Source organism: Saccoglossus kowalevskii, chromosome 1 (genome assembly GCF_978046115.1).
Source record: "Saccoglossus kowalevskii chromosome 1, keSacKowa6.1, whole genome shotgun sequence".
NCBI lineage: Eukaryota > Metazoa > Hemichordata > Enteropneusta > Harrimaniidae > Saccoglossus > Saccoglossus kowalevskii.
This window is the reverse complement of record NC_140641.1, coordinates 34,982,064-35,270,421: the sequence shown is the minus strand read 5'-3', so window position 1 is coordinate 35,270,421 and position 288,358 is coordinate 34,982,064. Positions and strand designations below refer to the sequence as shown.

The following is a 288,358-nucleotide window of genomic DNA, read 5'->3' as shown; positions in this document are numbered from 1 at the left end:
AAAAAAGAATTGTATCTGGGTGTGAATACAACCCTGAGAGTCATGGAACAAAATCCAGTTTATTCCGTGACGTCATTGCTTCTACTAAATTCGTTTATCTGGTTACCCCGAAGCTTAACATGTGTCAGACAGAGCAGTCATTACGTATTGGCATTTTGAAAAGAAGTAAATGAATAATGAATTATTGTCAGGGAAACTGGGTGGTTTTTGTAGCGTCGAGCTATCAATTTCGGATCTTCGGCAGCAATGAAATACCCTTGTGAATTAAAAGCATGTTCTATGAGAGGCGTTGTTGTCGTGTATACTCTGTGAATTTGTATTGGGATATATTCAGGTCAGCCATTTGGATAATATTAGACCGCGTGGTGAACACTGTACAACAATATTTCCATAATATATTGGTGTGGACCTTATATACATTTATATCCATCACAGTCAAGACGTCATTGAGTATTGGGGAATACGCTACATGCCGTACAAGACCTAATCTAAACCTACATTGGCTCCCTGTCAAATAGATGATTGAATTTCAAATTGTATTGGTTATATTTTAAAATAGTGGCCGATCACCGAAGTAAATTGTAGAATGTTGAAACCGTAGATGCCATAAATTGCTAGTCTAGGGTCTTCTTCTGTGTTTGCCTGATGTACTCGGATCCAGATTTGTAACCTGTGGCGATAGAGCGTTTAACGTTTATGTGTCAGGTCTTTGAAATACAATGTACATAAAACAATGTCTCCAATGCAGTCAAATTAAAGGCAGCATTAAATACATTTGATTACATGGCTATAAAAATAGTGTTTGGTTTGTTTTGTTCATTGCTGAATATTTTGTATTTTTTTTTTGCGTTTTAATCAGTATTCTAGAATGCGAAATATAAGCGAATACATTATTACCGCATTATAAAGTGAAATGTACAAAATCGTATCATGAACGTGGGGGGGGGGGATTTGAATGCATAACAAAAAACAAACAAACAAACAAACAATTAATTGATATGTCATATAACCTTGACATTGGACTGTTTACCGTCTTATTTTCATCTTGTTGTTACCCTGCCTGGCCTTGGATATCTGTCTGAACAATAAATATACCACACAACTAGAAAACATCTTATTGTTGATTTCTACTCCATGTGCCAGTGTACATTGATCTTTTTACCATATAAAATGAACTTGGCAACCGACAATGCAGATTATATACTGTCAAATAAGTATACAGTGATATCAACAATACCACACCTTATACATTGTAGGTGTGACCCAGAGAAGTTAGAAATATACTTGCTTTGTATTTTAAACTAGCTAGACTATCAGATAAATTGTTAATACGTTTGGAGGCGGGAGCATCGGGGAACCTGCGGGTTGTTTGAACCCTCATTGTCAGTTAAAAGCCACAGATGTTCTCACGTCATCCAGATTTACACAGTTCTGTGTTCTGCTACTATGAATTAATTTTTGGTTTTATTATCTGTTTAATGTTTGGCAGACTCAGATTTATCCCGTGTTTGTTTCAAAATGAGTAATAATCAATGTATACGGTACTCTAAGTTACAGTTATTGGAATGGTCGGGACATCATAATATTACACTCGGAATGTAATGGCTCTCTCCGGTAGCTTTTAATAAACATGCAAATATATCGAACGAATCTTTGAACGAATGTCAGTAATACATTGCATGTAAAAATAGGATATTCGTCCTCGTTTCAGGAATACATTTATTAACAGTGTATGACGTCAACGCATGAAAAGAAAGCTGAAAATGGTTTTGTGAAAATGTATGAAATAATGATGTCCATGCAAGATTGATTTAATGAAATTTAATATTGGTTGAGGAAGTAATTTCTGATTTGGTTGATGCTCATGCCTATTCAATTTTGCAATGAATCAGGAAAAGGAAATATTCTTTGCCAGTGTAATTTCCCCCTCTGTATGTGCTCAGCGGACTCGGAAACGATATTTCCTGACGTAGTACTCGTACACCTTGTCTCTATGCGTCAATCGCGTACCATAACATCGAATAAGATCTAAAATAGGGATAAAGTGTTTATGTATTTCGCCAAAAAATGGGCGTGTGACAAAAAGAGAAAGTGTTGCCCTTGTGTGACATGGTTTTGTGTATTTCCGATTTTGACGATTGTGTAGATCTATAGTTGTTTCAACGATTTTTATAGGGTATTAGTTCGGATAATATATCTTCGACATCTTGTTACTGTTTACAATAATAAGTACAATTTCAATTAGATATGGATAGTGTGTCGAATAAGGAATGTATGTATCTAACTGTCCCATGGCAACACATATATTCCCTGCGAAAAACGGATGATATTCCGGTCACATTTCCGTTTCAGCAAATAGCACTGGTATCACCTGCTTTTAGTGTGAATACGCTAGTGAATTATTCATTCCATGCTCATTCATCGTATCTGTGATTGCAATAAGTTTTGAGCAATATATGTGATCAATACGAACAAGTTGACTGAGGTCTATTCATTCTAAACTTCTAAAAATTAGTAACTAGTTAGTTTGGGCACTGAATACATGGTCATAAACAATCCGGGCTTCTTTCTACCGTGAAGAACACGGAAGACTTTCGAAAAGGTCGGGGAAAATTGGTCATATCTGTACCTTGAAATGGAACAATTATTACACATGGTTTGATTCCCTAACGTGATTCCAAAATAATGACACGCACTAATACTAGTATCATGAGATGATTATTAGTATATTTACCACCTATGTGCATACATTTAGATTGGCCCGTCTAATAGGCCTGACGCACCAAAGATGTGAAATCCACGGCAAACTACTCAGCAACCAATTTACAACATATTTTACAATATAATTTGTTTCTGAAGTTAGGACTCAGTAATGTTAGTCAGTCATTTTTGTGAATTTTTATTAGGTCATGTTAAGTATTACACTTCGTGTAATATACACACCTAATAAGCCGCCCTTGATATCCATATTCTATTGAAAGCGCCGCCACATCGCGACGGCCCGGGCTTGTTCAAAATGGGTCCCATGCGACATATACAAGGCATGTAATTTACATTGTTTAAACGCCACCTACGACACTTCATGTGTAATTGCGAACTGTAAACACACTAGAATTATACACAAAATAATGTCGTTGTCAACTTGTATGATTGACGTGTCATTTCTATAGCAACTCTCAACACAACAACACATAGAGTTCAAGTTTAAATCCGTTACAAAAACCTTGACTACGTTGTCGACAGTATCCTTGGCGAATAATTCAGTCAAACAGCAAACATAAAACTTGAAAGACAAGCGCTAGGCATAATTCGTCAGAAATTGCTTAGCAACGTAATTTTCACGTATTCACTATAACAAACTCTGAGGACGAAGGATAAAGGTATAACAACCTCGAAGAACGCGTCAACAATTTGATGTTGCCCTATTGGCCTACTCATGTATTAAGCAATCCTGGAGAATGATGTGTTAGAAAATACGTGATTTGTTGCAGTACTCGTAGGAATTGGCGATATCGTGGGATACGACGACATCGTGGGATACGGCGACATCGTGAGATACGGCGATATCGTGGGATTTGGCGATATCGTGGGATTTGGCGATATCGTGGGACACGGCGATGTCCAATGTCACAGAAAGGTCTACATCACATGTTAATAAGAAATAATTCAACAGTAAATGTTTATTTAAGTGGGAGTCGTGACATGAAAATGAAAATGAATGAATACAGTGTGGGAGGCCTCTAGTCGCCAGAATAATAGTCAAGAATTCTACATTCTATTATAAGGGAAGTCAAGGAGAAGTGAAGAGCTTAAATCTCTGTTGAGTCTTGAATAACACCTACTTATGTTCACTTTCTGTCAGCCGTGATTTCTTAGTCGATGAATAGATCGATATATCAATAATACAGTCATCAACGTTTTTAAACATAATTTACGAGTTATGGGTTTATCACACACAGAGTTGCAGACGTTATAGATGTTAATGATCGTGACCTTGTTCTTCCCACACGTTGCTAAATTACTCTACATATAACTGGTGTATCTGTTCCTAGACTAGTTCACTGTGAACGATTACAATCGCCAATTCCATTCTGATGATTCAATGCGAATCTACGTTCGACCGATCAAAGCCTGTCACACCCGCCATTGTCAACGACGGTAAATGGGACCAGGCCGTGTTTTACTGGATTCATTCACGCAGAAAATACCCCATTCATCAAACAATTGTATGTGGTTGTGGAAGACCAATCCAAAGTCGTCATTTACCAATGACCTTTACAAGATAATTGGATGGACATGTGAAATGATATAGTAAAGGCGTGAAGAGACATCATGTGACTGCATTGTCAAAAAGTGTTTGGCCACGGATTCCGGCCTAACGATAGGCAATGTGATGTATCTACAGGTGGTGATTGGATCAACGAGCAGTCATCGGTCTAATGCTATTTATGTAGACATGGGATATCATCTGAAATGGATATAAGTAATGGCGTGCTCTGGAAAGCAGTGACGTCGATTTCATTCACTCAGAATTTATCCAAATATGAAATTATCTTACAATAAATGAGATAATATATGCCACTTAGTTGATGCGTCTGATATATTCCTAAAAGCGGTCTGTATGACATGAAGGTCAGACAAAGTGCACAATATATAACATTAACATTTGCACTTGTCAAATCAGGAGAGACAGCATCGACATTCAATTTCTAGATTTTCATCTGGTACAAAAATACTAATAGAATACAAATGTTTTTGAGCACAAGATAGATCAGTAACATCGAGTGGACACACAATATATAGTTTTACAGTCTGTTTGTAGTGTCAGCTCAGTGACAACAAATAGCCGTATGTATGTCGCTGTTGATGAGAACCAAGTGATGAACCAATGACGAACGAAGTATTCTACTTTCATAATTGTCACTCGTCACTCATGGATGACCGTCGATTGTTATATTCGCTGATGATACAAGAAATATGACATTCGTACAACTGTACGTTGAATGAAAATATTTAGATTGTTAAGAATTGCCGCAAGCGGCTTTCATACATGAAGTACATGCTTGACGTCAGGGGGCGGTGCCTAGAATCATCTGACGCATATACGGCGACTCTGCACACTTGTCAGATACAGGCAATGGAACCTTTCTCAGCGTTATATCATTGTAATGATGACAACAAAGAGAACGTTCATTGCTAGACGCCTTGTAAGAATTTATGGATGAGGTGGTCAATTGACGTCATTTTTTGTTTCATCTACGTCATTACTCACAATCCAACGTCAAATCTTACATTTGAATCTTTTAAAATAGGAAATTAACAGTAGTAGTAACTGCATTTTCTCGTGTTAACTTTACATTATATATTTGGCGGAGGGTAACCAAAGTTCAGTGTCCTCATCATTTATACAACGACCTGGTCTTAGCGATGACGACTACAATTTAAATCTTCATAACCATCTGTCTTAGCGATGACAATTGTAATATCACCTCCACATCTTTATAAAGATTTGGTCATAGCAATGATAACTGTAATTAATTGTCATCGCAGGATATGTCCAGGTTCGAATTTCTGTCACATATTTCAAACTTATGGCCAGCAATAAAACACGATAAAATAATGACATCAAAACCGATTTCGATTTTGACATGGTGTCTAGCAAGACCGAATATTAAACTTAGTTAGTGCCACATACAACTCTACATTCGACAAAAACTTGCTTACGCAATAATGTAAAGTTTCTATAAATAATACACTCGCGAACCAATAAGGTACCCTGCACCGATGTCGTTGCAAAACGGTCACTACCACATATTTTGAACTTAATTTAATTCAGTAATAAAATGCGCTATAATACTGTCCTTCCTCGTCTCACACATCCCACTAGGACGTCTTATTTGTGAGTTCCATATAATTGTAGGGCTGCAATAACACAATGGTGTATGGTATTAGACACTTTAGATTCAGGCTGGGAAGGGAAGTGTATTGCTCCAAACACCGAGGCAAGTAAAAGCTTCCAATTAGGTTTGTCTCTCAGATAAACACAAGATTATTGAACACCAAAATCATGAACCCCCGATGTTATAAAGAAGCTGGAATCGAATCCGTCTCCGTCTCTATTTTAGTTGCATACGACTGCGTATTCGTGAACAGGCCAACGTTAGTTCACATGCTAGTTTAGTGGGATTTAGTTAACAACTTGACAATCACATTGTTTTAAGAACATTTTGATATGTATTTCTTTACTAAATGTGTTACATGTATATAGTAACTAAAAAAAGAAGTGGTAGCACTCATCAACGACTGCACGGGAATTGCAGCTACCGATAACTTAAGGATGAATTATGGTGGCTCGCCATGACGAGCAGTTGAAGAGGGGTGAGTTGTTTGTTTGCGTTTTGTTTTCGAAGAATTTCATTTTGAACAACATATTTTGTTAACAAATTGCCAACACAAAAAGAAGGCACACTAGACACAGTGTTTTCATTGTCCAAAACTCTCAATAAATATATTGGAAACGTCCACTGTGGGTAGCACATTTTTCATTCAAAAAACATCGTTGTTATGGTAGATCCACGGGCTGGTGAAAACGACCTTCTTGGTTGAGTTGCTTGCACATCATTGTACAGTAGCTGAGGATACTGTAAACGTCATTGAGTGTGTAACATCGTGTTCTGACGTCACCGACTCAAGTTCAGCCTTGACTATCATAATCAACGTTGGCTAAATACCATTATTATTTGAGACGCATGCCGCGACATGAAACGTCACATTTTACGTCAATGATATATTTCCACGGAATCTAATTTATTTCCAATACATTGTCCCCACCATGTATTTGTTATAAGTCGTGAATTGTGTCTTAGGATTTCCTCGGAACGATGAATACGTTGTAATGTACTCAATGAGACGTCTATTATGCATGTAAAATTCCTCAAAATCAAAGTCCATGATCTGTTTCAGAAATCTACCAATTTCTATTTAGCTACTGATTTCAGTGGGACACGCATTGTTTATTTTGATGAGGTGACCTCCATGACCAGCCCCACGGCGGTTAATGATGGATTTTTCCATGCTTCAGTTACTTCAATCAAACTCTAGCTTTTTAAAAAAGACTACATTGTAGTTGCAATTCTGTGTGCTTGATTTGACTAGATGATTTACTTTGATGAGGTTGAATGTCCCGTAATTGTTATTTGTACTGGCGTCTGATCACGTCTCCCATCTCAAAATAATATCTGCCACCTGTTGATACTTGACGCCAAATTAAACTCTCCTCATTCATTTGTCCAGTAAAACACGGTACGTACTTTGTTGGTGCTACCAATTTCGCCTAAGGACTTAATTCCAGAGTGAGACACATCACTGCAAAACGGCAGGTGTCGTTATGGCGATCTCATACACAGTAAAAATTGGCATACTCTGAAACTCGACAGGCAAGAAGATAAAGTTATTTGGACTCAGTTTATCTAGACGTTCATCACTATAAAGTATGCGACAAGAGACATGAATATTCCCCTGGGCAATAGAAGGTATAGGACTGGTTTAAGTGCAATACGGATTCACATCGGAGAGATCTGATTTCACTAGAAAATCAATCGCAAGAATGTAATAATAAACCTAAACCCAATTTAATCTATTTATAAAAACACACCCAACTCAGTTAATTACAAGTATTTACATTAAAAAAAATCTTTAAATTATACAGTTATATTTACAAACTCGAATTTAAATCGTATTCACCAGTAACCGAATCCAAAATCGAATCGGAGAATAACTCTTTTATCACGGGCACAATATGGCGGCTAAACCAACAGCTGTCATCTACAATGTAATTGGTTTTGGCGTAGCAACACGTGTATTAACAATTACTAAGCATCATGCATTTATAATGAATTTCATGATCCCTACCTTATATTGTGACATGGTCACCGTGATATACCCTCAAAATACGAAAATGGTATAAACTTAATCCAATTATTAGATTGACGAGAAATGAAGCTTAGATCATTTGCATTCATATGATATGAACACACATTAAGCAATTTAGTATATTTCACTTAATAACTTGAGGACGTATGACATATACGTACAGGTATCATAACACAGGTATCGGTTATTTATTTGAAGCCAGTTTTACAAAAGTGTACTTGTATAATCCAACATGTGGAGGGAGATATCACAGCCTATCACGGTGGCGTCATTGTTGTTTAACACAAGAAACTTTCACTAACAATTACTGTATGTATTTGTTTGTAGTGATGAATTCTCGCCCTGACACAGAGATACAAGTGAATCAACCGCGGCATCACTTAAAAAGTATTCCATTAATTTTCTATTGTTACAAAAAAATTGAAAGTAGATGGTTGGTTAAGCAAAGTTTATTGCTGTTTTGCCCGTCTAAACAATTTTTTTTTGCCAGAAGCAACAGGTGTAGTTTTCACACAGTAATTTCTTACTTGGTCACGTACCTAAGAATTAGTCGCGTGATTGATAAGGTTTGCCTGCGGATTCCTTGGCAGAATGCCTTCAGAGTAGTTACAACATATCAGTCGACGATTGCACTAGAGGTGTGCCGTAAGAAAGGTGTCCGTCAACGACAATATAGAGAATCGTCAAAAGCGCACCCCTCGTGTTTGTGGCAACCATACCCTCTTTTACATACTCACACACTAAATAAAGGGGGTTATAGAATCACGTCACGTGACCTTTCGGGAATTCGTTTAACTACTGCATCGTCGCGAGCTGATATATTATTAAATTGCAATAGCAAAATATATACCCTGAGTAGCACTAATCTGTGTTTAACTTGATCTATTACAATATACATAGAAACTACGACAAAGTTAAGCACACGTACACTGTTGCTAAGTAACATCCATTTGCCCCCTAAATAAACTTGGCGCGATAAGTCTGGTGAATATATTTGAACGCCGTCGCCATGGATACGCACATTTAGCTGCAGTGTCATCTTGTATGCTGAACAATGGTCACATCCGAATTATAGGGAGACAGACAGGCACAACGGCGCCAAACGTTCAGAGAGAAATCAATAAATGTATTCTTAATATTATTGTTATTGTATCTAAATCTTTCCACTCCAAGAAGCATTGTACAAATACTGCATTCAGCACCCATCGGATAACTCAACAGGGATACCCTAGCTATGTATCTGATTTTATTACCAGCCAATGTAATTATGTTAGTACATAACACTATTCATTTTTGTCAAAGGAATTATACTAGTCTCCGTACACATGATGTCGAAATTGAGGTCAAATATATCAATATACCGCCAGAGTTACCGCTACAGTCTTCTTTCCATCATAATTACTTGGAAATGTGTTTGTGGGTAATCAACACTCCAATCCCGATACTTCAAACTACAAAGTCAACTTCGTTTGACAAATGTAAATTACAAATTACTTTTCCTCTAATCTAAAGAAACTGGGTGGCCAAAGACAATTACTGATAAAGCGAATGGGCGGTGCGCCCTCAGCCGGGTTGCTGAACATGTATAATAGAGTCAAATCGCGTTCGTGCCAAGTCTGAACAGCACATAGAAGAAACACATATGGGTCAAAAGGCATTTCCTCCCTCGGGAGTAAAAGAAACAGTTGACATCTCGTAAAATAAACTAGGACTTTGCTGCGTGGAGACTTAAAGGGTGGTGATTGTCGCACAGCGCGTGTTCGAATTTCATGTAAACAAACAAACAACGTATTTTACACACGATGTGAACGTTGCTATATCGAACCATGGAGCTAAAAAATAGCTCCATGATCGAACAGAATGCGGCGCGACGACCACCAACCTTTAAAATAATTTGTTTTTTCCGTTAAGCTTATATTCCGGATAAACAAAAGCAGAATGCAAATTGGCCACACGAGGGCAGCTAGTCAACTTACAATTACGAATACAGGCACTGTATGTAAAAGAAAGTGCCACTGTTGTTTGAGGCACTAACTGAAAATGAGTAGATGTATTTGAAAGCATATAGTCTATAATCAATTATATATGTTAGAATCAAATCTACGATACACGTTTGACGGTGCTATTTTCGAACGAGATTATAAAACATGAGAAAGTTACCAGCTGATCACTTCAACCTGAGATTTTGAATTTGTTGCTTGCACTCGCGTAAATAATGCTGGCTCGAATGATCTGTTTTCGTTCAATAAGAACACGAATAACCTTATGTGACAAGCTGTGGCATTGTATTTCTGATAACACTGGATTCCGGCAGTCGTTCCGATAACATCATATTGTAAGGTGAATATGTTCTAATGCTAATGCTATTTGCATTATAGCGTTTATAATAGACGAAATAGCAAAATATCAAATGAAGCAGAGCATCATGGGTATTCTCTAGTTAACCGTGCACAAATTCCAAAATGATCAGTGGTTACGCCACTTTAAAATCGCCATCCATCGACCATTCAATATAAACTTCCACAATTTATAATACGCATAATACAAATTACATACCTTCATTCACAATTTTGAACAATTTTGTCAATGCAACATGTTATAGTTTGGGTGTATATGAAGACTGAATTTTAGTTTTCTGTCACTACTAAAATGAGAATTTGCTTTGAGCTTAACCCCAATGCACAAGGACAGGCAAGGAGACAATTTCACATTTTGCTCTGTTTTTTGAGTAATTCGTCTGTTAAATATCACCTTGCCCGTACGTGTATAAAAGTTTCTTTGGTGGAAAGTCAGTTGATGAGCACTGAGCACCTGTTTGTTTGTTTGTTTGTTAACGGTATTATAATGCCCAACACCAAGTCAACTACTGTAAAATAAGTAAAGGTTTTAGACCACGAGTAAACCAGAGATGACATGTATGACAATAGACTTCCTTCCCATTTCAAGTTGAGAACTGTGTAAAGCTTTATAATCTGTTCCACTGTTCAGTGAACTATTCATCACAATATACAGAAATCTGCAATAATATTTATGATTGTTAAAGTGCCTGTGAAATGCCCACCAACACATTTCCCATTTTAGATCTGTGTTCCACCGAAATAGGCAGTTATTGATTTTTTTGCTATAAACGATTACTCTGTACGCCCACCTAACCTGAAACGGTCGACTGCTTCCGAATTTCCGGATGCCAAAATATGAGAAGCCATACCCCTGAGCCGTCATAACACTGGTCATTCAATATACTTTTAAACGATATACATTTTTCGGTCGGCGTTTTTTTTTTTTTTGTCTATTTTATTTCTTTACACTCGTTATCCGAAACCTGGAATGTCGTTTTCAGTTGCCTTTGAATGTACACTGGAACTATTCAAACCGATTCAACGATGAGTACGATACATTAAAACTTACACACTTGTCAACGTTCAGATCACTTGACCGTTAAGTTGACCAGTAATTAGTCTGAAAACTGACATATTGATTACACCAAAACTAATATTTAATCACCGCTCATTTTCTTTCTCGATAGATATATTATATTTTCTGTCTTATCTAAAGAATAACTCGAAAAACATTCTAATCCTGTCTTTTCTAAAAATTCTAGCACACGTTCCCTTCCCCACATTACTCCTAGACCAAAACTGTTGTCAAAATACAAAGATGTTGCCAAGCAACGAAACAAACTCCAAGTGTAATTCAGAGCAGCAAGTGGAATACCAATATTATCGGCATGGTTGCTATGGTAATCTGGATCCTCCATAATGTATATACCATCATCTTTCATAATGCGTATAATCTCGTAATGAACGAGATCAGGTCGAGGTAGATCGTGTACCACATCCATGGTGAAGACGATGTCGAATTTTGATTTCCATTCATCCGCCATATTGGATGCGTCGCATTGGAGGAAAGTGACGTTTGAGAGTTTCATCTCAAGAGCTCGAGTCTGAGCGGCAGCGATGGTCTTCTCGGAAATGTCAATGCCATAGAATTCACATGCTGGATACAACTGTGCTAATGTACACGTATGCATTCCGCTACCACAACCAATTTCACAAACAACAGCTTCTGCAACTATGAGTATAGGAGGAGGTCATTCAGAGAAGCCTAACCTGACAGCGCAAACAACTCAAGTAACTTAAAATGAAGTTTGGATTTATTTAAATATAACTCGTAACTTAAAGAACATAACAATAATTACCTAATTTGGCTTGGATTATTTCTGATGAAAATAAGTAACCCTTGGGAAGTTTCTGAACTTTTAGTGACGCCATCTCATCTGAAAACTTTGCGTGCGTTGGATATCTAGAGTATGGAACACCTAGAGATGATAGATGAACTTATATTGGTTTAAGTCTAATTACATGACAGCGTGAAGCAGTACCACGTTTATTATTTTACATGAATATTCATCAATATTACAAATACATACATACATTAGTTGGCATATTTGGTTATATGTCTTAGCTTCCACGACCATTATCAATGATGTGTGAACAATAGATTTGTATTACCACGACGACTCTACAGCAATTTCTATGTCCATTAAGTTCATACTCACCTGCAGGGCCATCTTTCTTCATACAAGCCAAAATATCTTGGAAGACGCCAGCTATTAACGGAACACCATCCGATGCAATGGCTACACAACCGTCCCCTCTCTTTCTTGACAAAGATTTAACTCTATGAGGTGGAAGGAAATATGTATTCCTCTCGGGGTAGACTTCTACTATATCACTAGTAACCATGGCACCAAGCCATTCTCTGACGTATCTGTTTTGAATTGTGAGCCAACCACATAATTTTATTTTAGCAGTTTGAATAAATCGTTCAATATTTAAATGTCACATATCCAAATACCCCCTCATCGACAAAAACAGTATCTGCAAAAATAAATATAAATATATTTGGCTAATATTTGTTGGGGGCGTTGCCCCCCCCCCCCATCATACTGAAACTCTTTGTGTTAAGTTATGTTATGTATGTCATCAAAATTTGCCCCTCAAAATACAGGAAATAGCGTTTCAGAGGGTCTAGATTTCAAAATGTTTTCCTTAGTAAGGTAGCACTTTCGGAGCGAGGGATGGTGAGCAGATCTCGGCTCACCCACCCCAATGCAAAATATCGCGCCGCCGCCTCTGTAGTTGCCTTTGTCATGTAATATAAGTAAATTATCATGGCGTTATTTCATAATTTACCTCTCCTTGAGACAGGCTGCTTCAGCAATTTCAACCGAGGATCTAGGTTCGTCGAACCCTGCCATTGTTTCGAAAAGCCCGGAAGCAGAGCCAATAGATATACCGAGAGCGACAACTCCGTCATTCAATGTCTTCATCATTCGCTGTTCGAACTCTTTCTCATCTGAGCCCGTGTCCATGACTCCAGTATTCGCCATAGCGTCACGCGATTTAATATCTCCAGCAAGTGTGTGCTTGTGCGTTGTCCTGTAAGTAGTCCGATTCATCAATGACCCTCGATGACCCTGACCTGTGTCAACGCGGTGGGCTGAACTATTCTTTCTTCTTGGGTGGCTAGGTTAGATTTGTTTTCATTTTACAATGTGAAAATTTATTACACAGAGATTAATTTTCCTCTTTTATTTATTCTGTTTAAAAGATGAAATGTAAGCAAAATATAGATCTCGTGGTTTGTATTACCCCAGACCATTCGTCCCGGTGTTATCGCTATCGCCACACGAGACTCCAGCTTGTCTCCTATACAATTTGACTGCGCACATCCAGAAAGTAGATGTAGCTGTGATTGGTGGAATACTAATGAGTTGAGTGTCAATCAAACGCCCACGCTATCTTTAGTAAACAAAGTCACGTGACACGCGCCATTTTAGTTTTGGCAGGCGATTTCAAGGCAGCACGCTTAACACTTTCGTTCACAGGTTGGGAGATATTAGAATGACTGACAATTTCACGCCACTGTTTTACATTATTGGCGGATTTTTCTGCGCTATCAATCTTTCTCTTACAAACTAGACATAGATGAGACGACAGAGTCGCTCCTTTCACAACGTCGCACTGGATCAAATTGGAAAGACGATTTCCATAAGTTATCCCTCCTGCTTTTCCTGGCTTGAATAAATTCACACACGACTTTAACTGTCCACAAACTCGAAGACTACACGAACACAGTCTACAATAGTCGTCCGCAACAATATGTATGTATTTCTTCGGTGTACTGATGCACGAATGCACCGTGACACGGTGTTTCTCGGGTGTCGCCATCGCTGAGAATGCCGCCGGCGCAATTTTTCACCCAACTCGCGATTCTGTTTTGCAACATTTTATCAATATTCCCTTTGACAAAATCGCCGACAAAAGCACCGCTTTGCTGATCTTTTGTTCTATAATTCTTAATGCAAACACCGACCCTAGTAGTAATTAGTAACGTCGCCTAGTACATATGAACGGTCGTCATTGCAAATCGAACATCCTTTTGAAATTTGGACGTCGGGCAGGCGATTTCAAGGCACCGCACTTAAATATTAGCAACATATTTTTCTGAGCGGTTGTTTATTCTCTTTCAAACGAGACATAGTCGATCCCTTATCCACCGCTAAGAATGCCGCAATGTTTCTGTGGGGAGATTCATTTGAATTATTGATCTTTTATTCATAACCATGTTCTCTTCGTATTTCATTTTTTGAATGTAATGCTATGAGAAACTAGCACACCCAGTTGTAATTTGGCCAATATGTGTTCCGAACGTCGGAGTAAACACCGTATTCGTAATCGGGCAATGAGAACGCCTCCCGCCCTACAAATTGTTACTTGACGCGATATTGGCAATTGGCAACATTGTATGTTTTTGCGCTCGTTTTGAGCAGTTGCTTTCCAGTTGTTTACGAGTTAACATCTGTATTACGTTGTTGTTGAAGAATAAACGAGATTGAGTTCCAGTTACATGACGTGTCCGTTTCAGTGTTCACTTCCGTGACTGAGAAGACCCGAACCTCACCCTTCCCCCACATTTTCGTTCGTTTTGCAACATGCCACAAATCGTCGAAAAAAACACCACTTCGACGGAAGCTTGCGTAATAAGGGGGTTAAAACAAGAAAACAAATGCCATGTTTAATACATATCGACCTGTTTTACTTGCGTTTCGTGCGACTTCGGAACCCGAAGGAACACACCAACAACGTTGAATTTACCCGCTATCTTCCAAATATGATATATTAATTTATTCAGTTGTTTATTTAGAGTGACGTCCGCGGTCGAATGCGATTGGCTATCGATGTCAGTGCAAAGGTCATATGAATATTAAAATTAAGTGGGCGGAAGGAAAATTGTATAGGAGACAAGCTGGAGTCTCGTGTGGCGATAGCGATAACACCGGGACGAATGGTCTGGGGTAGGTTTGTATTGTCGACTTTAATTTTTATCGTCGCCACAGTTTCATTTTTTGAAAGGCGAGATAATTACGCCGTTCGCCAACTCAGTCGGAAAAAAACTACCTGGATACAAAGTTATTAGAAAAGACATAACTAAGACACTGCAGAAATTTATACAATTCACCCGGATTTCCACCACCCCTGGTAGATTGACCCGACTTTAACTCATTTAAACTTGCTAAAATGTCCTCAATAAATACGTCTGTCAAGTTTGTCGTTTCTTTTGATGTGTCCTGCAATGTCCGAACAAACTTTTTGATCATTGAATTTGTTGCTGTTATTATAACACTGACTATACATACTACTTAAATATTCAAATCATTCAGTTAAGCTAATATTAATTGTTGTTATATTTTTATGGTTCATGCACAACTTGAGGATAGACTATATGTCAGAATTTTAATATTTAAAAACAAGCCTTAGTTTTTCAAGAAAATATTTTGATATTCGTTATTTTTAGTATTTTTTTTTATTTTTAGTACACGTGGATTCAACCCATTCTGAAGTATTTTGGAGTTACGCACACAGATTAAAATTTGCAATTTGCATATCAACGCCAGCCGACTTTAATATATTAGAGAATTAATTCAAAGCACAGTCAACATAAGGCAAATGAACAACCAGTAGTTGTAAATTAATGGAGGATACTGAAGCTATAGCATTTATAAACTGGAGCCTATTATTGTCTTTCGAAGAGATTCGTATGAGTTTTGTGCTTGGATGGTCAACTTGTTACCCATAACAACTAATCCTACAACCACTATTCCGGGCGTACAAGTTAGTACTGGCAATTATGAAAGCCAGTGATTTTGTTCCATTATCATTAACACAAGTAAAACCCCCACCATTGTCACCAATTGATCTACCGTTTACAATGATGTAAATCATATTTTGTAAACGAATTAATTAATTTCCCAACGACAAGCGTAAACATTTTATTTTAGAATTTCTAACTATTCGAAAACAATCTTGATGTAATCTGGATTTGCTAGTTGAGGTATATGAGGTACGTTGAGTCGGCAACGATAAACTCATCTGCCGTACCAGTTCTAGCATTACAATCACCTACCAAATATATATTTCTATTTGTGTTTGTGTCAACTACCGCATCAATACCTACATGAGCATTTCGATTATAACGAAAAACTACAAGTATTTCTTTACCCAATAAAAATAACATTTACCTCGGTTTAGCACTACGCAGTTTCCTAAATTGCATCATAACCGTGAGTTTTTATCAGATAAACATTTGATAACCGCAAAGGACAACTCCCTACTCGACACGCCTCTAACACTACGTCTTAGTATGAAAGTATGAAAAAACAATATAGTTATCAAAAAATTGATATCATCACCTTTGAGTGAAAAGTTTCTAAGTGTCAATAAATAAATAGTTATTAAATATACTAAATCGTCCAAATAAACATTTAATACAATGGCTTTTAAAGTTAGTTCGTGCTAAGTATCTGGACCGGGTCTTAAAAACGGTTCAGGTTCAAACCGTACTTAGCGTTTATTGGCACGGGCGAACGTTTTTGATCTCTTAGTCCGTGCTAAAGTACTGTACGCGAATGTATAGGCTCTGTATATGTGTATAAGGAGGCATTGACAATGTACACTGTTGTTTATACCGAGTAAATATTGTTATTTATGGATGCCATTAATAAGCGGAACATTCCATTGTGTAAATAGGCGGCGAATGTAATGACAAGAAGAATAGGAGGGGTAGATGTAAGACAAACACATTTTTTTTAAGTAATGCACTTTCCCACTCCTTGAGTTTAGCCTCTCAAAAAGGCAATTTGAGAAATTTTTTTTGTAATAGATGGCGCCCTCTGGAGAACTGGACGAAACACCGCGGCCATACCGTATATGCCGTTCTTCCAGAGCCCAAATTAACACTAATCACACATGAAATGTTTTATCAATCAGAGAAAAAAAGATCGATAGCTGCAGCTTTTACCGCTTGAATTAAATTGAATTTACAATTTTAGTATCAATTATTTTTTCTCAATTCCCACGCATAATATATAGACATACGAGGGGCTTTTAATAAGTATTGCCCCGGACTCATTTCCCATAGCAGGAGATTAATGAATCATCTGGGAAACGCTTTCCATTCAAAAACAACTTCATGGCTGGGAAGAGATGAAAGTCAGAGGCTGCAAGTTCAACCGTGCTTCTGATCTGGCGACATGCGAGTTGTGGACCGGAGTCCTGCAGGAGGATACCTTAATTTCTGAATTTCATCAAAAGTGAAGCGTAATATGCTCTTGTAATTGTGGTATCCTTTGCCAGGAAATCTGTCATCACTACTCCGTCCTGGTCCCAGAAGACTGTGAGCATGACTTTGCCAGCGGAGGGCTGCACCCTCGCCTTCTTTGGAGGTGGTGAGTCCAAGCGCTTCCACTGCAATTGACTGGGCTTTTTTGGTCTCTGAATCATAGTGATGGACCCAATCTTGAACTCTTGTTTGAATTCACGATGCCTCCATTTCACACCTGACTCAGTTCAAACACTTGTAAATCAGAAACCACAATTAGTTCAGAGCTGTTTTTGCAACATAACCCATAGAGATGTAAATCATTACACATGCGAAATTTCATCTACATCAGACAACTGGAAGTGGATCAGGGGCATTACTTATTGAACGCCCTTCGCACACTTTAAAATTAATCTAGATGACAGTATCCCTGTAAGAAAAAGCCTGGCAACAAATGCACTAAAGATTGATTGCAAGTTTATTTCATGTCACTTTCTCAGCCCCCCCCCCCCCCCGCTGACTCACTGGCAATGGTATGAATGTAGCTGAGAGGTGTGCCGATATTACATGTAAATATACACCAACTGCCCTTAACAATGCTCAACTGAATGTTAAATTTCATTGTTCAACCACTAGTGAGGAAAAATAAACAGTTCAAATCTACCATTTAGCCAGAAATTGTGAAACTTTTTTACCACAAAGGAATGGAGAGATATTGTGTTGATTAGACAGGAAGGTATAAAAGCACACACCATGGTTCGTTAGAAATTAGAGAAAAAATTCTCAGTAGCTCGTATATTGCCCCACGAAAAAGCAAATCAATTTTTAAATATATTTATTATATTAATTATTGTTTTAACAATGTTTCAATTCTAATAACAGGCCTTTCACTATACGGACCCCTCACCTACTCCAGTCCTAATCATGATTCTCCCCAAGTATTGTATAATCCTAAATTATATGTAATAACAATGCTTATTTCTTTGGTAAGACTATTACAAAATGTCTCACTATTGTTATTAATTGAATATTTATTATTACTTTTTGTTCAGTCTTAAGTAATTGGTTGCCAGTAGACAGAAAAATAAATGATCAGGATCTGAACTGACACTGAATAAACACAAGAAACTGAATTTAAAAAAAAATCATATGAAATGGTTTCCATTTCGGATTCTCAGTCGAGTGAGAATAGTATTTCTAACATTACGTGTATGGTTAGGGTGTTACATATGTGTCAACTTCAATATTTCATAAGTTTTGGTGAGTATATGTATGACAGTGTTGTGTTATGACTACACAAGTCCTTGGACAGGAATGGATGTGACAATTTTAACATAAAAAAGCCGCATTTAATATTTGTAGGCAATTCTTTTTTGGTGAATGACAGAAGACATTGCTGTATTGCCGCTTAAGTAGTGTATGCGGTTTGTATGCAGAACACAAAACGGTTCGATCCGGAAGTCATTATTTACAAAACAGACGCCCGCACTTAAGGTTCTGAGAATTCCAGGTAATTGAAGGAATCAGCTTGAAATAAATAACTAACAACATGAAAGTGTGTCACTCACATGTATTACGTTGCCATATTCTTTATGACTATATATTAAAAGGTGGTAGTCGTCGCCTCGGGCATGCGTCATTACTTTATTATCACGTGAGCGTCAGTTGACTGTGACGCTGACCTATTTCTTATCATGTGGATTTACACGAATTTTGACACGTTTTTCTGTTTGGTGCAAGAAAATCAACTTGTCATTACTAGATTACAGTATTAGGACAAATATCATTCTAGCATTCTATACAATCTGAACAAGTGCAATGGAATCGTGCACATTTAATTCAATCTTTTGATTATGTATTTTTTGTTTGTTCATGAGTCAGGTAGTCCATTAAACATTTAGTGACTTAAGAATTTTATTCGAATTTATGTAATATCGTTTTATATACAATTACTCATTTACTTAACTTTTTTTTGCATGTATAAACAGAATACATTTTGTTTGCGGTATCGGTTATAGAAAAACAATCAAATTCGACTTCATTTAACATCTCTTTGGCCTTTTCTACTCCCCAGGCGGCTCCAAGACCTAAACCTCCGTCGTAATAGAGTGACGTTGGCATGCACGCAAATAAACTCACGGTATACAATGCAGGAGCCATTGGAAGGGGAATATTATCTGCATGTTTGGTGTAACTTTTATTCTCAACCATGACGAAATAACCGTCGTCTTTTAAAACACGATGGATTTCCTGCAGAATTAGATCAGCCCTAGGGACATCATGGACAACATCAAAGCAGTATACGACGTCATATTTTCCCGTCCATGCATCTGACATCTTAGTTGCGTCTGAAACGTGGAATGTAACGTTTTGTAGATTCATTGAGCTCGCCCTCATTTTGGCGTTATCGATGAATGGTTTTGAAATATCCAATCCATGGTATGTGCAGGTTGGATAGTCTCTGGCTAGTTGACATAAACCAAAACCACCTGCGCATCCAATCTCACACACCATAGCCGATGATTCTGGAATATAACACGTCATAACAATTAAACGACGCCAACTCTGTTCACTTTTGTTATTAATGTTAAATGAACTTAACTCGTACATCAGAAGAGTTTGGGGCACTTATTTGCACATGTACTAGATGCAGGGTCATAATAGCTGTGTGTCTTGTGCTTGGCTGAGCTTCCAACGATTTCTGAGTAAATTTGGATTAAAGACTACTAATATTAGTGCCTTTTCCTGACACAATATGTGAACTCATTTTGATAAAGGTATTCTCAACATGAAATTTACAAAAAACCATCTGGTCAGTTTTCAACACTGTACACATAGACACTTTGCTCCGCGTCTATTGCATAACTCACTTGCACCCAACTTTTAAAATGTATAAACTATTAACTCAGGACACCCGCCACCCAGTGCCTTGTTCTGGTAGACTATGAATGGATATAAACTCAAAATTGCAGCCTGTATCAGGCCACCAATCAAAGTTAGCACAAACATTGTGACAGGAAAAGGTTTCTATCCTAAACATATAAAATGACTTCTGTTTTCGTACATTCGAACACTAGGGTGTCATTAAACACATTAGAAACATACCGAGTAAAGTCTTGACCTCCAAAATATTACTCAGATATTTTGATGGTAGAAGGCCCAGACGAAGTTCTTCTTTCGTTTCCAGCCATTGTTGAAATAGATTATATTTAGAATATGACACTCCTATTAATGGTAGATTGAAGAAATATTGTTATGTTTTTAATATATTTGATATTAACACTAGATTGTGATTTATCGTAATATTAAAACACTGATTTCGTAAAACACACTGTAGTCTTCATTCAATAAAATGCTTAACTTTGTAAATGTGCCGAGATTATTGATACGTAATACATATGATTTTATGACGTCACGTTGATGTGCGCATATAATCTATTAGAATACTCACCTCTTGGTCCATCTGTTTTCATACATTCTAATATGTCTGAGTAAACTTCACATAATGCGGGTATTGCTTCGCTGAATATCATTGTAGATGGGTTGCACAACGTTTCTGCTCGGTGAGGTTGAAGATAATATGTGTCATTGGTCGGATTTACATCAATAATTCTCCCAGTTACCATGGCACCGAGCCACTCCCTGACGTATCTGTGAATCGATTTATAATTGATATTACTGACAATGTATACAGAATGTTAAATAATGGCGCTCATTCACTTTATTTGGTTACCAGTCACACTTTCCGATACAATGATGACAGCGTATTAACTACTGTTTTAGTAGTGATTGTTTGAAAAATAATTTGCATAAATTAGCAGTCATTACTCTATAAGTGAAAAGTGGAAACAAATCATGTCAGTTAATGACCTTCCAGCTGTACACTTGTTTAAAAAGTCCATCCGATTGTATTAAGCTTCAGAAAGATCTTGATCGTGTAGTTGGTTAGTTAGTGAGGAACAACCTTACTGTACTGTTCTCAGGTGGGGTATCCTTTACAAACAATTCTCGTTAATAAAATTGAACGAGTTTAAAAGAAATTTATCAAATGTTTATGTACAAGGTCAAACATATTACAATCCTCTACAGATTTCAACTTACCTTCTTTAGAAATACATCGATTATGTTTTACATAAATGCCTTTATTCTTATTACGATTGCTCCTACATCTTATTCTAAATCCCTTTACATGTTACACCTTGTTGTACGAGGTGGCGCTCGCTTTTCCATGTCCCAAGATGTCGAGTAAATGTCAGAAAATGTTCATATTTTTCTCGTGTATTTTCTCATTTTAATATAATGTCAACATATGACAAAATTGATATTTTTATCAATTTTAATACATTTTTAAAATAATGTAGTCGCCCCCTTTTTTTAAATTTGTTTTAAAGTCTTGAGTCCAACATAAATCATGTTGTCGTTGTTGCACGCGATGCAATACTCGATTTGCATACGATTGACCTTTATGTGACTCATGATAGATGTTAACCTTGCTGAAGAAGGTTTGTAGTCAGTTTAATAAATTATGTGAGTGGTATAATGACCCAATTCGAAGAACAAAAATGCATATGTATTTGTTTTTATCATATCATACGATGGCCTCTGGTGTTACAGTTAACACTGCAGTAATCGTTACCAAGCAGCTTTACGTACCTTTCTTTCAAACCAGCTGATTGAGCTATATCATGTGATGATCTTGGTTCTCCTAACTTCGCCATAGTATTGAACAGTCCAGTGGCTCTTCCAACAGACAGACAGACTGTTAGAAATCCTGACTGAACAGTATTGAATATACGCTGTTCAAAAGACTCGTTACTTTCCAATTCATTCTCGTTGGTCGCCATTACAGAAGCTATACACTGGATGCAAGTGGCCTTGACGACGGTGACTCGCGTTGAGGGCACCACACTATAAGAAGTTGAAGTTCGCGACCTTTGCACACAAGACAAACATTTTGGTCGACATCACGATCACATGCACTCACTAATGCAATGCCTGGAAATATAGTTGAATAATGTGCTCAGGTAGAGTAATATATCTGAAATATATTATTTAAATGTGTTAAAAGTGAATATGGAAAAAAACAATAGTACTCGTAAAATGAACAGTTAAAGCGCTACCACGCATGTGCAGTGCTTGTTATTGTACGTACACAAATAACCAGTGCACATGCGTATTAAGGAACTTCATTGTTTCAATGAACAACTACTCATGTACTACAAAGAACAGTGTTTGCAGGTCATGATAAATCAATATCCAATGTAATTCTCATCACAACTACATATCGCACAATAATAATACAAATTACAGTGGTTTTGCGCCCTGCTCAGACACCATTCAAACATTCAAATGAGAAACGCTTTCAAACCGCGCTTCATAATAAATATTGTCCTTTAGCAGAATTTCTCCTCTATAGCGCATGCAACCGCAATCTGATTAAAATAATATCATAGTTTTGGCCTTTTTTGTATATTTATTTTATTTTATTTTGATCTAGTATTTATTTTTTGAAGTTTTGGTAATTGCGAAAGCCAACAAGAATCTGACCCAATGCCTATATATATCCCGTTCAAATCTCGCGTGAGTAACAACCAATCACAGCCCCCCCCCCCCCCTTTATACGACTGACGGTTGCTTACTTTGCAGTGTAGCGATACTCTACGGGCAATCTTTCTGTACATAATATTTTTCCCACTTGAATAAACTCTTAATAGAAAATTACTAGTATATATTTTTTTATTTTATCAATAATTTTTGTCATTACATTGAATATTTTTTTTAACTTTTAACAAATGTGTACACATCCTGGTGCATCTTCGCCAGTCAAGGTTCGTTTATTCAGTCGTCGCATCAATCAAATACTGAGTATAATTATCTAGAATGGAAGAAAAAAATATAAAATAAGTAATGATAAGAACACTGTAAACAGCTATAGTGAACAATGCAAACTGATTTTAAATTGTATAACGGTCATCGGCCCACGGCATCGACGCAGAATATTGAAGCAAAGAATATTTCCTGATCAATTGCGATGTGTTGCAAATAAAAAAATATTTTATTTCAGTCCAAATCAGCTCAATTACTTTATTGAAGAGTTATTGTATAATGTACAAAATGTTGATACATTTTGATGAATAATTACAGCTACGGCTTCAATACCGTAGACGATTTTGGCCCGATCGTCAACAAAACATCACTCGTCGCCAAGGCAAGCGACTGGAAAAAGATACCGGTGTTCGATCGAACCGGTGGACAGAAATCGTCACTCCCGGAATATAACTACGCAAAATAACGAACTAAACTGGAGCCATTCAAGCCACAATATAAACATAAAATTAAAAGATGACTTTCGTTGCATTTGACAATGATAAACTTACCGAAAAGCCGTGTTTTTCCAGATAGTTTTCGTCGGTAATCCACAGTCAGCTGGCGCACAAATGATTATAAAATAAATGCGATATTTACTATATGTGGGCCGCCATCATATGAATGCGGCATAAAACTAAATAAGAGACAAGTTGTGAAACGCGTTTTTCGGATTCCTACAAGTAAGGACAAAAATGGCAATCTTTCACAAAAATACGATCCGTTGGGGGTAATATTAAGCCAACCAATAACAAAATTCGGCCGGATTCGTCGTTTTTGTGTGAAAAATCTCTTGAATACAAACAATGAATTACACAAGAACATAGAACACTTTACCGGGGTATTTGAAACCGAAATTGCCATCTAACTGTAAGGCCATCGCTGATTGGCTGCTGAGCTGCAATGACATTTTTTTTAGCACTCGCCATTGCCTTGTGTGTATGTGATTAAAGTAGTCAAAACATTTAATTGAATGAGACATTAAAATAATGAGTGGCTGACTTTGTTTGGGCCAGTTTATTTTCTTCGGATGCTGGACAGTGAACAGATGATCAAACATACCCATTGTTTTGTGCCGTCTCAACAAAAAAGTGAACGTGCAAGCAGCATGAGAAATGTCAATATTATCGGCCTGGTATGTATAATGTATATACTAATGTATAAAATCTCGTAATGAACGAGGTCAGGTCGAGGTAGATCGTAGATCATGTACGACATCCAAGGTGAAGATGTCAATGACGATATTAAATTATCCGCCATCCTGGAGGTGTCGCATTGAAGGAAAGCGACATTTGATAATTACAACTCAAGCGCTCGAGTAGGAGCCCCAGCGTCTTGGAAAGACCAACACCATAACATTTACATAACCGACAACTCTTATGTAAACCATCGATCTCTCAAATTAGTGGCAGAACAAGTAACCTTGGGGGCGTTTTCTAATGCAATCTTATCTGAGAAGTGTCCGTGTGTTGTATATCGAAAGTAGTAGGGTACACATAACGAAGGCACATTGAACTGACACTGCTACTATGCGAATCAAGTTACATGTCAAACAGCTGCACTTTGCGTTGCTTTCAATTGTATTCATCAATTTGAAAAGTATAACTTGAGCAAAACAACTTGAAGAATGAAAATGCATACATTGTTTAACATTTTATTTAATATCGGATCTGTGAATAGCGGAATGAGCAAATGTCTGCAGACGCGAATACCATCTTCCCACTCCACTGCCAAACCCGACCACCAATGTGATGTTTTTATTAGCCATTTTAGTCCCCTATAATTCACACATTGAAAATGCCTGAAAGATGCTAACGAGCAGTGGCTACAAAATCGGACCCCCCTTTTGACAAAAACATGACATAAGGGATTGGAGGAAAATATACATTTTTACGGGGTCTTTTTTCACTGTGTCACTGGTAACGTAGCACCAAGTTATTTATTTATTTATTTATTTATTTATTTATTTATTTATTTATTTATTTATTTATTTATTTATTTATTTACTTTCTTTTTGCAGGTATAGACAGAATTCATTTCGTTATTTATATCGACTACTGAGAAACAATCGAATTCGGCTTCATTTAACATCTCTTCTGCCTTTTCTACTCCCCAGGCGGCTCCAAGACCTAAACCTCCATCGTAATAGAGTGACATCTGACATCTTAATTGCGTCTGAAACGTGGAATGTAACGTTTTGTAGATTCATTGAGTTCGCCCTCATTTTGGCGTTATTGATGAATGGTTTTGAAATATCCAATCCATGGTATGTGCAGGTTGGATAGTCTCTGGCTAGTTGACATAAACCAAAACCACCTGCGCATCCAATCTAACACACCATAGCTGATGATTCTGGAATATAACACGTCATAACAATTACATGACGCCAACTCTGTTCACTTTTTTATTAATGTTAAATGAACTTAACTCGTACATCAGAAGAGTTTGGGGCACTTATTTGCACATGTACTAGATGCAGGGTCATAATAGCTGTGTGTCTTGTGCTTGGCTGAGCTTCCAACGATTTCTGAGTAAATTTGGATAAAAGACTACTAATATTAGTGCCTTTTCCTGACACAATATGTGAACTCATTTTGATAAAGGTATTCTCAACATGAAATGTACAAAAAAACATCAGATTTTTGACACTGTGTACATAGAAAATCTAACGTAAAACAAACATATTTGCTCCGCGTCTATTGCATAGCTCATTTACACGCAACTTTTAACATGTATTAACTTTTAACTCGCCTTGCTCTGGTAGACTATGAATGGATATAAACTGAAAATTGCAACCTGTATCAGGCCACCAATCAAAGTTCGCACAAACATTGTGACAGGAAAAAGTTTTTATCCTATACATATAAAATGACTTCTGTTTTCGTACATTCACTAGGGTGTCATTAAACACAGTAGAAACATACCGAGTAAAGTCTTGACCTCCATAATATTACTCAGATATTTTGATGGTAGAAGGCCCAGACGAAGTTCTTCTTTCGTTTCCAGCCATTGTTGAAATAGATTATATCTAGAATATGACACTCCTATTAATGGTAGATTGAAGAAATATTGTTATGTTTTTAATATATTTGATATTAACACTAGATTGTGATTTATCGTAATATTAAAACATTGATTTCGTAAAACACACTGTAGTCTTCATTCAATAAAAAGCTTAACTTTGTAAATGTGCCGGGATTATTGATACGTAATACATATGATTTTATGGCGTCACGTTGATGTGCGCATATAATCTATTAGAATACTCACCTCTTGGTCCATCTGTTTTCATACATGCTCAGGCGCGTTTGTAACCTGTGATCTGATTGGCTGGTCCCTGGGCAAGATTTGTACGAGATTTGTATAGGCATTGAGTCAGATGTAGTTAGAGGCGACTGGGACACGATTTTCTAAGAACTGATTAACGGCAAGAAAAAACAAAAAATCGACATGATCAAACTAAAATACAAATAAATATAATATAAAGGGTTATCAAAAAATATTAAAAAAAAAAAAAAAAAAAAATTGGAGCCTCATACCTACATCGGATTTTAATCAGATTGGATTTGTAGTATCTTGGTTGGATAGTTATTTTTAAAACTGCAATTCAAAGGGCCTCAGTAAAATCCATGGTAGTCATAAAGATTAAAATGAGCAAGAAATATTTTGGTTTGAAAAAAGAATTGTACACAATTTTTGTTACTGTTCTCTAGAGGGGCCAAGCGTTTACAATTCATTATTGCAAATGTTAGAAACTACTGTTTTCCACCAACCATTATAGTATACAAACCATATATGGTTGCTGGGAATTACATGCACTGTGACATCGACATACAAGGTAAACCCACTAATTCCAGTATGCGCTTCGCTAAAGTCAGTAAACATTGTCACAATTACCATACTTCTGTGTCAAAAATAATATCCAAAAACTGTGACCTATTTGACCGTGTTTTGAAATAATAAACGCTATCTGTTGGGGGAATGTTTATTTGATGACCGGGTTTGTATTCTCCGTGTACCCACATTTCTCTCCTTAGTACCTGATCTGGTTTTCATCAATCGATTCACGTGATCACCACCAGCTGCAATTGGTCACGCAAAATGCAGAAGTTTGTACAAGTACATACCGCATATATATCTAGACTGAGGGAAAATTTGAAGAATTTATGGGAGGAAGGAATGATAGCAGGTGTCATCCATGATAGTTATTGACTTTGAGTCATACTGAAGACATTAAGCCCCGATGACATTGAATGTGCAAATTAGTGCAGAATGTCACTCTAGTTTACAATTGAGTACATCTACTAGACACAAATGATAAACCGGTATGCGTGTATACAATGCATAAAATCCATACATTTATAGTCATTTCTAAAACATAAGACAAAATATAATAGTATTCACATACATATTCAAATTGATCTTCCATGCGCAGATTACTGAATTAGTGGTGGTATGTTACTAGTTCTCATCAGAGTCTTCAATGTTTGGGGTCATACAAAATCGGTTACTACAACCACACGCCCCAGTACATAGCAGTTTCTTAAATGAAGTGTGTTACAGCTTCTACACTTGCAATGTTTCAAGTCCTCACTAGTTTCAGCATATCATCTAAGGTGGCCATGAAATGTTAGATGCATACCAAGCCATACTCTGCTAGTGTATTGTTGATATGCTGTTGCAAGGATGGATGTGTTGGTGGCGACCTTCCGGTAACGCACATAATTGATTAAGTCATCACTTTGATTTAATGTGTTCAGTCCACAAATGTCCATTTCCACCATTGCCGTATCAGTTAGGGTTTCAACACCAAAATCATCTAACAAATCAGTATATTGAGATTACAGAACAAACTGACAGTGTCACATCATATTTCTGTGTGATACGATGGTAAAATCTTACGGATTGCATCATTGAGTTTGATTTCATGCACTGCAATCTATAATTGCTTATCTTCCTTTGCCGATCGGAAAAAATCTCTGAACACCGTTGCCCTGCAAAGTGTGCTTTACCTTCTCCTGCTACTACTACTATAGCATGCAAAATATTTTGTGTATCTGCTTCATCGGGATTTGACATCACGAGACTGACATTAGTACTGTGAAAGGATTCAGAAGCTATCTTGTCTTCTTCAAAAACAACCTGAAATAACTATCTTCTTCTAGATTTGTTCTTGCACTAGTAATGAGTTGCTGACCCAAGTTTTATGAATCAGTATTATTTTCAAACAGATCAACCAACTTCTTCAAATTATTTGGTATGGGAACTAATTTTGTGTAGAATTGGCCTGTTACCACTAGCTCTTCATATCATCTGGAAAATGTTATCATGTGTAGATCATATTGATCAAATGCAACATCTGCTAATTGCTTGTGTTAATGCCTTTCCATCTATCATGGTACATGTATCATGAGACAACCAGTAGGTAGCGAGACTATTATTTCTGTTGAAAATCACTAATTTTGGTGTTTTAATCTGCCGATATTATCAAACTATAGCTTTCCCATTCCTTTATTTTTTGGTTTCCAATAGCCTTACACATTTGGATGCCCTTACACATGTTAAAACAGACCTTGATGGGAAAACAAATCGCTTGTGCAGATAAACAAGCTTGCAAATCTTTGCTGTGACTTCATCGACATTTTCTACGAGTTTATGTTTATGTCTTCAACAAAAATAACGTATACTTATTGTCGTCGGATTAACACCAAATTTTCACAGCTTTAAGGTGACAATGAGAGGAACTCGAATGTGTCCAGACAAACTATTTCATGGATACCAATGTGTTGTTGTTTGAGTTGGGGGCAATGCAACTAAAAATAAAATAAAATTCAGGACACTACATTTCAAAACGCGTTGCTTGAATAAAACAGACCAGGCACATTCAATTTACCAGACTATTGGAACAACTAGGAAAAGTGAAAAAAAAAAACTTCTTACCACCAGCATAAATGCGTAATTATTTTTTTTACAAAAAAAGTAATTTTTCAAATTTGATTAAGCACCGTAGAATGCATATACGGGCATATATATTTATATACTTTCCTGGGTCTATTTGTAGTCATTTGGTCACAATTAGAAGATAAAAACAAGTATGCAAATATTAGTCCCGCTACCTTAAAACGACTTCTCCAAGGTACTGATTTTCTTGTAGCTATACGTGTGTTTGAGTACCAATGCCATATCTTTCATATTTGCTTGTTCAGTAGCAGATGTGTCTGGTCTGTACCATTCTTCACGTAACTCTTGTACACAAGAACAAGAGTGGATAGGATTTTCTAATTTGTTTCTAACGTTCCCTTTCTTTCACTAACAATCACGTGTGATATATCTGCTAACTCGTAGATGTCTAGCATGCATAGTTTATAAGATATAGAACACGTTTCAATGAGTTAAGCCTCTCAACCCATCTTCCATTTTGAGTGTCACCCGGGCTTAATGTATTCAGTATGGGTCAAATTCAATAACTATCATGAATGCCAAGGTCGGTTCTCCCTTAAATGAAGTAGTTTTAAGAGTTTGCCTCCAGAGCTGGTTAGATGTTGAAGTGCTGCAGCATTTTCAACAGCATTATTTTTTCAACTGATTCTGTTACATTAAAAAATAATCACAATGGGCCATTAGAAATGATGGGAATGCAAAGTGATTGGATTTTCCCCGTTTTGTAAAAAAAATATAATGATGGAGTGATGTCATAGTACGGTTTGAAGCATCAATGTTGGGAAATCTTACATAAAGAGATATTAGTGTGACAATCAGTTACAAGATCACTTAATGTCATTCATTTTAATGTAAATATAAATATAAATATGAACGCAAAGACGTCGCATCATTTCCACGTATTTTCATGTTGTGCATCTCAAACAGCAGCAAAATATTAGTTGCCAAGCTGTTTGTTTGAAAGGATAATCTTACATTTTGAATGTACTTTACATACCCTCCTATACATGAGTGCTTTCTAAGCGTTCTTTGATTTAATTTTGGGCATGATGTCACACCATGTTTGTTCGACCATTCTCCCGTTCTGAAACTGTGATTAAAAGCTTTACTTTACATGTGAGAATATTTAGGAGGTGCATTGTTGACTTTCGTCTTTGAACAAAATAACACTAACTCTTATAAATTTTTACTTTGTGTTGGGTTGTTATAATTTAGGTATAGTCAGGTAAACATACATATATTTGGGTTTACAGAAAGTTTATGATATGCGTTTATCTTGACAGATCATTCAGAGATTTTTTGTTTACATAAATTAAAAATGATGGGCTCAATGCAGAGATTGACAAACACTCAAAATGTGCTTTGGTTAGCATTTCATACGCTTTTTCCTGGCCCCACATTGGCCCAAGACCCCAACCATCTGCATACAGTGACATTGGCATGCAGGCAAATAAACCAAACATGTAGTTCGCAGATGCGAAAGGTAGGGCCATATTATCAGTTAACTTGGTGTGACCATTAATATCCACCATGATGAAAAATCCACCTTTTTTTTAAAATGCGATGGATTTCTTCTAAAAGTATGTCAGGTCGAGGTACATCATGGACCACGTCCATACAATACACAACATCGAATTTAGCTTCCCAATCATCCTGTAACCTTGTGGCATCGGCACAACTAAAAGTTACGTTGCTTAGATTAGCTGCATCTGCCCGTGATGTTGCAGTTTTAATAGCGGACTGGGAAATATCGATACCATAATATCTAGGGTTGGGATAGTCTGTAGCTAAACGACACAGTCCGGTGCCAGAGCTACAACCAATTTCACAAACCAGTGTCGATAATCCTAAAACGGAAATTCCATGTTAATAATTGTACTATTGTCAGCACTTCAAAGAATATTTGTATGACATCACTGATAATATTAGGATGATCTGAGCTCATTTAGTTCAATATCATATAACTTACCAAGTAACTGTTTAACTTCGTTTACCTCAGATAGATATTAACTTGGTGTAAACGCAACTCTTGTTTCATCCTTTAACTCCAGCCATTTTGGAAATAGATTATATTTTGAATATGGTAGTCCTATTCCAAGAATACAGTAAAAAATGGAGTCAAAATCTGACACATATTGTTCCACTGATATGGTAAATGTGTGTGTCTACATGTACGTTTTAATCTTCTACGATGACATGCATACCAAGTACATGGTGGAGACTACATACATGACATGCCTACCAACTACATACATGACATGCCTACCAACTACATGAAGGGGACTACATACATGACATGCCTAACAAGTACATGATTGAGACGACATGCATGACATGCCTACCAAGTACATAAAGGAGAATACATACATGACATGCCTACCAAGTACATAAAGGAGACGAAATACATGACATGCCTACCAAGTACATGAAGGAGACTACATACATGACATGCCTACCAAGTACATGGAGGAGACTACATACATGACATGCCTAACAAGTACATGATTGAGACGACATGCATGACATGCCTACCAAGTACATGAAGGAGACTACATACATGACATGCCTACCAAGTACATGAAGGAGACTACATACATGACATGCCTACCAAGTACATGGAGGAGACTACATGCATGACATGCCTACCAAGTACATGAAGGAGACTACATACATGACATGCCTAACAAGTACATCGAGGAGACTACATACATGACATGCCTACCAAGTACATGAAGGAGACTACATACATGACATGCCTACCAAGTACATGGATGAGACTACATACATGACATCACTAACAAGTACATGAAGGAGACTACATACATGACATGCCTACCAAGTACATGAAGGAGACTACATACATGACATGCCTACCAAGTACATGGATGATACTACATACATGACATCACTAACAAGTACATGAAGGAGACTACATACATGACATGCCTAACAAGTACATCGAGGAGACTACATACATGACATGCCTACCAAGTACATGAAGGAGACTACATACATGACATGTCTACCAAGTACATGGATAAGACTACATACATGACATCACTAACAAGTACATGAAGGAGACTACATACATGACATGCCTAACAAGTACATCGAGGAGACTACATACATGACATGCCTACCAAGTACATGAAGGAGACTACATACATGACATGCCTACCAAGTACATGGAGGAGACTACATACATGATATGCCTAACAAGTACATCGAGGAGACTACATACATGACATGCCCAACAAATACATCGAGGAGACTACATACATGACATGCCTACCAAGTACATGAAGGAGACTACATACATGACATGCCTACCAAGTACATGAAGGAGACTACATACATGACATGCCTACCAAGTACATGGAGGAGACTATATACATGACATGCCTACCAAGTACATGAACGAGACTACATACATGACATGCCTACCAAGTACATGAAGGAGACTACATACATGACATGCCTACCAAGTACATGGAGGAGACTACATACATGACATGCCTACCAAGTACATGGAGGAGACTGCATACATGACATGCCTACCAAGTACATGAAAGAGACTACATACATGACATGCATACCAAGTACATGAAGGAGACTACATACTTGGCATGCCTACCAAGTACATGGACGAGACTACATACATGACATGCCTACCAAGTACATGGAGGAGACTACATACATGACATGCCTACCAAGTACATGAAGGAGACTACATACATGACATGCCTACCAAGTACATGAAGGAGACTACATACATGACATGCCTAACAAGTACATGAATGAGAATACATACATGACATGCCTACCAAGTACATGGAGGAGATTATATACATGACATGCCTACCAAGTACATGAAAGAGACTACATACATGACATGCATACCAAGTACATGAAGGAGACTGCATACATGACATGCCTACCAAGTACATGGAGGAGACTGCATACATGACATGCCTACCAAGTACATGAAAGAGACTACATACATGACATGCATACCAAGTACATGAAGGAGACTACATACTTGGCATGCCTACCATGTACATGGACGAGACTACATACATGACATGCCTACCAAGTACATGGAGGAGACTACATACATGACATGCCTACCAAGTACATGGAGGAGACGACATACATGACATTCCATCAAGTATATGAAGGAGAATACATACACCGCATGCCTACCAAGTGCATAGACAATGTACTACTGTATTTGATGTAAATAACAATATCCAAAATACCTTTCGGACCGTCTATTTCCATGCATTTTAAAATATCTGAGTAGACTTCACATATAGCAGGAACTGCCTCTGATACGACTGCTGTAGATCCATGTCCACGTTGCCGGCACAGCACTTCTATTCTATGTGGGGGAAGAACATATGTCTCTTCGGAAGTGTCAAATTCCACTATACTTCCAGTTACCATGGCACCAAGCCATTCTTTGACATACCTTAAAAAAATAAACAGCATTCAAGCGCGTTTTTAACATTTAAACTTTTTGGTAAGAGCTGAATGGCAGCAGGACATTGTACTAATTTAAAACCAGATGTCTACGATAAACATCGTGCACCTCATAAACGGACCGATGTGTTTAAACGTATTATATCAGTCCTCGATATCAATTCGCTACTGACTGAATCAATCTTCAACTCGTACTCATTAGAGCAGTTTATTTCGCTCAATTTCATAACCAGTTCAGATGTACTTAGTTTCGTATCTTTGACATTATATCCCTAATTCCATTCTCTTATTATGCAATTAGTTAATCTTTCCACCTATTATGTACTGTATTAAAATTTGGGGTCACGCCTAAACCACTTCTCTTGAGCCAATTGTCCTACTACAAAATAAATAAGTCCGCCTTATCACGTTTTCTAATTACAGTGCACCTTCATTCCTTTTGTTTAAACAACTTGACATCTTCAATAAACACCTGCATTTTTACTTTTGATAACTTTGAATATGTAGCCTATATATATATTTTGTCCTGTTTTGTTTTTGACGTTTCACTCATTTATTTATTTACTACATCTACTTTACTCTTACTACTTGATCAATCCAAGTCATCTGATATCAATTCAGGTATACGCATGGACAATCTGATTAAAATCTGATGTTGTGTACGGGCTTTAATTATTTTGGCTATAAACTTATTTTAATTTATTTTTTATTACTTTTGTTATTAATGCCTTTTAATTTTATTATTTTACTTTGATTTTGTGATTTTTTTAATTCCGCCCTACATACATCTGATCCGACGCCTATGTAACGAGATTTCAACGAGACCCACTATCGACGATTTTAATCAGATTGACGCATGGAGCACCATGCCACAAATCCCCAAAATAACGTACTGAACTAACCAACACCGTTCTGTACGCATGTAGTAATGGGGAACACGTTAAAAGATGCGCTACATTAACAAAATATTAGCAATATAGCTTTTCCACTGGAAAAATTACAAAATGAAGAGTGGCTAAGTCGCTTTAAAATCGCCTTCTATCCACGTCACGCAACGTGATTTTGAATTGCATGTAAGCAAATGATGTACTTTACTCGCGTTGTATAACTCGCTGTTGGTCCGTCGCTTAGTTCGGGTGTAGTTGAAGACTAAATTTCAGTTTTCTATGACTATTAAAGTGGATTTCAGAATTTCAAATTTGCTTTGTTTTTGGAGTAACTGTTTTTGGATGTATGCTGTTTTATCTGGCGTGTTCTGCTGTTACATAACGCATATCACATATCAATATATCACCTTGTCCACACGTTTTTTTTTTTTTATTCTTCGGTTGTCAATGACAAGCCATTTTGAAGACTTATGCACTGATCAAAGGTTCAGTAATACATACTATGTGTTGACGAAACACTGACTTGGGAAAGTACAGCACCAAGGTTACAACAAGAGACAAAAATGGAAGTTGCAAAGCAAAGAAAAATGAAAAGATAAAATGATAAAACAAGTGACCTGACGGCCGAATTAGTTCGCTGTTTCAGCAGAGCATAAGTGCATGTATATTAGCATTAGTAAAGAGTATCAAATATGGGTCCGCATAGTACATAACATGTTCTGGTTACTATTGTAATTGTGGTACCAGCCAGGACATCGTTTTTTATGCACCTGTCTGGTCTAAAATAAAACATGTCAAGAATGTTACAGTGCCCCCGTTTGGGGGATAATTTGTAATATTGTGTACAAAGGGCGAAAGTGACTGGTGCGTCTGTACACGGTGTACACGGTTCGGTGTCTTGTCAGGGTTTAGGCCACTTGACTGGTGATGGTAGGACATTTGATGTTCTTCAAAATCAAACCACCCTATTACATTTGTTTTTAAATAAACATTAACCCCATAACACACGGACTTATTTTAGAGATACACAAGGAAGATACGTTGTTTTCTCGTTCTCTATAAACATCTCTGTGCATTTGATGTCTTTGGTTCAGGTGAAACATCAAAAACAACAATGTCTTCACAGCCAACACACTTTCTTATTGTCTTGTTCTTGAAAACGTATTTCCCTTTTCTCAGAACGCGTATCCGTAACCAGCCCGCCTGAGGTAGTGATATCCGAGGCTCGCATAACACTGCCATTCGAAGAGCAATCGTACACATGCGAGGAAGGAATTGCACATAGATAGACAGGAATCATAAACAATAATTTATAACACCAAGTTGTTGAATTTTATTTTCTCTTTTATTTAATTGTATTAACAATTTTATTTCCCATTCTTTTTTTAAGTTTGATTTGTTTTAATTCTCCTGTATTTTTATTTTATTGTGTTACATTTTTTATTTTATCGTATATTTCATTTAATTTTTTTTAATTTTGCTTTTATTGTTTATTTTTATTATTATTGTATTTTAATTTGGAATTTTGTAATTCAAATTTTATTATATTACTTTTGATGTTTCATTTTTAACTTGGTGTTTATTTTTAGTTTTATAAATTTACAAAAAAACAAAAAAAAACAGTGAAATTGTATGTGGGTGCGTGTGTGTATAACGCACAGTTTTCTGTATTTTATTTTTGCAACACTTGGCGTCGTACACACATGCTATGATGATTAAAAAAATATACAAAGCGAGGGCATATTGTACTTATAAATGATTTAGTATCGTAAATAAACAGATACAAAAAATAATATTGCTGTAAAATAACCTGGTCATGCGTTTGGTGCTGGTAATGTGTCACTGGAGCACTTCAACCTCACTTTTATATCGCATCTTGGTCGCTTTAAATAACGATATAAACAAGTGAAGTGAAACTAAACATGGAGCCTATGCCTACATCGGATTTTAACCAAATTGGGGTCATTGTCCTGCTAATGCTAGCTCGTTAACAAATCCCAAATATTCAAATGACGTCTTACATTCATTGAACGCTGTGTATTATGAACAGTCGTAGACATCAAACAGTGCAGGTTCCGTCTATGACAATTATAATGTTTTAACAATATTATGACAGAAAATAATATGTCATTGTCCCTATTTAGATAAGTGGCATTGTTATTAAAGTACGTATACATTAAGTGGACAATGTTTAATATGATGTGATTTGATGTCAATGCATTATTAATATTGGCTTGGTACCTACATCACACATGGACGTGCTAACGCGTACTTTCAATAATAAACACAACCAAACAACCGATTTAAATAGAGTAATCAACACATGCAGACCTGTCGGAGTGTGTACACAATGTAACATTTGATGATATATAATGTACATTACCTTTCCTTCATACCCGCAGCCTCAGCAATGTCCTTGACGTGGCATGGTCTACCTATTTTCGCCATTGTATCAAAGAGCCCAGATGCTGACCCAACCGATATACCAACTGTCAAAAAACCTGAGCGTATCTAACATACGCCGTTTGAACAACTCAGTCGTCTCACTCGCCTGTTCGTTCTTTCCACTGGCCATGATTCTTCAGTATGATGGCAGTGACACTCATGAATATTTAAGATGAGATTAGCATATTATTAAAATGTATTAAATGTAGTTTAATTAATAATAGCCCTGAACCTGGATTTGACCCTAATTGTTCACGCCAAATACTGATTATAATTGATTCAAGACATGATAGAATACAACTAAATGCAAGTACATAAATACATATGAACAACATTTACTGACCTCTTACTTGATTTGAACCGATTCGATTTTCTTCTGTGTCTAATAACATGTTTTCGACATATTGTAAGATGACATTTCTTTCGCCATCAATGTAGTAAATATGTTTTATGCATCATGTTTTGGATACCGACATTGGTTGCCAAAATACATTACGTTGTTAAGTCCAGTCTATGTACAAAGTTCACATACAACAACTTATAGTGCTATATTCACACAACTGTATAATAAATAGTTAATCAATACATGAGCTCAAAAGATGTACTCATAATAAATGCGATTGGGTTTTTTGCTGGTATACTAGGACAGTGATATTAATTGTTGGCTGCCATAATATATCTGGATATTCACATATATCCTTGAAGTGATCTCGGTCGTCTGCTAACACTACATGGTGTCAGAAATCAGCATGCCCACGGGATCTCATCCTGCATAAAAATACTTTGTGTTAAAAAATAAAGAATATATATTATTTGGAGACCGCTTTGATACATTTCAAGTACCCGGCAAAGATTATATCATTAAGATCATTATACCAGCACTTTATCCAGAGGTCAGTGTGCGAATAAATGAGATAACAACTAATGGGTTAAATCATATGTTCCGTACAGGAGCAGCATTAGCAATACGGTATATTATACATTTATTGAATTGTGTAAATATGAATGATATATCAGATAGACGATTTAATATCAGGATGAATAATGTTATGTGAATTTCACCATGGCTTGGCATTTTTTCAGATGTGTAGGACGTGTTTCACAACATGTCTCCTATTTAGTTTCATGTCGAATTCAAATGGGCGGCCCCATATAATAAATATCGCATTGATATTGTTATCCCTTGTACGCCAGCTGTGGACAATGTACTGTGATATTATTCAAGGTCAACACATGATCGTTGTTATACTATGAGTTGACCATCTATTCAGATAATATAACAATATATTTTTTGATTTAAAAAAATTGACATCTACAAGTGATGCCAGGTGTTTCGAAAACAGTTATCACAGCCTGCTCCTTTAAATATACAAAACGATTCTCGCATCTACTTTGCATAGAGAATATGGGTTTCACTGTGGAAATGTGGTATGCATGTGATGCATGAACATTAGTATTACTAAATATAAATTGTACCAATACACATCGATTTCTCTAACACCTTTCACTGGCTTACCATTTTAGTCCATATTGAATCCCTGAGGAGCTTCCTATATTTGTTTTTCAAAAGTGCGTTTTTGTAATTTGTGATGAATGTCAAATTTACTGTATAGCATACATTCTAGGGGTGATTAAAATGGTGTCAATCTTTGGGGAACATAGTCACCAACACCAGCAATCGCCCTGTCACTTAAGGTAGAGATGCATGTTCGTGAGCTCCTAGACGCTTTGACCTTTTGTTTTAAAATTTTCACAAATGATTGACGATGTGTTTATCTTCAAAACGCCGTCGGGGCATTGCTTTTAGTTGAATAGTGTTACAGCAATCGTACAGACAACTAGACTGGGTGTTAATTTATGCATAAACTTGAAGTAGTGAAATTTGAGCTGCGGCCCTACAAAATAGACAACTGGTAGACAGTTTTCAAAATGGCATTTTCTTCATAGTAAACAGATGTACCCATAAACCAATTTTGACAGGAAACAGAAGTATGGTCAGAAGCAAATTTTTTTTAAATCACTTTTGACCAAAAAGGCACATTTTTGTGCATATTTCAAACTACAGTGCCCATAAAAATAAAATACTAACACAACTTTACAATTCATACAATAAGCTTTCCGAAAATATATAGTTTTGTGGACAAGAGAGGTCATCTTGGTTTCCTAATTAACTAATTAAAATACCTGTCAGGTAAACTGCATCTCATACATATTTCTTTATTTTATCCATCTATTGCCTTGGTTATCTAAGAATTATGTTTATTTTACTATGACAAAAAAAACACTACTACTTTACCAATTTTTGAAAAATAAATGTGCGTTTTCTGAATGCATGAGGCATATCCACAGGTGGGTAGGTACTGGTGACATTCACGCAATTTCTACTAAACAATATGTTATACAAACCATGTACAGATTACAGCATTATTGGTGGTATGTTACTAGTTCTCCATTATCTTCATTGTTTGGGTTCTAACAAAATCGGTCACTACAACGTTAACCACAGGTCCAAGTATATTGCAGTTTTTTAATACAACAGCTACACCCAGTGTACAGTTGCAATGTATTACTGCAAAAAAAATGCTTGATACAGAAACATTAGCCATTAGCTTTGGCTTCAACTCTTCACTCATTTCAGCACACCATCCATAGCCTACTGGCGAACATAATAGTGGCCATGGATCGTTAAATGAATACGGTACCATGTTCTGGTAATGCATGTTTGATATGATGTTGCAAGGAAAAATGTGTTGGTGGCAACCTTTCGGTAACGGGCATCATTAATTGGGTCATCTACTTCATTTGTTGTCTACAGTCTACAGATGTCTATTTCCACCTTTGTTTGTGTCAGTTAGGGCTCCAACACCAAGAGCATCTAACACATTCTTGGAATACTTTCCAAGTGCACGTTTTACCAAGATCACAGTGTCACATCCTATTACTGCGTCATAAGCTGGCAGGTTTTTTTGTGGATTGCGTCATTAAGCTTCACTTCATGTACCGGAATCTATCATTGATTATTTGCTGTTCCTGAATGGAACAAAACACACTAGCAACACCAGTACATTATTATATATGCATGTGATTATGGTCTATACATAACCTGCCCATGCTACTGCTATAACATGTACAATAATTTGTGTATCTGCTTCATCGTGATTTGACATGAACAGACTGACATCAGTACTGTGGGATGACTAAGAAGCTGTCTTCTTCAAAATCCACCATAACTACCATCTTCTAGATTTGTTCTTGTACTAGTAATCAGTTGCTAGCCCAAGTTTGATTTTCAAACGGATCAATCAACTTCTTTCAATTTATTGGTGAGGGAAATATTCTGGCGTTGAATTGGCCTGCTACCACTAGCTCTTCAAAATTATCTAGTATATTTTGGATATGTAGATCATATTGATCAAATGCAACATCTGCTCTAGGACATGTACTAGTAAAATGATTGAACAAAGCTGATGTAAATGTAAATATGTCTGCAATACCTCCAATTGATCTTACTGCCAATTGTTTTCAAATTGCTTGACCATCTATCATGGTAAAAGGATTCCAATGAGACCACCAGCCAGCGACTTTATTGTTTTATTTAAATATTCTAGTGCCTGCCTTAGTGGTCAGTGGATAGCTGATTAAATGCGTTGTATGATGTCTTGCACAAAACAAAGTGTGCAAGAAGAAACTCACTATGTATACCAGGATGAGTACGTGATGAGCAGTTCTAGCTGCATTACATTTGCAAGATACACTGCTCCCCCATCGTGTATAAGGTCTACACTACATAGATTATTGACATCCTGGTTGACATTCTGCTTAAAACGACTTCTTCAAGGCACTGATTTGCTCCTATTGTTATACATGTGTTTGAGTACCAATGCTATGTCTTTCATTTGCTTATTCAGTAGCAGATGTGTCTGGTCTGTACCATTCTTCACGTAACACTTGTTGTACACAGGAACATTTTTCAATAAACACACAACCCATGGTCACAACCCATTTTCCAATTTGAATTTGCTCTAATTTGCATAATTATAGTGTCATCTAGGTTCTAAATGTATTCAGTTTGGGTCAACGTTAATAACTAGTTTGAATGACACCTCCTAACATTCCGTTCACCCTAAAGTATTTTTTTTAATTTTGCCTCTCGTCTATATGTCTATATAATCAATTGTCGTTCAGGTGAGGTGTTGACGTGCTGCAGCATTTTCAAGATGATTCATTTTTCCCAACTGATTCTGTGATACTAAAAAATAATCACTATATTCCAGCCGAGATGCTACGAATGCTAAGTGATTTTCCCCAATTTGTAAAAAAAACATCATATAATGATGGAGTGATGTTATAGTAGGGTTGCAGATATCAAGAGGTATTAGTATATCTATGTTGATGTATTGGACATCACAAACTGACACGCCCGACATTTCTCTGAGTGCCAGACAGAACATGGATACCTCCATGGTTGTTATCTACATGCCGAAAATGCAGACTTCTGCGCGTGTGTGTGTGCGTCCGGAACTATATTGTAGATATGCCTGGACATTGCACTTCATACAAAATGGCCAAATGGTTGCCATTTTGTTTTAATGAATGTGGTTCTAGAGCAATATTTCTCACACGCTTGACTGATTATGTTCAAATTTTAATTATTCATTATATACATCATGTTATAGATCTACAGATATATTCAAAATGGCCGGGCGATGGTCATTTTGTTTTAATTAATGCTGTTCCAAAGCACTGTCTCTCAATATTGACAAGTACTCATTTGACGACCATATGCGAGATGAATGAATGTCAATCATTTTAATGTTAAAAAAACAGCTTCTGGGTCCATATCATGCTTATGTTTCAACTATATTACTATAAACAGAACTATATACCTTAAGTTTGATAACTAACAGGAACTGTAGAATGCATGCATTCTTTCTTATCTGTTTAATCTAAGTGATAGACTTTCCACTGGACAGCCTACTGGTCGAAGATCCCGTGTATTTGGTAGTGATCATGAAAGAGTCAATGATGTAAATACGAATACAAACTGGGATGCTGGAACGCGTACCCAAGCAAAGGTGGAAGAAATCTCTTGGTTGAAGATAGATGTGTGTTTGAGACCACGCGAGTATAACTATATTATATTGTAGTTACAGGTCAGCCGATATCGAATATACAATTTAGCATATAAATATATTTTTAACATATTCATCATTTCCATGCGTGATAATGGTCGCATTTTAGTATCTTCACACGTAAATTTGAACAAAAAGACGTTGCACCATTTCCATGTATGTATTTCTATTTTCAAGTTTGTTGAAATTTGGTTAACATATGCTCTGATGTAATCCACAAACGTGATCAGTTAAATATTGATAAACATTTGTATTGACCATATAATTATTAATAGCAGATCACAGTATTTCCATGTTGTGAATCTCAAGTAGCAGACAAATATTAGTTGCAAAGCTCTCTGTTTAAGAGGATAATCTAAAATTTGGAATGTATTTTAAATGTGTCTCCTATACTCTCCACCCACAGGAGTTCTTTCTACACTTTCTATGATTTAATTTTGGACATGATGTCACACCACCACAACTGTAATTAAAAGATTTACTTTACATGGGAGAATATTTAGCAGGTGCATTGCCTACTTTCATCTTTTGGTTGTTATTTAGGTATAATATGTTAATGATAGATATATTTGTTTACTTTCGTTATTGAACAAAATAACACTCACTTTTATAAATTTTTACTTTGTGTTGGGTTGTTATAAATAATTATTTAGGTATAGTCAGGTAAACATACATATATTTGGGTTTACTGAAAGTTTATGAGATGCGTTTACCTTAACAGATTTTTTTGTTTACATAAATTAAAAATGGCGGACTCAATGCAGAGATTGACAAACACTCAAAATGTGCTTTGGTTAGCATTTCATACGCTTTTTCCTGGCCCCACATTGGCCCAAGACCCCAACCATCTGCATACAGTGACATTGGCATGCAGGCAAATAAACCAAACATGTAGTTCACAGATGAGAAAGGTAGAGCCATATTATCAGCTAACTTGGTGTGACTATTAATATCCACCATGATGAAAAATCCACCTTTTTTCAAGATGCGGTGGATTTCCTTTAAAAGTCAGGTCGAGGTACATCATGGACCACGTCCATACAATACACCACATCGAATTTAGCTTCCCAGTCATCCGGTAAACTTGTGGCATCGGCACAACAAAAGGTGACGTTGCTTAGATTAGCTGTCTCTGCCCGTGATTTTGCAGTTTTAATAGCGGATTGGGAAATATCGATACCATAATATCGCGGGTTGACATAGTCTGTAGCTAAACGACACAATCCGGTGCCAGAGCTACAACCAATTTCACAAACCAGTGTCGATAACCCTAAAACAGAAATTCTATGTTAATAATTGTACCAATTGTCAGCACTTCAAAGAATATGTGTATCACTGATGATAGAATCATATCATATAACTTACCAAGCAACAGTTTAACTTCGTTTATCTCAGATAGATATTGACTTGGTGTAGAATCAACTCTTGTTTCATCATTTAACTCCAGCCATTTTGAAAACAGATTATATCTTGGATATGGTAGTCCTATTCCAAGAATAGAGTAAAGACACATATTGTACCACTTATATAGTAAATGCTCTACCAAGTATATGGAACATTTTAAATCCATTGCTTGTTGCGATTTAGCACAGTGATTAATCGATATCTATTTCATTCTATCTAGTAAATTGACGAGTAGACATTCACTGCATGCCACTACCTACCCAGGCGAACAGATGACCATGGTCACCTGGGAGAATAATAAATGTACATGTAAATAAACACACATATAACACCATGAATCATAGGATTCGAACTCGTGATTGAACTATCGCCTCTCCACTACAGGCAGACTCGCTACATACCATGCGACTCTAACTACACTACACAGTTCAAAAGTGCTTATCGCGACATGCTTATCAAGTACATGAATGAGACTACATACATGACATGCATACCAAGTACATGGAGGAGACTACATACTCGGCATGCCTACCAGGTACATGAAGGAGACTACACATAACATCACTAACAAGTACATGAAGGAGACTACATACATGACATCACTAACAAGTACATGAAGGAGACGACATACATGACATGCCTAACAAGTACATGGATGAGACGACATACATGACATGCCTAACAAGTACATGAATGAGACGACATACATGACATGTCGAACAAGGACATGGATGAGACGACATACATGACATGTCTAACAAGTACATGAATGAGACGACATACATGACATGCCTAACAAGTACATGAATGAGACTACATACATGACATGCATACCAAGTACGTGGAGGAGACTACATACTCGGCATGCCTACCAAGTACATGAAGGAGACTACATACATGACATCACTAACAAGTACATGAATGAGACGACATACATGACATGCCTAACAAGTACATGAATGAGACCACATACATGACATGCATACCAAGTACATGGATGAGACGACATACATGACATGCCTAACAAGTACATAAATGAGACGACATACATGACATGTCTAACAAGTACATGGATGAGACGACATACATGACATGTCTAACAAGTACATGGATGAGACGACATACATGACATGTCAAACAAGTACATAAATGAGACGACATACATGACATGTCTAACAAGTACATGGATGAGACGACATACATGACATGTCTAACAAGTACATGGATGAGACGACATACATGACATGCCTAACAAGTACATGAATGAGACGACATACATGACATGTCGAACAAGGACATGGATGAGACGACATACATGACATGTCTAACAAGTACATGAATGAGACGACATACATGACATGCCTAACAAGTACATGAATGAGACTACATACATGACATGCATACCAAGTACGTGGAGGAGACTACATACTCGGCATGCCTACCAAGTACATGAAGGAGACTACATACATGACATCACTAACAAGTACATGAATGAGACGACATACATGACATGCCTAACAAGTACATGAATGAGACCACATACATGACATGCATACCAAGTACATGGATGAGACGACATACATGACATGCCTAACAAGTACATAAATGAGACGACATACATGACATGTCTAACAAGTACATGGATGAGACGACATACATGACATGTCTAACAAGTACATGGATGAGACGACATACATGACATGTCAAACAAGTACATAAATGAGACGACATACATGACATGTCTAACAAGTACATGGATGAGACGACATACATGACATGTCTAACAAGTACATGAATGAGACGACATACATGACATGACTAACAAGTACATGGATTAGACGACATACATGACATGTCTACCAAGTACATGAAGGAGACTACATACATGACATTCCTACCAAATACATGGAGGAGACTACATACATGACATCACTAACAAGTACATCGAGGAGACTACATACATGACATGCCTACCAAGTACATGAAGGAAACTACATACTTGGCATGCCTAACAAGTACATGGACGAGACTACATACATGACATGTCTACCAAGTACATGAAGGAGACTACATACATGACATGCCTACCAAGTACATGGAGGAGACTGCATACATGACATGCCTACCAAGTACATGAATGAGACAACATACATCACATGCCTACCAAGTACACAAAGGAGACTACATAAATCACATGCCTACCAAGTACATAGAGGAGACTACATACATGACATGCCGACCAAGTACATGGTGGAGACTACATACATGACATGCCTAACAAGTACATGGAGGAGACTACATACTTGGCATGCCTACCAAGTACATGGAGGAGACTACATACATGACATCAATAACAAGTACTTGAAGGAGTCTACATACATGACATGCCTAACAAGTACACAGAGGAGACTACATACATGACATGCCTACCAAGTACATGAAGGAGACTACATACATGACATGCCTAACAAGTACATGAAGGAGACTACATACATGACATGCCTACCAAGTACATAGAGGAGACTACATACTTGGCATGCCTACCAAGTACATGAAGGAGACGACATACATGACATGTCTAACAAGTACATGGATGAGACGACATACATGACATGTCTAACAAGTACATGAATGAGACGACATACATGACATGTCTAACAAGTACATGGATGAGACGACATACATGACATGTCTAACAAGTACATGGATGAGACGACATACATGACATGCCTACCAAGTACATAGAGGAGACTACATACTTGGCATGCCTACCAAGTACATGAAGGAGACGACATACATGACATGTCTAACAAGTACATGGATGAGACGACATACATGACATGTCTAACAAGTACATGGATGAGACGACATACATGACATGTCCACCAAGTACATGGACGAGACTACATACTTGGCATGCCTAATGCCTAACAAGTACATGAAGGGGACTACATACTTGACATGCCTACCAAGTACATGGAGGAGACTACATACATGACATGCCTAACAAGTACACAGAGGAGACTACATACATGACATACCTACCAAGTACATGAAGGAGACTACATACATGACATGCCTAACAAGTACATGAAGGAGACTACATACATGACATGCCTAACAAGTACATAGAGGAGACTACATATTTGGCATGCCTACCAAGTACATAGAGGAGACTACATACTTGGCATGCCTACCAAGTACATGAAGGAGACGACATACATGACATGTCTAACAAGTACATGGATGAGACGACATACATGACATGTCTAACAAGTACATGGATGAGACGACATACATGACATGTCTAACAAGTACATGAATGAGACGACATACATGACATGTCTACCAAGTACATGAAGGAGACTACATACATGACATTCCTACCAAATACATGGAGGAGACTACATACATGACATCACTAACAAGTACATCGAGGAGACTACATACATGACATGCCTACCAAGTACATGAAGGAAACTACATACTTGGCATGCCTAACAAGTACATGGACGAGACTACATACATGACATGTCTACCAAGTACATGAAGGAGACTGCATACATGACATGCCTACCAAGTACATGAAGAAGACTACATACATGACATGCCTACCAAGTACATGGAGGAGACTGCATACATGACATGCCTACCAAGTACATGAATGAGACTACATACATCACATGCCTACCAAGTACATAAAGGAGACTACATAAATCACATGCCTACCAAGCACATAGACAATGTACTACTGTATGTGGAATGCCTACCAAGTACATAGAGGAGACTACATACATGACATGCCGACCAAGTACATGGTGGAGACTACATACATGACATGCCTAACAAGTACATGGAGGAGACTACATACTTGGCATGCCTACCAAGTACACGAAGGGGACTACATACTTGACATGCCTACCAAGTACATGGAGGAGACTACATACATGACATCAATAACAAGTACTTGAAGGAGTCTACATACATGACATGCCTAACAAGTACACAGAGGAGACTACATACATGACATGCCTACCAAGTACATGAAGGAGACTACATACATGACATGCCTAACAAGTACATGAAGGAGACTACATACATGACATGCCTAACAAGTACATAGAGGAGACTACATATTTGGCATGCCTACCAAGTACATAGAGGAGACTACATACTTGGCATGCCTACCAAGTACATGAAGGAGACGACATACATGACATGTCTAACAAGTACATGGATGAGACGGCATACATGACATGTCTAACAAGTACATGGATGAGACGACATACATGACATGTCTAACAAGTACATGAATGAGACGACATACATGACATGTCTAACAAGTACATGGATGAGACGACATACATGACATGTCTAACAAGTACATGAATGAGACGACATACATGACATGACTAACAAGTACATGGATTAGACGATATACATCACATGTCTACCAAGTACATGAAGGAGACTACATACATGACATTCCTACCAAATACATGAAGGAGACTACATACATGACATCACTAACAAGTACATCGAGGAGACTACATACATGACATGCCTACCAAGTACATGAAGAAAACTACATACTTGGCATGCCTAACAAGTACATGGACGAGACTACATACATGACATGTCTACCAAGTACATGAAGGAGACTGCATACATGACATGCCTACCAAGTACATGAAGGAGACTACATACATGACATGCCTACCAAGTACATGGAGGAGACTGCATACATGACATGCCTACCAAGTACATGAATGAGACTACATACATCACATGCCTACCAAGTACATAAAGGAGACTACATAAATCACATGCCTACCAAGCACATAGACAATGTACTACTGTATGTGGAATGCCTACCAAGTACATAGAGGAGACTACATACATGACATGCCGACCAAGTACATGGTGGTGACTACATACATGACATGCCTAACAAGTACATGGAGGAGACTACATACTTGGCATGCCTACCAAGTACATGAAGGAGACTACATACATGACATGTCTACCAAGTACATGGACGAGACTACATACTTGGCATGCCTAATGCCTAACAAGTACACGAAGGGGACTACATACTTGACATGCCTACCAAGTACATGGAGGAGACTACATACATGACATCAATAACAAGTACTTGAAGGAGTCTACATACATGACATGCCTAACAAGTACACAGAGGAGACTACATACATGACATGCCTAACAAGTACATGAAGGAGACTACATACATGACATGCCTAACAAGTACATAGAGGAGACTACATATTTGGCATGCCTACCAAGTACATAGAGGAGACTACATACTTGGCATGCCTACCAAGTACATGAAGGAGACGACATACATGACATGTCTAACAAGTACATGGATGAGACGGCATACATGACATGTCTAACAAGTACATGGATGAGACGACATACATGACATGTCTAACAAGTACATGAATGAGACGACATACATGACATGTCTAACAAGTACATGGATGAGACGACATACATGACATGTCTAACAAGTACATGAATGAGACGACATACATGACATGACTAACAAGTACATGGATTAGACGACATACATCACATGTCTACCAAGTACATGAAGGAGACTACATACATGACATTCCTACCAAATACATGAAGGAGACTACATACATGACATCACTAACAAGTACATCGAGGAGACTACATACATGACATGCCTACCAAGTACATGAAGGAAACTACATACTTGGCATGCCTAACAAGTACATGGATGAGACTACATACATGACATATCTACCAAGTACATGAAGGAGACTGCATACATGACATGCCTACCAAGTACATGAAGGAGACTACATACATGACATGCCTACCAAGTACATGAAGGAGACTACATACATGACATGCCTACCAAGTACATGGAGGAGACTGCATACATGACATGCCTACCAAGTACATGAATGAGACTACATACATCACATGCCTACCAAGTACATAAAGGAGACTACATAAATCACATGCCTACCAAGCACATAGACAATGTACTACTGTATGTGGAATGCCTACCAAGTACATAGAGGAGACTACATACATGACATGCCGACCAAGTACATGGTGGTGACTACATACATGACATGCCTAACAAGTACATGGAGGAGACTACATACTTGGCATGCCTACCAAGTACATGAAGGAGACTACATACATGACATGTCTACCAAGTACATGGACGAGACTACATACTTGGCATGCCTATTGCCTAACAAGTACACGAAGGGGACTACATACTTGACATGCCTACCAAGTACATGGCAGAGACTACATACATGACATGCCTAACAAGTTCATGGAGTGGACTACATACATGATATGCCTAACAAAGTACATGAAGGAGACTACATACATGACATGCCTACCAAGTACATGAATGAGACTACATACATGGCATGACCCCAAGTACATAAAGGAGACTACATACATGACATTCCATCAAGTATATGAAGGAGAATACATACACCGCATGCCTACCAAGTGCATAGACAATGTACAACTGTATGTGATGTAAATTATAATATCCAAAATACTTTTCGGACCATCTATTTCCATGCATTTTAAAATATCTGAGTAGACTTCACATATAGCAGGAACTGCCTCTGATACGACTGCTGCAGATCCATTTCCACGGCACAACACTTCTATTCTATGTGGGGGAAGAAAATACGTCTCTTCGGAAGTATCAAATTCCACTATTCTTCCAGTTACCATGGCACCAAGCCACTCCCTGATATACCTTATGAAAACATAAAATAACCATTTAAACGTGTTTTAACATTTAAACTGTTTGATAAGAGCTGATTGGCAGCAGGATATTGTACTAAACCACGACTGCTCATATCTGCCCATAAACCACATACACGGACCGATGTGTTTAAACTCTAATGAGTGATATGTTCTTACTGGAAGAAGTACGTCCGTGATTAAACAACTATCTAACCTATAAAGTATTCATCACGTACAGATCAGTCGGAATGTCTGACTGCTTATCTGTGAATTTGATAAGAGTATATATATATAAAGATATACTACATAGATCAATTATTCGGTCACAATACTGTCAATTTAGTGTTTTCCGCTTGTTTAAAATATATGTATGCCATCACCCGTTAGTGTACATCTTAGGTATGAAGCAATTTGGTGTTTGTCATTTGCTTTGACCATACCATAATTCCCGGACGTCCCTGTTGATATTGTGACTTGTGTCATCCAATGGAGATAATTGTAGCGCAATAATGATACTCTCTTGTGCACTGTCTGCTGGTAAGTTGCAATGATGTCAAATAATTAACCAGGTAATTACAGGTAATTTTGGAAACGAATACAAATATGAACATAGATTATCGCATATTAAAACAAACAGAAATTATCACCGTTTAAATCACTTGAAAGGTAACTATCAGTCACGGCCATTATTGCACATTAATGTGAATTTTACTGACGTTAGACCGGTTTTGATTTGCTGGTTCTGAATTTAGAAGCTAAAAAGGATTCAATTAAAATATGTTATAAATTGCCAAAGTGTTATTCGGCGATGGTGTAATGAGGATCGCGTTCAAGCAAATATTAAGTAGGGTAAGCATACATCATTTACAAACAATTATGTAACAGTAGTCTGTCTCTGAAGGATTTGGTGGCAATGAGAACGAGTATTGTACTTTCGTATTACTGACAAAATTGATGTCACACATAAAAACCCATGTGTGGAAAAGCGTCAGATACAACGCGCAAGTTTTCCTGAAGAATATTACATGATGAATTTAGCTATTTTCTTGACCACCTATGCAGTGAATTGAATGAACAGTTTACATGTATACTAAGCAATTTGGTCTTAGTCTATAATCAGAATAGAATATGTTCAATCACTGCATCTGTTTTAATGTCATAGTACTTTCCTGGTTTGGTCCATTAGTTTTGCATTATTCAAGTTAATGGTGGCACTATTTGTTTCCATGTTTATCAGCCAAATCTAGTCAACTTATTGGATTTATACCGTCTGTATTATCAGATAATAGCATACAGCCACGATTTGAAACATATGCCGGACATTTGCCATCAGCCGATTTGTTCGATCACAAGTTGTACATGTAGACGAGACACTTGCAGCACAAATCCAGTTTCAACAATTGACCCCCAGATTGTTGATTCAGCACTGAAAGTATGCGATAAGTCATACTTATTTGTTTTACTACAGATAGCTGCTACCCCAGTGACAACCTACGAGTTCTCCGCATTGAGAAGGTTGAATACATATAATCATTCCTGTATGGAACAAGATTGATTGACATCTCTAGCTTCACTCCACATTCATCATGATAAAAAAATCGATATTGATCGTGTTGTCGATACTTTGGCAAAGTTGCATCCAAGGAAGATGAATCTTCAAAATGTGTTGTAATTTATGGCATAACTGTAATGTATTGTGTGATATACCAAAAGCCGCGTTATTAAAATGCTTAGACAATGTTAAGATACGTCCAATCTTCTTGTTGTTTTGCAGTTGTGGGTCTAGGGAGTGTGTGACTGTGGTTGGGGTGGCTCATGCCCTTAACAATGGTAATATAGTTCAGAGATGTTACGTGTAATAAAAGTAAACCAATTGAATTTAAATTTAAATTTAAACCATTACAAGTTGTTAAATTGAGAAAATAAATGCCTCAACAAATATGTGATACTTATTCTGGTGTAAACAACTCTCGTCTAAATGATTTCCACCATTACAATTGTTAAATAAATGTCTCAACTAATATTTGAGACTTATTTAGGTGTAAATAATCCTCGTTTAATCAACCTCAACCATTGTAAGTTGTTGAAATAATGAAATAAATATCATGGTATCATTGGATATTTGATTAATTGTTAAACTTGTTTAAAACACCCCCAATCAACAATTGCACGGACAGTATAACTACCACTACATTTGTTACCTGATTTGGAATCTGAAAAACGCGTTTCACAACTTGTCTCTTATTTAGTTTTATGCCGCATTCAAATGGCGGCCCCCATATAGTAAATATCATATTTACTTTATTGTATGTCAAGGTATCCAGTTATGTAATTTTACCCCCAAACGGATTTGAAGTTTTTAAGCTAATTTATTTTAAACCACTTTTGTCAAAAAGCATATTTTTGACCCAAAATCAAAAACGCATTCTGTATATTTAAAATAAGAACAAGTTTTACAATGTTTGTATAATAAGCTTTCAGAAAATATATAACATGTTGTAGATATAATATCATCTTCATTGTCTAATTACTCAATTAAAAGCAAGCCAAATAAACTGCATCCAGACCTTAATACGTTTCAATTTATTAGATTTAGGTTGTTCATGGTAGCTCTGAGCGCGCCTCGAAGTCAATCACTGCCTTTTCAAGCTAATTTGGGATGGCACGCTTGTGTATCAAGCCACGACGTTGATCGTTGAGTGATGTTAATTTTTCAATGTCCCGATTAATGGAATGGGAAAGCCTAAACGATTGCTTTGGTTCCGGTGTAGTAGCAGCGGCACCGGGGGCAAATCAAGATGAAACCTTTTGTGTCAGCAAAATTTGCCCCTCAAAATTCATGAAATGCGTTTCAGAGGGTCTAGATTTTAGCATTGTTCCGGGGAGCATGCCCCAGTAAGGTCGCGCCGTCGGCGCGTCGGACGGTGAGCAGTTCTAGCAACCCCTCCTGCAAAATTTCGTGCCGTCGTTCTCCGTGGTGAGTGTGTATTTAGTAAGAACCCTTGGCGTTTGTATTAGACGGCTTTTCATTTCCCATGTTTGCCTCGCCATAATATGTGACCACTTTTTATTGTAATTTTGTGAGTATTGAATGATGTCTCCCTCGCACGTCACGCCATGACCTAGTTTCAACCTTACGGCCATGTTGTGTATATAAGTATATATACAAGTTTATTGAAACACTTAAAATTCCTCAGAAGGAATTAAAATGGTTACACGAACTACTAAAACGCATATATAAAACATACCCGACTGACGAAATGATAGTTCAGTTCAACGGTCAAGCCATGATTATTACCGTTATTATATTGTCACGTGATTTGTTCCACAGGTAATATCTTAAGTATCTTTATTGTAATTTATATATACCAATTCGTATATACCGAACAAACGACCCTGATTGAAGGGCACGCATATTGTACGGCTTTTGGAAATGTACATTACCTTTCCTTCATACCCGCAGCCTCAGCAATGTCCTTGACGTGGCATGGTCTACCTAGTTTCGCCATTGTATCAAAGAGCCCAGATGCCGACCCAACCGATATACCAACTGTCAAAAAACCTGAACAAACAGTATCTAACATACGCCGTTTGAACAACTCAGTCGTCTCACTCGCCTGTTCGTTCATTCCACTGGCCATGATTGTTCAGTATGATGGCAGTTACACTCATAAATATTCATAATGAGATTAGCATATTATCATTGAATGTACAAGTTTAACTATTGTAATAGCCATGAACCTGGACGCAATGATACCGGGACCCGCCGTAGGCGGCAGTATTTTCGTGCGAGGTCAATTTTGGATCACCAGGTCATTCCTAAACGCGTAATTAGGACTGAGTCAAGAATCAATTGTGGGTGCCAGAAATCAACCAAAGACGCTTATTTCGGTATAATTTGCGCTGTCAAGACAAAGTTCAGGTTAATAAAATAAGATTGACGACGTTTTCCCCGGAGAAAAAAGCTGTTATTTGTTGAAAAAAGCAGAGAAAAATTGATACACAAAAATCGCGAGGTAGACTCTACGCATGCAATGCAGCGTCATGGAAATTGTCTACAGTACACTAGCACGCATCTATCGATGACGTAGATTATTTTGCCAGCCAGCCAGCCATCCAAGGACGTCGTACAGACATTGTACTAGAGCTCTTGCCATTTTCTGCACACCATGCTAAGATCATTCAGCGTTTTGAACTAAACGACTCATCGCTTAGCAAAGCCGATTTTCAGGATTTATTGGCACATGATGTCATGATTTAGGGAATCTAATGGCCAAAAATAAATCGCCAAATATTGCATCGTACATAAAAGATGACATCGATTTACTCGTATGATTTGTGTGATGTGCACATACACGGTGCGACTGGTAACAATTACCTAACCTACCGGTCCTTCACGGCCACAGTTGTCACGATGCATCTCAATAAAAATACATCTAAAACCAAAATACGGCCGATATGTGTGAATACAGCCAGAATAATGAAATTGCAAAAATGGCATGGATATGATTTATAGTCCTTGCCCATTAATGTAATGTTATAGTGTCTATGAAGTATGCGATCATGATTAATCTTCATGATCATTTGTGACCACACCTATTCCACGATTATTCGGCATAGGCTGCCACACACTATAATATTGAGCAGAATGTCATGCAAGAAATTTCATTTCATTCACCACATTGGCATGGCTGGCTGTATTCATGATTCATACTTTTTCATGACTATTGTTCGGCCCACTACAATTTTCTTGTGATTTAGGCGAATTTGTGTCACACACAATAGACGACAAGAGCTGCAATGTGTACATAAGAGTGCTTTTATCCTGCTTGTGTTCTTGCTATTGTAGGTAAATGGCCACAGCAGGAATGTACATAACAGACATTTATTAGGCAGAAACTGATAGGAGCCAATTTCTTGTGCCGATATCTACATACATCAGTGAACGTTTTGCTGTCGCCAGCTGCCATTCTTGAAATGGTGCCACCGATCAACAGTTCTTGTCACTCGCCTCAACCTGAAACAATGACAAGTGTTGTCATTTGTTATTAAGGCAAAATTTTATTTTTATGGAAATGAGTTGCCTTTTTCTAAACAAAAGTTGATATTAATATCATCATGTAAAAAAACAATTGTTTAAAATGATTGTATTTGATATAGACTGAACATGTTGGGGAAAAAATAAATCTAAAATAATAAAATCCCTGCCTAATTACCCAATATTTTTTACCCTAATACTGGAAACACCAAATTTGTTTTTCATTGGCCTCAAAATGATTTGAGATCTTTTCAACATGGTCCACATAAATAATGAGGGATAAACTGGTATTCTGTACAAACAGGTCTATGCATTTACATTCTATGTTTCTGGTTTGATGTTGACTCATTTACAACCCTGTCATTGGTGATACCAGGATTTTACTTCCTATAGCATATGTGTGGGCTTTCTTATGCAAACCAAGAATGCTGTCTTTGCACATGGTCAATTCACTTGGGTTATATGTCAGATGGCACATTGCCATTGCCATACGATAAATTCATTACTTTCACAGGTTCTATTAGTCTGATGGGATTGATATCATCAATGGTATTCCTATGAAGTACAATTACATTTGATATAGTCTCTTTGCACCTACTTTATTTCCTATTCATTCTGAATGGACAGTTGGATGAACATACAATAGCCTAAAAGTAAGGGGGTATATTTGTATGACACCCTGTAACTTTGCATGATATGGGTCCACAATACTGTCTTGTACAATGTTGTAAACAGTTAACTACTGGTTTTGTACAGTTTATTGTTGCTGTACATATACTTATTGAAATCAACAAGATATAGTATTTTCGGCAATATGATTACTACCAAATTAGTTGTCGGTGGTGATCATTTGGGTCTTCCGTCAACGCGTATGCGCTTTTGCACTATGAGTCGTTTCATGCACATCATACTCTGTTTACAACACTAATTTACCTCATTATAATGTAAATGTGCAAAACCTCTGTTTATTTTCATTGTGAGGATTCTTGAATGCACGGCAGTGCTTTCAGCATCCTCTCGCCAGTTATTTACAATGTGCCTCAAGATTTAATTATGCAAAGTCCAATCATTTTCAAAGCATCATTTATTTCAACAATGTTCTTCCTATTGAATCATTCATTGCAATAATATAATTCTTACCACTTACTTATTTTTTTTATTTTCTTCCAGGCGAAATAATTGAACCATCATCTATATCCTCCTGTTGGTTAAACTTTTTACTTTATTCTTACTCGAATGTTTTTGTAAACTTTTTGGTTGTTTATTGTTGGTTAAGATAAAAAATAAAAACTTTATTATTTCCTTGTTCATTACAGATGATTATTTTATTCACACTATCTCTACTTGGCTGTCTTCCAACTAGTCATGCTAGTGATGTCTAGTAGCAACTGGCTAAATTACAATCGAGTGGTGGATGGGTCACAGTCAAGTACAAATAAATTGCTCAAAACATGTATGAGATATGTGTCAGCCATTCATTTATTGAAGTGATATGCATCAAATACCCATAATAGTTAATTTAAGTTTGATGAAAAAACATGCCCCGTAATCTGGACATATTAAAATATCTCATAATCTGTTGACAAGAGGGTTCGAAGAGAGTCGGTCGAGGTGTGTCTGGATAGTATAAGGCATTTTATATATTAAAAATAGTTCTATTCGGCTATAAGTCGGATCGAGAAATGAATGGATATGCATATATCTTCCAAGATTCATTATTTTTAATGTGATCGACGAACACATGTCAATCCATAAGTACCCGTTTTAGGACTTTGTCTGAACTAACATGAATAACACCGTGATAAAGACATTCCGTTTTTGACATTGTGAAATTCGCTTGTTTTTATGCAGAAAATACAGTATTTTTACAAAGTAAAATCATATTTATTAAAGTTATTGTTCATACATGAGTTGATGAGCTTACTACATAGTTTGTAATTCCATTCAGCTTTTTTCAGTCATAAATCAAGACAAATAAAAGACGAAAATATAGAGAATATAGCAAATTATCATTTTCCTGTAATATTATCTATGGGTGCATGGGAAATACATTTCGTTATGAATAATTCTTAATATATTTCTGAATTATCTTGTCAGAATAAGTTTTTCAGGGCTTTTCTTCCAAAACACAAAGGGATTTCACAATGTCGAAAAAGGAAATTCTTTATCATAGTGTTGTGTTAAATTTGCTAACAATTACATGTACAATAATTTAGTCTTTTACAGTTACTGACAAAGTTCAGCTGAATCCAGAAAGCAAAGACAAGATATACCAATTCTTGCAAGAACAATAATCAAGTATTGAACATTCCTATTATTAAATATCATTTGTACAACTACACATCGATTTCTCTAACACCTTTTACTGGCTTATCATTTCAGTTTATATTGAATCCCTAAGTAGCCTTCTAAATTTGTTTTTGTAATTTGTGATCCGAATGTCAAATTTACCGTACAACATTAATAAAAATAGTTTATGGAGATGATTAAAATGGTGCCAATCTTTGTAGTGGGGATTGCCAACATAAGCAATAACCCTTTCACTTAATGTGCATACTACTTTATCTATCCCATCCATCTATTTGATTGGTTATCTAAAAGTTATTTAGTATGATTATAAACTATGTTTATTTTACTATGACAAAAAAACACCACTACTTTACCAATTTTTGAAAAAAATTATCTTTGTGTACTAGTGATATTTACATAATTCCTACTAACCAATATGTTATACAAACTACATATGGTTGTGGGGAATCACAGGCACTGTGACATACTAGGTAAACTCATACTAGGTAAACTCATTCAAACGAATTCTATTGTGTGCTTCATTCAAGTCAGTAAACATTGTCACAATTGCCATATTTCTGTGTCAAAAATAATATCCAAAAACTGTGAGCTCTGTGACTGTGTTTTAAAATAATAAATGCTCTGTTTATTTGATAACTGGGTCTGTATTCTTAGCGTATCCATATCTCTCCCATCCGTACCTGATCTGGTTTTCAACTTTGATTTACGTCAACTGATTCACGTGATCACCTCCCAGCTGCCGTGGATCACGCGAAATGCAGATGTTTGTATGAATTATATTTTCATTCAAGAAAGTACACCGCGCGTATATTTCTAGACTGGAAGCAACATTTGAAAATGACCCTAAAATTCACTTTAGGGAGGACGGAAGTTAAGCAGGGGGCATCCACGATAGTGAGCCATACTGAAATTGTAACCCCATTACGTAAATTATTTAAATTGGCGAACGAAGTTATAGAATGTCACTCTAGTTGACAATCATGTATATCAGCTAGAAATCTAAAAATTTCCCACAAATTATAGGCTATATTTATTATTAACATACATTTATAGTTATTACTTAAACGTGTTTACGTATATTTTCCTCAAAGAAACAACAGGCAAAATAAGATAGTATACACATATATATTCATGTGCAGATTAGGCATTTGTGGTGGTATGTTACTAATTCTCCTCCACAGGCACAAGTATATTGCAGTTTCTTAATACAACAGCTACACCTAAATGTACGTGTTACAGCTTCTACATTTGCAATGTATTACTGCAGAAAAATCAGCCATCAGCTTTGGCTTCAACTCTTTTCAGCTAGTTTCAGCGGACAACCTTTCTTCTTTATTTAGTGTCTACAGTCTAGAGACGTCCATTTCAAACATTGTTTGTATCAGTTAGGGCTCCAACACCAAGAAAATCTAAGACATCATCTAACACATTCTTGGAATACTTTCCAAGTGCACGTTTCACCAAGACACAGAATTACGGACAGTGTCACATACTATTACTACTATCATTGAGCTTCATTTCATGTACCGGAATCTATCATGGATTATCTGCTGTTCCTGAATGAACAAAATACGCTAGCAACACCACTGCATTAGTATATATGCATGTGATTGTGGTCTATGCATAACCTGCTCATGCTACTGCCATAACAAGTACAATAATTTGTGTATCTGCTTCATTGTGATTTGTCATCAAGAGACTGACATCAGTACTGTGGGATGATTCAGAAGCTGTCTTCTTCAAAAGCCACCTGAAATAACTATCTTCTTCTAGATTTGTTCTTGCACTAGTAATCAGTTGCTGACCCAAGTTTTATGGATCAGTATTATTTTCAGACAGATCAATCAACTTCTTCCAATCTATTGGTATGGGAACTAATTGTGTATCAAATTGGTCTATTATGAGACCACCAGCCAGCGACTTTATTGTTTTATTTAAATATTCTAGTGCCTGCCTTAGTGGTCAGTGGATAGCTGATTAAATGCGTTGTATGATGTCTTCACAACAAAGTGTGCAAGAAGAAACTCACTATGTATACCAGGATGAGTACGTGATGAGCAGTTCTAGCTGCATTACATTTGCAAGATACACTGCTCTCCCATCGTGTATAAGGCCTACACTACATACAGCTTATGGAAATCCTGGTTGGCAATCTGTTTAAAACCAGTTCACACAGGTACTGATGTATGTATGTTGATGTATTAGACATCACAGACTGACAAGCGGAACATGGACACCTTCATAATCTACATGCTGAAAATGCAGACTTATGGATTGACTTCTGTGCGTGTGTGTGTGCGTCCGGACCTATATTGTAGACATGCCTAGATACTATACTTCATACAAAATGGCCAAATGGTTACCATTTTTGTGGTAAAAAATCATCATAAATCAAGCATTTCTGGCATTTCAGAACCGGATTTTATCGTTTATGCATGAATGTTGTTCAAACTTGGTTGGATATTATGGCTCTGTGATGCACGTCATTTTGTTTTAATGAATGTGGTTATAGAGCCACATGCTTTGACTGATTATGTTCAAATTTTATATATTCATTAACCATCATGTTATAGATATATTCAAAATGGTCGACCGATGGTCATTTGGTTTTAATTAATGCTGTTTTAGAGCAATATCTCTCAATATTGACAAGTACTCATTTGATGATCAGATACAAGATGACTGAATGTCAAAGATTGTAATGTTAAAAAATCATCATAATCGAGCATCAGCATCTGGATCAATATCAACTATATCAATAGAAAACAGAACTATATATCTTAATTTTGATAACTAACTGTGCCGTGCATGGCTTGTTAAATTCACTTCTGTATAATCTGAGTGATACATATGTCGTTTCAGACTTTCCACTGGACAGCCTACTGGTCAAAGTTCCCGTGTATTTGACAGTGATCATGATAGAGTTAATGGTAGCAATATGAATAAAAACTGGGATGCTGGAACGTGTACCCAAGCAAAAGTGGAAGATAGATGTGTGTTTGAGACCACGCTGGTATAACTATATTATATTGTAGCTACAGGTGAGCCGATATCGATTATACAATTTTGCATATAAATATAATTTTAACATAGTCATCATTTCCACGAGTGTGAATGAACGTTTTCAAGTATGTTCTCACAAAATTTTGAAAAAAAAGGACTTTGCAACATTTCCATGTATGTGAGAATGAAATTTGGTTTACAGGTGCTCTGAGGTAATCCACAAACGTAATTAGTTTAATATTGAGAAACATATTTATTGATCATCTAATTATTAATAGCAGATCACAGTATTTTAATGTTGTGCATCTCAAGTAGCAGACAAATATTAGTTGCTAAGCTTCTTGTTTGAAAGGACATTGCCAATCTTAAATGTGCCTCCTATACTCTCAACCCGCAGTTCTTTCTAAACTTTCTATGATTAATTAAATTTGGACATGATGTCACACCATGTGTGTTCTGACTCTTTTCCCGTTCTGTAACTATAATTAGAAGATTTATATTACATGTGAGCATATTTAGGAGGTGCATTGTTAACTCTCGTCTTCGAACAAAATAACACTCACTCTTATAATGTTTACTTTGTGTTGTTATTTAGGTATAATCAATGATACACATATTTGTGTTTACTGAAAGTTTATGAGATCCGTTTATTTTGACAGATCATTCAGAGATTTTTTCGTTTACATAAATTAAAAATGATGGGCTCAATGCAGAGATTGACAAACATTCAAAATGTGCATTAGTCAGCATTTCAAATGCTTTTTCCTGGCCCCACATTGATCCAAGACCCCAGCCATCTGCATACAGTGACATTGGCATGCAGGCAAATAAACCAAACATGTAGTTCACAGATGCGAAAGGTAGGGCCATATTATCAGCTAACTTGGTGTGACCATTAATATCCACCATGATGAAAAATCCACCTTTTTTCAAGATGCGATGGATTTCCTTTAAAAGTATGTCAGGTCGAGGTACATCATGGACCACGTCCATACAATACACCACATCGAATTTAGCTTCCCAATCATCCTGTAACCTTGTGGCGTCGGTACAACTAAAGGTTACGTTGCTTAGATTAGCTGTCTCTGCCAGTGACTTTGCAGTTTTAATAGCGGACTGGGAAATATCGATACCATAATATCTAGGGTTGGGATAGTCTGTAGCTAAACGACACAATCCCGTACCAGAGCTACAACCAATTTCACAAACCAGTGTCGATAATCCTAAAACAGAAATTCCATGTTAATAATTGAACCAATTGTCAGCACTTCAAAGAATATGTGTATGACATCACTGATAATATTAGAATGATCTGAGCCCATTATGTTCAATATCATATAACTTACCAAGTATCTGTTTAACTTCGTTTACCTCAGATAGATATTTACTTGGTGTGAAATCCGCTCTTGTTTCTTCCTTTAACTCCAGCCATTTTGAAAACAGATTGTATCTTGAATATGGTAGTCCTATTCCAAGCATAGAGTGAAGACTCATATTGTATCACTTATATCGTCAATGTATGTGTCTACATTAGACCTCTACCATGTATATGGAAAATGTTAAATCCATTGCATGTTACTATGTAGCACAATGATCGATATATATTCATTCTACCTAGTACATTGACTAGTGGACATTAATTACATGCCACAATCTAGCCAGGCGAACAAATGACCATGGCCATCTGTCGGAATAATAATTGTACATGCAAATGAACACACATATATTACAACATGAAACATAAAATTCGAACTCGTGATTAATCAATCGCCTCGACACTGAAGGCAAACTCGCTACATACCATGCCACTCTAACTACACTGCACAGTTTGAAAGCGCATGTAGTGTTATTTTCTTTGAGCATAATCGACTATGGCTGAGATCACTACATATTTGGTATGCCTAACAATTACATGGAGGACACTGCATATATCGCATGCCCATCAAGTACATGAAGGAGACTGCATACATGACATGCCTACCAAGTACATGAAGGAGACGACATACATGACATGCCTACCAAGTACATGAAGGAGACTACATACATGACATGCCTACGAAGTACATGAAGGAGACTACATACATGACCAAGTACATGGAGGAGACTACATACATGACATGCCTACCAAGTACATGAAGGAGACTACATACATGACATGCCTACCAACTACATACATGACATGCATACCAAGTACATGAAGGAGACTACATACATGACATGCCTACGAAGTACATGGAGGAGACTACATACATGACATGCCTACCAAGTACATGAAGGAGACTACATACACGACATGCCTACCAAGTACATGGAGGAGACTACATACATGACATACCTACCAAGTACTAAGGAGAATACATACATGGCATGCCTACCAAGTGCATGAAGGAGAATACATACATGGCATGTCTAAAAATTACATGAAAGAGGTGATGTAAATTATAATATCCAAAATACCTTTCGGACCATCTATTTCCAGGCACTTTAAAATATCTGAGTAGACTTCACATATTGCAGGAACTGCCTCTGATACGACTGCTTCAGATCCATCCCCACGTTGTCAGCACAGCACTTCTATTCTATGTGAGGGGAGAACATATGTCTCTTCAGAAGTATCAAATTCCACTATTCTTCCAGTTACCATGGCACCAAGCCATTCCCTGACATACCTTATAAAAGAATAAAATCACCATTTAAACTTGTTTTCACATTCAAACGTACTAAACCAGGTGTCTACAACTGCTCATATATGCTCATAAACCACATACACGGACCGATGTGTTTAAACTCTAATAAGTGATATGTTCTTACTGGAAATAAAATTATGGACGTGCTATCACGAAATAAAGTAATCATCACGTACAGGTCAGTCGGAGTGTCGGACTGCTTATATGTGAATTTGATATATAGAGTATATATATAAAGATATACTACATATTTCAATTATTCAGGCACAATTTTCAACAGTACAATACTGCCAAGTTGGTGTTCCCTGCTTATGTAAAATATATGTATGCCATCACCAGTTAGTTAACACTTTGCGTTGACCATACCTGACCCGACCCTAATCGTAATGCCAAGACGTCCCTGAAATAATTGTAGCTCAATAATGATACCTTCGTGTGCAATGTCTGCTGGTAAGTTGCAACACTTAGAATAATTATCACCGTTTAAATCACTTGAAAGGTAACTATCAGTCACGGCCATTATTGCACATTTATGTGAATTTTAGTGACGTTAGGCCGGTTTTGATTTGCTGGTTCTGAATTGAGAGGTTAATAAGGATTCAATTAAAATATGTAATTTTATATGTAATAAAATAATTTAATAGGTTAATAAGGATTCAATTAAAATATGTAATTTGATATGTAATAAAATAATTTCTCTATGGACCTTTGAGTCTGAAATAAAGTATAATAATATGTTATAAATTGCCAAAGTGTTATTCGGCGATGGTGTAATGTGGATCGCGTTCAAGCAGCTGATGTCAAATATTAAGTAGGGTAAGCATATTTATACATCATTTACAAACAATTATGTAACGGTAGTCTATCTCTGTAAGATTTGGTGGCCATGAAAACGAGTATTGCACTTTCGTATTACTGACAAAATTGGTGTCACACATAATAACCCATGTGTGGTAAGGCGCCAGACACAACGCGGCGCAAGTTCTCCTGAAGAATATTGCAGGCTGAATTTAGCTATTTTCTTGACCACCTATGCAGTGAACTGAATGAACAGTTTACATGTACACTAAGCAATTTGGTCTTAGACCATTTGTATGATTTAAGGTTATTCAGAATATCATATGGCCAATCACTGCATCTGTCATAGTACTTTCCTAGTTTGGTCCATTAGTTTTGAATTCTTCAAGTTAATGATGGCACTATTTGTTTCCATGTTTATCAGCCAAACCTAGTCAACTTATTGGATTTGTACCGTCTGTATTATCAGATAATAGCATACAGCCACGGTTTGAAACATATGCCGGACATTAGCCATCATCAGATTTTTTCGATCACAAGTTGTATATGTGGAAGAGACACTAAGTCTTGCAGCACAAATTCAGAGTGTTGCTTCAGCACTGAAAGTATGCGATGAGTCATACTTTCCCAACATATTTGTTTTACTACAAATAGCTGCTTCCTTCCAGTGACAACCTGTGAGCTCTCCGCATTGTGAAGGTTGAAGACATATAATCGTTCCTGCATGTGGCAAGATGGATTGACATCTCTAGCTTTACTCTACATTCATAATGATAAAGAAATCGATATTGATCGTGCTGTCGATACTTTGGCAAAGTTGCATCCAAGGAGGATGGATCTTTAAAGTGTGTTGTGATTTATGGCATAACTTATTCTTTTGCACTGGTAGATGTAGGGAGTGTGTGACTGTGGTTGGGGATGGCCCAGACAGTTAAAAATGGTAAAACAATTCACAGATGTTACGTGTAATAACTTAACAATGTAACACAAATTAAGCCAATTGAATTAAACATAAAAGAATCAGTAAGAGCGCTCTGAATTTTTTGTTAAATAAAGAATTTGCACATTTGAAATGTATCATTGATTTCGAATCCTCTATTCAAAAGTGCTGGATAAGAGCCTGCAAGTTGATAAATTGAGAGAATTAATGTCTCTCCGAATATTGGCCATGTATTTGTCAGTAAATACCTGTTGTTTAATTAATTTCCACCATAACAAGTTGTTCAATTGAGAGAATAAATGTCTCAACAAATATTTGAGACTTATTTAGGTGTAAAGAATTCTCTTTTAATCAATCTCCACCATTGCAAGTATGAAGTAAATAACACGGTATCATTGGATATTTGATTTAATTGATAAACTTGTTTAAAAAAAAAACCTCAATCAACAATTGCACGGACAGTATAACTACCACTACATTCGTTACCTGAATTATTTTTGTAAAATATGGCACGTCATCGTGACACTTTAATATCTAGCAAAAATGACCTTGACTTTGGTCTTCTGTTTCTCTCTTGTCACGATCTGGTAACTGTTGAACAAATTGTGCGACGGTCTTAATTAACAAGTTATTTTATTAATTATTCATTTAGTTTTGCGTGGTAGAGTTTCTTGAGGTTTGTTTTTATTTCGTGACGTTCTTTGTTTACTTTTTATTGAGTTAATATGTTTCAGTTTATTTGATTTGATTTACGCTTTTTACGGTAGCTCTGAGGGAGCTATCACGGGGAAAATTCTTCTCTCTGGGGTTCTCCACACGTGCCAGGGTGGAATCTCGTCTCGTCTCTATATCTCGCCCCCTTGAGGTGCGGGATTGGGAAAGTCACTTAAGCTTTACAGTCAAATAAGACACACACAACGAAATACGTTTCAACTCTCGCCTTAGTCAATCAGTCGAGCACTCTGTAAGACACAGCGCCCTGGGGAAAAAATCCCCAAGACTATTGCAAGGCTGAACCAAGACTCTTTAGACTGCGTCAAGGCTCGCCCCAGGACTGGACTCTCGACTGCGTCTGTTCTGCTGTACTCCCCAAGACCAACTCAAAACTCTCTTTATTCATTTTCAAAACTCTAACCAATTACAAAACAGTAAAAAGACTCTAGGGCGTAACCTTCAATCATAAAGCCAATCACACTAAGTACTGAATACGTCATATCTTTGATTAATCGTTCACTACATTAATAACTACGAATACCAACTGTCAGAATGAGTAGTCAGAATAGCGACGGTTATCTCGTAATTAGTTCCAAATCACTGAGCCAAGTTCCGTCCAAAACCTCAAATAGGCCTAAACGATGACAGACATAACACAGCAATTCGCTAATAATCAGCTAACAGATACGCGTAAACAAATTCATGACAGAGGCTCGAACTCACTGCCTTTTCAAGCTAATTTTGTTTTAACTGGATGGCACGCTTGTGAACCATATGCCACGACGTTGATCGCTGAGTGGTGTTCATTTTTCAATGTGTCGATAAATGTAATGGGAAAGCCAAAACGACTGCTTTGGTTCCGGTGAGTGTGCATTTAGTAGTTTCAACTTTACGCCATGTTGCGTGACCCTTGGCATGACCCGACTGACGATATGATCGTTCTGTTTAGGATGTATTACTGTTATCATATTGTCAAGTTCTACCTTATTGATACCTTATTATCTTTATTGTAATTTGTATATACCAATTTGTATATACCGAACAAACGACTCCGATTGAAGGGCATGTATTTTGTGACATTACCTTTCCTTCATACCCGCAGCCTCAGCAATGTCCTTGGCGTGGCATGGTCTACCTAGTTTCGCCATTGTATCAAAGAGCCCAGATGCGTACCCAACCGATATACCAACAGTCAAAAAACCTGAGCAAACAGTATCTTACATACGCTGTTTGAACAACTCAGTCGTCTCACTCGCCTGTTCGTTCATTCCACTGGCCATGATTCTTCAGTATGATGGCAGTTATACTCATGAATATTCATGACGAGATTAGCATTATTGAAATGTATTAAGGTAGCGAGACTATTATTTGTATTGAAAATTACAATTTTCACATTTATTTATTAATTGATGAAATGCACTATAAACTTTCATATGATAAAGTCAACATAACATAGAATGTCATGTAAGTTGGTTAAAATGTATATTTTCTGAAGGGAAGCAAGGCAGCCTCAGTAGTGTTTTCCAAAATCAACAATACAGGTTTAATCTGTGTGCCTATAAGTTTCAAAGATAAACTCAAGACAAAGCAATGTTGCATATGAATGTGTCAGACACGAGGTCACACAGCCACTGAAAAAAATCATTGATCTTGGTGTTTTCATATGTCGAATTTATCCAATTATAGCTATCCCATTCCTTTATTTTTTTGGTTTCTAATAGCCTTACACATTTGGATGCCCCTACACATGGTAAAACAGACCTTGATGGGAAAACAAATTGATTGTGCCGATAAACAAGCTTGAAAATCTTTGCTGTGACTTCATGGACGTTTTCTAGGAGTTTATGTTTTTCAAAATACAAGGTCTTTAACAAAAAATAACGTATACTAATTGTCGTCGGATTAACACCAAATTTTCACAGCTTTAAGGTGATAATGAGAGGAACTTGAATGTGTCCAGACAAACTATTTCATCGATTATTTACCAACGAGTTGTGGTTTGAGTTGGGGGCAATGTGACTAAAACAGTAATTGAAATTCAGCACACTATTTTTTAAAACGTGTTGCTTGAATAAAACTGACCAGACACATTCAATTTACCAGACTATTGAACAACTAGGAAAAGTGAAAAAAATACTTTTTATCGCCACCCTAAATGCGTAATTATTTTTTTTACAGAAAAAGTAATTTTTCACCTTTGATTGAGTAACGCGTCGTAGAATGCAGATACGGGCATGCAAAATACACTTGTGAAAAGCTTGAAGTCTGGCGATTCTAAAAATATATACTTTTCCGGGTCTATTTGTAGTCATTTAGTCACAATTAGAAGATGAAAACAAGTATGCAAATAATAGTCTCGCTACCTTAAATGTAGTTTAATTAATAATAGCCCTGGACCTGGATTTGACCTTAATTGCCAAATACTGATTATAATTGATTCAACATATGATAAGATACAACTAAATGCAAGTACATAAATAAATTATTTCTCAACTATATTTATGCATTATGTTTTGAATATCGAAATTGGTTGCCAAAATACACGACGTTGTTATGTCCAGTCTATGTACAAAGTTCACATACAAAAACTTACAGAGCTATATACACAAAACTGTATTTTAAATAGTTAATCAATACATGAGCTCAAAAGATATACTCATAATAATTGCAATTGGGTTTTTTGCTGGTATACTAGGACGGTGATATTAATTGTTGGCTGCCATAATAAATGTGGATATTCACATATATCCTTGAAGTGATCTTGGTCATCTTATAACACTACATGGTGTCAGAATTCAGCATGCCCACGAGATCTCATCCTGCATGAAAATACTATGTGTATAAAACCCTGTTATATTCATTGGAGACCACTTTCTTTGACACATATCAACACGCTCCACACAGAGGGCGCTCGTTTCCAGCATGATTCACGCTGTCACAAGCGTTAAACATGCTGGGAGCGAGCGCCTTCTGTGTGGAGAGTGACATACCAAGTAACCGGCAAAGATATCATTATATCAGCACTTTATCCAGAGCGCCAGCGCCTTTATTCTATATACAATACGATATTGTGAGACAAGTGATACAGGCTACAACCATCATTCTCTGAAACTTGTATGAACTGCTCTGCGATCTCTTGCTTTCAGCGGTGCCCTCCAGAATAACAGCGTTCCTCTGCAAGCAAGACTCCTAGATTTATTCGTGTATGTGTACATTTCCTTTCCAGTACTATCGTCTTGTCTCTCCCATTGCAGCAGTGAAAAAAACCTGTCCAGCGTGAGTTCTGTGAGTGCTCCTCTTAAGGTAGCGAGACTATTATTTGTGTTGAAAATTACGATTTTCACATTTATTTATTAATTGATGAAATGCACTATAAACTTTCATATGATAAAGTCAACATAACATAGAATGTCATGTAAGTTGGTTAAAATGTATATTTTCTGAAGCCTCAGTAGTGTTTTCCAAAATCAACAACACAGGTTTAATCTGTGTGCCTATAATTTTCAATGATAAACTCAAGACAAAGCAATGTTAGGATGTGTTATCAGTTGCTATCTGACACACAATGAGTGTTTCCAAACATTTGAGTGGTTTGTCTCCGCCCCAGGTGTTTGTTTCACAGATTAGTCATTGATGGGAAAACAAATTGATTGTGCCGATAAACAAGCTTGAAAATCTTTGCTGTTACTTCGTGGACGTTTTCTAGGAGTTTATGTTTTTCAAAATACAAGGTCTTTAACAAAAAATAACGTATACCTATTGTCGTCGGATTAACACCAAATTTTCACAGCTTTAAGGTGACAATGAGAGGAACTTGAATGTGTCCAGACAAACTATTTCATCGATTATTTACCAACGAGTTGTGGTTTGAGTTGGGGGCAATGTGACTAAAACAGTAATTGAAATTCAGCACACTATTTTTTAAAACGCGTTGCTTGAATAAAACTGACCAGACACATTCAATTTACCAGACTATTGAACAACTAGAAAAAGTGAAAAAAATACTTCTTATCGCCAGCATAAATGCGTAATTATTTTTTTTTACAGAAAAAGTAATTTTTCACCTTTGATTGAGTAACGCGTCGTAGAATGCAGATACGGGCATGCAAAATACACTTGTGAAAAGCTTGAAGTCTGGCGATTCTAAAAATATATACTTTCCCGGGTCTATTTGTAGTCATTTAGTCACAATTAGAAGATGAAAACAAGTATGCAAATAATAGTCCCGCTACCTTAATATTAATAAGCAGGCATTACACTGTTACACAGAGGCCATTGTGCCAATAAATGAGATAACTGAGGTTGAATCACATGCTCTGTACAGAATAAATTGTGTAAATATAAATGATCAGATAGAAAATTTACTATCAGGCTGAAACATGTTATGTGAATGCCACCATGGCTTTGCTAAATCCTAAAAAAAGAACATCAAACTAATGGTTTTTGTCACGGTTTAGGTGGGAGTTTAATAAACATAAAACAAAAGTTACGAGGACTGTACAAAAATTGCAGACAATTTAAAATAAAACGACGGTATCTGACGTATTCATGCTTATGTCTTGGGGTTTATAGAGCTGATTTCGGAAATAGCACTTTGAATGTATTCTTTTGATCTTCGTTTATTAATAACAGTAGCAATCCTTTCCAGGGCTGACAAGTGAATGGATAAATATATATGTTAGATTGCAAGAATGAATTAATATGACGTCACCAGTTATAGACTACAATGTACACACTGTCTGCTTACTCTGTTCACGGGGCTAAATATCTCAGTATAAACCTAAATCAAACAACGCATAGAAAGAATTCGTGTGTACTGAGGGTATTGGAGGCATGAATACAAATACTGAATTCACTATATTAGAAACACATATTCAATACACAAAAAGCAAATATTGCAGTTATTGCATGAAAAAATCATTCAAATATGTCATATTTTGACCACAGACTTTTGTCATTTATATTTAAAGTAGATACATACTCTAGCCCCAAACATTAGATACCGTTTGATTTTGATAACTTTTGTCGTACTTACATTTACGACTCCTTTCAACTTGTAAATAAATTACAGCGAGTTTCACCGAATTTGCTGTTCCTTGCTGTCATAGCAGTGCTGCCCAGAATTAGCTTAGGAGCATCGTCTGCACTGATAGGATTCCATATTCATAGATTGTAATTTTTGACATACCTTGATCTATTTCATCTTTAGATACAGAAAATATTATCCTGAACCACCCTGGTTCACAGCAAAATAATCCCTCTCCGGGAAGCAAATAAACCTTGTTGTCCAAAAACTCGTTATACAAGTTAAATTCGCCTTCAAATGTTGATGGGTTTATAAACTGTAAACAAAACAATATTTACGGAAAAATGATAAATTATCGGGAATCATTATAAGCACTCGAGCTTCATGCAACTTTTGGATTCTGCATACAAAAGATTCAGCCTATCACAACGCATATAATTTAGCCAATCAGATCTCTTCCCTATTGACCTATTACAAACATGTAATATATCCTCTTCCCACCTAAATTCAAGAATGCACCATTCCCCTATAAATTGAGAATTTGTCCTTGTACTTGTCAGATGCTGTTTTATGTTAGTGTAATAAGCCTCGTTACTTCCTCAAGCCACTGTTATCTCGCCTCCGTTATCTCTATCACCCGAATCTCTTCTATACAATTCTACACATAAATATATTTTATTTATGCTATCAGATTTCTGAAATAATTAACAAGAGAATAATGAATAAGAGTTTATGTAATGTACATGTGCACAAAAGAAAGAACTGTCAATCTAAACTAAGATGTGTTATCCCCTCGAATACGACCTTATCAGATTTATATATGGTGTATTATATATGACATATTTGAAATTGTAAATATACCTGTCGAAAGTCTGCCCATACAAAGAGGCCGGAAGGTTTTTCAAGAATCTTTATTCCAATGTCTTTCAATCCTTTACACATATAGGAGTGAAATTCCTTTAGTCGTTGATGATTCAATTTTATATAGATTTGCGTCACCCACTCTATGAAAAATCATAACACAGTCATTGCATATATATACCAGAGCAAAACCAAACTCAAGTTCTATTAAAGCTATGTATTATCCACCCTACTTTGTGGCTCTTTGCAAATACAACCCCAAAAAACAGGAATGTATAACATTCCTTGCTACCTATATGCCAGGAAACAAATTTTGCATAATCGCTGTTTATAATTAGTTACGTCACTATGCGTTATCAAGAGGGCAGTTGGAAAACTTGACATGATTATGAAAAACTCTCGATAAATCGAGTTGTAACAGTAACGAAACAGCGACCGATGTCCTGTTTTTATGTCGATGTTCCAAATAACTGATTTTGAAGTAAGTTGCTAAACACGAAATAATCGCCCCCAAAGTGAGAATTCACAATTGTCTCGTTTTCTCAGTGATTGTTTCCGGAGCACATCGATGTTAATGATCGAAAATAACGTCGTTCCGGTCGTCGCCACTAAGTTGTGGTACGGACGCACAGATTCTATTATTTCCGTATTTTAATTTTCACTGAATCATGCGGCACTTTTTCACTGTTGTTGCACAAAAACGGACTGCATACGTATACAATCGCAAAATTTTGGAAACATGAACCATTTGTTCAGGAAAAATAAATAAAACGAAGGGAAAATAGAAGTACAGGATCGAATTGCATGACCTTTTTACCACGATAACGTGATTTTCGGGGTCAATGTCATCATAGCGGTGCCACCATTTTCAATTTTATCCACGTTACAAATTTACTAATCTTATTGATTTTGGAGGTCATGTGGCCATATAACAAATACAATATTGAAAAACAAATATTAATCGAAACTTTAAAGCAGGGTCTTTCTAAATATACATAGGTTTGGTGATTTTACGTACGCCCTTCTTTCAATTTGTAGGTCAGTATTTCCCTTGCCAATAAACTCGCTACCTCAACTAACTAATATTCTGTGTTTACGTTTGAGTAATACATATCTGATTAGTACATGGACGATATGTTATAAAATGTTTCTCACCTTTGTCCAATATCATTTCATTGAGTAATGACTGGAGATACGTTGGTACACTGTGAAATTCTGCAATTGTCTTTAATGACGAGGCAACTTGATCATTCCAACTGTAAATACATGCACATCTCAGTCCAGACATACAGAAATCCTGGTAAATATACATGAATATTTATACCACCCAAAACAGTCAACAGTACATAATTTTACAACAAACAGTGTAAAAATCTAACCTTAGAAAACCCCCATATCATATGTGTATGGTCAGGGTCTGGTAAATGCTCCAAGGCCATCACGCTAGTGAAATGAACATCTTCTTTAAACACAGACAGCATATAGATTTCATCCATAATTACATGTAATTTGTGACTGCAATAAATACAACAGATTACTGGTAATTAGAATTAATATTTAATAAGTACATTTCAATTTTATAAACAGCCATCTTCAATATACGTTTGAATATTCTGATGCTGTTTTTTTAATTTTAATGTTATTTAATAGATCCGTACCTTTTTGCGAATATTAGGCAATCCATAACCAGATCTTTTGAATACACATCACCCAATGGGTTGTTAGGATTTATAAGAAATATACCTCGGACAATAAAACCCTGGAAATAATGTTACGTGTTGACGGGTCAATAACCTACGAGTATATTTGTATTCACATAATGATGAAGGACAACATTATACAGTTATTATACGTACTGTGTGTTACAGTTGTCATATGAGTAATGTATTGCAAAACTCAATCAAGTAGATAATGATACTCACCTGTTTCTTGGCTTTGAGAAGTCCCTCTTCTAATGTATTTACTGTAAGTTGAAACGGCAGTATTCCAATTCCAGACTGAAAAATAAACTTGGAATCCAGCAAATTGTGGCACAAATTATGATGGAAAGTAACAACAAAATATGCTGATGAGAGAGAGACAAATTATATGAAGTATCGTCATAAGAATTATAATGTTACATACAACTTAAATTACCTGACTTGTCAAATCAGCATGAACCAATTCAACCTGCGCCAGTCGTCCACAATCAGGTTCAATGCCAGAATAAAATGGCGTCGGGATTAAAAATGCGTCTGGCTCACAAGAAAGAAAAAAAATATTGTAATTGTTATGTCATTGTAGATGTTATAAATAGTGTGATTTTGAACATCATTTTGTTTAAATAAAACTAAATGAAGATGACGAAATCTTATAAAAATATTGTTTAATCAAATAGGCATGGGTAAAGTGCCTCGAGGCTAATGTTACGTAAAATACGATGTGAAAACTGGGGGTGTACTCGGAGTAGTCCTCATTTCAGTGAAATCGGTCACGCGAAAAGAACCGTATTGTGATACACGAAGCACAGTATTAAGGGAAATGACACATCAAATCATCAGTTAGAGAATGTCAGAAAGAGGCTTAACCTGTCAAGATGCAAGTTGTCAACTTATACAGGAGGTTTGCTTGACGAAAACTGGATTTCAATAGAAAGGGCCCTCTGGATGCCCTGACGCAATCCCGAGGCAATTTTCTCCCACTTGCAAGTGGTTTAAATGTACAACGTCGGTATATAGCGTATATGCTATACCTTCAGTGTCCACATTTTGACGATGACCGTTACAAATTGACATTAATCAGGTAATATAGGCGGGTAGTTGCAGCTATTGCCGCTTGTTATATTACAGTGTTTGTTACATACCTCCTGGATCACACAGCACTGTGGACAACATTGATACTGCAGACCCACCACCATTTACAATTATAAGCTGTTAAATGAGAATGCCAATATTAACCACGATGTATAATAATTTAAACATGGAAAATATCGGCTGGGTTTCAGATCTGATAAATTATTACCAGCTATAATAATTGTCTGATGTATACTCACGTTATCCGGGTTTAGTGGCTTTACTGCACCCCCATACTTTGTTAGGAATGCTGCCAATGTTTCTCTGAATTGTTTGGAACCCGCAGCATCAGCATTTTTCAAAATTTCTACACTTAGACGGAAGGTAGATTGGATCATTGAAAGCTGGAAATATAAATGAAACTTTAATTATACACTTAACATCATTGCCCACAATTATCAGGAAAAAGTCGATTACAAGGTAGTCTGATTCAAATTCAATAAATGATTCAAGTCGAAAACCCTATTATGTACATCGAGTATATCAATATGATTCCATTAAATGCTATCGTGTACGCTTATAGACCCATCCACATAATATACTGCCGTAACTCACCTTTTTTGCTATGACGTCATGTGTTAATGTATTCTCAGCAATTGCAAGACCAACTATTCCCTGTTTCGGGGGAAACATGCATTATTAAAAGGCAATAAATTAATATAGTATTTTTGTTTAAACTCAACGATTAGAAACAAGTTACTTGACTCAATTATCAGGTGATAACTTTCTATTTACCTCACGGTTAGTTTCCTTATTATAAGGGTTGAGGGCATGTTGTTTCTTGCCTAACCCCGCAAGACCACGCCTCATGCTCGCTGCTCTTTTAGATATACATTGGTGTTCACGGTGATTTACAACACATAGTGGTGACTGAGTTCCCTTTTCAGGTTCTGATTTTGACATCCTATGACATGAGTTCCCCTAGTTCAGTAGTAAACGACACTAAAATATGTCAGTCAGTTTGAGTCTGAATATTAAACAAATGCATGTTAACTTTAATATATCTCTGGGAGCATGCGTCACCACCACATAATAATGACACTCAGCGGTTTTGAAGGTCACTATGAGGTGACATGTGATGACGCCTAGTAGCACTTGTTTACCCTACATTAAAACAGCAATTCTGTTTGATATGTGATTTTTATTTCATTAAAACATGAGCATTTTTAAATGGAGTATCCCCATTGTGTATTCAGTGTTAAACACACAAGTCGTGTATGGAAATATAAGTCCAAGCAAACAGTCATGAAAATAATCGACAAGGTCAAAACAAAACAACTGATAAGTACACTTTACTGATCAAATCAGTAAGAAAAAGATGTATGAACTTCATCGAATACATGCAGTGATGCCAAGTGTTTCGTAAGCAGTTATCACATCCTGATCCTTTAAATACACAAAACGATACGCATCTATTGTGCATAGAGAATATTATTATCACTATGGAAATATACATGGTATGCATGTAACAATAAATAATATACAATATATATTTATATGATGATTTAGCTACTAGTTCTGTGCATAGTGAAAATTTACACACATGCAGAAATGCATATGATGTGGTAGTCGAGCGACTTCATCTTGGGTGGATCTAGCAAATCGAAATGACGTACATCAACTTCATGAAATGGTCACGCAATTCAACGAGTGTTACAGAAATCAAGCAACACAGGCCTAATATCCGCCCCAGAACAAGTTAAAATGCCTACTTTTTGTGTTTTTTTAAATGATCAGCAGTCGACCATCTTTGATCAGGTACGCGTGATGTACTGTCTATGTATAAAGTTTTTAATTTCCCAAAGTATGTATGATATGGTATGATATGTGTCAGCCATCTTGCGAGTAATGCATTTATTGAAGTCATGTGCATCAACTACCAATATTAGTTAATTCAAGTTTGAAGAAAATCAGACAACAATGCCCCATAATATGATTCTGACACCCAAATGACTAATAGTCTTTTGAAAAGAGGGTTTGAAGAAAATTGTTTGAGATATGTCTGGATAGTATTTTACGTCTAAAATATTCATATTCGCGTATAAACCGGATCGAGAAACGAATAGATGTGCATACGTCTTCAAATATGTATGATGTTAGTATATAAGTTTCAATGTGATCGACGCACACGCGCACATAAAACATGTGTCAATCCATAAGTTTCCGTTTTTGGACTTTGTCCGAACTAACACAAATTCGCCAACAATTACATGTACTATAAATTAGTCACCTACAGTTATGAGAGTCTCAATCACACTCATGAGAAATGAAACTTAATTCATTTGACTCAGGAAATCAGAAATAATGCCATCACTATAAGACAAGGTCCAAGTAATAAATTCTACTTGCGGAATTCTAATTGTTTTAGATACAACTGGGCATTGTATCAATTGAAACGTGTTAAATATTCATAATGAATGCTCTTGGTTTACATATCAGTAAAACAAACTTTTCCAACAGATCCACTGCACTATAAGTCACACACATCTGTACCATCACACATCTATTTCGCACCTATATTTGCACTAAGGAGCCTTCTGTATTTGTTTTTCAAAAGTGTGTTTTGCAATTTGTTATTCGAATGTCAAATTTACCATATAGCATTGCGAAATATAATTCCTAGAGGTGATAAAATAGTGCCAATCTTTGGGGAATATACTAGTAATCACCAACATAAGCACTCGCCCTGTCACTTTATGTGCATATTTTTTTTTATTTCATCCATCCATTTTCTTAGTTATCTAAGAATGGTTATAAGGTAAATTTGGTTTATTGTGACCAAAAAAAAAAAACTCACGGATTATATTGTGTGCTTTGCTCAAGTCAGTAAACATTGTCATAATTGCCATATTTCTGTGTCAAAAATAATATCCACTCAAGAAATACACACGCCCGTGTGCGGGTGATTACACCGCGCGTATATTTCTGAAATGAACATACAACTGGTACAGACACGCTACCTGGGTATGCTGTCAACGCGTGACTGTGTGAGCGCCACCATTCTCGACACCACTTCATCTGACACAGTTGATTTGACTTCCCGTTTTGGACCCACACAGTCGAAGTGCAGTGGCGTGTTTGGAGTTGGGACATGTACATATTGGCATTTGAAGCGTAGAATGTGCTACATAATACAGTACAACTCACCCAATGACCGCCAAATCTGGGGATATTCACGATATGTACATGGAAGACAGAACGATGCCAGCTGATCGCTGACTACGCAATGTACCAGAGAGGGCGCAACACTACGACTGGCGTTCGACTAGCGAATGAACAATGTACATGTATTATTAGAAAGACTCCAGCTTATCTACTTTATAGCGAAATCCTAGTTATATTAGTGAACCTTTCCATTCTTAGAACAACTATTACCCTAGTAGGGTAGTCATAAAGTGATAGATAAGAAAGATCATAAGAAGTATTATAGCAAAAGTTGTTGTTGATAGTAACATATACTACTAGTATATTTATTCTCACCTTATTTCAATAGAAACTGTGTATTTTGTCGCATTTGTTAATACTATCTATTATGATGTGCGTTGCGGAAACGAATTATTGGTAGCTCGATAAAGGAAAATCAAGACACGATTCTCTAGCCTACAGAGTTACCAATGTTCTGTAGATTTTTCAAGTCATTCGCGTCAATTGAAGTGTTAAATACAGTGTCAGGTTTGTAAATAACAATCTCAACTGTAATGCTGGCTGTCAGATAATCCCTTAAACCAACATTGGTACGGCATATTATAATTATTATCTAAACCTTCTGATTATATAAAAGGAGCAATGCTTGGAAACTTTCAGAAACACACACCAGACAGTTTCCTTTATTAAATTGTTGCGTTCTTTGTTTCAAGAGCTTTTTTAGCTCCATGATCCAATTTAGTAATAATAATAATCTTTATTGCATTATCGTATCCTTATTTCGATATTGACTCATAAAAAATTACAATAAAGATGAAAAAACTGAGGAAGTAACAAAATGAAAGCGCTACAATTGAAAAGAATTAAAAAAAAAAGTAGTTTACTTATTTAGGGGCAGCTGGTCGTTTTTTGAAATGATTTTTTTCTGGTACTGAAACAATTATAGATGTAGCTTGCTAGTGTTGTTAGTTCATGGCTGTTAATGCTTGTTAGCAATATAATCAGTTTATTGGTATTTGCGTTGTTGCAATGTATAACATTTATTTTCTTAGTAAAGATTCATTTTCAAAATTATAATTTACGAACAGCCTAACATTGTTACGGGACAACCGAGCATGTCAGTTTTAATTTTTACCAGTCCGGCTGAAAAAATACCCGTCAAGTGAACAAGGGTGGGCAGTAGTATTCCAATGCATAATGTGACACGGTACATCGCTATGACTCGGTGACCTTGACATATACAAGCACGACATCGAAACCTGCAACGTAAGCACATACTGTGAAAATATAGCAGTGCACAGTGCCCGCGGTAATCCGTGTCACGTGGTGCAACACAGTTTTATATACTAGTACGTTGGCTGGACACGTCGGCGGAATTACGTCAGTTGTTCTGACAGTTGCCACAGCTATGGCTTCTATGTTACTCCACGGAGGAATTTAATTGGCTGAGATATGTATGTATTTGTAACATAAGAGACACACAGTATACCCGTATCGTGCCGTTTCACTGTGCCTTCAGGAGAACAACAGTGGCCACGTCGCTGGACCCATTTAGCGTTTGTTAGCGCTACCGGTAGACAGATAATGTAGTAGCCGTCCAGCATGTAACCCGGCAAATACTTGATGCTCAACTTCGTTGCCGGTTTTTACTGCAGTTACCAGTAGGTTTTCATTTCAAGAAATATCCATTTAAACCAACAATACACTGGGCATTTTTTATTCCCACTATTTTGATAGACGCAATAATTGCCGTGAACTACATACAATTGGCGAAGTCTGGACAGTATACAATGGACCATAGATCGAGTGTTCTACACGGTGAGACTCGATGCGCCGGCTTGCAACGGGTCAAATACGTTACCTGGATTTTGAATATAATTAGCGGTGTTCAATATCACAAGGGATAAAGATAGGAATTACAGCAACAGTCGTTTGGCCAAAAGCCAATTAATCAACGGTTGTTCTTGCTATGCGTTGGTCGTTTAGCTCCAGGACCAGAAAATGGATTCTCCCCTGCATGAAAAGACGTATTATGTCAGTGAAACTGCTGTTCATTCTTGTCTGTTTCATTGCATTGATGTCAGTTCTGTATATGATTGCTGTTTCCAATCCGCGTAAAAGAATAGGGAATGCAGCCAAACTAGTAGCACGATACCGAGGTCCAATTTCGGTTGAAGGACGCGCACTGCTGGATGAATCGCCAGGCGATTACGAGGCTAGTCGAGAAAACTCGCTTCTTAAAGACGTAGGGTCGGAGTTTATAAACGTGCACAACCGCAGCGACTATGACGTAGAGTCGAAGTTTTTCGAAACTGTGCTAAATGTAAACACGGTGCCGATTCAGGAAAATACGGAGGATTTTCGTGATATTGCATTTACAATAAACCACCCAAAGAAGTGCATGGATTCTGGGGGTAGAGTCAAAGAAATCGACTTGCTTATATTAGTAGCGACTCGTATTACGAACGAGAATGAGCGAAAGAATATCAGAAAGACGTGGGGTAACGTAAACTTTTATGATGGCTTGAGAGTGGTCATATTATTCCTGGTTGGTAATCCCAAATACACACATCACGAATACTTTCACCGCATCCTTTCCGAGGACGTTAAGCATAATGACATCATAGGGGGCAACTTTGAAGACAGTTACTACAAATTGACATTGAAGACGATCATGGGCTTGAAGTGGGCACATGTACACTGTCCTCTTGCGAAGTTCGTGATGAAATGCGACGACGATATACTGTTACAACCTCATAACATAATGAAATACAACATACCAAAATCTAGAACGTTGATAGGATCATGTGGTAATCGCTCGGTTGTTGATCAACGTCCGGGCTCCTCTGAACCAGACTGGCAGTATGAAGTGTACCCAGCATACTGTTCCGGCACTGCGTACTTAATATCTGGAGATCTTGTTGCTGAACTATATACCACGGCTCTGCAAACCAGTATGTTCAAGTACGAGGACGTTTTTATTGGCATGCTAATGTACAAACTGGGCCTCCCCGTATATCAACACACTGCTTTTCGGTCGTCCATGTTCCCTGACAGTGCTTGCAACATTAGAGATCTCGTTGTATCCCATCATTTTTCAAACATGAAATATGGACCAAACCGGCTAAGCCCGGTGGAATATCGAATGTTGATAGCTAAACTATGGTGGCAATTACGGATGATTCGAAGGGGTTACCAGCGCTGCCCTAGCGATGTAAGTGGATTGGGTGACAAGCCCGGAAAACCTATTTACACAGAGGAAATCCAAATGATCGAAAATCGTCGGAATTTTACAATAAACTGAGAAAAACTAGTTACACACACAGTAGTACACACACAGTAGTCTTTGTTTCCCAAGTTGACTTTGACTATTTGAATCATGTACAAATTAAGGGTGCAATATGAACGAAAATATATATTTTTAATTACTGCTGTTTGACACATTTATATTAGGATTCATCACAAACTACTGCGTGTTAGAGAATTTTCTTCCATCGAACGAATACTGAGATATGTGCTACAATAACAGCATTTTCAGATCATGACAACTTTTAGGCCAATGTAGTTAATATACAGTATCGAAGAACAATATTAAAAATGACATGTTCTCGTCTATATTGCACTTGTGATGTATTTATTGTATTATTACATTAATATAATATACATATTATACATAGTGTAATATATACGTCGCGTTTTACTACAAAGCAAATGCTATATTTATTATGACAGTGAATATTCATATATCTTCCATACTGTAATTGATATGCGATTTTTGACTGTGTTTGGTATTTACAATAAAAGAGTGTGACAGCTTGTATATACATTGTATATATGTTCATAATTCATCCTGGTATGTAATATACAGTTTACAACACGAGTGTCAGTTTTAATAAAGACCATTGTAATTAGTATTACTTTGCTTTCATTTCTCATATGTATGTATGGGCGAGGACACAAGAATGTAAAGGTGAAGATAGTCACTTACAACAGAATAATATGTGTACAACAGAATAATATGCGCTATACACTATCTACTAAATCGAGGACACTGGATTTTCATTATTTACTTCGAATCAATAATAATTAATAGTGTCATTGGCCGCAACGTGACGATCTTACACATGCGGTATAACAATATTTTTATCAAAGATGCAATATCGAAAATAAAAACATTCTCAAAAAAACAATCAAAGTATTCCACGTTGCCTCTTCAACAGTATGACACCGACGTTGATAAATTGTTGTGAAAAGCGAAGGTATAGCACAGTGACTCTTTCTGATGTAGGGACTGTAGTCAGACTAACCGAAACATTCTTTCGAAAATATACCATGATGTTTTACGTCGCCATCAAGTGACCTGACTCGCGACAACGTAATTGTGAAAATTCGTGGTATATGAATACTAATTAGGACATTTTGCACGCTTAGAAATAGCTTAAAACGGGGAGGGGGACAATTTGGCGCAATCACACTTTAGACAATAAGTAGTATCCATCTACATTCTTTGTGATTTTCGGAGCGTTCGGTGTCTTAAAATAACAAGAAAACCATATAATATATTTCCGTATACACCGAAAACATCGATTACAAACCGTAGCTCAAAAATGATGTTTACAACCGTTTTTAACGTTTTTTTTAGTAAATCACTTGAAGCCATGCACAAGTTACATATAAAGTAATAAAACCATAATATTTTGTTTTATTTGCCGTGAAATTGAAAAACGTTTTGAAGTTATATATTTATATATTTAAATGAGGACATAAAGCAACCAATCGCGTCATGCGACCCACCGTCTGCATAATACTCTGTCATTTGTCTTACTATGAGTATGTAATATCAACACAATATTGTTGTCACATATCTATCTTGCGTGAAATTATTAATTTCAAATCAGCATAAAGTTGAGTAAATTTTTTTACACAAATTATAACTGATTCGCCCATTTAAACAAATCAAAGTAAAAATAATTCAGTATGTAAAGACATATACAATATATTTGCACAGTTGCCGAACGACTATCAATTATTCTCGTGTAGCTCCTAAGGTAAAGGGAGTAGCAATGGCACTAGGTATTTTACATGTAAGGTACGTCACCTCATATAATTACAGATCTACCAGATTGAATACTACTATTACGTAAATTGTCTCTAATTATGAGGTAGGAGTGATACAGAGTGTACTTGTCTGCTCACGCTGTAAACTCTCTACTACCAGCATTTGGTAGGTTATAACATGGAGCTAAAAATAAACCTCCACGGTAATAACTAATCAACTGATGGACAGAAGAGTATTCCCTGTGAAACCAAATAAACAACATTGGTAGTAAAAAACAACATATCCGTCTGTGTGTTAGGGAATACTTGGTCAAATACTAATATATTAGAAATATGATTTGAAGCTTGGCGTTGTGACAATCAAATGAAGCCAATATGCGAGCTACTACAACGAAGTTAAATGGAAAATTCCAAACAGGGCGCGTGTTCAACTGTCGTCGGATACAATCATAGAAGACGAGGAAGACAAAATACCTGATGTCCGTAAGGACTCGGACAAGTTGTCACTTAGCAGAAGTTGTATGAGGATTATATCAGAGCCACTGGAACTTATTAATTAACTTACATTAATTGCGTACATGTAATATTAACATTTAAAATAGGCAATATCTACTATGACCGATACATATAAAATGTTGAATGTCCCATTTTTACAGTAATGTCTGCTCGAAGCAAAATTATTGACTGTACAGATTAATGTCGGATTATGATTGGGTTTCGTAGACATTATTCTTTTGACAAAGGCAGTGAAATGAATATGCTTTAAACTTATCCAATCTTTTCTTTCCTGTATAATGAATCGGTTAGTGTTTGCTGCATCAGACAGTGCGGGACAATGAGCAATCCAGCTTTTTTCACGTGAGGTCATTCATGTCATGACCAGTATTGATGCATTTCCATTCAAATTGACAATTAACTTCGTGAATGCCACATAACTTCGCTGACCTAGTTAGATGCCCACAATGACTAAAAGAAGGGCAAATGACGATTACGATAACGCCGATGTCCAGATGCAGAAAGTTTGAACATGTCGACAAAACAAAATATTTCATGTAGTTGAAAATACTCATAAATCGTGGGTGATAGAAGTAAAGATACATAGACATGCAGATAAACATATGATACTTTTAATTCAGATTAAAATAGACCAAATACAGTTGTACGAATACGTATGTTTTACGCGAATATGTTTCGAAAGACAACCAAATATTGCATATTTGGTTAATGATTAACTATTTGTAGTTAATGATAAGGTCTTCTGAATGTGTTCTGGACAATGCAAGATAAAAATCCATAAAGTTAAGTACAAACATGATAATTAAATATTGTCGGTCAAACTGTGATTTCAGTTATGAGCACTCATTTTTAAGCGGACTTGTTGTAACCCCCAATGTACACACGAGAAGGAATCCAGAGAGAAGAAAATTAAAATTAAAGAGGCCATACTTATCGTTGTCTTGCAATGGTGTCATGAATTTGTTTTTGCGTATCTGTTGACCGACTTAATTAGCTGATTATTAGCGAATTGCTGTGTTATGTCTGTCATCGTTTAGGCCATGTGAAGTTTTGGACGGAACTTGGCTCAGTGATTTGGAACTAATTACGAGATAACCGTCGCTATTCGGACTATTAATTCTGACAGTTGGTATTCGTAGTTATTAATGTAGTGAACGATTAATCAAAAGATATGACGTATTCAGTACTTAGTGTGATTGGCTTTATGATTGAAGGTTACGCCCTAGAGTCTTTTTACTGTTTTGTAATTGGTTAGAGTTTTGAAAATGAATAAAGAGAGTTTGAGTTGGTTTTGGCAAGTACTCTACGATAGACGCAGTCTAAGTCCAGTCCTGGGCGAGCCTTGAGGCAGTCCAGTCTTGGGCTAGTCTTGGGTCAGCCTTGCGATAGTCTTGGGGATTTTTCCCCAGGGCGCTGTGTCTTATAGAGTGCTCTATTGACCGACTAAGACGAGAGCTGAAACGTATTTCGCTGTGTGTGTCTTATTTGACTGTAAAGTATAAGTGACTTTGACTTTCCCGATCCCGCACCTCAAGGGGACGAGATATAGAGACAGAGACGAGATTCCCCCCTGGCAAGTGTGGAGAACCCGAGAGTAAGAGAATTACCCCCTGATAATGGACAGCGTGGTTAAATAAAACTTCTTTGTTAACATGCTACTGTTACGGTGGCTTCAACTTTATTGTGTACGAGACTAGTATTACAAGTCTGAGGTACGAGATACAAAGGTGTGAACTTACTAAACAAATATAACTGTAATGAAATAAATATTTAAGACATCTGGATACAAGAAATGAAAATGAACTCAAGAAAAGTAAAATAGCACTTGTGAGCCGTCGAAATGAATTTCGGCCATGTCCCATGAATCATTCGTGCAAAATACACCCATAGTCAATATACGTGAGTTGAAAATGTTAACAACATCTCGGTTAGTAACCGTGACAACATGCTAAAATGATATTAATAGGAAAGCTCATCAAATTATGGAAATATATATTGGTTCTGTGTTAGACCAGTGACATACGTATTACCTGGTAATACTTCTGCACATAAATGAATACACGCCACTTTTACTAAATGAATAAGATGACTGGTTACCACTTGGTAAACACTTTTACTCTATGTTCTAAAAAACTGTCGTAATTTTCATTTGAAATGTATCATACCATATACATTTCAAGGTAAACTATGTTCTTGGTTACATGTATTAAACACTTGTGAGAAACCATGATTATGAGACTCAGTCCATAAGTAATTTATGTTCAATGTTTATTAAAATATATTCTAAAATATTGCAGCCAAGTTAGAAAGGTGTCACACATGGGTAAAAATGTGACTTTAAATACCATTGGGTTATCAAAGTAACAAGTACATAGACAATACCCCTGGTTTAATTCTCCAGATACACTTCATTCATTCTTATTACAATTCTTTGGTACCAATGATTAAAATCATTAAATTATGTCTAGCTTGTTGTGAAAATTAATTGTCCAATGTATTAATAGTTACCTCAAAACCAAGTAAGATATAGGCATGTCTTGCATACATAATTAATCGGACATGGACAAAACGTTATTTGTTCTTCCAACCACTTCTTCTCGTAACCGTGTTCCAACTGAAAAAAATACGACTATCGCATGTTAATGTGCTCTAGATTTGGATACCCGGTAACTATAGTAGATTAACACTGGATTTGTGCAACTATACACGTGCTAAAACTAATTTGAACTACCGATATTTTTTTTTTATTTGAACTAGATTACTTGTATCCCTTTTCAAAAATCCATGGTTTACCGGTATTGTATTTATTTAGTTCCCTTGTACACTTCAAAATTCTGCATATGTACATTAAGCAGTCCAATACTATGGATTATAATCGGCACCTTCTGTTTATGAATGTTCTAACTAGGTCGGTCTAATTATACGGGTACTTCAATATTCACCAATTTAATTTGAATGGAAATGTTCATTGATCAATACAGTTCATGACATGAATGACCCCACGTGAAGAAAGTTGGATTGCTCATTGTCCCGCACTGTCTGATGCAACTAATTAAATAAAACACTAAATAAATCATCCAAGAAGGATTGAGTTGGTTTGAACTCATTTCACTGATGTCGTCGCATTTCATCTAGTTTGTTCACCATCATCACTCTTAAATTGAAACTCCTATAGCAGTGTGGTATGCATTACTATTGCATTACTACTTCTATTATATACAGAACACCTCCCTCTGAATATTGTGATCACTGTGATGAATGATTATCTGTTGGTTAGACAATATTGGAGCACTAAAGCTAACTTGCACTTGACAGACACAATTTCATTATGTCTCATGACCAAACATATTTTTCATTGAAGTAATCACTCAAGGTCTTTTGTATGTGTATACTTTGTTGTTTGTATGGCTTCCCTTATTTATTTTTTAGAGTTTTGTTTGATAAAATTTCCCATGAACAAAATAAAACAGAAAGCCGTTATGATGATTACAGGAATTCTCTGTCGAAAATATAAAGAGGAAATGCAACTTTAAAATGTTATTGCTTTTTCACCAGTACACATTTTGAAAGACAGAATTTATTTAGAAGATGAAAATATAGTCATAGTAATTTCACACTCAAAAATAACATCAAAAGAAACACATGATACGAGTAAAGCCAAGCTTTTATTGAGAAACTATTTTATACAAATTATAAAATGAAATGGCTGCAGACATCATAGTAAAAGCATCTAATGAAAAAAAGCCTGACAGATATATTATCAACTAGGACATATAATTAAAATGGGTCCATCAATAGATTAAACAAATTCAAAAATAAAATCTGCCAATTTTAAGAAATATGTACAGCTATCCTTAACAATTATACATTTTTGAAAAGTTATTTTTCTGAATTCAATAAAAAAAAATAATGAGTATTGTTTACAAATCTCTGAAACAATAGAAATGCACATAAAAACAGTTAAATACTTTAACATGCTTTGTACAAAATAAACAAGAATAAATCTAGAATTCGGAAAATATACATCAAGTTTATTTTGGGGAAAAAAATGAAATATTTCGTTTGAGAAATTAATTTTTTTAAATATTGTTTCTATCTGTTCCATGTTAGTGATGTGAAGATATATGATTTATGTAAACAAGGAAGGAATTATACTGTAAATTCCTTTAATTTTTACAAGACAAATTGTCTTGAAATTGCTGATTTTTTTAGTAGTGAAATTTCCACTGGGGTTATTCTTCTCTCACCACAATATTTTGCACTTGTTTTATTTAGTTTTTATGAATTTTCTTTGTTAATTTGGGATCAAAGAGAAATAATTTTATGTTGTCTGCAGGGGTTGATCAACATTTTTGAAAAAAGAATTTGAATAGCATATTTGGTGAATTTTCAAATCAGGAAATATGTTTGCAGTCATTCTAGACTAGAACACTAGGTTAACGAAAATACTCAAGTACATACGAGATTAGATGTCATACGAGATCAGACACAGTCAAATGGTCCTTTTTTATTTAAAAAATAGGTCATCAAACCAAATATGCAGACAATTCAGGCAAACATTTTCAAACTCATTCAATCCAACTTTCAGGTAAAAGAACCATAGCTGTAAATTCTTCAGGTGGGGTAGTTTTCTATTATGCTTATGAACAAATAATTAATATATTAAATTTTAAGTTTACACCTATGTGCCTGGAATTATAAACAGAACTACATATGACCATTTGCAGCAAACTGTTGACCTTGTATTTTTCAATTAATTTATGTTAAAAATAGGAAATGACAAGCAAGTATTTGCTGTTACTTATCCATGCACAAGTATGGATGAGAACAAATGCAGACTATACAGCCATTGTAATGTAAAAATAATGTGAAATTGAACATTTGGCACTTTGTCAAAGTAGCTGCATTCTCACATATTTATGACATTAATTTTATACTAGTATATATGTATTGATCAAGTACAGAACTTTTATTTTTTATTTTTAGCGATTTAATTTCATCTCGTGACTTTATTTCAATCTGCAGCAAGCAAAACATACATGAAGATTATTTATTTTATTGTTGCTGATTTTACCAGTATGTAATTATTTACCATTTGATTGCATGTGTATTTCATATTATAAACACTTGTAATGCATACATGTGTGAGTGAAAAGGTATATAACCCATCATAGTGAAAGTACACAGAGAAACTTGTACAATTACAGGAACTCAACTCTGAAGGAGTACACAAAACCATAATTCAGATTAGTTGACAAGTTATTAAATCAAGGTCTAAGTAAATTACTGTACTACAGGAAAAATATCAGTTGCATCTTAGTAATGAAAGTCAGGTTGTGGAGTTCTGCTGAATAACGGTGGCTCTTTCTCAATACCATTAGACTCCAGTGCTAGAACAGGTGGTCCAAAGGGATCAACCTGGAAATAACAACACATTTTAAGACATGTAAGATCAAATGTTTGACAGAGACCAAATGCAATGAGCTAAAGCATTAACTGAAATAATAAACTCACCTCAACTGAAGTGTTCTTATTAGTTGATATTATGATATCTGTAGCATGTGGGCCATCTTTCTTTCGTATACGACCCCACTCAGCTTTTCTCTCTATGTCTTGTTTATTACCTGGTGCAACAAAAACAATTTTATGATAAGTCTTGAAACACCCTGATCTTAATAGGGTCAGAATGAGACCTAACACAAGATTAGGTAGAATGCAGAAAAACAATGATGATGTATCAAATTCCACTGAGATATTGCTTTCTAAATGTCTTAAGGAAATTTGTAATGTAGAATGATCAATGATGCAAATATTCACTATTTTCGTAATATTTCATGCAATTCCTTTGCTTCGGATCTAATTGAAAATGAATTTCACAGAAAAAACATCGCCCCCAAAATCAACATTAGACGGCTCCATTTGCTACACAATACAGGACAGGGCTAGTCAACAATTGTAATTTGAATATGGATTACAACGTTTCACAATATTCACCCATAAACCATAATTTGAATTTTCACCCTTAACATAACACATGAAAAAAATTGAAATACATTTTGTGCAGCACTGCGGTGACAATCACCAAATATTCCAAGGAAAATTAATAAAGTTTTCATTATCAGTTGTTGATCTAAAGTGTCTATTACTATGTCTTACCTCTAGTATCCTTAAATGGTTCTCCACAAGATACAGCTAAAAGTTGATCCTTCTCAATATCATCAAAATGTTGAATAAGCAGCCCATCACGACTGTACAGCTTTTTAGCAGGAAGACGAAGAGTCATTCTCTCAGTAGCACTGTCCAATAGTTCTTGAATGTTTTCTCCCCATGCATACAGAGCTCTCTCAGCATTACCACCATTGACATAGACATAAACACGTTTCTGAAATCACACAGAATGTCATGATTTTCAAAACATCAAATGTACAACTAAAACCATTCAAATGTTTATGACCTGTTCACAACAGAAGAACCCAGTGCTATGTTTTTACAGTCTTATGCATAAGTGGAAGTTAACAGATTGCACATGGTAGAGCAATGCCAAAAATAAATCTACAATTAGTGTGCATTTCTGACCAAACTACCTTCTTATGTTGACAACTGTCAATTTCCTTACAATCTCTCTATTCCTTTAAAAATAAAGTAATGCAATTTAATCCAGGAAAAGAATTCCTCATACCTAACCAGTAAACAAATGACACAGAATTCTGCAACACTATAAATACCTTACATACACACAAAATCCAAGCTACATAGCTATGCATAGTATTCCAGCAATAAATGTGTCAATAGGTTGACATCCACTAAAAGTATTGGTTTCCTGTACTCACCATGTTTGATTGCTTATACAAATTCTGGGTCACGTAATCATCACTTGCTCGGGTTACATTGGGATCCACCTTTCTCTGATGTTCCTTCATTTCATGCAAGTGATTCTGAAATATGGAAAACAGAAATTTACAACTCTCAATATTTTATTCTGATAATGTACAGAAAAGAGTTGATTGACTGTTTGATTTCTGGACTGCACTATTGTTACTGAAGGGAAGGCAGCTATGAGGGATTCATTAGATGAATGGAAGAATAAAAGTTTGCCACTGTAATAAGAAGTAACAATAAGTCCTGAATTTGACAGAAGTTGTTGTACCTCTAGCATTTGTACTTGTGCTGCTTTCTTATTTTCTTGATAAGATGGCTGAGACCAACCTCCTTCTACTGATACTGGATTTTCAGTATCCATTGTTGGTATCAGCTCTGGGTATGTCATACTGTGTGTACGACGCCCTATAAAAAAATGGAAAGAAGGCTGCAATTTATAACATGGTAATGTATTATGCTACAATCTTTATTGTGTTGATTGACAAAAATGACATTTTTACCTCAAATATGCCTCACAGGGTATAAGAAAGACTTTTTTTTAGGCAAAAAGCAATCCTACAGACTTAACTACCCTTTCATCTAAAATAATATGTTCGTCATTTTGTTACAGAGTTTGAATTATCAGTATTCTGAAAAAGCAAATTTTAAGAACAGGACTTCTGACAATGATGGGAGAGTTTGCCAGCCACCCATACATTTATGTCAGTCAATGACAATTCCTGTTTTTAGTGACTGTCAATATTAGTGCTAAATTTTCATTTCTGCTCATGTGACAGACATGACAGAAAGTGGAGCCTGTTTATTTTTATGATTCTTTCTTTTATTCCACCCATGGCGTTCATAATGCATTTCTAGCACGAAAATGATGATCAGCCATCTTGAACCAGATTCATGATATATGTGTAAACTTTTAACATGATTAGTTCAGTCATGTTTAAATAGCAGTATGGATCCAAAACCAGTATTACCTCGGTAGTTGAAAAAAAAAAATGGTCATCATTCAGCTATTTTGAATAAAATCTGGAGGGAAAATGATGAGCATCAAGAAACCATTATGTTCAATGGACATACCAATTTTGAATGAAATATTTCCATGCATGACCAAGATCTAGTTCCCGAATAGCAGAAATGCTTGATTTTAATAATTTTTTTAGCACTAAAATGGCTATCTTGAATTGAATCACGAAACAAATGCATATGTATGTATGATATGATGTGTGTGTGACGTTTGAATAAAACTGGCTCAAGCATACAGATATAGGTGTGGAAGCATGGATGCAGAGGTGAAAGGTCCAAATGGGGACTAAAAATGATGAAAAGTAAGGGTACACTGAATGCATATAATGTTTTACCTTGCATCTGTCTGAGTACATGCTTTTCTTTGTCCAGTTCAACACTGACACCAGTTCTTTCCTCTCTGTGCTGTGAGCTTACAGCTCGTAGTTTATCAACAGCTGGAAAGAAAGAGTGAAAACAATTAGAGAAGGCAATGATGAAACAAACGCTTTATACTGAACATTATAATGCAATACAAAAATGCTTATCAGTCTTACTTTTTGGCTTGACAAACGGTTCACCACTGGATACCCACACTTCTATTGGTTGTCTGAGTAGAGCATGAAGATTGATTTCAGTCCTCAGATCAGAGGCACTTCCAAAACTTCCTCTGCGTTGCAAGCTGCCACTACTAGGTCTTGCATTCCTGTGTTCTCTGTTTGGCTTGACTACAAAAGACAGTAATTCTGAGTGAAACTAAAATCTTTTTACTGCAACATTATATAGACAGATTCATACCTTGCAGAATCAATGATCAAACTGCCATTCAGGGTATAATTGAGTGAAAAGAGACTCAGTGTACCTACAACACCTGTGTACTCAGTGTTACTAATGGTGAACTGTGCTACATGTAGTACATTGTGACTGGATGAATATACCGCATACATGTGTGATGTTGCAAAACACGCTGCACTTTATGTACCAACAACATTGTCATCATTATTGTTTCTCATTAAAACCAACTGATTTTACTTGCCAACTTTGGCTCAGAGCAGTAGAATGAAGTCACTATAATAATATAATGCCCCAAAGAAAACAAAACCTTTGATAAACTTACCTCCTTGACTGTTTTGTGTCTCTACATCTGCTTCAGTTGGTTTTTTATTTGATGCTACTGACTGGCAATCCATGGCCCACTGAATCAAATCATCCTTGGATAATATCAATTTACCATCTTCTGTGTACAGACGACGTGCAGCAGAATTCAAGCCAAGGCGATACGTGCACTGGTCTAACAACTAAAATATAATGCATATTATTATTAATCTGACAGCAAACAGATGCACCCAGTTGTGTTTCAGGTATCTTCTTTATTTTTACGTCACATTCAAACACATGAAAACAATGATACAGGCATGACATTTTATAAAAGATGTATACTAATAAGGTTGGCATAAGAATGATGCAAAGTCTGCACTCAGGCAGGTCAGGATGGCATCAACCTATGCTATGTGCCAATCAATATGACCACCATACTGCCTTCCCGGTTGAATTTGCAGTATGCTTGAGATACCAGATTAGAGACATTAAAGTAATGCATTTACCCCAGTGATGCTTGATCCAACAATCAGTTCAGGTGGCTGTGTACGTCCCTCACCATTCTTAAAAGCTAGAATACGTACAGATAGTATAGGCTGATACGCTGATAGTTCCTTTGCGATGGTTCTTGCATTAGAGACAGTACGTAGCCTTATCAGTTCTTCCTGCCAGTGTCTGAGAGTGTTTTCAGCTTCATACGTGGATAAATCAACCTAAACAGAGAGCATAACACAAGATTTATCTCAATCTTGATGACTGCAATGACTTACACACATTGAAACACCAAAGCACAGACAAATTGACACATTTATTCCTTAGTTTCTATTGGTTTTCACGCAAGAGAAAATAAATGCACCCATACCTTTCCATTAAGACACTGAAAACATCCACGTAGATTCCTAATGCCTCTTTCCTTAGCTGTGCCAACTGCACAAGAAAACTCAACTTGTCTCTCTAACTTCTCTAATTTCTGGTAGCCCCTCATGGCACGAGCACAGGCTACACATACTATGGTGGGATCTGAATCACGGTTTGAAAGACAGACTGTATATCCCTGTCATAAGAAAAGCAAGGTCATAAGTAATGCAGAGTCAAGAATGTTAAAATCAGCATGTTTCTCAAAGAACAGACCCTCAACAAGTAACAAACATATCAACAGCACAGAGTAAATTAAAACAATTCATAACATATGACTACTGTATTTACACTATTAAAAGCACATCTGAAATAGAAGCACATTAAACCAAACATTGTATTTGTTATATACTGAATGAATAAAGTATTAATTATTTTGACCATGGGAATACCTTGATAGTTTGTACATGCGCTACTAATAGAGCAAATACAGTACTTACTGGCTGTTCAGCTGACTTGTGTCCTAATACTGCAAATGTGCAAACATTAGATTTATTGGCTGCTGTTACCTCTGTAAAATATAACATTTATTAAAATCATATCAAACAATGCAGTTCTTTTTGTTAAATTGAAAATGAAATGCAATAATATAGAATAATTTAGAATTAAATATTGCATTCAAACATAAGCCTTATGAATATGTAATAGAAAGATAATGATAATGTAATAGAAAGAAAAACAAGCAGCCTATCGGCAATGCACATTTCAATTAAAGAACTGAAGACATCATTAGAAAATGAACAATATGAATAGTATCAAAGGAATCGGACTTAGTTTTTAACAAGAAGTCGAAAATATCACTTTTTACCGAAAATTACAAAAATATTCACCAAAATAAATTAATTAGAGAATTGAAGATATCATCACAAAATGAACAAATCTGAGAGGTCCACATGTAGTACCTATATATGCGATTGGACTTGCGGTTTTTAACAAGAAGTCGAAAATATCACTTTTTACCAAAAATGACAAAAATATTCACCAAAATTAGAGAATTAAAGATATCATTACAAAATGAACAAATCTGAGAGAGGTCCACATATAGTACCTATATATGTACTATCAAAGCAATTGCACTTGCGGTTTTTAACAAGAAGTCGAAAATATCACTTTTTACCAAAAATGACAAAAATATTCACCAAAATTAGAGAATTGAAGATATCATCACGAAATGAACAAATCGGAGAGGGGTCCACATGTAGTACCTATATATGTAGTATCAAAGCGATTGGACTTGCGGTTTTTAACAAGAAGTCGAAAATATCACTTTTTACCAAAAATGACAAAAATATTCACCAAAATTAGAGAATTAAAGATATCATTACAAAATGAACAAATCTGAAAGAGGTCCACATGTAGTACCTATATATGTAATATCAAAGCAATTGCACTTGTGGTTTTTAACAAGAAGTCGAAAATATCACTTTTTACCAAAAATGACAAAAATATTCACCAAAATTAGAGAATTAAAGATATCATTACAAAATGAACAAATCTGAGAGAGGTCCACATGTAGTACCTATATATGTAATATCAAAGCAATTGCACTTGCGGTTTTTAACAAGAAGTCGAAAATATCACTTTTTATCAAAAATGACAAAAATATTCACCAAAATTAGAGAATTGAAGATATCAACATGAAATGAACAAACCTAAGAGAGGTCTACCCAAGGTACATATACACCAAGTATCAAAGCATTCAGGCTTGTAGTTTTCAAGAAGAAGTCGAAAAAGTAAAACATTGACACGGACGACGACGACGGACGACACCGGACGACGACGGACAATCACTCATATGATAAGCTCTGCTCGACAAAGTCGACAGCGGAGCTAATAAAAAGATATGTTGATTTCTATACCTGGATAGACACTTACCTTTATCAATGTCCTCACAAGCAAAGGCATCAATGAAACCAATATGGTGATCAAATGTCCATTTATAATTTGCACTTCCTAGTTTGGCCGATTTGCGACACTGTAATGTGACTGGCTGTCCTTCAAATGTGCTTGGTAAACTGCCATCACCGTGCTTGTAATATGGCATAGCAACGCCAAGTACAACATCATAGTTACTCTTGCCATGAATTAATCTATTATACAATTGAGAAAAGGAAAGATAAATAATAAATGTATGCTTCATCATATGTACATATATATTGCTCAGTCTGGATTATTATGTATTGACCCAACTTACCCTGATTTAGAGAAGACCCAGCGCTGATTGACATCATCAATTCTTTTCTTACACAGGACAACTTCAGAGCATTCTATCAATTCTCCATCTTCTGAGCCCAGTACTAAGTCTGGTCTGCTTTCCACTGCAATAAAACCATCCTGGTATACAAATCTCTGCAAACTTACTCGCTTGCTAGGTGACTTAGGTCGGGCTCTAAAAAGGAAAGAAATAAAAAGCGGAATATTAGAGGTGTAAACTCTACTACTTGTGTCAATTTCTAAAGTTGCTGTTATAAACTGTATCCATAGTTACTAGCTTTTAACTGAAAAAACAAAAGATGTCCGGAATTGGAGAGGACAGAAGAAAAGACAGGAAAGACATCATGCTTCATATCTGTCGAGGCTATCTTGTATATGTGTGAATAGAAATGACAAATATGCCATGAAGAGAAACTGGACAGAGATCTACAGAAATTGTTTGGGACTTACTGAAACTTTTTATAAAGTTCTGGGTTTGTAAACTGTGCCCCATCAGCATCATTTGCATCTTTGACTTCATCAATACCGGCATTCATTGAGTTTCTCTCCCACGGCAATTTCTTATTCTCATAGCGTTCCTCAGATTTCACATGTGCTCTAGCATGTGCACTGATTTACATAAAATAAAAGTGGTATTTTCAGTAACAGTATGTATATGTGTGCATGTGTGTTAATAAATATCTTATAGTAGGCTGATAAAGCATTAGATGTTATTTTATATGGCAATCTTACCCATGTTTTTGTTTCTAAGACAAATGCTACCCATGTTGTTTCTATAACAATGATATCTATGTTGTTTCTATGACAATGATATCTATGTTGTTTCTATGACAATGATATCTACTGTTTTATTTATGACCCAATTCATTTATGTGTCACTACTATTATAACACTAAGTGTAGCATGATTTTAGGCAAAACACCTTGATACAAATATAAGGCTCGGAATAAAATAGACAAATGTTTTACTAGGTACTTCTACTTTTTTTGGGAGAAGGGCAGTTTAACTACATGTACAAGCATATGTGCTTTAGTTGATTATTTCCTTTTAATTGTTTTAAAATGTTGACAAAATATTTGTTTTCTATCCTATTCTAACTGTGTGTTATTTATTATACCTCGGAAGCTTGCTGAGAATGCTGCACACATACATTGTCATATCCAACAGGAAATCTAATTCAATGCATGCCTGAACAATCCCTGGTCACAGCCAACACTGATATTAACAGCCTTATTGTGTTATTTAAGGTGAGAAGCATAGTTTGTTATTTATTTTTCACCATTTGGCAACATTTAAATGAATTTGAAATGACTTTAGCTGATAAAATGTTAGTATGACAATTATAAAAATATTAACTAACTACCAGCAAAACTTTCCTATTATGGGAGTTTATGATTAGTGGCACACTAATAAGAATTTTATAGCATTAACAGACCATTTCCTGATCACTGCAAGATCCTATGATATACTTAAAATGAGGACAAACAGAGCTCATAGCATCATAGTGTATTCAACATCACAAAGTATTTTGAGAGTATTTCTAAGCTTCATAATGTGCTATACACATTTGATGATATCCAAATTTAATAAAGTAGGAGTAACTCAACTCCATACTCTCCTCTGAAAAATTGCCATTTTCAACATTGAACTATAAAAAAAAATGAAATTTAAATTCCATATCAAATCATTTGTGGCAGACATTTGGTCCGCGACATAATAAGCAGGATCTCACAATGAATGGAAAATCACATATATTATCAATGTTTTATTCATTTATATTGTGAATACACAATAGTTAGTAAAATAGAGAATGAATTCAAACCAAATCACACCTTGCGAGAGACACATGTGTAGAATATTGATCTGTTTCACTACAAAACACAAGATACAAATGAGATAGTTAATCACAAACAAACAAACAAACAAGAAACAATAACAACAAATCATGCTGGTTCATTAATGGTGCAAACATCAAACACAAACAAGGTACAGGGAGTACACATTGATGGGTGGTGGGTGCAACACTGCAAATGGAAATTCACACACATTAAAAATTAATGAAAATTAATTAAACAGGAAACAGCTATGCATATAATCAGAATACTGAAAATATTAACATCATCCATACAAGTCACATACAGTATTGTCAATGTGTGTACATAAAGCTGTAACCACAGAAACTAACAGTGTCTATAAAATAATGTTAGGCTTCTGCCAATAAACTGGAAAAACTGCTTTAGCTCGTTACCGGTACATTATTTATTTATCACTGACAATTAATTACAATATTTGGATGACAGTTAGATATGAGTGTAATCACCAGGATGACCTGTGTCAGACACATCTGATAAGAATGAGACAGTCGGCAAAGCCCCCAACAAACAAGTGATCTGAGATGGTCCACAAAACTAGAGCTTCACTGAACTTGACTGGCAAAAACACAGGGAGGTCCAGACAGTTCCCCTGGGGAAACTGATATTTCCGGGACGTCAAACTGAAAGCATTGAAAGGTTCTGGTGTGTAGTGTTGCATGTGGGATCAGAGCTCTCACAGACAACATTATGTACCACAATGCTCATAATCTTTCACAGAGTGATAAATGTTGTGTAGTCAGATGATAAGCGCAGTGCCTGATTCTGTCATAGTGTTTGTCCAAGGGGTGTATTGAACATGTTTATTTCCATCCCTAGGTAATTTAAGTGTTGTGGTATCTCTAGCTGATTGTTGATTAAAAACTCCAGTGACCACAGGAGACTCAGTGTGTGCTGAAGTTGTGCTATCAAACATGAATCGGCATGGAGACTGTAATGGTGGGTTCACAAGGTGTACCTAATTCCTGTCGAGATCTCACAGTAAATACAAAATCATATATAATGCCGTCATCCTACCTTAGTCCGCCAAGTGGATCTTCAGGTGGTTCATCTTGTTGAGACGGTTCTTCTTCAGACTCCTTCTCCATAGCTTTTCTCTCATCCTTTGTCATACAACACATATTAACTATGACTCTGGACCCAGACTGAATAGGACCATCTACTTCCATCACAAGATCTAAAGTCAAATGATTGTTATTGTTTATTAGCTCCTTTTATTTGAATAAGTATATACATTGTATTTAATTTTCACTGCAGGAATTTTTGCAATTTAATACTTTTATAGGATTCATAAAGACATAATGACAGTTGGTGGCATAACACCCCCAGAGAAATTGTCACTACAACATTTTTTACTCATTAAATTCACAAAAATTTGTCTCTTGTGAAATTTAGAGCAGCTGATGAACATAATATTGATCTTAGAAGACGAAAAACAATACAAATGTACACTATAATAACAAGAACAACCTAAACACTACATTCTGCACACAATCTCCACACAAGATACAGAAATGATGACTATTGACACTATTGTGTTATCATATCAATATTGGGTTCTGGACCTGTAGTAGAGTGATACATCAATAGAATATTCATTATTATTAAATTCCAGTCACAAGATATACACAATTAACGGTAATTGTGCTATAAACGCTTGTGCTATAAACTGCATAAGTGACCAATGAGAGAGTTCATAGTTATATTTATACAAACTTACTAGTAGGATTTCTAATAGTGCAATATTGTGTCATTTGTTGTACATCTGCAGTCAGGTTAGCCAATAGGAAACGCCTCTGCTGTTCAGACTTGGATAGTTTAGGATCAGTCCAGATTTCACCACATGATACATAGACTAACTGATCTCGCTGTAACTCATGCAAAGTGTGTTGTTCATTTCCTTCAAGATCAAAGATTCTCCTGGCAGCAAATGGAAGATTAAGCAAACTGGTGCATCTATCAAGGAACTGTAACAAGAAAATAAGCATAGAATGAGAGGCTGGATAGTTATCATTAAGTATGTCACATAGAGAGGACATATGCAAAAAATTTTTCAGTTGCTGTCATTACACTGAAAAATTTCTAAACTTACCAATTGTATTTCAAGTTTCTGTAAATCTAGGTTTTTTTCACTTTCTTTTGTTTCTATTGTATTTTCATCTACATCACTGTTTGTCTTCTTTTTTTCTAGAGGGCGCTTTCCATTCATAGCAGTTCGATTCAGGTCTTTCATCATCTATAAATAAAAATACCAGTACATGTTTGATATAATCTAATTATAATAAGACAGTCAGATACCCATACAGTATGTATTACAATAACTACTCATTTGTTTTGTTGTAGCTTCTCTTAATGACTGCATTACTAAAGCTCAATCCGTATGAAATAAAGTACTATTTCAGCTGAAATATTGATGTGTTTTGTGTGTTCTGAAAAGCTTTGATGAGTTACTTTACTAACACTGCATAACATGTGTAGGTTTTATTTTCAACAATTTACATAGGTCTGTCCATAAAGATACATTCACTGTAATAACAGCAAAACAAACTGATATTGACATGTGCATCCCATAGTGGGATGTTTCTAATACAGAAAAATAATGGTAAACACAATGTTGGGTGACATTCTGATGAATGAACAAGTAGATGACATACGTTTTTCTGTTTTCATTGCTAAGATGATAAATCAATATTGTATTTTTATCCATAACTCTACAGCCCATGTAACCATGGCATTAGATAAAACAATAATTCACAACTTACATTTGTCAAATCTGGTCCAACCACAAGTGCGGCTCTCTTAAAATCCCGTTCTCCATTTTTCAGAACACGGAGACGAATCGGTAAAACTGTGGAAAAAGCAGGCCAAGCATCATCACCCCCACTGTTTCTCAGGCATTCTATCTCTGAGAGCCAAGCCCACGTCTATTGAAAGGTCAAAGGTCAAGTTCTGTTTTTTCTCATGCCAGATGCCATCTTTTTGATGCAATATTTGGTTGACCAGCAAATTATGTTATATTTTATATTAATAAGACTAGTTGCATATCACGGGAGATCTCCACTCAGATATCATACAATGGACATGAAATGAACCAGGTAAAAAATATCTTTTTTTCTGAAATTAATTACATAACTATTAGAAATATTTAATTTAAATTAATTTTGTCTAATTACTGATGGAAATTCACATAAATAATTAATATTCTCTATGGAAAAAAAAATTTCAACTTGATGTTTATGTTTACATATATTATTTACATGTTTGAAAAAAAATATATAAAAAATAGCTGTAATTGTAATTGTAACAATATTCTCATCTAAGAAACTATTTATATAAATCCCCACACGATGTTATTCACCTGCACAATGATTTATTTACTAAATTATTTATTTAGAAAACTACCGTAGTGAAAATATATCTCCTGTTGTGTGCTTAAATGGACCCACTTCTGTGAAATTATGACCTATGTAATTGACAAATTTTCCTGTTTGTCTATTGCTATGGTGACTGATTAAAAAATGAAATAGTATAGCAAAGCAAATACGGCAGACCATTACTACTATAGAAACATACAGCAGTGTAAATAGTATATAATATTACATATTCATTTTTGAATATGTGTGTCTATCTTGGATGTTTTTTTTTTCAAAATTAAAGCTTGATAAATTATTTGATATTTAGTGCGGAATAAAATGTAATACAAATGAATACTGATGATGAATAATACTGTGAAATATTATAGAAAAACATAGACGTTTTAATGGTGTATCGCAAAATATTGGCATACATTGGTACTGCTGAATAAATCCTATTTGCTGACACTAATCTCGATTAAAATCATTGGGCTATGCCAAAAAAATAAATTGTTTTGCAGATTTATGGCTTGTAAAATTTTTAAATGTAAATTTAAATTTTTGGGTTCAAGAGATCACATGCTGCTAAGTGACTACTGATCTGGAAGATCTCAGCTTATACAGACAAATTTCAAATTTCAACAGTCATAGCTGCTAATTTCTGTACATGCTTATAAAACCAGCATAATTTGACTCGAACAACTTCACATGTAAATGTCAAGTAGTAAAAATTACCCATAATGCAGAGAATGAATAAAGTTGCTATCAGTCACTGTTAAAAGAACACCAATGAAATGTTCACTGCTACAAAGTGATTTCTTAACTTGCAAAATTGGTTTAAGACAAAATTGGTTTGAAGTATTCAAATAATTTATACAAAAACATATGTGACATAGTCCAATACAACAATAAACAACATTTTTTAAATTATGTAAATTTGCTTTAAACATATGATATAACCCCCAAATTTATTCATGTGAAATTATTTGAATATTTAATCTATTCAAGTACATTTGTAGTCTTTTACTAATGTATACCAGGATCTAATTAACTGTTTCCCCAAATTAATGGCTGTGAAATATTCTATTAACAAATACTGTGTGATTACATGGCTGTAAATGATATCTATATAATAAGATAATTATGCATTATTAAAAGCTATAATTTTGAATTCTGAATTTAAGTTTTGTCTCAAGTTTTATTGTTAATAATAACGAGGACTTCTGCTAGAGAAACGTGTTCGTAACATTGCTTGACCTGTTTGCAGAGAAACCACCAATTAACATGCAACTAAAAACCCAGGCCATTATTATCAACCTTATGCCAAATAGTGTTCCAAAGTTATGGGTGCATCAGAATTAAACGACAGAAATATAAGATGGAAACAATTCTTATTCATTAATCAAAACAATGTACATTTAGTACAACAGTAAAAGAAGGAAGCCAATGAGACAGATGTGGGTGTGTTCTACAATTTAGAACAATTGAATGTGACATTAATCAATGTTAAATAACTAAACAAATAACTCCATCTCAATAAATGAAAATGTCACCAAGTTTACTTGTAAGGTTTCCAATATTTGGCAGGGTTGGTGGAATTAAAAATTAAAAGAACACAGCACATGTAACACCACACACTAGAATTAAACATCACCCAAAATTAATTTTGCTTTCATCATAAGAACACATGCAACTTTGCAACAACACCCAAGGCAAGCAGACAAATAAAAACCAATTTGTAAAAGTGTGCAAAAAAATCATTGTAGCAAGTTGATTGTTAAGCTATTGTTCAAACCAGTTTTATTTCAACCAAAGCTAAGCAAGTTTAGGGTGAGGTGCTTTAGAAAGTAAAAATGCGTGTTTTTGAAATTAGTATTCATAGTTAGCACTGTTATATGGTTATATGGTTAAATATGAGAAATGAATAATATTATGAACAGTTTCATTTAAATTAGTATCTCATCAATGTGTTTCCAGCAACTGGAAATTACGGGAATATTAAGGTATCTGGCTTTAAGACTTCATATTGACAAGATTTGTTAATCAAATTTTAAATCTGATAATTTTAACTCATTTGTTTAGTTTATGTGTTAATATGGTAGCAAACTAACGTTAGTAATGCTCTGAGAATGAAATGAAACATGGCGTTATCAAGTTTATGTTATACAAATTAGGTGATTACTGGTCTGCCATGGAAAATAAACTACTCTGTGGGAACAGTGTTAGTCATTTTAACTAAACTTTTAATTCAGAAATGAGAAAACAGCTTACATGTACTATACACATATTACATTACATATTATAATATTGGCTGGGAAGGTTGGGTCTCCGTAAGTTTGCAAAAATAGAAAGAAAGCTGAGGATATTGTTTCTACAATCCTATATGCGCACAAAGGGTGAATCTTACTTAAAGAGTGAAACCCTGGTGCAACATCAGCAAATAAGTCAATCACATATGACAAGATTCAAATGAAATGTTACAACTACATTCATTTTACATACCTCCATTTGGAGCATTTTTTGAAGATGGTTTCCTCAGAGGAGGGGCATGTGTGACAAAGTATCCTTCCATTGGCCAATCAAATTCCTGTAAAGTGAAACGAGTCATTAGAATCACAGACAGGAATGCATTTTGTTTCTCAGTACATTATTACCCACTTAATTCCAGGTTTCTCGGTACATTATTACTCACTTCATTCTAGGTTTCTTAGTACATTATTACTCACTTCATTCTAGGTTTCTCAGTACATTATTACTCACTTCATTCTAGGTTTCTCAGTACATTATTACTAACTTCATTCCACGTTTCTCAGTACATTATTACTCACTTCATTCTAGGTTTCTTAGTACATTATTACTCACTTCATTCTAGGTTTCTTAGTACATTATTACTCAATTCATTCCAGGTTTCTCAGTACATTATTACTCACTTCATTCTAGGTTTCTCAGTACATTATTACTCACTTCATTCTAGGTTTCTTAGTAAATTATTACTCACTTCATTCTAGGTTTCTCAGTACATTATTACTCACTTCATTCTAGGTTTCTCAGTACATTATTACTCACTTCATTCTAGGTTTCTCAGTACATTATTACTCACTTCATTCTAGGTTTCTCAGTACATTATTACTCACTTCATTCTAGGTTTCTCAGTACATTATTACTCACTTCATTCTAGGTTTCTCAGTACATTATTACTCACTTCATTCTAGGTTTCTCAGTACATTATTACTCACTTCATTCTAGGTTTCTCAGTACATTATTACTCACTTCATTCTAGGTTTCTTAGTACATTACTACTCACTTCATTCTAGGTTTCTTAGTACATTATTACTCACTTCATTCTAGGTTTCTCAGTACATTATTACTCACTTCATTCTAGGTTTCTTAGTACATTACTACTCACTTCATTCTAGGTTTCTTAGTACATTATTACTCACTTCATTCTAGGTTTCTCAGTACATTATTACTCACTTCATTCTAGGTTTCTCAGTACATTATTACTCACTTCATTCTAGGTTTCTCAGTACATTATTACTCACTTCATTCTAGGTTTCTTAGTACATTATTACTCACTTCATTCTAGGTTTCTCAGTACATTATTACTCACTTCATTCTAGGTTTCTTAGTACATTACTACTCACTTCATTCTAGGTTTCTCAGTACATTATTACTCACTTCATTCTAGGTTTCTCAGTACATTATTACTCACTTCATTCTAGGTTTCTTAGTACATTATTACATACTTCATTCTAGGTTTCTCAGTACATTATTACTCACTTCATTCTAGGTTTCTCAGTACATTATTACTCACTTCATTCTAGGTTTCTCAGTACATTACTACTCACTTCATTCTAGGTTTCTCAGTACATTATTACTCACTTCATTCTAGGTTTCTTAGTACATTACTACTCACTTCATTCTAGGTTTCTTAGTACATTATTACTCACTTCATTCTAGGTTTCTTAGTACATTACTACTCACTTCATTCTAGGTTTTTCAGTATAATATTACTCACCTCATTCCAGGTTCCATCTTCAGTGACAGGCCAAGAATATGCTAATTTATTCCACAGTGGATTGTCCACTTTAGAGTGTTTCCACTGTCCCATCTTATGCAGGATTTCTTGCTTGATGGCAAATCTGAAAACAAAAGAAGATGCAACATGAGCGACAATGCAAAAACAATTTTGTTATCAGTGATTGGACATTTCTTTCAGCCTTCGTAGAAGAAAATGTGGGTGGAAAAAATTGATGGAAATCTTGCTGAAATGTTTGAGAATCTACAATAAAGGAATGATTAGAACACTAACCTTTGTCTCCTAGCCTCAGAGTGTTTCGCAGCAAATTTCTCTACCACTGCAATTGCACATGTCTGACCAGTATACTGCCTATCACTGTCACCAACACATATTGGATCGGATTCCATGGACAAGTCACCAATAAATGTCAATACTAAACTTGGTTGAGCCTAATAAAGATAATTATTAGTTTATTGAAATTTTGTGCAGAGTGGATTTGAAAAGTAATGTTGAACACAGGTAAATGTGATAAAGGAAGACATTCTACAAATTTCATTATTTCAAATACTGACCTAATACTGATGCTAAAATATGTTGAATTGCTAAGTGAATAATCTGTGTATGTAGCCAGTCAAACAATGGGAAGGGTTTTGTTAATTTATCATGAAATAACATAAAAAAAAAAAAAAAAACTGTATGAAATTAAGTTTAGAACCAAAATACAAAAAAATGTAGCATGAAAACACATTTTTTTGGGAAACTACTACAATAAACTGGGGTCTAGTGCTGACTCTTTACTGGTTCTCTTTATGAAAATACATTATTTGGTTTCAACTCGATGAAAGACGATCGTTTTCATGCAGCAATATGTGCCACTAAATAGCATCTACTAAGTCATCAACATTTATTTTAATTATAGAGAATGTATCTTTCAATTTGTAGCTTTGCTATATCACATCAAGAATGTCATTGTGATTTAATAGCAACATACTCACCAGAGAATAAATGAAGCCTTCAGGACTGAATCCCCACTGCTGAGCCGGGTTTTCAAGCATTCTAAAACAGGTGAAACAAAAGTGTTTTAAAATCTTTGAACGCAGAGAAAAAGAGAAGAGAGCCTCTATCGAGTTGTTAGTAAACATATGTCAGCTTACTTTTTCTGCATAGCTACAGCAAATCCATGTAATTCAGTCGTTTTATCTGGAAGTGTAGCATCAATCTTGTATTCAGTTGCAGTTAGTGACATACTCGGCATAGCTTTACAGGAAATCATACCAGACTAAGAAGTAAAATACAACATATTTATATAAATATTAAGTCAGTTCATCTTGTCATACTTTTCAAATATGTCATGTATCTAGTTCATTTCTGGTAAGCCATTATTGCGTAAATTTCATAATGGTAGCAGAAAGATCAGCCATCTTTACCTTGCTGATGACCCAAGTCTGGCCATGTGGAGGCCACATTCCTTTATCATTCCATTTCTTTTTGTCAGATACAATTACATCTGGATACAGAACAAGGTTGAGGTTGTCCTGTAAAGATATTAAAGTTTATGTAAGAACCATTAGCACAGTGGTTGCTACACCACACCCATGATCTATTGACTCAAGTTCAAATCCTACATGAGGTCAACCCCAACCCTGAGTGAGAATGTGGTATGGGAAAGTCGACTGAGATTGATTCATTCACTGACTGAATTTCATTGTAGTCTACTGTTTTCAGCACAATATATACTGGTACATCCAAAAAAGGCAGTAATGAACACCCATGAATAGCTAGGTTATCAAGTGTTCATGTCAATAACATGTTAACATGTGTCAACGTATTCAGCATGCGTACTGATGTCAGGTAATGAACGAAAATATTTAAAAGTTTTAAATCTCAAAATTAGGGACATTCTATACTCAACATCAGGCAAAATTCACAATCAATGTGAATTTACCATCTATTCACAACCAGGGCTCAGCAACAAAGGGAATATCTTGCTATCCAAGATTGATAAAATGAAAGAAAGGAAAAAGACCATTACCTTTAACTGCATAAAGTGTGATTTTGTATCAAGTTCTTGTAGTTTCAGATTTGACATGATATGTTCTCTTGATGATTGGTCCATATTCATATTGATATCTTCAAATTCATAGATCAATGGAAATCCTATGCAAGCTTCCCACTGGCTGTGTCTGAGTACAGATAATTGTGAGAATACAGTCAGATAAAGCAGTATTAAAATGCACCACAGCAACTGATGCATTATGAGTATACATGGTTTTCAAGGCACCGCATCAAAGCTAGATAATAGATTTTAATAATTCACAAAATATATGAAAAAATGTCATCATACTTTAGACCATTAATTTTGGTTTCATGTGTTACATGTCAAGTGTTATATGTGATACCTCAGTAAATGAGAAAGGATTACTAACTTTTCTCTTCCAGCACCATAGTCATCTGCTTGCAATGGCTCTTTCATTATTGCGTTCCTTTCACCAAATAAATTAAAACCTCGCACTTTATCCAACTGCAACTGTAGCACAAACACTAAAACACAAAATATGAATTACATTTAACATAATAATACATCATATATCATATATTAGAAAATGGTGATCTGAACAGCATTTCATCATGACTGTAAATAAAAAACAATACACATACGTCAATACTGTACTGTTATTTTCTTTACAATAAAACATTGACACAGCTTGGAATCTCTTACCTTGGCTAGACTTGTAATTTTCTCCCAGTGTAAAGCAGACTTCTTGTTCATGCTCTAGTTCAGACACATCTTTGATTTCAACACTATCCTTTGTAAAGAGTCGCCGTGGTTTACAAGCACCACCATATCTGTTGCCAATTTGATCTAATAGCTAGTAGTAAGATGACAAGAGATAACATCATTAAAACAAGCAGCTTCTGAGCTGATATTGTTCCACTGTATATGATGCATATTCTGAAACTAATCTGATCCATACTTGGAAGCAGACTGAAAATATGTGTCACAAAATGAAAACATCTGATGGCAGTCAACGCAAGGAATGCACATACATGTACTAATGTATCAAAGTAATCAGCTAAACAGTTTTTGAGAAATTGTTGTAAAAGTATAATTTTTGGAATGAACAAATCTGACAGAGGTCCACCTAATCTACATAGAAGATCTCAAAGCAATGAGGCTAGCATTTTTCAAGAAGAAGTTAAAAATTTAAAGTTGATGCCAATATTGGACAATATAGTAAGCTCAGTTTGATTATTTCAACAGCAAAAAGCTTAATATACCGGTACACATTTGTATGCAATTTTAGGTTTATATGTGCTTGTATTACAAATACAGTTTTAATCATTAGTGATAAGTAACCTACCCTTTGCATTATAAATGTTTTTGCATCTATAGGATCCTTTCCTGAATCTCCAAGTTTCTGACCTGAGTTAACACCCTTTGATAATTCTTTCATGTTAACATAAATCACCTCTTCTCTTTCAGGCTTTCCATTCTGAAATACCTAGAAAGGAGGAAAGAGTCATTTCTTTATCAATAAAGAAACATAACACACAATGACTTAAATACAAATATATTTATTTACTATGAGCTTAAGGTAAAATAGCATGATTATGTAACAATAGTCATTTACTGATAGTCACTGCTGTTCCAAACAAAGAAAACTGTCTCTGTGATAGATGACATAATTTACCTTGATTTTAATACCTGGAGTTCCAACCAATCTATCAGAGCTACTTATCTCTTTAATGTGTCCCAATATGTACTCATGTCCAGCAGCCTGTTAAGCAAACATTGGATGATCTAACTACAGTCACAATTACTGAAATCACATTAATATCACATGAAAAAAAAATTCAGGAAAAAATCATAGTCTTAAACATGAACACAGTAAATATAGAAGTCACTCCGTGTTTGTTTTAAAGCCATTGTTGAATTGTTGGTTAATTTACTTATACTGGAGATTCTTTTTTTTTTTCTCAGTAATCATACTTTTCACACTTGATGTACTGACATGTTATCATTGATAAGATTTCATCAAACTACTACAGACTACTACATACCTCTTCTTCTGATACCATTATGTTAATATTTCGGTTGACTTCTCTCAGTTTTTTGAGAGCGGCTTTGAATGTACTAATGTGACCATCAGTTTCTTTCATCTCTTCATAAATGTCATCATCATCCATGGATTGTATTTTACTCACTGTCACCTTATCCTTCTCACCATCCTGTGCATACTCCAACTGTTCTTTGTATTGCTCAAGTCCTTTGATTTTCTGCTTACAGTGAGTAATCACAGCTTTCAGAAAATCTAAAAGAAATCATTTATACTTAAAATTGAAAGGGCAAGAATTTTCCGCCTAAAAAAAGACCTATAAAGATGAAAAAACAGGTGTGTTTCCAATGGAACAGTTTGATTTGCAAATGTATTGTTCATATTACAATTCTACAAATCACCATAATTGTGGCACGTATACACAAGACTACATATAGGCAATAGAATAAAAGTAACTTTTTTCCGGCCACATGTAGAGATGATCAAGTTAACCATGATAGTTCAGATCAGATCAGATCAGATCAGATCAGTATTATCAGCACATACAAATGAATGCATTCATGATAATTTGTTCATACAAGAATGAGACATTTTGTTGATACTACAGTATGAACTCAAACTGAGTTTTGATATGAGTAATGTCATTTGTACGTACCCTTGGTGCCTGATGGACTGAAGCCTTCTCCTTTGGAAATCCACAGTGGTCCAATTACAGGTGTTGTACTTGTCTGTAAGCACTTATCAAGCTTAGGGGCTGAAACATAAAGAGTCAAACATTTGGACTTTCAAATATTTAGAAAAACTATTTAAATATGAAATTATTAAAATGTATTATTAAATCATACCATCATGCAAATCTGTGATAGCTACACCATGCCATGTATAGGCAGCCCTTGCTGGTGTGGTTAAATTCAGTCTACTAGTACAGTCATCAAGAAACTGAAACACAAAAAAAAGATTACAAAATTAATTACAAAGTTTACCAAAAGTACAAGTTCTGCTTGCCATGATTCCTTGGCCATGGAAACTACCATGCAGCATTGTTCACATTAATACATAACACTGTTCAACGGAGCAAACACTAGAGGAGGAATCGCATATGAGAGCGCCCTTCTTTCAATGGACGGTATTTTGTCGCATTACCGATTACATTCGGTCCACAGCTAGTGCATTGAACACGTACATCTGACCCACAGCTTTACTACCGGTAGCGTTTTCTACAGAGGTATTATTTAAATCATTGAGGACCCTTCTGCACTTTTCTCATCGTTTTGAGTTTTTTCCTGATGGAAAGCTTTATGTATGGCAAATGTTTCTATTGGATCCATTTTGGGTTGGCGTTTTAGACATTGTTATTAATGAGTATGACATCGTCACCCTATAATCATTGTTGTTGTGACAACTGCAGACAGTATTAGACCAGATATTTCATACCAGTTGTACGTCTCAACACTGAACTACACTACACCACTAAACTAACTAAACTACACTAAGTTAAAGTGACCTGACTTGTAGGTCATGTGACACCTAATTGTGTAAATTCATGATATATGAATACTAATTATGACAGTTTGCAGGCTTAGAAACAGCTCAAAACAGGAGGCACAATTTGGCGCAATCAAACTGTAGTAAATAAGTATCTATCTATATTCATTGTGATTTTCAGAACATTCAGTTTCTTGCATAACATGAAGGCCATATATTGATTTCCATCAAAAACTGTAGCTCAAAAATGCTATTTACAATAGCTTATTATATAACACCTGAAACCACACACAAGTTACATACATATGGTAATTAAACTGTAATATTTTCTTTTATTTGCCGTAAAATTCAACAAACTTCTGAATTATTGTTGTATTTAAATGAGGACATAATGCAACCAATCGTGCCATGCAACTCACCACCTGGCAAACACCAAAGTGTATAAGCTTCTCAAAATGTAAATTAAGAATTGGAAGATGATCGAATCAAACTTAACACTCAATGATGGAACTTTATTTGTGTTCATTACTTACAGAAGCAAACTTGTCCATTGAGACTACAACCTCCGTCATCTCCTGACCGTCCCCATTTTTGAAAACCATCACTCGCCTGTTTTTCTGAGCTAACATACTCCTATGTAACAGTATAAAATACAGTCAACAGATATTATTTAAACCTCTTTAGCAGTGGGTAGCTTTTAATAAAGTTATAAACTATTTTTCAATCAACATCAAAGTACACTTTTTATTATCTGCAGAACACAATAATGACAACACAAGAATATTTTCATTATTAGCCACCAAAATATACTGAATTTCTTTAACTTATCAACTTGCATACAGATGGGAAACAACATGGAATACAAGATATAAGAGAATAAACTAAACAAAGCATATCCTGCAATATTCTATGTACAAACCTGAGGCGCTTTGACAAAGCTGGTTTAGTCTTTCTCTTTTTCCTTTCCTCTGCAAACACAACACCGTTCACTGTCCATGAAGCAGACTTCTTCATTTCTATATTGCCTGCAAACACAAAAATTTAATGAATATTTAACTCCTGCTAATAGCATCAATGTATACACATATATGCCTTGGTTACATGAGGACAAAAACACAGAAACATACCAGGTATATTTCATTCCCAGTTTATATTAGCCATGTACTATGAGCTATGTATTTATGTATTTAAAAACTTGAACAATTTAATGAAATAAACAAAACTAGATATCATCCTTACTTTTTTCACATGTGGTAGGATCTTTGAATGGTTCTCCACATGAGATGTAAATATCATCACCTCGTTCAATATCCGAGGGTAAGAGTGCTTCTTTACCATTAGATAGAAAGACTTTCCGTGCAGCTGTTGTTAATCCTAGCTTCACTGTACACTGTTCCAATAACTGTGAGGGAAAAATATCAAAAGATGATATGACTTAAAACATACATATTTAAAAGAATATTTTAATGCCTGGTCCAGAGAAGTGTGAAAACACCTGAACGATTAAAATAACAATCACAGCAGAGAAGAACTGTTTGCAATATAGTGCATTGTGGGTGAAGTTAGCAGATGTGTTACTGTCAGTTCAGGCCTTGTCTTTAGGAAATGGCTAACAAGACAGAAATGGTTCTTCTGAACACAGTAAGGCGAGAAATTAGGAGGACTACGCTAATTCAGAAATTCAAAATGGCATGTATTAGCTATTATTAGCTATCATGGATTAGAATAGTACTGATATAATAATAATAATAACAATAATAATAATAATAATAATAATAATAATAATAATAATAATAATAATAATAATAATAATAATAATAATAATAATAACTTTATTGCATCCTTAGAAATACAATGTTTCTATCAGTTAATAGCAATAAAGATTAGTTGTGATAACTACTACTACAAAAAGAAAGTTAGTTGTTAAAAAAAAAAAAAAAAAGATAAAGCAAGTGTTACATATCAAATGGCATTTTTATTTCTTGATTGAAATGCATTATGAATATAGTTGCCAATCTTTTTTATTATTACATCATCTTTTGAAGTCATCAAGAAATTAAATTTCTGGAGATCATCCTGGGTTTCTTGTGGAAATATAATGTCTTGTATGATTTGTTGGCGTATTACTTTATATTGTGGACATTTCATAACAAAGTGCAGTTCGTCTTCTATTTCATTCTGTGAACATTGTTTGCAAATTCTATTTTCAGAAGGTATTTTTGGTTGCATATGTCTCCCTTTTTCTATTGCTAAAATGTGATTACTAGTTCGAAATTTTGTCATTGAAATTCTTTGTTTCAAATTTAGCACATCTAAGTATTTTTCAAAATTATAAGAGTCTTTGAATTTTTCATAAGTTCTCAGCTTTGTTTTTTCAGTTATATTTTTTCTCCAGAAATTTATGTATTTTTGTTTGACAACTTTGCCAATTTGCTGTATATGTTTTGTTAACCAATCATTCTGTTGTTCTCGTGAAAAGTTCATGTTGTTCATCATTTTTTGTATTGAAGAGTACCATTGTAAATTGGATTTCTTTTGTTCAAGGTATGCTTGTTTTGTGATATTATTGTCTGGTAATTTACTGATACGAGTCCAGTATTTTATTAAATTGATCTGAATATCTACTAAGAGTGGGAATTCTCCTACTTCGGCTCTGCATGCAATGTTTGCCACAAATTTGTTCAGTCCTAGTAGTTGTTTGTAAAAATTCAATTGTGTTTTTTCTGTTATTGTTTTGTCCCATTTGTTGTAATCTTGAATTTCATGGCCCCAGATTTCAGACCCGTACAATAATATTGGTTGAATACACCTTTTAAAAAGATGGATGAAAGTTCTACAATTTGTTTCTGGTGGTAGGAACTGTTTCAATGCATACATTGCTCTGGCTGCTTTATCTGCTAAATTTTGTTTGGCTTCAGTGTAGCAGCCATTTGACTTTAAATTTATACTCAGGTAGTTGTACATATCTATACAGGTAATATTTTGTTCATTATAATAGAATTTTTCTGTCTTTTTCAGTGTTCCTCGTCTGAAAATAACAACTTTTGTTTTTGTCAGATTTACCTGAAGTTTCCATTTATGACAATAAACTTCTAAACTATTTAGTGCATTTTGTAGACCGTTTTTTGTTTCAGATATTAACACTAGATCATCTGCATAGAGTAGGGAACTAATTTTACAGTTATTCAATGTAACCGGATCTAATGATTCATCTTCTAGTGATTTATTTAAGTCATTAATAAACAAATTAAAAAGCATTGGGCTAATGACACAACCCTGCCTAACACCCTTGGTCGTTTCAAATATGGGTGTAATTTTATTTTTGAAACGAATGCATGATTTTGTATTTAGATACATATTTTTAATGATGTTATAGAGATTACCATTTATACCATTATTAATTAATTTATAGAAAAGCCCTTGTCTCCAGATTTTATCGAATGCTTTTCGAAAGTCTATGAAACACGAGTACAATTTTCCCTTTGATTTCAAGTATTTGTTGACAATAGTTTTCAATACAAATATCTGATCTGTAGTACGATATCCCTTACGGAATCCTGCCTGGTTATTGTTTATAATGTTATTATCTTCGGTATATTGACTAATTCTAGTGTTAATTATACTACAAAAGGTTTTACCTACACAACTAGAAACAGCTATTCCTCTATAATTTTCTGGGTCAGTTTTGTCTCCTTTTTTGAAGATATGAGAGATAATACTAATGTTCCAAAGATCTGGATAAATACCTGAGTCCAGGATTATATTAAATAATTTACGTAGTGGCTGAATTAGGAAGTCTGAACTGTATTTAAGTAATTCTGGGCAATAACCATCATATCCTGATGATTTTATATGATCAGAGTGATTGCTCTCCTCAGATGAAATGCTTTGTCAAATCTGTAAGGGAAGTCATGTATAACTTTGTTCTAAGGTTTCACCTCATAGTATAAACCAAGATGTTTATTCTTATACCAGTAAATCACATACACATATAAATTATAAATAAAGATTGGTAACATACTATTTTAATATTGGGTGCAGATATTTCTGCAAATATGTCTTTATGTCCATTTTTATAAGCTGTACATTTGATGGTGGTTGGTGTCCTGTAGAATGGTCTGTTGCGACGTCCTGATGTGGAGTATGATGACCTCATTGAGATTCTTGACACTGTCGAGGTCGTTGACTTGGCACTGGTAGGTCTCATATGACTATAAATTAAATATATAATAAACAAATCAGAACAAGATCTGATGCAGTTGTTTGAAAGGAATACAAACTTGGGTCAGTAAATTGATGGTCAAGTTTCACTTACGTTTTTGTTCTTGCTGGAGCACTTGATGGCCTTTCCCTTTTCTTCTTATCGTTCTCTCCTTGTTTTTCCTCGTCACTCCTCTGATTGTCAGGTTCCCATTTGTTTGCATCAGCAATAAACTTGGGGTCAATCCTCTGTTTTTCCCGGGATGCAAGCCTAGCTGATTGGGTGGCAGAAACTGGTCGCTTTGATTTTGAAGATGATTGTTGTAACAAAAACAGGGAACTATGGGGTAGTTTCTGCAAGTACGGTGAACTCAACTTTTGCTGTTTTCCTCTAAAGAAATACAAAACAATTAACAGGTGAGATAAAATAATTGTAAATAATCGACACACTAGGGAAAGCAATCCCCCTTTCTCCACTTTTTTGAATATTCCATCGTGAAATAATATAGTTTAGGTGGTATTCATGAAGAGAAAATATAGTCAAGAGTTAGCTACATGAGAAGGGGTGTACTTAGAGTGTACTTATTTAAAGTAATAAACATTGTTTTTTAAACATAATGTTTTAAGCATAAACGGTACATGTAACTTTAAATAAAATAAACTTGTTCATGAATGTATGTTATACTCAATCTATCTCAAGACTCCAGCTAGCATTATTTCAAATAACTCATAAGCCTACAGAACATTTCTATAATCAATTAAAGAATACCAGTGACAATCATCCCCCATATTTTAACAATTTGGTTGTGTCCGGAAACTTGCTTGTTTCTTAAACTCCAGCCATAGCAGTAATGCTTAAAACTATAAACAGCCTGCCCTGTTTACTTTGATTTGTATGTCAACAATAGTAATTGTTTGTAAGAAGAACAACTCTTTACCCATGGTGTGGAGCATCAAGTCAACGACTTACTAGAATATAATTATACACAGCACGTACTTATAAAAGGGTGTCTGATGTTTTCCCTTTCGGCTATAACAATTTACGAGGAGTTAAAACTGTTTGAATACAAATTGTGAAGGGGCAAAGCATGGCTTTCTTTATGATAGAAATATACCATGCAACCATGCACCAGATTAAATAAGTTGGTAAACCAATTGTGTGGAGCTATCTTTCATGGCAGGCATTTACTAAGTGTTCCTGTCAAAAGATTGTACAGGTGTGGCCCATGCTAGATGTCACCTTTCCTGACCCTGTCAGTCTATACATGCTTTCACCAAGATAGTTGTTATATAAGAAGGCTGTATGTAAATATTTCTATAACATCTATGAGTTAACACGTTGACAGCAGCATTACCAAAAACATAATACAACAAGAACAAGATAGGAACATTTAAGGTTTCAGCCATATGGCTGTCATTATTGTCAATTTTATGTAAACTGAATCAAAGTAAAGTTCTTTGGTAGAAATATTTTTTTTTACAGGTATTATCAATATCTCTAATTCACTGAGATCTAAGTATTTAGCAATGGATAAACATGATCAAAAAACACCCAAGGCATGGAATTAAGACATCGTTTACAAGTCCTAATCACACTAAACGTGTCTTAGCATAGTTACAAAAAAAGACAGTGCCTTTAGAGACAAAAAAAACAAGTTTTTCAACATAACAAAAAAAATCCCACTGGAATGGATGATATACTTTGAATTGTTTATAGAAAACACAAGCAATATATATTGCCAGACAGCAGGTTGATCTCGTCAACTTAGAAACGAGACTCTGCCTAGTACCGGTTTGTTTGCACATAGCAATCAATAGGTCATACACACACACAAGTGAGTTGTTGCCCGCTGCTGACAAACTGAAAGACATCATTGTAGTATACTTACAGTTCAAATGAATTCACGTGGCATATAGCTACAGATAACAATGAATTTTGTGATAGATTTCATCGTGACCGACAAGGAACACTACATCTGTTTACAAAATCGCTTGACTGTAGCAGTTTGCCAAACAGTTGGCTAGTTTTGATTAGACTCTCCTCTTTCCAGATATATGGCCTCTCACATAATAGTGCTGTATTCAAATTTTTTTATTGATTTGGTTTTGTGTTACTCAAACCCCTTATTGTTCTTTAGTCAACAATGGACCAATAAGCAGTGTGCTGTTGACACTCAATCCCCGTAAAGCACAAAACTTTTACAGCTCTGTGGGATAATGAAGTGAAAATCATCGTTGCTGTGCAATTTAATCTATTTACAGGGTTTCTGTTTAAAAACATAAGTACTTATGGATTACAAGTTAAGATGCTACATGTATGAAGCTCATTAATACTAGCTTAAAAGAGTGAAATATGCATAAAAACTTTATTTTTATGATATCCATCATGCACCTCAACTCAAACCAAGGAGTAAACAATAGTACTTGTGTTAGAAATCTTGGGGAAACCATGTTTAGCTCAATAGGTGAATAATAGCCTGTGGATGCTGTTAACACACATACTGGCACTCAGCGACATCATAATGTACATTTCTTTAAGCTCATAGAATTTAAGAACATAGAATTTAAAAAAAAAAAGCTACAATTCAATAACAAGTGTGAAAATACTTGCAGTGGGAAATTTAATTATTCTATTTTGATAATTTATTCTCGTGGGTACAATTACCACTGTAGGATAATAAATTACTTTCTGTATGCTACTGTGATTTAAACCCTTGAATGAACAGCTTTGTAGCAATCCAAATTGGCTGAATTGGCTGTAGTCAATTACTGATTACTGGTAGCTGTCACTGTTCACAGCACTCACCATAGACTGCTTTAACTAGAAACACTGGTACAAGCATTTTATTCACACGTTGAACTTAATGTGAACTTATAGGCTCCAGTTTCAATGTTAAGAGAGATTTACTTCAATCTCACAGGGGTTTTCTGAGTTAAGTAAATTACGTGCTTGATTTCACAACCATTTCATACACTATAATCATGGAAAATAAGTAACATGAGTGTCAAAGTACAGAAGTCATGGGCAGACAACTAATAACAAAACATGACATAAATACAATATGAGAAAGAATCTAGATAACATAAACAAAAATATTCTCACAGGGAAGAATGACAAAGTATAGAAATGGACAAATAGTAAGAATTTTGTTTAGTCATGCCCAATGAACTGGAAAAGCTATTGTGAGTATGTACTATGAAGTATGCCCTCAAGTGGTGAATTAGTGATTCTTGTGAAATTGGAACAATCTCCAAAAAAATGTTTACAGCTTTAGAAATAGCTTTTTTATGGTAAATGTAATACTGTGAAATTACCAACATTTGCACTACTGATTATTCAAACAACATATTTGTTAGTTGATCAATGTCATGTGCAGCCCAGTTAACAAATGGCAAAACTGTGTGAATCCTAAATCATCCTAAAACAAAAAACCCACCTTCTTTTATGTTAAGAAATCCAGGTCATTTTCATCTTTGTGTTTTTGTATATTGTTTGTATGTGAACATCCTAAATGTATAACTAGAAACTTTGATGAACTAACACCACATTTCATAGTATTCCTCAGGTCATAGCCATCTTATCAAGCATACCACAGTGTGTACATTAGATTTTTCACCATTTCATGGTATTATAATTGCAATATTGCATGATAACAGGTCTTGGACGTCAGAAGAAGATATTAACTTGGCTAAGTATCACCCAGTATTTACCACATTACAACCTTGTCATGTTACCGATGCAGTAATAAATGGACAGTGCATCACATTTCATTCCATAAATATTAACCTTCATAAAGCATTCAAATTACATTATGTGCAAGTTAATGAACATTGGGTAAAAAAAAAAAAAAAAAAAAGATGAGCTGACAAATTGTTGAGATGACTGAAAACACGCCAGACAGGCCAGACAGATACACAACAATGAAACACTCTATGTAACCAATGAACCCTGCACAGACTCGGCACTAGAAGTGGGGTCATAACCTCACCTTACATTAATGGAAATCAGCTACAGCATTAAAACCATTTAGAAATAAATGCAATATGAAGCGGAATAAAGCTGAAGTGCTCCATAATGGGTGTTAATGCAATGAGTAATCTGTAGTAGAAATGAATGTAATTTTAACACATTGTGTATTAAAACACCACCAAATGAAACAATGCATGCAAGGCTTAGATAGAATGACTATAGAGAAAAATATGTGAGTAAATTATCCACCCCTTTACCATATACTTCCTCATACAGAAAAAAAATCCATAAACTAAATAACTCTGTAATCAAGAACCGCTGTAAATCAAAAACCTGTGCAAACCTCACACCACTGTAAACCATTCTCTGATGTAAAGCACACCCCACTGTCATTTTTAAAATGACTGATAATTTAAGAATTGGTAGCTAACTTTTAAATATAAATCACAATCTATTAAGGCAGATATCTTACACATCCAACAAGCAGTGATTCTAAAAAATGAAAAATATCTTTCAGCAGTAGCTGAATTATTCAGAACCAGGCAGAACTTAAATTAAGGAAGACATATTTCAGTGGTGTTAGTCAGTCAGTGAATGAATACTGCCCTCAATGTTCTAATACCCAACACAAAAACACAGAATCTTGTTTAACATAACAAAATTAACAATGTCAGATCACAAACATTTGAGTTTTCAGCCTCCATAAAGACTAAAATAACACTGCAATTACAAAACATATTTACTCAGCGAGTAACTGCCTATTCTATATATCACTCCTCCTCCTAACAACATTGTTTACATGATAATTCCCCTTAGCAACGATGTAAGGTCAAAGATTGAATGAGTTTAATCTATTGTTGTCAACACACAGCTGATAAAAAAAAACAGACATCTTTAACGAAACACAGCCAACAGGTAAAAATCCTAATGGCATGATGTTAGCTATTTATATTGTTTAACAATGGTAGTTGTCGTTCAGCATACCAATGTGAGTATTGTACAACTGGAGCAGTCATAACCAAGCACATGTTTCTAAAACTTACATGCTAAAAAAAATTGTTTTACCAAATGACATTGACAGGGTTTGTTATTAAAAAGGTTACATACGATATGAAAGGTCATAAGTATTAATCTTGATACTGACTCATTATTTATAATCTTTGAAGTCAATCAATCCAATGACAGCTTAAAACTTGTGTCTTAGAAAAAACATGAACCAGGTATTCCATGAAAATATTTAATATTATGGAAAGCATTGGCAGTCAAGACATTTATGCACATCACTATACTTCCTAATCTCTCGTAGTGTATAAGATTCCCTAAAAAACTTAAAAAGACATTAGATTACAATCCCCCAAATTGCCCTCACCAACCACAAACAAGATCAAATTATGTTTTTTCACATTCTCCCTTAACTAACCAACTTCCCCTCACATTAGTAATTGTTTTTTCAATATTTATTTTTAACTCAGTCTTTATCTTATTCTTATTTTCTAGTATTGTATTTTCTAGTATTGTTTTTTCTAGTATTGTATTGTATTTAGAATTGTCCTGATCTTGTAATACTTTTTTATTTACCATACTGAACCCGCTGAGAGTTTTGTAGTGTAATAAAGTCATTATTATTATTACCGCAAAAATCCTTTGTGTCACTTTTACTTCCTGTTTTAGTCGTCTCAGAGAATACCACACACACCGGTAATAGGTACTCAAACTCAAGACGTAAATGAAAATGTTTTCACTGTATAAATATAATTCATCATTTTGTTGCCATGCAAACCAAACAAAACAGTCTGACACTGACTGACATCATCTGTCATTTACTAATCTTGTTTAAAATCTCTTTGTTATAAACTCAGATGGAAAGTTGATAAAATGACTAAAAATACACAGACAGGAAAACTGCTATACTGGAGAAAAAATAATGTTAAACTTTGCTGTACTGAAATCTCAACACATGCCATAATATGTCACTAACATTATGTTAAATATTATGTATTCAGTAATAAATGCAGTCGCACAACATGGTTTAGTCATACACACTGATTACATGCGTTAATATATCAAATATTAGTTGATGGTAAATATGGTAAATGAGGAGGAACAAAAATATATCTGGATTCAGGAATACAAGGGAAATAAAATTTGGAGCAATCAAACACTCCAGGGTATTATTTTAATTTTATGCATTTTGTTTTCAAACTGATTTGGCTTACTGCAAGTCTGGACAAAAATCCTAATCAAACAGGTCACATAATGACATGCAATTAGATATCATATCTTAAAAATCAAATCCAAACTTAAAAAGGACTAATTTGGAAGAGGGTGTGGAGCGATGTTTGGAAAAACACAAACACATACCTGGTTAAAGAAGAACGTTCGTCTGGTCTGAAACATCAAATATTGAGTGATAAACAAAGGTTAAAAGTTATGAAGGGAAAGATGTTAGTGGAAGAAAATAAAATGAGAACAAAAATAAGTATTAATTTAATGGAGGGAAGGTTGTGGAAAGATAGGAGGTAGTTAACTACATGTATCTGTTTGTGCGTGAACTGTTCAATTAATATTATAGCATTCACTTTGTATACCTTGCATACCAATATAGACTTGACACCTACTTCAGTTTTATACCCAAATTTAGACACAACAAATACAACATGCGTACATTACACCACAAATAAAAACATCACCAAACACACCATGCAAACACAAAAGCATGTAATTTGCAGGTCATTTATATGCAAATATGATCCTATGGGATGTCACAATGCTGAACTCTATATTCTAGTGATATTATATACAGCATAAAAATACAATGTCTAGTTACCAAATCGACTTTAGTCACTGGTCTCAAACAAGTTTACATTTAACTACATATGAGTGAATTCAGAATGACGCAATGCCATGAATGTGAGTGAGTTTCATTTCCAATCACATCACACATCATTGTACATTATCAATGAAATTAGCCAGCATGTCTACATATACTGTATGTACCATTCAAATGTTTGTTCCTGATAATATTCTAACAGACTAGCAGATTCATGACACAGACAAATACTACTCGATTAAGATAGCATGATGTAAATTCAATGAAATATCACTGTTACATCTTTACTGGTAGTTTAAATAAACTAACGGAAATCCAAAATGAGTGACTGTTTATCTGGTCAAGACAAAATTTTGTGAAGAAATAGTGAAACAACATGACAGTGATATTTCAGTTAATAGTGCAGCTACATAAAATATATTTACTGTTACAGTGTGACTTTGTGGTATTCATTGAAATGGAAGATACATTTCTCCACAAGGATCATATTTGCATATTGCATTCAGCATTTAACATGCACATCAATAAATTGCACCTACTTTTTCTTGGCAAGTGGTGGGGGTTGTTTACGAAGTTCTTCAAGATAATGTGCAATTAAAAGATCCTCATAACTTATGATGTCACTTGGTGTACGATTCATTCTACCACTTTTCTGTGAATGACTCGGTTGGGTCGCTCCGATAGACTCAGAAAACTTCATCGACTGCTGCTCTCTTATTTTGGACATCTTGATCCACTAATTCATCTAAAAATAAAAACAACAGGAATAAATTAGCTATATAGTTAGACTTAGACAATCAATTGGTCTTGGCCAGGTGAAAAAATCCATTCAGTCGTAGTCAGATGGTGTAATACTCTGCTGTAACAAGTGTATAGGACAGTTCCTGTTACATATTTCACTGAATGATTGATATGCACAAACCCTACTACCAGGGTACACAGGTATTATAGACCCAGCCTACATGTATCACGCATGTATGTCAGTTTTAAACATATGTCTATCCTATCGGATCAGATCACTAAACAATATGGTACATGCATGAAACATCAACTTTTAACATATAGACAGAAAAAACAACAAATTCAGTGTCTATATTTGCTAAAAGGGATACATAAAAGTCTGAACAGGGAACAGCGAAAAAAACATTTGACGTACAATAACTCACTAAATTCATTTATGGCCCTATTATGTACTTGAGAGGATCAGCTAAAAACAACACAGAACTTAACCACCAAATGTAGCTGTGGTGACTGATAATGTGATATAGAAGTCTCTGTTAACAATGGACTCCATAGGTAGGTTAAAATAAACAACTGCAGACTAAAGGTTGAATAACACAAACACATGAATGTCACTAGTAGGGTAAAGGTGCAACTGCATGTTGTCAAGGTGACTATACAACACAGCATATTACCAAAACATCCACATAATTTTAAATATATCTACATATTATTATAAATACATGATATATCTAATTATTGTCTTTCTGAATACAATTCTACAAAGTTATACTGAATCCATCGAATCATGAAAGATATAGCTGAACACAGAATTAACATTTTTTTTATCTGAGTGGTTAAATTATTATGAGTGGGTTTTGTTAGTCATGACATGAAATATAGATGGCAAGGGAGTAACACAAAGGTGAAATAACATGTAAATAGTTTTATTTTCTGCTCAACAAATATCCAGGTGGATTGATAGCATCTGAATGTAGCCATTTGCTGCAGGTGGTTTAATTGCGAGAAAAAAGTAAAAAAAAATTGGTCTATCTAAGAACAATCAAAATGATTTGTATCCTGTCAGTTTGAGGACAGCAAATTGTTATTGTCTCCGCCAAAATATTGTAAACAAGTTATTGTCAATGGCATCGTCTCTGTTTATATTACGGTATAGGCATGAGATATCACATGACTACCGAGGCGATATACATAATATCAAGCAACATGTATGAGATATGGTGTGCGTAACTGCATTCCTTTAAACAAGTTGACCGCCAGTCAGTCATTTTGGATTTAATGCGTCAAAATTTGAGTTTGTCCAATACTGTATGATGTCTGATATACATGTACGTGTAAAGTTTGAACTTGATTGGTCCAGGCAAGTCAGAGACGTGAATCCATAATTGCATTCTTCAAAACAAAATCATGATGACTGCCAGTAATCTATTTTGAACCCAATTCGAAAAATAAGCATCAAGGTCTTATTATGTTTAATGCACACAAAATCCATTCATGCACATCTGAGATCCTGTTTAAGAATCGTGAAAAGGTGTGACTTTGATATAATTTTAGCTCTAAGATGGCTGCCATTTGGCTATCAGGAATCCGATATAATGTCTGCAAGAATTTAAACTTGATTGATCTAAGCATGTTTGAGCTATGTTGGATACGAGTGGTGAGACAAACGCACACATATGCATGACAATTTGTGGCAATAAATATTTACCTGTTACAAGACCTGTTACAGTCGATATTGACTGCAGAAACTACAGACTGGAAATGTACATGACAGTGCATAAATATATATGGTAAACATTAAGAAATTTGAAGAGAGAGCTAGCACCAATAATGAATAAATTACCAATTTTGTGCATTGGTTTTGATGATCAACGACCCAATGCTAAAGTTGATACAAATATTGTGGACTACATGTCCATTTACTTGAAACAGGAGCAGTGCACCCACAAAAATTAATCTGCGAAAGCTGTGCTTAGCCTTGAACTTCTGATGTGAGTAAATTAACACCTGTCTGGTATTTGGACAGTTATCAGAATATATTGGCATACATTTATTATGTATTTTAACTGAAAACCATAAAAGTCAATTTATTTGCTGCACATTATCTCCACGTAGTCACCAGTATTCAAAGATATGTTCATGTCTCTAAAAAGTATAATACTGGTAGTATAATGTGTTTGGGCATTGGTAATATTTCAGTTTCATAATATTTAATCAGTTTTCCAGACTACTTCATTTGCTGTATGTCTACTTGCACCAAGAATAAATGTACATGTTGTACCTACTTTGCATTGTAAGACTATTTTCTCCCTATCAGTGGTAATGTAGCATGGATACTAGTAGTATAGGAAATATCTGTATTTGAGTAAGCCAAAGGCCTGCCGTACTTTCTTATGATGGAATCAATTATAACTGAAATTTATGTAAATACATTACTGAACTTTTTTATTTCTATTTCTGTGTATGCGAACTGAAACATCATTAGAATGAGAAAACAAGCAGCCAGTCGGCTGAGATAGCTCCGCTGTTAGCAATGCACATTTCAATTAAAGAACAGAAGATATCATTAGAAAATGAACGATATGTATACCAGTAGTATCAAAGCAATGGGACTAGCTGTTTTCAACAAGAATTCAAAAATATCCCTTTTCACCAAAAATGACAAAAATAATCATCAAAATTAGATAATTGAAGATATCACCACAAAATTAACAAGTCTGAAAGAAGTGCACATGTAGTACCTATATATGTAATATAAAAACAATCCGACTTGCGGTTTTCAACAAGAAGTCGCAAATATCACTTTTTACCAAAAAATGGCAAAAATATTAATCAAAATTAGAGAATTGAAAATATCATCATGAAATGAACAAATCTGAGAGAGGTCCACATGTAGTACCTATATAAGTAATATCAAAGCAATTGGACTTGTAGAATTAAATATTTCATCACGAAATGAACAAATCTGAGAGAGGTCCACATGTAGTACCTATATATGTAATATCAAAGCAATTGGACTTGCCGTTTTTAACAAGAAGTTGAAAATATCAAAATTAGAGAATTTGAGATTTTGACATGAAATGAACAAATCTGAGAAAGAACCATCCAAGGTATAGTACTTGCATATCAAATTTGAAAAAATTCTGAATTGTGGTTTCATAGAAGATGTTGAAATTGTAACATTGACGATGACGGACGCCGACAACGACGGACAATCAGTAATATGAACAGCTCTGCTGTGTCGACTTTGTCGACAGCGGAGCTAAAAAAGCTGATACATGTATCACTTATTTGTTTTTTTACTCTTCGTATTTTGCTAAAAGCATTATTGAGGCAACATTATGAGTGATTTATTAGTAATTAATAGATGTTAAGTATGGTTAATGGCCATCCTGTGACAAAATATTAGCACTGTGCTATTATTCAAATAAGTGGTTTATAATGCGTAGACTACGTGACTGGCACTTATATAGACACACTGTGCAAGACAGACTCACTTTATAAGTGATATTTTATTGAATTAGAGAATACTAAATAATAGAGTTTTACAATTTGTGATATATTGAAAGTGGCATTGTAAAATACTTGATGATGAAAGGGTATTATGTTTTATTCAGTAAAGGGGAATAAATTAAGCTTTAAAGCAACAATTTTGAAAAAACATTTATTTACCGGTAAATGCAACCACGCAACAACGGCCAAATAACCGGATTATTGATTCAGACCAAAATGCATGGCAAAGTTACATAAAATGTGACCTGTAAACTAAGGGTCGAGTAGTCTCCATTTTGTTGAAATCTGTCACATGATGGGTACAAAGAATGCAGGACACACACCATCATAAGAAATGACAAAATAACCATCAGAGAGATGGTCAAGAAGGCGACATTTCAGCCAGGGCCCCGGTAAGTTGTCATCTTATACCGTAATCCCAGAAGATTTCTATAGATGACACTCTCTGGAGGACTGGATGCAACCCATTGGCCATCTTTTTTCATTGGCAAGTGATTTGATGTACAAAGTTGTACACAACAATGTATAGCATGTCACAAACATTGGCAAGGGTGATAAATGGGTTAAATGTCATGTTACAACTAATATATCATACACTAATTGAGGTATAATGGTTTAAATAATAATATAAAATCAATCACCACTTTACAAAATCAGTTAAAAATTCTGTTTAAAGTAAGACTGTTTTTAAAAGCATGTGAATGTACTTAGCATCTAAGCTTGGGCAGAATTATGCTGTCACTACAATATTACAGGTAATTATACATGATTTATCACTTATTTTATTTAATAGAGACAGAACAACTTCAAGTCATGTATGAATTGGAAAAGAAAATAATGAAAAATATTTGTACCATGTTAATTCTGTACGACTGTGAGTGTCCATTCAAGTTGAAACTGACAATTTGTGGGTATCCCTATTATAGCGACAGGGATAATACAAGACGAATAGTTGTATCCATGACAACATCATTACCAGTAAGTAATTGGACCAAACATGCCCAAATACATTGTAGTGAAGCCAAACTATTGTTCATGAGTGGTATCAGATCTAACACAGTAACTATCATGAGTCAATGCCTTCATTTTATCAGTTGTGACTATGAAAAACTGCAATGGTTTTATGATTACACTCTGAATATATAAAATGTCATATACTATTAATATCTAAAATTGAACCCAACAAGCATGGCGGTATTTTTCTGTTGCTGAACCAACTGACCTCCTATTTAAAAAAAATATAAATAATTCTTGGTAATAGAAATTTTCACAATTTGACGATTTAATGATGTTTGTGTGGACTATACTTTGCAATAGTTTCACTGCTACAGTGATTCATGACATTCACAAAAATGTATTCTCCAGGTAACTTGTGCAGTGAGCAGTAATCATTGTTTGTAAGCATGGAACAGAGCTAATTAGTCTGTTGCATCATGGGACTACCATACAGATTAATTGTTTTGTCTCTGTAAGCATGGAGGGGGATGAGGGTAATATTAAAGCCTGTTGCATCATGGGAGTACAGTAACTATGATAAATCAAGCTAACTGACAGACAGGGTTATCATTTGTACAGAAGCTCAATATATACAATAAGGTTGTCAAGGACGACATGTATATGTAAATGAAAAGTACATGCATATCCAGCTGAATTTAACTGGACTTCCGCTTCACCATTTAGGTTTGTCAAAAATACATTGTACAATCAATGGATATTTTATATGCATGTATAATATAACCATTATATAGCTTGAACTTCAGGGTTCAGAGGACAAGGGAAAAGCAAAATTTTCACAGCAAAATTTGATAAAATTGCTTTGATGTATAGGAGATAGAGAAAATATTTTTCAAAGACCACCAAGGCAAACGTTCGAGCATTGAAGAAATTTGATGCCTAGGTATGTTCAAGTTCAAGCCCTGCCTTTATTACATTGTATATTCAACTGATAACATTATTAAAAAAAAAAACCAAATCAAAGAACTAGGAACAAACCATCATTTAAATTTCCCTTCATTTTGGTGAAATACATGAAATGTTTAAAAGGTTGCCAACATGTATCCTGTGAAATACCCTTAACCCTTGCAGCCACCTTCAACATTTGTCAACTTCTCTTTGTCAGCTTTTATAGTTTGAAGACCTTGTACTATTGTCTGCAGCTTTCCTTTTGTACATAGAAATGTCTCCAATGGACATGTAAACAATGATACAGGCCGTTATACATTGGAATTTATTCCCAGTAGCCATTGCTAAATCATTGAAATTTAAACACTAACTTTGTGCAAGAATTTATAACAGCACAAGAACACCCTATATTACTGGTTATCCACAAATTTCCAGCATCTTTCAAATGCAAGTTGAATCATAATGACTTATATCAATACATGTTATGATGTACATATATATAAAAAAAAAAAAACATTTCAGGTCATTTATAATTCACAATAAATTAAAATGCATATTAAAATATCTATTTTACCCCAGCTAGGCCAGAGGGCACCGTCTTGTTTTTTTCTTAAATAAAATATAAATGTTTTTGTGATTTTATTTGAGTGTATAAAATGGATTGTCAGAATTAGTAAAAAGTCTTTCCTTGCAGGTACTGCATAATAGTTACTTTCAATTTTGATAATTGTCACCGGGTATATTTTGAAAGCAGCAATAATGTGGGAAATAATTAATTATCTCCAAAACTATGGTTAGGGCACATAAAAAACAAGTTGAGTTTTTTTTATTTACTTAAGTTTGTGATAAAAAAAAAACAGTTTATTTCAGAAATAATTGCCTTCATTGATAGCCATCTAATTATTTGGGATGTACTGTCCTAAACTAAGTATATAAATGCATAAAATCATCTTTAATGATTATGATACTGAACACAGGGGGATTAGTTTACAGAATCAACAGTGCCACTGAACCTATTAAAGTACACAATAGCCTTCTACTCAGTAACAGAGCCATTCACATTGAACTTGAATGGCATGTATGTGAACATACACAAATCTCCACCAGTAACTGAAATCAGAACAGTTTTCATGGCAATTCCTACAGGAAAATCAACCGACAAAATGTTTAAAACATTTTCTTTCATGTACATGTTCACTTCTGCAGTATTTACATTGTTTTTCAATGACAAAAGCAGTAGTCAACAGTCATTTATATCATAGTGACAGTTTGCCTCTAGTTGTACAATCAGAAGCTGGCATGTTTTGTGCAGACTGTTGTAACCAGGGAGGTGTGGCCACTGAAAGCATTGAATGTCATAGTGTTCTATATTAGAGCTGATAGAAGGGGGCTGTGGTGAATACTCAGCAAATGAAATAGTGAAAAGTGTCTCCATATAAGGTTTATAAAGGAATAATAAGAAATAGTACACATCCCCATCTCACTGTGACTTGCTGTAATCATCAAGCCTATTACTGTTCAATAATCAATACACATTTCCTGGGCAAAGCTAAAAGACAAAATCAGTAACTCATGTACAATACATATTGTATTCAGACTCTAGACTCTGGACTCTGAATAGCAGCATGGGTCATGACTCCACAGGTGTGGTGTGTCCAGCTACATTAAGGCTCAGTTAAATTACATAATTTCTAAGTACTGCAAATGACTACATTATGAGTGCTATATATAGTAACTATGAAATACCAGACCTTTAAGGCACTGCCTCAAAACAAGAATTAATTACTAACTTGGTTAAATAGAAAAACCAAATGAAAGGTACAGTATTTCCTTTATTTGAAGTTTTCCTCCAAACTTTGGAAATCAATTAAAAATGGGGTTTATTTTGAAAATAATTTGATGTACCCATAATTAATTAATTAATTAATTAATTTTATAATGCATCTTTGCTAGTCAACAATCAACTACACACGTACGTGTATGTACTTTATTTAATACTGTTCTCACTAGGAAAAGTTACATGGGCATAAGTTTTGCTCCGTAATTAAAAAAATAAGGATCTCATAATCTTGCGTTCACACCAGCAATTCATACAAGAGGCGTAAATATGGCGGGCACTGGATAATGCGCACAATGACGCTGACTTGTAATTTGGCAGTGTTTTGATTGACAATATACTTTTGTCTTCTGTGTATTTTTTCAAGCAAACAATAATAGTTGACAATACTGGGCTATATAAAATGTCATAATATACATATATATAAGACATGGAGCACAAGGTTTGAATTTCACAGAGGCATTGATGGTAACTGTATTGCCGATGCTCAAAGAAATAAATACAAAATTCCCTGATACAATTCCTACTTACAATAGAAATTTTATAAAATATTGCCTTGAAGTTGAAAAAGGCTGCCTTTCAAGTTCTAAGCTAATCTCCTTATAGCTCTATGTTGGAGCTAAGGAGCATATTTTCAGTTTTGCAATGTCTTAAAACTTGCGAGTTGACTGAGTCACTCAAATCAATTTAGAATGATATCGGTAATGCATTACTATTATGTAATAGATGGAGTTACCTTCAAGAGAGTTTAAACTGTCATATTTAAACCTCTTTACGTCAGCAAAAATCGGTTTCTTTTTTACACAAGTTACGTTGGGGTAAAGAGATCCAAAAAGCTAATTTATCCAACTTCCAAATAAAGTTAAAAAAAATATAAGAAAAAAATGTTTCCCTTCTAATGCAAGCCTCTGCGCATGTTTTGTGTAGATTCTACTTGTTTATATATATTGCTGCAATTGTGACCCGCTACAGACAACCTCTTGGTAGCATGTACTAGCATATACAACACTGTGAAGTGTCTAAAGAATATACACACATTATGCATGAGTACATGTGAGGAAATATTATAAATCATTTTATTCTAGTGTGAGTCAATATTACGAAACTGTAAACCATAACAATAATAATTTTATGATCATCAATAAGTAATAAATCAATGTGTAATAAATTAACATACCCATGTAGCATGCACATCCTCAATCATTGTTGAACATGAATTAAATAGAATGATCAAAACAAAATATAAAGTTGATGTAATTTATGCCAGGTTATGTAGCATAGACCAAGAGCATCGGTTGAATTGAAAATGAAAAATTGGAGTACAGTTCATATATGCACTTCAACGTTTTTATACAGTTCTCATTGTTGAACATGGTATAGTGATTGGGTATTACCGCTAGCGCTATATTATTACTATAGTATTTGCAATAACGATGAGTTTTGGAATGTTGATATACAGTAACACAGACGACTCATCATAACATAGTCCATAATCGCTTCATCCCTTTTGTTTGAAACTCGTCCACAACCCTCGTCTGTTAAGAAATACAGATTCGGATGCGACTGGTCTGTGATACAGCAATGTTCGAAGGCTGATAATTATTGCAGTGATAGACCAGTTGTTCTACTACCGGTAGACATGATTTATAATCAATCAATCACAAAATAACGGTGTTGTTACGTCCGATTTGTCACTACATAGACTGCAATTAACATGTAACCTACCTGGAGCAAATGAAACAAGACGGCAAAAGTTGTTCTTGGTTTGATTGACCTCACATTCACTATTAATACCAGTCGATATCGAAGCGTATGAGCACCTCGAAGTATGGTTAACTAAATGTTGGCAGGGGTCGGGTGGTATCCTTCTAAAACGTGAGAAAGGTCCTGATGTTCGGATTATTTACAGTGAGCTCTACGCTACCACCGCCATTATTGTCAAGCTATGTCACCTAGGAGATGACGTCACGTAAACCTTGCCTTTCCCGTTCTGATGTGGGGCGGCGCTATTCTATTGAAAGTTGATATCGCTGTAATATGCATTGGTGATCTCCACAGATAGACTGGCAAAGTCGGGACTTTTTTTTTGTTTTACAAAAAAATATTTAATTGTCAATTTACCATTTTTTACGTGATCGCAAAAACTAGCGTGACTGACTGCGAAGGAGATTTCTTCAGCGGTCAGGTTAGTTTTCGCGCTCACACTAAAATGACTAAAACAACAATTATTTCTTTTAGTAAAACAAAAAAGAAGTCCCGACTTTGCCAGTCTACTCCACAGACTACAATGTTAAAATAAAAACATGTGAAGTTTTTCCTTCCTAAGGGATTGGTCAGTTACTTTGGCTGGGGGGGGGGGGGTCGGGGTCGGTGGATCAGTGGGGGGGTACCCTGTTTTTGATTGTGCGAATAGGGGGGGTCACCCTGTTTTTGATATCATGTTTTCCAGAATTCACACGCACTCATGCATATATTTTTAAAATTTTTATTTCAGAACAAACGATAAAAAAGTTAATCGTACAAATGTGTTCTTAATAATAACTATTACCTATATTGCCAATGAATTTGTTGATGCAAAAAATGTTATAGGCTAAATATTTTGAGGTTAAAGTTGCCAAATAACTAACAGATTATGCCATGCGTCTAGAACCCCAATTATACAGTTAAGTTTTAAACACATCCCAAGTCCATGTGCTGCTGATATCAGATTATTTTATTTAAAGTCTGAAGTCACTCACCATTGTATAAGATATTTACTGGATTTATCCAATTATAACAGGAGACGGAAAAACAACACAGCAATTAGTACAAAGAGCAGTGACAGTTTTTGTTCAGCAAGTCAAAAAAGTAAAATTTGTGAAAATGCTGATATATAAATTAAAATTAAGGGCATATATCGAGTGAGTACTCCACAGCTTTGCTTTTATTTACTATCTTTAGCAACATAGATTTCCCTCCTTCCTGCAGCCTTTTCTGTAGTAATTTTTTGGCTTTATGCTTCCCCTCCTCTCCTAAGGTCTATTAAATGCAAACGCTAACAATTATGGCAAACCATGATATTTTCAATGCACATATAATACATTTTGTAATCATGTCAGAGCCAAAACTGTTAATGTTTCTTTCTTTTTTTTTTGGGGGGGGGGGTCAGCATGTTTTTAGTTTTAAAATATGTTTGGGGGGGTCACCCACTTTTCTTTATTTGATAGGGGGTGGGTCAACTGAGATTTGCAGCTGGCAAAATGGAATCTGCCGACCCCCCCCCCTTGGCCGAAGTAACTGACCAATCCCTTACAGTGTAACACAATAAATTCAGTAAGAGGTGTATTTCATTTGAGAAATTGAATTAATAAATAAATAAAAAACATATAAACAAATAAATAAACAAATAAATAAACAAATAAATAAATAAATAAATAAATAAATAAATAAATAAATAAATAAATAAATAAATAAATAAATAAATAAATAAATAAAACAGTTTGAAATCCTAGTAGACAAATATAATTTTTTGCGAAAAGTTTGTTTTCAATATGCACCTTGCAGTGTTAGTATTTAGATAGCGATTTCTCTGATCAGACAGAAAATAATGTCATTATCATGTGTGAAGTGTGTTGACTCGTTTGGATATCAAGCTTGTACATTCTAGGATATTTTGCATGTTAAATAGCTGTTTCAAATATTGGTGTTTTAAGAAAACGCTACTACTCGTGAGTCTCTAATGACTGTTTGCAAAAGGTGAAAATTGTTGATTTTCGTCAAAACAAAATGGCGACCATCATGAGTTAGATTGTGACATAATCAATGTTTATTAATGTGCTAGAAGACAACTGTCTGTGAACCAAGTTTGAACATAATTGGTAAGTGTAAATTTGAGATATAAGCAGAATTATGCCAAAAATGAAAATTGATGGCTTTTTAGTAATTTGCCCCAAAAATCAGAAAAATAATGTACCTCGTATGTAAACAGATATTACCCAGCACAACTTTGAATTAATGCTCTACACATATAAAATGTACCAGGTTTTTAGGCTATTTTGGGGGTAAATATGGCTGCCAGTCAGTTATTTTGTACCTGAATAGAAAAAAAAAACAGAATGTATGTACCATAATGTATCGACCCTGTACCAAATTTGAGGGGAATCAGTCTATAAACTTTTGAGATAATGCAACTGACAGATCCACAAGCTAATTAACAAGACAAATGTTCATTTGATATCCTGGGTAATAACTGTATGGTTTTCAATTTTTAGGCAAGACATTTAAAATTTCAAGGATATGATCAATCAAAATATACAGCTCTATTAAAATGTCTGAAATATTATGGAAAGTTATACCCCCGGTACTCACAATTCATATACGGTATGCAACAATACAGTCTATTCAAATTTAGGTAATCAATTATAAGTACCGATATATATTATTATACATTTGTTACCATACGCCATAAGTTACAGCATGCCGGCATTTTACGAGGTATTTTCAATCTACCATATTAGGAAATGCGAATTTTAAATACGGAATGATTACACGCGCAAATGTCCTCTAATAATAAAAACAAACATGGCTGCCACTAGGGTTTGACCGGACTCCACACAAGGAAGTTCGCTGATTCTATTCTAAACTTTTTAGATTTCGGCATTTCCATGATGTATCCTTGTAAGGAAAAGATGTATAACAATAAGGTTATTACGAGAATACCTGTACCTCAAAGTATGCACTCAGACAGTACAGTGCGTATCACCCTCTGCTGTGCGTCGATCGATACTCCAGCTGTACTGTCTTCGTGCATACTTTGCGGTATTCCTGTAATAACCTCATAGTATCCACTATTACAAAATGATATACAATTATGGTCTATTCAGATTTCAGGCATGTGACTGTAACTATATGATCTGTGTCATGTAAGCAACTGTTTATTCAATGATACAGCTGCGACTACAATATTATAGAATAATTGTGACTACAAAATACAACTAATGTCAGAGATGGTACAATTTGCCACAGTTAAAGTCAACAGATTCATGGCTTGCAAGCCAAGTAGCTCTAGTTTTGAATCTTGTGTTACACACACTCCATTAATGTGCTTACCCCAGATAGATCTTGTTCTATCTTTGTTTCAGCAGCAATTCTCAATTGACAAAGCACAACTCATTATTATAATTATTATTATTTTTATTTGGTAACAATTTATTCTCACCCATCATTACTTAGGTTCACCATAATTATAATATCCTGTACATTGTAAAATAAGCGCTCCAAAATACAAGTGGAAATGTTTATTTTGTTTGGAAATTGTATGACATACGAGTAGACACTAACAAGTCTTGTGTACAAGTCTTCTGACAATGTTCACTAACTCAATTAATAAAACATGCAATAGAATTGAAGTTAAATATGGGATAAAAGATCATGAAAGAAGTTCAAACCATCAAAAGATGCTCAGTAGCATGAATGGATCGTCTATATATATATATATATATACACAGAAACACTATCAAGGAACCAAATTTCTTGCAATCTGAGAGATGTACAGCACACTCACAGTCCACTCATTGAGAATACTTTTGTTTTTGGCCAAAAAACAGCAGCATTTGCAGTCATTTTTCAAACAGACCTTATGCTTATTGTAAACCAGTGAAGTATATCAAAATACAATCAAGATATTTATGGAAAATTTCAACTGTTATTTTTTAAGCAGAGGGTCAGCAACTCTAATGAAAGTAGGTCCTCCTAAACAAAGCAGGCATTCATAAAATAAATTTACTCTCGATGTGGTGTGGGTAATATTATATTATTGGCAAAGGCAGTGAAACAAAGAATTTACAAAACAAAACTATTCACACCTACTAGTTCTTCACAACACAAACACATATTACATGGCAATCTAAAAGGCATCGAATTACATAATCAAAAAAAAAAAAATATTAAAATACTGAGATGCATCACTCCAGTAAAAGTGTCAGGTTAAATATGAATTCGAAAAATGCTTAAATAGAAATGTTGGTACAGTCATGCCAAAAATCATCAATATACATCTCATGCAAACTAGTAAAGTCCAAATTTAATAAGGGGGTATGACATCGCACATTCTTCTGAGGTATCCATACACTGCATGTATACTACGAATGAAACCTATTTTCTCAATTCTGTAAAAAGATCCTATAAAATACCAGGTACACTTTAAATTAAATTGTTTTTGTGTTGTATTACATAGTGAATCCAGACTCAACAAATATACATATTGTATACATGTGTCATTATTAGTAGTGTCAACTCGTGCAATAATTTACAAGCTTCATCTATAAATCAGACTTGTCTACACAAACAATGGTTGCAGTAAATATGTGTATGTTGACATTATCGTATACTAAATTAAAGCATTTCCCAGGAAGTTTTGGTCTAAGAATTTGAATAGAATTAGGAAAATACTGGAGCATAAGATGAACCTTAAAAAAACTAAAAAAAAGATATTTTACAAAGACTGTATTTTTTTCTTTTCGTTATTGTCGTGTCTTCAATGCATTTACAAGCCTATAATAGAAGGGAAAACAAGAAGTTAAACCTATTAATCAAGCCAATATGGTACAAGTACAGAATACATACATGATTCATGACATTCGTGCCACAAGTCGATTTGTCCCAATTTACATTCGTGCCACAAGTCGATTTGTCCCAATTTACATTCGTGCCACAAGTCGATTTGTCCCAATTTACATTCGTCCCACAAGTCGATTTGTCCCAATTCACATTCGTCCCATTTCCCTTTTTCTTTTCTTTTTTTTGGTCAGCTTCTTGGGAAGGATGATGTCAATTTCTATGTTTGTGTGCAAGAGGTTGAAATCAATGTGTGGTATGTGCTATGTCTTGTCGGTTTATTTTATTTTCACGTTCGAATATATCAAGAACTTTGGTGTAATTTGTGATAATAAATATATACAACTCTAAGGACATGAACGATAAGATATAAAATATATATGTTGCTGCAATTTCCGTGGACGTTCCGTGAATGGAAGACAGAAGGGGAAGAGAGAGAACAAGTTTTAATTCAGATTTTGTTTCAAATCTTATAGTCTATTTTCCTTTCAACCCGTCATCGTGTCAAAAACAGGTCTGACTCATGATTTTTAGAGCAGAGTAGACGACGGACTGCTTCCTTCCTGTAGTTGTTTCAGTTTGAAAACAAAGTATTTGATTTTAGCCCTTCTTCCATGCCAATGACCATGATGATTCAAATGGTATAACCCAACGTCGACGAGCATGTGAACAGATTTCACATTTACGTGAGTTGCAACTAGAAATATAAACATTGACTGCAAATCAGAGGAATGATTGGCATATATTGCCCACAATGTTTTCAATTTTTGCTACAAAGTCCGATGCCCCAGACTTTGTGGCGCGTCTGTCTTTTAGTCATTTTTGGTCAGTCATCGTGTTAATTGCAAGGAGTCAAAAAACCAGTTAAAGTGAGAACAAGAGTTTTTCGTTGATTTATATTTTCGTGGACTGTCATTTGCTGAGGTTGGAGATCGAAGTGGTGTTTCAAACCAGACAGCTTTTAATAATAATAACTTTATTACACTACTAAAAACCTTCAGAGGATTTTTGTATAGTAAGGAACATAAATACAATGAAATACAAAGAAATACAAATACCATAAAATATCGTATATATAATATCATCAAACGCTTTGTTGCCACCGAGAGTATTCTGCCAAGAAAGCGTAAGAGCGACTAATCCGCGACTGACAATGTTATAGACTATATTATAAAAAGTAGAGACCGAGCATTTAGGAACGGGAAATTCAAAAAAAAAGACGGTGTGTATACGGCGGCAACCCTCCCCGGACGTGTGATCGTGTGTTGCCAGTGATAAGCTTTTTAAAGCGATTATTTTTTAATAGCACATCAACTTTTTGGTTCTCATCGTCGAGAACTAATAATCGAATAACACCCATTGTACTTATGTATTCAATTTCATTATTGATATACTGGACGAAGTCTTCATAGAACATTTGTTGCAGGCAGCTTTCAGTTATATACATCGACGTGATACGGATATTTCCATAGTAGTAATAATGCACTTTGATCAACAATTCTGCCATGATCAGTCGGTCAGCTGGTTCTGTAAAATAACTAACGTTCTTTACAGCGCCGCCACTTTATGCGTCCCTCTCAGAAATAACATGTGACGCAAATTGAAGTAGGAAATTAAGTTGAGAGCCTCGATCATTTATTGGAAATTAAAAACTAATTTTACAGGCGGAGCTTCCATCCGCTTCAAATTGCCGACATGCTGTCTGCATTATGTGTAACAACTTGTGTAAATTTGAAAACAAAGTGTGTAACCTACTGTAGTAAGTTATCAACATCTAGCACTACTTCAGCGTCAAATCAGTGCCTGGAATTGCTGCAACTTGTGGACGAATCAATTTGTGGGACGAATTAACTTGTGGGATGAATCGACTTGGGACGAATGTGATTTAGGATGAATCGACCCCCCCCCCCCCCCAACGTACATATCTAAATGTAGATTCAACATTTATATTTTACTCACCATTCCATTGCATCATCAAGACCTTCTCCTTTTATTGCTGATGTTTTGAATATCTGCCATTTTCTTGTTTTAATTGCAGGAAGTCCTAATGCATTGGCAACTTCTGATGGTGACATAGCTCCTTCCATATCTTGTTTGTTGGCAAAAACTACAAGTATTGACTTTTTGAGTTCCTCTTCCTACGAGAATGAGCAAAGCAGTGTAAATCACAAACCTTACGTCTCATGCTGGAAACTTGAGCTCATGCAAGAAATTGAATACATTATCAAAGCACAATCCAAGTTATTGTTGTTAAACAGGAAATTATACCCTGGTCATTCTACATTTTGTGCCTGCCTCCACGAATAGCCATATAAACAGACGATGTGTTAATAGCTAGCTGAAAACATAGTGCTTACTTTCCACACAAAATCTAAGTCATTTATTTCACACAGAATGGTTGGAGGTCACAATGATGATGCTGATTGTGGGGCTAAAAGCAAACCATCAACTCCATCAAGTCCTCAAGCCCATAATTCATTTGAGAAACCAGACACAAAACATGACAACTTAATAATAATATTTCCTAATATTTTGTCTTTCTTCAGCTTGAAAAAATACAACGACAATGAATAAAATTACAACAAATTGGAAGACAAATCTGGTGGGGGTTTCAATGGTAGTTAGTAGTCTCTATATCATGCACATTTGTTTAAATTAAAAGTGATTTGAATACTAACCTCTAACATGGCGACAAGTTCTGATTTTGAAATACCGATCCTATCTCTGTCACAACTATCAACTACATAAATAATGGCATCTGTATTTGAATAATAACACCTCCAATAAGGCCTGCAATAGATATTTGAACATTAGTCATTACTGACTGTAGTATTATATTTAGATGATGAAACTAACAATATCATCTTGACTTCATTTTGATAAACTTCAACAGATTTTACAGATTTTAGCTACTATATAATTGACATTTGTTTTTACTTGCTTATACAGACCAAGTGTGAAAGTTAGGTCGCAAGGATGGGTCCAAACACGCCATGACTGTTAACCCAATGATCGCCCTATGTGTTCTTGGTATATTATGTGCATTATGAAGTTAATCACATTTCACCCACCTTATGCTCGTCTGTCCTCCGAGATCCCACACTTGAAATTTAAGATTATTATATGTCACTGTTTCTACATTAAAACCAATAGCTGAAAAAGTATGAAGAGAAAATATATTAATCAAAATAGAGTAACATTAAAGTAAATAGAAGTAATGAAACTTAAGGGAATATTCAAACTGTGTACAATAGCATAGACTATATACTGACTGTAATAATTGTATCACACACAGCTGATATAAAACAGATAACAGCTGATAGCAATGGCTACAAACTTGCATCTGTCATCACTGCATAGCAACAGTCAGTACACATGGCAACGGTAGATTTGTATCGGTAGATTTACTGAACTACATGGCAGTTTTATTCTAAGATAAAGTAAAGGCATGTAATAATACTTACTTGGAATTGTTGTGACAACTTCACCAACTTGTAATCTATATAATATTGTTGTTTTACCAGCTCCATCCAGACCAAGAATCAAAATTCTCATCTCTTTTGCCCCAAACAGGCTTGAAAACAAACTGGAGAAAAAGCTCCCTGAAAATAAAAGCAAACTAACATATTTAATTCAGTGTGCTACATTGTATATAATAATGCAATATGTAATATTATTTTCAGGTATTCACAATTGTGTGCATGGGTTTCAAACACTGTTGTATTACACTTTCATCCAGCTTCCAGCATTTTTAATTGGTAGCCTATTCAGCTTCGCAATATAAAATGTTACTACATGTATTTTCAGCCCCAATGAGTAATATACATGTACTGGTAGCAAGATTATGAGATAAAGACTAACAGAATAAACTCTACAAAGAACAGGGAAAAAATGTTGAGTAACACATAACTTGCCAACACACTTGTTGGTAATACCGGTAATAAGCAACATAATTAAGGGTACTGAAGATGAAAATATCTAAATTTCACACTTGAACAAAACAATAAAATTGTGATTCAGGCCTCACTTAAATTAGCTCTCCTGAACACAGTAACTAATTCATTAGAAGAGCTATGCTATTAAAATCTCTACAAATTAATATGGATTGGGACAATGATAATTACCTCATATGGGTCTATACTCTGGGTACAAACCAGTTCTCTGACTCTGAGCTAACCTAATCCCGGTTGAGACCGGGTTATTTAATCTGTTCATACATGTTCCCCAACAGTGGGTTACAATTAACTCTGGGTCAAACCTTGTGTTTTGCTACACATATAACTCTATATTATTGGATTTGTAACTGGCACACATTACAGTTGATATGACAATTATATTTTGCCATGAGGGACTAAAGATTGACTTTATAAAGTTGAAATATTTTTTTTTACATCAGATATGTACATGTATGCATTCATTTATATATACTGATACACATTATAAACAGTGTAAAAGATGTTTTTACTACATTTCTCCCCAATTAAAAACAATCCTTTACATTGTACCGGTACATGTATATGTAAGAAACACCAAGTAGAGTGGTAACATGTAATCATGGACCTAAATGACAAACCAATTATGAGTGACATATGTTGATAAAAAACATGGTTTTGTACCATTTCTGAAAATGAGGAAAAATTCTTGTTGATGATCTGATACTGTACAAATTAAGAAATCAGGGTTTTTATCCTACATCGATCTTTTGACATTGTCCTAAATCTCAAGTGAATAGTAAACATGGCGAACACTGATGAGATAAAAGAATGACAAGGATATTATGGATATCACCAAGTTTGAACAAAATCTATCCTTGCATGATTAAGATCCAGATCAAGAATGGCGAACATGTTTTTTAGATACTTTTAAGACCTTAAAATGGCTGCCAATCGACCATCTTCTTGAATAGGATCATGAAACAAACGCAAGTAACAAGTAAGAATTTTAAACTTGATCAATCCAAGCATGTCGGATATGAAGATCTGGAACTGCATTCTTAAAAAAGATCCAAAAAATAAAATGATGTGCATCCCATAATGCTCAAAGACTAAAAAAAACGCTATTCTTTCTGGGGTGGAAAGGTCTATGATGTAGCACTTCCCAAGCTGACACTTAATTATACATCCCTGACTGGATTGCATCATATATACTTGTAATAACTACTTGAGTAACATATGCGACTGCATGCAACAGATGTCTATAAATCAGCTATAGTTTCCATTATGGTGTGTTTACCTATGGTTTATCGCAATTTTGATTTCAGCTCATTATCAATTTTTCTAAGACGATTTGTAAGCTTTCAAATATACATTCTCCATTTATGTCGACATTAACAATAACTGGGTAAATTAATGAAATCAATATCATCAGTGTAATGTAACCAAATTTGTTGTTCACTCTGCATGCTAGTGAAATATTTTATACAGTTTCTGGGGTGACACAGTACATGCATGAAAATTTCATGATGAATTGAACCATGAAGTACAAGACATACATGCATGTAGTCTATAGTGGCAAACATGGAGTTTACTTATTTTTACATTAGAAATATAGAATCATTTTAAAACTTTTACATGAACATACAAGTAGAATACAAGTAGAAGTGACATGTAGAAGTGACATGTAGCACACATGTACAGTAGGGTATCTGAATTACTAATTATCTACTACTTTTTATGGCCCTAGACATGACCAATTATCTGAACTACATACATGTATCAACGATTCACACAAAGCTAGTTCAGTCCCCATAGCTGAGATAATTAAGGCTCATTTTTATTTAATTGAATCTAATTTGGTCAAGAATTATGCTCACGTAATGATAAATGTTTTCCAGAGTTTGATATATCAGCAACAATAGACCCATTTAACAATGTACAATTGGTAGGTATATACATTGTTACAATATATAATTAACAGGTACATTGTTGTACATTTCAGTTTCAGTTTCATTACATTCAAAATACCATGGTTGAAAAAATAGTAAATAAAGTAGAACTAGATATGCAACTTTGTATGGTGATATGAGTTGAAGATCTGAGAAGCGAACTCATAATTTGAGATAAACGCAAGTCAGTTTCACAGACTCGCTAGTTTGCATTAGGATACATGTATAAAGAAATGTAGATTTCTCTTGCGATTTCGTGATCAATTTGTACGACTTCAATTTGCATATATCCTTCATCGCATATGACACACTTGCATTTTCTAATCTTATAAATCCCTGATAACACACACATAGCAAAACAGACATCATCATAGATACTTCAAAATTACTGTGTTATCACTGGGTAAAAATGTTATCCTGTCTTCATTGAGCATGTGATCAGGTCATCTGCACAAATGAATCCATCTCGATACAAAATTACCATACCGGTACTGTAATTATTTTATAATCCCAGACCAAAGCCATCAGCTGCAGCCACTACTGCTAGTACATATATGTACTATAAAACTGTTATTGACACAAAGCCCGCATACATTTGTAGTTGAAATGAAAACATAAAGATCAGTAGCTTTTCTGGCATAAATGCATGGAGGATAAATTATTCAAATAGGATTTCACAATTTTATAGGTACGCATTACTAACCTGCATCCCCAGTCCAATAATATCATGATTTTTTTTCAATGAAATTCGGTTCGCCAAAATGATTTTGTAATGTAAACAATCGCAATATGGACATTTGCACTCGTGAATAAAACTTCCTTACACGACTGTTTTTTGTCAATGATGTAGTATACGTGTAAGTTGCTGAAAACTACAAAAAACATTCAATATTGTGATATATTACAACTGTACTCACCCATTTTTTTCTATTCAACAGAAACTCCAGCGTGTCACTTTTGAGATGAGATCCGGGGCTCAACGCATGCGCAGTATTTAGTGACGTCGCATAGTGTCAAAGTTGAAAAGGTTGCCGTTTGGACAATCGCATTTCGCATAGGTGGGTTCCACTGGAGGGGCTGACTACATGCAATTTACCAGTGCTGTAGAAACAGTTTGAAAGTACGATAATCCCAACCTAGCTAAAGTGCCACGAATCTCACTGTGAGACTATACCTTCATTTAAGTTAACTACATCTTAATATCAATGAAATTACTGGGTAGCTAAGTCACCAAAACGTTCCTGAAATATAAACACATCACATCGTTAAAAAGATATGTCAGCAAATATACACAACAAAAAATACAGATATCTCAGTTCATCTGTATAATAAATAGATAAGATAAAAAAAACTTATGTCTGTGTCTGCGTCCTATAAATATCACAGTCCCTATATAAGTACGTTAGGCTGGACTTGTCGTGGCAAATGTATTGTTTTTATACAATAATTCCGTAGAACAAGTTTGTAGAACCTCTCGCTTTGACGCGAAATTTCCAGCAATCAAAATTTTTAAAAATTCCACGGCTGGGCCAGTCTAATGTTATGTTTATATTCCATTTCAGATTTTTCTTTTGTCAGAAATATTAAAATAAAACACCCAATGCCCATTTATCCATTTATGATTCTGATTTCGACCATAAAATTTGATTAGAAAATCGTTTGAACTTGTTCATTATATCTGTCCAACGGTACGCAGTATGATGGAGCTAAAACAGAAAAGTGATTGATCCCTTTCAACTCCGTGATTGTACGTCACATTCAAATCAGAATCAGCGCCGATGGCGCTGTTCAAGTGAAGTACAAGCTTGTACGTACCACTATCTTTCTGATCAAAACACCTAAGTAATGTTAAAGACTACGCATGAATACAAATACCCAAAATTTAGTTATTTTCAATAAACTGTACTTCCGGGCATTATAAGGATATTACTTTAAACAAATTTGGTTGCTAGCTTAATTTTCGAGAAAATTATGGTTGTATCATGATTTTAAAATTAGTGGATAGTAGCCATCATTCTGACAGTATTATAACGCTTTTACCACAGGTTCCTATGGCATACTAGTAGATACTATGTCATCTCAAATTGCAGCCTGGTAACATAGATTAAAAAATCATATATTGTTAATGGGGGGGGGGTACTTATTGTTGTCCTAAATTATTTCAAAAATCTGGGTTTTAAAAAGTCAAAAAACACATTTTTTTTTTAAACGTAAAATAACTATTGGGGGGATAATGAGTAGGCTGCGATTTGATTATGTAAATGAATATTTCTGTGGGATAATTCAATGTATCACTGTGTATATAATTGAAATTTTGAGATGAATGAATTTGATTTTTTAGTCATGAGATATATATGCTAATGAAGGTATATGTACTACCTTCAGCAGCAGTAATCCCGGGTTAATAATACCGGTAATAGTGTACAATGGCCCAAAAATCATTGTAACAACCCAAAATTACAGATTTCGGTAAAGCAGAGTATTAAGATAGAAGTACACACTCACTTCTAGTGCAGTTCGGGTTTGCTATTCTTCCCCTTGCATTGAAAATGGTGGATACCGTGGTGAGAGAAAATCAACTTGATGTAGATTATGGCCGCCAAGTGGAAGATAAAATGAATTTTTATTACATTGTTCATTATCAATATGATTTATATGATGCGGCTAATAATTCATTTCAAAGTTTTTCTCGTGCGATTGGGGTTGAAAACTAACTACTTAGCATACTCTTCAAGTTCGAGCTGTTCAGACATGTTTTCTGGAGAAAGTAACAATTTGGGTTAACAACTGTTGAAAACCTCGTTTGAAGCAGTTTACCGAAATGATTTTTTAATTTTCAATCGTTACGTAAAACTCTACAGTGAGAGTGGAAATAAATTGGAAACAGTTTGCCAGTCTATGGGCACCATATTAAAATGATATAATTGTCTTGGCAAAAAATTCCTGAATACCGGAGCACTGAAGCTAGCATGCACTATAGGCAGAAATAGGTCATAGTTATTAGTTATAATACATGATGACTTGAGTTTGACCAATCCAATATTTCGTTACTATGGCAACGGTTTGGCCAAATTTCATTATTATACATTATACATTTTTAAAAACATGTTGGTATTACATACATGTTGGTTAAAGTATTTTTCACAATTTGTATTACTTCCACCAAGGAGGTTATATTTTCAAATTGCCTGTGAATGGGTTCTGTGGGACATACAGTCTTCCGGACAGGTATTCCTTGGACACAGGAACCAACCAATTTATTAATTTTTGATAGAGATGTGGATCCGACTTTCGCGAATAACATTTTATAGATAACGGAGTAACGCTTATCCTTGACACAATTATCAACCTATTTGATATTTTTTGTAACTGTAATTGGTCTTATTTTATTTGAAAATGTGTTTTCTAACATTTATCAGAACAAGTAATAGTCAAATTCTCCATGTGTTGGTAATCTTGCCATTAAAATTTTACCTCACCGAATAAACAAAATAGTTGGTCGTGTATTGAAACCTGAACAAGTACCAGTATTGTTGTTGGGAATTGACACTGAAATGACTTCATGTGTTGTTTTACTCACTCGACCTACTTTTAGCTGACACCCCCATCGCACCTAATATATTATTCCAATGGTACAAACATTTTATAGTTTATAGACGCAAATTCAAATAAAACCGTTCACATATTTCACACAATTATGTAAATTTTAAACCTTATTTATAGTATACGAGTGCAATTATGGATTTTATTTGATTTTGAGTTGAAATTTGACTTGATTTATCAGACTTATATATTTTCTTTTGAACGAATAATCTACTGGTAAAAATGTTAATTACTGATCTCAACACTTCAATTTTATACCGCGACTGTGACTCCGTTCACTAACGCTGTGTGCTGTACAACATGTCTCGTGGTGAAGGAGCTCAGCTTTTTATCGGAAGACTTAGTAAACAAACCCGCCAACGTGACTTAGAAGATATTTTCACAGCTTATGGTCGTTTGTCAAGATGCGATGTCAAATATGGTACGTAATATGCTCAACCGGTTTAAGTGTCGATCAAGTGTTGGAGGCTTTTCCTTATTCGTGTTTCGATTTCGACCGTATGTCCGCGGCCATGTTGTTTTTTCTCCGATTTCCTCGTTCTTGTTCGATAAATTAGTAGAGTATGAAATGTGTAAATCGCCGAACTGCATTAGAGTTAAGTGTTCTAAATAATGTGCAAACTAAAGGTTTACTTTTCTGAACGCAGCTCACCAACTTCTATTTTTGAAAACTCGTCGAATGTTGCTCTTTTATATCATTGCATGAGCAGAATGGTTCCAAAAAACTAACTTCCCCCTCGTAAAATGCATACCGTGCATGGCAGTTCAGGCGTATGTCATGCATGATTTAATTCCACCCTGGAGTCTATTTTATCAATTTCGCGCCGTCCCGTGAATTTATGTAGCTACAGTTTACCACACTCGACTCACAGTTACCAGCTAGATAACGAAACGCTTCTCATTTTCGGAATTAAGTGACCACAAATATTGTATTATGTTGGGTCAGTTGTTAATAATTTTATGAATTGACTGCTACATGTGCTACGATTTTACGACATTAGGTAAATAGGGTGTAAGAATTGAGATGTAAATCATTGCGATGTAAATCATTGCATTTGTAATTATCAGATACCATTTTATAGACTATGGTTTTCTTATATGCATTTTGTTGCTGGTAGTGCTAGATAGAATATTCAATTATTTTAGGAAGGATGGCATTTAAATAGAGTGGGTTTGGGACGACACGTGTTGAATCTCTCCATAACTGTAAATTGATTTTAATAATTTTGTAATGGTTGCAATTGAACAATTCTAATTTAATCATAGCCATTCCACATGCCTGCCTGATGTCAATTAATCACAAGCATGTTGCATGTAATTTCGTAATTTGGTGTTACAACGCCCAAAACCTGAAGTGCACAAGCATGCATAGAACTAGTGAAATCTTCATTGCTACAATATTTTATGGTTTTTCCTGTCTCGAAATTCAAGAGAATTTTCTTGTTGTGAAATTAAAATGTTTTACACTAATATATAATTGTATATGTGCCAGCCGGCTGTTTAATGCTTAAACATTTATGACACAGGATTGAACTTTAGACCACTGTCTGTAACTACACTGATATGTATTGTTTATTTATTAAATTAATAAGGTTTGGGTTAGTAGGTTCATGGTACTACCAGCTCAAAACTTCCTACTTCATTATCATGCTATTTTATATAAATAATCAATTGGTCACAATAAGACAAATTTCATCTAATTGTGTTTTTATTTTGTGAGAAGACTGAAAAGTATTCAGCAGTCGTAAGCAATTCTTGTTTTCTGCACACAATGTTTTAGACCATGAGCATTTTTTGGTTATTTTATTGGCTGTATAAACAAAATCACATCTAGTGCATCAACATTTTAGATTTTGTACATGTACTGTACATGGATACTGCTGGTAGGATTCTAATGATAATGTAGACCAGCTGCATATTAATTTGCATATAATTTTTATTGTGTATACTTGAAGATGTATACAGGATGATTTAGTTTTCAAAAATGACTACCCCCGTTACTACTTAGTACTAGTAAATACTATTTACTAGCACTGTCAGCGAGATTAGTTTAACTTGGAATGGCTTAGGCCAGGGGGTAAAAAATTTGTTTCTCGTTTCAGGGAAATTTTAAAATGAGGCGGCAAGGCGATTTTTTTTTAATACTGAGCTAAAATGGGACAAATTTGAGACAAGAGTGTGGGTACAAGCACATTTTGGAAAGCTTTAGGAAAAAACGTTCGAGGCGCATACATGTAGTTAAAAATGATGCGCGCGGAAACGAGAAACAGATATTTTTTCCTTGGCCTTAGTGGTAATTTTATAGACCTTGCATTTTCAGTTACAAAATAGAAAGCTACTAGGACTGATAAATATATGTTTGTGTATGGAAAATTGTAGTAAATTCTACCAATATATTACCAAGGACTACTATTACCTACTATATTTTGCATTGTATTTTTCAAATATGCTGTTTGGTTGGTTGCCTAGATGAATTATTACGGTAACTTCTCAGGTAGAACATTTAAATTGTATTGAGGTGCAGTGTACAATTCAGGGATTTTTTTAAACAAGGTAACAGGGAGCAGCACCCTCATGCTGTGCCATACGCCCCCTTACCCTGGGGAGAAGATCTAATTAACCAGGGATCACATGTGGCCAGTCTTCAACTGTGACCTGTCCCACACCCTGGTAGGGAGAACCTCATCTCTCCACTTGGTTGCGCCGCTGAACTTCAGTGCTCACTCAGTGTTTTTTAGAAAAAAACCTGCAATGCATTCTAAATGGCAGGATGTGAAAGAGTCAGACTGATTCATACATGTAGGAATCGGCAGACTATTCATTTCAATTTTTTTTCTATTTTACATGAACTGGTTGAAACTTGCAGGCACTGGAATGGGTGAGTAGTGATTTATACATAGTGATCTTCTAGTTACAGCTGAAATGTAAAGTATAAAGCAAGCCCCCCCCCCCCCCCCCAAAAAAAAAGAAAAAAAATTGCATGATTTACTGTGTATAAAACTGTTCGTCTCGTCAACAGGATGGCATTTTGTACAGGTCATTGAAAATGCCATTTTAGATTTGACTGCTTCTGCTCAATTTGCACTCAAATTTCAAAATATTCTGCCAAGTAACAATTTGTTTGCTAGATTAATTTGTATATATTTCTTACTACATGCAGTTTCTTGTACTTGTTTATAGTAATGAAAAAAAAATCTATAGTGTTCATTCCAAATATGTTACATCAATAAATGGCATGTTTTAGGTTTTCTCATATGGTGCAGATGTATACATATGTTAGTACTGTTCACTTCTGATATTAGTGTTGTTGCATTGTTAAAATGAAATTAGCTCATTGGCTTAATTTGAATAGTGTGTAGTCAATGTTTTTTTTCTACCTCATGCTTAGTAGATTCGATACTCAATGACACAAATGAACCCTCAAGCTGAGGTATCTTGTGGTTGAATGCTTTGCATGCCATGTTTACATGGGTATCACATTCGCAATTAGTTCTGAATCTTATCAGCGCATTCCACAAGTATCTTGTGTAACTCATTTTGAACTGAATATTTTGCCTTCCACTTCTTAGAAACAATATTTACCAATGTTTCCAGTGCTCTGCTGATATTCTGTATCACAAATTTATTTGCCATCATTACTATTCACATCAGTCTGTCAACATTATGTGATGTCTAAAATGCATGGTAGTGAATACAAGAATAAACCATGTATTCATTGCTTGTTTTTATATAAATTTTTTATTTTTCATTGCTTTAGCTTATGCATTTGTTGACTATGAAGATCGCAGGGATGCTGAGGTAAGTGGTGCCTGCATCTTGTTGTATTCTCAGCATTAAAGTTCTTTGGCTTGTTTGACTCTCAAGCTTGGCAACTTAATATTAGTATTATTTGTGTAGAATAGTTGATATTTTCAAAATGCTAGTTTATCAAATGATTCAAATTGCAAACTTATCCCCCAATTTTAATTATGCCATTTCTAATCTGTGTTTAAACCTACGTTTATGGTTACTAAATTTGTATGCAAATCAATTCAATAATTCAGTCGTCTAACACAAGTATATATTGTATTAAAAACCACAATACATGAAATATTCTGCTGTGTGGACATTTGGTTTTCCTTGATAAATTTTGGACATTGTTTTCTCCTTCAATTTTGATTTAATTTTGTTGCAGTTACTGTGACGATTTAGCCAAAATTCTTGATTAACTATTTGCCAAATTTGACAAAAACACAGGATGCCAACCTGAGAATATCCGAAAACTGGAAGTCCTGTACCGCCACCATGACCAGAGAAAAGTCACCCCTGAATATTGACCTCTGACCTCACCCACCAACTTGAACAACTGAGCCAGACTGTATAGACTTCAGTCCGAGAGTTCCATTCTGATTCCGATACCGAGCCATTTGATATATGATCTGATCCGAACCATTCCAGTCCATGAGGACAGAAAGCCAGTTGGCGCCTACCTTGACTAGCCTCTCCGACACCACCACGTTAAAGTTTGAAGGCCAGTTCATCCGACTGACTGTTGTTTGCCTAGAATCAAGCACCTTTGCAGAGAGTATGTCACTTGATATGCATATGTTGTTTTTGCTCTCATTCTTTTTTTCCTGTTTCTAGTAAGTAGTCTGTGTAAAGGTAATGTGTATATCTTCACTCCTCATTCCTGAGTTATCACCTGACCTACTATTTGACCTCGGTCATCTAATGACATTACTACATATAATAGTAAAGTAGTTGTATGTTCTGGCATGATTATTGGCGTTTGTATTTGGTGGCAAAATACCAGTAGATTGTGTGGAAAATAACTCAGAAATGATGTAATATGTTGTATGCATGTTTCATCTGTACATCTGTGCCCTCGTATAATTTTATGAGTGAAAGCAAAAGAGAGAAAACGTTGAGTTTGGTATGATTGAACACTGACATGGGCTTTGCATAAATATAGTTCTATGTTTAGAACTATCCTCAAAACCATGCAGGAGTAGTGGTATAGTTGTTACCAAGTATATTTTATTTTCTAAAGAGGCAGGTATAAATACAGCTTTATTGATTGCCTGTTTGATTGCTATTTCTAAAAATATATATAATTGACTGGTAGCTAATTTATTAACGTAAAATTTCTTTTCACTGAAAACTATAAATTTAGTTGTTGTATATTTCACCGATTGATCAATAACTGCAAGCAAACCATAAGAGGTAATAGTATTTTCATTGATTTTGATGCCTTTCAGCAAAAATAATTGACAAATGCAACCAAACTACTGTCAAATCTCCAATTTGGATGTTGTGAAAAGTGGAAGCCATTAATTTGATTCTAAAATAGGTGACTTGAAATTTTGAAAAATTAATATTTTCATTGAAAAATCCTCCAACATCGACTTTCAACGCAGGCAGTTGGACCACCCGAGACGAAAGAAACCACTGCCACCATTTTTTTCTTGCTGAATTAAAAAGTAGACTGCCTAAAATTACATTACAATGTCATCCAGTGTCACCAAAAAAAATCACATTAACGAATCTGGTACGCCAAATAGTTATTTTTTTATTGGTAAAGAAAGTATATTCTAAAGGAAGTGTCAAATAAAAACGAACACAACTGCATTGCTTAGTAACAAATGATCACGGTAGCGCGATCCGGTCATGCTGTGTTTCACAATTGTTGATTATTACTCAACAGTGGTTATAATAATGTAGAAAAAAAATCGTTGAATTGTTATGAAATTCAACTTAGTTTCATTGCAAGTGAATGATTCCAGTCGCATATTATAAATACTCGATGCTTTGCACGAGTTGACCTGGGACGGTGTTCTTGACCTAATTAACCAATCAAAATGAAGGATGATGCCAACATTCAAATATGTTAATGTTATTGAACGCAACTCTGAAGAAATTTGCCAATGCTGTAGTACGATCATTTGGCTTTGATTTTGATGGGAAAACTTTTTTTTAAATCAAAAAATTTGTTTTTTTCAAAAGATAAACTGAGCATTTGAAGAATAATTTAAACATTGTTTACAGTAATATCAGCTCATTGTCAAAACGAAGCTTACCCTTTCACGCTAGTCACAATTAAACATTATACTCTTGAATAGGCATCAATGACTACGATAAATTTATTTTAGGCGTCAGGAAAGATTGAAATGTCTGAAAAATAAAGCCAAAATATTAAGAAAACACCTCACAAAACAGGCGAAAAATGGGTGATTTCTTGGTCCCATTTTATTTCTTTTTAAACCCAAACTGCAGTGTTAATGGCCCAGGGTCAGTTTCCTGCAGAATCTGGTATATCTTATTGAAATATGTTAATGACATTATAGTAACCTTATGGCTAATGCAACACTGAAGAGATTTACCTATGTTGTAGTACGATCTTTTGGCATCGATTTTGATGGGCAATTGGAATGTTTTTTTTTTTGTTTTTTTTAAATAAAGAAATTAGTTTTCGAAAGATTAACTGAGCATTGAAAAATTTAACACTTTAGGGTGATAACAGCTCATTGTTAAAACAAAGTTTACCCATTCCTGCTAGCCACAATAAACATTGTACTCTTGAACAGGCATCAGTGACTACGGAATACCTAAATTATACTTTAATTTAAGCATCGTAAAAGATTGAAATGTGCAGAAAATGATGCCTAAATTAGAGATTGGCATTATTGCCAACAAAACTAGAAGTAATTAAGTTTGTCCGCCGATGTGGTGGTTCTATTTCCAGCTGTTTCTCAATGTAATCATGTATGCTGTGTTTTTATCACACTCTGTGTCACAGCTTATTGGTATTACAATTGCGTTTTAGAAATTGTAAAATGTTTAAAATAAAATTGTTTAGTAATGCACCTTTTTTACTGTGAAATTTGTTATTCTTATTGAGCAAATTCTAAATACAGTTCACTTACATAAATTATAGAGCTGTTTCTGTGTTTAAAATAAGTAACAATTTAGTGATTAGTATACAATAAATGGAATTTTTAGTTTCCATGTGCTTAAATTGGAAGGTTCACTTCTAATAGAGCAAATATGGTACAGGAACTATTACTCCATCCAGATTCATTTCACTGACATGTCAATTTATTTCAAACTTGGTACAAAAGTAATGTCATGTCGTGCAGATATGCATGATCAAATATGTTTGGGGGGGGGGGGTAATTTTTGTTCCATTATGTTCCCAAATTTGTTCTCTGCATGCAATAACTAATTGCTTTTAAAGTTGGTACGAAGACACTATATCATGTAGGCCAGGCCGACTGGCAACCATCGTAACTGGTACCTTGGAGAGGGGGGGGGGGGGGGGGGCTTTAAAATGTTAAATTGTGTAGATATTATGTAGTCGGTGTGCTAGAGATTGCTTTAGTGTAAAGTTTCTTACTTAAAGTTGGAGATGTACACAGTTCATTTTATTTGCCTTTCCTTTATTTATTATATTGTCATTATTATATTAACCAATAGAAAACATTGCATTTCTAAGGATGCAATAAAGATATTACCCTATTTATTTGAAATTTAATTAAAAAAAACAAAACATATTTAATAAAAAAGCATTCAGAATATTTATGAAAGCATTCTCGATTAGTGTTTTGTAAAAGAATAAAATGTGAATGACAAATTGACTGATATCACCATAATGTTGCAACAGATTAATTTCCCAACTAATCCAGTCTTACAGGCCACTGGTTTGAGTAGATAATACCAACATAAAACTAACAAATATTTTGAGTAAATATATAAACACAATAGCAATCACTGGACAAAGTGAAACAGATGGCATTAGAAGATCAGGCAACTGGTTTTCTATTCAAAACATTAATGCTATATATTACGCAGATCAGAGATCTTTATTAAAAAAAAACACTTTGCAGTGTTTTATGAATGCAAGTATTTTAAAATTACCACAAATCTAATTATATTAAGTACACAAAGATAAATGTAAATTATGAATACTGAATATAAATATAGAAATATGTAAATAATTTATTGGAAAGCACTGTATAGTTACAGTGACATGTGGCACAATTTGATTGGCTTATGACTCGATTTAGAGAACAATTGTGACTCTTGCAGTTCCTGTGCTAGTTTCAAATAAAATGTCATGCCAGATAATGTATTCATATAATTGTAAAATTGACATATTTTTGGCAACTTTAACCTACATGTATTGTTAAATATGAATACATGTACATATACCCACAGTTAAGAGACTGATATAGCTTAGAAACAAAAACGCCAGTGGGTGGCTGAATTGACCACGGCATCACTGAGCATTTGATTGAACCTAACCTGTGCATCACACATGCGAGTTTTATGTTAGTAAAAAGCAATTGGTATTAATTGTTGATTTAATTGTTATATATGGAAATAATAAACAGTTTTAATATTGTAAGCAATATTTGTCTGATATCGTATTACATTCAAACTAAACAGCAAACGGTAGACATCGTGACATAATTAGGGCAGTTCTAGGCAGGTTATACATGGTGAAAAAAAGGATGCGTGTACGTTTTGATATACTTGTTCAGCCAACTTTTCATGTACATGTTTTGTCGGACTTGTTACAAAGGCAAGTCATAACGCATACATGGCATATGGATACCTGGCATGTTGATTAATTTTTCAGTCCTTTAACAGACTTTGTACTGACAACTCTTGGTGGGTTTCAGTTTGACCTGATTCAAGATGGCTGACTGGTGTTTATTTAGTTTTTTTTCACGAGTTGATTTCTTAGATGGTGTACATTTCTACAGATTTTCAGTACAGAGGCAACATATAATGGGTTGCATGTTTTCTTCAGTTATTTTTGGGTTTCAATGAAATTAAATGACTGGCAACACCTTATCAACTATTTCTCAGGCATGCAATGGCATGCATTGATCAATTAGGCTTTGTATAGTGTTACCAGTATCTTGCATGTCCATACCCACCCATCTACCATTAATGTAAACTTAATTCACTGCTAGAAATTGTCAGACAGTAAATATACGTAGTTGCAGTTGTATGCAAAACATGGATAATACTCTAAGCAAATCAGTTAATAGTGGGCTAATAATTTGATGCGGCAGTTCAAGAATACAAATTCAATTTGCATTGTTTTGTTAATGGACCTCATTCAGTTGTTTAGAATTTTCTTTAATGCATCATTACATTTCAACACAAGAACCGTGGATTTATATTGCCATTCCTAATAATGTGATGTCTACACAAACTAAGAGGGTTTGACATTTTAGTATGAACTCCGGAATAGATTAAGAGTCTAAGTTGATTGTAGATGGTAAATCTTGACATGTTGTCATACTACAGTACATTTTGATGGTGATTTTGAATAACTGCCATCATTGTGAAAACAGAAATATAATATCAGACATCTGTTTCTATATAAAGATCAGTGGAAATTGCATCAATACTTGATGTAAGCAAAATCGTTTCGTGGCCAGGGGCTATTTATGAACAGGACAAGCCATATGTCAAATGTAATGGCTGAATGCTTTGAAATTCATTTTCTGTAATGAGAAAGAGGCCCAGGGTAAGAACCAGAAGAGCGATGGGAGGAAATGAACCTTGATTTACATGATGCATAAGAAAAACTTCCTCTTAATTTCCTCTGCAGTGTGACTGTGCTATTGAATGGAACAGGTAAAATGGGTCAACAATTGTGTTATATTCCTTTGCTCATAGTGTTCTTATAAAGTATTAAAATTAAATACATTGTAATATAACTTGTATAATTTTGAGTATAGTACTGATTATTGTACATGGTCGGATCTCGTACATTAAATGGGTACTGTTCAAAACTGCCTCTCTAATCTCTCCCAAATGTTTCTGATTGAATATATAACAACTGAGTGAGTCGGGACCCCCCTACCTGTCAGAGGAAAATGTTTTTCTTAGGAAGATTCAGACTGAATGAAAAATTTAATCTGATTTCATTTTCAAAACAATTCCATAGTATTAAGATTTTATGAAAATGGTTTAAATTCCTTAAGGGAAAATTGGTGATTGTCTGTTTCATAATTTTTTTACTTCTGTGGAGAAAATACAGAATTTTAATTTTGTGAGTGAAAAATTATTGTGAATTTCACCAGTCATTGAACATTTCATTGATACTAGTATCCTAGAAAACAGTCTTGTAAATATTTTCACAAAATGTTGTATTATATGCCTAGTAATTGCAACAGTAGTAATCAAATTACTTGTCTTATGGGATGAGTATTGTTAATATTGTTAAAATGTTTTGTTTGTTCCAATTCCCAAATTTGAAATAAAGCAGCTCTTGTGGAGATTTTGTATTTTTAATTTGTTGATTTATTGAACTCGGAGTGATGGTGAAATATTATGATACATCTTGTTGTTTGTTTTAGTATCTTTGTCTAATGAAATTCTTCCATCTGTTCAGTTCTCAGTATTTACAGTAGAGAATGTGTCAACAGTGCTAAAAATTGTACATGGATATATTGTTTTTAGTTTGTTTTTTTGTGAGGGCTGTATTGAAATGTTCTCTGGTACATTGTTCAGAATATATCTAATGTGACATTCAACATTGTCAGTTTATTAACATACCTCAGTAGTATACAGTTAACACCTCACATGGGCGTTTTTCAGTTCAACTTTCCATGGAGGCTTTCAGCAGGCAATGAGTGTTAACCTTATTAACTAAGTGGTGATCCATGTATAAATTGCAGCTACATGCAATGAGAAGAAGTGAACTAACATTTCATTTTTCAACGTGAAATGACAAAGTTTCAAATACAATTTTTAAATTTGATAGTGTAAACTTTATAAATGTTGGTGTACCAAGTAAAGATAATTACTGCCCAAACTCTTCAAGATTCTACTATACACAGTAGGTACATTAATTTCATCCAGGATTCTTTCCTTTGTGTGTTTGCAGTATGTAGGTGCATCAATCTTTGAACATTTCCTTTAGGCAAGTAGAAATAACACTTCTTATTCTTGTATTCACAGGATGCCATCAAATATGAAAACGGAAGAGAAGTTTGTGGGCAAAGCATCGTTGTAGAATGGGCCAGAGGACCAAGACGGGGCTTCGTGGTGAGCGAGCTTCCAGCTACTCTTATACTGCATGATAAGTTTCATGCTTGTTTTTTTCTATCTGTATGGCTTTATAAGGTGGTGGGATGGTTACTGGGTGTGCTAAGGGAGTATTTGCATACTTTAACTGAATGTTATTGGTGTTTGAAACTCTTCTTACTCGCATCAAAATAATGGATGGCACACAAAATAAGCAATATTGCCAGCTCATGACACTGCGGAAATGTTGAGTTGCACCATTCTCAAAATAAGACATTTTTATTTACTCCAAGGGGCACACATTTAAGCCTGCAGTTTCATACCAGGATTTTGATATATTTTTTTTTTTATTTTGTGTAATTAGCTGTGTAATATAAAGACTATAAAACTTGGGTAGGATATTTTACAATAACAATTCATCTCATTTGTTCACTAGAATATTCTAATATTTTGCCCAATGTACATAAAACGTGGGCCCAAAGTGAACTAGTTATTATATTGTTTTGCACTTGAGAATTGTCATCCGAAATTTTCTAACGATTGAATCCAAATGACGAATGCAGTTTGTGTTCCAGCATCAATATGAACAATAATCAAAACTATTATTATACGAAGTGAAAAACTTTCAATATTATATATATATAATAGATCTCGGTCATTAATTCTTAACCCTTGGCTGGCACTGTTTGCTTAGGCTTGCCATAGATAATTGGAGTATATTTTGCATCCAATTTTCATGGTGTTTTTCTGGTTGAGGTTGCTTTGATGCTTTCCACTGCTTGCAACATAAATAGTAACATATTCACTAGTACATTTTACATTTCCGATCAGTTCTTCAAATTTATGTAATTTTCAAAGCTTTTGATAATTTACCTAAATTAGTTTGTAGCTTGTGTAGTGTGTATACCAATTGCTTTGAATGTTGTCACAATTGTTTCTGTAAAAAAATAAAAAGCAATTGCTTTTGTTGAAATTAAACTCCATTTCAGTGTATCCACCAAGACAAACAATTGCATGATTCACACTGATTTTCCCCCATTAATTTTTAGTGTGTGCGTAATTCAACGATTAATGCTATGTAATTGTGATACAATCAAGGAATCATTAAAGAGAGAAATCTTCCTCCTGTATTTAGTATGGGGGGAGGGGTCCTCTTTTATAAAATCCTGTAGGAGACACTTTTACAAAATATTAGTGGGCCATTTAGTATTTATACAAAATTCACAGCGTACAAAATGCGCTAACATAAAGGAGTGGTTAGAATAAGTCTTATTTTAATGATACTGCAGTACAATAAATTTTGGCTTCTGTTTGAGATGAGTTTCTTGGAGCAAACTTGGTAATTTCATGGTTTTGGTGTTGTCACAAACTATGCTATCATCAACTTCACTCGTTTTCAAATTATTGAAACATTGGAAAATAGCTTTTTTTAGCTCCGCTGTCGATTTTGTCGAGCGGAGCTTATCATACGAGTGATTGTCCGTCGTCCGTGTCAATGTTTTACTTTTTCGACTTCTTCTTGAAAACTACAAGCCTGAATGCTTTGATACTTGGTGTATATGTACCTTGGGTAGACCTCTCTTAGGTTTGTTCATTTCATGTTGATATCTTCAATTCTCTAATTTTGGTGAATATTTTTGTCATTTTTGGTAAAAAGTGATATTTTCGACTTCTTGTTAAAAACCGCAATTGCTTTGATATTACACATATAGGTACTACATGTGGACCTCTCTCAGATTTGTTCATTTTGTAATGATATCTTTAATTCTCTAATTTTGGTGAATATTTTTGTCATTTTTGGTAAAAAGTGATATTTTCGACTTCTTGTTAAAAACCGCAAGTCCAATTGCTTTGATACTACATATATAGGTACTACATGTGGACCTCTCTCAGATTTGTTCATTTCGTGATGATATCTTCAATTCTCTAATTTTGGTGAATATTTTTGTAATTTTTGGTAAAAAGTGATATTTTCGACTTCTTGTTAAAAACCGCAAGTCCAATTGCTTTGATATTACATATATAGATACTACATGTAGACCTTTCTCAGATTTGTTCATTTTGTGATGATATCTTCAGTTCTCTAATTTTGGTGAATATTTTTGTCATTTTTGGTAAAAAGTGATATTTTCGACTTCTTGTTGAAAACTGTAAGTCCGATTGCTTTGATACTATTCATATTGTTCATTTTCTAATGATGTCTTCAGTTCTTTAATTGAAATGTGCATTGCTAACAGCGGAGCTATCTCAGCCGATAGGCTGCTTGTTTATTTAATCAAATATGGTTGACTGTCAGACACAAAATATGCCAAATTCCTGCTACAGCCAGTTATTGAGATAATTGAGCCTATCTCAGTTAAACTTAGTACAAGTTGCGTTGCAGGGGCACGTTTTATTTCAAGCTGTTGACTATTTCATATTTTGTTATTGTCACCCTATTTCTATGTAAGCATACCCAAATTCTTATCTTTTGACTTTTGGCCCATTTCAGTCAAACTTAGTGTAGCCATTTTGGTCAAAATTTTAGCATTGTATATACAAATATTTTGATGTGGCAAAGCTTTATCTGACAGCAGTGTGGAATTTGTAATGATTTAAGATAAATTTCACACTTAAACTAAATAGCGTAAAAATGAAGGACATCTTCGACAGACCTCTCAAAGCTGACTCGATAATTGGGGGATGGGGTCCCATTATGAACCGATATCCTCACAAAAATCAATCCTGTCTGTCATGACACTACATTATTAGCAGGCACTGTATTTGAAACTTGTATATTGTAGTGCCATAATTCCAGTCCAGGTCTGATCAGAGGCACTTCACAATAAGAAGTAAAAAAAAAAATTGAAAGTTATTCATGATAGTTCTTGTAGGCTTCTTGAAATAGATGAATCTTCAGTTTCATCTTAAATACAAATAACAAATTTGATATCAAATGTCAAATTGTTCCAGAGTTTTGGTGCAAGATTCTGATAGGCACGTTTTCGCATCAGATACGATGTTTTGGAACAGAAATTATGAATATTTGTATAACTTGAGAAGGGCTGATAAGTAGGTTGGTGCTTGAACGAGATTAGAAGAAATTTGAAGTCAATACGCTCGAGTATGGGTATCCAGTGAAGGTTATATAGATGGGTGTGATGTATTCAAACTTCTTAGTATTAGTGATGAGACAGTCTAATGTGTTCTGAACAAGCTGGAGCTTGTTTATGTTGATAAGCAAGATCCCATAAAATAGTTGCCTCAATACATGCAGGCCAATATTAAAGTGCTATGTGCGAGGTATATTTTCACGTTATTTGGATCATTTATAGTGTTTTTCGCATTATCTTTATTAGCAGGCGGAAGATGAATGTTACAAGTGCCATCGCTCTGGTCATTGGGCCAGAGATTGTCGTGATCCAAGATATGGTAAGACCCTACATTCAAACAGTTTCAGTTATGATTATTCTGATTCTATTATTTAAAGATATTGGTTTGACATTGGTTTTTTAAATCATATTTTTTTTTATTTTAATTGCAGCTGGTTTTGGGAGGACTAGTTTCCGGTAAGTTTCTTTCCTGTTACTTGCTGTGTGTGCTTTCTCTCTAGTCTTGTACATGTCCTTTGAATGTGTTAATTCCTGCATTTATTGCATCAGATTTAATGCTATTCAACCAAGATATCATCAAACAAATACATTTATTCTTATTGGTTTGTCAATCAAAGCATTTTACACTTCTTCATTGCATTTCTGTATGGCTGTTTAATTGTTTCATATAAATCACATAAAGGATTGAAAAGAAACGATTACATTTTTTGTGGCCTAGGCTATATGTTTTACGTATACAGATAACGTTGTCGCATATGTTCACATAGCCGAATGATGTGTCACCATGAACGTCTACGTCACCGTGAAATTCAACCTGAACTCAAGATTCTGTATGTACGCATAAAACATGTAACCGATTCTTTCTACTAACAATGAGTGACATTTTTCAATGCTTCAGAATTCTGTGATTTTTCCCAGACTTGCAAAATTACCAATTTATTAACTCATATTGTTTGCTTTTGACAATCTTTGGCATAAATTGGTGTTGGTTATCATGCCAAACATGTCTAAACGTGTTCATGTTGAAATCATCCATGCATGTCTTGGTTCACAAAACTGTCGAAAGTAAACAGCTTAACATGATTGTGTGAAACTAAGTAAAAAATGTATTGAATGCATTTGTTTTTTGACACAAGTTCTACAGAAATACTTGGAGGGGGGATGTTGAGAACCTTCTACTTATGGTGATTCAGATGAATTAGTATCATCAACTCACTTCAAATTCTATGTCCTCTCCACAGGTCTCGTTCAATATCACCTTATAGGAACAGACGTAGCAGGTGCTTCAACAATCCATGTTTTCTTTTTTATCCAGAATGACGCCAGAAAATCTCAATTAATATTCACTACTTTCAGTATCATTGATGGCAATGGGTTTGCCATGTTGGTTTGTGACTGCACAGTAATGGAGACTAAGTGCATTAGAGTATTTTTCCCAAAGTTTGACAGTTTTCTCTCCAGTAAAAGAGAATGATAAATTGTGAAGCATTATAACACAGTTGGATTTTTTCTTCATTTGATAATTAGCCATCAACATTGCACTTATACTGTGATGAATCATTCATATATAATGCATAAGTTGATTCTAAAGATCATCTTTCAAATTAATTCCACTGTGTACATATTGTAGTAATTATGAGCGTATTTAGCTCATCAGATTGTGGCCAATGATAACTAAATTCAATTAGATTTTTTGCAGCTTTTGGGATTATTCTACTTTGGTGTCAAGCAAGTGAATGAAGAATTAAATATTAATGCTTTCTAAAAATGTTAGGTTTGACCTCAGATTGGAATGAAAACCTTTATATAGCACGGTAGATGGAGACTGTCATGATTGTCTGTCATAAGAGTTGCTTGTTTTAACACTATACATTTGTTATCTGTTGACAGATCTCCTGGTGGTCGTGGTAGTGGTTATCGTGGTGGCGGCAGCGGCGGCGGTGGAGGATTTAGAAGGTAATATATCCTATTGTATTCATTACATCTATTAGACTGTTGATGGATAATAAGAAATGAACCAGAATTTGAATATGGTTAAATAACTCTAATCAATGTGATGTCATTTGATTGCAAAAACTTATTTTTGTTGTAACACATTATATTATCATCTTTAAATATCACTGGTTCAAATTCACTGGGTGATTTTCAGAATCCCCATTGTGGGTAAATATTACTCTGTACATTTTCTATATTTGCCTGAATGATGAATGTTTTGGATAATAAGTTGTATTTTGTGAGATCACCAGAACTAAAACGTTGTCCAGAGCGATGTGACACTTTTTTTCTGAACATTGTTAGTACAATCAAATGTTTTCACATCCAAGCCCTGCATCAACCAAATAGCTTACTCTTACAGTACTTCAATCCACACTTGGTACCATAAAAACTATCAATTTCCTCATTGTGTTTTGTATTTGCCGTGTTCAAAACAAATTTAAAACTGTTATCCTTCTAATTTGCACTCTAATTTTTAGCTCCGCTGTCGACTTTGTCGAGCGGAGCTTATCATATGAGTGATTGTCCGTCGTCCGTGTCAATGTTTTACTTTTTCGACTTCTTCTTGAAAACTACAAGCCTGAATGCTTTGATACTTGGTGCATATGTACCTTGGGTAGACCTCTCTTAGGTTTGTTCATTTCATGTTGATATCTTCAATTCTCTAATTTTGGTGAATATTTTTGTCATTTTTGGTAAAAAGTGATATTTTCGACTTCTTGTTAAAAACCGCAAGTGCAATTGCTTTGATATTACATATATAGGTACTACATGTGGACCTCTCTCAGATTTGTTCATTTTCTAATATCTTTAATTCTCTAATTTTGGTGAATATTTTTGTCATTTTTGGTAAAAAGTGATATTTTCGACTTCTTGTTAAAAACCGCAAGTCCAATTGCTTTGATACTACATATATTGGTACTATAAAAACTCAATCAATTCGGCCATGTAAAAATAAATATTTTTGGGGGTGGGCCAATTGACTGAATAAATATAGAAAATGTTTCCGAAGTGGTCGATTTGTTTGAATAAATTTTCAACGTTTTAAAACTGGGTTCGAAGTGTGTATCACCGGTAACTGAATAAATATATCGTTTTCCTGAGATTAGAGTAAAGGTGTAGTACTAGTCTGAGACTTGACCCAATTTTAAAACAAACTACAAGCGCGTTCAAGAAATCTGACGCAACCAGGCCACCTGCTGTTTTGTTGCCATGGAGACGACAGTTTTATGTCACGCTCCCGTAAATGTAAACAAACATGGTAACGTGAAAAACTCACTGGAATAGAGTAGAATAGAATTATGCTTTATTGCTAATTGCTGTACTATTTTTTTGAAATTATCTACAATTAAACTATACATACAATAATATATTTTAAATCAACTACAATAAATAACACTGAAAAACATAATACGAGACGACACACTGATATTTTGTTACGGTATCTCTTTTTGGAGGATGTGGTGGCGGGGCGGGGCGGGTGGTGTTGTCCGGTACATAGAAGCTGGGACCTCGGCAGTTGCCTTAGTAAAAAATGAATCGATTCGAGACATGGCTAGCGAGCGACAAAATAAGTACTAATAGCTTGTCGGAAAACTAAAAGTGAGTGTCTTTCCCCAGAGAAATCGCCACTTTTATAGCATGATTCTCTGACCAGCCACAACATTATCACATATTCTTTTGAAATTAAAGGATGTACATCAGTCAGTACTCAGTCTGACGTACAATGTCGAAATGATAGGCCCAGGATTCACACCTCACGTTGTCTCGTCTGCCACTTTACCGTAACCACGCACCGCTACTGAAACCGCTTCTATGAGAGCGCAGTCTTTCACCTCACGGTCATGTTTTTTTACCCACAGTTAAAACAAAACAAAAAATCCACCCGACCTTTAAACGAACAACGTTGCAAGAGGAAGTTTAGAACATAACTGGGACGACTGTGTCGAAACAATGCAGCCAGTGATTTTATTTGTGTCAACCAAAAAAAAAGAAGATATTTTGACGTGCTGCGTGACTGTGTAAACAAAACCATGTTCAATAAAAATGACGCTTTCACGCTACACATTGGCGACTTTGTATCGACTTACTGGAAATGCCGAAGACGATACAATTTGCAAGTCGGCATTAATTAATTTTTTACCCCGTTAACATTAATAATCTACTTGACTTTTAAACAAACAACTCTGCAGGACAATGTTTCGAACATTACTAAAACGACTGTGCTGAAACAATCCAGCAGATAATTTTATTTGGGTCAACCGAAAAAAAGAAGATATTTTGACGTGCTGCGTGACTGTGTAAACAAAACTACGTCCAATAATAATGACGCTTTCACGTAACACATTTGCGACTTTGTATGACTTGCTTGAAATTCCAAAGACGAGAGTCAAGTGTCGGCCTGAATTTTGTTGTCCCTAAACCATGGAGCTTCGTTTCGTCAGTGATTGCTAGCAATGACTTAAAGTATTTGTTCGTTGTCGATATTTTTGGCGTCGTGATGAGAATTTTCTTAGCGATTATTTACAACTGATGTACTGGGTAATTTGTAATGACAATCAACAGAGTATATTTCACCATGGACGTACTAGAGATTTCACACGTCTTTTGTACAACCACGGTTGACACCATGACTGCACATCTGGCGGATATCCCGATTGCTTATACCATGGATGTAAATGCTTATACATGTACATTGTATTTACGTGATAGATGTGTGAAAATATACCTTTGTTGAGAGAGTGACGTAAAATCGCGCAGTGTCATCACCGGGTGAACTAATTGAATACAAACAATAGACTGACTGGACAGATGGCCGAACTAAACGGATACATTTTAAAATTAACCATGACGCAAAAAATAGGTGGCCGAACTATTTGAGTGGCCGAATTGATTGAGCTTTTACGGTACTACATGTGAACCTCTCTCAGATTTGTTCATTTCGTGATGATATCTTCAATTCTCTAATTTTGGTGAATATTTTTGTCATTTTTGGTAAAAAGTGATATTTTCGACTTCTTGTTAAAAACCGCAAGTTCGATTGCTTTGATATTACATATATAGGTACTACACAGTGTAGGAAATTTGTCCATATTACATACCAGACATCAGGGCTGGTAACTTTCAAAAGTTACAAGCCCTGCTAAAATGTTACCAGTCCTGCACATTTTTTTCAATTATTTTCGCGCGCACACACACACACGCACACGCACACGCACACGCACACGCGCACGCACGCATGCATGCACGCACGCACGCATGCACGCACACACGCACACACACGCACGCACACACGCGTTGTATACAATATACTATGCACGTTTTATTTTAACAACAAAGTAGCTGTAGAGAACATGCATATTCAGAACATGATATATCAGATGTCTGTGTCACTGTTGCTCTCGGCTAGATCAGAAAAATCTGAACCATAGTCAGAATTTAATCCAGCTACAGCCTCGGAATAGCTTGTCTAACCTGTCAACACTTTTACCATATCAGCAGGAAGTTGCTTTGGTGGTGGAGCATTCTTTGCTTCGAATATCGATTTGGCTCGTTTATGACCAAATGACATTTCACATTTTTTTGTCTGGTATTTTGCGGTTTGATAACGGCCCGTAAATAGCCCGGCAGATACGACAATACACCGTATGATTACCGGTGTCATCGGTGACCAGCCATTCTTTGAACACCGTCTTCCAGCTTGGAACTATTTTGCGAGTATGTTTTGACTGGTCATACTCCTTATTTGCCGCAATTCTATCGATGCTCGACTTCTGTTTCTTTGTTGGAGGGTCTATCCCCAAAAAACGATACATGTTGTACGCAAAAGGAAAACTTTGTAAACAAACTACGCAACAATAGAACTGGTCAGGGGTCACCGGAAGTCTCACTGCACCATGGGAGATAGGACCTGGCCCGAGGTCACGTACCTATTATTATGTTAATAAGTCAATGGATTCCGTGTTGTGGTTTGAGAATGCGTGTCGACAAGTCGCGATGTGAGACGGCAATGCAATATTTTCATAGTTTTGGCTGATCACGTTTCTGTTTAAAATGTTTAGAGCACATATAAAGAATGGTAGCTTGTTAGCTCCGCTGTCGAGCGGAGCTTATCATATGAGTGATTGTCCGTCGTCGTCGTCCGTGTCAATGTTTTACTTTTTCGACTTCTTCTTGAAAACTACAAGCCTAAATGCTTTGATACTTGGTGTATATGTACCTTGGGTAGACCTCTCTTAGGTTTGTTCATTTCATGTTGATATCTTTAATTCTTTAATTTTGGTGAATATTTTTGTCATTTTTGGTAAAAACTGATATTTTCGACTTCTTGTTAAAAACCGCAAGTGCAATTGCTTTGATATTACATCTATAGGTACTACATGTGGACCTCTCTCAGATTTGTTCATTTTGTGATGATATCTTCAATTCTCTAATTTTGGTGAATATTTTTGTCATTTTTGGTAAAAACTGATATTTTCGACTTCTTGTTAAAAACCGCAAGTGCAATTGCTTTGATATTATATATATAGGTACTACATGTGGACCTCTCTCAGATTTGTTCATTTTGTAATGATATCTTTAATTCTCTAATTTTGGTGAATATTTTTGTCATTTTTTGGTGAAAAGTGATATTTTCGACTTCTTGTTAAAAACCGCAAGTCCAATTGCTTTGATACTACATATATAGGTACTACATGTGGACCTCTCTCAGATTTGTTTATTTCGTGATGATATCTTTAATTCTCTAATTTTGGTGAATATTTTTGTCATTTTTGGTAAAAAGTGATATTTTTGACTTCTTGTTAAAAACCGCAAGTCCCATTGCTTTGATATTACATATATAGGTACTACATGTGGACCTCTCTCAGATTTGTTCATTTCATGATGATATCTTCAATTCTCTAATTTTGGTGAATATTTTTGTCATTTTTGGTAAAAACTGATATTTTCGACTTCTTGTTAAAAACCGCAAGTGCAATTGCTTTGATATTACATATATAGGTACTACATGTGGACCTCTCTCAGATTTGTTCATTTTGTAATGATATCTTTAATTCTCTAATTTTGGTGAATATTTTTGTCATTTTTTGGTGAAAAGTGATATTTTCGACTTTTTGTTAAAAACCGCAAGTCCAATTGCTTTGATACTACATATATAGGTACTACATGTGGACCTCTCTCAGATTTGTTTATTTCGTGATGATATCTTTAATTCTCTAATTTTGGTGAATATTTTTGTCATTTTTGGTAAAAAGTGATATTTTTGACTTCTTGTTAAAAACCGCAAGTCCCATTGCTTTGATATTACATATATAGGTACTACATGTGGACCTCTCTCAGATTTGTTCATTTTGTGATGATATCTTCAATTCTCTAATTAATTTATTTTGGTGAATATTTTTATAATTTTTGGTAAAAAGTGATATTTTCGACTTCTTGTTGAAAACTGTAAGTCCAATTGCTTTGATACTATTCATATTGTTCATTTTCTAATGATGTCTTCACTTCTTTAATTGAAATGTGCATTGCTAACAGCGGAGCTATCTCAGCCGATAGGCTGCTTGTTTTTATTTTAATTTCGGCGGAAGAATGTGGTAACATGTTACCTGACCACCGGACAGGGAAGTTTGAAATTCAACCAGTCCGATACGAAAGTTACCCGTCTCGGGCGTGCGGACGGGCAGGAATTTCCTACACTGTCTACATGTGGACCTCTCTCAGATTTGTTCATTTTGTGATGATATCTTCAATTCTCTAATTAATTTATTTTGGTGAATATTTTTGTAATTTTTGGTAAAAAGTGATATTTTCGACTTCTTGTTGAAAACTGTAAGTCCAATTGCTTTGATACTATTCATATTGTTCATTTTCTAATGATGTCTTCACTTCTTTAATTGAAATGTGCATTGCTAACAGCGGAGCTATCTCAGCCGATAGGCTGCTTGTTTTTATTTTAATTTCGGCGGAAGAATGTGGTAACATGTTACCTGACCACCGGACAGGGAAGTTTGAAATTCAACCAGTCCGATACGAAAGTTACCCGTCTCGGGCGTGCGGACGGGCAGGAATTTCCTACACTGTCTACATGTGGACCTCTCTCAGATTTGTTCATTTTGTGATGATATCTTCAATTCTCTAATTAATTTATTTTGGTGAATATTTTTGTAATTTTTGGTAAAAAGTGATATTTTCGACTTCTTGTTAAAAACTGTAAGTCTGATTGCTTTGATACTATTCATATTGTTCATTTTCTAATGATGTCTTCAGTTCTTTAATTGAAATGTGCATTGCTAACAGCGGAGCTATCTCAGCCGATAGGCTGCTTGTTTATGAAGAACTTGACACATGAACCATTGTCATGTGATTCAAAATAAACGTACGCTCGTAAAACGTGACATCCTGTTGCATGCGTCACCACCATGCATTTCTGGTGATTCGTACCAGGAATCACAACACATAGTACCAGGGACTATTTCAACAAAACATGAATCTTCATCATGTTTACTCCTAACATGACATAAACATTACTACATGCATGTAGAGAGGAAAACGAATGCTTTGAAGCAATTGATATAAATTGGAATTAAAAAGCATCGCATTCAACAGTTTGAGTGACTTTGGCACTATGTTTTTAAAAGTTAATTTCCACCATATATGGATGCCATGATGCAATCTCAACTAAACAGATAACGAGTATTTTTTTTTTTTTTTTGGCAGATCATCCTACAGAAGTCGAAGCAGAAGTCGTGAGCGTGAATCCAGGAATGATCGCTACAGAAGTCGAAGTCGTAGTAGAGACCGTAGAGACAGGGATAGTCATCAAAGAAGTCTGAGTAGAGATCACAGAAGAAGCAGGAATGGTCGTAACCGAAGTGAAAGTCCTAGTCATAGTGTCAGTCCTAGAATGCGAAGTTTAAGTCATGATGGTGGCAGTGGCAGCGCCCATAGCCGTAGTAGGAGTCGGTAGAAACATTCTTTCTATTCTCAATGTTTCTCACAAAGATATTGATTTTATTTCACCAAGATGTTCTCTCAAAATACAATATTTGGATTGGATATATCTTTTCTATTATTACCAAGTATCGTTTCTGAGATTTCTTGAAATATTTCTAATGAATGCTACTAATTGTGGGGAAGTCTACATTTATTGATTGGGGAAAGGATATTTAAAACAAATATCAGGGAAATAGTTTTATTTTTGTGGAAAGATGTTAGGGCAGGGATGCACTTTGATTCTTTGCGTCCAGTGTTTTGGAAATATTCCAAAAATATTTAATTTTGTACTCATAGTTTGTACAATGCAGCTGTGTAATGGTTGCCTATTAACATTAAGTTTTTATTGGAATATATAGTTTAAATCAGGTAATATTTTAAGAGGAAGACTTCGTTTTTGTTAATTTGCATACTGCATAAACTCGCAATTTATATATACTCAAATGCTGTGTTGAGTTCGCATAATTGTTTACTGTATTTGTATTTTTCAATAATGTAAAATTTATTTGTAAACTCCAAGGGATATAAGGAGCTAAAAAAAACTGGAAACAAGTGCAGCCTCATTATATAAGGTACACTTCAAAAATGACTTAAATAGTTTATTTCCCAGTTGTGATGAGAAAATGATGGGAAGAATTAAAGGGGAAGTCAAGCCAAACAACATAATGCTTCCCAAGGAAAGACCTCCACAAGTGTGGGAGAATGCAATTTACAGTTTTTCACTGAAGATATTGCCTAAAGCTTAATAACAATAAAAATCCTTATTTTAATCGTTAAAAGTAGAATGACACATTTTTGTACCCTTTTTGTGGTTAACGGGTTACATATCGCCCATATAACCTACTAGCATTGATAAATTGTATACAATACAAGGAAATGTGAGCATTTGCATGCTACCATATTCTAAACTTTCAGCCAATTTTGAAGTTATAGATGAAATCATTTTCTCAATTTCTGACAACAGTGGATATGTCATACTTTACCCATAATTAATGAAAAGTTAAATATCTAGAGAATGAAAAGTGATATGAAAAAGCTGTAAATTGCATGTTACATTTGTCAAGCTCTTTCATCTTGGAGTATTATGTTAGAATTGAGTTTTCCTTTAAGCACTTGTTTACACATGTTGCACACACCTGGGTTTAGCAAAGGGCCAAATTTGCAGACACTTCAAGGACTAAATATGTACATTGTAATCTTGTCGCTTGCTCAAAGGTAGCAGCAGCAGCAGCAGAGAAAGTGAAAAATTGATCTTTGGTTCAAACATTCTGTTACTATAAAAATTTGTTCTAGTTCATATTGCTTCTTTAAAATGCTGTTTTTGTATATTGATGATGCTTTGGTCTAAAGGGAAAATGCTTATTTTTTATCAGAACTTTTGTACTGCAACACCTTTGATTTGACACCCCCTCCCCATTCATTGTCTATCTTCTGTGTTCTCCCCAATTATAACCTTATGACAAATTCAGTGTGTTTCTAAAATGACACTGAACTGCAATAATGTGACAATCAAAATCCTGGATGATATTGAAATGTATTCTACATGTACTTAAAATTGCTTTAGAATGCACATTTTGATTTTTTTTTCTGATTTGATAAGTTGCAATTGCTTCTATAAATTGCTTCTATAAAGTACATTATTAATCCAAACATTGGATTTGTTTTAGGATTGTTTATATCATAACTGATATTCTTTTTTACTTGTAACTTTATGCAAGGTTTCATGTGGAAACATAAGATTGAAGATTTTGGATTACTCAGATCATGTACCCAAAAGTTTATTTGTTTTGATTCAATCCTTGGATACTGTTATTCTACAGAATTAGTACAAACTTTTGCAGGTTTGTGACTTGCAACTTGATTTTATCCATGACCTGGTATCAACGACTTGATTACCTTGTCATTTTGTTCTCTGATTAAAACCAGTGTGACTGGATGTTAGTCTGTCTTGTTTTTGAAAGCCATTGCTCTAATAGTTCCACAACCACTGATTGAATTTAACTGCTACGTATGTGTATGGGATGCTTTATTTGGATGGTTCTTGGGTGTCATTGTCGTGTGTGAAGGTCTTTTTAGTAAACTATTTCAGAATGTGCCAACAAACGTTACCACCCCCCCCCTCCTTCCACAATAGAAAGGATTTAATATGTAAATCAATGCAAGACGTAAAAGTATTTTAAAGATGTATATCAGGTTTGTCTTTGTCACATTCAAATGAGTGATCTTGATGGGTACATTTGTTTCTATTCTTGTCTTGTACATTTATAATACAACTGCCTTCATTTATTCTCTTGTATTTTACTATTTTGGAGTAGATCGTCAAATGTTTTTTTTTTCTAACTAAGGACTTTCACAATTTCAATTTTTTACGCAAGATTAGGTTTTGCCAATATATGCACACAGTAGGCATCCATCGCCTGTGCTATGTACCATCTTAAACACAATTTCGTTTTGCTCAATCTGTATTTCATAATATTTGGTAAAATTTATCGTGTATCAATTTGCATATTCTGTTTTGTTTCAATATTTGAATGCCAGTTGACAAAACATACCAACTTGTATTTGTATTTTGTTTGAAGTCAGATTGATGTACAGCCTACGTCGGTACGTTTGTTTATATATGTATATAAAAATAACTTAACAGTGACCAAAATGTATGCTTACAACAAACTTATCATTCCAGAAAACTAGCATACAAAGAATTCATCTCTATAGTATTTATGGATTGATATGAGACTTCATAACATCCTGGTGTTTTGTTGTATTGGGTGTACTTTAATCTCCAGGAATTCTCCTACTCGCAAGCAAAGCTTCCTTTTAGTATGCATTTGGTATCTTTGCCAAAAAACACAGGTTAAGAATAAAATTTACTAGGTTTTGATTTATGATCATTGCCAAAGTCACAATATAGATAGATGAATGGCTCTGTTAAAGTACCATTGATGTCTCTCCATTTGGGGTATTCAATATGAGTTCCATGCAATGCTTATAAAAAATGGTTGAACATGTGGCAATTGTGGTGCTTTAAATCTCATCCTGGAATAATTTTGTACTTAACAACATGCACTAGTTTTGTATGTATCACTTTTATACTGCATAATTTGAGGCCTCATTCTTATCCTCTTTGTAATAAGACAACAGCCAACACAAAACTAAACGGTCTTTGCAATGAAATCTTTGTTCTACAGATGGATGGCTGTGCACAGATTAATGAAGTGAGCAGCAGAGTTTTGGATAAATCACTGTAATGCATTTGTAAATGCCTCCCATTCGTTAGATTTTGTAATAAGAAATTCTATTTTGGTCTTCTGTTTCTTTTGCATCAAATGCTTTTTTTGAGATTTATTCTACCTTGTATATTCAGTGGTATTTGTAGTAAAGTTGTGATGTTTAACGTTTTTTGTCTTTTCTTGTTGGAATAGAAGATAATGCACATTCATTCTTGTGTCTAGAATAGATAGATTCCCATTGCCACAGTCACTTTGAAATCTACTTCCCATCACCTGAATCTCCCACATGCCATTTTCAATCACAATCAAACTCCACAAATACATCGCGCATCTTGGACGACATGTGCACATCCAGTAGTTTCATGATCCAATAAAAAATGGCCGAATGTTGACCATTTTTACCTTGTCTGCATCATTGTAGGTGAAAGGCAAGGTATACGAGGGGAAAATGTCTCTTGTCGATGAATATTTTTCACTGTTGTAATAACTCTCAGTTTCGACTCCAGTGTGCAAAGCACACAATGGAAGTTTTTGCAGTTAGCGGTGGAACAGTCGGACACACATACACACTATCTCAATAACTACATCTGTTTTTGATGAAACTTGGGGCAAATGTGCAGATTTGATTAGGTTTTGGTATAAATCCATGCATATTAATTACCTAATTTGCATTATAATTAATTTTAGCTGTTCTTTGGCTGTGCCACTGATATCTAAATACTAATTGGATTTTGATGAAACTTGGCACATGTATGCTCTAAACTAATGCGCAGATTTGATAAGTTTTTTGTAAAAATCTGTGCATATTAATATTTCAAGTAGTAATGAATCTTAGTACATAGATACTCAAGGACTATCCAGAGGTCAATTGTTTTGAGGTAAATATGTGTGCATATTAACCACCTAATTTGCATAATTAGTTTTCATCTTTTTCACTGATATCTCAAACTGCTCATCACATTTCAATGAAACTTGGTACAGATTCTCTTGGGTATGCAGAGGCCTAATTAGTTTTTGGGCAAATATTTGTGTATATTAGTCACCTAATTTGCATAATTAGTTTTTGACTCCTGTGTGTGAAGCACAAAAAGGGAGTCTTTGCAGTTAGTGTGTCTGTATGTATGTGTGCGTGCGTGTCCGCGTCCGCCTGTTCCACTGATATCTCAAGAACCATACATCAGTTTTTGATGAAACTTGGTGCATAGATGCTCTGGGCCAATGCGCAGATTTGATTAGGTTTTGGTAAAAATTCATGCATATTAATTATCTAATTTGCATGATAATTAGCTGATTTTTAGCTGTTCCATGACTGTTCCACTGATATCTAAAGAACCACTCATTGGATTTTGATGAAACTTGGCACACAGATGCTCCAAACTAATGCGCAGATTTGATTAGTTTTGAGTAAAAATCTGTCCAATATAATTACCTAATTTGCATAATGATTAATCAATTTTCGGCTTTTCCACTGATATCTCAAGTACTAATCATCACATTTCAATAAAACTTGGTACATAGATGTCATAGGACACTGCACAAACCTCATAGTTTTTACGGTAATATCAGTAGATATTAATTACCTAATTTGCATAATTAATTAATTTTCAGCTTTTGATATTTCAAGTAGTAATCATCACATTTCAATGAAATTTGGTACATAGATGTCATAGGACACTGCACAGACCTGATAGTTTTTAGGGTAATATCAGTATATATTAATTACCTAATTAGCATAATTAATTTTCAGCTTTTGATATTTCAAGTAGTAATCATCACATTTCAATGACACTTGGTACATAGGTGTCATAGGACACTGCACAGGCCATGATAGTTTTTAGGGTAATATGAGTACATATTAATTACCTAATTGGCATAATTAATTTTCAGCTTTTGATATTTCAAGTAGTAATCATCACATTTCAATGAAATTTGGTACATAGATGTCATAGGACACTGCACAGACCTGATAGTTTTTAGGGTAATATCAGTATATATTAATTACCTAATTAGCATAATTAATTAATTTTCAGCTTTTGATATTTCAAGTAGTAATCATCACATTTCAATGACACTTGGTACATAGGTGTCATAGGACACTGCACAGGCCATGATAGTTTTTAGGGTAATATGAGTACATATTAATTACCTAATTGGCATAATTAATTTTCAGCTTTTGATATTTCAAGTACTAATCATCACATTTCAATAAAACTTGGTACATAGATGTCATAGGACACTGCACAGACCTCATAGTTTTTACGGTAATATGAGTAGATATTAATTACCTAATTTGCATAATTAATTAATTTTCAGCTTTTGATATTTCAAGTAGTAATCATCACATTTCAATGAAATTTGGTACATAGATGTCATAGGACACTGCACAGACCTGATAGTTTTTAGGGTAATATCAGTATATATTAATTACCTAATTAGCATAATTAATTTTCAGCTTTTGATATTTCAAGTAGTAATCATCACATTTCAATGACACTTGGTACATAGGTGTCATAGGACACTGCACAGGCCATGATAGTTTTTAGGGTAATATGAGTACATATTAATTACCTAATTGGCATAATTAATTTTCAGCTTTTGATATTTCAAGTAGTAATCATCACATTTCAATGAAATTTGGTACATAGATGTCATAGGACACTGCACAGACCTGATAGTTTTTAGGGTAATATCAGTATATATTAATTACCTAATTAGCATAATTAATTAATTTTCAGCTTTTGATATTTCAAGTAGTAATCATCACATTTCAATGACACTTGGTACATAGGTGTCATAGGACACTGCACAGGCCATGATAGTTTTTAGGGTAATATGAGTACATATTAATTACCTAATTGGCATAATTAATTTTCAGCTTTTGATATTTCAAGTAGTAATCATCACATTTCAATGACACTTGGTACATAGATGTCATAGGACACTGCACAGACCTGATAGTTTTTAGGGTAATATGAGTACATATTAATTACCTAATTTGCATAATTAATTAATTTTCGGCTTTTGATATATCAAGTAGTAATCATATTTCAATGAGACTTGCTACATAGATCTTCTAGGATTATGCAGAGGCCTGATTAGTTTTAATTGGATATTTATTACCTAATTTGCATAATGTTCCACTGATATATATAAAGAACCACAAATTGGATTTTAATGAAACTTTTAAAGAGAACTATGCAGAAACCCAATTAGTTTTTGGTAAATATTTATGCTTATTAATCACCTAATTAATATAATTAATTAACATTGATATCTCAATTACTGATCATCACATTTGAATAAAATTTGGCACATAAATGCTCTAGGACAATAGACAGGCCTGATTAATTTTGGGTTAAAATTTGTTCATATTAATTCTCTAATTAGCATAATAATTCATAATTTTTTTGTTCTGTTCTGTTTATATTAGTTACCTGATTTACATAATTAGTTTTCAGCTTTTCCATCAATATCTCATGTACAAGTAATTTTGAATTAATTTTTAATGTGTCTTCAATACTCTCAGCACACGGGAGTTCTTTCTAAGCTTTCTTTGATTTTTTGCTGTTCCATGACAGTTCCACTAATATATAAATAACCACTCATTGGATTTTTGTGAAACTTGGTACTTGAATACTCTGAACTTATGTACAGATTTGATTAGTTTTTGGTAAAAATCTATGCATATTAATTACCTAATTTACATAATGATTAGTCAATTTTCGGCTTTTCCACTGATATCTATAGTACTAATCATCACATTTCAATGAAACTTGGTGCTTAGATGTCGTAGGAGACTGCACAAACCTGATAGTTTTTAGGGTAACATCAGTACATATTAATTACCTAATTTGCATAATTAATTTTCCGCTTTTGATATTTCAAGTAGTAATCGTCACATTTCAATGAACCTAAGACTATGCAGAGACCCAATTAGTTTTTGGTAATTATTTATGCATATTAATCCTTTAATTAACATAATTAATTAAGTTTCAACTTTCACACTGATATCTCAAATACTGATACTCACATTTCAATAAGACTTGGTACATAATTTCTCTAGGGCAATAGGCAGGCCTGATTAATTTTGGATTAAAATCTGTTCATATTAATTCATAGTTTTTTTATTCTAAACATATTCAAGTAATTTTGAATTTGTCTCCAATACTCTCAGCACACGAGAGTTCTTTCTAAGCTTTCTTTGATTATCCAATCATGATTATTTTCAAACTGGGATATTAACCAGTTTGGAATCTTGACCAAGTTTGATTACGGTACATAATGTTCTATGTATGTTTTTCAAGATGTTCAACAAATTTCACTTAAAATTGTATTCTTCTTGTGGTTACAGTGACTTAAAGGGGGGCAAGTGTTTTTTTCGTACAACGTAAACTGAAAAAATAAATTCCGTAATTATGTAATCACAGGCTGAACGTACAACGTAATCAATCAAATATGTAATTTTTTCTCGGCACGTACAAGAATTTACATCCAAATAAAAAAATCGTAAGGAATAATCCAAGGAAATTATATTTTAGAAACTATAAAACGACTAGATGACACAATTCACTGCAAATTGAATGTCAAGACGTAAAGGGTCTTCTCGCCAAATGAAGAGCATTACGATGGTAATTTGCGCATGCGTCTCTACACACGGTGCAGCAATGGCGCAGAATTTGAGTCGGAGAGCTCTTCGGACGATTTAATCACTGTAAAAACGTCTTTTTTCGTTGTAAAAAGCCCTTTTTATTTCCCGTAAACTGTACCAGCTACGCCCCCCCCCTCCTTAAACAATTCTTATCTGATCTTCAAATTTCGGAATCTTTGCTATGAAATGTCAACCAACGTGAATGTTGGTGCAACATGCTAGTGCTATTATGGCATAGAATTAAACAATACATTTGTTAGAGGTAGAAATAAGTGGACAGAGTGAAGATATTTATCCTGATAATGAGAACCAGATGTTAGTAATATGCTCTCCAAGATCTATGGATAAGTGTAGTAAACGTATGTTACAAGAATAACTCGGTGAAAATGCAATGCGCATTTCTCGCCTTTTTTTCAAATCTGGCTAGTATTTTATTTTGTTTGAATGTATTACTGCACTATTTGAGAACTATTTTACTATTCATGCAATATGTTATACAGTACATAGAGATTAGTACAGTATCCTCAGACAGAGCTACGCAAGACGCGCACCACTGTACCACGTATTTCGATGGGCTCTGTGCGAACTGCTGTGGAATGCCGATCAAAGAGCCAGTGAAAATAGCTAAATTAAAAAAACAACAAAAAAAACACAAACTCAAAATTATACATGTATATGATTTGTTTAGCCTGATTTGAGCAATGTCCTTAGATAATATATTGCATTATTTCAAGACTTTTATATATACATCATGTTGCACATGTGCAGATTATTCATTTGGTTATCTGATACGAAAATGGCGAATAATTGATTCCGAGTAATGTCTTACATGTCAACACTGAATTATTTGATAACAAACGTGCAAACTTGAGCACCCCTGTCGAACATAGTGGAACTTTTGATATGCAAATAATTGTTTACTTTTCAACCGTTGAAGTATAAGCCAAAACAAATACCACAGACAACTTTGACAGGGATATTGCAATGTTCCAAGGGAGGTTAGTTGTGATTTTCATGATCAATTTATTATGAAGCTCGCTGTAATAGCGCCATCATGCGGTATATTGTTGTCCTATCAATGCGCATGCGTGGTGTCGATAATATTCAAAATGGCGGTGAAAACAAACTTGTAATCGTTGTTGTGAAGTGGTAACAATTATTCAGCGCTGAACTTATTTCCTGTTTGAATTTTAAACATTTTCAGCTCAGATGAATTCCATAGAAGCATTTATAAAGTCGGGGTAAGTCTACATAGTCATCATATTCATATAGAAAGCGTTCCATGTATAGCTGTTACACACAGTGACGTTGAAAGTAGAACGTGCATGTTTTGACACGAAACCAACTCAAAACTACATGTAGGTTCTATAATTATATATTTAATATTTCCTGATATTTTTCTCCGTTCAGCCGTGGATAATACGAGTGACGTAAGAACCGTATCACTACGAGTCGAAGACTGCTCTTACGCAACGAGAATTTTCCCCAGGTGAACGAAGAAAAATATTCAGAAATAATATCACATGCACAAGCCAAATATTGTTAGTTTCTTCATGGATGTACTAACCCTCGCATAATTTTAATTCATAATTAAACACTGTTGTTTTAAGAGCTTTGATAGTCCCTAGAATTCCATCTCATCATCATTGAATAAAAAAAATATATACAGACACGCCTGAACGTATTTACCCACCGCATCACGCGCAATTACTATCTATTACTATAATCTGTGATATCATTCAATAAATATATTTGATTTGAAAAAAAATATATTTATTAATGAATAATAATGCACACACAATTAACACATAAAATTGCATAGTTGTTGTCAATAATGTGCCTCTCAACCTCTGAGCTGTTTTGGCATACCAACACGTTTCACCTGAAACTGTTCCCAAGCTTGAGTCTGCATGCATGTAAATCCTTGATGTTAGAGACTGACCGAGGAAGCAACAGTAAGTTCGATCAGCTCCCAAAGATTCTTAATGGCAGTCAAATCCAGAAATTCTGCAGGCCAATTCAATGTGGTGAAATTGACAAAAACATATCCGTAGTCTTGTGGATTATTTAAAAAATTCTTCACAGCTAATGATATATGAACAGGTGCATTATCCTGTTGTAAATAGTCCAATGAGTCTCAGTGCTGATTGTATCATTTAGTTTTGCAATATATCTTTGATTCCTGATCGTCGGTAAATGCACAAGCGATTCTAAACTTGTAGCCTAACCCCCCCCCCCCCCCAACACCATGACTTTTTGATTATAGGTTGAATGATGAATGAACTTAACTCGTACTGTAACTCTCACCTGGTATCCAACGTACAGTCAATCTTCCACTTCTAGGAAACAGTGTAAACTTCAGATTTGTCCGACCAGATAACTTATGCCTACTGCACAGTCTGTGTTGTTTGGCAAATTGCAACCACACTGTGATGTGTCTGGGTTGTAGTTCTGGTTTTATTTTAGCAACACAGCCTAGAAGATTACCATCCTTATATAGCTTTGATTTCATGCAAACTTTTCTCAGTGAGTTGGTTAAAATTGCCACGCAAATCACGGGCAGTGTGAACCCGACTTGCTGAACTTGAATGAGTAGCTGGTCTTTAGTTTTCGTTGTACGCCTTGGTTGACCTTACCCCAGCTGCCTCTGTTTGTTTCTCTGCTTTGCTATTAAAAATAGACTCAGTACATTTGCTCGACGATTTGTCTGAAACCTTATCTATTATCTATTAAAATACTAATCTTCACAATATAAGGGTGTTGTATTTTACTATGTCTGAAATTTGTAGTGTTGACCCGTTTGCTGAAGACCCATTGCCAAAGGGACATTATTATCCATCACTTGAAAGAAAACTTAAGCATCAGGATAAACAGGTTTGTATTTTGTGGTGTATGGTATTTTCTCAATAATGATTATAAGCTTGATTATTTGATTGATCACAAATCTATACGGCAATCATATTAATTTAATTTACTTTTCTTGTGAATAACTTATTAGATTTTCCTTAGCCCAGAGAAAAATCCAAAGATGGTTGATGAGCCTGAAAACGAATTAACAAAACAGAGTCCAGGAATTGAAGAATTTTTGGCAAAAACAAACACATACTCAAGAAGGGAATTACCCACCCATGACACACCTAGTCCAAGGGATACATCATCAAAATTTGATGAATCCTGGCCATCAAGTGAGAGACCCTCAACGATAGTGAGTCCTGAATATTTCAGACCCCCATCTGCTACTGTGCCCCCAAGTAGTATAGCCGATATAATGAGAAGTACGCAAAGATCTACTTTTGATGATTTTGATAGAAGGAAAACACAGCCACCTACTCCACCTGAGGATTCTACACTTGCCAAGTAAGTTTAGTATTGTATTTGTAGTGCACCTAACACCATACAACAAGTGGTGTATGTACTTTGTCCAAAATTGCAAAGAAATTTAAAAGTATTTGCACCAGAATGTGTTAATGAAAAATAGAAAAGAATTATTTTTCTAATATATGTTTTTATAATTCTATCAATGTTAGATTCATACATCGGTTTCGGTATGCTGAACCAAAAAGCAGAGAAGAAAGGTCAAAAAATGTTGGGGAGAAGGCACAAGATTTTTGGTGGTTATCTCCTCCAACCAGAAGTTCCACACCATCAGATATTAGTGTATCACAGGGCCCACAAGGTTCTAGTCCTAGAAGGCTGAAAACTGGAAGATCGGCACGATCTCCTAAAAGTCCATTCAAGATTAGTCAAGTTAGAGGAAGATCATTGGATAAGAAAAGTACAACCTCCGTCACCTCGGTAGGTTTGTAGTTCCTAGTAGTTAATGCAGTGTGGCAATAATATAGTACTGGGTAACTCAAATAAGCGTAGCACATGGGGGAAGGTATTTTTCTAACATGAATGCTTGACCATTACTATTGCCCATATTTGGACATTGCTATACATTATCTGATGATACAGTATTACTTATTGCATTCAATTGGCCCTGAATCTGCATAACATTTTGACATTAATGTTGGCACCTTTTTTAGGTGTTGCATGGTTTGTGGTATAAAAGTAAAAGCATATTAATACAAGCAAATCAAAATAAATGTCACTCCAAATTAATCACGTCCAAACAGTGCTATATTGATTTCAGAATTGATTATATGGTCATCAGTGTGTCTGCAACTTGCACACTGTCTCACATTGAATCAACCCCTCTTTCATTTCTTGGTTGTTTGTCATTGCTATAATAAATAAAGATCAGAGACGACCAATATTTATCCCAACACAGAGAACCAATGCAGTTATATCATGAAATTTTCAAAATAGATCATCAATATGATATTGTAATGTGCGTATTTTTGTGTGATAATGTCTGTTTCGTCATTTTAAAAATGTTCCGGAAATCAATGATGATGCAACTCAAAATGCAATATTCCCTACTTATCTGACACATTGTAATAAAAACTATCTTTTGGATAATTGTTCGAGGAGGGTGCTCGACTATGCATCCACTTCCTAAAAAACATGATTTTTCAAATTGAGTACCCTGGGTGAACGAGTATGGGTCGGTATTTCATCATTTTTGTTATCGTGATGAAAAAGAGCAAGGTATAGAGAGAGTTCATGTATGTTGTCATTGGATATTGATTTTGCTTTAATTTTGTGAAAGGAGTCACAGTGGCAGGGCTAGTACTTAAAGGGTTGAGACGACACCGTTTTAATTGCCTTAGCACACAGGAATACTGGTACTTCACATAGAAATATGTATGTTTTGAAAGCACAAAGACAATTCTTTGGGCATTGCCGTCAAGACCTGAAGGGACTTTCATGAAACTTATAGTGGTAATCTCACTACATTGTATGTGTTTTTAATCACTATTTATTGCATGTATTGCTTTGAAAATATCATACATAATTTTTATGTATATTCTGTGTTGCAGGGTGAATCAATACCATTAGACTTTCCTGATGATAGACTGACTAGTAATCTTCAAACCAGAGCTCAGAAATTACTTGAGAGAAGGTAAATTATCATATTGTTATTGACTTCTGTATGGGAAACTCACAATGACTTTGCCGTTACCCTGTTTGTGTCTGTCTATCACAAATTCAAAATAATGCATGCAACTGAGATCTTTATGACACAGAATAAAGTAGTTTATTCAATCAAAGATGTAAATTAGATCATTCTTGGCATCCATAAGTGGTGGCAATGAACTCAAGATTACTAAAGAAATATTATGATGTATGTGTTAAAACGTCATTTGTTTTTGCCACATGCCTATTGTTTCGTTTACATTGTGAGTGAATGTTCTCTTTTTGGTGAAATTCTTACTAGTGTGGTGCAGTGCAAGGTGATTTGATCTCTGGTTGTGATCACTGGAAAAGTACTGTAAAAGGATTAATTATTCACTGGATTTTAATTTTGCTTATATCGCTGACTGGAAAACGCACTAAATTAAAACCGAGTGAATATGTAAAATTTAGCATAGAACACATTATCTAAATGATAAAACCGTGAATTTAAAACCCACTGATTATGCCTGAAATGGTAAATCATCGAAATTTAAACCCAGTGAAAATCAGTCATTTTATAGTACCACACAGCAAGGTGATATTGAATGCAATTAATAAACATGACACAAAAGTATTGCAACCCACTTTATTTCATTTCTTGATATAAATAATTTCCATGCTTAGTTATGCTTTAAAAGTTGGAAACAACTAAAAGGATACAATATTGAACATTTTTTGAAAGATTGCAAATTAAAAAGATATTTTAATAATTTAAAAATAACATGTTCACCTTGTTTGTCGTCAAGATGTTCCCGTCAACAAATTTTTTTATTTCTCAATAGTGAAAGTACAATTCTGAGTGAGCCCAGAGTATCATCAGAAGGATTAGGTAGTACCACTACCAGTAGTTTTCATGAGGAGCCCATATATAGACCAAGATACAGTGTCACAAAGCACGGTATGTGTTCATTACAGTGTATTAACAAATGCTACTGTTTGTCATTACAGAATCATAGATAGAACTTTGTGAACATCTTTACATTACCACAACTAAATTGCTTACCATGCACATAATATGACGAGTTTATATTAAAGCGTCACAGTTGCCACACTATGCACATTCAAACTTCCTTGTTTTTTACAAGTGTTGTATACATCGTATGGGGCCGATATCAAACATGATACAGTGCAGCGACTGTGGCACGTCAATACAATGTATGCCACTGTCTTCGCATTCTGTAAAATTTGTGTGGATGTGACATTGTTTTTAGCATTATTTGACGTGATGGATATGAGTGTGAGACGTACGATAACCCAGGCTAAAACCAAATGTTTTACACAAATCTTGTGGGAAAGCACTGAAAACCTACTTAGACTGGTAATTCTTTGTATTATATCATCACAGATAAGGAAAATATTCACCATACTGAAATTGATCGGCCATACAGGCCCAGAAGACAGCTAGCACCAGAGGATGATATATTATATCAATGGAGATTAAACAGGAAACTAGAAGAAGCTAGACAGCAAGCAGTGGACCCTACAAGACCAGTATTGACATCTCGGTTGAGATCACCACCAACAAGACTTAGCCCAAGAAAACCTACAAAGGTATGTATTTTATTTGACTATACAATATACTAAATATCTTTTATTTGCTAAGAGACATATTTACAGTATTCACTATATACAAGTCTGTCAATTTCAGTTATGCCTTCCATCACTACATATATGTAGGCCTGTCAGCCTCAGTCATGCCTTCCATCACTATGTAGGCCTGTCAGCCTCAGTCATGCCTTCCATCACTACATGTATGTAGGCCTGTCAGCCTCAGTCATGCCTTCCATCACTATGTAGGCCTGTCAGCCTCAGTCATTCCTTCCATCACTACATGTATGTAGGCCTGTCAGCCTCAGTCATGCCTTCCATCACTATGTAGGCCTGTCTGCCTCAGTCATGCCTTCCATCACTATGTAGGCCCGTCAGCCTCAGTCATGCCTTCCATCACTATTTAGGCCTGTCAGCCTCAGTCATGCCTTCCATCACTATGTAGGCCTGTCTGCCTCAGTCATGCCTTCCATCACTATGTAGGCCTGTCTGCCTCAGTCATGCCTTCCATCACTATGTAGGCCTGTCAGCCTCAGTCATGCCTTCCATCACTATGTAGGCCTGTCTGCCTCAGTCATGCCTTCCATCACTATGTAGGCCTGTCAGCCTCAGTCATGCCTTCCATTACTATGTAGGCCTGTCACCCTCAGTCATGCCTTCCATCACTATGTAGGCCCGTCAGCCTCAGTCATGTCTTCCATCACTATGTAGGCCTGTCAGCCTCAGTCATGCCTTCCATCACTATGTAGGCCTGTCTGCCTCAGTCATGCCTTCCATCACTATGTAGGCCTGTCTGCCTCAGTCATGCCTTCCATCACTATGTAGGCCTGTCAGCCTCAGTCATGCCTTCCATCACTATGTAGGCCCGTCAGCCTCAGTCATGACTTCCATCACTATGTAGGCCTGTCAGTCTCAGTCATGCCTTCCATCACTATGTAGGCCTGTCTGCCTCAGTCATGCCTTCCATCACTATGTAGGCCTGTCTGCCTCAGTCATGTCTTCCCATCACTATGTAGGCCTGTCAGCCTCAGTCATGTCTTCCCATCACTATGTAGGCCTGTCTGCCTCAGTCATGCCTTCCATTACTATGTAGGCCCATCAGCCTCAGTCATGCCTTCCATCACTATGTAGGCCTGTCAACTCAGTCATGACTTCCATCACTATGTGGGCCTGTCAGCCTGAGTCATGCCTTCCATCACTATGTAGGCCTGTCAGCCTCAGTCATGCCTTCCATCACTATGTAGGCCTGTCAGCCTCAGTCATGCCTTCCATCACTATGTATGCCTGTCAGCCTCAGTCATGCCTTCCATCACGATGTAGGCCTGTCAGCCTCAGTCATGCCTTCCATCACTATGTAGGCCTGTCAGCCTCAGTCATGCCTTCCATCACTATGTAGGCCTGTCAGCCTCAGTCATGCCTTCCATCACTATGTAGGCCTGTCAGCCTCAGTCATGCCTTCCATCACTATGTAGGCCTGTCAGCCTCAGTCATGCCTTCCATCACTATGTAGGCCTGTCAGCCTCAGTCATGCCTTCCATCACTATGTAGGCCTGTCAGCCTCAGTCATGCCTTCCATCACTATGTAGGCCCATCAGCCTCAGTCATGTCTTCCCGTCACTATGTAGGCCCATCAGCCTCAGTCATGCCTTCCATCGCTATGTAGGCCCATCAGCCTCAGTCATGTCTTCCCGTCACTATGTAGGCCCATCAGCCTCAGTCATGCCTTCCATCGCTATGTAGGCCCATCAGCCTCAGTCATGCCTTCCATCACTATGTAGGCCTGTCAGCCTCAGTCATGCCTTCCATCACTATGTAGGCCTGTCTGCCTCAGTCATGCCTTCCATCACTATGTAGGCCCATCAGCCTCAGTCATGCCTTCCATCACTATGTAGGCCCGTCAGTCTCAGTCATGCCTTCCATCACTATGTAGGCCTGTCTGCCTCAGTCATGCCTTCCATCACTATGTAGGCCCGTCAGTCTCAGTCATGCCTTCCATCACTATGTAGGCCTGTCTGCCTCAGTCATGTCTTCCCGTCACTATGTAGGCCTGTCTGCCTCAGTCATGTCTTCCCGTCACTATGTAGGCCTGTCAGCCTCAGTCATGTCTTCCCGTCACTATGTAGGCCCGTCTGCCTCAGTCATGCCTTCCATCACTATGTAGGCCCATCAGCCTCAGTCATGCCTTCCATCACTATGTAGGCCTGTCAGCCTCAGTCATGCCTTCCATCACGATGTAGGCCTGTCAGCCTCAGTCATGCCTTCCATCACTATGTAGGCCTGTCAGCCTCAGTCATGCCTTCCATCACTATGTAGGCCTGTCTGCCTCAGTCATGCCTTCCATCACTGCATGTATTTCGGCCTGTCAGCCTCAGTCATGCCTTCCATCACTATGTAGGCCCGTCAGCCTCAGTCATGCCTTCCATCACTATGTAGGCCCGTCAGTCTCAGTCATGCCTTCCATCACTATGTAGGCCTGTCTGCCTCAGTCATGCCTTCCATCACTATGTAGGCCTGTCTGCCTCAGTCATGTCTTCCCGTCACTATGTAGGCCTGTCAGCCTCAGCCATGTCTTCCCGTCACTATGTAGGCCTGTCTGCCTCAGTCATGCCTTCCATCACTATGTAGGCCCATCAGCCTCAGTCATGCCTTCCATCACTATGTAGGCCTGTCAGCCTCAGTCATGCCTTCCATCACAATGTAGGCCTGTCAGCCTCAGTCATGCCTTCCATCACTATGTAGGCCTGTCAGCCTCAGTCATGCCTTCCATCACTATGTAGGCCTGTCAGCCTCAGTCATGCCTTCCATCACTATGTAGGCCTGTCAGCCTCAGTCATGCCTTCCATCACTATGTAGGCCTGTCAGCCTCAGTCATGCCTTCCATCACTATGTAGGCCTGTCAGCCTCAGTCATGCCTTCCATCACTATGTAGGCCTGTCAGCCTCAGTCATGCCTTCCATCACTATGTAGGCCCATCAGCCTCAGTCATGCCTTCCATCACTATGTAGGCCTGTCAGCCTCAGTCATACCTTCCATCACTATGTAGGCCTGTCTGCCTCAGTCATGTCTTCCATCACTATGTAGGCCTGTCAGCCTCAGTCATGCCTTCCATCACTATGTAGGCCTGTCAGCCTCAGTCATGCCTTTCATCACTATGTAGGCCTGTCAGCCTCAGTCATGCCTTCCATCACTATGTAGGCCTGTCAGCCTCAGTCATGCCTTCCATCACTATGTAGGCCTGTCAGCCTCAGTCATGCCTTCCATCACTATGTAGGCCTGTCAGCCTCAGTCATGCCTTCCATCACTATGTAGGCCTGTCAGCCTCAGTCATGCCTTCCATCACTATGTAGGCCTGTCAGCCTCAGTCATGCCTTCCATCACTATGTAGGCCTGTCAGCCTCAGTCATGCCTTCCATCACTATGTAGGCCCATCAGCCTCAGTCATGCCTTCCATCACTATGTAGGCCTGTCAGCCTCAGTCATGCCTTCCATCACTATGTAGGCCTGTCAGCCTTAGTCATGCCTTCCATCACTATGTAGGCCTGTCAGCCTCAGTCATGCCTTCCATCACTATGTAGGCCTGTCAGCCTTAGTCATGCCTTCCATCACTATGTAGGCCTGTCAGCCTCAGTCATGTCTTCCCGTCACTATGTAGGCCCATCAGCCTCAGTCATGCCTTCCATCACTATGTAGGCCTGTCAGCCTCAGTCATGTCTTCCCGTCACTATGTAGGCCCATCAGCCTCAGTCATGCCTTCCATCACTATGTAGGCCTGTCAGCCTCAGTCATGCCTTCCATCACTATGTAGGCCTGTCTGCCTCAGTCATGCCTTCCATCACTGCATGTATGTAGGCCTGTCAGCCTCAGTCATGCCTTCCATCACTATGTAGGCCTGTCAGCTTCAGTCATGCCTTCCATCACTATGTAGGCCCGTCTGCCTCGGTCATGCCTTCCATCACTATGTAAGCCCATCAGCCTCAGTCATGCCTTCCATCACTATGTAGGCCCATCAGCCTCAGTCATGCCTTCCATCACTATGTAGGCCTGTCAGCCTCAGTCATGCCTTCCATCACTATGTAGGCCTGTCAGCCTCAGTCATGCCTTCCATCACTATGTAGGCCTGTCAGCCTTAGTCATGCCTTCCATCACTATGTAGGCCTGTCAGCCTCAGTCATGCCTTCCATCACTATGTAGGCCTGTCAGCCTTAGTCATGCCTTCCATCACTATGTAGGCCTGTCAGCCTCAGTCATGTCTTCCCGTCACTATGTAGGCCCATCAGCCTCAGTCATGCCTTCCATCACTATGTAGGCCTGTCAGCCTCAGTCATGTCTTCCCGTCACTATGTAGGCCCATCAGCCTCAGTCATGCCTTCCATCACTATGTAGGCCTGTCAGCCTCAGTCATGCCTTCCATCACTATGTAGGCCTGTCTGCCTCAGTCATGCCTTCCATCACTGCATGTATGTAGGCCTGTCAGCCTCAGTCATGCCTTCCATCACTATGTAGGCCTGTCAGCTTCAGTCATGCCTTCCATCACTATGTAGGCCCGTCTGCCTCAGTCATGCCTTCCATCACTATGTAGGCCCGTCAGTCTCAGTCATGCCTTCCATCACTATGTAGGCCTGTCTGCCTCAGTCATGCCTTCCATCACTATGTAGGCCTGTCTGCCTCAGTCATGTCTTCCCGTCACTATGTAGGCCTGTCAGCCTCAGTCATGTCTTCCCGTCACTATGTAGGCCCGTCTGCCTCAGTCATGCCTTCCATCACTATGTAGGCCCATCAGCCTCAGTCATGTCTTCCATCACTATGTAGGCCCATCAGCCTCAGTCATGTCTTCCATCACTATGTAGGCCTGTCAGCCTCAGTCATGCCTTCCATCACTATGTAGGCCTGTCAGCCTCAGTTATGCCTTCCATCACTATGTAGGCCTGTCAGCCTCAGTCATGCCTTCCATCACTATGTAGGCCTGTCAGCCTCAGTCATGCCTTCCATCACTATGTAGGCCTGTCAGCCTCAGTCATGCCTTCCATCACTATGTAGGCCCATCAGCCTCAGTCATGTCTTCCCGTCACTATGTAGGCCCATCAGCCTCAGTCATGCCTTCCATCGCTATGTAGGCCCATCAGCCTCAGTCATGTCTTCCTGTCACTATGTAGGCCCATCAGCCTCAGTCATGCCTTCCATCGCTATGTAGGCCCATCAGCCTCAGTCATGCCTTCCATCACTATGTAGGCCTGTCAGCCTCAGTCATGCCTTCCATCACTATGTAGGCCTGTCTGCCTCAGTCATGCCTTCCATCACTATGTAGGCCCATCAGCCTCAGTCATGCCTTCCATCACTATGTAGGCCCGTCAGTCTCAGTCATGCCTTCCATCACTATGTAGGCCTGTCTGCCTCAGTCATGCCTTCCATCACTATGTAGGCCCGTCAGTCTCAGTCATGCCTTCCATCACTATGTAGGCCTGTCTGCCTCAGTCATGTCTTCCCGTCACTATGTAGGCCTGTCTGCCTCAGTCATGTCTTCCCGTCACTATGTAGGCCTGTCAGCCTCAGTCATGTCTTCCCGTCACTATGTAGGCCCGTCTGCCTCAGTCATGCCTTCCATCACTATGTAGGCCCATCAGCCTCAGTCATGCCTTCCATCACTATGTAGGCCTGTCAGCCTCAGTCATGCCTTCCATCACGATGTAGGCCTGTCAGCCTCAGTCATGCCTTCCATCACTATGTAGGCCTGTCAGCCTCAGTCATGCCTTCCATCACTATGTAGGCCTGTCTGCCTCAGTCATGCCTTCCATCACTGCATGTATTTCGGCCTGTCAGCCTCAGTCATGCCTTCCATCACTATGTAGGCCCGTCAGCCTCAGTCATGCCTTCCATCACTATGTAGGCCCGTCAGTCTCAGTCATGCCTTCCATCACTATGTAGGCCTGTCTGCCTCAGTCATGCCTTCCATCACTATGTAGGCCTGTCTGCCTCAGTCATGTCTTCCCGTCACTATGTAGGCCTGTCTGCCTCAGTCATGTCTTCCCGTCACTATGTAGGCCTGTCAGCCTCAGTCATGTCTTCCCGTCACTATGTAGGCCCGTCTGCCTCAGTCATGCCTTCCATCACTATGTAGGCCCATCAGCCTCAGTCATGCCTTCCATCACTATGTAGGCCTGTCAGCCTCAGTCATGCCTTCCATCACTATGTAGGCCTGTCAGCCTCAGTCATGCCTTCCATCACTATGTAGGCCTGTCAGCCTCAGTCATGCCTTCCATCACTATGTAGGCCTGTCAGCCTCAGTCATGCCTTCCATCACTATGTAGGCCTGTCAGCCTCAGTCATACCTTCCATCACTATGTAGGCCTGTCAGCCTCAGTCATGCCTTCCATCACTATGTAGGCCTGTCAGCCTCAGTCATGCCTTCCATCACTATGTAGGCCTGTCAGCCTCAGTCATGCCTTCCATCACTATGTAGGCCTGTCAGCCTCAGTCATGCCTTCCATCACTATGTAGGCCCGTCAGCCTCAGTCATGCCTTCCATCACTATGTAGGCCTGTCAGCCTCAGTCATACCTTCCATCACTATGTAGGCCTGTCTGCCTCAGTCATGTCTTCCATCACTATGTAGGCCTGTCTGCCTCAGTCATGTCTTCCATCACTATGTAGGCCTGTCAGCCTCAGTCATGCCTTCCATCACTATGTAGGCCTGTCAGCCTCAGTCATGCCTTTCATCACTATGTAGGCCTGTCAGCCTCAGTCATGCCTTCCATCACTATGTAGGCCTGTCTGCCTCAGTCATGCCTTCCATCACTATGTAGGCCTGTCTGCCTCAGTCATGTCTTCCCGTCACTATGTAGGCCTGTCAGCCTCAGTCATGTCTTCCCGTCACTATGTAGGCCCGTCTGCCTCAGTCATGCCTTCCATCACTATGTAGGCCCATCAGCCTCAGTCATGTCTTCCATCACTATGTAGGCCCATCAGCCTCAGTCATGTCTTCCATCACTATGTAGGCCTGTCAGCCTCAGTCATGCCTTCCATCACTATGTAGGCCTGTCAGCCTCAGTCATGCCTTCCATCACTATGTAGGCCTGTCAGCCTCAGTCATGCCTTCCATCACTATGTAGGCCTGTCAGCCTCAGTCATGCCTTCCATCACTATGTAGGCCTGTCAGCCTCAGTCATGCCTTCCATCACTATGTAGGCCCATCAGCCTCAGTCATGTCTTCCCGTCACTATGTAGGCCCATCAGCCTCAGTCATGCCTTCCATCGCTATGTAGGCCCATCAGCCTCAGTCATGTCTTCCTGTCACTATGTAGGCCCATCAGCCTCAGTCATGCCTTCCATCGCTATGTAGGCCCATCAGCCTCAGTCATGCCTTCCATCACTATGTAGGCCTGTCAGCCTCAGTCATGCCTTCCATCACTATGTAGGCCTGTCTGCCTCAGTCATGCCTTCCATCACTATGTAGGCCCATCAGCCTCAGTCATGCCTTCCATTACTATGTAGGCCCGTCAGTCTCAGTCATGCCTTCCATCACTATGTAGGCCTGTCTGCCTCAGTCATGCCTTCCATCACTATGTAGGCCCGTCAGTCTCAGTCATGCCTTCCATCACTATGTAGGCCTGTCTGCCTCAGTCATGTCTTCCCGTCACTATGTAGGCCTGTCTGCCTCAGTCATGTCTTCCCGTCACTATGTAGGCCTGTCAGCCTCAGTCATGTCTTCCCGTCACTATGTAGGCCCGTCTGCCTCAGTCATGCCTTCCATCACTATGTAGGCCCATCAGCCTCAGTCATGCCTTCCATCACTATGTAGGCCTGTCAGCCTCAGTCATGCCTTCCATCACGATGTAGGCCTGTCAGCCTCAGTCATGCCTTCCATCACTATGTAGGCCTGTCAGCCTCAGTCATGCCTTCCATCACTATGTAGGCCTGTCTGCCTCAGTCATGCCTTCCATCACTGCATGTATTTCGGCCTGTCAGCCTCAGTCATGCCTTCCATCACTATGTAGGCCCGTCAGCCTCAGTCATGCCTTCCATCACTATGTAGGCCCGTCAGTCTCAGTCATGCCTTCCATCACTATGTAGGCCTGTCTGCCTCAGTCATGCCTTCCATCACTATGTAGGCCTGTCTGCCTCAGTCATGTCTTCCCGTCACTATGTAGGCCTGTCTGCCTCAGTCATGTCTTCCCGTCACTATGTAGGCCTGTCAGCCTCAGTCATGTCTTCCCGTCACTATGTAGGCCCGTCTGCCTCAGTCATGCCTTCCATCACTATGTAGGCCCATCAGCCTCAGTCATGCCTTCCATCACTATGTAGGCCTGTCAGCCTCAGTCATGCCTTCCATCACTATGTAGGCCTGTCAGCCTCAGTCATGCCTTCCATCACTATGTAGGCCTGTCAGCCTCAGTCATGCCTTCCATCACTATGTAGGCCTGTCAGCCTCAGTCATACCTTCCATCACTATGTAGGCCTGTCAGCCTCAGTCATGCCTTCCATCACTATGTAGGCCTGTCAGCCTCAGTCATGCCTTCCATCACTATGTAGGCCTGTCAGCCTCAGTCATGCCTTCCATCACTATGTAGGCCTGTCAGCCTCAGTCATGCCTTCCATCACTATGTAGGCCCATCAGCCTCAGTCATGCCTTCCATCACTATGTAGGCCTGTCAGCCTCAGTCATACCTTCCATCACTATGTAGGCCTGTCTGCCTCAGTCATGTCTTCCATCACTATGTAGGCCTGTCTGCCTCAGTCATGTCTTCCATCACTATGTAGGCCTGTCAGCCTCAGTCATGCCTTCCATCACTATGTAGGCCTGTCAGCCTCAGTCATGCCTTTCATCACTATGTAGGCCTGTCAGCCTCAGTCATGCCTTCCATCACTATGTAGGCCTGTCAGCCTCAGTCATGCCTTCCATCACTATGTAGGCCTGTCAGCCTCAGTCATGCCTTCCATCACTATGTAGGCCTGTCAGCCTCAGTCATGCCTTCCATCACTATGTAGGCCTGTCAGCCTCAGTCATGCCTTCCATCACTATGTAGGCCCATCAGCCTCAGTCATGCCTTCCATCACTATGTAGGCCCATCAGCCTCAGTCATGCCTTCCATCACTATGTAGGCCCATCAGCCTCAGTCATGCCTTCCATCACTATGTAGGCCTGTCAGCCTCAGTCATGCCTTCCATCACTATGTAGGCCTGTCAGCCTTAGTCATGCCTTCCATCACTATGTAGGCCTGTCAGCCTCAGTCATGCCTTCCATCACTATGTAGGCCTGTCAGCCTTAGTCATGCCTTCCATCACTATGTAGGCCTGTCAGCCTCAGTCATGCCTTCCATCACTATGTAGGCCTGTCAGCCTCAGTCATGCCTTCCATCACTATGTAGGCCTGTCAGCCTCAGTCATGCCTTCCATCACTATGTAGGCCTGTCAGCCTCAGTCATGCCTTCCATCACTATGTAGGCCTGTCAGCCTCAGTCATGCCTTCCATCACTATGTAGGCCCATCAGCCTCAGTCATGTCTTCCCGTCACTATGTAGGCCCATCAGCCTCAGTCATGCCTTCCATCGCTATGTAGGCCCATCAGCCTCAGTCATGTCTTCCCGTCACTATGTAGGCCCATCAGCCTCAGTCATGCCTTCCATCGCTATGTAGGCCCATCAGCCTCAGTCATGCCTTCCATCACTATGTAGGCCTGTCAGCCTCAGTCATGCCTTCCATCACTATGTAGGCCTGTCTGCCTCAGTCATGCCTTCCATCACTATGTAGGCCCATCAGCCTCTGTCATGCCTTCCATCACTATGTAGGCCCGTCAGTCTCAGTCATGCCTTCCATCACTATGTAGGCCTGTCTGCCTCAGTCATGCCTTCCATCACTATGTAGGCCCGTCAGTCTCAGTCATGCCTTCCATCACTATGTAGGCCTGTCTGCCTCAGTCATGTCTTCCCGTCACTATGTAGGCCTGTCTGCCTCAGTCATGTCTTCCCGTCACTATGTAGGCCTGTCAGCCTCAGTCATGTCTTCCCGTCACTATGTAGGCCCGTCTGCCTCAGTCATGCCTTCCATCACTATGTAGGCCCATCAGCCTCAGTCATGCCTTCCATCACTATGTAGGCCTGTCAGCCTCAGTCATGCCTTCCATCACGATGTAGGCCTGTCAGCCTCAGTCATGCCTTCCATCACTATGTAGGCCTGTCAGCCTCAGTCATGCCTTCCATCACTATGTAGGCCTGTCTGCCTCAGTCATGCCTTCCATCACTGCATGTATTTCGGCCTGTCAGCCTCAGTCATGCCTTCCATCACTATGTAGGCCCGTCAGCCTCAGTCATGCCTTCCATCACTATGTAGGCCCGTCAGTCTCAGTCATGCCTTCCATCACTATGTAGGCCTGTCTGCCTCAGTCATGCCTTCCATCACTATGTAGGCCTGTCTGCCTCAGTCATGTCTTCCCGTCACTATGTAGGCCTGTCAGCCTCAGCCATGTCTTCCCGTCACTATGTAGGCCTGTCTGCCTCAGTCATGCCTTCCATCACTATGTAGGCCCATCAGCCTCAGTCATGCCTTCCATCACTATGTAGGCCTGTCAGCCTCAGTCATGCCTTCCATCACAATGTAGGCCTGTCAGCCTCAGTCATGCCTTCCATCACTATGTAGGCCTGTCAGCCTCAGTCATGCCTTCCATCACTATGTAGGCCTGTCAGCCTCAGTCATGCCTTCCATCACTATGTAGGCCTGTCAGCCTCAGTCATGCCTTCCATCACTATGTAGGCCTGTCAGCCTCAGTCATGCCTTCCATCACTATGTAGGCCTGTCAGCCTCAGTCATGCCTTCCATCACTATGTAGGCCTGTCAGCCTCAGTCATGCCTTCCATCACTATGTAGGCCCATCAGCCTCAGTCATGCCTTCCATCACTATGTAGGCCTGTCAGCCTCAGTCATACCTTCCATCACTATGTAGGCCTGTCTGCCTCAGTCATGTCTTCCATCACTATGTAGGCCTGTCAGCCTCAGTCATGCCTTCCATCACTATGTAGGCCTGTCAGCCTCAGTCATGCCTTTCATCACTATGTAGGTCTGTCAGCCTCAGTCATGCCTTCCATCACTATGTAGGCCTGTCAGCCTCAGTCATGCCTTCCATCACTATGTAGGCCTGTCAGCCTCAGTCATGCCTTCCATCACTATGTAGGCCTGTCAGCCTCAGTCATGCCTTCCATCACTATGTAGGCCTGTCAGCCTCAGTCATGCCTTCCATCACTATGTAGGCCTGTCAGCCTCAGTCATGCCTTCCATCACTATGTAGGCCTGTCAGCCTCAGTCATGCCTTCCATCACTATGTAGGCCCATCAGCCTCAGTCATGCCTTCCATCACTATGTAGGCCTGTCAGCCTCAGTCATGCCTTCCATCACTATGTAGGCCTGTCAGCCTTAGTCATGCCTTCCATCACTATGTAGGCCTGTCAGCCTCAGTCATGCCTTCCATCACTATGTAGGCCCATCAGCCTCAGTCATGTCTTCCCGTCACTATGTAGGCCCATCAGCCTCAGTCATGCCTTCCATCGCTATGTAGGCCCATCAGCCTCAGTCATGTCTTCCCGTCACTATGTAGGCCCATCAGCCTCAGTCATGCCTTCCATCGCTATGTAGGCCCGTCTGCCTCGGTCATGCCTTCCATCACTATGTAGGCCCATCAGCCTCAGTCATGCCTTCCATCACTATGTAGGCCCATCAGCCTCAGTCATGCCTTCCATCACTATGTAGGCCTGTCAGCCTCAGTCATGCCTTCCATCACTATGTAGGCCTGTCAGCTTCAGTCATGCCTTCCATCACTATGTAGGCCCGTCTGCCTCGGTCATGCCTTCCATCACTATGTAGGCCCATCAGCCTCAGTCATGCCTTCCATCACTATGTAGGCCCATCAGCCTCAGTCATGCCTTCCATCACTATGTAGGCCTGTCAGCCTCAGTCATGCCTTCCATCACTATGTAGGCCTGTCAGCCTCAGTCATGCCTTCCATCACTATGTAGGCCTGTCAGCCTTAGTCATGCCTTCCATCACTATGTAGGCCTGTCAGCCTCAGTCATGCCTTCCATCACTATGTAGGCCTGTCAGCCTTAGTCATGCCTTCCATCACTATGTAGGCCTGTCAGCCTCAGTCATGTCTTCCCGTCACTATGTAGGCCCATCAGCCTCAGTCATGCCTTCCATCACTATGTAGGCCTGTCAGCCTCAGTCATGTCTTCCCGTCACTATGTAGGCCCATCAGCCTCAGTCATGCCTTCCATCACTATGTAGGCCTGTCAGCCTCAGTCATGCCTTCCATCACTATGTAGGCCTGTCTGCCTCAGTCATGCCTTCCATCACTGCATGTATGTAGGCCTGTCAGCCTCAGTCATGCCTTCCATCACTATGTAGGCCTGTCAGCTTCAGTCATGCCTTCCATCACTATGTAGGCCCGTCTGCCTCAGTCATGCCTTCCATCACTATGTAGGCCCGTCAGTCTCAGTCATGCCTTCCATCACTATGTAGGCCTGTCTGCCTCAGTCATGCCTTCCATCACTATGTAGGCCTGTCTGCCTCAGTCATGTCTTCCCGTCACTATGTAGGCCTGTCAGCCTCAGTCATGTCTTCCCGTCACTATGTAGGCCCGTCTGCCTCAGTCATGCCTTCCATCACTATGTAGGCCCATCAGCCTCAGTCATGTCTTCCATCACTATGTAGGCCCATCAGCCTCAGTCATGTCTTCCATCACTATGTAGGCCTGTCAGCCTCAGTCATGCCTTCCATCACTATGTAGGCCTGTCAGCCTCAGTCATGCCTTCCATCACTATGTAGGCCTGTCAGCCTCAGTCATGCCTTCCATCACTATGTAGGCGTGTCAGCCTCAGTCATGCCTTCCATCACTATGTAGGCCTGTCAGCCTCAGTCATGCCTTCCATCACTATGTAGGCCCATCAGCCTCAGTCATGTCTTCCCGTCACTATGTAGGCCCATCAGCCTCAGTCATGCCTTCCATCGCTATGTAGGCCCATCAGCCTCAGTCATGTCTTCCCGTCACTATGTAGGCCCATCAGCCTCAGTCATGCCTTCCATCGCTATGTAGGCCCATCAGCCTCAGTCATGCCTTCCATCACTATGTAGGCCTGTCAGCCTCAGTCATGCCTTCCATCACTATGTAGGCCTGTCTGCCTCAGTCATGCCTTCCATCACTATGTAGGCCCATCAGCCTCAGTCATGCCTTCCATCACTATGTAGGCCCGTCAGTCTCAGTCATGCCTTCCATCACTATGTAGGCCTGTCTGCCTCAGTCATGCCTTCCATCACTATGTAGGCCCGTCAGTCTCAGTCATGCCTTCCATCACTATGTAGGCCTGTCTGCCTCAGTCATGTCTTCCCGTCACTATGTAGGCCTGTCTGCCTCAGTCATGTCTTCCCGTCACTATGTAGGCCTGTCAGCCTCAGTCATGTCTTCCCGTCACTATGTAGGCCCGTCTGCCTCAGTCATGCCTTCCATCACTATGTAGGCCCATCAGCCTCAGTCATGCCTTCCATCACTATGTAGGCCTGTCAGCCTCAGTCATGCCTTCCATCACGATGTAGGCCTGTCAGCCTCAGTCATGCCTTCCATCACTATGTAGGCCTGTCAGCCTCAGTCATGCCTTCCATCACTATGTAGGCCTGTCTGCCTCAGTCATGCCTTCCATCACTGCATGTATTTCGGCCTGTCAGCCTCAGTCATGCCTTCCATCACTATGTAGGCCCGTCAGCCTCAGTCATGCCTTCCATCACTATGTAGGCCCGTCAGTCTCAGTCATGCCTTCCATCACTATGTAGGCCTGTCTGCCTCAGTCATGCCTTCCATCACTATGTAGGCCTGTCTGCCTCAGTCATGTCTTCCCGTCACTATGTAGGCCTGTCTGCCTCAGTCATGTCTTCCCGTCACTATGTAGGCCTGTCAGCCTCAGTCATGTCTTCCCGTCACTATGTAGGCCCGTCTGCCTCAGTCATGCCTTCCATCACTATGTAGGCCCATCAGCCTCAGTCATGCCTTCCATCACTATGTAGGCCTGTCAGCCTCAGTCATGCCTTCCATCACTATGTAGGCCTGTCAGCCTCAGTCATGCCTTCCATCACTATGTAGGCCTGTCAGCCTCAGTCATGCCTTCCATCACTATGTAGGCCTGTCAGCCTCAGTCATACCTTCCATCACTATGTAGGCCTGTCAGCCTCAGTCATGCCTTCCATCACTATGTAGGCCTGTCAGCCTCAGTCATGCCTTCCATCACTATGTAGGCCTGTCAGCCTCAGTCATGCCTTCCATCACTATGTAGGCCCATCAGCCTCAGTCATGCCTTCCATCACTATGTAGGCCTGTCAGCCTCAGTCATACCTTCCATCACTATGTAGGCCTGTCTGCCTCAGTCATGTCTTCCATCACTATGTAGGCCTGTCTGCCTCAGTCATGTCTTCCATCACTATGTAGGCCTGTCAGCCTCAGTCATGCCTTCCATCACTATGTAGGCCTGTCAGCCTCAGTCATGCCTTTCATCACTATGTAGGCCTGTCAGCCTCAGTCATGCCTTCCATCACTATGTAGGCCTGTCAGCCTCAGTCATGCCTTCCATCACTATGTAGGCCTGTCAGCCTCAGTCATGCCTTCCATCACTATGTAGGCCTGTCAGCCTCAGTCATGCCTTCCATCACTATGTAGGCCCATCAGCCTCAGTCATGCCTTCCATCACTATGTAGGCCCATCAGCCTCAGTCATGCCTTCCATCACTATGTAGGCCCATCAGCCTCAGTCATGCCTTCCATCACTATGTAGGCCTGTCAGCCTCAGTCATGCCTTCCATCACTATGTAGGCCTGTCAGCCTTAGTCATGCCTTCCATCACTATGTAGGCCTGTCAGCCTCAGTCATGCCTTCCATCACTATGTAGGCCTGTCAGCCTTAGTCATGCCTTCCATCACTATGTAGGCCTGTCAGCCTCAGTCATGTCTTCCCGTCACTATGTAGGCCCATCAGCCTCAGTCATGCCTTCCATCACTATGTAGGCCTGTCAGCCTCAGTCATGTCTTCCCGTCACTATGTAGGCCCATCAGCCTCAGTCATGCCTTCCATCACTATGTAGGCCTGTCAGCCTCAGTCATGCCTTCCATCACTATGTAGGCCTGTCTGCCTCAGTCATGCCTTCCATCACTGCATGTATGTAGGCCTGTCAGCCCCAGTCATGCCTTCCATCACTATGTAGGCCTGTCAGCTTCAGTCATGCCTTCCATCACTATGTAGGCCCGTCTGCCTCAGTCATGCCTTCCATCACTATGTAGGCCCGTCAGTCTCAGTCATGCCTTCCATCACTATGTAGGCCTGTCTGCTTCAGTCATGCCTTCCATCACTATGTAGGCCTGTCTGCCTCAGTCATGTCTTCCCGTCACTATGTAGGCCCATCAGCCTCAGTCATGCCTTCCATCGCTATGTAGGCCCATCAGCCTCAGTCATGCCTTCCATCACTATGTAGGCCTGTCAGCCTCAGTCATGCCTTCCATCACTATGTAGGCCTGTCTGCCTCAGTCATGCCTTCCATCACTATGTAGGCCCATCAGCCTCTGTCATGCCTTCCATCACTATGTAGGCCCGTCAGTCTCAGTCATGCCTTCCATCACTATGTAGGCCTGTCTGCCTCAGTCATGCCTTCCATCACTATGTAGGCCCGTCAGTCTCAGTCATGCCTTCCATCACTATGTAGGCCTGTCTGCCTCAGTCATGTCTTCCCGTCACTATGTAGGCCTGTCTGCCTCAGTCATGTCTTCCCGTCACTATGTAGGCCTGTCAGCCTCAGTCATGTCTTCCCGTCACTATGTAGGCCCGTCTGCCTCAGTCATGCCTTCCATCACTATGTAGGCCCATCAGCCTCAGTCATGCCTTCCATCACTATGTAGGCCTGTCAGCCTCAGTCATGCCTTCCATCACGATGTAGGCCTGTCAGCCTCAGTCATGCCTTCCATCACTATGTAGGCCTGTCAGCCTCAGTCATGCCTTCCATCACTATGTAGGCCTGTCTGCCTCAGTCATGCCTTCCATCACTGCATGTATTTCGGCCTGTCAGCCTCAGTCATGCCTTCCATCACTATGTAGGCCCGTCAGCCTCAGTCATGCCTTCCATCACTATGTAGGCCCGTCAGTCTCAGTCATGCCTTCCATCACTATGTAGGCCTGTCTGCCTCAGTCATGCCTTCCATCACTATGTAGGCCTGTCTGCCTCAGTCATGTCTTCCCGTCACTATGTAGGCCTGTCAGCCTCAGCCATGTCTTCCCGTCACTATGTAGGCCTGTCTGCCTCAGTCATGCCTTCCATCACTATGTAGGCCCATCAGCCTCAGTCATGCCTTCCATCACTATGTAGGCCTGTCAGCCTCAGTCATGCCTTCCATCACAATGTAGGCCTGTCAGCCTCAGTCATGCCTTCCATCACTATGTAGGCCTGTCAGCCTCAGTCATGCCTTCCATCACTATGTAGGCCTGTCAGCCTCAGTCATGCCTTCCATCACTATGTAGGCCTGTCAGCCTCAGTCATGCCTTCCATCACTATGTAGGCCTGTCAGCCTCAGTCATGCCTTCCATCACTATGTAGGCCTGTCAGCCTCAGTCATGCCTTCCATCACTATGTAGGCCTGTCAGCCTCAGTCATGCCTTCCATCACTATGTAGGCCCATCAGCCTCAGTCATGCCTTCCATCACTATGTAGGCCTGTCAGCCTCAGTCATACCTTCCATCACTATGTAGGCCTGTCTGCCTCAGTCATGTCTTCCATCACTATGTAGGCCTGTCAGCCTCAGTCATGCCTTCCATCACTATGTAGGCCTGTCAGCCTCAGTCATGCCTTTCATCACTATGTAGGTCTGTCAGCCTCAGTCATGCCTTCCATCACTATGTAGGCCTGTCAGCCTCAGTCATGCCTTCCATCACTATGTAGGCCTGTCAGCCTCAGTCATGCCTTCCATCACTATGTAGGCCTGTCAGCCTCAGTCATGCCTTCCATCACTATGTAGGCCTGTCAGCCTCAGTCATGCCTTCCATCACTATGTAGGCCTGTCAGCCTCAGTCATGCCTTCCATCACTATGTAGGCCTGTCAGCCTCAGTCATGCCTTCCATCACTATGTAGGCCCATCAGCCTCAGTCATGCCTTCCATCACTATGTAGGCCTGTCAGCCTCAGTCATGCCTTCCATCACTATGTAGGCCTGTCAGCCTTAGTCATGCCTTCCATCACTATGTAGGCCTGTCAGCCTCAGTCATGCCTTCCATCACTATGTAGGCCCATCAGCCTCAGTCATGTCTTCCCGTCACTATGTAGGCCCATCAGCCTCAGTCATGCCTTCCATCGCTATGTAGGCCCATCAGCCTCAGTCATGTCTTCCCGTCACTATGTAGGCCCATCAGCCTCAGTCATGCCTTCCATCGCTATGTAGGCCCGTCTGCCTCGGTCATGCCTTCCATCACTATGTAGGCCCATCAGCCTCAGTCATGCCTTCCATCACTATGTAGGCCCATCAGCCTCAGTCATGCCTTCCATCACTATGTAGGCCTGTCAGCCTCAGTCATGCCTTCCATCACTATGTAGGCCTGTCAGCTTCAGTCATGCCTTCCATCACTATGTAGGCCCGTCTGCCTCGGTCATGCCTTCCATCACTATGTAGGCCCATCAGCCTCAGTCATGCCTTCCATCACTATGTAGGCCCATCAGCCTCAGTCATGCCTTCCATCACTATGTAGGCCTGTCAGCCTCAGTCATGCCTTCCATCACTATGTAGGCCTGTCAGCCTCAGTCATGCCTTCCATCACTATGTAGGCCTGTCAGCCTTAGTCATGCCTTCCATCACTATGTAGGCCTGTCAGCCTCAGTCATGCCTTCCATCACTATGTAGGCCTGTCAGCCTTAGTCATGCCTTCCATCACTATGTAGGCCTGTCAGCCTCAGTCATGTCTTCCCGTCACTATGTAGGCCCATCAGCCTCAGTCATGCCTTCCATCACTATGTAGGCCTGTCAGCCTCAGTCATGTCTTCCCGTCACTATGTAGGCCCATCAGCCTCAGTCATGCCTTCCATCACTATGTAGGCCTGTCAGCCTCAGTCATGCCTTCCATCACTATGTAGGCCTGTCTGCCTCAGTCATGCCTTCCATCACTGCATGTATGTAGGCCTGTCAGCCTCAGTCATGCCTTCCATCACTATGTAGGCCTGTCAGCTTCAGTCATGCCTTCCATCACTATGTAGGCCCGTCTGCCTCAGTCATGCCTTCCATCACTATGTAGGCCCGTCAGTCTCAGTCATGCCTTCCATCACTATGTAGGCCTGTCTGCCTCAGTCATGCCTTCCATCACTATGTAGGCCTGTCTGCCTCAGTCATGTCTTCCCGTCACTATGTAGGCCTGTCAGCCTCAGTCATGTCTTCCCGTCACTATGTAGGCCCGTCTGCCTCAGTCATGCCTTCCATCACTATGTAGGCCCATCAGCCTCAGTCATGTCTTCCATCACTATGTAGGCCCATCAGCCTCAGTCATGTCTTCCATCACTATGTAGGCCTGTCAGCCTCAGTCATGCCTTCCATCACTATGTAGGCCTGTCAGCCTCAGTCATGCCTTCCATCACTATGTAGGCCTGTCAGCCTCAGTCATGCCTTCCATCACTATGTAGGCGTGTCAGCCTCAGTCATGCCTTCCATCACTATGTAGGCCTGTCAGCCTCAGTCATGCCTTCCATCACTATGTAGGCCCATCAGCCTCAGTCATGTCTTCCCGTCACTATGTAGGCCCATCAGCCTCAGTCATGCCTTCCATCGCTATGTAGGCCCATCAGCCTCAGTCATGTCTTCCCGTCACTATGTAGGCCCATCAGCCTCAGTCATGCCTTCCATCGCTATGTAGGCCCATCAGCCTCAGTCATGCCTTCCATCACTATGTAGGCCTGTCAGCCTCAGTCATGCCTTCCATCACTATGTAGGCCTGTCTGCCTCAGTCATGCCTTCCATCACTATGTAGGCCCATCAGCCTCAGTCATGCCTTCCATCACTATGTAGGCCCGTCAGTCTCAGTCATGCCTTCCATCACTATGTAGGCCTGTCTGCCTCAGTCATGCCTTCCATCACTATGTAGGCCCGTCAGTCTCAGTCATGCCTTCCATCACTATGTAGGCCTGTCTGCCTCAGTCATGTCTTCCCGTCACTATGTAGGCCTGTCTGCCTCAGTCATGTCTTCCCGTCACTATGTAGGCCTGTCAGCCTCAGTCATGTCTTCCCGTCACTATGTAGGCCCGTCTGCCTCAGTCATGCCTTCCATCACTATGTAGGCCCATCAGCCTCAGTCATGCCTTCCATCACTATGTAGGCCTGTCAGCCTCAGTCATGCCTTCCATCACGATGTAGGCCTGTCAGCCTCAGTCATGCCTTCCATCACTATGTAGGCCTGTCAGCCTCAGTCATGCCTTCCATCACTATGTAGGCCTGTCTGCCTCAGTCATGCCTTCCATCACTGCATGTATTTCGGCCTGTCAGCCTCAGTCATGCCTTCCATCACTATGTAGGCCCGTCAGCCTCAGTCATGCCTTCCATCACTATGTAGGCCCGTCAGTCTCAGTCATGCCTTCCATCACTATGTAGGCCTGTCTGCCTCAGTCATGCCTTCCATCACTATGTAGGCCTGTCTGCCTCAGTCATGTCTTCCCGTCACTATGTAGGCCTGTCTGCCTCAGTCATGTCTTCCCGTCACTATGTAGGCCTGTCAGCCTCAGTCATGTCTTCCCGTCACTATGTAGGCCCGTCTGCCTCAGTCATGCCTTCCATCACTATGTAGGCCCATCAGCCTCAGTCATGCCTTCCATCACTATGTAGGCCTGTCAGCCTCAGTCATGCCTTCCATCACTATGTAGGCCTGTCAGCCTCAGTCATGCCTTCCATCACTATGTAGGCCTGTCAGCCTCAGTCATGCCTTCCATCACTATGTAGGCCTGTCAGCCTCAGTCATACCTTCCATCACTATGTAGGCCTGTCAGCCTCAGTCATGCCTTCCATCACTATGTAGGCCTGTCAGCCTCAGTCATGCCTTCCATCACTATGTAGGCCTGTCAGCCTCAGTCATGCCTTCCATCACTATGTAGGCCCATCAGCCTCAGTCATGCCTTCCATCACTATGTAGGCCTGTCAGCCTCAGTCATACCTTCCATCACTATGTAGGCCTGTCTGCCTCAGTCATGTCTTCCATCACTATGTAGGCCTGTCTGCCTCAGTCATGTCTTCCATCACTATGTAGGCCTGTCAGCCTCAGTCATGCCTTCCATCACTATGTAGGCCTGTCAGCCTCAGTCATGCCTTTCATCACTATGTAGGCCTGTCAGCCTCAGTCATGCCTTCCATCACTATGTAGGCCTGTCAGCCTCAGTCATGCCTTCCATCACTATGTAGGCCTGTCAGCCTCAGTCATGCCTTCCATCACTATGTAGGCCTGTCAGCCTCAGTCATGCCTTCCATCACTATGTAGGCCCATCAGCCTCAGTCATGCCTTCCATCACTATGTAGGCCCATCAGCCTCAGTCATGCCTTCCATCACTATGTAGGCCCATCAGCCTCAGTCATGCCTTCCATCACTATGTAGGCCTGTCAGCCTCAGTCATGCCTTCCATCACTATGTAGGCCTGTCAGCCTTAGTCATGCCTTCCATCACTATGTAGGCCTGTCAGCCTCAGTCATGCCTTCCATCACTATGTAGGCCTGTCAGCCTTAGTCATGCCTTCCATCACTATGTAGGCCTGTCAGCCTCAGTCATGTCTTCCCGTCACTATGTAGGCCCATCAGCCTCAGTCATGCCTTCCATCACTATGTAGGCCTGTCAGCCTCAGTCATGTCTTCCCGTCACTATGTAGGCCCATCAGCCTCAGTCATGCCTTCCATCACTATGTAGGCCTGTCAGCCTCAGTCATGCCTTCCATCACTATGTAGGCCTGTCTGCCTCAGTCATGCCTTCCATCACTGCATGTATGTAGGCCTGTCAGCCCCAGTCATGCCTTCCATCACTATGTAGGCCTGTCAGCTTCAGTCATGCCTTCCATCACTATGTAGGCCCGTCTGCCTCAGTCATGCCTTCCATCACTATGTAGGCCCGTCAGTCTCAGTCATGCCTTCCATCACTATGTAGGCCTGTCTGCTTCAGTCATGCCTTCCATCACTATGTAGGCCTGTCTGCCTCAGTCATGTCTTCCCGTCACTATGTAGGCCCGTCTGCCTCAGTCATGCCTTCCATCACTATGTAGGCCCATCAGCCTCAGTCATGCCTTCCATCACTATGTAGGCCTGTCAGCCTCAGTCATGCCTTCCATCACGATGTAGGCCTGTCAGCCTCAGTCATGCCTTCCATCACTATGTAGGCCTGTCAGCCTCAGTCATGCCTTCCATCACTATGTAGGCCTGTCTGCCTCAGTCATGCCTTCCATCACTGCATGTATTTCGGCCTGTCAGCCTCAGTCATGCCTTCCATCACTATGTAGGCCCGTCAGCCTCAGTCATGCCTTCCATCACTATGTAGGCCTGTCAGTCTCAGTCATGCCTTCCATCACTATGTAGGCCTGTCTGCCTCAGTCATGCCTTCCATCACTATGTAGGCCTGTCTGCCTCAGTCATGTCTTCCCGTCACTATGTAGGCCTGTCAGCCTCAGCCATGTCTTCCCGTCACTATGTAGGCCTGTCTGCCTCAGTCATGCCTTCCCGTCACTATGTAGGCCTGTCTGCCTCAGTCATGCCTTCCATCACTATGTAGGCCCATCAGCCTCAGTCATGCCTTCCATCACTATGTAGGCCTGTCAGCCTCAGTCATGCCTTCCATCACAATGTAGGCCTGTCAGCCTCAGTCATGCCTTCCATCACTATGTAGGCCTGTCAGCCTCAGTCATGCCTTCCATCACTATGTAGGCCTGTCAGCCTCAGTCATGCCTTCCATCACTATGTAGGCCTGTCAGCCTCAGTCATGCCTTCCATCACTATGTAGGCCTGTCAGCCTCAGTCATGCCTTCCATCACTATGTAGGCCTGTCAGCCTCAGTCATGCCTTCCATCACTATGTAGGCCCATCAGCCTCAGTCATGCCTTCCATCACTATGTAGGCCTGTCAGCCTCAGTCATACCTTCCATCACTATGTAGGCCTGTCTGCCTCAGTCATGTCTTCCATCATTATGTAGGCCTGTCAGCCTCAGTCATGCCTTCCATCACTATGTAGGCCTGTCAGCCTCAGTCATGCCTTTCATCACTATGTAGGCCTGTCAGCCTCAGTCATGCCTTCCATCACTATGTAGGCCTGTCAGCCTCAGTCATGCCTTCCATCACTATGTAGGCCTGTCAGCCTCAGTCATGCCTTCCATCACTATGTAGGCCTGTCAGCCTCAGTCATGCCTTCCATCACTATGTAGGCCTGTCAGCCTCAGTCATGCCTTCCATCACTATGTAGGCCTGTCAGCCTCAGTCATGCCTTCCATCACTATGTAGGCCTGTCAGCCTCAGTCATGCCTTCCATCACTATGTAGGCCCATCACCCTCAGTCATGCCTTCCATCACTATGTAAGCCTGTCAGCCTCAGTCGTGCCTTCCATCACTATGTAGGCCCATCAGCCTCAGTCATGCCTTCCATCACTATGTAGGCCTGTCAGCCTCAGTCATGTCTTCCATCACTATGTAGGCCTGTCAGCCTCAGTCATGCCTTCCATCACTATGTAGGCCCATCAGCCTCAGTCATGCCTTCCATCACTATGTAGGCCTGTCAGCCTCAGTCATGCCTTCCATCACTATGTAGGCCCATCATCCTCAGTCATGTCTTCCATCACTATGTAGGCCCATCATCCTCAGTCATGCCTTCCATCACTATGTAGGCCTGTCAATCTCAGTCATACCTTCCATCACTATGTAGGCCGTCAGCCTCAGTCATGCCTTCCATCACTATGTAGGCCTGTCAGCCTCAGTCATGCCTTCCATCACTATGTAGGCCCATCAGCCTCAGTCATGCCTTCCATCACTATGTAGGCCCATCAGCCTCAGTCATGCCTTCCATCACTGTAGGCCCGTCAGCCTCAGTCATGCCTTCCATCACTATGTAGGCCTGCCAGCCTCAGTCATGCTTCTGTCACAATGAATCCATTACCATGTGCTTTAAGTGAAATACTGTAAAACCATTTATTTTCACTGACATTTAATTTCACTAGTTTGATTTTTTGAGCATATTCACTGTCTTAATTTCACAAATTTGTCAATGAAACGATGCGTTTTATTGTTATTTTACATGTTCACATAGATTTTCTCATCAGTGAAAATAGCGAAATTGAAACCCTGTGAGTAATTAATGCATTTACAGTATTAGAATATCATTCTTTACAGCCTGCCATTAATGATGATGTTGATTCAAGACTTGCAGAATTTAGACAAAGACTTGCACAACAGAAAGATAAAGGTCAGATTAAAATATCAAGACATCCGTGTAGTACTGAGGAACCGTCAACCATAGAGCACAAAGGAAGTGATCCTATACCTCAGACCATAGCTACACAAACATCACCAAAAGAAGAGGAGAGTTCAGATCAAGAGATCAGACATCACCATGCAAGTCCCTTGCGAGATAGAAAGCATGAATCTCCTACAAGACTCAAAAAAACTCCAAGAAAATCATGTGATTTTCAGCCACCACTTGCAAGCCCATTTAAACAATGCAATGAAGATGAGGATGATGCAGTGATTCCTCATGTTCATCTTATGTGTGATCTTTTACCATGTCCACACCAACTTGGCCAGATTTCTCCACAGATGGGGAGACAACCACCTAAAAAGGACATTGTTGGTGATGTTCTCTCTGATGAATCGGGTGTTTCTGTTATTCCATGTCCATCAAAAAGTAGCCCCAAAAAAGTTGCAAAGCATTTAGACTTTGAGCCAGAGAGTGATGAAGAGGCAAGTGAGAGAAGAGGCACATTGGAAATGGCACATGCAAAGAAAAAGAAGAAAAAAAAACTACCAAAAGGAAAAGACCTCTCCTCAACTCACACCAGCACCCCTAAGTCTGTTGCAGAAAGTTCACCAATTAGTGCTGCAATCGGTCAGGTAAGCAACAAAATAGTATCATTTTTCCCTGCAAAAGGGTTTTCACCAGCTATTGAGAGTTACTGAATATATTTGTATTTGCTCTATTATAAGTGCATACATGTATACAACAGAAGTCATCTGAAATAAGCTATTTAGCTTCTATATGCATACTAGTGTTTGAAGTTACCAGTCGCTTGAGTCCATCATGTTTTCTGTCCGATTATCCACCTACTTTTTTGAGCAGTAGATTACAGCTGATGATCTATCTGGTTAATCTGTTTCGCTTGTTATTTCCTTATATTTCCCAATATAAACAAGTGTTTGTCGCTTGCTGTTTTGTTTTCAATAGAGTAGTGCCTACCTGTGCTTTTGTAGTCATTGTATAATATAAAACATCATCATCACGGCGATACGAGTTAGTGTGTATTGCTGATTATCCAGTGCCATCCTGCAACTTAACTATGCGAGTATGGCAACTAAATTAATAAGCATTGGCGTGGGTGCAAGTGGAACACATGCACGACAAGGTTTTATGTCCTTTGGCCAGTAGCGTAAATAATGCATCATTTTAGGGTGTACAACCAATGTTACTGGAAGTACCATTTTTGAGAGAGGTGATAAAATGATAAAGTAAAGGTCACCAATTAGACCTCAATTTTCAAAAAAATAAAGATGCAAAATAACTCGAAACCCCTGCAGGGTAAATCATTCAGCAGCTCAATACCAAGACGTTTGGGGGGGGGGGGGGGGGGGGTAAATTCACTACGTTCAATTACCCACCATAGACTCCGGTCAGTCAAAATGAATATTTTGAACTGTAGGCATTAATAATCAATGATTCTGCCAATGACTGAGAGATAGAATCTAGGTCAGGGGAAGCCCCATAGCCCCAAGATTCATTTTCCTTACGTCATGAACCACGTGACCGAGGCTATATGGTGGCGCCATTACGGCTGGCTAATCACTCTGCTTTCTTCTCCGCCTTGAGTGGAGATGAAGTCTAGCGAGCTCTGCCTGGATTGCTTGCTTTTTCCTGTCCGGGTTTCTAGCTTGGGTTGTTGCTGGCGCGGCATCCAACATTTTAGCTGGTACAAAAAAAATGTAGGATAAGTTTTCCTTGTCATTTTTACCCTTGTGTCATTTTCCCCTTTGTATGTAGCATTTTTTACAACAAAGAAATAAAACTCGGGCGTCGTAGCTCAATCACTTGTTGATTTTGTTACGTCACCTTTTACTACTGTAATTCGCTTCCCTAATGCATGTCGTCTTCATTTTATGCTTGATCTACGTATTTAGAAATGAATAGATATAATGACAGCACCAGGACTCGCTGTCGTTTTTTGGTCTCGTTTTCCAGTCGACTGTGCAGTGGTTATATTCAGAATTTACCAGCATAGAACATGCATCCGATATGCTTTTGTCCGTGACTGCGTGCAGGGTTCAGGGTTTTTGCCTTGAAGGCGTGTGTTTTTCACTGGAGTTCTGAGGCCTGAGATTTTTTTCAGAGCCATCAAAATCGCTGAGACTGACCGCGTCGCTCGTATTTTCAAAGCAAGGTCGCTTGTCCAGTAAAAATTGTTTAAAGTGAGTTGCGTGTTCGGCATGAGTGGAAAGTCCTCGCGCTCAGCTACTCGGCTTCGTGTACTAGGACGTCAAGTAGGAGGCCTGGCTGTGGGGGTACCGATATTTTTTCTGCCTCCTCCCGCTGGCCCCCGAGTGGGGTAAAATCATATGCAACTCTTTCCGCTGGACCAAACGCTACCCGGTCGGTGTGGTTTGCAGGATCAGACCTCAAAGTGTGGGATGGGCTTCGGAATGCAATGAACCAGAGGGTGAGCAGAGGGCACCCCAAGCACAGAAAACACAACGCCCTAGGGCGTCGTCCGCTAGCCAGGGTCAGCCAGGAGGAAATCGCTCATACCCTTCCACGGGAGGGAAGAGTAGCAGCGTGCCCCCAGGGAGGAAAAGGCCAGGTGGTGGCTGCTCACCCTCCTCGGGCGGTGGTCTACCCCGGCAGCGGGGGAAGCGTGTTTGACGCTTACCTTTGCATACGGGGGGACAGGCATGTGTTCGGCGAGTGGACAGGTCTCAACTTAGTGACTACTTCTGGCCTTGGGGAAACTCACCTCATGGGAGAAGAGAGTACCCACACCTTGCAACTGCCGAACCCATGGCCACATGTCCCTGTCATACACAGATTGCGTTGGTGTAGTCCAGTTTGGAGACAGCGGGTGACCGATCCCTGGACATTTCCAGGTGGTGACATTCTGTTACGGGATACTGCTGAAATCTCCATCTCCCCTGTCAGTGTCTCCCCTATTGGGCACTGCCAGGGGACTCTCACAAAGCGGAAGCAATCAGGCAGGAAGTAGCAGTTTGCTGGAAAAGGGCGTCATACACAAGGTAGATCAGCCGGCTTCTACCCAAATGTGTTCATAGTACCAAATCCACAGGTGACGGGCGTTCAGTTCTGGACCTAGGCAGACTGAATCAGTACGTGCTCCTCAATCGTCTGTGAGACAGTCCAGAGATTGACCGGTTTGCCACACCGGCCAAGTACGCCAAGTACGTGACACTCCTGCCGACTCCAGAAGCCTGGGCCAGGGTTGCTTTGCTAACCCCGTAGACCCACTTAGTTGTGTACGCCTTTCCTCCCTTCCCGCTAGTTCACCGGGCACCGGAGACAACTTTGACAGGTGCACACCTGCATATTGTCATTGGTCGCACCCAATTGGCCAAACAAGGCCTAGTTTCCACTTCTGTCGGAAATGCTAGTCGAAACACCAGTAGTGCTTCCGGACTTACCGGAACTGCTGTCCCAACCAGACGGCGCACTACCAACGAGCCCAGCGGGTATCACTTACATGCATAGAGGCTCTCAATAGACCTGCACATATGAAAGCTTTATCTGAGCGGGCTGCCAAAGTCCTGGCCAGGGCGAACAGGGATTCCACCAATGTGGCCTACATTTCTAGGTTGCGAGCATACACTGATTGGTGTAGCGGAAGGGAGACTGATCCATACCATCCCTCTATTGGCCAGGTAGCAGGCTCCTTCGTCCACCTGTTTGATGAAGTAGGTTTGTCCTACGCAACGAACGTTGGCTACTGGTCGGCCTTGTCCCCACCATTGGGAACGTTCGGGAACAAGACTAGCCGATTGTCCTATTATTAGGAGACTATTTACTGCTTTCCAGACGCCGAGACCGCCCAACTGGGATTTGTCGGTTGTGTTGTCCGCTCTTAGCAGACCACTCTAGCCTCTCCGATCAGCACCACTCAAATTTTTGACGTGGAAAATAGTCTTCCTACTGGAAGCTGCATGAGGTCTGTGCGATTGCTAACTCACTAGTGCTAGCGTCAGGTGCCCCCCCCCCTCGAGCACACACTGAGGGCAGGCTTCTGGAGAACGCAGAATGTCTTTATCAACTACTACCTAAGAGACACCCAATCTATTGAGAAGGGTCTCTTTAGGTTTGGTCCCGTCGTAGCGGGTCAGACTTGATTTGCTGACCCAGCTCGAACGACCACAAGGGTCCCTGCGCATAGGCAATAAGTCAGTCTCGGCATTTTTGCGGACAGATTTCTCTACCATCAGCACTACCTGGAAGCTCCCAGGTCCCGCTTTTTGCCTATGCCCTCATGCAGAACTGTTTCGGTCTTTACTTCGAAAGCTTACTACCCTGGAATTGGGTTGGGGTCTAGCTTTCTCAGGCACACCGAACCCTTGTCACCGTAGCAGCATTTTGGTTTTTGCTCCGGGGACAGCACAGGCAAGGTAAGACACCACCCTTTTTGGGTCTTAACTAAGGTGTTGAGTGATTCTTGTAGAGTGTTTCATCCCGGACTGGGAAAAGACTTTCATCATTTTTCTGTTTGCTTGGAAAACCCGCCACCTAACGGGGTCTGACTCTGCCTACAGTTCAAAATAGTCATTTTGACTGACCGGAGTCTATGGTGGGTAATTGAACATAGTTAATTTAGGCAGAGGGTTCTCCGAACCCCCCTATTCACATAGTTCATACCCACCATAGACTCAGGGTCCCCCCAACCATCCCACTCTTTCCGTAGTGTTGGTCTAAGTCCTCAATGCGGAGAGAAAGGAACCAGAGTGATTAGCCAGCCGTAATGGCGCTGCCATATGGCCTCGGTCACGTGGTTTGTGACGTAAGGAAAAGAATCTTTGGGTCATGGGGCTTCCCCTGACTTAGATTCTATCTCTCCGTTATTGGCAGAATCGCTGATTAATGCCTACAGTTCAAAATAGTCATTTTGATGGTATGGTGGGTATGAACTATGTGAATAAGCGGGTTTGGAGAACCCTCTGCCTAATTCTGAATTTGAAGAAAGAAATGCTGGATGATGTTGATGATTAATGCAACTAAAACTATAATTAAGTGCATATACTGTACTTTACTTATACTGATTTTAACAGCACTAGCAAATTGGTTTTCCATCAGGACCACTCACTTTTAAGAGTTGGTAGCCCTGATGTTTACCACTTTATTTGTGAGAATTTATAACACTGATGCATTCTTACTATAATATGCTTCTTAGTAGAGCATGTACTGAAATTATTTTGCTTCCTATGGACGGGCTTTTAATAAAAACTACTAAGAACATACAATTATTTAGGGAACTAATAGAATGACCCACTATTCATTATTGTGTGACAGTTATTTCATGAATATCCCTGTCTGAGCCCTGTTTTCACATAATATAATTTGCATAATAATTAGCTATTTTAGTATTAATAAATTCTTATTTCAATGAAATCAACAATTGTGATGCTCACATATATTCAATTCCCTCAGCACACACGAATTCTTTTCTAAGATTTCTTTGATTGTTGTGTGTAGGTAATTGGGAGTAGATTATTTGCAAGTCCAACAAAGTCATCTTCACCACAATCCAGTACTGAAAGTCTACCCACAATGCACTCTCCACCAAGACTTCAAAAACAAATTGGAGATGGTAAGTGTTAATCTTATTATTATGTTAGAAATAAGTTGTAGAATTTGGAACCCATGTGGGCTTCAAGCTACAAAATGGTTAGAGTCAAAGAAACAAAAAAATAGATTACAATATAGGATGGGAGATGGGTTATGATTATTAGGCGATCGCCGCAATCATTTCCCTAGTTCCTACTCTGTCTGATACTTTGATCACTGCAATCACTTCTCTAGTTCCTACTCTGTCTGATACTTTGATCACTGCAATCACTTCCCTAGTTCCTACTCTGTCTGATACTTTTATCACTGCAATCACTTCCCTAGTTCCTACTCTGCCTGATACTTTGATCACTGCAATCACTTCCCAAGTTCCTACTCTGCCTGATACTTTGATCGCTGCAATCACTTCCCTAGTTCCTACTCTGCCTGATACTTTGATCACTGCAATCACTTCCCTAGTTTCTACTCTGTCTGATACTTTGATCACTGCAATCACTTCCCAAGTTCCTACTCTGTCTGATACTTTGATCACTGCAATCACTTCCCAAGTTCCTACTCTGCCTGATACTTTGATCACTGCAATCACTTCCCTAGTTCCTACTCTGTCTGATACTTTTATCACTGCAATCACTTCCCTAGTTCCTACTCTGCCTGATACTTTGATCACTGCAATCACTTCCCAAGTTCCTACTCTGCCTGATACTTTGATCGCTGCAATCACTTCCCTAGTTCCTACTCTGCCTGATACTTTGATCACTGCAATCACTTCCCTAGTTTCTACTCTGTCTGATACTTTGATCACTGCAATCACTTCCCAAGTTCCTACTCTGTCTGATACTTTGATCACTGCAATCACTTCCCAAGTTCCTACTCTGCCTGATACTTTGATCACTGCAATCACTTCCCAAGTTCCTACTCTGTCTGATACTTTGATCACTGCAATCACTTCCCAAGTTCCTACTCTGCCTGATACTTTGATCACTGCAATCACTTCCCAAGTTCCTACTCTGCCTGATACTTTGATCACTGCAATCACTTCCCAAGTTCCTACTCTGCCTGATACTTTGATCACTGCAATCACTTCCCTAGTTCCTACTCTGCCTGATACTTTGATCACTGCAATCACTTCCCTAGTTCCTACTCTGTCTGATACTTTGATCACTGCAATCACTTCCCTAGTTCCTACTCTGTCTGATACTTTGATCACTGCAATCACTTCCCAAGTTCCTACTCTGCCTGATACTTTGATCACTGCAATCACTTCCCTAGTTCCTACTCTGCCTGATACTTTGATCACTGCAATCACTTCCCTAGTTTCTACTCTGTCTGATACTTTGATCACTGCAATCACTTCCCTAGTTTCTACTCTGTCTGATACTTTGATCACTGCAATCACTTCCCAAGTTCCTACTCTGTCTGATACTTTGATCACTGCAATCACTTCCCAAGTTCCTACTCTGCCTGATACTTTGATCACTGCAATCACTTCCCAAGTTCCTACTCTGTCTGATACTTTGATCACTGCAATCACTTCCCAAGTTCCTACTCGGCCTGATACTTTGATCACTGCAATCACTTCCCAAGTTCCTACTCTGCCTGATACTTTGATCACTGCAATCACTTCCCAAGTTCCTACTCTGCCTGATACTTTGATCACTGCAATCACTTCCCTAGTTCCTACTCTGCCTGATACTTTGATCACTGCAATCACTTCCCAAGTTCCTACTCTGCCTGATACTTTGATCACTGCAATCACTTCCCAAGTTCCTACTCTGCCTGATACTTTGATCACTGCAATCACTTCCCAAGTTCCTACTCTGCCTGATACTTTGATCACTGCAATCACTTCCCTAGTTCCTACTCTGTCTGATACTTTGATCACTGCAATCACTTCCCAAGTTCCTACTCTGCCTGATACTTTGATCACTGCAATCACTTCCCTAGTTCCTACTCTGCCTGATACTTTGATCACTGCAATCACTTCCCTAGTTTCTACTCTGTCTGATACTTTGATCACTGCAATCACTTTTCAAGTTCCTACTCTGTCTGATACTTAGATCACTGCAATCACTTCCCTAGTTCCTACTCTGCCTGATACTTTGATCACTGCAATCACTTCCCTAGTTTCTACTCTGTCTGATACTTTGATCACTGCAATCACTTCTCAAGTTCCTACTCTGTCTGATACTTTGATCACTGCAATCACTTCCCTAGTTCCTACTCTGCCTGATACTTTGATCACTGCAATCACTTCCCTAGTTCCTACTCTGTCTGATACTTTGATCACTGCAATCACTTCCCAAGTTCCTACTCTGTCTGATACTTTGATCACTGCAATCACTTCCCAAGTTCCTACTCTGCCTGATACTTTGATCACTGCAATCACTTCCCAAGTTCCTACTCTGTCTGATACTTTGATCACTGCAATCACTTCCCAAGTTCCTACTCGGCCTGATACTTTGATCACTGCAATCACTTCCCAAGTTCCTACTCTGCCTGATACTTTGATCACTGCAATCACTTCCCAAGTTCCTACTCTGCCTGATACTTTGATCACTGCAATCACTTCCCTAGTTCCTACTCTGCCTGATACTTTGATCACTGCAATCACTTCCCAAGTTCCTACTCTGCCTGATACTTTGATCACTGCAATCACTTCCCAAGTTCCTACTCTGCCTGATACTTTGATCACTGCAATCACTTCCCAAGTTCCTACTCTGCCTGATACTTTGATCACTGCAATCACTTCCCTAGTTCCTACTCTGTCTGATACTTTGATCACTGCAATCACTTCCCAAGTTCCTACTCTGCCTGATACTTTGATCACTGCAATCACTTCCCTAGTTCCTACTCTGCCTGATACTTTGATCACTGCAATCACTTCCCTAGTTTCTACTCTGTCTGATACTTTGATCACTGCAATCACTTTTCAAGTTCCTACTCTGTCTGATACTTAGATCACTGCAATCACTTCCCTAGTTCCTACTCTGCCTGATACTTTGATCACTGCAATCACTTCCCTAGTTTCTACTCTGTCTGATACTTTGATCACTGCAATCACTTCTCAAGTTCCTACTCTGTCTGATACTTTGATCACTGCAATCACTTCCCTAGTTCCTACTCTGCCTGATACTTTGATCACTGCAATCACTTCCCTAGTTCCTACTCTGTCTGATACTTTGATCACTGCAATCACTTCCCTAGTTTCTACTCTGCCTGATACTTTGATCCCTGCAATCACTTCCCAAGTTCCTACTCTGTCTGATACTTTGATCACTGCAATCACTTCCCTAGTTCCTACTCTGCCTGATACTTTGATCACTGCAATCACTTCCCTAGTTCCTACTCTGCCTGATACTTTGATCACTGCAATCACTTCCCAAGTTCCTACTCTGTCTGATACTTTGATCACTGCAATCACTTCCCTAGTTCCTACTCTGCCTGATACTTTGATCACTGCAATCACTTCCCAAGTTCCTACTCTGTCTGATACTTTGATCACTGCAATCACTTCCCTAGTTCCTACTCTGCCTGATACTTTGATCACTGCAATCACTTCCCAAGTTCATACTCTGTCTGATACTTTGATCACTGCAATCACTTCCCAAGTTCCTACTCTGTCTGATACTTTGATCACTGCAATCACTTCCCTAGTTCCTACTCTGTCTGATACTTTGATCACTGCAATCACTTCCCTAGTTCCTACTCTGCCTGATACTTTGATCACTGCAATCACTTCCCTAGTTCCTACTCTGCCTGATACTTTGATCACTGCAATCACTTCCCTAGTTCCTACTCTGTCTGATACTTTGATCCCTGCAATCACTTCCCTAGTTCCTACTCTGCCTGATACTTTGATCCCTGCAATCACTTCCCAAGTTCCTACTCTGTCTGATACTTTGATCACTGCAATCACTTCCCTAGTTCCTACTCTGCCTGATACTTTGATCACTGCAATCACTTCCCTAGTTCCTACTCTGCCTGATACTTTGATCACTGCAATCACTTCCCAAGTTCCTACTCTGCCTGATACTTTGATCACTGCAATCACTTCCCTAGTTCCTACTCTGCCTGATACTTTGATCACTGCAATCACTTCCCAAGTTCCTACTCTGTCTGATACTTTGATCACTGCAATCACTTCCCTAGTTCCTACTCTGCCTGATACTTTGATCACTGCAATCACTTCCCAAGTTCATACTCTGTCTGATACTTTGATCACTGCAATCACTTCCCTAGTTCCTACTCTGCCTGATACTTTGATCACTGCAATCACTTCCCTAGTTCCTACTCTGCCTGATACTTTGATCACTGTAATCACTTCCCTAGTTCCTACTCTGCCTGATACTTTGATCACTGCAATCACTTCCCTAGTTCCTACTCTGCCTGATACTTTGATCACTGTAATCACTTCCCTAGTTCCTACTCTGTCTGATACTTTGATCACTGCAATCACTTCCCTAGTTCCTACTCTGCCTGATACTTTGATCACTGCAATCACTTCCCTAGTTCCTACTCTGTCTGATACTTTGATCACTGCAATCACTTCCCCAGTTCCTACTCTGCCTGATACTTTGATCACTGTAATCACTTCCCTAGTTCCTACTCTGTCTGATACTTTGATCACTGCAATCACTTCCCTAGTTCCTACTCTGCCTGATACTTTGATCACTGTAATCACTTCCCTAGTTCCTACTCTGTCTGATACTTTGATCACTGCAATCACTTCCCTAGTTCCTACTCTGCCTGATATATTGATCACTGCAATCACTTCCCTAGTTCCTACTTTGTCTGATACTTTGATCACTGCAATCACTTCCCCAGTTACTATTCGTTCCTTGATACATACTATATCATGTGTTTGGATTTTTCTCAGATCATGTTCAAGAAGCATCATCAGAACATAGTGGTAGTGAAGATTACTCAGATGATGAACTTTTACAAATGCTGTACAGAAAAAGAAAAAGCTATGAAGAACAACTGAAACATCTTGATGACTTGTTGGTACAACAGTGCGGAAACACCGACTGTGAAAACTGATCTATTCAGGAAACACATGTACCACTCACCAAATATACACTGTAAAAATGAAGATATGAATATGGTAATTGTAATAACTATTATAATGGAATTGTAAATTATTGACTTTTAATTATCACAACAGCCATACAACAAAAACCATGAGTGTTTTTTGTTTGTTGGTGCTATGCATCTCAATGAATTGAATGTGTAGCATTTGTACATAAACAGTTGTTATAACAATGAATTAAAGATACTGAAATTAAAGACATGTATGTTGTTATGTTAATGCTATTAATTGTGATTGGAATGTCAAATTGTTTTCAAAAAAGTCACTGCTCTTTCCTATCTCTATTGAAGTCACAAGTATGATGTGGTGTGGCTTGTATATACATGTATAGATTCAATGATATGGCTTATATATACCTATTGGAATAAGTTCACAGACAACTTTGAAACCAATATGATAGAGAATCATTTATCTTTCTATTTTGGCTGTGAATGATATTGCCTCTACATTTGACCAACTACCTAGTGTAAGTCGCATTACATTCAGATCTTACATGACCAACAACAAACCAGAACTACTGTTATAAGCTGCTTTTTCAATAGCATGCTGTAATTGGTTGAAAAATCTTGTCTGGGAAAGCTGCCTCAATGTGACCTTTATAGGTAGTTGTAAGATGTCAATCTGGCAATTCAAGTGTTGCTAGCCTGATAAAAACTTTGACACTGGGTGCATAAATACGAATTCTTGGTCAAGCAGGGTTCTGAATTTTAATATGCACTCTACTAAAAAAAAGATTGTTGTACATGTACTTACAAGTACTATATGTGCCAGTTATAATGGTGATACAACAGTATCACCCCAATATTACAGTCATACTTTGGGTTCATAGTATCATAAACTTGACGATGGGTCACAAAACAACTCTTCTCGTAATAGTAATAATCATAATGAGTTCAAATGAACTGAGTTGGTGGGTCATTCAAGTTTGTCCCTTGTTCAGAAATAAGTTACCCCAGGTAAACCAAGTGACCAGTTCTAATTTTTTTACCAACAAGTAACTAGTTAAAAAAAGAAATCCTTCTAGAAGTTTCTGTTGACTCTACAAGATGTATATTCACCAGCTTACTTCTAAATGACAGACAGCGAACAGGTATTTTTTCAGATTACTACTATTGTTTGAACATGTTTTCTAAAAGGTTAGCAGTACATAGTTTCAGTCGCCATTTTTGGTGTTTTTTGATCATTACAAATTATGTGGAATATTTCATCATCTCTACCGTGTGTAATTGTTAACTTTATTTTTAGTGTTAGTTTGCAAGATGGATGCAATCTTGAGTTAAAACCTAATGATTTGCATGTATTTTATATATTCCATCAAAAGTGACCAAGCATCTATCTATCTACATCTATCTGATAACAGCAGTGACACAGACGACACCATAAATCTAAAAACATCTAGAAAGCAACTAGGTTCTAACACTGTTGGTACTGAGAGAGAGAGAGAGAGAGAGGAAAGAGTTGCTAAAATAACAAGAGCAGCTCTCTGTGTTGCTTGACGTGAATTTTACCGAAAGGATGTTGCTGCACATACATTGCAAACAAATACACCAGCATAGTCTTGGTGATTTATGGATGTCTAGTGGGTCTCGGCTCTATGCTGAAGTTGCAGTTGGCAAGGATGGGCAGAACGTGGGTCAACTTCTTTGCATTGTAGCTAAGATGTCAGCTACACATGAGCATACAAAAATTTGTAAAAACAATGCCTAATGATGAATGCATTTAATTTATTACAATGGTTACTGTGTCACATAGTATCATGCAAATTCTAGATGAGAACTGGGTTCAGCCACTGTTCTCATTAGTGCTGAGGGGGCGACATCTACAAAGGTGATTTTACAGTCACCAGCCAAAAAAGGGGTACCCAGCAACCGCATGATTCAGTGTCACTCAGAAGTGCTGAGATTTCACCCCGGGAGCGGTTTCTGATTAAAAAGTAGCAATTGAGAGTTTTGCCTGTGTTACGTTTTAGCGCAGTGCACCACCTTCCACTTGGCTAAGCGTGATGTAGCTATTAAGAGATGTATTTATTCATGGAACAGCAGCATATTTAGTCCCCGTCCGTATCCGAGACATATCTGGATTGATCAAGTTCAAACTTCACACACACATGGTACATTATTTCACAAATAGATATGTGCATTTGTTTCATGATCCGCTTAACAATAGCTGAATGATGGCCATTTTAAGGCCGAAAATCACGTATTTTCACAATTCCAGAACCGGATCTCAGTCATGCATGGATGGATTTTGTTCAGATTTAGTGCATATATTAAACATAATATAAGCTTGATGCACACAAATTTTTTTTCGGATCAAGTTCAAAAATGCCTGACTGACAGCCATTTTGTTTTAAAAGAATTTAGTTTTCGATCCATATCTCGGACATGCCTGGACAGATCAAGACCACACTTCACACACATCATACAATGTGTTGTACATATGCAGGGGCATTTCGGATCAGACCACTGAAAGTGGTCTGAGATTTCGGTCATGATCTGCTTTGAATGTATATGTCACTCAAATATAAACAGAACGGGGACGTGTCATTGACAATGACTTGTTACCTTAGAACTTTGTGATTGCATGGGTGTTCCAAATTTTGTTTTCCTTATGATTTTTAAGACAACTTGACATCCACCACAGATGACCCATGGATTTATTTTTAGTTAGAAATGGCTACAAAATTACAGTCAACCCCAATTGACAACAACACTGGTGTTAAAGGCTGTGCCAAAAAATCTGGTAAGGCTAAGCGAGATCTACAGGCAAATGAGACGCTTGTTGGCAAAATGCACTGTCACAGTTGTGTCTAACTCCCTCTCTTCACATTACTCCAACATGTTTTTGGTGGACATAAAAGATGGGGGGCGTGCCCCAAATCAAAGACCTAACCCAACTGAATTGTAACCCCAACTACAACGTATACCACTGTGTACATCAGGGTGATTACATGGCAATCTTAAGGATCTGCATCATGTACCAATTTTTGTCTCCAAAAGCTGCTGATACCTATGTTTCATGATTAAAGGGATAAGATATCAGTTCAATATCTGTCCTTTCAGGCTGAAGGTAACACCACATGTTTTCATGAATGTGGTGTGGCTTCAGAGCAGATCAGTAAATGTGGATCCATATCTTGACTGGTTAATAAGAGAACATTGAAAGATCGAGGCAGGTGCTATTAGCGCACGTCTTTGAGAAAATAAAGATTCTGCATCTCTTACGTTTCATGGTAAATGCCAAGAAGTCACCAATTCCTACACAAATAGATGTGTTCCTGGTGATAGATTTTGACTTGTAATCAGGTCTTGTAAGATCATTGGGAGTGGTGCACAAGTATCAGAGTCATGGTAGTTACATTCCAGACTAAACATGCAACTCAGAACTCTGATAAGACTTGTGAAAATGACTACATCCAAGCAGTGCTAATAGTGTGTCCAATGTTGACATTAGTGCTCTGAGCCCGGCAGTGTGGTCACCGCACAGGACACAGTTAGCATGGACCCTAAGAAGTCAACCACCCTTAGTTGATGAATGAACCTATCCAACCTAAGACAAGTCATGCAGATTGATTCATCAACTCCAGCTGTAACATTGTTCAGAGACACATCAATGTACAATGCAGTGGCTTCTGGTGTGAGGTTCTCCACACTAAGCCAGCTGGTGAAGGAGATGCTGCTCTGGTATAATGAGAAGGAAATAGGGCTAAAATGCAATACTAGTATGAAAATGCCCATGCAATATCCCAGAGATGCTCATACCTAATCAATGACTGGCAAATATTCCAGGGCCTGGCAAACAGTGCCTGGATAACACCCATGATCGACCCGTATGCCTCAGTCAGAAACTTCAAGCTCAAGTGTCATTTCATCTGCATACATATGCAATACACTCAATATCAATATCGTGGATGAATCTAAGCATGTATGCATTTCAACCAAATACTGCAAATCTGCATACTGCAAATTCAATGTCACCAATCTCATAGTAATAAGTGATAATGACAAAAGCACATAACGTTATACCATTCTTAGTCACATAATCCATTGCCGCTTATCACATATTTTTATTTCTGTATCCCCATGCTGTTTCACATACTTTTATTTCTGTAACCCCATTGTATTTATGCTATTTTAAATCCATCACACGTGTTTTCCCCGGGGATTTGACTTGTGGAAATACCTGTAACCCATGTCTGTGAAAGGTGTTTTCAAAATGACCCTAAACACGTTTTAAAAGGTCAAAATTTTGCACCCTTTTCACTGTTAGAAAGCTAAAAGATCACGCACCTTGAACTCGCGCCTGATCTCGCGATATTTGAGCTTTCTAACCCTTCAGTGTAAGCATGGGTTGGTCATATGCCGTGATCGAGGGTCGTTAACAAGGGGGCCGGACGTTTTCTACGTTTTTGCGATCATTGAATTCCTTAAAGCAATAAAAAACGATAATCTCATTTAAAAAATAACCACCCTTATCACGTTGGCAGTACCGGAAAAGACACCTTTTTTGTCTATTTTGACTGAAATGGTAACCCTAAACGCGTAACGCGCGTTAACGTGCTTTTCTTTAAAAAAACACCCTTTTAACACGTTTTCTTTCACAGACATGCGTACCAGATCATTCTTTAAGTCGGACCCCCGGAGTGTTTTCATATGTTAGTGTACACTGGCCGTTCACCGTGACTAAGACTGCGCATCTTGACTAAAGATGAGAGTTCATCTGATATCGGATTCCGGCGGACATTCTCAGTAAATATACGCATTAGAATGATCATTTCAATGTCACGTGGTATGCAAAAAAATATACAATTGACTCTTTATAATTATGAAAAATAACTAACCTCCAGCCAGCACCCTTCCTGTAATTTACTAGATACTGGCCAAAATTTGGTTATTGTCTGTAAACCCACACTATTTAATGTATGCAATAACGTTTTGAGTGTCTTTTTGCACAATTCTCCTTTGGCTATTTCATCACAATTCTGCCCATGTCTCTAATTCACACAGACAATTTCAAAGTTGTTGGAATGTGGTGCAACTTAACAGTTTGTTAAACCGCAGTGTATATCACAGAAAGTGGCAAATTAAGGTTAATAGTAGGTTTAAAATTCTCATTAGAATCCACCAAAATTAGATATTTCATGGAAATAAAAATAATATTACTTTAAGTGTGTCAGTCCTTATTATTTTTGTGATAACCTGTAGTTCAGTACCTCAGATATCAGGGTTTACGATTACGCATATATGTTGATAGCATTTGGTTAGAAAGTATTGCCATGCAGGTTGGCCGACGGATAACTCGTTCAGTGATTACGGGCATTATTTAAAAAAAAAAAACATATTGTTATACGTCTTAAGTTTTAAAAAACCGCAGTCAGGCCTAGATATACAGTTTTGAGTGCGACAGTATCTACGTTAGATGTTATTTCGGAGACACCTATTTGGTTGGATAAACGTCAAGCAGATGACAAACGTATTGAGGACGCACAGTCAAGTACATGACCATATACGTTTGTCATCTGCTTGACGTTCATCCTACTAAATAGGTGTCTCAACAATAAAACCCTCTTGAACATCGCCCATTTTAAAACATGATTTACAGACCCACTTGGGTGCCTCGCATATCAGTTCGTCGGTAAGTTTTTACTAGTGCCCCCCTCCCCATCGGATAGATCAGGTAAACCAGGTAAATACAGGAACAGCATGCATGTGTATTAATGGAGAACTATATTGCTTAAGGCAGATTAAAAAGAAAAAACCTAATGACTGCCAGACGAAAAAAATCTAAAGATTAGAAGGCTGGTAGAAGACTGTGCACAGCAGTTCTGTTTTGTCCACCTCGATCTTTTAATGACTAGCCCCTAGGTGCTCACAGATTTATGGTCAAAAGGTCGTTCTAGGAGTCATGTCAGACCAAAGAGTATATCTACACAAAGAAGCCAGGGGGCTAATTGATCTAGTGGCAGCCGCAGGACGACCACCACTACACAAACTTAGTGTGAAAGTTGCCCGTAAGGCCACGCTCGCACTGACAAGAATAGATGGAACTAATCCTAGATTTGATGGCGAAATAAGTGATCTGAATATACCAGTAGAACATTACAAAGGTAAAAAATATAATATTGTAACAGACACCAACAAAATCTTAATCCAAGAAATATTGTTTTCCATGATTGACACCACGTATAGCTTACAATATACCATTACTCTCATGCAACATCTCTATTAGTCACCACTAATCTGCAAATATAATAATATAAAGGCCGGCCATTTTAAAGATCAAACGATTACATAGTTTGTTGACCTTTTTAATGGACGACCTTTATCACCTGAATATATACTGTGAATGCAATATTAACAAGTCAGCCGCTAATGATGGCATTCTGCTGTGCTACGATCATGATATGATTTTGATTTAATGGCGTGAATGTGCGTATGATTAAGATATTATGGCATGAAAGTGAATATGATTATGATTTAATGGTATGATTATGATATTATAGCATGGATATGATTATGATTTAATGGTATGATTATGATATTATAGCATGGATATGATTTTGATTTAATGGCGTGAATGTGCGTATGATTATGATATTATAGCATGGGTATGATTATGATTTAATGGTATGATTATGATATTATAGCATGGATATGATTTTGATTTAATGGCGTGAATGTGCGTATGATTAAGATATTATGGCATGAAAGTGAATATGATTATGATTTAATGGTATGATTATGATATAGCATGGATATGATTATGATTTAATGGTATGATTATGATATTATAGCATGGATATGATTTTGATTTAATGGTGTGAATGTGCGTATGATTATGATATTATAGCATGGATATGATTATGATTTAATGGTATGATTATGATATAGCATGGATATGATTATGATTTAATGGTATGATTATGATATTATAGCATGGATATGATTTTGATTTAATGGCGTGAATGTGCGTATGATTAAGATATTATGGCATGAAAGTGAATATGATTATGATTTAATGGTATGATAATGATATTATAGCATGGATATGATTATGATTTAATGGTATGATTATGATATTATAGCATGGATATGATTTTGATTTAATGGTGTGAATGTGCGTATGATTATGATATTATAGCATGGATATGATTATGATTTAATGGTATGATTATGATATTATAGCATGGATATGATTATGATTTAATGGTATGATTATGATATTATAGCATGGATATGATTTTGATTTAATGGCGTGAATGTGCGTATGATTGATTAAGATATTATGGCATGAAAGTGAATATGATTATGATTTAATGGTATGATTATGATATTATAGCATGGATATGATTATGATTTAATGGTATGATTATGATATTAAAGCATGGATATGATTTTGATTTAATGGCGTGAATGTGCGTATGATTATGATATTATAGCATGGATATGATTTTGATTTAATGGTATGATTATGATATTATTATATCATGGATATGATTATGATTTAATGGTATGATTATGATATAGCATGGATATGATTATGATTTAATGGTATGATTATGATATTAGAGCATGGATATGATTATGATATAATGGTATGATTATGATATTAGAGCATGGATATGATTATGATTTAATGGTTTGATTATGATATTATAGCATGGATATGATTATGATTTAATGGTATGATTATGATATTAGAGCATGATATGATTATGATATAATGGTATGATTATGATATTAGAGCATGGATATGATTATGATTTAATGGTTTGATTATGATATTAGAGCATGGATATGATTATGATTTAATGGTATGATTATGATATTATAGCATGGATGTGTGTATGATTATGACATGACGATATGAATATATGTATGATTTTAATATGATGGTATGATGTGTATACGATTATAACCAACAGGTGGAATAGATGTCACGGTGTATAGGCCTTCTGGATTTCATCGTAATCCCGCGATTTGGGTTTATTTCCATGGAGGCGGCTTTGTTGTTGGTGATCGCACAACTGTCGACTCGGCCTGTAAAATCATTTCGAGGTAGGTCCATACAAGCAAATAAGGGTCACATAAAACGATAATCCAAATATCAATTACAATTTGTGTAGATTACTGTAATGTTAGATTGACGTCTGACCACATCCCAGATATCAGGGAAATCAAATGAACAGTTCAACGTCTATGGCCGTTATTATGGGATAAGGCGCAACATTTACAAAGTCATGTTTTCCTATTGATATTGGTTTTCCTAGCAGCATATTATACAAAGCCTTCTTGTTCACTAGTCACCTTCATTAACTCGCACTTTTTGTTAGTAATTAATTTACTGATTAATGAACAACTAATAATCCGCTTCTAAATTGTGACCTGAAAATTTGCATCCGTGAGTCCCACAGATAATATCAAATTTGATACTAGAAGAAAAGTTGTGGTCTGAATCACAATATCGGCTTGATAGCCGTCTAGATATCAATGATAGAAATATATAGCAGTAACTGAATATATCGATAACATTTATCCGATAAATATTATCGATACATATACTATAGTCAATATCGGTTAGGTTATCCCAGAGGCGAGGCAGACACTGGCATAGTGTCCTCGTAAAGCTAATCCGCAAGGTCACACTGCGTACCTCAGGTTAAATTCTCGGGTCAAAGATTAGCAGTGAATTATATATGACCCATCATTTGATTATTAATCAATAAATTTATTGTTAAAAAATTGGTAACTGGAAATGCCTCTATAAACAAGATAGTACAGATGAGTGAATCACACTATTAAGAAGCGTAGTGATCAGTAGTAGTAGTAGTCAGGGGGTAAATTCTCTTCTCTCTGGGTTCTCCACACTTGTCAGGGGGGAATCTCGTCTCGTCTCTATGTCACGTCCCCTGGAGGTACGGGATCGGGAAAGTCACTTATACTTTACAGTCAAATAAGACACACACAACGAAATACGTTTCAGCTCTCGTCTTAGTCGGTCAATCGAGCACTCTATAAGACACAGCGCCCTGGGGAAAAAATCCCCAAGACTCTCGCAAGGCTGACCCAAGACTCTCTTAGACTGCGTCAACACTCGCCCCAAGGCTCTCCGGGACTGCTCCCTCGACTGCGTCTGTCGTGCTGTGCTCCCCAAGACCAACTAAAACAACTTTATTCATTTTCAAAACTCTAACCAATTACAAAACAGTAAAAAAGACTCTAGGGCGTAACTTTCAATCATAAAGCCAATCACACTAAATACTGAATACGTCATATCTTTTGATTAATCGTTCACTACATTAATAACTACGGATACCAACTGTCAGAATGGCGACGGTTATCTGGTAATAAGTTCCAAATCACTGAGCCAAGTTCCGTCCAAAACTTCAAATAGGCCTAAACGATGACAGACATAACACAGCAATTCAGCTAATAATCAGCTAATTAAGTCGGTTAACAGATACACAAAAACAAATTCATGACATTACGCACGTCCTCGTAGTCCGATAACTTATTTATCCTGCAGATGTAACGCAGGCGTTATATTAAGTCAAATCAAATAACATAAAGATTAGTCATAAAAAACCTACAAACCTGCCAAGTTTGATGTTATGTAACCGTTATTGAATGAAAAATGTATTACTTGGTGGTTACACATTCTGATATTCACGTTCAATCGATGAAAATTTCAAAAACCTTTCTTTAAACTGCAGTAAAGCACGGTGCATCGTTGTTAATGTAGAGTACAGACTCGGTCCTGAATTCAAATCGCCAGCTTCTATCGATGATGGCATCGCAGTCACCAAGTGGATTATACAGAACAAGACAGAAATAGGAGGCGGAGATATTAGCATCGTGGGCGTGGGAGGTGATAGTGCTGGTGGTGGTATCTCGGCAAATATCTGCCATGAAGTACCCGTTGACTTCCAGGTGAGTTCAAAATCATACAACACCTGGCTCGTACCGGTGTTTACGACCAATCGTCACCTGCTACAGACATCGAGCTTTAATGTCCACATATTCTCTAGAAATGTAAAACCCTCTATATGGTAATACACTCATTTTATTGATTCATGAAAAATACAATAAACGATATGTAACGATTGAGAAAACTGTAATATACTAGATATATTTTTTTAAATGTACAATAAGTGTCAGCAATATCTTTAAAAAATAATTGATTTAAAAGTGCTGAATGAATAAAACCGATCTATATTGGAAAGATAAAGACTCATCTTATGTAAGACTATGTATAAAACTACCGACGCAAGCCAGACACTGACTTGCTCTTGCAGCGTCGAATAATAACAGAACGTGCCAAACTATAACCACTGAGTGGCGCCTTTGTTCGGGCAAACCATATACCTTAGAAATGTATAAGGCTTATGTGCAAACTTGTTCAAGTGTTTGGTTTATGCTTTGTTGGATCCTGTGGAGAATATAACTGTTTGATCATTTCGTACAGATACTGATTTATCCAGTAGTTGATCTCACTAAAATGTATCCATCTCATTCCGAGTATATGGAAGGGTATTTGCTGGAAATGGAGACCGCAGTATGGTATGTAAAATGTATAATATCAGATATTTAATACAGCTGAATTATTATTTGCATACTTATTTTCAACCTGGTTTCAGTAGAGGGTATATTGATATGCAAATGATTAATCCTTGACATAGACAGTGACTGATATCACCGAGGTGTGTGTACGTACTCATAGACAGTGACTGGTATCACCGAGTGTGTGTACGTACTCATAGACAGTGACTGATATCACCGAGGTGTGTGTACGTACTCATAGACAGTGACTGATATCACCGAGGTGTGTGTACGTACTCATAGACAGTGACTGATATCACCGAGGTGAGTGTACGTACTCATAGACAGTGACTGATATCACCGAGGTGTGTGTACGTACTCATAGACAGTGACTGATATCACCGAGGTGTGTGTACGTACTCATAGACAGTGACTGATATCACCGAGGTGTGTGTACGTACTCATAGACAGTGACTGATATCACCGAGGTGTGTGTACGTACTCATATACAGTGACTGATATCACCGAGGTGTGTGTACGTACTCATAGACAGTGACTGATATCACCGAGGTGTGTACGTACTCATATACAGTGACTGATATCACCGAGGTGTGTACGTACTCATAGACAGTGACTGATATCACCGAGGTGTGTGTACGTACTCATAGACAGTGACTGATATCACCGAGGTGTGTGTACGTACTCATAGACAGTGACTGATATCACCGAGGTGTGTGTACGTACTCATAGACAGTGACTGATATCACCGAGGTGTGTGTACGTACTCATAGACAGTGACTGATATCACCGAGGTGTGTGTACGTACTCATAGACAGTGACTGATATCACCGAGGTGTGTACGTACTCATAGACAGTGACTGATATCACCGAGGTGTGTGTACGTACTCATAGACAGTGACTGATATCACCGAGTGTGTGTACGTACTCATAGACAGTAACTGATATCACCGAGGTGTGTGTACGTACTCATAGACAGTGACTGATATCACCGAGGTGTGTGTACGTACTCATAGACAGTGACTGATATCACCGAGGTGTGTGTACGTACTCATAGACAGTGACTGATATCACCGAGGTGTGTACGTACTCATAGACAGTGACTGATATCACCGAGTGTGTGTACGTACTCATAGGCAGTGACTGATATCACTGAGGTGTGTGTACGTACTCATAGACAGTGACTGATATCACCGATTGTGTGTACGTACTCATAGACAGTGACTGATATCACCGAGGTGTGTGTACGTACTCATAGACAGTGACTGATATCACCGAGGTGTGTGTACGTACTCATATACAGTGACTGATATCACCGAGGTGTGTGTACGTACTCATAGACAGTGACTGATATCACCGAGTGTGTGTACGTACTCATAGACAGTAACTGATATCACCGAGGTGTGTGTACGTACTCATAGACAGTGACTGATATCACCGAGTGTGTGTACGTACTCATAGACAGTAACTGATATCACCGAGGTGTGTGTACGTACTCATAGACAGTGACTGATATCACCGAGGTGTGTGTACGTACTCATAGACAGTGACTGATATCACCGAGGTGTGTACGTACTCATAGACAGTGACTGATATCACCGAGTGTGTGTACGTACTCATAGACAGTGACTGATATCACCGAGTGTGTGTACGTACTCATAGACAGTGACTGATATCACCGAGGTGTGTGTACGTACTCATTGCATAATAGATAACGACCAAGACAGACCACAGCTACACATTGAACATTATGTGTTGTCTTGTATTGGCCTGTCACAGGCGCGCAGTATATTTTTATTGGTTTTGTTTAGTTCAACGTGCATAACATATATGGTATTTTGGCTTGGTCATTTTAACATTAGGGGATTTTCCGTTCAACTGCGAGATCTCGCGTAATGCGTGAAAGACGCGGTTTTAACATCTACTACAAAATCGAATGATTTTATTTTGAGCTTGAATTTCTCTCTCAGTTTTACAGTTCAATGTCGAAACCCCATCTTTCAGAGATAAATATTACGTTGAGATATCTTTATTTCATCAAACTTGACCTTCATCAAATGTATGTATAGCACATTGGTAAGCGAGGAAACACCCCAAAATTAGTTTTATGTTTTCCACGTGAATTCCACGCAATGTTTTTACGCTACTACGACGCCATGACATTTGTTTGTTCTGCTTTACGTTTGATTTCACGTAAAACGCATGATCTCTCAGTAAACGGAGATTGGGCAATTAATGAAGAGATCGTGATTTTTAATGAAAATATCCCGCTAATGCTATCTAAATTGGAACGTTATCAAATAAATTGGGACGATATCAAATATCACAGTTGTTTTCATCCATTCATGGTACCCAATGTGAATGACAGGTTTCATCGACATGCGTTCGTTAATAACAAGGACATGGTGACTATATCAACATTGAGAAGAGACGAATCGAGTTTCAGACGACAACCCCCATGCCTTATAATCATCAGTGAGTGTGATGTTTTGAGGGACCCAGCACTCGGTACGTATGTAAATATTCTTGTAAGATACAATACACATGTAATTGACTTTATCGTCATTTCTTGTTTCCGAAAACGCAACGCTAATTGAACGCCTAAATAGATATTTATTAACATTCTTCATACCATGGCTGTCTTGAATTGACCAATGGGAGTTCTAGAATTTCTGTGGTTATGACATAGTATATTAGATCAAAGTACCGACAACTCCTAATAAGAAACACCCCTCCCCGCCTCCGCATCGAATCACGATGCGGGCAATTTTGTTTTGACAAATTGAGTATGTGACACAATGTCCTATCAGGGGATAATTTTTCTCCTCTGGGTTCTCCACACGTGTAAGGGGGGAATATCGTCTCGTCTCTCTATCGCGTCCCCTTGAGGTACGGGATCAGGAAAGTCACTTAACTACGTATGTCGTGACGTACTCGCCAAGACCAACTAAACAACTTTATTCATTTTCAAAACCTTAACCAATTACAAAGCAGTTAAAAGATTCTAAGGCGCAACCTTCAATCATAAAGCCAATCACACTAAGTACTGAACACGTCATATCTTTTGATTGATCGTTCACTACATTAATAACTGCGAATATTAACTGTCAGAAATAGTAGTCCAAATAGCGACGGTTATATCGTAATTAGTTCCAACTCACTGAACCAAGTTCCGTCCGGAACCTCGCATAGGCCTAAACGATGACAGACATAATACAGCCATTCGTTAGTAATCAACTAATTAGGTCGATTAACAGATACGCAAAAACAAATTCATCACGGTCCACTCACTTTGACAGATGAATGTTATTAGGTAAATATAGGAATTCAAATCGCTCAATTGCATCACTAAGCTCTCGCTTAATTTTAATTTCAGTTGTATTTAAATATGTATGTCAAATTATTTGAAATAAAACCATTGAAACAGGCTGTCACATTCACCATTTGTGTAATTGCATATTAACTGGGATAATACACAACATACCTCCTTATATCAATTGTTTGATTGTATCGGTTAATTGTCTTTGATTTTTCTACTTCGAATTTCATCTAACTTTGTAAATTTAGCATACGCCGAGAAACTCAAAAGAGCTGGCCGTCACGTGGAAACAGTCTTCCTGAATGGAATGATTCACGGATTTTATACTTTTCCTGGTATGTATACAAATACGACATTTCAAAGTGTGTCTGAAAATCTTAAGCATGTCCTTCATAATGTCTTCTACATCGAGTTTAATTATAGAATCAGAGTAATTTAACTCTTACGGTCAAGTCAATGCATTTCACAGCTTAGTCAATGTACTGAAATATTGCAGTTTGCAACGAAACATAAATATTAGCTCATTCAAATTATTACATAGAGATTTGTTTTTTTCGATTGAATTTTTCGTCACTTACTTACGTTTATAACACGAACCTTTTTAATTTATACATACTGGAAGCTACAATTAGATGTGTTCTCTTTTCGATCTTGTATCCTTTGTGTCATATGTAGGGTCCAGGTAAATATTTGTCTCAATGATATAATATGTCTGTCGCTTGTTTCTTTATTATTTATTATCTTTTGTTATTTTACTTATAACAAAGCATAGTATGCATTTATATTGTATATTACATTAATCTTACTCTTATATTTATTTTTAAGGCTTATTTCCAGAAACCTGTGAGCATGCATATCAACGAACCGCGGATTTCATCAAGGCAAGAACACACAAGAGTTCAACTCTGAGTGGAAAGTTGTAAAAATGTGTTTATAGATGTTAGTCAACATATATGCGAGTGTAATGTAATGCTATAAGTCACCTACAGACATTTTTCGATACTGAATCAGATTGCCTATTTTAGAATGTAACATTAAATTTTGTTTATATAATAACATATTATATATTCCACGAATTTGGCGACTAATTATTTTTCAGTTTGTCTTGAAAAGCAAAAAATGTATTTTACTGCATGCCTCGTTGCCAACGTTCTATAACTGAAGAGTTTACCCCGAAAGTTGACATTTATGGCCGATGCCTAGTCAATCAAACCACATTTGATTGACTGGCAGATTATGTTACAATCCACCTTAACGTAGAAATTAATTATATTGTATCCGGGAATTTTGTTTTTGTCTCTTAAAGCGCTACAGTCGTCGCATCGCGTCATGTTCGGTATGGATTCCATAGCGGCGTATATTAAGCCACTGTTTTGGTACAAACGTATGTAACGCGTGTAAAAACATTTTGTTTACACAAAATTCGTACGACTGTAGCGCTTTATGTTTCTGTTTATTATGATTCACATTACTACACTTCAGGTAAATTGGTTACTTTTACTAAATATTGACAATTTACAGTATACAGTGCACAAAATACAGTATGTATTCCACGTAGGTGCCAACGTTTCAGCGTTGAGATTGCAAATCACACTGTCAGAACCGTACCCCTGGTAGTTTATAACGAGAGCGAGGCTGTACAAATAAAATATGCAAATTTGATTATCAACGGGCAGTCTGCTTCCCAGCGGCAGCACCAGTGATTCCAATACCAAATCGAGTAAGTCGCATTGCTGTTACTCTATTGAATGGTGTACTGGTGAGGTGATAATGCAGGCAATACGTGTGGTATATATATAATTTTATTAACAGACTTTTCTGTTCACATCCTATCACGCAACATGAGTTATGTAACATACACGCAGCAACCACAAAGAGATTGTAGGCAATCCACAACAAAACAGTTTATTTAATTGAGTTCCGATATAAAGCGGTAATTCCATAGTCAGGCAATTGCTTGGTGAGCAAGCCAAACTGAGCAATTTATTGTAAAACGTAAATATTTGTCAAAGCGCGTGAAATGTGGGCTTTATTCAGAGTTATTCAAATTTGGTTCATCTATGTGTTGAACTTGATTCAAATATACTACGCACGACTTGGTATCGAGCAACTCCAAACAAATGATTCAGAATTAAGCTATGCTTAGTACCGTGTCAGAAACCATCGCCCGATCATTGCTCTTAGGGTATTTAGATTTGCCCATACACCCTATATATACATGTTATCTAAAGAGTTCGCGCTGTTAGCAGTCGATGATTGCTCTCGTTATAAATGTAAATGTATATTATACGAAGAAACTACAACACTCAATTATTCTCCAATGTTTATTAGACTATTTCTACAGTGCTACTTTGATGTTGGCTAAAATCACTGACAATCGTATATTTATAAAACAAAATAGACGAATCTAAACTTTGAACCTTGTATGTATAGTTTATATGTAAATGTTCAAAATGCAATATGAACGAGAACATGTCATTTTTAATATTGATTTGTGACAATACATTTTTCTGAATACAATGGTTTATGAGTTATCATGAATACTATAACATGTGTATGACACAACTAAGTATACTTCGATAAACCGATACAATTATCTAATGCGCATCACATACTTATTTAAAAGTGAAATCAGACTGAAGAAAAATCTATTATTTTAAAGGGCGGTAGTCGTCGCGCTGCGTCCTGTTTCCAATCTTAGCCACGTACACATGACCTGTAAAATACATTGTTTGTTTACTTGAAATTCGAAGATGCTCTGTCTGACGACCACCGCCCTTTAATAAAGCAAGATATATGGTAATGGATAATACCGAACAAAGGCATGTTTAAGGTTCATCAAGCATACTTTCTGCAGATAAAATCATCAAGAAATGTATTTGTTCGCTGGACTCATTCGAAGAACAAAGAGAGTCAGTTTAATCTCCTTAAAGACGAGCAGAACATGTTTTTTTTTATTATATTCTATATTTATATATTGTGTAGTGTGGTGTACTTGTCAGTTGTTTTGATTTGTTCTTGAGAAATGTTTTGGCAATTATTGTCAGTCGTTTGTTTTGTGTTCTTGGGCTTGAACAATTTCTATACTGGGTTGGGCACGTTATTTTCGCTCTCTGCGATGTGACTCTAGCTCTACATTCATAATACCAGGAGTTCTACTTGTCAAATTAGCCTTGGGCTAATTTTATCAATTACACGTTTTTGTGTTACATTCCAAGTCTGTACCTCGGTTTATTAGATTGCCTACCTTTCTAACTTGGCACAACTATAACAGAGGTTTTACAGATACCATAACAACCGATTAATCCAATAATTTCACAAATGCTTTTCACGTTTTACAACAATAGCATAGCATATCCGGTTTAGGGGAGAAATTGACAAAACAGAGGTAATCCTGACAGTAATAAATACTAGTGGGTAATTGTTTATAACATATTGTTCACTTTGAACATTAATTGCGAGAGCACAACTCTATACAGAGTTTGCGTGTGTCTATTTTGAATGGGAAAATGCAAACACACATTTTCACAACAAAAGTATGCTGACACAGATAAGTTTGAAAGATAGGCGACCTCGAACCTTAAATCATATTCCCATGTTCCAATACAGACAATATCTTAATCGTTTCAAAAGCGATGTGTAAAATGTTTGACACAATATGAGTGTACCAGTAGTTATACAATGTAAATAGAAATACTGGAATAAAGTGGAAATAGCATGACCAACCATATATCTTTATATAAAAGTGGTGTAGGAAAAGTTATGTACAAGTTATGTGTCTCACTGCATCGAATGAGATGCACCTGCAAACACCCTTCAAAGTAATGCCAATGCCAGCACTGACGTAATTTTCCTGCCATAGTAGTACTAGTGTATATATATATATATATTTACAAAAACAGTGATAATGATATTACAAGTTGCTCATAATCATTCAGGCATCCTGTATTGTATACTACGAAGGTTTACTCGCTGATAATAGCTGGGCTTACTCAAATTTACACGTTTACAGACTCGTTTTCCTTTAGGAATGTGTCGTCGCAGGCGTTGGCGCTTATAGTCGGTATAACCTTCTGTTAGGAAAAAATGGAGATTATCAATGTGAAATATTATATAGTATATATTTTTCAAATGGAATCTAACCAGATATATATATAAGAGAAGGCGGTGTTCACTACATGCCATTTCAATGTGCTCAAATCCCGTGTTTTATTTTGTAATTTTATAATACCTTTTCAACTTCATTTTCATTTTCTGAATGCTTTGATTTCATATTTCTGGAACAAGCAACCTATAATAATTGAGAGTGAAGAAGAACGAATAAAAAAGTGAATGTCAGCTGTGTTATCTGGAATGCAAGTACTAACTGTTGCACTAAAACACTGACATCAAAGCAGTATTTAACATGATCAATTTTAATAACTCACCACTGCTATGATAATGATGACAATAACAATGACACCAACACCTGTAGCAACAATACCAATCCGTAAAGGCATCATGTTTTTTTCCTCATGCTGTGAAACTTCTTTTTCTTCTTCGTACAATTTATCAAACCGGGGCGAGGATTCTTTAACAGCAAATACTTCTCCGTCGTAGACGAAAGTGTAATCCATAATCTGGAAAACAATTACGGTAAATTATGAGGTCACAGCTTTAATACAATCAGCTAATGAAATGAATAATATACTACTACGTTTACACCAACCTTTTTCTCCATATTAGAAGCAATGGCTTCAATGTCTACACTAGGTTGATTTGCATCTTTTATTAAATCAAATTCAACCCGGATGCTTCCCTTTGTCAGCTGAAAAAACAATATTTATTTGAAAAATGAACAAACAAACTATGTATCAATACTCGACTTTTTTGATTAGAACTATTATATGAGGTCACCTTTTTTAAATAGGATAGTAGCGGAATGTTTACCTTCATATTATGTATCATACTCATCGGACACTGAAAATTAGCAGATATGCTGTCTGTCAATTCACTGTAAATATACAAATAACATTATGAAAATGAGTATTTATACCATCGAATCGTAATAATAATGTAATATGTACGTTTATCACGTGACGACGGTGCACATCCTTCACAGGAGTGATGTTCAAACTAAACGTGAAGATATGCACGGTATACGTAAGTACAGGGAGAAAATCAAATCGTGCGACGAAACTGTTTATTGCTGCGATGTGAAGATTTCAGACTAGATAACAACAATTACTCGCATAGTGCAATGGCGATAACTCATAATAATGACTAAACGTTTATTTTGAAATAACATTGCTGGAAATAATAACAAAAGTAATGTATTTTAGGATAATGTCAATCTAACGGCGACCGTAACCCCGTAACTGCAAATGCGCGTCACCTGGTATCATTAATTGTGGTGGTTGATAGTGATGTCATCATGGGCTGTTTTATCCACATTCACCTTCGGTTGGTGAATAATACTAGCCTGTGACTAACCCGTGACAGGTCTACGAAGAAGTGAACATACTAAAATGAATGTAAATCTAAATATGTGTTCGTTCGTTGCGTACCCTTTGAATTCTTCTTTTTCTGTTGCAATGTCATCATAATCTCCATCCAGATCAAATGTGGCCATAATGACTCTGTGTGAACGAGAATTAAATCAAATTGTGCACGAATTAACAATTACTAAAAATGCACTAAAATAGAAAATAGTTGTACAGAGAATGTACACTTTTGTACAAAGTAAAAACAAGTGAATTTCATTATACTCACAATATATTCGTCTCACCTAATCGCACGAATAAGTTAAAAAATAAAAAGAAACGTAGATTATTCAAAAATGCATTAGTAATTAGATTTTATTCTATGCAAAATGGGTGTTAACATTACATACGATAACATAACATAGCATACTTACAACATTCTATCTTTGTACATTCCCATTGTTTCTCATTACAATAACTATAGTACAAATAACAATCAAAAGTTAATTAGTATTGATTATACACTTTGTCAAATAACAAGACTTCTATTATGCTGTAAACTAATTTTTTGATGTATGTTGATTGTCTCAAATTTGTGATATGTTATTTCTCATGACATATCATAATGTGGATATAGATTCTGACTGAATCGCATTAGGATAAATAATATTTCTATTTCACATTAAATGTGTAAGTCCATTTTCTTTTAAATATATATAATTTAATAAACGATAAGAAATGTAATAATATCCAACCATTCATTACACCCCTGTGGTCTTGATTCTCCTTGTTGATAATAAATTCCAGAATATAAACAAGAAGTTGTGTCTCCTTTTCAGACAAAATGATATCTTGTTATTGGAACTGAATGTCAAATTATATGTGAAGTCACGAGGATATTGAAAATTACAACTACTATATCTTTGTTCAACAACGTTTCCAGTATTAATACACAGAAAATAATAAGTAAAATACTTACCACAAAAAATATTGGTACATGACCGAACACCATTACTGCATACACTGAAAGAAACAATATTTGAACATGTTTAAATGAGGTTCTCAAATATCTCAGATGTGCAGATGAAGGTGCCCGTTAAACAAACATACTAATACTATTACTGTGATATAAATTGCATTATTATATTAACACTAGTAACAGAGCTGCAAAAACACTTCTCAATGTTCACTATTGACGGAACTAAGCATTCTAATTGTAATATCTATAAGAACATATTCATGTTGTATTTCATTCCTGCTTAAGCTAACGACATCAATGGCAGAAGACAATTAAATAATATACCAAGTGTTGCAATCATTTGTTGAGCTGAATCCCATTGGTGCACCATGTGGATATATCTGTTCTTCATACTTGCATGATCGTTTGGCTGAACATAGAAACAAGAACAATCACTGGTAGGTGTTTCAGTTCATCCAAAATGACAATGTTTAAATTAGCTTTTTTTCGGTACTACTTTAAATCACATTAAGAAATATTTACGATGGGTGACGATCCCTGATAGGGAATAAATGTAAAACAATACCTTCGCAATCAATCTTGTCTCCGTTCTTATCATAAAACTCTGCATTACATCCACCACAATAATTTGCACGGCATTCTGCATCAGGATCATCGCCGCATAGAACGCCAACACAGGGATTAACTGAACAATTAACAGATGTTTGTCCATTAGGGCAACCTAAAACAGTGTTAGAAAATAACAGAAATTCATGTTTAAAATAAATCAATTGTATATATTCTAACAAATGGTGATTTCCTGAACTTTGGCACTGAGATATAAAAAAGCTCACCACAATACATCTCGGTACATGCCCTCACACCACGTTGACATGTGCTGCAAGAAATCACATTTTATAATAGTTTATATAGTATATCCACATTATTATACAGATACATTAAACGTATTGAAATATATGAATATTATATTTGTGCGTATTAATATCGAGGCTGTTGACAGCCATGTGTGTAAAATAAAAGGAACATACCACGTATTGCAATTGTCATCTGATGGCATGGTTTCACCTTCTCGGTATACCTTTCCTGCATGTGAGCACGTGACTTGATCTGAATAAACATACATGTTACTATTATTTAGTATTGAAGTGTATATCATCACATCATGGCTTTGTAATGTGATTATTCAATATAATCGTAAACGTAACCCATCACTAATTTGCACCATGTACATATTACCATATGGATCGGTCGCTTTTGTATGTTATCTCTTTTTTGGAAATTAAGTCTATTGCTTATCTTTTTATGTAATTTTCTCAACCTGGTATCAATATGGAATAATGATATTTCTACTCTTAAATTTACAACAACATTCCAGAACAATGTTTCACTATGTACAGGAGCACTCACGTTCGCAGTTAACCCTGTTTCCATTCTGATCATAATATTCTGCATTGCAACCACCACAATAATTTGCCCGACACTCTACTTCGATATTTATTCTGCATTCAGTGACAGAACAAGGATCCACAAAACAATTGACTTGCGGTCGTCCTTCGGGGCATCCGGGACAGCAAACTGCATATGCATCGTTTGAGCCAATTCTACAATGGTGTCCACCTGGGCAATCTTGGGAATTCGATCCTCGACCGCAGAACATATTCTCACCAGCTGATGTCTTAGCTGGAACACCGGCACCACATGGGTTAACTACAGAGCGATGCATGAAACATTATCATTATTTATCAAACATGAAAAATACTATAGTAACAAGCAAGCAACGGGACGTATTCAATGTGATATAAGTTACTTACACACTTCACAATTAACTCCATTGTACTCCATTGAGCAATAACATACGCCATTCATGCACACACCTCCATTTTGGCATCTATTACCACAGGAATCTGCAATATGCATATGTGAATGTCATATACATATTAAGACTCTAAACACGCTAAAAGATTCTGAGGAATCAGAGGTTAGATGGGAAGAAGATACTTTTAACTCAGGGCGCCCAAAACTTTGCACCAAACTTGCTATCCATTTGGTGGTGAATAAGACTAAATATGATAATAGAGCCATAATACCTATTTTACAGCATTCCCATACTTACCTATTGATGTTTCACACAAATGTCCAGTAAATCCCATGGCACAGTGACAGCGATATCGTCGATCAACTGGCATATCATCAGTCCATGGTAATGATTCACATGATCCACCATTAAGACATGGCATAGAAGCACATTCACTTACTATGATATAAATGACAAGAACGTAAATAATAAAGTCAACTAAGTTAAGAATATACTATTGTCATAATCTCTGATTTTTTTATCAGAAACCCATCCCAATTAAGAACTTTAGTTGACACAATGTGTGAATATAAGACATTGGTGGTTTTTACTTGAGCCAGTTTGTGTTTTCTATTCCATGAAATAGTTAAGCTTCATCTTAACTGATTTGTACCCACTGAGCTGGAACTGAATATGAAAATGAACAAGTATGTGTAGTCTTGATGAATATTTATGGTGAATTACTATTATTATATGCTGCTTGTATTGCAATTAATATTGCATCTTCAAAGAATAGTGAGTTATAGTTGGATGGAGTGATAGAGCAGTTTACCAATTGTTCTGCAGCAATATTACCTTGCTTTAGAAACATAACGTTCATTCAGTGGTTTTTGTTGTATTGATGTTGTATTTTTTTGATAAACACCAATCTTCCCCAGTAATAACTATTAACTAAATATGATAATGTAATCCCAAACACAAAATTACTAAACTATTTCTTTTCAAATGTGAATTTCATATCTGAAACAACTTTATTCTTTCAACATATCACTGATTAAAACATTAACTGGTCCATACCTGTAATTGGTGTTTCACAGTGTTGTCCTGTGTACTGGTCTGTACACGCACAGTATGTTATTCCTCCGGCAGTACATTGACAAGTTCCTCCATTTTGACAACGGTGGTTATGGCACGGGTCAGCTGTAGTGAACAGGAATATTACAGGTAAAGTACTGTACAGTTTTCTTACACTATTGTGAATTTGGCAATGTCACGTTAAGAAAACACATTCGTAAAATTACATTGCAGAATACCTCTAGTTAAATTACACAATACTGTCAAAATGCCAAATTTGTAGTTCTCGGATTTACAAACATGTTCAAAGTATTACTAATATCTCATATAAAAATAGACCAGCATATTCCTTACCTCCAATGAATGTTTCACAGTGCTGTCCAGTGTACTGGACTGAACATATACATGATACCATTCCTGTTGTGCTACTTTGACAAGTTCCTCCATTTTGGCATGGATGGTAAGGGCAAAAGGTTGTAGCTGTAGCGAACAGTAATATCACGTGTGAAACATAAACGTGTGCGTACACACTTGCATATTCAAACTAAACAAATAATGCAGTATAAGTCATTCATGACTCTATAATGTATTCAGATATATCGTAATATACCACTGTCCATATTTGATGGTGACTTGAATTGAAACCGAAGTTTAGAAGTGAACTCGTGACAGCAACAAATCTAAAGTTTAGGTATATAAAACATGGGATTCATTGAGATACGACTATAGAGCAGTTATTACCTGTACTGTGTTCACATCGCAGCCCTGTAAACCCAGTTACGCAGATACAATAATTAACAACATTAGGACCGCTTACACAGGTTCCTCCATTGTGACAAAACGTGGTAGTGCAAGTTGATCCACCTTACAAAGAAGGGCGATACAATACATATGATCAACTGCTCTTGTTAATCCAACACACTGTTTTGATTATTGCATTAATTGATTGTCATTCAATACTTACCATTTAAATGTATTTCACAGAAGACACCCGAGTACCCACTTGGGCAATAACAATAAGTCATTCCAGTCGACAACACTGAACATGTCCCATCATTGTGACATATATTATTCTGACATTGCATTACACCTACAATATGTTTTAACATAAATATATTTATTTGATAATCTCAAAATATATCATTCTTCTTACGAACATTGTGAAATATAATTACAGAAATTAAATGATAACGAATTGTCATTATTAGAAACAAATTTTGTGTTGTACAGAGAGATTTATTTATGAATTTAATTATTACATAGTATAAACAGTCGACACTCAGGTTGGATTTTTAACCCACATTTTACGTAAAAATGGCCAAAAGTAAGTCATGCTATGTGCCCCAGATGTTGCCCGAATGGCTTATTGGACTTCCTGGTCACGTGGTACAAGTATTGTGAACCAATGATTGACACAATATATGGTGTGACGTCATGGCTTGTATTTGAGGTATGAATGGACAAAATTTGAAATTATGACTTAACACTCTTTAGGTACCGAACATTCCTACACTCGCACTAGTTAGCCCTTGGCTTGTTAATTTATATAATCTAACCACGTATCTACCTTGGTGCATGGCGAAGACTGCGTTTAGCATAGAACTATTGCAGGGCGAGCAATGCTGCCAGAGATAAGTGATCATACCAAGCATAAATCTTGTTGTACCTAATAAACTATGGTTTCACATAGTTCATGTGTAGTTTCATATGTTCAAGACTGACGAGAGTGAATTCGTGTATCTATTTATATATTCACACGAGCTGTGTAACTTTAGAGAACCCGCACACGAAGTGGTAAAAAATATTGATTATTATTGGGTGTTTGGGTTAATATTTGATCCGATCATGTGAACGCGTGACAATCTGTCACAACTTTTATTCGTTCAAGACATCACGGATACCGATGAAAGCAACTGCACTGGTCCATACCTCCAATGAGTGTTTTATAGTGATTTTTTACAGTGTGTCTGTACACATACAGTATGCTATTTCTGTGGCGGTTCTTTGACAAGTTTCCCAATTTTGACAAAGGTAGTTATGACATAAATTTATATCTTCAGTGAACAGTAAGAATCATGGGTAAATGTAAACTTTTACAGTACACACTGTTATCAAGTGTATATTGTGAATATACACATAATGCAATTAAAACTATTACACATGATATACTTTAACATAAATAACTTCATATATATTTTAATTATTTTAATATACCTGACATAGACTTTAAAATGTGTATTTGGTACCTAGGAGCAGGTACATGCAGCACGCGACCTGATTGAACTGCAACTCTGTATGGAGGCTGCTTCATTGGTAGATTGGGACAACACCCAATGTGACCACCTATGTGGCTTTTGTGTGACCTGTCATGTTGAGCAAAGCACTGGGGAAGGTGGATGTTTTATGTTCGGCTATGAAGGCATTGAGGGACAACCATTTCTTTGAGAGTCGACCATGCCAACTATGCTTACGTGAATCACGACAGCGAATTGTTGAAAGACTGAAGAACACCAGGTAACGTGATATTACACACAAACACAAACGAACACCACCAAGGTGGGAATTTATTGTAATGAATTGTATTGTTGTGAGATGATTCTTTAAAATTTAACGTGCCATTATTTCGGGACAAAGTTTCTCAAGGACCCCATCTCTAACCTAAATCCTAAATGATATGCCCCTCCACATTAATATACGTCCTCTGAAGAGGGTTGTATGCAAATAGAATGGGGGATGGGCAGAGTTATAGATGAGGAGGCCAAGAACCACACAAGTACGTTTTGGCGTCTTTATATTTTGGAACCTCTTGACAATATACTACTGTTCATATTTGGGCTTCCTAACAAGGGAATGGATGCCGTCCATTAAAAGGGGACACAACAAGGGAAATTGCTGAAACCCTTGTGCAGATGGGTACCGCTTAAATACACAATAGTTTAAGCTGTCAGATATGCGGCGAGGGTTTTTTACCATTTGTTTTATTGACTTAGAAGTGTATCAGTATGATCCTTACCTCCAATGAACGTTTCACAGAGTTGTCCACTATATTGTACAGGACACATGCAGTATATCATTCCTGTGATGCTACGTTGACAAGTTCCTCCATTTTGGCATGGATGGTAAGTGCATGAGTTTGTAGCTGTAGAAAACAGTATGAATTATGGGTAAATTTAAACTATACATCAAGTGGTGATTGGACACATAACGTAATATGTTATATAAATAAAAAGTATTTACGGTCGATAATATCGAACGTATACCACCATTGTATTAAGAATAAAAACTACACCCACTTCCTAACTAAAAACTAATTTGTCCATTCATAAATACAACAACAAAAATGTCTAAACAGGTTAATAAATAAATTCTTTAATGGTATTAATTAAACAATGTCTGGTCAGAGTGAGGGTCATCTTATTTCGTGCAAAATTGTTTGGAGGTAATATGATTTTATGTATATTTGTTTCGAAAAACAACAACCTGTTCTTAACTGTAACTTGTATTTAAAATTGCAATCGTAATCACCAAAATAAATTATTCAAAAACCAAACACAAGTATTTTCTTTTGAAAAACCACTATGGTTGTCTCTTTTCAAATGTGAGGTACATCTGAAACAGCTTTATTCTTTCAACATATGACCAATGCAAACATTAACTTCATTGGTCCTTACCTCCAATAAGTGTTTCACAGTGCTGTCCAGTGTATTGGGCTGTACACATACAGTATGTTATTCCTGTGGCAGTACACTGACAAGTTCCTCCATTTTGACAGGTATTGTAATGACACGGGTCACCTGTAGTGAACAGGAAGTATTATAGGTAAGGTTAAATTTTACATTTTCTTAATCTGAATTTGGCAATGTTACACTGTATGTTTGTTTACAGCCCCATTGCGGGCTGTGTGTTGTTATAATGTACATGTGTTACATAATTCATTTGATATATAAGGCCAATGACCTGTAGAAATTGCACCTTATTCATACATAGTAAAATACAAGTTGTTTTCAACCACAAGCACCCTCCTTAGGTATTCAGTACAGTGATAATGCACTCACATATTTCGTCGATCTGAAAGTTGATGCTTCGAATCCAGGGTGCTGCTGATTAAAAAAAATGGCCAATTCTATCGAGTCATCTGAGAACAACCTAGTTCTGAAAAAATCCTCTCCTAGTAAATGGGTATTGTTTAGTACACAGAAACTAAAAAACAGCTACTGTTTGAAAAAAATAAAGAGTATTTTTCCAATAAACGGACACTGTTGAGAACAAAGAAACTAGTAAACGGGTACTGTCTGGAAAAAGGAATAGTACTTTCCCAGTAAACACGTAACAGCTACCGTTCCTATAGAAGGCAAGAGGAACAATAGTAGTATTCCTGATGTAAAAATGTACCCGCATATTCCTTGCCTCCAATGAATTTTCTAGAGTGTTGTTCAGTGTACATGACTGAACATACACATGATGACATTTTTGTGCTTCAACTGACAAGTTCGTCATAGGTATATAAAACATGGAATTCATTGAGATGAGAATATAGAGCAGTTATTACCTGTACTGTGTTCACATCGTAGCCCTGTAAATCCAGTTGCGCAGATACAATACTTAGCAGTACTAGGATCGTTCACACAAGTTCCCCCATTGTAACAAAACGTGGCTGTGCAAGTTGATCCACCTTGAAAAGAAGGGCAATACAATACATATGATCAGTCGTACCACTTATGAGTAACGAGAAAAGAATGATAATTTTCCATTTTCATACTTGCCATTAAAATGTATTTTACAATATGTACTCGTGTACCAATTAAGGCAATAACAAGTAATCATTCCAGTCGATAACATTGAACATGTACCACCATTGTGACATAAAATATTATGACATTGCTTTCCACCTGTAATATTTTATTACCATCAAAATATGTATTTTCTTATGTCAAAATATAGACTTTTTCCGACGAGCACTGTGAAGTATAACTCTGACGCAGAGCAGAGATAATATGTAAAAATTCATAATCTTTTTTCAACACTGTGCATTTTCAAAGCTTAAGAACATATCTGCGACAACTTTTTATTCATTCAAGATGTCACTGATTCCAATGAAAACATAAACTGCACTGAAGAGGACACAACAAAGGAAATTGCTGAAATGAATACAAGTACCACTACACAAATACACAAAGACTGCGGCGATTTATTTTAACATAACTGGTTCTTTAAATAAATAATGCACCGAACGACAACTATACATGTAATCTCACCTGATGTTGTGGATTCACAATGAATTCCTGTGTATCCAAGTGGGCACATACAACTATATGTCATTACAGGCATTGACGCACTGGTGCAAGTACCACCATTTTGACAAGGATTGTTCTCACAGTAGTTACCAGCTAAATAATCAGTATAAATTGTAAAATGCATATTTAAAATACATATATGGTAGAGCAAATCATTTATACAAAGGAATCCCAAACAATTCCTATGTCCAACAGCGCAGTTAATGTAACTTATCATTTAATGACATTTCGCAGAATGCACCCGAGTAACCACGAGAAAGTGTTAATTTACTGATAATAAACGTCGAGTATAAAATTTATTTCCGTATGATTTATTTTTTATGACATACCAAAAATTCGGCGAATTGTATTGTCGATTTCATCATTTTCTACAAAACTCATCGTGGTCGCTGGTTTACATATTTCTAGTAACTCTTTTTTTCTGCAGATGCACAATTGGCCGATTATCAACAGATCAAACGCCCTGGATGTACACCGCGTACCTCATACATGTGTAATCACGGGCCACTCATTGCAATTCGCCGCCACCTGCTGAGCTCATTCAGTAAAGTGACTACTACACAGCCTGTCCGATCAAATAAAACTTGGTTCGAGTACTAGGTCTTGGCACTAAAAATAATGCCTCTTTCAATAAGTATTGAGTAAGTTTCACTCTCATGCACGTTCTTCAATCAGAGAACTACTTCTATCCGAAACTGCCTAATTAAATCAGTTAATGTGGACAGTTTGCATTTATGGGTTCATTGGAAATTCTGCAAAGAAAAATGACTAATTCCGGAGAAAAGTGTCTCTTACGGAAAATAAAATGAACAATAGCGACGGGGCAATGAGTGGTGAAACAGAAATAAAAGTGTAGCCACATAACAAAACTGGTATAATTAACTATTCCATTAAGCAGTGATTCCACTGTGCTTATGTAAACAAATAGCTAACTAAATACTAGTACGTAAGTAACCACTAATGTATGCACATGCGCATTCAATAGCATTATAGATGGATATATTTTATTTATTTCACCAGAAAATCTTGAATACAACTGGTTCTATCACAATTTGATGGCAACACTGAATGAACATCCAGTGTGTATATGAAATATCGAAGAAAAATAACAATTATGGTCCAGTTGAATTTAGGAAATTTAAAATATACATAATTTAAATAAATATGATTCCTCCACTCAGTTGTGTCAGACAAGCTGTCACTAGGAACTCTCACGCACCTGGTCAATGTGCGTCTTCAATTTGCCAACTAAAGCCTGGTTATTTTGCCACCCTCAACTGCAAGCAATAAAACGTGTTGGAAGGGCATCATTCTGTTAATTAAATCAACATCATTAAATATGTAAATATAATTTGAAATATTCTTACCAAATTGGGCGTAGGTTGATGCCAACAACGATATTAATAACAACACACTCTTCATTTTGTCCAACCTGTTTGGGAGGTAATAATTGTAGCTATCGTTACATGGTTTGCAATTGAGTTGTCACGTGTACTTTAGCAGCACGGACACGGAGTATGGTTATGGCAGACAAAGCACATGGGCTGAAGGGAAAATGGAAAATTCAACATCACATTTGAAAACACGTTGGATGTGGAATACCCTTCTGGAATCAAGAGCAATATAATGTTTTAAGGCAGTAACGTGATGAAAAAGAATTTCTCTTGTTGATAGGTGTTGCTGTCATGAGAAATACGTCTTGATAAAGGCCATGTCGTGGTAAAACAAAATGGCGTGGTACGTTTACGCCAATATCCATTGTACTTCCAGGCGGTGTTGACTTTTTTAAACGAACACTAGTTAACATAATAAGAACGTGTAGTATATATATAGTGTAAAGTTGTTGTGTGGTATGTAGAGAAGGATTTGTCAAATTTCAACTAAATTGTGAGAGTGTAACGCATGAACCAAAAATGGTTTAATACTTACTAGATGAAGTGTACTATGTTGTTAAATAATACACTAATAACAAAACGACCACGCACAGGTAAAAGACAAACCGGGTCTTCTCAAATCGTGTCTGAAAACACATCAATATAAAGAACACCTTCAATTCGACTAGCTGTGCCTAGAAAGAATTCGTGTTAGTATTACGTCCCGTGACGAATGCAACTGGTACCCATTGTTACAAAAGTAACAGCGGGATAATAATGAGGCATACGTCATTCGTATATAAATCATCACTAAGTAGGTGAAAGTCGCGATATCCCCACGACCATCCAGACCGCGTACACTCCCTCATGTATGTATATACACTTGATAATACTTCGTACCTGTCAAAAAAGCATGCATGAATAAAATATGATGATGCATTACTGATTGCGGCATATGGCGTGCATAGATTCGTACAGCTGTCAACAAAAAGTAGCAACACTTTTACTTGAACATGTCCCAGTTACTACAATAACAGTACAAAAACATGGCATAACTCAGGTGCAGTCAACGGAGCTGTTCGTGAAAAAATGTGTTCGCAAGGGATTTTTATCGGGCAGGCAAAATAAAACATTTTCAGTGGGAGGGAATTAAAAATAGGGTTTCTCAGAAGGGAATTCCAGTAGGAGAAGATTTTTATTCAGAGGGCAGGCAAGTTCCATTTTTAGATTGAGCGGGTAAGGGCAAAATCACTGATTGTACTTTGTATTTTTCAGAAGTTCAAAATTTGAACTTGGGTACAACTCTCTTAATAAAGAGTGTTGCCGGTGAAATGGGTCATGGGGAACAACAACTGAGTGGGGAAATGGCAGTGGAAGCAAAACCGAGTGGAGAGAAGGCACCGGGGAACAAAAACTGAGTGGGGAGAGGGCAGTGGGAGCAAAACCGAGTGGGGAGAGGGCAGTGGGAGCAAAACCGAGTGGGGAGAAAGCAGCGGGGAACAAAAACAGATTGGGGAGAGGGCAGTGGGAGCAAAAACAGTGGAAGGGCAATTTAATTTGGTTGAGAGGGAGGGGAGTTGCGAACAGGTTGACCTCCTCCCCTCCAAATTAAATTAAGCCTTAATAATGTTCATAAATTAAGTTACTGTTGATCAAACATAAATACCAAACATTTTTGAAAATTTACTCGTTGACTGCACCTGATAACTAAAACACGTACGACTCTAATATTATCATTCTACCACCATAGCGCTAAACAAAAAGAGGAGAGAATATTCTGCTATTTGTACGAGTCATGGGTGGTGTATGTGATGGGTCGTTGTGGCCAGAGTTTGATTCGCATTATGTTGTTTTTACCTCAATATGGTTGCACATTTATCCGCTTGTCATGTAATATAAACATGCCAGCGATAGACTCTACTTGATGCTCGTGATTATTTTTAATTCGATGCTGATCTTCTGATCCTTATTCCTATAATGAAAACAAATCAGATGACATGATCTGCAAGGATAACTACATGCCTATTGCCATTTCCACTGTCTCATCTAAGAAATAGAATTCGTGGTTTTCTAAACAGGTATGATGCTCAATTTTGATTTAAGCCTAGACACTCTACGGACATGTGTATTTATGCTATGAAAAAATTATTAACTATTATCATTCGTATAATAACCCTGTATATGAATGCTTTCTATTTGTCACCAAGGCATTTGACCGTGTCAACCGGTGGCTCCTGTTTAGAAAGTTGATTAACAGGGGTCTAACTAGCTATATTATACGAATTGTTTGGTACCGTACTTAGTTGTTCACTGTCGGCTGGGGAAATTCTACTTTTACTTGAAACAGTGGGAAAGTCAAAGACAGTGAAAAAACAAAACAAAAACACACAGGCATATAAATACTAACTTTCTCGGATCTTTATTGGCTCCAAGTAATCCAGAGTAGAACGAGATGAATCAACGCTATACTCCGCCATCTTTATTTTAATATTAGATGCAACCATTATTTTATAGGGGACAATGGGTCATAACTTGAGGGAGCCAATAAATGCATTTGACAGGAAAATATAAAAACTCTACAACAACAGCAATTAAAACAGCTTGTTGCATTATAAGTATCACTTTCCTGTCAAATTAGTGGTTCATGTTTATTTGAATCTGAACATAACAGGCCAATTCTATCACACCTTGCTAGGCTCAAACTTCCATCCAATCAGAGCATTCCAAATAAACATGATTCTCCACAAATACTAGAGAACGCTCTGACCAACAAATTGCCATTATCTAAATAAAAAGAACTGATATATATATATTTCCCACATAATATCCTGCAATAAAGTTTTAAGAATAATAATCATAATACTGATTATAATATATGTTTATTTATAAATTGGAAGGGGTCGACGGATAGAGAAGTATGATGTAAATGAAAAAATGCTATGCCAATGATTTCGATGAAAGGCTGAAATATATGCATATTAGTTATTTGAAAATTAGCTGCTAATCACATAATATTAACAGTGTGTGGCTAAGCTGCCACATAAAACAGAAAACATTCTATTCACTTGATACTGATCCTCAGCTGTTACCTGTTAGGATTGAATATAGTGATGAGCTTGTCACACTTTGCTGTACATAATGCTCCACACAACTGCTGGAGGAGGAGAAGGAAGAGGGGAGGAGGAGGAGAGGAGGATTATTGAGGATGATGATGAGTATCGAACATCAACAAATCTATTAGTCATCTGGAATCCGACTACACCAAGTTTTGGTCGTCTGAAGTCTATTTACACTGATACAGACAGCAAGAAACTACTACAATCAAAATTGATTGAAATTATTCTCCAATATTTATTAGGGAAATTGTACTGTGCTTTACACATGCTTTGAATCACTCAATCAAATACAAGATGGCGCTATACATTTCGTGATCTTTACCTTAATGTCATATGTCATATTTTTATTGGATTTAAACACACACAAATCATTGTCAAGTGATTTATCTTGATATGACGTAATGTTATATACTTTTTTTGTTTTACTTATAGTATATAAGGCTTATGACGTACAATATCTTATATTTATTGAATATAATTTTTGTTAAAATCACTGATAATAGTTTATATATAAAAACAAACAAACTGCATATGTATGGTTTATATGTAAGTGTGAATTTTATGGTGTATATACCTAAAAATCAAACAATCAATAACATATTTTATAATATTCGAAGATCAATAAAGGAAGCAGGGTGTAACAATACCAAATACATTATAAGTGCATGTTAAAGGTTCGTTGTGAATTTTAAATTCACAGAACACTATCATTAAGTACAATTCGAAAGACAAATTGAGACGGTTTACCGTTGTCCTTAAACACGTTGTTTGTTACTGGTGAATCATGTTTACGACCCCCTGATCTTAATACAGTATTCATGGTATAAATATCACATGTAGTGATGTAATGAACAATCAATCAGACTCTTCATGCTTTAACAAAGATTGTGTAAAATTTATAATTATGTAATTACTAGGTACATTTCATTAAAAAAAACTGAAATTGTAAATGATATACGTGTATAGTATTATTTATACAATGTAGATAGGCTGGGATGTTATGTGTCAAGCAGTAACTCATCAAATGAGCTGCACCTGCAAGAACACTTCGATATGGATAATAAGGACAGTGACATAACTTCCTGCCATATTAGTATATAACTGTTATTAAATTTACAATAATAGTGAATAAAACACTGTTAGGCCCTATTCTTCACACGTTGAGATGTCTAGCAGATAGATGCCATGTCAAGTTAAAACAAAATTCATACATTGCCCTTGAACTATAGACAAAAAATACTTTTTATATTACAGTATTAAGTTGCCATACTCATTCACGCACCCTGTATTCCATGCTACGAGGGATTACTCGCTGACAATAGCCGGGTTTACTATTCCAACTTGAATCTACACATTCAAAGATTTTTCTTTCTTCAGGAATGCGTCATCGTAGATGCAGTTGCCATAGGCCTGGGCGATTACAGTCGGTACAACCTTCTGTTAGGAAAAAAACAAGGTCAACTTTCTGTTAGGAAAACTTATATGCGAAAAAATGATATTGGTTCCTTAAAAATAAATTCGACCAGATTGATATCATAATATCACTGTGGGCGGTGTTCATAACACGCCATTTCGATCTGCTCGAACCCCATGTTTCTCTAACTATAAATTCACATACCTTTTCAACTTCGTATTCATATTTTGATTGCTTTGATTTATTTCTGGAACAAGCAATCTGTAATAATTGAGACATTGTGATTAACGAAGTGAATAGTAGATATGCTACTATGAATGAAATATTTGCACAAAGAGAAAATTTCACTGTGACTGTCGTGGTATGTTGTGATGGCTTTTCGTTTTGATTTCAGAAAACCATTCCAATAAATTGTGTACACATTGTTTCGTGCAAAACACTGATATCAAAGCAGTATTTAACGTCAATTTTAATAACTCACCACTGCTATGATAATGGTGATAATAACAATGAAACCAGCACATGCAATAATACCAATCCATAGAGGCATCGTATTCATTTTCTCATGTTGTGAAACTTGTTCTTCTTCTTCGTACAATTTATCAAACTGGGGCGAGGATTCTTTAACAGCAAATACTTCTCCGTTGTAGACGAAAGTGTAATCCATAATCTAAAGAACAATAATGGTGAATTATGACGTCACACGTATAATACAATCAGCTAATGAAATGAACAATATACTACTACGTGTATGCCAACCTTTTTCTCCATATTAGAACCAATGGCTTCAATGTCTACACCAGGTTGATTTGCATCTTTTGTTAAAACAAATTCTACTCGGATGCTTCCCTTTGTCAGCTGAAAAAACAACAGCATGAGCAAATTAAATGTATTAACGCAGACAGACAATTTCATGAACTAAACTGACTTGATTAGAATTATAGTATGATGTGGGATAATAACTAAATGTTTACCTTCATATTATGAATCATACTCTTCGGACACTGAAAATTCGCAGATATGCTGTCTGTCAGTTCACTGTAAATATACAAATAACGTTATGAAAGTAAATAATCGAATCGAAGTGATATATCATTGAATCGTTGAAATTGTAACATGCGTCTACATGCACATAAACATAGTAAAACGAATACGATCCTTAAAATTATGCATGTGTTCATTCGTTACGTACTCTTTATATTCTTCTTTCTCCATCGCAATGGCATCAAAATCTCCATCCAGATCAAATGTGACCAAAATGACTCTGTGTGAACGAATTGAAAAACAACAATCAGCTTGTGCATGAATTCACAAATACTAAAAATGCGCTAAGAATGGAAATACTTATACAGCTAACGTACTCTTTTGTACAAAATAGAAACAAATGAATTTCACTATACTCACACTATATTTGTATCAGCTACTCGCACGTATTAGATAAAAAATGAAAAAAACACACAGATTATTCAACAATGCATTAGTAATGACATCTTAGTCTATGCAAAATGTGTATTAACATTACATACGATAACATAACGTAGCAAATAAGCATACTTACAACATTCTATCTTTGTACATGTCCATTGTTTCTCATTACAATAACTATAGTACAAATAACAATCAAAGTTAATTAGTATTGATTGTACAGTTTGTTAAATAACAAGACTTTGAATGTGACATATGCCTCATTAGCATAATAGTTCAATTTCATAATGAATATGTAGGCCAATATTGGGTATATCACTGTTAATTTAATTAACGATAAATAAGTAATAAATATCCCACCATTCATTACAGCCTTGTGGTCTTGATTCTCCTTGTTGATAATAAATTCCAGAATATAAACAAGAAGTTGTGTCTCCTATTCAGATAAAATGATAACTTGTTATTGGAATTGAATGTTAAATTATGTGTGAAGTCACGAGGATATAGAAACTTTTAAATACTAGATATGTTGTATTCTAAAAAAAACTTCTAGTGTTAATAAACTGAAAATAATAAATAAAATACTTACCGCAAAACACATTGGTACATGACCTAACGCCATTACTGCATACACTAGAAAAAACAACATTTGAATGTGTATATATTGATGTTCTTCAATGGTGACAGTCGTCGCGCCGCGCATGTGCGACATTTGTGTTGATAAGATTGATTTTCCCAAAATCCAAAATCCAAAATCCAGTATGAGGTTTTTGACCTGGGCGCGACTTGCACTAATTACTGTTGGTGACTCCTTTGACACCTTCCAATCACCTAAAATACCTAATTAAAGTATTGTAACGTCTCAGTGTACTCGTTGATTTGAGCAACAGTCAAAGTCGCCATCTTTGTTTATATGAGACCCATATACCTCGCGCATGCGTGGTGCAACGACTACCGCCCTTTAATACGTTAATGAAGCTATCCGTTATACAAACAGACTAAAAGGATTACTGTAATATCAATTGCATTACTATATCAACGTGAACAGAGCTGAAGAACAATTCTCTGTGTCAAAATTGACAAGCTATTCTAATAGCTGTAAGAACAAATTCATTTTATATTTCATTTCTGCTTAAGTTATCTACATAAAGAAGACAGAAGACAATTAAATAATATACCAAGTGTTGCAATCATTTGGTGAGCTGAATCCCATTGGTGCACCATGTGGATATATCTGTTCTTCATACTTGCATGATCGTTTGGCTGAACATAGAAACACGAACGTTACACTAAATTAATATTCAGTATTAGATATTTCATGACATCACTAGTAGGCGTTTCAGTTTCAGATTAGATTAGTTTGCTTTTGTACTACTATAAATCACAGTAAGAAATATTTACGACGGGTGACGGCCACTGATAGGAAATAAATTAAAAATAATACCTTCGCAATCAATCTTGTCTCCGTTCTTATCATAAAACTCTGCATTACATCGACCACAATAATTTGCACGGCATTCTGCATCAGGATCATCGCCGCATAGAACGCCAACACAAGGATCGACTAAACAATTAACAGGTGTTTGTCCATTAGGACAACCTAAAATAGTGTCAGAAAATAATAATATTAACTTCATGTTTGAAAATAAATAAATAGGTTGTATATGTCGGATCGTATCTAACAAACAGGATTTCCTGAACATAGGCACTGAGATATAAAAAAGACTTACCACAATACATCTCGGTGCATGCCCTCATACCATGTTGACATGTGCTGCAAGATATCACATTTTATAACAGTTTATAAGGTATATCCACATTATCATACAGATGAATATGTTGTATTATTAAAATTGAACGTATTGAAAATATGTGAATATTATATTGGTGTGTATTAATATTGAGGATACGCATAATAAAAAAACATACCACGTATTGCAATTGTCATCTGATGGCATGGTTTCACCTTCTCCGTACACTTTTCCTGCGTGTGAACACGTGATTTGATCTGAATAAATATATAAATTATTAATATTTAATAATTGTAGTGGATACTATCACATCATGGCTATATGATGTGATGCAAGGCTCAATATAATCATGTTCCCCTTGCAAAGCTTTGTTTTGTTTTTAAATTAATGTCATATTGTAAACATATCAAAATAAGTATCAATATAGTATACCGTATTGGCGTTTATTGCCACATAATTCTGTATTATGGATATGTGAATGTATGTATATGTATTGGTTTTATTCACATACACACGGAACGGTTCTGAGAAATCCGGGGTCCGATGGGATAAATATAATCTATATACACCATCGTTTCGTTACTTACCTACTGGCGTTCCACACAAATGTCCAGTAAAATGGGTTGTGCATTGACAGCGATATCGTCGATCAACTGGCATATCATCAGCCCATGGTAATGATTCACATGTTCCACCATTAAGACATGGCATAGAAGCACATTCACTTACTGTGATATAAATGAACAATGAAATATGAAATAATAAAGTCATTAAAGTTTAGTATGTATGAGTCATCATGTTTCTGGGCAATTATTGCTAAATTTATATTAAATTATGTATTAAGACAAATAAATCAAACAGGTGATTACATTTGTAATCAAGATAACAAATACAACATTTTAATAACGCATATTTACGTTTAAAGGCATTACAGTTTTTAAACAATATATCGCATTTACATACCCATTTGGTGTTCACAGTTGGCGCCATAAAAATTCGATGGGCACGCACAGTAGTATGGTCCTGTATTTGTACCGTAGTTTCCTGGAGCTGGTCTGCAACTTGCTCCATTCAGACAGGGATCGGGTACGCATGGATTAGCACCTAGAAATACATTGAGAAGAATTATACTCGTTTGAAAATATTAGAGAAAACATGAGGAATTATTTAATTAATGCCAGCCGACATCTACAACAATTGTAGAGATTATGACTACAATATATTACTAGAAAATACAAAATTTTGAAGATCCGGTGAGACAGAATGCCTTACGTAGGTTCAAACTCACTGCTCAATATCAAAGGTCGATATCTTTCTTTCTGATATAACATACATTCCATATCAGTGATTGGTTCTCACACCTTGTCATGTTCAAAATATGTCATCAATATTCATAAGTTAATTATGCAGTGTAACCTCATCTAACTAAGATATATTTAATGAGCAAATTTAAGTTGACAATTGAATTGAAGCAAGTGTACACAAAAAGCACTATCATTCGAGGTTCGGTTAACGTATTGAAAGTAGGAAAAAGCTTCCATGTCGTGCATTCGTTTACATATTCTTTAGATATGTGAACGAAAAGCTGACTTATTACCACTTGGTTGTTCACAGTGTTGTCCAGTAAATCCCATGGCACAGTGACAGCGATATCGTCGATCAACTGGCATATCATCAGCCCATGGTAATGATTCACATGATCCACCATTAAGACATGGCATAGAAGCACATTCACTTACTATGATATAAATGACAAGAACGTAAATAATGAAGTCAATAAAGACACAAATATACATGTCATTATGTCCCTGGTCAATTCACAAACCAATCGAAATTATGTATTTCACACCATAAAACAATATACGTACCCATTTGGTGTTCACAGTTGGTGCCATAAAAATTGGACGGGCATGCGCAGTAGTATGGTGCTGCATTTGCACCGTGGTTCCATGAAGCTGGTCTGCAAGTTGCTCCATTGAGACAGGGATTAGGTACGCATGAATTATCGCCTAGCAACAAAGCAGTAATAATAATGAAATTATATGTAGTTGTTAGGCACTGTTATTCGCGTGCAGAAAACATTCGCGATCGGTTATGAATTCAAGAATCGAGAACTTCAAATAGCTTATTTATCAATTCCAAGTAATCAAATTGGTACATTTCGATATAACATACATTCCATATCAGTGATTGGTTCTCACACCTTGTCATGTTCAAAATATGTCATCAATATTCATAAGTTAATTATGCAGTGTAACCTCATCTAACTAAGATATATTTAATGAGCAAATTTAAGTTGACAATTGAAACTAAGCCCGAAGCACGTGTACACATGTATATAAGCACTATCATTCGAGGTTCGGTTAACGTATTGAAAGTAGGAAAAAGCTTCCATGCCGGGCTTTCGTTTACATATTCTTTAGATAGGAGAATGATAAATTGGCTTACCACTTGGTTGTTCACAGTGTTGTCCAGTAAATCCCATGGCACAGTGACAGCGATATCGTCGATCAACTGGCATATCATCAGCCCATGGTAATGATTCACATGATCCACCATTAAGACATGGCATAGAAGCACATTCACTTACTATGATATAAATGACAAGAACGTAAATAATGAAGTCAATAAAGACACAAATATACATGTCATTATGTCCCTGGTCAATTCACAAACCAATCGAAATTATGTATTTCACACCATAAAACAATATACGTACCCATTTGGTGTTCACAGTTGGTGCCATAAAAATTGGACGGGCATGCGCAGTAGTATGGTGCTGCATTTGCACCGTGGTTCCATGAAGCTGGTCTGCAAGTTGCTCCATTGAGACAGGGATTAGGTACGCATGAATTATCGCCTAGCAACAAAGCAGTAATAATAATGAAATTATATGTAGTTGTTAGGCACTGTTATTCGCGTGCAGAAAACATTCGCGATCGGTTATGAATTCAAGAATCGAGAACTTCAAATAGCTTATTTATCAATTCCAAGTAATCAAATTGGTACATTTCGATATAACATACATTCCATATCAGTGATTGGTTCTCACACCTTGTCATGTTCAAAATATGTCATCAATATTCATAAGTTAATTATGCAGTGTAACCTCATCTAACTAAGATATATTTAATGAGCAAATTTAAGTTGACAATTGAAACTAAGCCCGAAGCACGTGTACACATGTATATAAGCACTATCATTCGAGGTTCGGTTAACGTATTGAAAGTAGGAAAAAGCTTCCATGCCGGGCTTTCGTTTACATATTCTTTAGATAGGAGAATGATAAATTGGCTTACCACTTGGTTGTTCACAGTGTTGTCCAGTAAATCCCATGGCACAGTGACAGCGATATCGTCGATCAACTGGCATATCATCAGCCCATGGTAATGATTCACATGATCCACCATTAAGACATGGCATAGAAGCACATTCACTTACTATGATATAAATGACAAGAACGTAAATAATGAAGTCAATAAAGACACAAATATACATGTCATTATGTCCCTGGTCAATTCACAAACCAATCGAAATTATGTATTTCACACCATAAAACAATATACGTACCCATTTGGTGTTCACAGTTGGTGCCATAAAAATTGGACGGGCATGCGCAGTAGTATGGTGCTGCATTTGCACCGTGGTTCCATGAAGCTGGTCTGCAAGTTGCTCCATTGAGACAGGGATTAGGTACGCATGAATTATCGCCTAGCAACAAAGCAGTAATAATAATGAAATTATATGTAGTTGTTAGGCACTGTTATTCGCGTGCAGAAAACATTCGCGATCGGTTATGAATTCAAGAATCGAGAACTTCAAATAGCTTATTTATCAATTCCAAGTAATCAAATTGGTACATTTCGATATAACATACATTCCATATCAGTGATTGGTTCTCACACCTTGTCATGTTCAAAATATGTCATCAATATTCATAAGTTAATTATGCAGTGTAACCTCATCTAACTAAGATATATTTAATGAGCAAATTTAAGTTGACAATTGAAACTAAGCCCGAAGCACGTGTACACATGTATATAAGCACTATCATTCGAGGTTCGGTTAACGTAATGAAAGTAGGAAAAAGCTTCCATGCCGGGCTTTCGTTTACATATTCTTTAGATAAGAGAATAATAAATTGGCTTACCACTTGGTTGTTCACAGTGTTGTCCAGTAAATCCCATGGCACAGTGACAGCGATATCGTCGATCAACTGGCATATCATCAGCCCATGGTAATGATTCACATGATCCACCATTAAGACATGGCATAGAAGCACATTCACTTACTATGATATAAATGACAAGAACGTGAATAATGAAGTCAACAAAGACACAAATATACATGTTATTATGTCCCTGGTCAATTTCACACCTTAAAACAATATACGTACCCATTTGGTGTTCACAGTTGGTGCCATAAAAATTGGACGGGCATGCGCAGTAGTATGATGCTGCATTTGCACCGTGGTTCCATGAAGCTGGTCGGCAAGTTGCTCCATTGAGACAGGGATTAGGTACGCATGAATTATCGCCTAGCAACAAAGAAGTAATATTAATTAAATTATATGTATTTGTTAGGTACTGTTATTCGCGTGCAGAAAACATTCGCGATCGGTTATCAATTCAAGAATTGAGAACTTCAAATAGGTTATTTATCAAATCCAAGTAATCAAATTGGTACCTTTCGACACTAGATTATGTTTACTTATTAATATTCAACATTGTTTTTACTAAATTGTCGAAGTATGACATTTCCTCACAGTAATATAACGGTTGGCATTGACTGACGACGATTACAAAGGATTATCAAAAAGACAAGAAAAAGAATAGCGTAAGAAGATTGAAAAGACAACAGCATTTCTAAAAATCCATACGAAATAAAATGATATAAAATGAAAACAATAAAAACGACAATTTTTTTAAACTTTAAAAGTTATGTGTGAGATATGATAGTTACCTGTTCCGTTTTCACAACGTAATCCCATGAATCCTGGTGTGCACATACAGCGACCAAAACCACCTGTTGTCATTAAACATGTACCTCCATTCAGGCATGGTATGGCAGTACAGTTATAACCTCCTAAAATTAAGTTAGATATAGATGATTATATCACATTGTCTATGGGAAGACATATGCGGGTTAGCAAGTTTAAATTAATTATAATATAAAATAATTTTAATTACCTGTTCTGTTTTCACACCGTGGTCCTCTAAATCCTGGTGCACAAACACAAGATCCTTCCCCATCAAACGACATTACACAAACACCTCCATTCAAACACGATGTTCCATTACAGCTGGTGATATCTGAAATGCAAAAGGAATTGCCATGATATACACTGCGCAAGATTCGAGTATTGAGAAATGCATACATTGTACGACTTATTGCAGGGTCGCGTACACTCAACTCGTGCATTATTCGTTAGATGGGAGAACGATAAATTTGTTTATTACCACTTGGTTGTTCACAGTGTTGTCCAGTAAATCCCATGGCACAGTGACAGCGATATCGTCGATCAACTGGCATATCATCAGCCCATGGTAATGATTCACATGATCCACCATTAAGACATGGCATAGAAGCACATTCACTTACTATGAAATAAATGACAAGAACGTAAATAATGAAGTCAATAAAGACACAAATATACATGTCATTATGTCCCTGTCAATTCACAAACCAATTAAAAGTATGTATTTCACACCATAAAACAATATACGTACCCATTTGGTGTTCACAGTTGGTGCCATAAAAATTGGACGGGCATGCGCAGTAGTATGGTGCTGCATTTGCACCGTGGTTCCATGAAGCTGGTCTGCAAGTTGCTCCATTGAGACAGGGATTAGGTACGCATGAATTATCGCCTAGCAACAAAGAAGTAATATTAATTAAATTATATATAGTTGTTATGCACTGTTATTCGCGTGCAGAAAACATTCGCGATCGGTTATCAATTCAAGAATTGAGAACTTCAAATAACTTATTTATCAATTCCAAGTAAACAAATTGGTACCTTTTGACACTAGATTATGTTTACTTAATAATATTCAACATTGTTTTTACTAAATTGTCGAAGTATGACATTTCCTCACAGTAATATAACGGTTGGCATTGATTGACGACAATTGCAAAGGATTATCAAAAAGACAAGAAAAAGAATAGGTAAGAAGAATGAAAAGACAACAGCATTTATAAAAATCCATACGAAATAAAATGATATAAAATGAAAACAATAATAAAAATGACAATTTTTTTTAACTTTAAAAGTTATGTGTGAGATATGATAGTTACCTGTTCCGTTTTCACAACGTAATCCCATGAATCCTGGTGTACACATACAGCGACCAAAACCACCTGTTGTCATTAAACATGTACCTCCATTCAGGCATGGTATGGCAGTACAGTTATAACCTCCTAAAATTAAGTTAGATATAGATGATTATATCACATTGTCTATGGGAAGACATATGCGGGTTAGCAAGTTTAAATTAATTATAATATAAAATAATTTTAATTACCTGTTCTGTTTTCGCACCGTGGTCCTCTAAATCCTGGTGCACAAACACAAGATCCTTCCCCATCAAACGACATTACACAAACACCTCCATTCAAACACGATGTTCCATTACAGCTGGTGATATCTGAAATGCAAAATGAATTGCCATGATATGCACTGCGCAAGTTTGGAGTATTGAGAAATGCATACATTGTACGATTTATTGCAGGGTCGCGTACACTCAACTCGTGCATTATTCGTTAGATGGGAGAACGATAAATTGGCTTATTACCACTTGGTTGTTCACAGTGTTGTCCAGTAAATCCCATGGAACAGTGACAGCGATATCGTCGATCAACTGGCATATCACCAGCCCATTGTAATGATTCACATGATCCACCATTAAGACATGGCATAGAAGCACATTCACTTACTATGATATAAATGAACAAGAACGTAAATAATGAAATCAATAAAGACACAAATATACATGTCATTATGTCCCTGGGCAATTCACAAACCAATTGAAATTATGTATTTCACACCATAAAATAATGTACGTACCCATTTGGTGTTCACAGTTGGTGCCATAAAAATTGGACGGGCATGCGCAGTAGTATGCTGCTGCATTTGCACCGTGGTTCCATGTTGCTGGTCTGCAATTTGCTCCATTGAGACAGGGATTAGGTACGCATGAATTATTGCCTAGCAACAAAGAAGTAATATTAATTAAATTATATGTATTCGTTAGGCACTGTTATTCGCGTGCAGAAAACATTCGCGATTGGTTATGAATTCAAGAATCGAGAACTTCAAATAGCTTATTTATAAATTCCAAGTAATCAAATTAGTACCTTTCGGCACCAGATTATGTTTACTTATAAATATTCAACATTGTTTTTACTAAATTGTCGAAGTATGACATTTCCTCACAGTATTAGTTGGCATTCGTTGACGAATGACAAAAGATTATAAAAAAGATATATGAATTAGAATAGCGTAAGAAGATTGAAAAGACAACAGTATTTCTAAAAATACACACAAAATTAAATGTATGCAGTGGTATGTAAAATAATAAGAATGAAACATTTTTAAACTTTAAAAGTTATGTGTGAGATATGATAGTTACCTGTTCCGTTTTCACAACGTAATCCCATGAATCCTGGTGTACACATACAGCGACCAAAACCACCTGTTGTCATTAAACATGTACCTCCATTCAGGCATGGTATGGCAGTACAGTTATAACCTCCTAAAATTAAGTTAGATATAGAGGATTACATCGCATTGACTATGGGAAGACATGTGCGGATTAGCAGGTTTAAATTAATTATAATATAAAATAATTGTTATTACCTGTTCTGTTTTCACACCGTGGTCCTCTAAATCCTGGTGCACAAACACAAGATCCTTCCCCATCAAACGACATTACACAAACACCTCCATTCAAACACGATGTTCCATTACAGCTGGTGATATCTGAAATGCAAAATGAATTGCCATGATATGCACTGCGCAAGTTTGGAGTATTGAGAAATGCATACATTGTACGATTTATTGCAGGGTCGCGTACACTCAACTCGTGCATTATTCGTTAGATGGGAGAACGATAAATTGGCTTATTACCACTTGGTTGTTCACAGTGTTGTCCAGTAAATCCCATGGCACAGTGACAGCGATATCGTCGATCAACTGGCATATCATCAGCCCATTGTAATGATTCACATGATCCACCATTAAGACATGGCATAGAAGCACATTCACTTACTATGATATAAATGAACAAGAACGTAAATAATGAAGTCAATAAAGACACAAATATACATGTCATTATATTATTAGATTATGACATTTAACAAGACTGTCAGATCTGTGTTAAAGACAGTCCGTGATTCGCTTTAAATATATCCAATTAGATATCAAAAACAAATACAAGATTGTATCAACCTTTAAAGCATTAAGGTTTTCAAACCATACGTACCCATTCTGTGTTCACAGTTGGTGCCATAAAAATTGGACGGGCATGCGCAGTAGTATGATGCTGCATTTGCGCCGTGGTTCCATGTAGCTGGTCTGCAAGTTGCTCCATTGAGACAGGGATTAGGTACGCATAAATTATCGCCTGGAAACAAAACAGTAATACAATTAACGGCAGGTAGGCGTTAGGCTCGAAATATAAAAACAAACTTTCAAAATGATTGGTTCATTTGATATTTCAATTTCTTTCGTTATTAGTTTTCATATATTTGACACAGCAAGTTTATAGTTTAAAGAAATAATGTCTAAGAACTTTATTTAACTTTATCAGGACTTATTTATAGTCTATATTTTGATTCTTATGTACAACTATTTCAAAGCACGCGGTCGTCACTCAGTGTCGTGTTTGATGTGGATGTAGTGCGACGTATACAACACGTGTAAAAAAAAAAGACTGTGGTGCTTTATTTTGACATAACACCAGTTCTTTAAATAAATTACGTCCCGAACGACAAGTATACATGTGATCAAAATCGTGTGATTTTAGGGTTAATTTAACATAAGTAGTACAAATAAAAACGAGTGGCGGTATTTCTAGCATTAGAGGAAGATTATGTATAACTGGGGTATTTTAAAATATTTTGTTGATATATACATGACGATTTGAGAGAAGGAAAACTGTCCATTAAAAGTAGACACAACATAAAAAGTGTCTGAAACTCTAGTGCAGATGGGTACCTCTTAAATACACAATAGTTTAAAGTTTCAAATATGTAGTGCGAGATGAGGAGGTTTTATCATTTGTTTCATTGACTCAAACATGTGATCCTTACCTCCAATAAACACTTCACAGAGTTGTCCGCTATATTGTGCTGGACAAAGACAGTATATCATTCCTGTGGTGCCACGTTGACAAGTTCCTCCATTTTGACATTCATGATAAGGGCATGAGTTAGTAGCTGTAGTAAAAAGTATGAATTATGGGTAATTTTAAACTCTAACATGTGGTGTTAATATGCTGCACCAACGACGTATTCTGTTAACAATATTTCCAGTATTTCCAGTTGGCAATTTAAAACATAGATCACCATGTAGTAAGCGTTAAAACTGCACCCACTTCAAATAGAACTAATTTGTCTAAACAACCGAATATTAGAACTGTATTAGAGTCCAAATAAATGTGTTCTACGCTGGATACACTTTGGAATGTGTGTGTCTCAGTCAATTATATAAAGTTGAACTCTACAGTCATTCATATAGTTGTATTGGAGATATTGAGACTATTATGTGAATTTTTTGTGAATTATGCGAAAATATACTAAACGTTCATTTATCAATCGTTACCAATTTAATTGTGTGTGTTTCGATAAGTTTGTACTCACAAATACTCAGTTCCCAATCACCGAAGCCTACAGTAATTTGAAACAACGACGAATCTTCAAATATTTCCCGTGATCTACACATATTCAATACAACCACACAAGTTGCATTATATTCTCAGACCCCAATAGAAAGTAGAACAAGAATTAAATTACGTGCAAACTAAGACTTGCTATTATGTGGATTCACATACACAAATATGTTTCATTCCACTATTTCGACAGGAATTGTTGCCACAGTAGTTACTAACTAAATAATTTGAATAAATTGTAAAAAAAAATATCTGTAATGTCACTTACCATTTAATGAAATTTCGCAGAATGTACCCGAGTATCCATGTGGACAATAACAAGAATTCATTCCATTTGACAACATCGAACACGTCGCACCGTTCTGGCAGGGATTAGAAGTACATTGGTGTCCACCTAAAATATAAAATACGCCCACTTTAGGATTTAACTTAATAAATAAAATAAGACATTTATTTTTTCGATTAATTTTGTTTTTAGTTAACATACATTTTACGCACTAAGTTTAAAGTTTTGAGAAATCATTTCTACAAACTTTTTTTAACTTTATCAGATCATATATTTGTCGCTCTATGTTATGTTCTATGTGGGTCATATGCGACGAGTACAACGGGTGTAAAAGTCAGGTTTTGCCGCACCAAGACTGCAGAACTATATTTTGACAGAACTAGTTCCTTAAATAAATCACGCGTGAACGACAAATATACATGTAATCTCACCTGATATTGTGGATTCACAATGAATTCCGGTGTATCCAGGTGGGCACATACAACTATATATCATTCCAGGCATTGACGCACTCGTGCAAGTACCACCATTTTGGCAAGGGTTGTTCTCACAGTAGTTCCCACCTAAATAGTTAGTATAAATTGTAGAATGCATATTTAAAATATGTATATATTGGAGCAAAGCAATCATACAAAGGCATATCATATAATTCCTAAGTTCAACATTGTAGTTAATGTTACCTACCATTTAATGAAATTTCGCAGAATGTACCCGAGTATCCATGTGGACAATAACAAGAATTCATTCCATTTGACAACATCGAACACGTCGCACCGTTCTGGCAGGGATTAGAAGTACATTGGTGTCCACCTAAAATATAAAATACGCCTACTTTAGGATTTAACTTAATAAATAAAATAAGACATTTATTTTTTCGATTAATTTTGTTTTTAGTTAACATACATTTTACGCACTAAGTTTAAAGTTTTGAGAAATCATTTCTACAAACTTTTTTTAACTTTATCAGATCATATATTTGTCGCTCTATGTTATGTTCTATGTGGGTCATATGCGACGAGTACAACGGGTGTAAAAGTCAGGTTTTGCCGCACCAAGACTGCAGAACTATATTTTGACAGAACTAGTTCCTTAAATAAATCACGCGTGAACGACAAATATACATGTAATCTCACCTGATATTGTGGATTCACAATGAATTCCGGTGTATCCAGGTGGGCACATACAACTATATATCATTCCAGGCATTGACGCACTCGTGCAAGTACCACCATTTTGGCAAGGGTTGTTCTCACAGTAGTTCCCACCTAGATAGTTAGTATAAATTGTAGAATGCATATTTAAAATATGTATATATTGGAGCAAAGCAATCATACAAAGGCATATCATATAATTCCTAAGTTCAACATTGTAGTTAATGTTACCTACCATTTAATGAAATTTCGCAGAATGTACCCGAGTATCCATGTGGACAATAACAAGAAGTCATTCCATTTGACAACATCGAACACGTCGCACCGTTCTGACAGGGATTAGGAGCACATTGGTATCCACCTAAAATATAAAATACGCCCACTTTAGGATTTAACTTGTAATGCAATAAATATTAAAAAAAACTTTCAAAAATATTGGTTCATTTTTTTCAATATTTTTCGTTATTAGTTTTCATAGATTTTACAAACCAAGTTTATGGTTTAGAGAAATTATGTTATACAACACATGTAAAATACCCGACGAATTTGGCGCTTTATTTTGACATAACACCAGTTCGACAATTGTACAGTAATCTTACTTGATGTTGTGGATTCACAATTAATTCCGGTGTATCCAGGTGGGCACATACAACTATATCTCATTCCAGGCCTTGACGCACTAGTGCAAGTACCACCATTTTGACATGGATTATTCTCACAGTAGTTCCCAGCTAGATAGTTAGTATAAATTGTATGTTTCATTATTTGTGCAAGGGACATAACATCACATTTAGAACTAGAAATGTACTTCAATGACTGTTTAAATTTTTATTAATCACCGCATGTTATCAAAAATAAAGAATGACAAATATTAAAACTTCGCCCAGCACAGCAAGAAGTTCATTTGGTTTAATTTGACCTACCATTTATTGGAGTTTCACAGTAAATGCCAACGTAACCTGATGTACACATGCATGTTACAATGCCATTGACGACCGAACAACTACCGCCATTTTGACAAAAATTGTTACTACATCCCTGGTTTCCTGAAATACGAAATAAATATATAGTATGCTTAATTATCCTATGTCAAATCATCATTGGTCTCAATGTCAACAATCAATGTATGATTGCTGTCAGCGATAAAACTGATTGTCATGTCGTCATCAATGATGGGTGTGTATTTAGGAATAGTCACATTGCTTCAATAAGAAAAAAAGACTATGCATATACAGGTAGTCCTTTTTTGTCACGTTACCATCCGTTATCTGATAATATGTCAGGCATCATATTTAGGCATTAATGATTTGTAAATATGTTGTGTCGATGGACTGAGATGAAAGACTACTAACTAGACGTCACGACTAAGACTATGTATTGAGACAGCACCTCCTAATGTTTAACTTGTGATACTTGAAAGGCATCATAATAAACGGAAATAGCCCCATCGTCTGATTTGACATAAGTAGTACAAATAGAAACTTATTTTGTGTAGCGCGTGGCGGTATTTCTAGCATTAGAGGAAGAGTATGTATAACTGGGGTATTTTAAATTATTTTGTTGATTTACACATGTCGATTTCAGTAGAAGACAGACCTGTCTGGTATGTGCAAATTGCATTATGTGTTGACTGCAATGTCTCCTCGCTCATCAATGATTTTATTCAGTTTAATCGAACCTACCATTTATCGGAGTTTCGCAATTCATTCCAGAGTAGCCGGATGCACATGTGCATACTTCAAAACCAAACATATTTCTACAGGTACCGCCATTTAGACAAGTTGTGTAACCACATTCCTGACCTCCTCCTGTGAAATATAAAAGTACATTTTGTATGGAATACTTCGTCAGACAAACTGAATAACGATGATAATAGTGAAGAGGCCTACACATAAATGAAACTACCTTGAATTTGGATTAATTTTCAATATATATTGTACTCCGAAGCAAAATTTTCATATTGGCGAAAACAATGTTGCGGCCACCAAACTATTTTTGAATTATTAAAATGTAAGTTTTACCAAGTCAGTATCACCAATTATCTCAAGAAATATTGTGTTGGTAAGAATCCGTTACCTACCGTTTATTGGAGTTTCACAATGAACACCATAGTAGCCAGACGTACACGTGCATACTTCAAATCCAAACGCATTTGTACAAGTACCGCCATTTTGACAAATGGTATGACTACATCCTTGGCTTCCTCCTATGAAATTCAAAATAAAAACATTTCACGGATATATATACCATATGTCATACCCACTGCACATGCCCAAATCATAACAGCGCCACCACGTGAGGATGTTGCGTGCGACCACCTCACCACTTTCACCTGCTCTCAAACACTTATATTTATCGGGTGTTCTCTTCTTGGCAATATTTTGTGATACAAACTTAATTTAAAAAACACTCAATTGGTTGTGAGATACGTGAGGGGTGTGTTGGCGGCCCTCAGCTATCCTATCATCAAATTAATTAAATTACAAACAAAAATAATACACAAAATATGTGATATAAACATATGAATCGTACCACTAAGCCTTGATTCACAGAGAGTTCCAGTGTACTCCTGTAAACAGTAACACACTGGGATTGCAGCCGTCATTACACACACACCCCCATTTAGACATGGGTTAACTTCACATTCGGATAATCCGAGTCACAATTTGCATATTGGCGAAAACAAAGTTGGGGTCACCAAACTATTTTCTTTTTTTTATCCGTTATGGAAAATGTGTTATTATTAGTTTTTATTACAAAGACATCTTCCCACATTTTAAATATTTGTATGGTGACATGGCTAAATACACTGACACTGACATGTTAATTTGTCTTATCTTGAATTGTTCATAGCATCGGAGTTTTAAAAATAGGTTTAAAATGAAATAATGCTTTATCATTGTGCTAAATGACAATTGTACACAAAATCATAGTTTTGCATAATGATTTTTGTTTTTGTATTCCGTTTTAAGAATTTGAAAACCAATGACAATAAACTTTTTGTTTAAATAATTAAAAAGTAAATTTTACTAAGTCATTGTCACCAATTATCTCGGGAAATATTTTGTTGGTAAGAAACCGTTACCTACCGTTTATTGGAGTTTCACAATGAACACCATAGTAGCCAGACGTACACGTGCATACTTCAAATCCAAACGCATTTGTACAAGTACCGCCATTTAGACAAATGGTATGACTACATCCTTGGCTTCCTCCTATGAAATATAAACGTACATTTTTTATGGAATACAAGAAAATAAAAAAAATTGTTATGTATATTCATTATATGTCATGTCCACTGCACACGCTCGAATCATAACAGCGCCACCACGTGATGACGTTGTGTACGACCATTTCACCACTTTCACCTACTCTCAAACACTTATATATATCGAGTGTTCTCTTCTCTTCTTGGCAACATTTTGTTATACAAACTTAATTTAAAAGTCATTCAATTGGTTGTGAGATACGTGAGGGGTGTTTTGGCGGCCCTCGGCTACCCTATCATCAAATTAATTATATTATTAAAAACTTAGCACACAAAATATGTGATATAAACATATGAATCGTACCACTAAGCCTTGATTCACAGAAAGTTCCAGTGAACTCCTGTAAACAGTAACACACTGGGATTCCAGCCGTCATTACACACACACCACCATTCAGACATGGGTTAACTTGACATTCGGATACTGAAAGGAAATGTTAAATAACATTTTACCAATGGTCTCAATATCAACAACCAATGTATGATTACTTTCAGCAATGATATGTGGTAATCATCGCTGGGTGATCATTTTAGAACATTGGTACGTTGCTTTAATAAGGAAAAGGCGTCAACAAACATGTATTCATTTTCTATCACTGTGTCATATTCATTTGGAAATTGTTAAAGGGGAACCGCTCAATCCCATGGATTGCACCAAAGAATCATGGGACACTATTGTTTATGTTGTTTACAATGTTAATCTATCTTTTGTTATCCATTGTTATTTTAATCCAGAAAGTAAATTTGTTGTGAAATTAATCTTAACTGGAAGGTACCCCTTTAATACGATATTAATTACAGGCATTTTTGATTTGTAAATAATTTGTGCCAATGGATTGAGATGAGAGACGACTATATTGAGCATCTCTTATACTTAAAACAGGGTCATCGTGTTATTTTAGGATTAAATTTAGCATTAATAGTACAAACAGAAATTTTTTGTATAGTGGGTGGCATATGTTTTTAACAATATAACGTCAGACATGGCACGTAAATGACGTTGTGATTGGTAATAATTTGTTGGACAAAAGCCCTCCGTCAAAACAGAAATACAACTGGTGACGACCAAAAAAATATTAACTGATTTGTTACATCACAATTTGTTGGTAACATAAATGAAAATCCAGTGTGTGTATATGCTATATCAAACACAAAATAACAATTATAGTCCGGTTGATTTTTTTAAAATTATGAGATAATTTAAAATTTACAAAGTAACAAATGATTCCCCACTATGCTGTGTCAGTTAGGCTGTCTCCACAAGCTGTCACTTGCCTATCAATGTGCGTCTTCAAATTGTCAGCTAAAGCCTAGTTATTTAGGTACCCTTAACTGCAAGCTGTATAACTTATTGCTCTGGGCTTGTGACTGTATACTCCGAGTTCAAATCATGGGATTGAACGCTAAAAGAGTTTGACCTCATAGCGTGAAGTGAGTAGTATAGACCAAAACGGAAAAAGCCACTGCCCTTTGGGATACGAGATTGTGGAAGCTTTGGTTAATCAAGGTATTATTGACATGTCGCTGTGGTGTAATGTAAATGTTTTATGTTGAGAATCTCAAATAGGGGCATCATTTCCTAACTGGGTCACCTTCATTAAATATATAAATATAATTTTAAAATCTTACCAAATTGAGCGTAGGTTGTTGCCAACAACGATATTAATAACAACACACTCTTCATTTTTATTCAACCTGTTTGGGAGGTAAATTGTAGTTTGGGAGGTAAATTGTAGAATTGTCACCAGCACGGGACACGGAGTATGATTATGGCAGACAAAACACATAGATTGAATTCAATAGACCGTAAAGGGAAAATGAAAAATTCAACATTCAACAAGCCCGCCGCGGAATACAGCTTTGGACTAAATAGAGCAATATAGTGTGTTTGAATGAATATGCCAGAACATTATTACCATGTCTTGGTAATGCCATGTCGTGGTAATACGAACAAAATGACGTGACCACGTTTGTACTGATACCATTGTACTTGTCACTTTTTCTAGGCGGTCTTTAGACAACCTAGACCATTTTTTAATCGAACAGCGGTTAACATAACGAGAATGTGTATCAAATAAAGTAATACGTACGGGTATATGTATAGTGTATGAGTTAATATATGGTTTGTCGGGGAAGGAACACCTGTGCATGGAACATTCCGTTGGATGGGACTGTTTCGTACTGATTATAAACACCAACAACTAAATTGTGAAACTGTAACTCATGAGCCAACTAAAAAGGTGTCAATACTTACTAAACGGAGTCCACTCCGTTTAACGGAACTATGTCGTGCAATAACGCAGACCGATCACCGGTAAAAAGCAAACTGGACTTGTTTACTGTCTTCTCCCACCCTGACTGAAAACACATCGATAAAAAACGCCTTAAATTCGTCTTGTTGTGCCTAGACAGAGGTCGGGGTTAGTATGACCTCCCAGCGACGAATGCAACTGGTACCTATTGTCATAAAGGTGACAGTGGAATAATAATGAAGCATACGTCATTTATATATTACTAAACGGACACAAGTCACGACATTCTCGCAACCGGTGAGACTGCGTACACATGTACGGTAATATGCACTTCACACTAGAACATACTTCATACAAAATAGCATGCATGCATGCATACAAAATGTAACCATGCATTACCACAGCATGGATAGGTTCGCTCAGCTACTAACAAAAAGTGACAGTACTCCTTTCATAGGTAAATCAGTCTCAGTAAATACAACAATAGTGCACAACAACATGGCATACCTAAAACACGTACGACATGTACGTGTACAGTCGTAGCACCAGAGGGTGATAAGTGGTTACATAAATCAGAGCACATTTTTTTTTTCACAGGATACTGGAAGTGGTTCAGTTTTAAACTTAGATATTTCAGGATTGAATACAGCGATGGGATTGACATACTTTGTTGTAAGTATCAATGGGAACCAGTGCCAAGAAGTGCACAAATGATGACAAAAAATCGGTAAGCAAAATGTTGATCAACCGATCATGTGTGAAATTCTTGTCGTAAATGTCGAGCAAAATTCCCTCGATGAAAAAAATAAGAGCCTACATTGTAAAGTATAAATGGTTGTTGGTAGAAGAGTCGGTAGCTATATTTATATTAAAGCGGTGGAGTTGTCATCTGCGCATGCGGCAGACGGCCATAGCGCGTCGTTGTTTACAAATAAGCGTCTACCCATGAACCTTTGCGTTTTAAGCACGCGTTGTTACCGTCGCTTGGAACTCAGTTCCAGCGCGTGCGCAGATGACGACCCCTCCGCTTTAAATGTATATATTAAAAAAACGTGAATAAAACATTTTAGATATACATGTGCACTTGATTTTTTTTAAATTACCAAATCCGTCTCAAGAGAAAATGTGGCTCTCCGTTTACAACAATAATTACCAAGACAATATTTTTTTTACTAGCCTCACATAAATCTTTCTTCGACAGTCAGTAATCAACACCATGTACTATGTAGACAACCTGCAATATCCACACAATTCATCAAACGAATTTACGATGCCCGAAGTTTACGCTTAGCGAAAGTTCTGACATACCCAGAGGCACATTCGACTTGTCATAGTTTAAACAACATCGGTCACAATAACTTGACTAGATGTGAGTTATTATTGATACATGATCTGGTGAGTGTTCAAACGTAATCAAGAGCACAATAACTTAACTCAGTGAAAATTTACACATAACCGGAGACATATTAACACAACTTGGCAAGAGTTTAAAAGTAACCAGGTCACATTTGGTGAGGGTTTAAATATAACCGACTTGGTAAGAGTTTATAGAAAACCTGAAAATATTAACTCGGCTTGATGGGAGTTAATATCTTAATACATCAACTGTAACACATTAACTGGCCTTGTTGGAAGTTTGTAAATCATCTGGAAACATTAACTCGATGCCGAGGATTCAAACATAACCTCAGACATAATAACTCGACTGGTTAAAAACTAGCCTGATACACATTAACGAGGCTTAGCGGGAGTTCATACATGACCTAGGAATAATAACTGGACTTAAGGTAGAGATGCAGTTTATTTGTGAATTTCAATCAAAAATAGTTTTTTCTCGTTTTTTATATAGATTTTTATCTAAAGAACATTCTGTGAAAATTTGACCAATGAATTCTTATTAGAACACCGTTAAAATTGCTGGTTATTTTCTGATTAAAAATAAAAAACACTCACACGTGGCAATATTTATGTCCAATTGCCTAATTTGCATGAGTAATCAAATAACAGGACCTTTGATTGACAATATGCAAATCGAGATTGTACGGGTCATAGTTAATTCAATTCACGCGCATGTGCAATTATTCTCAAATCAGTTATCGCTCGCTAGCAAACCAAACATTATATTTCCTCAGCGTTTTTTCCTAATTTTTATCATTACATTATGCGTGGTGTGAAAAGAAAGAGAGGTAGAAAGAAGATTCAGATGATTTCTATGTCGGAAGAGGCAAAAGCTACACTGAAGGCATCAGCCCGCCGAACGAAAAACAAAATCGATGTGAGCGTCCAAACGTGACTTTCCCTGAAGGCGTGAATCCGAGTTTCTGATTGACTGAGAGATTTTATTTTTAAATAATTGTTCTCAAAAAATAAACTGAGCATGTGAAGAATAATTTAACATTGTTTACAGTGATAACAGCTCATTGTCGAAACGAAGCTTACCCATTCACACTAGTCACAATAAACATCATACTCTTGAATAGGCGTCAATGACTACGGTAAAACTTAGACTCTATTTTAGGCATCAGGAATGATTGAAATGTCCGAAAATGACGCCAAAATACACCTTAAAAGTCCTATTTTATTTTTTTTCTAAATCCCATCCCGAATTTACGGCAGAATCTGGTCCCTAAAAGAAGGGACACGTGAGCTTTGATTCTAACCGGATATATTGCACTGGGTCGAGGAGATACAAACTTTCCGATCATTCGCAAGTTTTGCTAGGTGGTGCGAGACAGCTTTGTTTGCAACCGGACGAACTCCGTTTAATTCAATGAAGCAAACAACTGACAATGCTAAAATAAATTGCAGAGGTACGCTAAAATTAATTGAAAACAAGCAAATAATTTCAATGAAAAATAAATCACAGAGAGAGGTAACTTGATACATTAACAACTCTTTTGACGCGCTGACCGCTTCTCCGCGTCTGATGTTTTGTTTTCCTTGTCATAATACTTACTGATTGATGATTTTGTTTTGATTTTGAGTTTTTTAGCCTGCAACTCGGCCACGACCTTTGCTTTTTCCGTGAAAAATGGGGAAGTTTACGTCAATTTGACGGACATTCCATTTTTTTTAAACTAACGAACACACTGTTTAGCACTCCTATTTTTTTCATTTGCTGATTTCTATTCAGAAAAATTCGACCGCTCGGAAATGCACCTTAATTTTGCACTCTTAAAGGGGCACCTTCCAGTTAAGCCTAATCTCACAACAAATTTACTTTCTGGATTAAAATAACAATGGATAACAAAAGATAGATTAATATTGTAAACAACATAAACAATAGTGTCCCATGATTCTTTGGTGCAATCCATGGGATTGAGCGGTTCCCCTTTAAAACATGTCAGATTTCCAACACTAATTATTTAAAACTGGTCGAAATTTTAAAACTTTTACGTTAGGAGCTGGAGCTCTCTTCTTGCAGGCGACCGTCGCCGGTAGTACAAAAGCATGTTTTGTACGTACATCCGTGCGCTGATTGTCTGCGACTGTCTTAGAAAATCCCTGAATAAGGCGTTACCAAAATCGGAAAAAATAAAAAATTGCCTCCTTAAAAAACGAACATAATTCAAATATTTCTTTTAACAAATATGTTGCAGTGGGAAAAATGGGATTGGAAACGCTGAACAAAACTTCTGTGCCTCGCGTTTCGATTCTAGGATTACGCGATTATTCATTATTGTGCGTTCGCTTCCTGGAGTTGGTTCTCAATACTACATAAAAATCATCGAGGATAAATAATTTAATATCCCACTTTGTACTCTTCACGGTAAACCATAGGCTCTGAAATACTCGTAGATTTTTTATTGAAAATACATCGAAGAGAAGCCATGATGTTTTGATCGTGATAAAAGGTCACCTTCCTAGGACCGCTCCATGTTTAATAATTCATGAGATGACGTAATGTTTACTGGGCATTGACACGTGTTTTTACCGACCCCACCAAAACACTGGTATGAATGACGTGTTTCTGATTTATATATTCAAGAGCAGTTGTTCTGGTCCAACGATTTTACATAAAATGTCTATGTCTATACGTTAACTTTCAATTTCAATTGTCTAGAAAGTATGACAAAGCAGTAATACCCGGTTTAACGCGCAAATATGCAAATTAGCCTTTTTCTCGTCTTCTATTTTTGGTGAATTCTTGGGTTTTAAATTAAAATAGCTGATAGACCATAGCTTTGGCCATTTGCCTTGAAATTTTCACACATTATTGACAAGGTGTTTCCCCTTCAAAATGCGTCCGGACAGTTTATTACGGCGAGTGGAACAAAAATAACAAGTCCGCAATTAACATGGATATATAAATTATGCAAAAATAGAAAAGAGTGAACTTTGAGGTCATGCTGTGCGACTTTGAAAGCCGTTAGAGAGATGAGTGGACGCATTTGAATTAGTAGTATACCAAGGTATCCAGTGATGTAATTTTACCCACAAACGGACTTGAAGTTTTTAAGCTAATTTTTTTAAAACCACTTTTGTCCAAAAAAGCATATTTTTGACCCAAAATCAAAAACGCATTCTGGATATTTAAAATAAAGACAAGTAATAATAAGCTTTCAGAAAATATATAACATGTTGGATATATAATACCATCTTCATTGTCTAAGCCAAATAAACTGCATCTCTACCTTAATGGGACCACTTCAAACACAAGCTGGGATATATTTAGTCGACTTAGTGGGAGTAAAAACATAACCTGGAACACATTAACTTGACTTAGTGAGAGTAAAAACATAATCTGGAACACATTAACTCGACTTAGTGAGAGTAAAAACATAACCTGGAACATATTAACTCGACTTGGTGAGAGTAAAAAAACATAACCTGGAACACATTAACTCGACTTGGTGAAAGTAAAAACATAACCTGGAACACATTAACTCGACTTGGTGAGAGTAAAAAAACATAACCTGGAACACATTAATTCGACTTGGTGAAAGTAAAAACATAACCTGGAACACATTAACTCGACTTGGTGAGAGTAAAAAAACATAACCTGGAACACATTAATTCGACTTGGTGAAAGTAAAAACATAACCTGGAACACATTAACTCGACTTGGTGAGAGTAAAAACATAACCTGGAACACATTAACACGACTTAGTGAGAGTTAAAACATAACCTGGAACACATTAACTCGACTTAGTGAGAGTTAAAACATAACCTGGAACTCATTAAGAGACAACGTCAAAAGATCGATGTCGGATAAAAAAAATATTTGCTTTAGTTTGGGGGTGGGGTGGGGGGGGGTTGACCTCAAAAAGTTTCCATCCTACAAAAACAATTTAATTTGTTAATGAAGTAAAAAAAAACCATGGAGTATTTGTAGTTCTTTTTTTTCTATCCAATCATGGACAAAAATAACAGAAAATGAAAAAACAAACATCCAAGACGAGAAAATGGTTTGGTCCGAGTATAAATATGTGCATCAAATGAGGTCAATTTCAGGGCATGGACCTAGAACCAACTGCTATGCCATACTACTGTTCTATTATCAATTTGTATTTAACGGTGAATATAGTCTGGCGACATAATCAATGTTTATCAATTAAGTTTCAGTGGGGGTGGGGGGGGGACCTAAAGGAATTAGGTTTTTAATCCTACATTGAACTTTTGATGTTATCCCTAACTCGACTTAAAGAGAGCAACAACACAACCATCGACACATGTATTAGAGAGGTCTCCAAATGTTTGTCCTCTGTGAACAGTTTGTCAAACTAGATTGTTCCATCATATAATTTCAAATCCTCGTACCTACGTTTATGGATTCTAGAGCTTCATGTAATCGCACGCAAGAGCCCGGCAAATGCACTACACCCGAGTACGTTTTGTTATGCTAACTAATACATCGACTAATTTATGTCGCTTTGCATTTAACTGTAAATACGCCAAGCTTGAAGTTTTAATAACTTATGTTGTGGTGACGTGAAGAAAAAATATTTATTTATTTATTTATTTACATGGGCATGGAGAGAGTGCCTTTGAGACGCGTTTATGTAGCATAAGGGTATACTGCCAATTTATGTATCCCTGTTTATAGTAAAAATATGTCACTATGAAAATTAAGAAACACTTATTCACTCTAGAAGCAATCACAAACAAATGTGTACGTTATTCAAAAGTAGACCAACTGAATGATGATAATGATTCTGCCCTAGTAACACAGTGTTTTATAGTTACTAATTTACTTAATTCGTGCCAAGATTAAGTTGGAACTAACCTTGTGGTACATTAAATTTACTAATATTTGTTCGAAATCTGACTACATCGACTTTTGGTCGTCCGAAATTCAACCACACCGATGCAACATCAATGCTGTTGTCGAATCGTGACTGGGCGTGCATTGTGTATCGAACAAGTCACGAACAAACCCCAAACATAGCCTCTATTGTCGGTGTGACCAATATATTTCCATGGTGTGACTCATATAACGATTATATTAAATGGATTAATGGGTGATTATAGTGTTATAGATTATATTATTATATTACAGTGATGACTCATCGTATATGCAACAAAGATTTTCCCAAAAATCTAATAATGGGACAACACCCATGCAGTATGTGCTGTCAGGGGCAAAGCAGAGATTCGAGCACAAAATAACAACACCTTGGTTTGGTTAATACAATGAGCGTCTGTTGCTGTCTAGTAAACAGAATTGGCATGGGAAAGTACACAAAAATCCTTTATTCACTCGAAGAAGACGGGGTTCGTTGCAATGAATCGATGACCTGTTGTTAACCCGACTTACAGAGTGGAGCTATATTGTACACAGCATTATAGATGGTATCCTTTCAATCTTTAGTCCCATGTGTCTCCAGAGACTTTATGCTCGGGGGCTTCTCTAGGACTGTCTAATTCCTCGAGTTCCAAGTCACATTGTCCCATATGTACCGTCTAAAGTGTGGACCCAAATTCAAATTACCATACTGTCTATCATTTACAGGTTATAATTGTCAGTGTGACGCCAACCAAGTGATGGACCATTAGAAAGACAGATGGCAGAATTAGAAATAAAAAGATGCACAGAAAAAATAATGTAAGGATCAATATAAACAAAATATTCTGTACGTCTAAATCCTAGAATATTATATTTTTCATAGTGAAAATAAATTACAAGAAATTCATATTTCAAAACAAATAGTTAAAACTAAGTGAAGGAAACACATATTTTGCAAAGTTTTTTAGCCACCCACTAAGATTTTATTATGATTCACCGCTAAATATACAGATGAAAGAAAATGCAAATCATTAACAAAAACATGTCACGGTGAGTGAGCTATATACCGAGAATGACAAATAAATGTTTATAAATATATCAACAATTCATTAACAAAAACTGCGTTCAAGGGTCACTAGATTATATTATATGCATTATACTCCATCCGGATTTGGTGATCAATACTCACTTAGCTCACTCTAATCTGAAGTTAGTTTACAATAATTCATTCCATACATACCTACATAGTCTATATTGTGGTCATTATAGAAAATTAAATATGCCCCAAAGTATTTGCTGTGATTATTATAGTTTAGTCCATACGTCCCGGAGAAGTGTGTGTTGTGATCATTATAGCATAGTCCATACATTCTTTTAAAGTGTGTGCTATGATCATTATAGCATAGTCCATACACTCCTTTAAAGTGTGTGCTGTGATCATTATAGCATAGTTCATAAATTCCTTTAAAGTGTATGCTGTGATCATTATAGCATAGTCCATACATTCCTTTAAAGTATGTGCTGTGATCATTATAGCATAGTCCACACATTCCTTTAAAGTGTGTGCTATGATCATTATAGCATAGTCCACACATTCCTTTAAAGTGTGTGCTGTGATCATTATAGCATAGTCCATACATTCCTTTAAAGTGTGTGCTATGATCATTATGGCATAGTCCACACATTCCTTTAAAGTGTAAGCTATGATCATTATAGCATAGTCCATTCATTCCTTTAAAGTGTGTGCTGTGATCATTATAGTATAGTCCATTCATTCCTTTAAAGTGTGTGCTGTGATCATTATAGCATAGTCCATACATTATTTTAAAGTGTAAGCTATGATCATTATAGCATAGTCCATACATTCCTTTAAAGTGTGTGCTGTGATCATTATAGCATAGTCCATTCATTCCTTTAAAGTGTGTGCTATGATCATTATAGCATAGTCCATACATTCCTTTAAAGTGTGTGCTATGGTCATTATGACATAGTCCACACATTCCTTTAAAGTATGTGCTGTGATCATTATAGCATAGTCCATACATTCCTTTAAAGTGTGAGCTATGATCATTATAGCATAGTCCATACATTCCTTTAAAGTGTGTGCTATGATCATTATGGCATAGTCACACATTCCTTTAAAGTATGTGCTGTGATCATTATAGCATAGTCCATACATTCTTTTAAAGTGTGTGCTATGATCATTATAGCATAGTCCATACACTCCTTTAAAGTGTGTGCTGTGATCATTATAGCATAGTCCATACATTCCTTTAAAGTGTGTGCTATGATCATTATGGCATAGTCCACACATTCCTTTAAAGTGTAAGCTATGATCATTATAGCATAGTCCATTCATTCCTTTAAAGTGTGTGCTGTGATCATTATAGTATAGTCCATTCATTCCTTTAAAGTGTGTGCTGTGATCATTATAGCATAGTCCATACATTATTTTAAAGTGTAAGCTATGATCATTATAGCATAGTCCATACATTCCTTTAAAGTGTGTGCTGTGATCATTATAGCATAGTCCATTCATTCCTTTAAAGTGTGTGCTATGATCATTATAGCATAGTCCATACATTCCTTTAAAGTGTGTGCTATGGTCATTATGACATAGTCCACACATTCCTTTAAAGTATGTGCTGTGATCATTATAGCATAGTCCATACATTCCTTTAAAGTGTGAGCTATGATCATTATAGCATAGTCCATACATTCCTTTAAAGTGTGTGCTATGATCATTATGGCATAGTCACACATTCCTTTAAAGTATGTGCTGTGATCATTATAGCATAGTCCATACATTCTTTTAAAGTGTGTGCTATGATCATTATAGCATAGTCCATACACTCCTTTAAAGTGTGTGCTGTGATCATTATAGCATAGTCCATACATTCATTTAAAGTATGTGCTGTGATCATTATAGCATAGTCCATACATTCCTTTAAAGTGTGTGCTGTGATCATTATAGCATAGTCCATACATTCCTTTAAAGTATGTGCTGTGATCATTATAGCATAGTCCACACATTCCTTTAAAGTGTGTGCTATGATCATTATAGCATAGTGCACACATTCCTTTAAAGTGTGTGCTGTGATCATTATAGCATAGTCCATACATTCCTTTAAAGTGTGTGCTATGATCATTATGGCATAGTCCACACATTCCTTTAAAGTGTAAGCTATGATCATTATAGCATAGTCCATTCATTCCTTTAAAGTGTGTGCTGTGATCATTATAGTATAGTCCATTCATTCCTTTAAAGTGTGTGCTGTGATCATTATAGCATAGTCCATACATTCTTTTAAAGTGTAAGCTATGATCATTATAGCATAGTCCATACATTCCTTTAAAGTGTGTGCTGTGATCATTATAGCATAGTCCATTCATTCCTTTAAAGTGTGTGCTATGATCATTATAGCATAGTCCATTCATTCCTTTAAAGTGTGTGCTGTGATCATTATAGCATAGTCCATACATTCTTTTAAAGTGTAAGCTATGATCATTATAGCATAGTCCATACATTCCTTTAAAGTGTGTGCTGTGATCATTATAGCATAGTCCACATATTCCTTTAAAGTGTAAGCTATGATCATTATAGCATAGTCCATTCATTCTTTTAAAGTGTGAGCTATGATCATTATAGCATAGTCCATTCATTCCTTTAAAGTGTGTGCTGTGATCATTATAGCATAGTCCATACATTCTTTTAAAGTGTAAGCTATGATCATTATAGCATAGTCCATACATTCCTTTAAAGTGTGTGCTGTGATCATTATGGCATAGTCTATACATTCTTTTAAAGTGTAAGCTATGATCATTATAGCATAGTCCATACATTCCTTTAAAGTGTGTGCTGTGATCATTATAGCATAGTCCATACATTCTTTTAAAGTGTGTGCTGTGATCATTATAGCATAGTTCATACATTCCTTTAAAGTGTGTGCTATGAACATTATGGCATAGTCCATACATTCCTTTAAATTATGTGCTGTGATAATTATAGCATAGTTCATAAATTCCTTTAAAGTATATGCTGTGATCATTATAGCATAGTCCATACATTCCTTTAAAGTATGTGCTGTAATCATTATAGCATAGTCCATACATTCTTTTAAAGTGTGTGCTGTGATCATTATAGCATAGTCCATACATTCTTTTAAAGTGTGTGCTGTGATCATTATAGCATAGTCCACACATTCCTTTAAAGTGTAAGCTATGATCATTATAGCATAGTCCATACATTCCTTTAAAGTGTGTGCTGTGATCATTATAGCATAGTCCATACATTCCTTTAAAGTGTGAGCTATAATCATTATAGCATAGTCCATACATTCCTTTAAAGTGTGTGCTGTAATCATTATAGCATAGTCCACACATTCCTTTAAAGTATGTGCTGTGATCATTATAGCATAGTCCATTCATTCCTTTGAAGTGTGTGCTGTGATCATTATAGCATAGTCCATACATTCCTTTAAAGTGTGTGCTGTGATCATTATAGCATAGTCCACACATTCCTTTAAAGTGTAAGCTATGATCATTATAGCATAGTCCATTCATTCTTTTAAAGTGTGAGCTATGATCATTATAGCATAGTCCATTCATTCCTTTAAAGTGTGTGCTGTGATCATTATAGCATAGTCCATACATTCTTTTAAAGTGTAAGCTATGATCATTATAGCATAGTCCATACATTCCTTTAAAGTGTGTGCTGTGATCATTATGGCATAGTCTATACATTCTTTTAAAGTGTAAGCTATGATCATTATAGCATAGTCCATACATTCCTTTAAAGTGTGTGCTGTGATCATTATAGCATAGTCCATACATTCTTTTAAAGTGTGTGCTGTGATCATTATAGCATAGTTCATACATTCCTTTAAAGTGTGTGCTATGAACATTATGGCATAGTCCATACATTCCTTTAAATTATGTGCTGTGATAATTATAGCATAGTTCATAAATTCCTTTAAAGTATATGCTGTGATCATTATAGCATAGTCCATACATTCCTTTAAAGTATGTGCTGTAATCATTATAGCATAGTCCATACATTCTTTTAAAGTGTGTGCTGTGATCATTATAGCATAGTCCATACATTCTTTTAAAGTGTGTGCTGTGATCATTATAGCATAGTCCACACATCCCTTTAAAGTGTAAGCTATGATCATTATAGCATAGTCCATACATTCCTTTAAAGTGTGTGCTGTGATCATTATAGCATAGTCCATACATTCCTTTAAAGTGTGAGCTATAATCATTATAGCATAGTCCATACATTCCTTTAAAGTGTGTGCTGTAATCATTATAGCATAGTCCACACATTCCTTTAAAGTATGTGCTGTGATCATTATAGCATAGTCCATTCATTCCTTTGAAGTGTGTGCTGTGATCATTATAGCATAGTCCATACATTCCTTTAAAGTGTGTGCTGTGATCATTATAGCATAGTCCACACATTCCTTTAAAGTATGTGCTGTGATCATTATAGCATAGTCCATACATTCCTTTAAAGTGTGCGCTATGATCATTATAGCATAGTCCATACATTCCTTTAAAGTGTGTGCTATGATCATTATGACATAGTCCACACATTCCTTTAAAGTATGTGCTGTGATCATTATAGCATAGTCCATACATTCCTTTAAAGTGTGAGCTATGATCATTATAGCATAGTCCATACATTCCTTTAAAGTGTGTGCTATGATCATTATGGCATAGTCACACATTCCTTTAAAGTATGTGCTGTGATCATTATAGCATAGTCCATACATTCCTTTAAAGTGTGTGCAATGATCATTATGGCATAGTCCACACATTCCTTTAAAGTATGTGCTGTGATCATTATAGCATAGTCCATACATTCCTTTAAAGTGTGTGCTGTGATCATTATAGCATAGTCCACACATTCCTTTAAAGTGTGTGCTGTGATCATTATAGCATAGTCCACACATTCCTTTAAAGTATGTGCTGTGATCATTATAGCATAGTCCATAAATTCCTTTAAAGTGTGTGCTATGATCATTATGGCATAGTCCACACATTCCTTTAAAGTATGTGCTGTGATCATTATAGCATAGTCCACACATTCCTTTAAAGTATGTGCTGTGATCATTATAGCATAGTCCATTCATTCCTTTGAAGTGTGTGCTGTGATCATTATGGCATAGTCCACACATTCCTTTAAAGTATGTGCTGTGATCATTATAGCATAGTCCACACATTCCTTTAAAGTATGTGCTGTGATCATTATAGCATAGTCCATACATTCCTTTAAAGTGTGCGCTATGATCATTATAGCATAGTCCATACATTCCTTTAAAGTGTGTGCTATGATCATTATGACATAGTCCACACATTCCTTTAAAGTATGTGCTGTGATCATTATAGCATAGTCCATACATTCCTTTAAAGTGTGAGCTATGATCATTATAGCATAGTCCATACATTCCTTTAAAGTGTGTGCTATGATCATTATGGCATAGTCACACATTCCTTTAAAGTATGTGCTGTGATCATTATAGCATAGTCCATACATTCCTTTAAAGTGTGTGCAATGATCATTATGGCATAGTCCACACATTCCTTTAAAGTATGTGCTGTGATCATTATAGCATAGTCCATACATTCCTTTAAAGTGTGTGCTGTGATCATTATAGCATAGTCCACACATTCCTTTAAAGTGTGTGCTGTGATCATTATAGCATAGTCCACACATTCCTTTAAAGTATGTGCTGTGATCATTATAGCATAGTCCATAAATTCCTTTAAAGTGTGTGCTATGATCATTATGGCATAGTCCACACATTCCTTTAAAGTATGTGCTGTGATCATTATAGCATAGTCCACACATTCCTTTAAAGTATGTGCTGTGATCATTATAGCATAGTCCATTCATTCCTTTGAAGTGTGTGCTGTGATCATTATAGCATAGTCCATACATTCCTTTAAAGTGTGTGCTGTGATCATTATAGCATAGTCCACACATTCCTTTAAAGTATGTGCTGTGATCATTATAGCATAGTCCATACATTCCTTTAAAGTGTGTGCTATGATCATTATAGCATAGTCCATACATTCCTTTAAAGTGTGTGTTATGATCATTATGACATAGTCCACACATTCCTTTAAAGTATGTGCTGTGATCATTATAGCATAGTCCATACATTCCTTTAAAGTGTGAGCTATGATCATTATAGCATAGTCCATACATTCCTTTAAAGTGTGTGCTATGATCATTATGGCATAGTCACACATTCCTTTAAAGTATGTGCTATGATCATTATAGCATAGTCCATACATTCCTTTAAAGTGTGTGCAATGATCATTATGGCATAGTCCACACATTCCTTTAAAGTATGTGCTGTGATCATTATAGCATAGTCCATACATTCCTTTAAAGTGTGTGCTGTGATCATTATAGCATAGTCCACACATTCCTTTAAAGTGTGTGCTGTGATCATTATAGCATAGTCCACACATTCCTTTAAAGTATGTGCTGTGATCATTATAGCATAGTCCATAAATTCCTTTAAAGTGTGTGCTATGATCATTATGGCATAGTCCACACATTCCTTTAAAGTATGTGCTGTGATCATTATAGCATAGTCCACACATTCCTTTAAAGTATGTGCTGTGATCATTATAGCATAGTCCATACATTCCTTTAAAGTGTGTGCTATGATCATTTTGGCATAGTCCACACATTCCTTTAAAGTGTAAGCTATGATCATTATAGCATAGTCCATTCATTCCTTTAAAGTGTGTGCTGTGATCATTATAGCATAGTCCATACATTCTTTTAAAGTGTGAGCTATGATCATTATAGCATAGTCCATACATTCCTTTAAAGTGTGTGCTGTGATCATTATAGCATAGTCCACACATTCCTTTAAAGTGTAAGCTATAATCATTATAGCATAGTCCACACATTCCTTTAAAGTGTAAGCTATGATCATTATAGCATAGTCCATACATTCTTTTAAAGTGTATGTTGTGATCATTATAGCATAGTTCATACATTCCTTTAAAGTGTGTGTTGGGATCATTATAGCATAGTCCATACATTCCTTTAAAGTGTGTGCTATGATCATTATAGCATAGTCCACACATTCCTTTAAAGTGTAAGCTATGATCATTATGGCATAGTCCACACATTCCTTTAAAGTGTAAATTATGATCATTATAGCATAGTCCATACATTCCTTTAAAGTGTAAGCTATGATCATTATAGCATAGTCTATACATTCCTTTAAAGTGTGTGCTATGATCATTATAGCATAGTCCATACATTCCTTTAAAGTGTAAGCTATGATCATTATAGCATAGTCCATACATTCCTTTAAAGTATGTGCTGTGATCATTATAGCATAGTCCATTCATTCCTTTAAAGCGTGTGCTATGATCATTATAGCATAGTCCACACATTCCTTTAAAGTATGTGCTGTGATCATTATAGCATAGTCCATTTATTCCTTTAAAGTGTGTGCTGTGATCATTATAGCATAGTCCATACATTCTTTTAAAGTGTGTGCTGTGATCAGTATAGCATAGTCCACACATTCCTTTAAAGTGTGAGCTATGATCATTATAGCATGGTCCATACATTCCTTTAAAGTGTGTGCTGTAATCATTATAGCATAGTCCACACATTCCTTTAAAGTATGTGCTGTAATCATTATAGCATAGTCCACACATTCCTTTAAAGTATGTGCTGTGATCATTATAGCATAGTCCATACATTCTTTTAAAGTGTGTGCTATGATCATTATAGCATAGTCCATACATTCCTTTAAAGTGTGTGCTATGATCATTATAGCATAGTCCACACATTCCTTTAAAGTGTGTGCTGTGATCATTATAGCATAGTCCACACATTCCTTTAAAGTGTAAGCTATGATCATTATAGCATAGTCCATACATTCCTTTAAAGTGTGTGCTATGATCATTATGGCATAGTCCACACATTCCTTTAAATTGTAAGCTATGATCATTATAGCATAGTCCATTCATTCCTTTAAAGTGTGTGCTATGATCATTATAACATAGTCCATTCATTCCTTTAAAGTGTGTGCTGTGATCATTATAGCATAGTCCATACATTATTTTAAAATGTAAGCTATGATCATTATAGCATAGTCCATACATTCCTTTAAAGTGTGTGCTGTGATCATTATAGCATAATCCATACATTCTTTTAAAGTGTGTGCTGTGATCATTATAGCATAGTTCATACATTCCTTTAAAGTGTGTGCTATGATCATTATGGCATAGTCCATTCATTCCTTTAAATTATGTGCTGTGATCATTATAGCATAGTCCATACACTCCTTTAAAGTGTGTGCTGTGATCATTATAGCATAGTTCATAAATTCCTTTAAAGTGTATGCTGTGATCATTATAGCATAGTCCATAGATTCCTTTAAAGTATGTGCTGTGATCATTATAGCATAGTCCACACATTCCTTTAAAGTGTGAGCTATGATCATTACAGCATAGTCCATACATTACTTTAAAGTGTGTGCTGTGATCATTATAGCATAGTCCACACATTCCTTTAAAGTATGTGTTGTGATCATTATAGCATAGTCCATTCATTCCTTTAAAGTGTGTGCTGTGATCATTATAGCATAGTCCATACATTCTTTTAAAGTGTGTGCTGTGATCATTATAGCATAGTCCACACATTCCTTTAAAGTGTAAGCTATGATCATTATAGCATAGTCCATACATTCCTTTAAAGTGTGTGCTGTGATCATTATAGCATAGTCCATACATTCCTTTAAAGTGTGAGCTATAATCATTATAGCATAGTCCATACATTCCTTTAAAGTGTGTGCTGTAATAATTATAGCATAGTCCATACATTCATTTAAAGTATGTGCTGTGATCATTATAGCATAGTCCATACATTCCTTTAAAGTGTGTGCTGTGATCATTATAGCATAGTCCACACATTCCTTTAAAGTATGTGCTGTGATCATTATAGCATAGTCCATACATTCCTTTAAAGTGTGTGCTATGATCATTATAGCATAGTCCATACATTCCTTTAAAGTGTGTGCTATGATCATTATGGCATAGTCCACACATTCCTTTAAATTGTAAGCTATGATCATTATAGCATAGTCCATTCATTCCTTTAAAGTGTGTGCTATGATCATTATAGCATAGTCCATTCATTCCTTTAAAGTGTGTGCTGTGATCATTATAGCATAGTCCATACATTCTTTTAAAATGTAAGCTATGATCATTATAGCATAGTCCATACATTCCTTTAAAGTGTGTGCTGTGATCATTATGGCATAGTCCATACATTCTTTTAAAGTGTAAGCTATGATCATTATAGCATAGTCCATACATTCCTTTAAAGTGTGTGCTGTGATCATTAGAGCATAGTCCATACATTCTTTTAAAGTGTGTGCTGTGATCATTATAGCATAGTTCATACATTCCTTTAAAGTATGTGTTGTGATCATTATAGCATAGTCCATTCATTCCTTTAAAGTGTGTGCTGTGATCATTATAGCATAGTCCATACATTCTTTTAAAGTGTGTGCTGTGATCATTATAGCATAGTCCACACATTCCTTTAAA

At 36.8% G+C, this 288,358-nt stretch overlaps 12 protein-coding genes across 18 annotated transcripts; 4 read left to right on the top strand and 8 right to left on the bottom strand.

The window, feature by feature from the left end:
- Positions 1-11,406: 11,406 nt before the first annotated feature.
- Positions 11,407-13,385, bottom strand: LOC100377808 (uncharacterized). The gene is made up of 4 exons (XM_085494152.1): positions 13,128-13,385; positions 12,491-12,702; positions 12,131-12,250; positions 11,407-12,003 (listed from the first exon to the last, which is right to left on the bottom strand). The coding sequence occupies exons 1-4, from the start codon at positions 13,322-13,324 to the stop codon at positions 11,429-11,431; spliced, it is 1,104 nt and encodes a 367-aa protein (XP_085350278.1). The 5' UTR covers positions 13,325-13,385; the 3' UTR covers positions 11,407-11,428.
- A 6,106-nt stretch (positions 13,386-19,491) lies between these two features.
- On the bottom strand, positions 19,492-22,474 carry LOC100377655 (uncharacterized). The gene is made up of 4 exons (XM_002742141.4): positions 22,249-22,474; positions 21,047-21,246; positions 20,701-20,820; positions 19,492-20,120 (listed from the first exon to the last, which is right to left on the bottom strand). The coding sequence occupies exons 1-4, from the start codon at positions 22,437-22,439 to the stop codon at positions 19,549-19,551; spliced, it is 1,083 nt and encodes a 360-aa protein (XP_002742187.3). The 5' UTR covers positions 22,440-22,474; the 3' UTR covers positions 19,492-19,548.
- Positions 22,475-61,443: 38,969 nt separating this feature from the next.
- LOC100377209 (uncharacterized) lies at positions 61,444-62,372 on the bottom strand. Its single transcript, XM_006825699.3, has 2 exons — positions 62,225-62,372; positions 61,444-62,101 (listed from the first exon to the last, which is right to left on the bottom strand). The coding sequence occupies exons 1-2, from the start codon at positions 62,370-62,372 to the stop codon at positions 61,539-61,541; spliced, it is 711 nt and encodes a 236-aa protein (XP_006825762.2). The 3' UTR covers positions 61,444-61,538.
- Positions 62,373-70,457: 8,085 nt separating this feature from the next.
- LOC102804732 (1-aminocyclopropane-1-carboxylate synthase-like protein 1) lies at positions 70,458-77,944 on the bottom strand. Its single transcript, XM_006825698.3, has 13 exons — positions 77,883-77,944; positions 75,471-75,656; positions 75,291-75,350; positions 74,936-75,079; positions 74,747-74,813; positions 74,041-74,138; positions 73,827-73,901; positions 73,563-73,663; positions 73,284-73,419; positions 73,060-73,201; positions 71,905-72,047; positions 71,206-71,359; positions 70,458-70,667 (listed from the first exon to the last, which is right to left on the bottom strand). The coding sequence occupies exons 2-13, from the start codon at positions 75,636-75,638 to the stop codon at positions 70,570-70,572; spliced, it is 1,386 nt and encodes a 461-aa protein (XP_006825761.2). The 5' UTR covers positions 75,639-75,656; positions 77,883-77,944; the 3' UTR covers positions 70,458-70,569.
- A 1,410-nt stretch (positions 77,945-79,354) lies between these two features.
- Positions 79,355-81,793, top strand: LOC102804621 (beta-1,3-galactosyltransferase 1-like). Its single transcript, XM_006825697.2, has one exon. It carries the CDS (start codon positions 79,849-79,851, stop codon positions 81,181-81,183), a length of 1,335 nt encoding a protein of 444 aa, XP_006825760.2. The 5' UTR covers positions 79,355-79,848; the 3' UTR covers positions 81,184-81,793.
- A 5,306-nt stretch (positions 81,794-87,099) lies between these two features.
- Positions 87,100-131,311, bottom strand: LOC102803796 (doublecortin domain-containing protein 1-like). Of its 3 annotated transcripts, XM_085500977.1 has the most exons (41): positions 131,062-131,311; positions 121,883-122,088; positions 120,875-120,901; positions 114,659-114,934; positions 114,365-114,554; positions 111,583-111,745; positions 111,263-111,368; positions 110,877-110,976; positions 109,704-109,797; positions 109,514-109,612; positions 108,863-109,113; positions 108,493-108,579; positions 108,163-108,303; positions 107,520-107,670; positions 107,227-107,341; positions 106,833-106,983; positions 106,228-106,335; positions 105,955-106,079; positions 105,796-105,856; positions 105,092-105,249; positions 104,798-104,921; positions 103,282-103,366; positions 100,189-100,274; positions 99,519-99,662; positions 99,147-99,393; positions 98,444-98,603; positions 97,388-97,426; positions 96,006-96,164; positions 95,536-95,730; positions 95,217-95,431; positions 93,782-93,852; positions 93,289-93,480; positions 92,933-93,139; positions 92,446-92,626; positions 91,886-92,056; positions 91,685-91,786; positions 90,601-90,737; positions 90,284-90,388; positions 89,610-89,835; positions 88,968-89,077; positions 87,100-88,871 (listed from the first exon to the last, which is right to left on the bottom strand). In XM_085500977.1, the coding sequence occupies exons 2-41, from the start codon at positions 122,068-122,070 to the stop codon at positions 88,770-88,772; spliced, it is 5,649 nt and encodes a 1,882-aa protein (XP_085357103.1). In that variant the 5' UTR covers positions 122,071-122,088; positions 131,062-131,311; the 3' UTR covers positions 87,100-88,769. The 3 variants fall into 3 exon arrangements, with proteins under 3 accessions (XP_085357103.1, XP_085357109.1, XP_085357117.1); XM_085500983.1 differs by lacking the exon at positions 120,875-120,901; XM_085500991.1 differs by lacking the exon at positions 97,388-97,426 and having other exon boundaries at positions 131,062-131,310.
- Positions 131,312-135,477: 4,166 nt separating this feature from the next.
- On the bottom strand, positions 135,478-142,817 carry LOC100376301 (ADP-ribosylation factor-like protein 1). Its single transcript, XM_002742135.4, has 6 exons — positions 142,732-142,817; positions 139,395-139,532; positions 139,002-139,083; positions 138,609-138,720; positions 137,890-138,068; positions 135,478-135,867 (listed from the first exon to the last, which is right to left on the bottom strand). The coding sequence occupies exons 1-6, from the start codon at positions 142,733-142,735 to the stop codon at positions 135,837-135,839; spliced, it is 546 nt and encodes a 181-aa protein (XP_002742181.1). The 5' UTR covers positions 142,736-142,817; the 3' UTR covers positions 135,478-135,836.
- A 5,471-nt stretch (positions 142,818-148,288) lies between these two features.
- LOC100376908 (uncharacterized) lies at positions 148,289-171,916 on the top strand. Of its 2 annotated transcripts, XM_006825690.3 has the most exons (8): positions 148,289-148,295; positions 149,175-149,215; positions 156,377-156,463; positions 159,781-159,853; positions 159,966-159,990; positions 160,776-160,814; positions 161,425-161,490; positions 168,247-171,916. In XM_006825690.3, the coding sequence occupies exons 1-8, from the start codon at positions 148,292-148,294 to the stop codon at positions 168,494-168,496; spliced, it is 585 nt and encodes a 194-aa protein (XP_006825753.2). In that variant the 5' UTR covers positions 148,289-148,291; the 3' UTR covers positions 168,497-171,916. The 2 variants fall into 2 exon arrangements, with proteins under 2 accessions (XP_006825753.2, XP_006825754.2); XM_006825691.3 differs by lacking the exon at positions 160,776-160,814.
- Positions 171,917-177,488: 5,572 nt separating this feature from the next.
- LOC100376756 (uncharacterized) lies at positions 177,489-217,325 on the top strand. The gene is made up of 10 exons (XM_006825689.3): positions 177,489-177,641; positions 179,190-179,274; positions 179,399-179,757; positions 179,928-180,195; positions 181,326-181,408; positions 182,244-182,359; positions 182,807-183,012; positions 206,390-207,106; positions 211,947-212,061; positions 216,916-217,325. Exons 1-10 carry the CDS (start codon positions 177,610-177,612, stop codon positions 217,077-217,079), a joined length of 2,145 nt encoding a protein of 714 aa, XP_006825752.2. The 5' UTR covers positions 177,489-177,609; the 3' UTR covers positions 217,080-217,325.
- A 5,707-nt stretch (positions 217,326-223,032) lies between these two features.
- On the top strand, positions 223,033-232,079 carry LOC144344207 (uncharacterized). Its single transcript, XM_085494125.1, has 7 exons — positions 223,033-223,234; positions 225,053-225,185; positions 226,841-227,057; positions 227,593-227,687; positions 230,053-230,192; positions 231,252-231,338; positions 231,829-232,079. The coding sequence occupies exons 1-7, from the start codon at positions 223,033-223,035 to the stop codon at positions 231,924-231,926; spliced, it is 972 nt and encodes a 323-aa protein (XP_085350251.1). The 3' UTR covers positions 231,927-232,079.
- Positions 232,080-233,309: 1,230 nt separating this feature from the next.
- LOC146750859 (uncharacterized) lies at positions 233,310-239,335 on the bottom strand. The gene is made up of 16 exons (XM_085500957.1): positions 239,256-239,335; positions 238,852-239,151; positions 238,473-238,551; positions 238,278-238,321; positions 238,010-238,165; positions 237,769-237,853; positions 237,445-237,488; positions 237,221-237,296; positions 236,900-236,943; positions 236,755-236,770; positions 236,550-236,621; positions 235,933-235,996; positions 235,712-235,810; positions 235,431-235,622; positions 235,235-235,294; positions 233,310-235,076 (listed from the first exon to the last, which is right to left on the bottom strand). The coding sequence occupies exons 1-16, from the start codon at positions 239,308-239,310 to the stop codon at positions 235,002-235,004; spliced, it is 1,461 nt and encodes a 486-aa protein (XP_085357083.1). The 5' UTR covers positions 239,311-239,335; the 3' UTR covers positions 233,310-235,001.
- Positions 239,336-250,307: 10,972 nt separating this feature from the next.
- LOC100376606 (uncharacterized) lies at positions 250,308-271,693 on the bottom strand. 4 transcript variants are annotated; one of them, XM_085500945.1, is made up of 50 exons: positions 271,536-271,693; positions 270,911-270,976; positions 269,586-269,705; positions 269,103-269,228; positions 268,094-268,219; positions 267,696-267,821; positions 266,937-267,059; positions 266,613-266,744; positions 266,249-266,374; positions 265,996-266,127; positions 265,547-265,672; positions 265,294-265,425; positions 264,845-264,970; positions 263,999-264,124; positions 263,170-263,310; positions 262,815-262,955; positions 262,545-262,667; positions 262,318-262,440; positions 261,753-261,893; positions 261,481-261,621; positions 261,211-261,333; positions 260,984-261,106; positions 260,416-260,556; positions 260,146-260,286; positions 259,876-259,998; positions 259,649-259,771; positions 259,083-259,223; positions 258,837-258,977; positions 258,257-258,397; positions 257,986-258,126; positions 257,406-257,546; positions 257,135-257,275; positions 256,555-256,695; positions 256,284-256,424; positions 255,650-255,790; positions 255,274-255,414; positions 254,865-254,943; positions 254,666-254,709; positions 254,380-254,535; positions 254,114-254,198; positions 253,525-253,568; positions 253,296-253,371; positions 253,069-253,112; positions 252,915-252,930; positions 252,703-252,774; positions 252,485-252,548; positions 252,270-252,368; positions 251,992-252,180; positions 251,715-251,771; positions 250,308-251,533 (listed from the first exon to the last, which is right to left on the bottom strand). In XM_085500945.1, the coding sequence occupies exons 2-50, from the start codon at positions 270,963-270,965 to the stop codon at positions 251,444-251,446; spliced, it is 5,685 nt and encodes a 1,894-aa protein (XP_085357071.1). In that variant the 5' UTR covers positions 270,966-270,976; positions 271,536-271,693; the 3' UTR covers positions 250,308-251,443. The 4 variants fall into 4 exon arrangements, with proteins under 4 accessions (XP_085357071.1, XP_085357078.1, XP_085357074.1 ...); XM_085500952.1 differs by lacking the exons at positions 259,649-259,771; positions 259,876-259,998; XM_085500948.1 differs by lacking the exons at positions 260,984-261,106; positions 261,211-261,333.
- Positions 271,694-288,358: the final 16,665 nt, after the last annotated feature.

Excerpts from the sequence above, each read along its gene's own strand:
- LOC144344207 (XM_085494125.1), top strand. The coding sequence starts at position 223,033 with ATGTCAGACCAAAGAGTATATCTACACAAAGAAGCCAGGGGGCTAATT. Across the intron at positions 223,235-225,052 it reads ACCAGTAGAACATTACAAAG|GTGGAATAGATGTCACGGTG; the intron begins GTAAAAAATATA and ends TATAACCAACAG. Across the intron at positions 230,193-231,251 it reads TTTGAGGGACCCAGCACTCG|CATACGCCGAGAAACTCAAA; the intron begins GTACGTATGTAA and ends TTGTAAATTTAG.
- LOC146750859 (XM_085500957.1), bottom strand. The coding sequence starts at position 239,310 with ATGAATGGCGTATGTTATTGCTCAATGGAGTACAATGGAGTTAATTGT. Across the intron at positions 236,944-237,220 it reads CCACAGGGGTGTAATGAATG|TTATTGTAATGAGAAACAAT; the intron begins GTTGGATATTAT and ends TTTGTACTATAG. Across the intron at positions 235,295-235,430 it reads TCATCATTATCATAGCAGTG|GTTGCTTGTTCCAGAAATAT; the intron begins GTGAGTTATTAA and ends CAATTATTATAG.
- LOC100376756 (XM_006825689.3), top strand. The coding sequence starts at position 177,610 with ATGAATTCCATAGAAGCATTTATAAAGTCGGG. Across the intron at positions 179,758-179,927 it reads GAGGATTCTACACTTGCCAA|ATTCATACATCGGTTTCGGT; the intron begins GTAAGTTTAGTA and ends TATCAATGTTAG. Across the intron at positions 182,360-182,806 it reads ATACAGTGTCACAAAGCACG|ATAAGGAAAATATTCACCAT; the intron begins GTATGTGTTCAT and ends ATATCATCACAG.
- LOC100377655 (XM_002742141.4), bottom strand. The coding sequence starts at position 22,439 with ATGGCGACCAACGAGAATGAATTGGAAAGTAACGAGTCTTTTGAACAG. Across the intron at positions 21,247-22,248 it reads TCAGCTGGTTTGAAAGAAAG|ATACGTCAGGGAGTGGCTCG; the intron begins GTACGTAAAGCT and ends ATCGATTCACAG. Across the intron at positions 20,821-21,046 it reads GAAAACAGATGGACCAAGAG|GAGTGTCATATTCTAAATAT; the intron begins GTGAGTATTCTA and ends TACCATTAATAG.
- LOC102804621 (XM_006825697.2), top strand. The coding sequence starts at position 79,849 with ATGCGTTGGTCGTTTAGCTCCAGGACCAGAAAATGGATTCTCCCCTGC.
- LOC102803796 (XM_085500977.1), bottom strand. The coding sequence starts at position 122,070 with ATGTCCAAAATAAGAGAGCAGCAGTCGATGAAGTTTTCTGAGTCTATC. Across the intron at positions 99,394-99,518 it reads AGAAACTTGAAATACAATTG|TTCCTTGATAGATGCACCAG; the intron begins GTAAGTTTAGAA and ends TTCTTGTTACAG. Across the intron at positions 95,432-95,535 it reads TGGGTCTTCTCTAAATCAGG|ATTAATTCATGGCAAGAGTA; the intron begins GTAAGTTGGGTC and ends ATTGTATAATAG.
- LOC100377209 (XM_006825699.3), bottom strand. The coding sequence starts at position 62,372 with ATGAGTCTTCACTCTATGCTTGGAATAGGACTACCATATTCAAGATAC. Across the intron at positions 62,102-62,224 it reads CGAAGTTAAACAGATACTTG|GATTATCGACACTGGTTTGT; the intron begins GTAAGTTATATG and ends TTTCTGTTTTAG.
- LOC100376908 (XM_006825690.3), top strand. Across the intron at positions 159,854-159,965 it reads TTGTCGTGATCCAAGATATG|CTGGTTTTGGGAGGACTAGT; the intron begins GTAAGACCCTAC and ends TTTTAATTGCAG. Across the intron at positions 160,815-161,424 it reads TATAGGAACAGACGTAGCAG|ATCTCCTGGTGGTCGTGGTA; the intron begins GTGCTTCAACAA and ends ATCTGTTGACAG.
- LOC100376301 (XM_002742135.4), bottom strand. Across the intron at positions 138,069-138,608 it reads AACTTGTCGCCATGTTAGAG|GAAGAGGAACTCAAAAAGTC; the intron begins GTTAGTATTCAA and ends TCATTCTCGTAG. Across the intron at positions 135,868-137,889 it reads CTTGATGATGCAATGGAATG|GCTTGTAAATGCATTGAAGA; the intron begins GTGAGTAAAATA and ends CTTCTATTATAG.
- LOC100377808 (XM_085494152.1), bottom strand. The coding sequence starts at position 13,324 with ATGGCGAATACTGGAGTCATGGACACGGGCTCAGATGAGAAAGAGTTC. Across the intron at positions 12,703-13,127 it reads GCAGCCTGTCTCAAGGAGAG|ATACGTCAGAGAATGGCTTG; the intron begins GTAAATTATGAA and ends AATTCAAAACAG. Across the intron at positions 12,004-12,130 it reads AATAATCCAAGCCAAATTAG|TTGCAGAAGCTGTTGTTTGT; the intron begins GTAATTATTGTT and ends CTATACTCATAG.
- LOC100376606 (XM_085500945.1), bottom strand. The coding sequence starts at position 270,965 with ATGAAGAGTGTGTTGTTATTAATATCGTTGTTGGCAACAACCTACGCT. Across the intron at positions 260,287-260,415 it reads CAACTGTGAACACCAAATGG|TAAGTGAATGTGCTTCTATG; the intron begins GTACGTATATTG and ends TTTATTTCATAG. Across the intron at positions 258,127-258,256 it reads CAACTGTGAACACCAAATGG|TAAGTGAATGTGCTTCTATG; the intron begins GTACGTATATTG and ends TTTATATCATAG.
- LOC102804732 (XM_006825698.3), bottom strand. The coding sequence starts at position 75,638 with ATGTCAAAATCAGAACCTGAAAAGGGAACTCAGTCACCACTATGTGTT. Across the intron at positions 75,351-75,470 it reads ATAAGGAAACTAACCGTGAG|GGAATAGTTGGTCTTGCAAT; the intron begins GTAAATAGAAAG and ends CCCCCGAAACAG. Across the intron at positions 75,080-75,290 it reads ATGACGTCATAGCAAAAAAG|CTTTCAATGATCCAATCTAC; the intron begins GTGAGTTACGGC and ends TTATATTTCCAG.